General features: G+C 45.6%; 1 protein-coding gene and 1 long non-coding RNA gene across 5 annotated transcripts; both read left to right on the forward strand.

Moving 5' to 3' along the window:
- Positions 1–323: 323 nt before the first annotated feature.
- On the forward strand, positions 324–190,926 carry CHD7 (chromodomain helicase DNA binding protein 7). Of its 4 annotated transcripts, none has more exons than XM_042923229.1 (38): positions 324–628; positions 64,538–66,374; positions 106,044–106,474; positions 120,995–121,136; positions 125,461–125,598; positions 126,675–126,740; positions 133,301–133,356; positions 139,804–139,918; positions 143,162–143,245; positions 144,981–145,118; positions 145,215–145,336; positions 145,925–146,168; positions 147,859–148,035; positions 152,169–152,312; positions 153,473–153,728; positions 159,409–159,619; positions 160,379–160,574; positions 160,914–161,081; positions 161,625–161,804; positions 164,740–164,850; positions 164,939–165,144; positions 167,135–167,334; positions 167,539–167,698; positions 172,870–172,959; positions 173,401–173,504; positions 174,864–174,993; positions 175,386–175,458; positions 175,616–175,673; positions 176,351–176,579; positions 176,832–177,040; positions 177,166–177,837; positions 178,756–178,916; positions 181,634–181,861; positions 182,077–182,520; positions 185,936–186,157; positions 187,397–187,537; positions 187,730–187,834; positions 189,108–190,926. In XM_042923229.1, the coding sequence occupies exons 2-38, from the start codon at positions 64,713–64,715 to the stop codon at positions 190,035–190,037; spliced, it is 9,003 nt and encodes a 3,000-aa protein (XP_042779163.1). In that variant the 5' UTR covers positions 324–628; positions 64,538–64,712; the 3' UTR covers positions 190,038–190,926. The 4 variants fall into 4 exon arrangements, with proteins under 4 accessions (XP_042779163.1, XP_042779165.1, XP_042779164.1 ...); XM_042923231.1 differs by having other exon boundaries at positions 178,759–178,916; XM_042923230.1 differs by having other exon boundaries at positions 64,551–66,374.
- Positions 190,927–231,022: 40,096 nt separating this feature from the next.
- On the forward strand, positions 231,023–234,954 carry LOC122210749. The gene is made up of 3 exons (XR_006198219.1): positions 231,023–231,041; positions 233,779–233,869; positions 234,466–234,954. It is a non-coding gene; the product is annotated as an uncharacterized LOC122210749 (long non-coding RNA).
- Positions 234,955–288,358: the final 53,404 nt, after the last annotated feature.

A 288,358-nucleotide genomic window follows, 5' to 3' on the forward strand; every position in this document is an offset into this window, starting at 1 on the left:
CCGGCGGGGAGAACCGCCCGCAGCGCCGGCGCCCGCCCGGGGACGGGAAGTGGCGCCCGGCCCGCCCTCCGCAGCCCGCGGCCCCGCAGCCCCGCGCCGCCCCCTTTCTCTCGGCCTCTCCCTCGGCCTCCGCCACCCCGGCCGAATTCTTGCATAAATTATGCCAGGCGCGCCTGACGTCAGGTGGCGGCGCGCGGGCGCGGCGCTGAGGGAGCCGGCGGCGGGCGCGCGCGGCCCCGCGGCCTCGGGCGCGCGCGGCGTGCCGGGCGCGCGCAGGCGCTGGCGTGCTGGGGCCGCGGCGGCGGCGGCGGCGGCGGCGGCAGCGGTGGCGGCGGCGGCGGCGGCGGCGGCGGCGCGGGGGTTGAGCCGTGGTAGTGCGGACGCGCTCGTGCTCGGGAACTATCGGATTAAACTTGAATCGAGTGAAATTACACAAAGGAGCGCCGCTGAAGAGGCGGCCCGGGGACCCGGAGACCCTGAAACTCGCCAGAGCCCCGTTCGCCCCTGGCCAACTCCGCGCCCGTGGATTAGCCCCCTGGCCGCGGCCGCCGAGCCAACTCCGGAGCCCGCTCTGCGTTTTGTTTTCCCCTCGGCACAGGGCAGCGGAGGAGCCCTACCGACCGACCCGGTGAGCGCGAGAGTTCGCCGGGCGCCTCCGGGAGGGGCGGCGGCGGCAGGAAATTGCTCCGGGCCGGGGCCGGGGCCGCGCGAGGAGTTGGGAGCGAGGAGTTGGGCGTGTGCGGGGCGAGGGGCGAGGGCGGGCGGGGGCCGGGGCCGGCGCTGGAGCGCAGCGCCGCCCGAGCCGTGTCGCCGGCGTCGCCGCCCGCGGGGCCCGAACCCGCGCCCCGAGCGCCGCCCGGCGCCCCAACTTTTGCCTGCGTCCGCGGGGCCGGCGGCGGCGGGGGCGCGCGGTCCGGCCGAGGGTCACTTCCTCGCATGTAAATGGCTTTTTGTTGTGCTGCCGGCGTGGGGGGGGGACGGGGGACAGGAGGGAGCGTGTCTGCGCGCGGGGGAGCGCGAGCGCGTTTCCTCCCGCCGGCGCCGAGCACGAGTTGCCGGCTCCATTCGAAAGAAAAAGGAAGGAGGAAAAGTTGGGCTCCAACTCAAGTGCGAGTGGGCGATGGGCGCGCGGGCGCGGGGCGGCTGAGCGGCGGCGGCGGCTCGGGGACGGCGGCGACCCCCGCCTCCCGCCCCCGCCCCCCGCTCCGGACCGACCACGCCGCGCTCGCCGGGAGCGGCGGCCGCACCGGCGCGAACAAAGTGCGTCCCTCCTGGCGCGGCGGCGCCGGCCCGCGCGGGGACGGCCACCGGGCGAGGTGGGTCGGCGGCGGGGAAAGTGCGCGGGGCGCCGCGTGGGGCGGGGGCGGCGCGAACACGCGGCGCTGGGGGCGTCGGGACCCCAGCCGGTGCCGGCCGCGGGTGCGGAGTTGCGAGCCCGGAGCTGGGGGCTCCCGGGGCTCCCCGGCGGCTCCCAAGTGCTCGAGGAGGAGAAGAAAGGGAGCGGGGCCGGGGCGAGCGCGGGGAGGCGCGGCGAGGAGGGGACCCCACCTTGCCGAGCTGGCCGGGCCGGCGGCGGCGACTGCATAATAGCGACTTTAACCCCCCTAGGGCAACTCGGCTTCCCCACCCCCCGACCCCGCCGGGGGTCAGCGCCGTGGGGGGGGGGGGTTCACCAGGTGGCCCCCGCGGTGGCCCGGGTGCGCTCTGCCCCCGCAGAGATCCGCGGTTCGGAGCGTGAACGGCCGAGGTGGCTGGAGGCCAAGCGGTCAGCGGGGAGAGGAAGGAGGGCGGCGGGGGACGCGTTGTTTGTTTGGTTCGCACCGGGGACTGGGCTCACCGGGGGTGCAGGGGCGCGGGCACCCGGTGGGCTGCGGTGCAGGGCAGCCGCGTCCGCGCGAGCGTCGCTCGGGGGTGGGGGGGTGGGGTGGGGAGGGCGGCGGATCCCGGGAGGGGGGGGTGGGGGGGGGTCGGGAGGCTCCGGGGAAGGAGCCGCCGGCCCCGAGCAGCCATCATTACCGAGCCGCCTTTCTCCGGATGGCTCTGCCTCGAGGAGCCCCGCGCCGTGGGAGCGCACCCCAAACTCCCGGCCGGCCGCCCGCTTTGTGAGCGCCCCCGTAGAGCGGGCGGCGCGGGGAGTGCTCCTGCTATGGGTCGGACGGTTTTCCCGGAGGTCACTTTTAGAGACTGTTCACGCCTCGATTTTAAACTAGTTTTTTTTTCCCCCTCTTCTGAACAGACAATGGACAAAAGAAAAGTAGCAACCCACATGGAGAGTTTCCTTTTGAATTGCTAGAATTAGATACACTATCCAGCTCTCCACTCGCTAAGTATACTTTTTAGTTTCCCATTGTATATTATCTAGCAATCGATTTAAATAACTTATCTTGAAATCGGCCCATCCTCTGGGCCTGATTTCTGGGGTACGTTAAATATTTTAATTTATTTTTAAAGGATTTGTGTGAAGGCCCAGATTTTTATTTTCTAAAAATATTAATTTAAGCCGTCTTTGCAGTGGGCAATACCTTTCAAAGAGGTGGAGTGTGTTTCCCCCCAATTCTCTCCCAATAAGGAGAGGGGGGAGTTCTCACTATCCGTAATAATCAGATAGGGAAAAAAAAAAAAATAGTTCTCTTTATTTCCTTACAGATCCATTCTAACGATGACAAACAAATCTTAGCGAGTACGACCTTAGCAGCATGGGAACCTGATTTATCCCAGTTATAATTCTATTTAGATTGTAGTAATGTGTGAGTACTAGGTAATTCTTATTTCAGAAATAACTTGAGCAGTGATTTTATGAAGTTGAATCCGTCTCCCAGCCCCCAGAGTACATCTGTCGCGGAGTGTTTTTGTCTTGCTGTTGCACAACAGAAGCCCTCCAGTCTTTACCCTAAAATGGCAGCTTTCATTTGACTGGGGCCCATTCATTGACAATGATAATAAAGAGGCTGAAAGCTAGATGCTTGGGGCACGGAGCAGTACTCGTTTTGCCTTTCTAGGTAATAATAAGTAGGAGACATTTTACGTCTTTCAGATTTGCTCACGAAAAGTTTATTTTCCCTGGAAAATCTGTACTGTAGAAAAAAGTTACAAAGTAAACAGAATTTGGAAATGGATAGGGACTTGGCGATAGATTTTAGGAACTAAATTTTCTTATTTTGCCAAATAGTGGGAATATGGCATTCTCCCATTTTTAGTGTCCTGATGAGGGAATAGTGGATTCTTGTGAGGCTTGTAACAGGTGAATTTCCTCATGGTGACACTTAAGAATTATTTTCCAGCACTGTGTATTTTATCATTTATATTCTCTTGATATATTCTATTTTTTTTTTTTCCTCCCTCTGTGCAAGCCAGTAAATTGAAGCCTGAGGAATTTTTTTTTTCTGGGGTTTTCAAGATTCAAATGAATTTTTAGGTAAGAAAGGAATAACAGTATAGACTGGTATGTGAATTCCAGACTCTAGTTACGTTGGTTTAATCAACAGGAGTATTTCTAATTTAACTTAAAAAATGGCTTCTTTTTCTTGACATGGAAGTCAGGGTAGAGAAATGATACAGGTTGTGCACACATGATGGTGATGGTTTAAAAACTCAAACATTATTTTCCTCTTTTGAGGACAAAATAATGATGTCTTTTCCCCAAGTTTAAATATAGAAGTCAAGTTCAAAATAACACACCCAGTAACTTAGTTTTAGAATAGAACTTTTGTAGATTCACCTGTACTTGGTTTAGTTTTCAATCAGTTCAACTTACGGGACTATTTCCAAAACTTTTTTCATGAGAGTCTTTTATTGAGTTAAAACGAATAGCACAAGGGGTGCCTTTATGATAACGTATCAAAGAGATATTACAACTTTTTTTCTCATACAAACACAGTCCATAATGTGATATTTATAGGAATAGTATGGTTTTTAAGCAGTGAGGTCAATTTGGCAAAAAGAGTACTTTCATCTATGAGAGAACACGGTCCGAGTGCTTCAGTGTAGGAGCTCTGTGTGACCCACGGAGTAATCTAAGTGCGAAGCGTAGAGTAGTCGTTTCAGACCTAGGCTTACAACATTTTCTTCCCTGTGCTGGAGAAAGTTTGCTTGCTATAAAGTCACCATCCGTTATTTACCGTTGATTCAGTGATCATTGGTAGACCTTCCAGAGTGTAAACACCACATGAGAGGCGATGCTTCCCCTCAGAGAGTTTCCCCTCCAGTAGGAGAGACTTCTTTAGGTAACCAAACACTCACGTTTAACTTTTAAGATTAACTTTGGAGGGAGCCATTATCTTTCATCATTTATTGTCCATATTTGGCCTTTCGGATTTGATAGCAGATGCCGTGGCCATCTTATCTATAAATAAGGCATTGCAAGAATAAAAATGCTTAGTCAGGGCTGAGCAAAATGTGTGACTACCAACAATGGCCCTTAAAACTTCAGCTTTGTAACAAAGTGATTCCCTTTCAGTATTCAGCCGCTTTCTGGATGTAAACAAACAAGCACTTAAATAGATCTAGGTCACGGAAGCTCACCAGATTCACTAGAAAAAGACGGAGAAGGGACATTTGGGGTGATGTGGAGACGTGTCAGGAACACGTGGGCCCTGGGTGACTCTTCATTGTCTTGTCCATTCGTACGGACACGTTTGTGTATCTTTCTGAAGAGCTATGTTTCCATGTCACTAGCAGCTCAGAATTTAGTAGTACTGTGTATCTTATCAGTACTTCCTATAAAGCCATATAGCTTTATTAGTTTGGGAGATAAAATTTTCCTTTTGTTTTTCTAGAAAACTTCGTCATTTTGTATTACTTCTAAAAGAAACCCTTTGATACTCAAGGATGATGGATGATGTTGGAGTATAAAAGAAGTTGGGAGTAACGATCGCTTAATTGTTCTATAAAAATATGAAGATGTGATGTTGTATTTCAGTTTGGGTATCATTCAGGTCGGGTTGCAATTACGGCAGAATTCCACAGCTGATCACGGAGGTAGTTAGGAGCTGGGAAGGTAATTAAAAATGCTACTACTGCTCTTTAATATTTTACTTTCATCAATATATTAAAATTCTTAAATGAAACCACACCTGCGTGATAAAGATAACAAAGAGAAGTAGGAAAGCGTCATGATTTTGTCAAATGGAAATTCATCTTACAATCCTTAGTGGAACTTCGGATGTGTGAAGTGTATGGACCTTGGAGAGCTGGTCCAGCTTTCTCATTTTACAGATTAAGAAGCTGAAGCCCAGAGAGATTAATTAAATGAGCTGCATCTGGCTGGTCACCTACTTACTGCAGAGCCGTGTTGGTCCTTGTCGTCTTCTTGGTGCCTAGCTTGGTGCTGGCATAGGGGAGGCACCGGGTTTGTCTTTGTTGGATGACGGAGCTGGCTCTGGAGGAGGCACGCTCTCCCTCTTACGTTCTGAGCAAAAAGTACCTTTGGCTTAAGGATATAACGTAGGTCTTAAAGGCGTTCTTACGCCAATAATAATTTATCTGTCTCTACCGTGTAGTAGTTTGGAGTTTTTTTTGCTTTGGAAAACTATGACTATCCATGTAGAAAAATGTAGAGATAATTATTCCAAGATTTGATTACTGTTTTCATTTTAGAAGCTTGTGTTCATTCCCATAACTGGATTCCTGTACCTTTTAACTAACGTTAGGTGACTGCGAGGATGATTGTTTTCTCAGCGAAGCATTTCTAGAGGGTTCTGTTAAAAAAATAATGTGGACCGGGAATGCAGAAGCATAACCTGGCCGTAAAAGGCTGAGTGCTCTGTGGGCTTGTGTGCTTATGCCAGTGTGGAATCGGTGACACTTTCCTTGGTGGCCCTTTTAGCCACTGAGTGGCTGTAGTTTTCCTTGTTTGTCTGTTTTCTTGTTCATCAGTTCGAGTATTTCTTGGGTCCCTGCCACCTGCAAGGGGCTGTGCTGGGAACACAGTGCTGCCAGGAGAAGACATGGTGGACCCAGAGAAAACAGAACTAAAGCAGCTGCACTGTCCGAGGTGCTATGCAGTGGGTATCGGGAGGAATGAGAGGGACTCGGGGACTCATCTAGCTGTGTGGGGCGTCACTCCTTAGGAAGTGGCTTTAGCGCTGCCATCTGAATGATGGTAGAGGAGGGTGGCGTTAGCTAACCTAGGCGCAGGTAGCGTGTTTGAGGTGCACAGAGAGCAGCTAGATGAGACTAGAGAGGCAGGCAGAGGTCAGCTTGGCTGGGGCTTAAAGGATACGGAATTTGGGATTAAAAAAAAAAATTAAACAGCCACTGGTGAGTGTTAAGCAGTATTTAACATGAGCAGACTCAGGTTTTGTGGAAGACTGAATTGGCGATGGGGCAGAGGAGGGAGAATAGGTTAGGGACAGCATCCAACCTGCTGACGTTATGGTCCATGTGATGGGGAGATAATAACGGTTTGGACAAATCGGTGGCCATGGGGATGGAGAAAAACGGACTGGTCTGAGAGACGCTTAGGATGTTCGATGAACAGGACTTGAGCATAGGTTGGCTCTTAGGGAGAAGGTGTCAGGGAATGGACGTTTCTAGCATGTACCCTGCTTGGCTAGCTGACTGGCTGGTGATGCTGTTTCCTGAGGCAGGGAGCACCTGCCGGGGACCAGACTTGAGGAGGGTGTTTATCAGTTCTGATAGCATATGACTGAGGTGGCAGATAGTGGACCGTGATGCCATTGCTGATGCTGAGTCTTGCTTCCATTGCCGGTAGCATTCCAGAACTTTCCCAAAATAATCTGTCAGCTTTCTCAAAAGATGGTGTCTGGTGAGCCCATCAAGGAGTGCTGGTGAGGGTCAATGAACGGGGGGGTGGGGGTGGGGTGGGGTGGGCAGAAACCTTTGTTCTTTGCATTTTGTTATATGGCACTTGGTTCACTACTTGCCTAATACGTAGCACTTTGTGTGAATTTGCTTACCATAGACGGAGAATAGAATCCTATGGTAAGCAGGCTCTGCCACATCTTGTTCTTCCGTATCTCCGCATTGTGCCGGTGGATGTCTGTTGCTAGTCGTGTCCTGACACAAGGTCCTTGGGCGCTCAGCTGATAGCTGGTGGGTCCCCCCTGTGCTCAGGCATATTTTAGGGGCCGGTCGCAGTCATACACGGGTGTGGTAGAAATGAATACAGTACTTAAATGATTGTGGACAAAACACCATCCGAGGTAGATTACTTACCTGGTTTTTAGTGGAGTATGTGTAAACTTTGATATGCAAATTATCTTAAAAGCCACTTTGTTCGATCGTTATAAAAAGTGGATTGTACAGCATGGTTGGTAGCAAATGAGAGATGCTAACTGCTAAATCCAGAGAAGCTTCTGATGAGATAAACTATGACAATCCTGAACATTTATCTTGAAACAGCATTTTAGGGAAATGTTTGTGTTTTTGTATTTGTTGGTTTACGTAGGCGATGCTGTTACCCATGTATTTTTGTTAGAAATCAGACTTAAAGATATCTTTTCTGGGACGCGTTGCCTTTGGGGAGGGGTCTGTTTCAAAGGTACTTTCATTTACATTGCCCCTCGTAGGCTTTTCTGATGGCCACAGTGATGTGGTCATGTCTGCCAGAGTCCTTCCCGTCTCCTTCAGGGTAGGCAAGATTGTGTGGCTTTGCAGGCTAATTTAGGGACTTACATTGGTCGTAGGGACATGGTTCATCTGAGAATTTTACCGCTAGCCGTTGTGAGCGATTATTTGGCAAAATGTAAAATTCAGGAGTAGGATGTTCCCATTTGGTGGAATAGTAGAGAAGCTTGGCGTGTTGACTCTACCTTCTGACGGACTGTGGTCACCTACTCTTTGACTTATAACACTGTTTCTTCAACTTGGTTGTTTTAAAATATATTTTCTTCTTTGGTCTCATCAACAGTTTATTCTTCTAGTTTAAGAAATCGTTGGCTTCGCAGACACTCAGTGGAAAGCTGCATGCTGGTTCCTGTGATGTGGGTGTTAGTGGAAGAAGAAAGAGGATGTTTATTTGCCCTCCCCTCTCCCAGCCCCACTCTGCAGCGGCCAATGAGATAGCAGATTTGACTTTTCCACCAAGTATCTCATGTATTGGGGGCGGGGGAGGGCAGGCAAAGAGCCACTGTCAGCACGGGGACATCGAGACCTGGATTGCCACTTTGAGACTTTGTGTGGGGAAAGGCAGGGCATCAGACACCTGTGTTACTTTTGACGCGTCGCGTACTCTCCCTGGTATCCTGGTATCCTTCACTTAAGAGATTTTTACCCAGTAGTTGCAGTAGGTATGATAAAGGATACATGATACCTCAGCGATTAATTTTTTCCCCTAGTTCTGTGGCAAGTTGGGGGACTACTTCCATTGTTTTTTTAAGAGTCTGCTTTGTTCTCTTGATATTCTTCTGTAAGATACCCGTAACAGAATCCATTCTGTTGATGTTTAAAACAGAATTAGCAAATGTCTATAATTTTAACACATCTAAAAACTATTATGTTTAATGTGATACTAAGGCAAATAGTGAGACGTCCCTTGTAGAATTATAAGCTTTAGTTTCCAGGGCAGTTCCTGCCTTTGCACTAAGTGAATAATAAAATCGATTTGGGCCCAGGTTACCATCAAAAATATGCCTTGATTGGTGATGTATTTTAAAGTGTACAGGTCTAGAAATCACTTTATTTATGGATGGGACTAACATATTGAAACTGTTAGCCTACATCCTCAAGGTGAACTTTTTTTTGAAACCTCTCTATTGCAGTATTTTATATTCTTGTATACTTGACCTTGTTTGTGCTTGGGATTTTGCTTTGGCCAATTGCAGGTGTATTGATTTTGTCAGAACAATCATGCAGACTCATCTTGAGAAGTTATAAATCTTGATTAAATTAAAAAACTTTATTTTTTCTATTAGGCGTGTATTGGGGCAATCAGCCAAAGTGGTGTAGAAATCACGAAACAGCATTAAAAATACCAGTCATAGCATAACTACTAACCACCAGTTATTAATTGAGCATTTCCAATCAAGTAGGCATGATGCAGAGTGTTTTAATGGGTTGTTTCATTTACCTATCAGAACCTAGGAAATGAGTAGAATTATTATCTCCATTTTGTGGATGTGGGGACCTGGGTTGAGAGGTAAATCGTCCAGGGCCTTACACCTCTAGCAAGTGATGGAGGAGGGATTTGAATCCAGATTGGCCAGTATCCAGAATCTGCATGTGTAGCCATCTTGCTCTGTTGTGTCCCCAACCAGCTCTGAGACCATCAGTTCTGTCTTTTTTAGGCAAACTACCAGCAGCGCCCTGTACTCCTATGTCCTACTCTATTGCTATAGCCAATCAGTCCAGGTTATTTCTGTCCTCGCTTCCTCTTTTTGTGCCTCCTGTATTTGTGGGGTCACATGTCTAATGACTAGGTCCCAAGCCTTTTGCTCTTTCTGCCCTTCCTCTCCCATGGAGGCGAGAGCAATTGTTTTTATGGACGTTTTTATTCTGTGGTGGCCGAGAACTTGAGTTCTGACATCAGATAGATCAAGGAGTGAATCATAAAAATGGAAATAATAAGACTACCAGCTCCAGGGTTATGGTGGAAGTTAAGTGAGATACTTTACCCAAAGCACTTGGTATAGTATGTGGCATAGTATGTACTGAATAGTTTTTATTATTATTAGCTAACTCTTTATCATTGAGCTTATTAAACCATGTGTCTTGATTTAAAAAAAAAAAATTTAATGTTTTATTTACTTTTAAGACACAGAGAGACAGAGCATGAGTGGGGATGGGGCAGAGAGAGAGGGGGACACAGAATCCGAAGCAGGCTCCAGGCTCTGAGCTGTCAGCACAGAGCCCCACATGGGGCTCGAACTCACAAACTGTGAGATCATGACCTGAGCCGAAGTCGGACGCTCAACTGACTGAGCCAGGCACCCCTTGATTTTTTTTTTTTTTATTTAAACAGCCCCTGGAACCCCAAATCATGACTAGAAAGGAATGAGTGGGCTGCATTAGCGACTGGCTGTGCCATTTTCACTTTTCCTCAGGAGGAGACATAAAATTATATGTGCCCTTCTCCTGGTGTATAACTAGATGTTATTTAGCTAACTTCTTGTTGGTTACTCAGAGGCAGTTGAGATATTCCAGGTATAAAAATGACAAATTTGAGGGAGTAGCGCTTCCTCTCGAGCTATATATAAGATACCCACCAACGACCTGAATGGTGGCTGTCTTGCTAGCCAACCAGTCATTCCTTCTTTTCCCCAAACGTGCACTTCTCCAAAAATGCTGGATGGTGTTATCCTAGACAGGCAGTGGTGTGGGCATATTTGATCAGTTCCGGAACATTAGAACCTCACAATTCAGACTGGAGAGCTATAGCGTGTTCTCACAATCTGTAGCTTTTGGTCTTCAAGTTGCTGAACGTTGGATTCAGTCCTGTCCTCTCCAAACTATTTTTAGTGCTTAAGGAAGACACGAGATGGGATCTGAAGTGGAAGTAGATTTGGGGCCAGGGTCTGGGGTGTGAGTAGCACCTGGAAAGTGAGAACGTTCCCTTACTCTGGGAGGGGAAGGCTCTGGGGTAGTTCCCTTCGAATCCCACTGCTGTTGAGACTGGCACGACAGTGGAAGAGGTGGAGTGTAGACAGCTTTCGTTTTATTTTATTCCATTGTATTTTCACTCAAAAGCGACTTTAAGAGCAAAATAGAACGGTTGGGCAAAATGCAAACAGCTGATAAATATGGATACATGGGAGCTCCCTGTACTGTTCGTGCATCTTTACTGCAAGTTAAAGCAATTGTGTCAAAACTAAAGTTTCTTAAATAACGGTGACTGACCCTAAGGGCTTGATCTCAGTAGCTAACACTTACGGAGCATGGACTTTTTGTGAGTTCCCATTTTGCTCAACTCCTTATTTACGTGAGCTGGTTTCCCTGAATCCTGGAGTAGGAGGAATCAAAATGCTGAGGTAGGAACAATAATTGCCATTTTATAGGCGAGGAAATGGAGTTTTAGAGATCGTAGAGTAAATTTGCCCCCAATCACAGCTAGACTTCAGACTCCAATCAGGGCAGGCTCATTTAATAGCCTGGCATTAACCTCTCTGCGAAAGTTGCTTTGGTCCCATCAAGATGATGTAGGCCTTAGAAGGGTAGGAAGAGCTTATCAAGATCTTACAGACCTGTATTTTGGAGGGTTGCCTCCTGGAGAGAAATTGAGAGGCAGAAAGGTGTCTGTTAACGAATTATAGCTCTGAAGCTTCTTTTCCTCAGATGTTGTACCTTCTTAATTGCGAATGGTTTCAACCTAAAAGATGCGTGCTCACCGTGAGACTTACTGGCGTTCCGCTCCCGTGTTCCTTTGTCAGTCCAAGAAGAGCCGGCATCCGAGTGTTCAGTTTGCTACAGAATTGACTTCCTCAACGTCTCTTGCCAGCGTTTATCCAAGTTGTAATACATTTACCGTCCTTTTCTCCTTACATAGGACTTGAGTTGCCCAGGAAAGAACCTGGGATGCTACTGAGGCTCCCAGTCACTTGTTCTTTGTAGGTATGTGAACTTGGGTGAATGTGCTTCCTCCTTGTGAAGTGTTTCCACTAACACAGGGGAGAGCATGCCGTCTTCGGCAGCCACACGTTGCATGGCTTAAATAGGTATAAAATTCAAACGTATAAATCAGTAGACTTGTATGTCATGGAGTGGATGTGTGTTCTTTTTCTACTAGGGTGGTAAAAAAATAAATAAATAAAGTCCCAAATCCTAATACCGCTTTTCCCTGTAGAAATATTCTATGGCGATGTTTCCAGATTTTCTTGATATTTATAGGGTACCCCCCACCCCCGCCCAAACCGTTGACTAGCTTGAATACAGTGAGCTTCTAGTTAAAACTTAAGCTTTGCTATTTGTGTGTGTGTGTGTGTGTGTGTGTGTGTGTGTGTGCAATTCAAGTTTTAATTTTTGTCTTGATTGTGTTAAGCTTCAGAGCTAGGTTTATCACTGGAATTAGCATTTTAAGTTTTCCATTTTCCCCTCTCGTTAAAAAACAAAAATAAACATCTGGGCTGGTGTTTTCAGGAACTTTGTGGCTGGTATGGGCTGCTGAGAGTCATTCCCTTTGGCTGCTGGGGTCCGGCAGGATAAGGAAGGCGCTGTCTTCTGTGCTTTCAAATACATGTGAGAGAACACAGTACCGTAACGCAGTAGGGTCCTTTCCCCACACGGCTGAGCTCACCGGTGGTGACGCTGCTGTAACTGAGTTGCTGGCTGGCGAGCAGTGCCACTGTGCTGCAGCTGGAAAGTGTGTCGTAGCATCGTTTGACTGTCTCGGTGTGGTGAGCGAAAGGCAGTGAGCTGTCCAAGGAGCTGCCCGGAAACCCAGGCTTTTGCGAGCAGAATGGTTGATGTTGAGGAACGACTGTCATTCTCTGCCACTCAGGCTTTTTAGAACTTTGGGAAATGGCTCATATCATTGGTACTTTCCTTTATGGGTCACTGCCACAGTAATAATGACAATAATAATAATAATATAATAATAATAACATAATAACAATAATAATAGTAACAACAACAACATCTTCCTTTGGCAAAGCTGGAAAATGACTCTTTATTACCTTTACCTTCTCTAAAAATGGCTGCTTGGGCCAGCTTTTGGATCTAGTAAGAGATTTGACTTTTTCACCTACTAACACCAGGCTAGAGGTAAGGAAATGGGGCTTTTGATTCAAAGCACTACGGCATTAATACGTATCCCTGTGAAATTTACTTGTGTGTTTCTTACTCTTCCAGTATTCTACTTTGTAAAAGGAACCCCACCTTTCCCTTTTGTCATGTTTTGAGACAGTTGCATAGAAAATGCGCATCCATCATTTTGGGGGAAGAAAAGCAGCTTTTAAAGAATGTTTTTATCACCTCCTTTCCACCTTCTACCTCAACGGGATTCAGAAGGTTGCTTTGCAGAAATAATGCATCCATTGGTCTTTAAGAAGAGTGCAGTGGTGAGCTGGGCTGAGGTAGCTTTTTCATCCGTTTTTTCCAAGGGACCATAGACTGAGTCCATTTAGGTGATTTTCAGGATTTCATGTAGTTATTTTAAAAGTTGAGGTGATGGGGTACTTGGATGGCTCAGTTGGTTGAGCATCAACTCTTGATTTCTGCTCAGGTCATGACCCCAGTGTCGCGAGATCGAGCCCCATGTCTTAAGCTCAGTGCGGAGCCTGCTGAAGATTCTCTGTCCCTCTGCTCCTCTTCCCCGCTCACGCGTGCTCTCTCTGTCCCTAAAGTAAAGAAAAGGGAACAAAAAGTTGACATAGAAAGATTAGAATAACTAACATTAAAATGGATATTTATCATTCTCATTCTTTAGAATTAACACAGTCCCCTGGAGCACTTGCTAAAAATGCAGATTCCTCTACTCCCACCCTCCTGAATTAGAATCTCTGTGGGCCATCCATCTAAAAGCTGACTAAATTGTTATCTAGGTGTTTCTCATGTGTTCTAAAAAGCCACACATTTGGGTAAATGTGTTAGTTACACGGTGGGCATACCCGGGAAATGTAAAATAGCTTAGGAGAAAGGAAGCCCGATACATATATTCTTGCAATATTTTTTTTCAATATCGCAAGTGATGTTATTCTCTCACATGCAAATGAGTCAGATGTAGCTGCGTGTTGGCAGACCAATTAATAGAAGGGGTGACGACGGACAAACAGGTTAAGAGTTTAAAAATCGATGGGGCGCCTGGGTGGCTCAGTCGGTTAAGCGTCCGACTTTGGCTCAGGCCATGATCTCACCGTCGGTGAGTTCGAGCCCCGCATCGGGCTCTGGGCTGACCGCTCGGAGCCTGGAGCCTGCTTCGGATTCCGTGTCTCCTTCTCTCTCTGCCCCTCCCCTGCTCTGTCTCTGTCTCAAAAATAAATAAACATTTAAAAAAAAAATTTAAAAAAGAGTTTAAAAATCGAGTCCACTTTAAAGGTGGTGCTAATAGGGATGGACCGTAGCTTGTTTTGTATTTGTTACATTTTATTTTCCTTCCTGGCCCAGAATCATTAAAACCTTGGGGTCCGTGCGGTTCCAGTTTGTGTGGCGGATGGACGAAAAACGAGCAGGTGAACGTGCAGCGGCACTCTTCTGGGACAGCCCGTTTCAAGCCCGTGTCGTCTCCAAGGGCCCGTAATAACTTTAAAACGGGAGTCATCTCAACACAGTAGTGTGGCGAGTGGGTCGGCTCCGTCTTTGAAGACTGCCTGGCAGAATTGTCCACAAGAGACAGGATGCTCACGTGGGCGGGTGAAGGGGAGCATCCACACGGAGGCTCTTTCTCACCTCTCCTCCCTTCCTTTCTGCCTGAGCCCTCACTACCCACCCTGGCCTCTTAACGCTCGTCCCTCTGAACCTTGGCACGGGGGCACCGCTGGGTTCTGGAGCTCGCCTCTGATGCCCTCACAGTTCCTCCTTCCTCTTCTTCCTACTCCCTGTGGACAACCTGCGCTCAGGGTCTTGATCTCGGCTTGATCTTGGGCCCACGGTGTCAGCTCTTGCTTCCGTGTGATTAACTCCTAACTCTGTATTTTTGTTTCTAGCACCTCTCCCGTACTTCTATCCTTAATGTCCCCAACCTGTCTAAAACCCAAGTCTTCCTTCCTGCCAAAGCATGACAAAAGCCTGAAAGTCCAAACCGAGCTCTTTCTCTTGAATTTCGGCCTCACATCTCAAGCCTGCCCTGATGTCGTCAGTTCCTGGCTCCCCGGATCCTGGCCGCTGTTGGCCTGTTGCAGGCTCCTTCTCTTTGGAGGGTGCCCTCTCCTTGTGTCCTGGCATCCTCGCTCCTTCCACTACATTGCACTCTCCCTGACACCCGCTTGGCTATTAGAACGCAGTCCCGGGCCTGCTGGGCCTTTGCCGTCATTGTTCCTTGCACCGGAGGAGAGCCGAGGAGTAACCAGTGTCTGGGGGACAGTCCCCCCCCCGCCCCCCCGCCACTTCCTGCCCTTTTGCATCTTTCTTCTGTGCCTAGGCGGCTGCTGCCTGCCTCCTACCACCCTGACTGGGAGTTTAGGAGCCTGCTGTGGGGCGGGGCTGCCCGCAAAGCCCGGGCCCTGCTTCCACCTCTGTTCCTTGTGGGACGGCCAGAGAGGCCTCTGCACGAGCGTGATGTGGAGGCTCTGTCTTCGGCAGCGTGACGTTCTCCTGTGCCCGAGGCCTTGCTGGCCTTCTCAGTGACAGGCAGCACCCCCTGCTTGGCTGTCTCAAAGTTCGTTCAGAGCGTGCATGGGGAAGGGGAGGCCAGAGGTGTTTGGCCTCCTCAAACCCCATCGTCCGACACACTTTCCCACGGTGCTGGTGTTTCCACCGCGGGTCCCTCCAGGGCTTTTGTCGGTTAGCACGGTGATGTCCGTGCTCTAACGTGGGGTTGGAGGGGAAGCTGTGACACTAGGGACTGAAAGGCTTTGGGGAGGGAATTCCTTGCTGAAATGGGTGTGACCTAAGTCACTGCCGGAGTGGGTGATGGTAGCCCGGGGAGGGGCCGTTTGGTGACACAGGAATCGGGGCGGACGCCTGACTCACAGGCTCACTGAAGTACATCAGGCTTTTAGGAATGGGGTTACACAAAACTAGGCCTATCCAAATCCGTGTTAGAGCACGCCTTTATGTAAAGGGGTGTAACCACGTCAATTCCAGGAAAGACTTGTTATTTTATTTTTAATCCAGAAAGGTTTGCCTTTTTTAATGTTTATTTGAGAGAGAGAGAGAGACGACAAAGGAGGGGCAGAGAGACAGGGAGACAGAGGATCTGAAGCAGGCTCTGTGCTGAGAGCAGTGAGCCTGATGCGGGGCTTGAACCTGCAGACTGTGAGGTCTTGATCTGAGCTGAAGTGCTCAGCTGACTGAGCCACCCAGGAGCCCCCTAGGAAGGACTTTAACGAATGCAAAGTCGTGGCCGGTTAACGACAGAGAAAAATTCAATAATGTTTTCAGATTTCCATCTCTAAAGAGTAAATGGCAATTTCTCTGTGAGGTTTATATTAAGATCTTTTTAGTTTTTAGAAATCTGGGCATGCCTGGTGAAAGCTGTAATTTCATGAACTCCCTTCAAAGATAATAGAATCATGAGTATGCAGGTCTTTAGAATATTCCCGCTCACTTTTCGGTATGACTTTAATGTTTGTACATTAAACAGTTCTAACTGTGCTACGTTGTGTGAGAGATACTAACGTTGGTCTCCGTGGCTAGGAAGTGCAGGTCAACCCACATGTGACAGTGTGGAACAGGACAGCAAAGTGTGTAATTGAGTGCTAAAAAGGTGTGATACAGTCAGTGGAGTAGCGACCGACCGGGAGCAGCCAGTGCAGGGCTGGGTAACGGAGATCAGGAGACCTGACTCGCACTGACCTTCGGGAGAGGGAAGTAGCTGAGAAGGAACGTGAACGAAATCCTGGAGATACCGCCAGCCAGGGGTCCCGGCGGGAAACAGACGGCTGTCGCACGGCATCCTGCAGGGGCCGGCGCAGAGGATTTTGGTCCCCCGTGTCCTCCCTGGGAGAATAGGAGCTGGGGGAGAGGGATCAGCCACTGCCACACACCTGCCCCCTCCTCCTCTCAGCCCCTGGTCAGCTGAGAGTGGCCCGAGAGTGGCCGGCCGGCTCAGGGAGGGGCGTGGTTGGCTGGGAAGAAAGGGCTAGGAGGGTGGGGGCTGTGGTGAACTTGGAAGTTCCGAGTGTCGGTTAGAGCCTGAGTTCCATCACGTGATGGAATGAAGTTGAAAGGTTAGTTTGGCAACATGTGACGGATTGCAGTTGAGGAGGGACTAGAGGCGAAGAGTCAGCGTGGTTGGAGTGGGCCAGCCAGCGTCGCCGGAACCCCGGCTGTGGGAGGTTGAAGAGGAGGTTAGAGACTGAGGGCGTGGGGCGGGCCGGGTGGGGGCTGGCTGTGGAGCTGAGAAATTAGCTTTGATATTCTGAACTTGGACTAGATCCCGAAAGAGAAAAGATCTGAGGAGGGGAAGATGTGTGAGAAGACAAAATGGTCACATTAGAAAGGTTCCAGGGGCGCCTGGGTGGCTCGGTCGGTTGAGCATCCGACTTGGGCTCAGCTCATGATCTCACGGCTCTTGGGTGCGAGTCCCGCGTATGGCTCTGTGCTGACAGCTCAGAGCCTGGAGCTGCTTCAGGTTCTGTGTCTCTCTCTCTGCCCCTCCCCTGCTCACACTCTGTGTGTGTGTCTCTCTCTCTCAGAAATAAACAAACATTAAAAGAAACATAAAATAAACATAATAATAAACATAAACATAAAATAAACCAAAAAAAAGTTTCCAAAGTCAAGCTACTTAAGGGATGAAGTTGTACAACTTGCAAGTCAAGAAATGGCACAATATTAAAGCGGCCGACTTCGGCTCAGCTCATGATCTCACGGTTCGTGACTTCGAGCCCCGTGTCCGGCTCTGTGCTGACAGCTCGGAGCCTGGAGCCTGCTTCGGATTCTGTGTCTCCTGCTCTCTCTGCCCTTCTCCCGCTAACACTCTGTGTCTCTTTCTCTCAAAAATAAATATTAAAACCAAAACCAAATTTTTAAAGTAAGCTTTATGCCCAGTGTGGGACTTGAACTCATGACCCGAAGATCAAGAGATCTACCAACTGAGCCAGCCAGGCACCCCTCAACTTTCTTTTAAATGTATGTGTTTCAGCTTAGGGAGAACAGTCTCATGTTTTATAACTCATCTACTTTGTGTACGTATGGATCTGTTAAAAAGACGCATCAGCATATTCTGTGAGAGAATACAGCAGAGAAACAGTCGCAGCCCAGTGGAAAAGCAGTAAAGGATATCAGTAGGTAATGCATAGAAAGAAAATGCGACTGCCAATGGACATGAAAATTTGCAAATTGTGGAGTAATAAGAGAAATGCAAATTAAAATGAGGTACTTTTTCCTTCCTTGTCAAATTAGTAAAAAAAAAAAAAATCATTCATTCATTTCGAGTACAAGTTGGGGAAGAGCAGAGGGAGAGGAAGTGAGAATCTTAAGCAGGCTCCACATTCAGTGTGGAGCCTGACGTGGGGCTCGATCTCATGACCACGATGAGATCATGACCCGAGCAGAAATCAAGAGTTGGATGCTCAAGACTGAGCTACTCAGGCGCCCCTGAAATATGTTCTTGAGGCTGCCAGAATATTAGCGAAACTTGCATGCTCAGCGCTGGCTGAAATTCAATAAGCACAAACATTTTGGAATGGAACTGGGCATTGTATGTATCAAGGCCTTTATAAACGGCCCTTGAAGTTGTATCCGCTGTGTATCCTAAGGAAGAATCTGCAACCCAATCAGCTGTTATGAGTAAGAAGGCACAGCATTTCTTTTCTCAGTGAAAAATTACAAACGGTCAAATTGTGTTATATTCATGTTAGAATATTATGCAAGCATTACAAATCATGTTTTTAAAAAATATAAAGCTTGTAAGAGTAGAGTCCAAAATAATGTTGACTGTGGTTCCAGTTGTATACGAATTAAATTATAAGCACAGGGTAAGATTGGAGAAAATACATCAATTTAAAAAATGATGGGGCGCCTGGGTGGCTCAGTCGGTTAAGCTGCCGACTTCGGCTCAGGTCATGATCTCGCGGTCCGTGAGTTCAAGCCCCGCGTCGGGCTCTGTGCTGACAGCTCAGAGCCTGGAGCCTGTTTCAGATTCTGTGTCTCCCTCTCTCTGACCCTCCCCCGTTCATGCTCTGTCTCTCTCTGTCTCAAAAATAAATAAACGTTAAAAAAAAAAAAAATGAGTGGCTTTAGGGATTGGCAGTTACACTTAGTTAAAAGCTCCAATTCCGTAGTTAAATAGATCTGGTTTGAATCTCTGTCCAGCCACTTATTGGCTGTGCAACTTTTGGACAAGCGACTTATTAGCTCTGTGACCATAAGCAAGTTTTCTTTTGACTTATCTAAGACTCAGTTTCTTGAGCTGTAACAAGGGGATGCTAATCGTACTTAACCTCTTAGACTTATTTAGATTAACATAACAGTGCATTTGCGTCTAGAATACTTCGCACAGTGCTCGTTGTCTTGTTAGCACTCAGTAAGTTATTTCTTACTTACTAAGTAACTGTTAGTAACTCACTTATTTGGATTGCAGGTGTTTTTTAATTCTTATATTTTTAAAATTTTGAACTGAAAGATTAAAAAAAGATGTTTATTTATTTTGAGAGAGTAGAGAGAGAGCATGTGCTAGAGCATGTGGGGGTAGGGGCAGAGAGAGAGGAGAGAGAATCCCAAGCAGTGCCCCCACCATCAGCGCAGAACCTGACACAGGGCTCGATCTTTTGGACCGTGAGATCGTGACCTGAGCTGAAAGCAAGAGTCTGACGCCTAACCAACTGACCTACCACGTGCCCCGAACCGAAAGATATTCTTACAATCAGGAAAAACCGCCACCGAGAAACTATCTGGTATCTTATGTGGAAAGAAGGACTCTGAAAATTTTTCAGTGTTTTGTGGTATAGCCAGGGAAATTTTCTGGAAAAAAAAAATCACCTTTGCTAGTTATATTTTTGAAACAAATACTCCCAACTTTTCCCTCTCAGGGTTTTTCTGTCTTGTAGATCACTTGGCAGTAATTGGCTTATTTTTTCTCTCCCGAAGAAATTTTGTTCTGCAGTAGGGTTGAATTTAAAGAACCCTCCCCCCCCCCCTTTTTTAAAGTTTTCTAAAGTCAAAGAAAACAAGAATCATCTTAAGAAAAAATTTGCAGAGATGAGATCTGAATTTGGTTAATATTAACTGCACATTTAGCACTCAAGTTTCAGACATATTTAGTGCTAGCTTCTGTACGTCTCACCTAATTGTTTAAATATGTGAGCATGATTTTGATATTGGAAGGTGGAGGAGAAAGCCCTTGAGGTTTTTGAGCTTGAGTTAAAAGGCTTATTGTGTCTTGGAGCGAGTTGATGTCAGCTGGTAGGAAGACTTTAGCATCTGGAACTCTTTCACCTTGGAATTGTGTCTTTCTCCTAGAAGAAACACATTTGGGCTACAGGCAGTCGAGAGAAACTTTCAGGCTATATTTTCTTCACAGGAGGGTAACAGCTTTGCACTTAGCATAAAATAGCTTCAAAGCTTATGTCTCCTTGAAGTTACGTTACCCTGCCTTTATCTCCCGTATTCCTTATTATATCTTCTATGACAAACAGAGGACGATAAGAAAAGGAAGAACGTGGACAAGTAGTTAACATTGCCCCCTAAGTGAATTATGACTAATGAGCTGATGGTAATATAAAACTTGAAAACCATAGAGTCCAGAATATATGCAGTTATATTCTTTTGTTGTCTTTCATCAGATCTGAGATGGTTGTAAGACCTACTTTTGATGTATTGAGACGTGAAAAAAAGTGTGTCTTAGAATGAATGAAATACAGTCCTGAGGAAAAAAAAAAATCAGATTTCCAGTTTGCAGGTACTTGTATTTTTTCCGTTTTGCTTACTGAATAAAAAGGAAAATCAACTGAATGCATCTGAGATCAGAACCTGAGCCTCTAATCTTTAGCAAAAAGATCTCACAGTTCTATGTCGCTTGAGTCGTGCCTGGTCCCACCTCTAACCTGCCTTGCTCTGTATGCTGTGAACAGCACATAGACTGCAGCGTAGATGGACTCATGAATCAGGTGTTTCAACATGACCCTGCTTGGCTGCTGGACCTAATGTAAGCAGACAGTGGGCAACTTTTTGTAGAGTTAATCTGCCAGACTGCTGTCAACACATTGGGTACCATAAAACAGTGTCACCGAGACTATTCCACAAGACTGATGCCAAACTCTATTAAAACTCACAGTAAAACAAGAAATGTACTGTTAACCACTAAAAGCCTGACCTGACAAACAATCAGGTATTTGAGTCTAGATTCTGAGCTTAGTACTAGGCTAGTGCCCACATTTTACATATGCAGAAGTAGTAAAATGAATGGTTCTTGTTTATAAGAATTTTGAAATCTAATTTCTTAGTGATAAAATGCAAGGAAGGGTTCCCCTCTCCCCCTTTAATGTTTTTGTATCTAGGGTAATCGGAGAGGATTTTTCATCGGATAGTGTGAGGCTGGTATACGAAGAATTCAGATTAAGTAGACTTCTCCAAATCCAAATGTGTACCTATTCTGATGAAATCAGACCTACCTCCTCCACTAGCCAGAAGAAAGAAAAACTTCGGACAAAATGATAGCAATTTAATATTTTGTTTTATTTAAATGTGTATTCATTTTGAGAGAGAGAGAGAGAGAGAGTGTGTGTGTGCGTGTTTGCAAGTGGGAGGCAGGGCAGAGAGAGAGAGGGAGAGAGAGAATCCCAAGCAGGCTCCACACTGTCAGCTCAGTGCAGAGCCCAGCGTGGGGCTCAGTCCCATGAGCCATGAGATCATGACCTGAGCCCCAATCAAGAGTTGGACGCTCAGCCGACTGAGCCACCCGGGTGCCCTGAAATGTTAACAACTTAAAGACCAAACCTCACTGTACAGAGACATTGGAGCGGTAGCGTGGCGTAAAGGTTAAAGCTGACAGCTCTGGAATCAGACGACCTGGCTTTAAAACCCAGTTCCGACACTTAGCTACCTTTTGGAACTTGAGCAAGTTAATTAGCCCATGTGCTTCAGCTTCCTCACTTGTAAAATGGGGTTCATAGTAGTCCCTTCCTCCGTGCCTGGCACATACCAGCCAGTCATTCAAATGAGCAATTACTAATATCGTTATGACTTGCTGTGCTTCTTTATCAAGAGAACGTGAAAGTGAAGGACGGAAAGGTTGGCCGGCCCCGGTATCCACTTGCATGACTGAAGCCTTCAACTCGAGGTGGTAGATGATGCCACTCCCGGCCTCACAGTGAGCATTAACGCAAGTGGAGTGGAGAACAGTTAGTTATTAAAATCTTTAAAAGAAAAGGCCGAAAGTGTGACCGTGGCAATTACCTGTAGAATATTTTGCTAGTAATACCTCGGTCAGGGTTTTCTGGATTCTTCCCTGCGTCATGAGTAGTTTTAAGATTTTTTTAATGTTTATTTTTGAGTGAGAGACAGAGTGCAAGCGGGGGAAGGGGCAGAGAGAGGGAGACACAGAATCCGAGGCAGGTCCCAGGCTCTGAGCTGTCAGCACAGAGCCCGACGCGGCCCGTGAACCCGTGAACCGTGAGATCGTGACCTGAGCCGAAGTCAGACGCTTAACCGGCAGAGCCACTCAGGTGCTCCAGGAGTGGTTTTCAGATGGCATTGTGGATTTAGGTTGTAGCCTCGGGTAGGAACTGTGTACAATGTGACAGGGGCTTCTCTGTTTTATCCTGTAGATTGCTGTATCTTAAGTGACATAATCAAGTATTCAAACGTCACCAAAAAATTATGTGACCGTGGAGAAGGACCGAGATGATTCCAAAATTGTCAAATACTGGGGGTGCCTGGGTGGGTGGCTTAATTGGTTAAGCGTCCGACTCCCGGTTTCGGGTCAGGTCACGGTCTCATGGTCGGTCGTGGGATTGAGCTCCGCTCAGCGCAGAGCCTGCTTGGGATTCCCTCCCTTTCTCTCTGCCTTTCCCCAGCTCATGCTAACTCTCTCTATCTCAAAATAAATAAACATTTAAAAAAATGCCAAACACTGGTATTTCAACTGCTGCTTCTGGTCATCTCGAGCAAGCCAGGGCTATGCGATGAGTTCTATTTGATTACATTTTCGTGATGAGTTCTCTTTCATTATGTTTTAATCTTTTTTTTTTTTTTTTTTTTTTTTTAAGCGTTAGTTAACCTGTTCTGCATAGCCAGCCCCGTGTTTCTTCCTCATTGCTGTGGAATGTGTCCCAACTCCTCGGTTTCCTTCCCGAGAGCCTTCTCTGCCAGCATGGGGAGGGCGTAGAAAACTAGAATAAGAAATAAGGCAGGACTTGAAGGAGCTTACAGTTGAATTAACTTTCATCAATTCAACCTCATGCTCCACCGACTTCCAGCATCAGCCGTCACATTCCACCCTCTCAGCTGCATCATGCATTAGGTCAAGTGGTTTTTTTTTTTCCCCCCTCTTCTTGTTTGTTGTTGTTGTTTCGTAGCTAGAGATTGTTTCTATGGAAATATTTTAGATTCTAAACAGATTTCAAAAGATCGTCAGGGATCAAACTAACTACTGAATTGATACTTGGTGATTGCTTGCCTTAGGCTCTTTCCAGCCATAACTGGCAGCTTTTCACCTTCACAGACTAGGTCTAGGACATTTTCAAAGCTTATTATTATCTTAGAGTAAGCATAGCAACCAGTGGCTGTTCTGTAGCGGGTACACACTGTCTAACAGGTCTTTTTATTGGTTGCTGCGCTGAGACCGGTATTGACCTGACGAATGCCAGGCGAGGTTCCGTATATATATATCTCAGCCCAAACTACACGAAGGCAGCACTAAACCCGAAGGAATCGGGACCACAGAATTAGGAGTTGACTGTGTTTGGACTCATGCGGTGAGATGGTGGCACATCAAGTGACTGAAGAGTCGTAGGAACCTAAAAATACTGCCAGCCTCAGTGCTGGCTGGGTAGCCATTTATACCAATCAAAAGGTCTCTAAAGACGCAGAGTGTTTCCAAATGAATGCTACGTCTGCTGTCGCTAGCCATCGGAGGCAGCATAACCTAACAGTTCAGAGCCTGGGTTCTGGAGTCGGAACCTGGTTCTAATTTAGACGCCTCCCTGTACCACGTGGCCTTGGGAAAGCTACTTAAATCCTCTAGGCTCGGTCTCCGAGGAGAGACCAGTGCCTGACGCACGCCCTCTGAGCGGAACCACGGGCGTGGTAACGAGGGGCAGTGGGGTTGCAGGCTCCGGCAAGTCTGTCATTGCCTCGGGAGGTGACGCTTTCCAGAAACGGTGGGCTGGTGGCACAGATGCGAACAGTACGTTCGCTTGAATTTCGAGCTGAGGGAGGTTGGTGAATAACGTGTGTCTGGGCGAGAAAGGAATCTGGTGGAAAAGGAGCACACATGCGTACACGGACACAACCTTGGGGCAATTCCGGGTGTCCCCGTGATGGGAACAGATACAGCGGTTTGACCAGACCGGCCGGCGACGTGGCGCGAAACACGAGTGGCGTTGACACACCAGTACAGGCCGCGGCTACGGCTGGGTCACCACGTATGTGAGACTGCTCGTGGAAAATGTCCTACGGAAATGTCCTACGGACATTCTCTGTAGAGTGCTCAGCAAATGGTAGGCATGGTGGAAGAGGTCCCTCCCAGCTCAGAGGGCCAGAGTTTCAGTCACCTGGATTCATTCATCTGTAGGAGGTGAACAGGCCGTGTCTATTTGAGGACTGTCCCGCTTATATTTCCAAACATGCACATCCCTTGGGGTGAAGTGCATGACTTGTCCTCCTTCTGTTTTCCACGCGGTTACATTCGAATATTTGTTCGGGACTGGATGGATTCACTGGCTGTGATGGAAAGGGTGCTTTTTACCCAAAGATACGTGCAGTCATTAGAATACAGACTATATTTCATCGTATCATAATTCTTTTGTGTAGCTGTCTACTATATAGTGAGAAGGTTTTTGTTTTGTTTTCTGACGTTCATTTTTGAAAGAGACAGAGACAGAGACAGAGCCCGAGTGGGGGAGGGGCAGAGAGAGAGGGAAACACGGAATCCAAAGCAGGCTCCAGGCTCCGCGCTGACAGCACAGAGCCCGACGCGGGGCTCGAACTCACGGACCGGGAGATCGTGACCTGAGCTGAAGTCGGACGTTCACCTGATTGAGCCACCCAGGTACCTCTGGAGTGTTTCTTAATACAGTTTTCTCTTCGAATAACTTTTCGAAAAGTTAAAATTAGAAAATTTAATTAGAAAATTAAAAAATTTTTTTCTAAGATTTTATTGTTTAAGTCATTTGTACACCTAACGCGGAGCTTGAACTCACAGCCCTGAGAGCAAGAGTCACGTGCTCCACCAACTGAGCCAGCCAGACGCCCCAGATAATTAAAATTTTTAAAGGATGAATTGTATTTGGAAAACCAGGTTTGGGTGAGAAGGAAACTGCTCATTTGAAAGCTATCTGGTTTAGCAACAGCTCCAAATGAACTTATGAGATATTTTTAACCTTCCTGGGGATGTTTAAAAACTTCTCCCCAACTCTCGTTGTGGGGAGGTGCCCATCATCACTGTGGCTTGTTTGGTTTCTCTGTGAAGGATGTTTACCTTGCTCTAGGGTTGTTTTCTGCCTCTTGTGCAAATCCTTAAGCCCCTGGTGCCGCTCTGCACGGGCGATGGGGAGTGAGGACCTGTGCTTTCTCCCCCTGCAGCGCTGGTTTCTGAGGCAGGACAAAATAAAGAAAACCCAGCTCCTCTACTCACTCGTTTCGTGTTTTGGGGAGTTACTTGATTGCTTGGATTTCCTTTTCCTCACCTACAAAATAGAGGCAGACGATTCTTCACGGGTAGTTGGGAGGGTCGTATGGGGGTGTGTGGGCGTGTGTGGTGTGTAAAGCACCCAGCACTGTGCTTGGGCTACAGTGAACACTTATGAAACGTTAGTGACTTTGCCCCCTCGCTTAATGGTGATTTTCCACACACGCTGGGAAAATACTGGATTTTCTTATTACAAATATTACACGTTTTTAGACTAGGCACCCGTCCTGATTCCTACATCCTACAGTCGTTGCATCTGTATCACACCTCACCTCTTGTAGTTCTTGTTTTGGTGTCCCCTCTTCACCTTGACTGTCCATTCCATCCTCAGAGAACAACTGGAATCTATTTAGTCCTCTGCTGAAGCTTTTCGTATTAAGACCTAGCCGCAAGCTTGTGAGAAGGTGGAGGCTGTGGTTTTAGGTGTGAACTTAAAAACAAAATCTCTTCTCCTAATCCTTTTCCTATCCGAGCATTTCAGTTCCTGGTGAGTGGAAAGTGACATGGAATTAGCTTCTGCTCTGAGATACTAGACTCTCTGAGCGAATCTCAATTATTGAGTTCACTTGGCCAGGCAACGTGGGAGGGACTACTCGAGGGAGGTGCGAACAAACTGGGGCCATCGCTGCAACTGTCTTCCACAGTGAATGTACACAACCCTCGCATAAAATACCTTTGGCCGGGTGACTGGTGATGTGTTGAAATGGGGGGACTAGGGGAGAATGTGTTAGAATCTCATTGCTTTCTCTCCCCGTCATTGGTCAAGGTAGGGAAACAGAAGAAAGCAAAACAAGAAAAGAAGGCCGTTTGTACTTTCGTTTTCCCCGTTACAATACTTACGTCTTAGCAGCTGTTGTGGATAAGTTCTTTAAAACTCCTATTTGGCTTAAACTCTGTCAATGGAAATTATATTCTCTACCCCCCACCCTCTTCTCTCCCCCCAGGGAAAAAGACAGATTCCTAATGCTTCTGTAACTGGAACCATGGCTTCAGCTCTCCTCTCGTTTAGCTGCGTCATAACATTAATATTCCGCTCCCGTCTTTGAGTGTAAGCCGAATACCATGTTGTTGCAGTCCTCCTGGAAGGGCCGTCCCACCAGCAGCCCTGCCATCCTGGCGCCATCTTGGACAACTTCTTCAGGTTTCAGTCGCCCAGACCATTCTCCTTCACAGCACTCGGCCAGTTATTAAGTCCGATCTGTTGTGGTTCTGCCTCATCTCTGAAATAGCTCATGATTCCTTCCTGTGACAGACTTCATTCTGCCAAATTAATCTTGATCTAAGTGTGTCTCAGCTCCTGGATCTACGGTGTCAAATGTTTGCTTACTCTTTCAAGACCCTGCCCCCCCCCCCCCGCCCCCCCTGTCATGCCTTGTGTCCCAGCTCATCCTCCCTCTCCAGCGTGACCCACCCTCATACCCTTTTCTGAACTGCGCCCACTCCTGGGGCTTTTTCTCCTTCATGCTCCCTCCTGCGCCCCCCCCCCTTTTTTTTTTGTAGTAAACCTACTCATAGAAAAATGTCTCCCTTGTGTTTCCTCAGCGCACATGTACTTGATCATGTATTTTATCTTGTCTCCCAAAGGTATTGGCTATAGATTTAGTTGTTTCATGCTTATTTGCTGACCCACAAAAGTTAATTATGAATGTGGGCTGGGGTGCCTGGTTGGCTCAGTCAGTGGAGCCTGTGACTCTTGATCTCAGGGTTGTGAGTTCGAGCCTCATGTTGGGCGTAGAGATTACTTAAAATTAAAAAAAAAAGTCTTTAAAAACGTGAATGTCAGCACCATGCTGAGTGTCGGATACAGAGGTGGGCAGAACTATGCCAGACGCCCAAGGCTAGTGGCATAGGTGGATAATCAGGTAACCACACAGACATGTGGAAGTGCAATCGATAACAATGGCTTAAAAAAAAAGAGAGAGAGAGGAGCTATGGAGTGGGTAATGGGCATTGGACTTAGATATGGAAGGACTGACTTACCTGGGGGAGGTAAGCTTGAGCTGAGGTCCTCCTGTCTGCAGGCTCGGTGGCTGAACTGGGGAGAGCTCAGTCTGTAGCACGGGAACAGTGCCGCACAAGTGCTCTGGTTGAGCTGTGCACACAGATGGAGGGGCTGGAGATGGTGGGGGAAGACTGTGGCCCAGCCTAGGGAGAGGCGACAGTGATCTGATCTAGTGTGGCGGTTGTGGGGATACGGCCAGAGGCAGGTTTAGCAGGCAAAACCGATGCGGTTTGAAGATAGATTGGATGTGGGGAGGCATAGGTGGAAGAAGGCATCCTGGGTGACTTCTGGGTTTCTGGTTTGCTGAAATGGCTAGCTGGGTGACTGCATTCATGGAGCCAGCCCTACCCCCTGGGGCGCCTATGCAAACTCATGAGAGATTCACTTTCTCTAGGGTAGATGGCTTAGCCTAGTGGTGCATTGCCTGGATTTTCATGCCTGCTTGTTCCCCATGCCCCTGGTGTAGTGAAGGACTGTGCGGTCACCCAGCTGACAGTAGCAGCCCCTGGCCAGTCACCAACATGCAGCTCCATCAGCTTTTTTCTCCCCTCTCCTCCAAACCAGGTGAGATTTGTCTGCTTTTTCTGTTTCTTTTCTTTTCTTTTCTTTTCTTTTCTTTTCTTTTCTTTTCTTTTCTTTTTCTTTCTTTCTTTTTCTTTCTTTCCCTTTCTTTCTTCTTTCTTTCTTTCTTTCTTTCTTTCTTTCTTTCTTTCTTTCTTTCTTTTTTTCTTCTCCTCCTCTTCCTCCCCACCCCCTCCATGAAATGGCAGAGACTTAAGTATGTAGAGGCAAGTGGGAAGGATCCACTGGAGAGATGGGTATACAGGATTCTGTGGGAGAGCAGAGGGTAGTTGATAGAGTAAGATTCTTGGGGGGGGGGGGGAGGGAGGAGGGCTAGAGCCTAAAAGGTAGAAGGACCAGCCTTAACTTGGAAGAGCATGACTGTTCTGTGGTAACAGGAAGGCAGGAGCAGTGGCTGGGGGCGGGGGGATGTTACGGAGCATATTCAACCTTCAGAGGACTTCTGTTTTCCCTACAAAGTAGGAAGTGGGGTTGCTTATTTATGCCTTGCCCCTTCAACCAGGGTATAAATTCAGTGAGGACACAATGGTGTGTATGTGTAAATACGATTATTTCTTTCTTTCATAGCACTGGGTTGATAAATACTAAATTGTTGGGTGTTGTTGAAAAATTGGACTCATTGGAGGTTTAGACTTGGTACTTGGTTAAACGTGAAATTACACGTGAAAGACAACTCACTGTTTTATCAAGTTTGCAAAAAATACTAAATGTGGTAAACATGTGCCACGCTCCATTATTCCTAACTACTTTCTGAATATTACTAATTTTTGATAAAGTATCTGCAGGTAAACCTCATAGGCCAAAAATGGCAGGATTCTTGCTAATAGTTTGATGCTTGGACTTTAGAGAAATGCACACCATCCACTCTTTGAGATGTAGATATAAAGTACAAAGACACATGCAGAAGAGAAAATGGAGAGAGAAACCACATGTAATAATCATTCTTTGCTTCCACCCGTATGCACTGGCCAACGTTATGTAATAAAGTAAGTCACATCCGTACCATGTGTTATTGCTTACCAGGCACTTTAACACACACTGGCATATAATCCATATGAAATTTTATAGAAAAAGAAATTTAGGATTTAGCCAAAGCCACATGCATAGGAGATGGATGAGACGTACCCGATTCCAGTCCTCATGACTCCAAAACAGAGTCAAGGGCCTTTCTTTTCTACCATGGGCATCCTGAAAGGGTGAGTTACATTTTTTTGGTGGACCCTGGCTGTGCAGTTCCAATATCGTGGAGTATCTAACCACGTATCATGGAGTATCTAATACACACACAGACCTTTTTATGCAGCGGTGATTGTGTGCATTTGATCTGATTGCTGTTGGGTGATGTGGCAAGTTTTTCTCTTCTTTCTCTTTCTTTTTAATTAAAAAAAAATTTTTTTTAATGTTTATTTATTTTTGAGACAGAGAGAGACAAAGCATGAACGGGGGAGGGTCAGAGAGAGGGAGACACAGAATCTGAAACAGGCTCCAGGCTCTGAGCTGTCAGCACAGAGCCCGTCGCGCGGCTCGAACTCACGGACCGCGAGATCGTGACCTGGGCCGAAGTCGGCCGCTTCTTTCTTTTTAATTTTTAAAGTTTATTTCGGGAGCTGTCAGCACAGAGCCTGCAAGATGATAACCTGAGCTGAAATCAAGATGCTTATTAACCAACTGAACTCAGGCACCCTTAAAATTTGAATTTGGATTAGGTGGTTGAGCCATTATGAATTGCTTAATAAGTTGGTAGCACACAGGAAGCAGTTAGGAATAATTTAGCATGGCACGTACTTATAGTATTTATTTATTTATCTATTTATTTATTTATTTATTCATAGTATTTAATATTTTTAAAAACTTGGTAAAATAGTGGATTTATGATACCAGGCAGTGTTTTTGTGCTTGGATAGAATTTCACATATAATTACATAGAAAAATATGCTAAGTGGAAAGTATGTTAAAACAACGTCTGGACATTGTAGGAAATGAGAGAACATAGGGGGACACTAGACCACTTGTTACATGATTGCATGGTATGGAACTTCTTGCTAATAGAGGATCTTGCACTAATTATTGAACAGTCATAATGAAAAGTGAGAATTGGCGCTGTAAGACATAAAAAGATAAATCGGAGCGTAGCACATTCATCTTCAAATTATGAGGACAAAAGTATAATAATTTAGCTCTGATTTCATGACTTAAGAAGTTTAAACCTGTTGGCTAAAATATTTTGCCATTTAAAAATGTCGGCGTGCTGAAAGTCAATTTCAGTATATGAGGAAAGGGGAAATTCTTTGAACATTGTTTGCTAATCGACAAAGATCTTTGAAAATACATGTTAGTATCAGGGTTTTGCATAGGAGCTCTGTCTGAATCTGTGGTAGAAAGTCAGACAATAAACACTTTTTAATGCTAATATCATCTTGGAACTTGTATGTTCCTACATCCTCAGAGGCTGAAAGATGCAAATATTGACAAAACTAGATTTATTGATAGTTATTTCAATTAAAATATTGCAAGTCAGTAGGAGTCTTTTCCTGAATGGCAGCTCTCTCTATGGAAAGGAATTTGACTGCTTTCCTTCTGAGTGACTCTGCTATAGTCCAGTTACGTTTCAAGATTATAATTTGCTGTCTTACTCTTAAGTCATCCACTCATTTCCCATGAAATGGTATAACTTAGAATAACTTGGATATGTCTTGTAAGGTAACAATGTCTCATTTACTGATTAATGGATTGGATTAATGGAAAAGGTTACAAGTTACTCTTCTTTTTCCATTAAAAAAAAAATTGTAAGTTTATTTATTTCAAGAGAGAGCAAGAGGGGTTGGGGGGAGTAGAGGGGAAGGGAGAGAGAGAATCCCAAGCAGGCTCTGCACAGCCAGCACGGAGCCCGGTGCCGGGCTCCAGCTCACAAGCCGTGAGATCGCGGCCTGAACCAAAATCAAGGGTCAACCCAACCGAGCCACTCAGGCACTCCCACAAGTTACCCTTCTATGAGAGTTTACTTTAAGGGATTTCAGCAGTAATTACGAAGAATCGCTTGTCAGAATTGGGCAGTTGTTGATAACTCACCCCAGCTCACGTCGACAGTCGGCCGTGGCGAGACCGGGTGCCTGCAAATTCACGTCCGAGTCCAACACTGAGGGTTAAGACGGTAAACATTGGTCACTCGCGGCCAGTGAAAGCGTTGGGAGGCTACCTGGCGGAGTTGGCTTCTGTGCAGGATTTGAAGAAAGGGTGTCGGAAAGGGGAGGAAGAAAGGCATGTGCGGAAGGCAGCCCAGCCTTTTGGTCGGAACTGGGGAGGATTTGGCGTGGCAAAACCAACAGAGGAGGCGTGGGGATTAGGTAAGGAGGGCTGGTTTCGTTGGCTCCGAAGGACAACGGACGACCCCAGGCCCGCGCGTCGGGTGTCGTCGGGGTGACGGGCGTTGAACACCGCCCCGAGCTTCCTACCCTTCTGCTTTCCGGTCAAGTCTCCGCTCCGCTCTCTTCTGCTTTGACAGTCTCTCTCTCCCTCCCCCTCCCTCCCTTCCCACATCCAGATCGTCGTCCAAGTTTGTGCATCTGTAGATTCTGTCTCCGCGACGCGGCCTCCCAGATCCCGCCCGCGTCTCGGCGCCCGCCGGCCGCCTCTGCGGCCTGTTGCTGAGGCCTCCCGCGCCCGTCTCCACCTGCGCACGTTGCAGAAGCCGCCGCGATGCCCGCGTGCCCCGCTGCACACTTGTGCACGCCCTTCTAAGCGTTTCCCTCTCGAGAGGCAAATTGCCCGCCTGCGCCTGGCGCTCAGGTCTTCCATTAGTGCCAACCGAACTTTTAACCGTGGCCCCTCCTCTTCCTTAAACGTGTCCCCACATCGGGCTCACCCGGATGACTCGTGGTCCCTGAACACACAGTCGTTCTGCCCCTCGGTGCCTTTGCTCTGGCTTGCCCTGTTTCTGGTACCCTTTTGTCCGGTCAGGCCCATCTTGGCCTGTCAAAATCCTGCTTGTCTGCCAGTTCCGTTTCAAACGCTACCTCTTCTGCAAAGCCATTTCTAGTTATTTCCAACTGAATGCAGCCTCCCTATTGTACATTGTCTTGTCTTTCTAGTTATTTGGGGCACATGTCTCCTCGTAGATGATTCAGTCGGTAAACGAGTAAACACACACGTGAGGTGCAGAGGCAAACCTGGCATCATCTTGTCCTTGGGTCACTTGAGTGTCCCTGTGGAGTGTTCGCCCCCCTTTCCGTTCCCGGAAGGACCCGTTACTCTGTCCTTGGTGCACCGTCTCTGCCGGCAGCCTGCTGCTTTTGCGAGTTTCTAAAATCATATGGGTTTCCACGGCTGTTTTCTTTTATGTTATAAGCTCTTTGAAGGCAGTGTAATAATATTTGTTATTAATAACTTCCTGATTATGCCTGTTAATGGTTCAGTTCTGATCTCTAAAATAGGGAGTTGTATTGTCCATTCCCTAATAAGCAGCTCAGGTGCTTGGTGTAGCTCATCATATTTTGATTAGCTTGAAAAAATGGGAGATTCCCTTAAGGCAGGGAATCCTGTGTGTGCCTGACTAGAATTTAGTGTAAAGTCAGAAGTCGTAGGGAAGGTAAATATAGCGTAAAAATCACTGAAGCCTGTTGATACTATTTTTGTGTTCCCATAGAAGCCAGCAAACATCCTAAAGGAGTAGGTTTATGGGTTTTGGTTTAATTGAACATTAAACAAAAACTTTCAGGTGAAAGTTGTCACCTTATAACTATCGTAGTGCTAAATTACATTGTATCATTGTTACTTTTTTCTTTGCTCTTCTCACTTAGACTGAGTTCATCGAGAGATTCTTATTTACTCTCTGCTCCTAGGACCTAGTGCGGTGTGGCTGGCATCCAGTACAAGTTAAAGTTTTAATTTTTATTTATTTTTGAGAGAGAAAGACAGTGTGTGCATGTATGTCTGCTCATGAGTGAGCAGGGGAGAGGTAGAGACAGAGGGAGACAGAGAATCCCAAGTAGACTTCATGCCGTCAGCTCAGAGAGTCTTGAACCCACAAACTGTGAGTTCGTGACCTGAGCTGAAATCAAGGGTCAGATGCTCAACTGATTGAGCCACCTAGGCCTCTCATGTTTAAGTTTGTTGCTGTTGTTGTTGTCATTTTTGAGAGAGAGAGAGAGGGCATGAGAGAGAGAGAGAGAGGCAGAGATGGGGAGAGAGAGGGAGAGAGAGAAGTGGGGCTCACCTGAAGCGGGGCCCTGGCTCATCCAAAGTGGGGCTCGAGCTCACCTCATGTGGGACTTGAACTCATGAACTGTGAGATCATGACCTGAGCCAAAGTCAGATGCTTAATGACTAAGCCACCCAGGCGCACCTCCCCCTCTCCCCCACTTCCCTGGCAGTGTTTAAGATTTTATATAGAAATGGAATCCGTAAGGGTGGAAAGAAACTTTAGTTACGATTCTTTTTTTTTTTTTAATTTTTAAAAAAAGTTTTAAATGTTCATTTTTGAGAGAGAGTGTGTGTGTGTGAGTTGGGGAGGGTCAGAGAGGGAGACACAGAATCTGAAGCAGGCTCCAGGCTCTGAGCTGTCAGCACAGAGCCTGATGCAGGGCTTGAACTCATTAACTGCGAGATCATGACTTGAGCTAAAATCAGATGCTTAACAGACTGAGCCACCCAGGTGCTCTGACATTGACATTTAAAGATGATGATTTCTTATAGAGTTTAAAGGAGTTTAAATTACGGTAATAATTTGTATAAATTCAAATATTTATAATTTGTGATTAGTAGTGAGGTATTTAAGACTGGAGATTTACAAATATAAGTTGGCAGGAATAGTTTTGGAGATTGTTTTAAATTTCAGGTGTTGATCTCCTTAGTTTATGGTAGTTGTTTTTGAAGTGATTACAAAAATTCACTCTTGGTTTCTGGGAAAGAATTCTCCAAATGCCAGTTTTTTCTTTACATCTTGTTTAGATGAAAGGCTGTCTTATGTTGATAAAGTGGGGAATGGGAGGGTAGGATCCTTGACAGAAATTTTAGGTATCAAAATACCTGTTCTTAATTCATTGGAACGCTTATGTAGACTTTTAATTTTAAAAATCGGTCTTTGTCTTCCTGATGATGTTGGTCCCCACAGCAGTGCTCTCTTCAGTAACACACGCGCTCATCCTTGAACCAGTGGAGGACGGATGCCATGACCTGCCATGTCTCTCCTAGAAATGAGTCCATTGTCCTCAGAATGTGTCACTTCAGCCGCTTTTCTCTCTCTTGTGGAAAATGACGTCTTTCTTCACCATACCCACTGTACCAAAGTTGGTAAATTATCACTGTAGCATACGGTTGATTTCGTCTGGTTTATTTTTTTTTAAGTATAGCTGATACACAATGTTATGTTAGTTTCAAGGTGTGCAACATAGTGATTTGACAGGTTTAGACATTATGCTGTGCTCACCACAAGCGTAGCTACTACTGGTCACCACACGCTCTGACGGCACCATTGATGTGTGTGCCTTTCATCCCTGGGAATTCCTCGTTCTATAACTGGAAGCCTGCATGCCCCACTCCCTGTGCCCATTTTGCCCGTTCCCCAAGCCCCATCCCTTCTGGCAACCATCAGTGTATCCTCTGTGTTTATGGGTCTGTTTCTGCTTTTTGTTTTGTTTTTTAGATTCCACATATAAGTGAAATCATACAGTATCTGTCTTTCTCTGACTTATTTACTCAGCAGAAGTAAAATGCACATTGTCTTTGTCATGCATGTTGAGGTCCATGTGTGCTATCACAAATGGCAAGATCTCATCATTTTTTATAGTGGACTAGTATTCCCGTGTGTGTGTGTGTGTGTGTGTGTGTGTGTGTGTGTGTGTGTATACATATCACATCTTTCTTCATTGGTCTTTTGATGGGCACTTGGGTTGCTTCTTATGTTTTATTACGTATATGATAATATATAGTGCTGCAGTGAACGTAGGGGTTCTTGGATCATTTCAAATTAGTGTTTTTATTTTCCTTGGGTAAATACCCAGTAGTGGAATTTCTGGATCATGGATCATGGTATTTCTGTTTTTAATTTTTTGAGGAATCTCATACTGCGGAGAGTATGAGATTTCCATACTCTGTATGAAATTTCATACTGAGTATGAAAATCTCATACTCATTTTCACAGTGGCTGTACCAATGACTTTTGTCAAGTTTGAAATCAAGTTCTAATCAAAATTCAGAAACTCCGTATCTTTGTCGAGAACATAGATCTGTTTTTATCTGCCCTCCGTTCCCGTTGACCTTAAAAGGATCCTATAATGCCACGCCTGAATCCTTAATCTTGAGATATTTTAAATGTGAATATTTGTGTCACAGATGATTAACCTGACGCTTTCAGGATTTAAAAATGGTGCATTTTGCTAAGAATAGATAAAGGTGTGCCGCAAAGGGCAGTGTGGTTGGAAGAGGGCAGCACCGAACCTCCCTGAGGAACCGCTCCAGCTGGGATGTTGATGGGTGGCTGTGACGTCCACCTCCTAAGCCGCTGCCTCAGAGTGCTGGGGACAGTACCTGATGAGTGCGGACACACCTGCATGTGCACTAATGGGCCGGAGGAGGGCCCGTAAGAAATGGTTAAGTTCGTGGTAGAAGACAGAAATAAAACTCGTCTTTCGATTTTTACTCTTCTGTACCATTGGAATTTGTTCCTTGCCATATGAGGTATTGTTGTTATTAAAAAAAATTTTTTTTAATGTTTATTTTTGAGAGTGGGAGAGACAGCGCAAATGGGGGGAGGGGCAGAGACAGAGGGAGACACAGAATCAAAGCAGGCTCCCGGCTCCGAGCTGTCAGCACAGAGCCCGACGTGGGGCTCAAACTCAGGAACCGTGATGAGATCATGACCGGAGCCAAAGTCGGACGCTTCACCGACCGAGCCACGCAGACGCCGCGAGAGATTCTTCTTCTTCTTATTTTTTCTAAATGTTTTTGAGAGAGAGGGCTTGAAGAGGGAGAGAGAGAATCCCGAGCAGGCTCCACGCTGTCAGCGCAGAGCCCAGCACGAGGCACGAACCCCTGAACCATGAGATCCTGACCTGAGGCGAGATCGAGAGTCAGATGCTTCACCGACTGAGCCATGCAGGCGCCCGTGAGACATTATTTTTATGTGAAATAGAATAGAACCAGTGAACGTGTGGTGGACACGATCGGTGTGATAGCACAGCATCTCCTTTACTTCTAGCGCGTTTTGCTCCGACGTCCTGTTGACAGGTGCAGATGTGGGGGGACCGGGGCCACTCAGCTGTGTAGTGAGGTGTCAGCTCTGGATACTGCTCACCTTGCATTAAGGGCTTCTGCTAATACACTTATGCACAGGCCCCCATCGCAATTTTGAAGGAGAACCGTAACTGCCAGGGAAAGCGTCTCTGAGCGCCGAGGTCCATTTCTGCACGGAGGCGACGAGAATGTTCGGCGATGGAGGTCCAAAGCGGTTTTGTGGCGGAGGGTGGCAGCCTCATCAGACACAGCCTTGCGGCCTTGTGACTTATAATGAGGGTGGCATGTAATTAGAAATTGTCCCTGTCTTTTCTGAGTACTGATGAAAACCATGGCTCAGAGGTTAATTCAAATAATAATTAATACTGGTCTGTGTCAGTACAGGGTGGTAATGAAATCTTCCGTTATTTGATGACTTCGACTTTAAACGTGGAGCGAGGAGTGGGGGTGGTGTTATTCCTCAGGCTAATTGTGGGGAAGCCCCCACAACCGAGCACAGCACGGTGAAGCACGCTGTTTGGAGGGTGCTGGGCACAGGTTTTTCCTGTAGCCTGTAATTGCCTACAGTAGGAGCTCTAACACGACACGGAGAGATGTTGGCGTTATTTTATTTCCTCGAGTGATAATTATTTAGACTGAGATACCAGGAAGGCACCAGTTATTGATCTGCCATCGTGGATCAAGCAAGCTTTCCCGGCCCTCCACATTTCCTGCTGAATGTAACATACGTAGTATGAAGCGTTCAGTCACGTATCAAGCGTATCAGAGTACCTATGCATGTGAATCTCAAGTTGAAAACATCAAATGGCTGGTTGAGTAGGGAGCCTTGAATGTCCTTTCCAACCCTGAAAGTCAGTGATTCTATAAGCGGGCTGACCGTGTTCACTGACCACTTTTTATATAGAGAGTTGGGAGTCACACACAAAGTAGAAAATATGGAGGTTGATATACGAAGGTAATTTTGAAATGCGTATGTATCTATTAACAGATCATCTGCAGCTTTAGAAATCTGTAGTGGTAAGATTTGTTTGGCTAAAATCATTTCGGTGGAAGGAAGATATTTAGGCAGGACTGGTTTGTTTTTTTAGTTTACTTATTTTGAGATAGAGCTAGTCTGGGGACAGGGGCAGAGAATCCCAAGCAGGCTCCACACTGTCACCGTGAGATCATGACCTCAGCCGAAATCAAGAGTCAGACGCTCATCCAAGTGAGCCACGCAGGCACCCCTAGGCAGGACTGGTTGTAAAAAACAAGCCCAAATGCTTCATGGAGCTATTTGCTCCAAAATTACAGTTTTCTCTTTTGAAATGTTTGTTGACAGATCACTATAGTTTAATCTCTGAGGGTTATATCTGTTATCATCCTAAGCAACATCCTATTTCACAGGGAAAGGTAACAGAACAAAAGAAGAGGGCTTGGTGGGGACCTTGAGTACTTTGAGGTCTACTAGTGGAACCTTTCTAACACACATAAGGAGACAGAACAGTAGAATCAGACGTCACAGCCAGACCTACTCCATTCACATACTCGCCAGCTTCCACCCTGTTCGGTACTACTTAGAAGGTAATCTTAGGCAGATAGTATTTTATTTTAAAATATTTCGTGGGGCGCCTGGGTGGCTCAGTCGGCTGAGCGTCTGACCCTTGAGTTCAGCTCAGGTCATGATCTCACAGATTGTGGGATTGAGCCCTGCGTCAGGATCTGAGCAGACAGCGGGGAGCCTGCTTGGGATTCTCTCTCTCCCCACCCCCTCTCTGCTCCTCCCTAGCGTGCATGTGCTCTTTGCCTCCAAATGAATAAACTTAAAAAAAAAAAAAAAAAGAAAAATATTTCAGTATGTATCCCTGAAAGGAAACAGTTCCTTCCAAATTGCTATAGAAGCTTGTGTGAACACTTAAAGGAAGTTTTCGCTTGTTTTAATTTAAAAGTGGTGCTGTGTTTGTGGAGTGATTTGTAAGCGTGTTTTCTTCTAGAGTGTGGTGGGTGACGGGCATTTACTGTACAGCTAGGATCAGTAGGCCTAGTTTTATTTCAGGAGCAGTCACAATCCCGAAATGACAACGACAGGATCAAAACGTTGTTTTACTTGCGAAGGCAGTGTTCTCTACGGGGTGGCGGTGTGGCCAGTGTCTGGAGGCTAGAGGCTTTGGAGGAGGTGGCCAGAGCTGAGGAGGAGCTCTTCTAGAGCTGCTGCCGTGTCGGGTGAACAAACAGATTGTACGAGAAATCATGGAAAAAACATCACATTGTAATTAAGATGACTCTTCCCCCCCCCCCCCCCCCCCCAAGCCTGATCTTTTCACTTCTCTGCTCAATACCCTGTATCACCTTCTCATTACCTTCACACAGGCCAGGAGTTTTGACGTCATTTCTCAGGCACTCTCACCCCTTGGCCCTGCCGGACTTGTTCCCTGGCCTTTCTGGTTAGCTGCTCTGCCCTCCTTGCCTGTGCTGCACTCTCTCTGCCTCAGGTGCAGGATGAACCACTCCCCTGCCTGGAGCCCTACCCACCTGCCTTCCCTCACCTGACTGCTTCCTGCCCCTCCTTCCCTCTGGTGGGCGCTCAGGGAGGCCCGCCCTGGCTGTAGCCCCTGTCCCTGTTCCTCGGCCTCAGCCTCCTGTTCTGCTTTCATAACACTTACCCACTCGTAATTAGTGTTCCTTGTGTCCCGGCAGGGAAATGGGAATCTGAGTGCCTAGAACAGGCCTAGCTGCCATCAGAGAGGTGCTCGGGGAACGAATGGATGGAAGGACTCAGGCTGGTACAGGTGAGGGTAGGCATGGAGGCTGCAGCTGGCACAGTGGGCGGGGAAAAGGGATTCTGGCGGTGACAGAGGAGCCGGAGAAATCATCTGTTGGGAACCTTTGATTTTTGAGTTTACAGGGTAGGTAAATGCACGTGTCCTGTTATCAGTGAGAAATGTCAGTGGAGAGAGACATTAGGGTTTTGCAGGTGATATTGAGAAACGGCAGCAACAGCCGTGATATGCTTCCTAGAAGAGATCAGGGTTGAGCGCTGACTCTGTGGGGCTAACTTTTGGGTGTATTTTCCATTAATAGGGACATATGACCTACTGCTGTTCTCCTAGTTGTGTGTACTCTTCACAGAACCAGCTAGAGCCCGGCTACATCAGGGAGCTTCTTAGCACACAGATGGCCCTGTATACACCTGACAGTTTGGTAAACGGCATTCCCCGGCCTCTGGCTGTAGAAGACTTCACGTTAGTGAGTCCTTAGATACAAGCGAGCCGTTGAAATCCCCGGGACAAGGCTTCTCCGTTTTCTGTAGGTTTTGTATATGGTAACATTCTACCTTTAAAAAAAAAAAAAAAGAAAGAAAGAAACAAAAAAAAAACCAGCTACATGATACAATGGAAAAACCCCTAAACTTGGGAAGGAAATCCAGGCTCCTGTTGTATTTCCAATGCTCCTATATATGGACAAACCACTTACCGTTCAGGCCTCATTCCTGCTCCTTCCTGCATTTTTAAAGGTGGGAACACTGACCTTGCACAGCCTACTTCATAGGACTGTGGTGCACAGTGAGACGGCATCACGTGGGTGCTTTCCACCAGCACTGCTTTCACAGCCTTTATCACACTGAGGTCCTGATGGAGACCTTGGAATTCCTTGGCCTCCCCCCTCTCTCATCTACTGCGTCGGATTCATCCTCAGGCTGTCGGCTCCGCCTTCAGAGTGTGTGCAGGATCTGACCACTTGTCTCTCCACGTCCACCACCCTGCCTAAGGGGCCACTTCTTCCTGCCGGCGGGACTGCAGCAGGGGCTCGCCGTCCGCCTTTTCCACGGGCGGTCTGTTTCCAACAGGGAGATGCCCGAAGAGTTTCCTCGGCTCAGCTTCCTCCTTGCTGCCCTCTGAGCGGTGGCTGCCCCCAGAGACGCTCTGGTGGGTCCTTGGGATCAGAAGTGCACGGCCTCTGCACTTGGTTTCCCCCGCCATCGGGAGCAATCCTCTTGGGCATCTGGCTGTCTCCTCAGCTCCTTCCACATCCTCACGGTCCTTTTCCCTGGGAGGCTTCCCTGCACTGCCCACTTTAAAATTACACCCCTTCAGGGGCGCCTGGATGACTCAGTCGGTTGAGGGTCCGCCTCTTGCTTTGGACTCAGGTCATGAGCTCACGGTGGTGGGATTGAGCCCCGCATCGGGCTCCGTGCTGAACGTGGAGCCTGCTGAACATTCTTTGTCTCTCCCTCTGCCCCTCTCCCCTGCTCTCTATCTGAAATAAAATGGAAAAAAAAAAATCACACCCCTTCCTTTCAACTACTGATCCCCCTTCTGTGCTCTAGTTTTTCTCTTGTTTTGCCTTTTAATTACTTATGTACGTTTTAGTTATTTACTCTGTTTGACTCTGTGCTCACTAGAATGCAGGTCAGCTCCATGAAGGGGGGGATTGTCGTCTGCGATGTTTCCTGATGCATCCTTAGTGCCTAGAACAGCATTTGAATATGGCAGGTGCTCAATAAATATTTGTTGCGTGCAGGTATATGGAAGTTCATCGTTGGAGGGAAGGTGTCATTGGTTTGCTTCTTTGTAGCACATAGTTTTTGGCATGAATACAGCAGACAAAACTTCGTGAAAGACAGCAAATATTGTTATACTGTAGTGGCTTTCGGAAATTAGATATCTCTTTGAGATGGCCAAAATAGCAATCTGAATAGCAAATTAGATTTTTCCCTCTCCTGTTTATATATTAAAAAATTTTTTTCCAATGTTTTATTTTTATTTTGAGAGAGAGAGAGAGAGAGAGAGCGAGAGAGAGAGAGAGGTGGAGGGGCAGAGAGCAGGGGAGACACAGAATCCGAAGCAGGCTCCAGGCTGTCAACACAGAGCCTGAGGCGGGACTCGAACTCATGAACTGCAAGGTCATGACCTGAGCTAAAGTCAGACCCTTAACCGACTGAGCCACCCAGGCGCCCCTCTCCTCCCGTTTAGATTTAGGTTAAGCCTCTTCTGACCAGAGTAATGCATAGGTGATGGCGTTTCTTTCCTCAGGGTGTCACATTGGGGCACATGACATCTCCTCGTCTCGTTTACTGGTGATGTTTAGTTTGGTCACTTGATGAAGGTGCTACATTCTGTCCTGAAAAGGAAATTGTTAGAATTCCATTCTCAACCTTAGTTTATTGTCACGTTAGACATACAGTGATTTGCCTGCTCGAAAATGAAGGAAAGTGTGCCATTGTAGTGTACTCATTTAGTTACTTTTGGTTGTGATGTAAACACTTCGGTTAGTTATTAGACTTGGCACTACCTCTTTGTGTAGGGCTTTTCTGAGAACTCAAAATTACGTCACTTTCATCTCACTGCGTGTTTTGTTTATCCGGAGAGAGGGCGTTACTATGGTCTTGACACAGACAGGGGAGCGTGGTGAGTCCCAACTTCTTCGTTAGTACTTTCCTCTTTGTCACACTGCCACTCAGGTGGCTCTGTAGTTAAACCGTAGCCTTGCAGCGGATGAGGAAGTGTGGAGTAACCAGCTGTAAAAGTTGACTGATTTAAGTTTGACCGTACGTTTGTGTGTAGCGTCTCGCGTTGTAGACCATAACTTGAGTAACTGGGTGACACTGTTTGGATATGGGAAAGAATCTGCCACCCTCGGAATAGGGAACTGTGGAGATGACAGACTGTCTTTCTGATTCAGATAAGTCTAAATTATGATTTCAGATGAGTGGACTGAAATGTGTTTTTAATCTTTCAAAGCAGGAATGTGGAAAATTTGGGCATCATTCATTTTGAACCTCCACAATTAAGAAACTTAGGTAGGTCCGTTTTATACCTTTAAAATATTTGGAATGTGTCTGAGGTTTCAAGGATTCATAATTTTTTCCCCCCAAATTCTCTTGAAAGCGAAATATCAGACTGACACATTCTTATTAGTGTTGGTTAAATATGCTCGCTGTTGCTTGTCTTGTTCGTGAATTACTGCTTGATCCGCTCTTTGTAGTAGTCATTCTGGGGGCCCTGAGACAATAGGGGTGCACAGGGCAGGGCACACGGACCTGCCCTCAAGGAGATCTCAGCTCGACAGACCCTCGTCACAACACGCGGGGGTATGTGTGTAGTGCTCTGGGGAACACTGTGAAGGAAAGCCGAGGATATAGCCTGCGAGCAGACAACAGGTGTCCTTGTTCCCCACAGGCGTTCCTGCTTACCTATGAGAAAATCGAGGCCTCGTGAGATTTAGTAACCCAGCCAAGGTTACCAGCTAGCAGAACTTGGATGGAGGCTAGATCCATTTGACGTGGGGGAAAAATCGTAACAAAATTTTTTCTAACATCGGACTGATTGTAAGGATGCTTGTGCCAAACTATTTTACACCGCAAAGTATGTAGAAAGTAGAAAGTGAAAGCCCCCATGACCAGTAAACGTAGGTACATTAATTATTCCCCTAGGCCTTTTAATGGGAGATAGGTTTCCACGCTGTGAATGTATCATACATGTGTAATTCCCCTTTTTCAGAATACCGTGGCTGATCCTTTCCTATCAACACACAGAGCTGCTGTACCTTGTCTTTTCAAGTAGCTCAAATGGTGACATCCTGTATCATGTAACTTCACTTACCTGTCCTCCTTTAATGGACATATAGGTCATTTCTAGTGTTTCACTATTGAAAACATTGCTGCCGTAAAGATTCGCCCTTCACACACATCTCCCTGCACCTTTAGGAGACATTTCTAGAAACGATTATCATGGGGTCACAGGCTGTGTCCTTTTTCTGTATGGTGTGTGTTCCTGGATTGCCCTGAAAGGCCACATCATTTCATAATCTTTTCAGTGGTCTGGGAGTTGCCCATGTTTTCTGCACTTGCTGACTCAGGACGTTATTGTCCTTTGCCAGTTTGATAGGTGCGCTTTGATTATGAGCGCAGTCGAGTATCTTTCCTTGCGTGTGTTGGTCTTTTGTGTTTCCTTAACAGCTGTCCTGTACGCCGTTGTGCGGATGGCCTCTGGCACCTGGGGTCGCCCTCTCTGGTTGAAGGTCAGATGCCTGCCTGTGCTCTCGTCTCCCTTCTAGTAGAGAGTGGGGGTTCACTGTCTTGGGGATTATTCCCATTGCCGCCTCTTGCCAGCAGTGTGGCTCCTTGGCAGGCTGCTTAACCTTCAGGCCCCCCTGTTTCCGTTCCTGTAACGGGGGTGACACGGATTACACGAACGAGTACACCTGCAGTCTCACCACACAGCCTGGTGTGTAGGCAGCTGGCTCCATAAATGTTTACCACTATGGGTCAACATTAGGCACCAGCGTGGGAAATGACTTTCCCTGGCTCCTGTCTTCCCGTGGAAATCCCCGTGGGTCTTCCTCAGCTGCTTTGGATCAGTTCTGGGATTCCCACGGCAGTTGCTGCTTTTCCAAGCAAACGTCTGTCTCTTTGAGCCTTCGTGTCGCGCGTTCTGCAGGTGAGGTCCGGGACCAGCAGCATCAACCTTTACATGGGACCTGAACATTTTCCTTCTGAAGTTGGTTAGGGACTGAATTTTGCCCCCCCCCCCCCCAATTTATATGTTGAAGCCCCAATCTCAATGTGACTATATTTGGAAATAGGGCCCTTATGGAGATAATAAAGGTTAAATGAAGTCATATGGTTGGGACCTGAATCCAATAGGATTGATGGCCTTATAAGAAGAGGAGGACAAAGATTTTTCTCTTTGTGTGCACAAAGAGGTCTTGTGAGCACAGGATGAGATGATGGCCACATACAAGCTAGGAGAAGAGGGCTCAGAATGAAGCCTATCCTGCTGGTTCCTTGATCTTGGACTTCAGGCCCCCAGAGTTGTGAGAAGTACATTCTGTTGAAACCATTCAGTCCATGGTGTTTTGTTATGGCAGTTCCAGCTGTATGGTATTGGTTTAAAGTTGTTCGTTCGTATTATTTACACAATTGTCCTGGCAGATGGGTGTCTACCTGGGGTGTCACTGTTTCTAGACCATCCGTTCATACACTGGAATGACCTGTAAGGCTTTGTAAAATACAGATTGCTGGGCCTCACCCCAAGAATTTCAAAGTTAGTAGGGCTGGGTTGGCCTGAGAAGTCACATATCTAACAAGTTCCCCAAGTTGTTGATGCTGCTGGTGCAGGAACACACTTGGAGAACAAGTGTCCCAGCGGGGTGTGGAAGAGAGATCAAACAAGAGTCCAGAAGACTCGGGGTAGGGATATTGGGTCTTTCACCCGACTGTGGCAGTCTTTAAACTCTCAAGACTCAGTTTCACCATCTGCAAATGGAATGATATTTGTACTGCTTGTCTCCTAGGGTTATTGAAGCTAACGAAGATACACACATTAAAAAAAAAAAAAAAGCTGTGGGTCCTTCTCTGATCTTCGCACAAAGCAGTGAGAACAGGAGTGTGAATGTCTCATTCTTGTAAAAAGAACAAATGGGTGAAAGTTAAAGTCTTTTCATAGTAAGCTATAAAGCAAAAGCAAGGCATTCCCTTCTGTTTCTCTACTGGACGCTGCCTAGTCATTTGATTTGCTGGCTCTGGAACTTTCTCTCCTCTCCATTCCCTGCCCCAACTTCTCTTGAAAGCCAGGCATTTTAGCCAAGTAGCCTTCGTGATAGTCTGTGCCTCCTTATTCTGGCTCTCCCTTGTCAAGGATATCTGCGGCTTTTTTGGTGATTGTGGCAGTGGTAATTACTGAGTTTCTAGTTCTCCACGGGTAAAACTTGTGGCCGTGCCCTCTGTGTCCAGGGTATCGTATTTTCATATTTGGAAGGTCTTTTGTTTTGTTTGTTTTGTTTTTTGTTTTGCCATGTCAAAATGTTTTATGATGTGTAAGTTTTAAGTGTGTATGTTGCATTTTTCGGTGATGCTGTTGACCAATAATACATTATGGGTAATTTTTACGAAAACTAAGTGTTTTCCTAAGCAAAAGTCTGGTGACAATGAGGGTGTTCGTCTTTATGTTTTTGTAAATGTCTTTACTGCCTGGCCCAAGAGAAGACTGTTAGAATTTGATAGCTGCTTCTGTATTCCATCTGTTGTAAGATGTTGTTTTGGTTGAAGAACATGAAGAAAATGTGGCATGCAGATTTGTAATCGAAAAGGGATGAATATTTGAATGGCCTTTTTAGATAATTTTATGCTACCCTAAAACTATAAGGAGTAGTTTTTTGAAGGTTAGTTGCAATGTGGAGTCTGAAGTCATACCAGTGAAATTTTTGTATTTGGTTTCATGAAAATGCCTGGCTGTATCTTGCACTTCGAACGGGTCTTTTATCTGTGTGTGTGGTTTTGTAACATCATGCATTGGTAATTTGGAAAGTATTGGTTCAGTGAGTTACATAAATCTTTCAGATGTTGACACATTTCATTATACAGTATTTTTAAAAACTTATTTGTTCCTCTCGCTACCTATCTAATCAAAAAATTCTTTAAGTATCGGGAAGTTGTCAAGTTCGTGATGGTGGATCCAGATTTTCCAAAATTCTGATTTTTGCTTGTAAGCTCAACCTCAATCGTTGGCAACAAAACTTTCAATTGTTTTCCTTAAGTGACAGAGTTATTTTGTTCATTTTTGAGAAAATGCCACACACTCAAATCTGAATAACCAGAGTTTGTTAGTTTTTTTTTTTTTTTCCCAGTAAAAATGGTGTTCTTTGGAAAAAGCTTGCAACTCAGTCACACAAATGATTTCTCCATTTACCTTGAGTTGAATGGTTTTATGGCATTAACTGCCATCCAGGAAGATGCAGGCCATATAGACATGATGCGTAGAGGGCACAGAGCTGTGTGTGTAGAAGGGCTTAGCACTCAGCAACGTTTTGGGGAAGCACCTACTCTGCTGGTTAAAAGAAAAAAATTCTCATGACATAGTTGACTTAATACACCAGAAGTTATGCAAATGAATGTTGTTTCCTTCAGCATAGTGACCTTGGAGGCACAACACCACGTTCAGTGATAATGCCAACGGTTAGAACAGAACGTTTTTCGAATGCCACCTTCTTTGGAATTGCTTCAAGTGATGACTTGAGCTTCCTCCCTAGATGCTGTTTGGATGTACTCTTTTAAAATTGCATTGCCTCAATCTTCTGTTAACATTTTCCCAATGTATCCCCCAATGTAAGGGGATACATTGTTTAACCGTTTCGGGTATTTATTGCAGCGGGAACCAGCACGAGTCTTGGAGCGAGAGACGTGGGGCTGTGGGTCTTCATTGTCTCTTTGATTAGCTGAATGACCTTGAACAAAGCATTTACCTTCTCACTGTTTCTCCGTGAGGTCAAGTGATTGGATTATGTCTTGAGTCTTTTAGCACTCACGTCCTGTGATTCCCAGATCCCAGATGCACGAAAGCAGGATTTCCTTCATCGTCTGTGAAGGTGTCCGTCCAGGGACTTGCTCTGCAGTCTGCTTGTCCTTTTTTGCCTGCCCTGTCTCTGCCCTGGCAAGGCAACAGGCTTCTGTGGTGGTGATTTTTAAAAGGAGTTTTTGGTTCTTAATATGGCAGAAGAGCTCAGCACTTGGTGGAATACCGTTGGACATTGGTGCTGTCCGCTCCTGTGGACACGCCTGGTATGTTTGGGAGTGAAACTGGGAGCAAGGAAACCTAGATGACTAGGTTTAGGTTGGTGCAGAATGTGGGGAGAACAATTAACGTTTACCGACTGTTGTGTTGCAAGGCATTCTGTTCATGGCCATGTGTGACAATCCAGTAAAATCACTTCTAAGCAGCCCTTTGAGGGAGGTGATGGAACACTTATTTTTATATTTTCATAGATGAGGAAGCTGAAGGCCAGAGAGATGCTTTAATTGGCCTGAAGTAGAGAAAGTGCTCGAGCCAGATCTGGCCGTCTTCATAGCTGGTTTTCCTCCAATTTCTAGATGCTGCTGCTTCTACTCCCTCCCTGGCCGTGATATTCCCTTCTTCTCATTTTTCCTTATGACCGTCTTAAGCTTCTCTAAAGTGTTGAAGAGACGTCACGATTGTGCAGCATTAATCTTTGATGAGAGGTGATGATTTTGTAAATAAACTTAACATTTATAAGCTTAATTTTTGATAACGGCCAGTAAAAGATAAAGATGAGAAAATGCTGATGTGAAATCATACACTGTGTTGAAAGGAGGTTCTGCCCAGTGCTACTGGATATGTAAAATTGAGGGAGGTAAGCTTTGGGACAAATTCAGAAACCGTTGATGGGATTTGCAAATACAACATTCAGGTGTCTCCAGTGTGCCCTTCTATATCAAGAACTAGAAACTCGAATTTTTGTGGATTATTTATTGAAAAGAGCTCTTACTTTTTATTCCTTCTGTAAGCATGTGCCTGCATCCGCTTTATCCTAGCCATGGTGATAAATGCTGGGAATAAAATGAGGGGCTCCAGGAAGGGGACCTGGTGGGCTTGCGCCCTGCAAACCCCAGAAGTGCCCTTCTAGATTCCAGATACGGGGAAACATACTGATGGTGGGTTGTTAGGGAAGGAGATGTTTTAAAGAAACGTTCTGTGATCTTTTCTGGAAGTTTTCAATAAAAATCGTGGAAGCTGAGGTCAAGGAGGGCTTGAAGATGAAATTGTGTGTGTGTGTGTGTGTGTGTGTGTGTGTGTGTGTGTGTGTGTATGTTTGATGGGAGAGTTTTTCTGTCTGCACAGTTAGAGCATCTGAGGAAAGAGTGTCCTAAGCTAGACCTTCAAGACTAATCATAGTGCATAAGAAAAATTTTAATATATTTTTTATATTAAACATATTTGTGGTAGGAATTTGAACTGAAGTTATCCTTACAGCATCCCTGAAGATGACAGCTGACATTAACCTATTTTGCTTTTGGAAAAGGAAGTTAAAGAGGTTACTTCTCACCCAAGTTTGTTGAGCAGATAATTGGGAAATGGGAAGAATACATTTAGCATTCAGTTCTTTGGTGCTTCGTAGGATGCCATGTTACATTCTGAACCCGTTAAGTTGTTAATTTAATGGAGGGATTACAGTTGTGTGGCCAAGAGTTTATATTATTGGTGATTAGGGAGAGATTGTGTGCTGCCAGCCTTGTTTAGAAATAAGGATCGCATGAGGTCTCATTCTTCTGAGAAATTTGCCGTAGGTGACTGCTTGGTCTTTGGACCAACGCTTTAGACATTTAGGAAAGGACCTGGCAAGCCTCTGAGGACTTGTTGATAGAGAGGTGCCCCCAAGTGTCCACCGCCCGGCGTGCCCTTTCTCTAGGTGGGCTGGAGCGGAGGGGTTCCCTGGGATGCCCCGTTACAGCATTGTAAGTGAATGTGTTCTGAGGTATGGTGGTTTCCTGATCTCACCACGAAACCAGGTGCTAATTTACCTTACCGGGGCAGTTACTCGAGTTCCTGGTGGTGCCCACGTTTTAGTAAGGGGCACGTCTAAAATGTGTATCTTTCTAAATAGCGTAGCTTAAAACCTTTAGAGTGATTTACTTTTCCATGAATTCAGAATGAAACCTGTAGAATAGTAACTCGAGAGTTCCTGAATTGTTTACATAATATATGTGTGTTCTGTCTATCTGTATAGTCACTTTTTAAAATTATCTGTGCTTTTTTTGAGTTTTGATTATTTTTCTATCACTGGAAGTGTGAATTTCAGAAGAGGACGGCTATACTGAACACATTTCCAATTGCGAAGTGCTTCGGTTAGTGTCTTAGAGTGGTGGGGTATTTGCCATTCTGTGCGGCCACCTCTCCACTTCCTTCTGCCCAGATGAGGAACCAAGAACCAGAGAGGCTGACTAACTGGACCGAGGCCACACAGCCTGGCTGACATATTTTGCATATTTAAGTTTCTCACATTAAAGAAGAAAATGTTTGATCATCTGCATTGTCTACTAATTATGTGCCAGGGACTGTGTTGTGCTTTATAAATAAATCTAATTTAGTCCACTTGAATGAGAGACAGGTGGAATTTTCATTTCTGGAAGCTGATGTCATTTCAGAGTTGGTCTCAGACCTTAGTGGGTCCGTAGTGCCCCGTGAACATGCCACTTTGGTCTGTTATTTGCAGGATCTTTGGTGGTTCCGTGCAAATGTTGTGATTGTTCTATTTCTGTGAAAAATGCCGTTGGACTTTTGATAGCTTTGGGTAGTGTGGACATTTTAATAACATTAACCCTTCCAGTCCATGAGCACAGTAATATCTTTCCACTTATTTGTGTCTTCAATTTCTTTTTTTCAAACTTCCACCTCATGACTCCTGCCTGTCTCGAAATTGAACAAGCCACTCAAAGCCATGGGAATGAAACCACGTTCGCTTATTGTTAACTTTGCATCTGTACCCATCCTTCTGCTTGTGCCAGTGGAAGAGGTGTGGGTCTTCTCCCACTCCTGCCCTCTCCTCAGAGACTCGTGCCCTTAATTGTCCCCCTTTTTTCTGTGTCTCTCCTTGGACCTCTCACCGCCTGTGTCTCTTCCTGTCAGTGTTACTGTTTTATCTAACAAATGCTTATATAGTGCTTACCATGTGGCAGGCGCTGTTCTAAGTGCTTTACAAATATTAATGCACTTAAATTTTAATAACCCTTTGGAGTAAATGCTATTATTATCCCCATTTTCTACAGTGGCAGAGAGACTTGGGGATTTTCACAAGGTTGTGTGACTTATGTTTGAACACAATCCCATTTCTTTCACGTTGAGTAGACAGAGCCCAGTCCTTGATCAGTCTACACTGCGGCCTGCCGTCTCTTCACCTCCTCTGCTGAAGGTGGGCAGCCATCTCTACTTTTCTTTCCTGTCACCCTCTTAACTTGAGCACCTGAGCCTCTGCCTCCACTACTTTATAGAAACTGCTTATTTTTTCTTTAATATTTATTTATTTTTGAGAGAGAGAGAAGTGGGGAGAGGAGCAGAGAGAGAGGGAGACACAGAATCTGAAGCAGGCTCCAGGCTCTGAGCTGTCAGCACAGAGCCCGACGTGGGGCTCAAACCCATGAGTCGAGCCGTGAGATCATGACCTGAGCTGAAGTTGTTAACCGACTGAGCCACCCAAGTGCCCCTGTAGAAACTGCTCTTAACAGAGTTACTGATATCCTGCCTGTGGAGTCTGGTTGGTGGATACTGTTCTTTCTCTACAGCTTTTGAACCAGTTGATCACTTCCTTTTTAAGGCTTTTTTTTTTTTTTTTTTTTTTTTTTTTTTTTTGGTGTTTGCTTTTGTCTTGTCTTGCTGGCTGACGCTTCTCCTGGCCCTGTAAGTGTTGGTGTTCCTCAGAATTCTCCCCTTGTTTTCTCTTATCACTAAACATATTTTCTGGATGATCTTATCTGCCCCAAGACTTTGCCTTCCTTCTGTTTGTCAGTGACCCGGACAGCCATGTCTTCAGCTCAGTCTTCTCCCTTGAGCTCATCACTTTTATATTGTATAGCTTCCTGGACAGCGCTATGTGGATCATTTCTATACCTCTCCTCCACCCCGTAAAAACTCTCCTCTTCTGTTCCCAGTGTTTCGTTGATTGGTATTACCATCTGCTCAATTGCCCAAACCAGAGTCCTGTCTGTCGTCCTACACTCTTTTTCCTCCTCCAGCATCCAATCAGAAGCTGAGTCAGATGGTTGGGCAGTGCTGTACCTTGAGTATGTCCGTCTCCTTTTTTGCTGCACCATCATCTTTTACCTGAATTCCTGCAAGATCCTTGAAACTGGTCTTCTTGGCCCTAGGCTTGTGCCACTTCTGCCTCTCCCAGTCTGTGAGCCACATGGCAGTAAGGGGGATTCTTTCCAAGATGTACATCTCTCCTAAACAGAACAGCTTAAAACCTTGAGAGTGACTTCTCTGTGAATTCGGAATGAATTATAAGAGCGTTCGAGATCTAGCCTCCACTCGAGTTAAGCCATATTGAGGTATTTGCAGACATCTGAGTACATCCTGCTTCCCTCAGCCTCAGGAAAGGACTTTTCAGTCCTCTCTGCTTCCCTGGACCTGCTCTTCTCCTGCTAGCCCTCTAGGTCTCTGCTCGGATAGAGTCCTCTATCTACCGTGATGAAAATTCGACAGAGCTCTGTATTTGCTGCGTCCAGTCCAGTAGCCACTAGCCACATGTGGCTGTCGAGCACTTGCATGTGCCTCGTGTGACAGAAGAAGTGGATTTGAAACTCGATGTAATTTCAGTTAATTGAAATAGCTACATGGGGCTAACGAGAGGGTGCCTGTGTGCTTTTCGGCATTCTGTTCTTATCTCCACCAAAACACTTTCCCCAAGAACAACAAAACACTAGCTGATAGTAGTGGAGGGGTCAGAAGAAATTCACAAAAAAACAGGCTCAAGAACTCAAGGTATATTTACATGAAGACATAAGAATATTATAATGCGGGAAAATAATTTTATTAAAATATGATTTTGATTTCTCAAGGAGCAGTTATTATTTTTTAGCATATTCACATGGTTATTTGTTTTATACTGGATTTACATCTGAAATGCTTAAGTATAAGCTGTGAACCAAAGGGGCCCAGTGAAATTAACAATCAAAATTTATTTCAAACATTATTTTGTTTGTAGATGCCAGATAACATTATAGTTTTTAATGATACTTGTTATTGGGTAGTTAGCAAATATTGATGGAACTTGAAATATATGAAAAGGCAGTGTGTAGAGAACTTTGCACTTTTTTGGAGAAAAGGAGTTCAAATATAATAACCAATAAATAGCATTTGATGCATTTCTTTCTTTTAAATGTTTTTATTTCTTTGTTTTGAGAGAGAGAGAGAGAGAGTTCATGAGTGGGACAGGGGCAGAAAGAGAGGGAGAGAGGGAGAGAGGGAATCCCAAGCAGGCTCTGTGCTGGCAGCACAGAGCCTACTTGGGGCTTGAACCCATGAACCGTGAGGTCATTACCTGAGCCGAAACCAAGAGTTGGACGCTGAACCGACTGAGCCACCCAGGCGCCCTCGATGCATTTCTTTCTTGGACACCCCAGAGTATAGATAGAATGTACAGTGGGGAGAAGGGGTGGCCAGGTTCTTTGGACCCTGTTGATGGGAAACATGCCAGACCACATTGTTTGGGGAGGTTCATTCTGAAGGCTGGAGCAGATCATTACACAAACAAGGAGCTGTAGAACGAGAAAATTGTTACCAGCACACGCTTCTCCTTTTAAACAGCACGGTATCAGTGGAGAAATGGGAGATATTTTAATTTCCTGTCCCACCCCAAGTCCCTCTCCTCCCTTGTGTGAATAAAACCTCAGGGACACAGTGCAGCTTACTCACTCTCCTACATTTTTGTGGCAGGAGGGAGGGGCATTAGCGATCTCCTGAGATACCTATTATACAATGGCTAATTCCTTCAACTGAGGCACAGGGTCTGGCATTGGGGATACACAGTGGTAGACATAAGATACAGGGTCTTAATGAACTTACCACTCTGGGCACATTTACAAAGGCAATAGGGGAAATTTAAATGGTTGTGATGAAAGAAATATTGACATGTATATATTTGCAAGTTAACCTTTCAACAGGACATCATTTATTCAAATAAAAATATATGCAAAAATGGAAAATTAAAAAGGAAAAAAATTTAATTTCATCCTACAAAGAAGTTATAAATTTTTCTGGTAGGTGAAAAGCTACTAATTACCAAGTTCATACGCAACCAGTAAAAATTATTTGGATACTGATGATCTAAACAACTTCAAATACCAAATGGTATTTTAAAACTTTTCCCTTTACCATGATGAGAAAAAAGCTTTAATCTCCTTGCTTTAATTTTAGTGCTAAGGAATGTTGGTCATTGAATATGCAGAGGTCTCGACAGGTGCCCAGCCCAGAGCACAGAGGGCTTGTGAGTATGTTTTTGAAGTAGAAGCTTGAGATATGTGGTCTTCCAGAATACTTTTTGCTCTTTCCAGGTATATATTGCAATCTGGAAAATGTAGTGTAGAGCAGTATTCTATTTAATGGGGCACTCAGATTTATACACAGAATGTTTAAAGCTATTTTAAGAAATTTGAGATATGTGAGGCACCCGGGTGGCTCAGTTGGTTCGTTGTCCGGCTCTTGGTTTCAGCTTGGGTGGTGATCTCACAGTCATGGGATTAAGTCCCATGTGGCTCAGCGTGGAGCCTACTTGGGATTCTGTCTCTCTTCTTCTCCCTCTGTTTTTGCCCTTTCCCCTCCCCTGTGCACATGTGTGCATGCTCTCTCTCTTTCTCTCTCTCTCTCTCTCTCAAAATAAATAAACTTAAAAAAAGAAATTTCATACATGTTTGTCATAGCCACTGTTTTTTAAAGGCACCGAAAGGCACCAAACTCTAGCATGGTTAGAAACCTTTATTCATATTCTCTAGAATTGTTTTATAGGAAAACTTCTCAATATCTTCAAATTATCCCTGAGAAATGGGCATGGAGTATTGGTATGCTTAGAGGTATAATGAATGTGGGGGAGGGAGCATGAAACGTGTGGGTAGGTGCAGTGTCGCTGATGAGACTTCATTTAGATTTCCTTAGCTGCATCATAATTTTATCGACAAGTGGTATATACTAGTTAAATTCACTAAAACCATACTGACAAGCGGGTGCAGCAGTCTGAGGCCTTAGGGGACTCTGTATTTTAAAGCTGAGTAGGTGTCTGTCTGGTGTTTTTTCTTAACCCAAATACCAAATTCAACGATAAGGTTTCATTGGTAGCCTTAATATTCTTGATCGTCCTCATTATGGAAAACAAATGTCACAGCAGGTAGCAGCCCCTCTTCTCACCTTGCCTTTTCTTACCTTACATCCCCTTTTACTTGCTAACTTGAGGTGAGCTTCGTTTTGATCATAGATCAAAGGTAGGAATTCCTACACAAGGTAGGAATTTATAACTACATTAGTAGGATCCCTTTTCAAAACTGAAACGTAAATTTTACCTGTAAATTAGAACGATGTCCTGAAATCAGGACTCTTGTACGCTCATGTAAAAAGTACTTAACATTAGAATTGGTTAATGGAGTCATTTTTAGGAGGAATAAGTGAGTCAGAAGTGGGTCATTACAGTCAGTGTTCAACAACATAGAATAGTAAGGTGCTTTGCAGTAAAATAATGAAAGAATTTGTTATGGAATGTAATTTGGGGGGGGATAGATTTAGGCTTATGAATTAATTTGCTTAGAGTAACATAAAAGATATCTCGTTTTGCCCACAGTGTTCAGCTAATTGGGGAGAGAAGCTCAGAAAATTTCTGGGTAATGAGGAAAAGGGGCCAGTTTAGGGCTGAGCCTTTGCTATGGGTACAGGAAAATGTAAAATTAAAGATACAGACTCTATGGATAAAACTTGTCTTTTATTAAATGCCAGTAGGAATGAAGACATTCAACTTGGGTAAAAGATGTATCAGGCTTATTTAGCTGCACGTAATTGATAGTTTTGATTATCAAATAGTTTTGATGACGGCACTGTAGAACCTCATCACATTTATGCTGAGTGTCATAGGCACAGAAACAATGGTTCCAACTTTGTCATAAGTCAGAATGATGATGAAACAATGGATGCGAAGCTCTTTACTGTACATTCCAGTCTTATTTCCACTTACTTTGTCAAATATAATTTCGATTGAAGGAGAAATTTAATGCTGTGGTCCCTGAATAAGTTACAGTTGTTTTCTTCCTTTTTCCCCTAGAGATTTACCTTTTTGAGTGTAAGTGTAGTTTTCCAAAATCACTTTCTCTAATACTCTCCCGATGACCCCCTCACACTGCTTTGCAGTTCTGTGTCATTCTTATATTGCTTGCCTCCCTAATGGAAATTTAGACTTTTCTAATTCCTGTGTATTCCTCTCGCATGAAATACGGACTCTTAGAAAACCTTCCAGGTTACCATATGACCTCTACCCCCATCCTGGGACACTTTGCCTGTCTATGTGCTCAGGTTTATTCATGACGGATAAGGCTTCTCATCACATGTGCTCTGCTGTAGCAGAGAAAATAGATAAATTATTTTCAGCTGTGGTATCACCAAAGGTTTTTTTTTTTTTTCCCCTTCTCCTCTAAGGAAAAGAATGTTGGTAGCATGTATCAGAGAAGACTGTTGACTACAACCTTTCTCTCCCTGTATTTCAAATGAGGCGGAGTTGGGTACAGAATTGGGGAGTTTTAAACTCCCCTGGAATATGAGACAAGATCCTCTTTTCAGCTTTTTAGAACCTTTGAAAATGCAAAAGAATGTAGGCGATTGTCAGACCAGTTAATCAGAGGCAACTGTAGTTCTTACAAGAGCAATTAGCTGTTTGCCTTTTTTTCCAGCCCCTCAGCATGTTGCCTGTGTCCCACCTTGGCATCTTCCAGTGGTTCCGGGTCAGCTTTACAGGAGTTTGTGATTGGCCGGCACCCCTGGACAGAGGGTGGTCTCAGGCAGCTCCTTTCTTCCGTCCTTCTAGTCAATTCTCACTTTTTGTAGGCTTGACATCACCTAGATGGTGAGTGCGCGCGCGTGTGTGTGTAGTCAGTTGCTTGAAATTGGTCTAGATAGAGGGAATAGGGAAATATATATATTATATATAATATATATATTTATCACCCCAAGGGAAATATATTTTTAAATGATGATTTTTTATTAGGCTAATAAACATGTGGCATCATTTGCCTTTATAGATCAAGCATATTTTGTTTGTTTAAACTATGCCAGAATATTTTACAATATTTAATGCAAAATAAATTGCATTAAAAAAATTTCCATTTTACCTATTTCTGGACCTGTGTCTGTTTGCTGTCTTCCTCATCTATAATAAAATTAATTAAGATAGCATTAAAAAGGGGTGCCTAGGTGGTTCAGTCAGTTGAGCGTCCAAATTTGTCTCAGGTCATGATCTCAGTTCATGGGTTCAAGCCTCTGTACTGATACTGATAGCTCAGAGCCTGGAGCCTGCTTTGGATTCTGCGCCTCCCCCTCTCTCTGTCCCTCCCCTGCTCATTTTCTGTCTCTCTCAAAAATAAATAAACATTAAAAAAAAAAGATAGCATTAAAAAGATCTGGGATAGAGGTGCCTGGGTGGCTCAGTCAGTTAAGCATCTGACTTGATTTCAGCTCAGGTCATGATCTTGTGGTTTGTGAGTTCGAGCCCTGCGTTGGGCTCTGCGCTGGCAGTATGGAGCCTGCTTAGGATTCTGTCTCTACCCCTCTCTATCCCCCACCCCCCTCCAAATAAATAAATAAACTTAAAAAAAAAAAAGATCTGGGATAGATTGCACCGTTTACATGATACATATCTTACACATATGTTGTGTATAGATGCGTATACAGGTGTTCTCATTCTTTTGTCACATTATATTGAATGCTCTAAGTGCTTTTAGAATGTATAGTGGTCTGCTGCTGGGCCATGCGAAGTTGTGTGCAGAAAGAAGGTCACCCTAGAGGTGTTCTTCTTATGTCTGTGGTGGCACAAGCAGGTCAGCTGGCTGCCTTCTCAGTGGGCTTAGTCTTTGAAGGAGCTAATTTCCGAGAGTGATATTTCCACGTGGAATCGCAGGGCGTAAAGGTTGTTCTCTAAAGGACATTGATTTCCATGATTCCTGTGGTTTAGTGGCACAACTTCTATATAAGACAGTATGTGTCTTTTGGCCAACTTAGAAAAAAAAAATTAGTGTTGTGGCCGTGTGCTTGGTATGAGCTGTTAGCTGAGTGCTGTTTCATTAGTTGCCTTGAAGGGAAGCATTGGCCCCAGCACCTTATATAGAAAAAAAAAATCATCTTTATCTGAAAGGCAGCTCAGAATATCCAGACTCTCAAAGTGATGTAGAAATAACTGAAAGGTTTCTGCAAGAAGCCTGTGAAACAGTGTGTTATGTAATGTAGCATTAGATATTAATGTTAGCTGCCTTTTTTTTTTTTTTTTTTTTTTTTGGTCATGCAAAGTGATCGGCAAGCAGATGGATGTATCTTTAGAATCAAACCACTTTTAGATGTCCACTCCTTGTAAACCATTAGAAATTAAAATTTGTCACTAATTCAGAATCCTTTGGATGAGGTCAGTATTAGTATTGTTTCTTAGTCAGGAATGCCAAGGCCTTCTGTAAGTGTAAGACAGCGTATCTTTGTGTTCTCTGCTTTGTAATTCTTTGGGATGAGTTGCTTGTTGGTGGTTATTCATTCTCGAATTAACTGAGGAGCAGTGGGGCCCTACCTGGGGCTCCCCCAATTTTCACAGACACAGGAATCAGCAGGGGTCCTTGTTAACAAAATGCAGATTTCTGGGTCAGGAGGTCAGGGTTAGGACCCAAGATTCTGCATCCCTCACCAGCTCCCCGGAAGTGCCAGTGGTCCCAGGACTCCCTTCAAGTGGCAAGGCTCTAGTCTGCAGGGAGAAGGGCAGGCAAGACCGCGCTTGGTGCTTTTGTAGCCCTTCCCTCCGTGCAGCACAAATACTAGGGAGGACTTCAGAATCAGCCGAGAAGGAAAGGGCTGAGGGTCAGGGGGTTTTCCCCAGGTGGCAACAGAAGAACTGAGATGAAAAGAGAGGCTGGACTGGACAACCAGGGGGCAAGGAGGCTGGTGTGGAGGCAAGGAAGGTGCGAGGAACTGAATGGGTGATTGTTGGTAAACTTCCTGTGGTTTGACAGACCTAGCCTGGGTATTTGTGCACGTTTCCGGGGCAGGGTGGGGATTTGGGGGGTTAGAATGGAGGGATCTGATTATGAAGTGCCTTCCACCCACACTGGAGCATTTGGACTTGAGAGAAACTCCTTTAAGGATTTTGATCGGGGGAGAGACATGGTGTGTTTTGTGTTTTGGAAGATCATTCATTCAGCTGTGTGAACTTGTTGAGACCTGACTTGGGAGATACAGCCAGGCTTTAATGTTCTGTCCTTGACTAACACAGGAAGGCCCGACTCCATCCGAGATGGTGTCAACTAAGAGGAAGAGGCGGGCTTGTGGGATATTTGGGAGGCAGACTTAGCAGGTTGGTTGGTGGCTGGAATATGTCGGATATGAGAAGGGCATCTGTTAGAATAGCAGCCTGCACAGAACAGGGGCCACGTCTGTTTAGGTCAGCTCTGTGTCCCCAGTGTCTCATGAATGTGTTATGCAAAGTAGGCACTCATTAAATATTTCTGAAGTGAACGAATGATGAGAAGGATAGAGGGTTATTTCCCATTGTTTGGCTGGGTCAAAGGGGTGGATGGAGCTAGGATCAGCTGCCATAGAAAATGCTGACGTGAAGGGTAGCGTTACCCTGTACAACGTCGATTCCGAGCATAATTTTTCCTATAAAAATACGTATCTCTTCAATTAGTGTCGGCATATTTGGGGATTATCCAGTGTTATAAATGGAAACTAACTGTGTAAATGTAATTTGGTTTTATTTTTCATATGGTGCTCGGACCAACATAGACCTTCTGAAGCACCTTGAATCCTTTTTTGTTCTTTTTTTAATCTTTTTCTTCCAAAAAAAATAGTGAATAAAAATAATGCACAAAGCCACTAAGAAAAATAGTGGCTTTACTATCTAGCTGTGTAGGTTCTGGGTTATAAAAATTAAGTTTGCAAATACTTCACTCAAGGGCAGTGGTACTATGGCAATTCTAAGTGAAAAGGATTTTGACATTAATTATTCCTGAGTGTCACATTTTGTATAGTTGAGAACCATTCTTGACACAATAAAAATTACTCATTAAGAAATAGAAATATATGTTGGGAGGTGTTACAGAAAGGAGAAATCTTACAGGTTGCAAATATAGTTAATTCACATACAATGTGATAAATGGAACAAATGCTGTAGATTTCATTACAAGGGGTAGGTGTGGACCTTTGAAAGGGTACTTGGAAAGAATGCTCTGAACAGGAGAAACTAGTTTGCATCAGAGAGATTTGCTACTATGTAATATGGTTTCATCTAAAAATGTTACCTCTCTAATAAGAAATACATAGTAGTGGCCATGGAATTTTCTGCAGGGATGGAAATGTTGCATGGATGGACGGTGCACACATTGCATAGTGAGCACTCGAAATGGAGCTCGTGTGACTGAGTACTGAGTTTTAAATTGTGTTTAGTTTTAATGTACATAGCAACCTGTGGCTCATGGCTGCTGGGGGGGACAACACGTTCATAGCGAGTTGCTGCTGCCTGAACATACTAATGAGGAAGAAAATGTGGTCTTCCCCGGGGCAGGGGTGGGTCGTTCAGGAAGGGCACCCTTTGGTCCATGAGGCAAATCTGGAACCGACTCGCGGTGAACTGATGTTGGTGACTTGAAGCATTTCTTGATTCTTTACCTGGGTCATTGTCTGTTGGGTAATTTCCTTCTGCCACAGCGAGCATTGGCCTGGGTAGATGTTCCTCTTTCCCAAGTGGCTCTGCGGGGCCATTAGTGGGCATTGATGTCCACAGGCCTCGTGGTCTAATAGATCTATGAATATGAATATTCAGTGGTGCTGAGCCCTTCACCTTTTGTGTGGTCACCTATCAGCTTATGGATCCTCCTCCTTTTGACATGGTTTGTAACCTCGATGACGGAGAGGTGTCTTTGCAGGTTGTACTGCAGGTGGTGACGGGTTTTTCCAGCTGCTAGACACTGCCTCGGAAATGCTGATACATGCTTTACCCAATCCCAGGAATCATCGTCACGGTCATGTTATATGCCTCAGGCTCTTTGGAGGTGCAGGAGAGAAACTTGAAGAGAACAATTACGAATCAAGCTATAGAACTCAAAACAGTCTTCACCAACCAAAGGCAGTCATCTTGAATCCACGCTTGCCCATACTGTGTTAGATATTTATGAAAAAGTTTTCCTTTGGATGAGGTTCTGCCTGCACAATTGGATACAAAGTGATTGGGCTATGGAAGATATTTTGCACGTGAAGGTGTTTTGTATTCATTTACTTCCTTGCCAGTTTCCCAGATCACTGTGATACCAAACTGAAACTTGGCTGCAGAAATGCCATATTACTTTTGGAAGAGCCACGTAGTTAAGCCTTGTTTATGGGAAGTTTTGCAAGTCAGAAATTCGCTTCAAAATATTAACATATATTTTTGCCCAACTTACTTCTCTCATCTTGGTTTGTTGTATACCTTTTGCTTTCATCCATGATTCTCTGTGCGGCGTTTACTTGTTTTTTGGATCTGCCTACTTTTCATCCTGCGTATTGCCCCCCAATTAACCCAATAGCCTCAGTATGCTGCTACTACAAGCTTGCTTCCCAAAAGTTACAGGTAGTGTAATTAACAACATTGGTTTGAAAGGAAACGCTTCTTCTGTTTGGTGGTCTCCACAGTTTAGTGACTTATCCCTGAGCAAGACAGACCCAATTTAGGCCTCTAGGAAGTTGCTCTTGCTGGTAAGCTGCCATTTCTTCTCTACGCTTCTCTTTCGCCTTTGGGAATTATTTGCCATGAAAATATTTTGTAGAAGATGCTTACTTCTCTCGGTCTGTAAAAAGGTTTTTTAATCTGTTAGAGAAAGGGGGTTTGGGGGTGCCTGGGTGACTCGGTCGGTTGAGTGTCCGACTTCGGTTCAGGTCACGATCTCATGGTCCGTGAGTTCGAGCCCCGCGTCGGGCTCTGTGCTGACAGCTCAGAGCCTGGAGCCCGTTTCAGATTCTGTGTCTCCCTCTCTCTCTGCCCCTCCCCTGTTCATGCTCTGTCTCTTTCTGTCTCAAAAATAAATAAACGTTAAAAAAAAAGGGCGGGGGTTTGGATTAGAAGGTATCCGAAGTGCTTGCTAATTCTCAGGTTTTCCCAGTGGTTTCCCAGTGCACCTCTGCTGCGGTGTAGGTGACGCCGTTCGCTGAGCTGTCTCGTGGAGCCCCTCCTCACCCCCGGACACAGCACTTACTTCCTGCACTGTCATTCCTGTCTCAGAAAATACTTGCCAGTGGGGCACTGAGTGGAACTTACATTATTCTGTCTTCACTGTATGTCTCTGTAGTGTTTACTATACAATATCACACATAGTTAAAATATTTGTCATAAATTCCCAAGAACTATTTTGTAAAACAGCATCCTAAATTTTCATTAATGTAACTCCGCTCTGAATCTTACTTCTTCTCTAAGGGTTATCACTTGCAGATGAGCTCCGTGAGGACAAAGGGAATTTTGTTGGTTTTTATTCACTGAGATATTTCTAGACCAGTCCCTGGATCATAAGTAGGTCCTCAGTAAATGTAGTTTGAATAAGTAAATGTGATTTGAGATTTAGCTTGATTTTTATTTAAAGCCAAATCAAACATAAATACATCTTGAATATTTATTATCCAAGTGATAATTGGGAGAATTATTTGATAACACTGACAACTTGTATTTCTGTCTCTTCTTTCTAACAACCTGTAACTAGGCTGTCCAGTGTGGTAGCCATCACCCCCATGTGCACAGTTTTTACTTGAAATGTGTCTAGTAGAAATTGAGACATGCTGTGTGAAATACATACTGGGTTTCAAAGGACTCAGTACCAAACAACGTAAACGATCTCATTCTTTTTTTTTTTTTCATGTTGATTATACGTTGAAGCAATAGTATTTTGCATATATTGGGTTAAATAAAAGTTATTATTAAAAGTAATTGCACTCTTTTTTTGGTTACTTTTAAAATGTGGCTATTACAAAATTTAAAATGGCATCGATGGCTCTGATCTGACGGCTCACTGAACAGCTGATCCATCCTGACATAGAAAACGTAGGTTCTGAGTGCAGCGAAGGGGGCAGCCCACCTCCAAAAAAGGGTTTTAAATGAGCATCTTTGATAGAAACAAAACTGGATGTTGCAGCTGTGACTTGGGAAAGTGGGCATGCAAATGGACTTGATCGAATTAAAAAAGACCAAAATAAATTAATTAGATTAGCTCAGATCAGAAATATGAAATCCAGCTACCAGATGGATTCCTAGCACAGTCGCCAGCCAAGTCTTGAGGTCAGAAAAGGGGCAGGAAGGCGGTGGTGGCTGTCCGGGCAAGCGGGAGCCATCACTAATGACAGCCCGAAGCTACAGTTTTTGAAGTCCTGTCCCAGAGCTCCCCTGCCGGGGGTCTCCGTGGGGGTGGGTGGCGCCCTGACTGACTGCCTGGTACTCTGTCATTTCACCTGCTGCTGTGAAATGGACTCTTAGTCGGAAAGATTGGGGGACTGACTGGAAGCGGAAGCCCACGCGTCAGGTAGGATTACTTACTCTCAGCGAGTGTTCTGTTTTGTCCCCGGCCATGCCTGTAGGCCGGCTCTTTTTCCCTTTCTGCTCAGCCTTAAACCGATTGATACAAAGTAAGCGTCAGCTCCAACTCCAGAGCTGCCTCGCCACTGGGCTCCATCCAGGCCACTCCCTCCCCCTGGGGTGCTTCCCCTGGGATGCTTCCCCCCGAGCCCCCCAGAGCTGGCTGGGACCCCCATGCAGCCACGTAGCGAGGCCTCCCATGACACGTGGGGGACCCTGGAGGATGAAGCTGTTATCCTATAAAACAAGGCCATCCGTATATACAAGTAGACACTACCTTCCTTAAGCTAATTTGGAAGGTTATTTTGGTAAGCAGTTAGTCTGCACGGCTGGTTTAAGCTCTTATCAAGTCCATTCTAGTATTTATTTCCTTGGAAGCTAGAATGAGTCTCGAGTGAATGAAGACTGACTACTTAGGCTGTTGAGGAGTAAATTCAGTTTATAAATATTTGTTTCACTTGGCACCAGAAATTTCTGCTTCTCTTTATTTTGGATTTGAAAGTAGTTGTGTAGTAAAGCAGCATGTCGGTAAATAAAACGGCTTTCACGCTCACCTTATTTTCACCCTTCTGACCTCTGTTTTGAGAAAGTCGATCAGAAAATTCATGGCAGTTAGCGGCGGAGTGAGGAGACCTTTGACTTCAGCTGACAGCTGTCACCTGAAAACTACAGACCTGGGGACCTTCTCAGGTGTTGTGTCTGTAGTTCTGACAGTGAACAGGAATGCTGTTTACATTTTCTGTAAGCAAAATTCTCCCCTTGTTAGGAATATGTTAGAGTTGGACAGGCAGGAACTGGGTTTTCTCTCTCTTCCTGGTAAGTTCTCAGCAGTGCTGGTCGCCCATTGTTCACGCCCGTGCTCATAGAGAAGTGGGTCAGTAGATTTTACGACAGCCTGTTTAGAACATCACTTTTGAAATTCTTCAGCAAGATCCTGGTTTTTTCAAGTTGGTCAGTATCACACAATGCTGAATGTGCTTATGAAAGAGGCAAAAATGAGTTAAATTCCAAAGATGTTTAAGATTTTGGACATTTTTCCTATGTGAATTAGTTCTTTATTAGGTTGTTGATTTAATTAGCATTCAACAAAAACACTTTCCTACTCTGGTGAAGCATTCTTTAAATTGGTTGTTTTAATCGGACACAGAATCTGTTAGGAGCTGTTTGAGCCTTAGGTAGCGTGTACCTCGTGCTGTAGACACAGGGCGCTGACGGCTGTGCGTTACCCCGACTGGCTCTCTCCCAGAAGAGGTCCAGGCAAGGCTGAAGCCTGCACAGATAGTTTGAACTTTATTCTGTTAAACTAATTTTCAGTTCGGGCCAGTTTGGGGGAAGGTTTCTCGGTTTCTTCTGGTGAGAATAGTCACCGTCTCGAAACTGTCCGTCCAGCTGGAGTTTTCCCCGAGGGGTCGGTGGGCTCTGGGTCCATCCTCGGGGTCCGGCGCCTGCCGGTGGACGATGACCTGTGATTGGACTTCTGTGCCGGGGATGCGATGCGATGGGCCCAGAGCCACGAGCGAAATCGGTCCTCTTGGAGAGCGAAAGCCTGTATTCTGGCGTCTTTCTGAATCTCGTGTATTTCTGCCACGAAACAGAATGGCATTATGAACTTATCGTCCCGTTTGCGAGCGTGCTTTCCGGCATCGTCGAGGACTCTCCCTCGCTTGACCATCATCGTGGGCGCTTTCTCGCTCGACGCCTCCGTTGCTGTTACATAGTTGTCTGTGGGCCGTAAATATCCAATTTGTACGAAATGACCGATTTTGGTATTTGTATAATCCTCTAGTCAATTTAACTAAGTTGAGCTTTTCACAGCCCTCGGTGCCGCGGCCGCTCATCTGATTACACCGCTCAGGGGAATAAGGTTAAGGGCGGGCTGTCGGTAACCAGAGCATTTCCAGGGCTTTAGTTCAGCAGATGGGCTGCTTGGCTATATTCATACATCTGCTTGCCTGCTGTGGCAGCTGCCGCTGTTTCATGTTGTGTTCTTTTGTTCTGTTCCATCCAAGAATGGAGCGCTAGGAAGTGGAGTGAATGGATTAATTTAAGGTTAAGGTTAGTGTTTTGCTTGCTTTCTAAGTAACCGATCATAATAATGCTTCTGGTAGAAGCTAATGACTTTCTCTTAAAGTGAACTAGATTTATAAAATACGGCTCAGCGAGGGGGCTAGATTAGTATTGTTGACGGAGACCAAAATGAAATGCGTAAAACACTGGCAGTTTTCATCATTTGTTCCTAATTCTTTGTTTTCTTCCTCCCTCCCCCACCCCCCACCCCCCCACCTCCCACTCTCTTCCAGGACCTATATCCAGACTTTGCCTGACACTGCAGGGTCCGAGAGAATTAAAGAAATACGGAATGACACGAAGAAGATTAGTTAAGGATTATAGGCTTTGAGGACAAACACCTCAGTGAGGTGGGAGCACAGACACGCTCCTGAGCTGTAGTTTGCAGGAGCCACGTGTTGGAAGACGATGGCGGATCCGGGAATGATGAGTCTTTTTGGCGAGGACGGGAATATTTTCAGCGAAGGCCTCGAGGGCCTCGGAGAGTGCGGTTACCCCGAAAACCCAGTGAACCCCATGGGTCAGCAGATGCCGATAGACCAAGGCTTTGCCTCCCTGCAGCCCTCCCTTCACCACCCCCCCGCGAATCAGAATCAGACCAAGCTGACCCACTTCGATCACTATAATCAGTACGAACAGCAAAAGATGCATCTGCTGGATCAGCCAAACCGAATGATGAGCGGCGCCCCTGGGAACGGGCTCGCGTCCCCTCACTCGCAGTACCACGCCCCTCCCGTCCCTCAGGTCCCCCACGGCGCCGGCGGTGGCGGTCAGATGGGAGTCTACCCCGGCATGCAGAACGAAAGGCACGGGCCGCCGTTCGTGGACAGCGGCTCCCTGTGGGGCCCCCGGGCCGTTCAGGTGCCGGACCAGGCGCGGGCCCCCTACCAGCAGCAGCCCCAGCCGCAGCAGCCCCAGCCCGCTCCGTCGGGGCCCCCCACGCAGGGCCACCCTCAGCACATGCAGCAGATGGGCAGCTATATGGCACGCGGGGACTTCTCCCTGCAGCAGCACGGCCAGCCGCAGCAGAGGATGAGCCAGTTCTCCCAGGGCCAGGAGGGCCTCAGTCAGGGAAGTCCTTTCATCGCCACCTCAGGACCCGGCCACTTGGCCCACGTGCCCCAGCAGAGCCCCAGCGTGGCGCCTTCCTTGCGTCATTCGGTGCAGCAGTTCCACCACCACCCCCCTACTGCTCTCCATGGAGAATCCGTTGCCCACAGCCCCAGGTTCTCCCCTAATCCTCCTCAACAAGGGGCTGGGAGGCCGCAGACCCTGAACTTCAGTTCTCGGAGCCAGACCGTCCCCTCACCTACTATAAACAACTCAGGGCAGTATTCTCGATATCCTTACAGTAACCTAAATCAGGGATTAGTTAACAATACAGGGATGAATCAGAATTTAGGCCTTACAAATAATACTCCAATGAATCAGTCCGTACCAAGATACCCCAATGCTGTAGGATTCCCATCGAACAGTGGGCAAGGACTAATGCACCAGCAGCCCATCCACCCCAGCGGCTCACTTAACCAAATGAACACACAAACTATGCATCCTTCACAGCCTCAGGGAACTTACGCCTCTCCACCTCCCATGTCACCCATGAAAGCAATGAGCAATCCGGCAGGCACACCGCCTCCGCAGGTCAGGCCCGGAAGCGCTGGGATACCAATGGACGTTGGCAGTTATCCAAATATGCCCCACCCTCAGCCATCTCACCAGCCCCCCGGTGCCATGGGAATCGGACAGAGGAATATGGGCCCCAGAAACATGCAGCAGTCTCGTCCGTTTATGGGCATGTCCTCAGCACCGAGGGAGCTGGCCGGGCACCTGAGACCAAACGGCTGTCCCGGTGTTAGCCTTGCAGATCCCCAGGCGATCCAGGAGCGACTGCTACCTGGCCAGCAGCACCCCGGTCAGCAGCCGTCTTTCCAGCAGTTGCCAACCTGCCCTCCGATGCAGCCCCACCCGGGCCTGCACCACCAGTCTTCACCCCCACACCCGCACCACCAGCCTTGGGCACAGCTCCACCCGTCGCCCCAGAGCACCCCGCAGAAAGTGCCTGTGCCTCAGGTAAGGGGACTCGGGTCCTGTCCGCCTCGCGGTGTGAAACGTAACACGGGGAACTTGTCCGATCGATAGCTGTTTCCTTTGAATGTCGTGAAAAGCGTTTTCATTAGGACTTCCTTAATTTTTATCTCGTAAGCTGCCCCAGAATCTCATTTTTTTTTTCTTCTTCCTCCTATTACTCTCACTTACTGGCTTCTGCATTTATTCACTTACTCAGAAAGCCCCGATTCCTCCCGTCCCAGGCGTTGTGTGGGGTGCTGTGGGTGCATCATGGACGGCTGGCCCCAGGTCCCTGCCCGTAAGGGTCGTCACTGCTGGTGGGGACACAGAGATGGATTCCTGTTCTTTCTCTCTTCTCCCTCTGGCTTAAAAATACACTGAAACTTGGTTTCCAGCAAAGTTTTCTGTGCTTGTGCCAGCCTTCCCACCTCTTTTAGAAAATTACAACTTTTTTTCCCTTGGGAAGCTTCAAAATGTGTTCTGTAATATTTATTTTACCAGCTGTTGAATGCTAGTGTGAACTTAAATCGCAAAGGGTAGAAAATCACAGTCCACATTAATCCGCAGAACATGTTTGGTCTCTAAGAGGTTCGGGTACCCGACACGGAAACAGGAGTCCTCCCTCTTTGAGCTGGGATTTTTGTTACCCTGCAGAGTTTATAAGCAGACATTTAAGTTTCAAGCTCTGGCATTCACAGAGATGGCTTGCCATTATAAATGTGGTGTTTGTGCCCTAGGCCTAGGAGGGATAAATTAACATCTATATGTACAGATCATTATGATCACAACTTGAGTTTGGATGGCACAGAAGGCGATTTTAGAGCTGTTCTTTTTTTTTTTTTTTTTTTTTTAATGTTTATTTATTTTGAGAGAGAGAGAGAGAGAATTTGTGCATGAGCGAGCCGGAAAGGGGCAGAGAGAGAGAATCCCAAGCAGGCTCCACGCTGACAACACAGAGCCCGATGCAGGGCTCAAACTCATGAACCGTGAGATCACGATCTGAGCTGAAACCAAGAGTCAGATGCTTAACTGACTGCACCAGCAGGCACCCCTAGAGCTGTTTTTAATGAACTTCTAATCAGTGTGGGAAAACATGACCCATGTGTAGAAAGAAAAGCAGAGTGAAAGACCACACGCAGTTATGTGACAAGTGTCCAGAGAGAGGAAATACCTGAGGATGTGAGTGCTTGGCATTTGGCTAGAGAGGGCTGGTGAACCGAAGAAGGCGTTTCAGGTTTGGGGAGGACTCAGTGAATGGGGGCACGGGACCTGGAGCTTGCTGTGGGGCAAGCCAGATGCTAGAAATCTTGTATTCTGTTTTAAGGAATTTGGACTTCAGTGGGGAGCTTGTGATATGGATTAGACACACACAGGACGGCTGGGAGACCAGAAGTTTAGCCGTGAGCCTGTGGTTCGGGCACGTAAGGACAGTTCGGAACAAGGATCGGGCAGCAGAAACAGAAGGGATTGAAGCAATGTGAAAGGAAAAAGGTTTGGTTAGGAAATACATCCGTGTGAGGTATCCCAGCATTTAGAACAGAGACTTAGAAGCCTCAGCCTCGGTGGGAGTGGGAAAGTGGAGATCAGGAAAGTCTTCTCCCGGGGACCTCGGACACAAGGACACCTACGGGTTTCGGGGAAGCAGACACTTGGATACTGCTCAGAGGAGCCCCGAGGTCGGTGGGAGCTGCCTGGGAGAGAGCTGCTCCCTGTCTCACAGCCCAGCCTGCAGCCCATGGGGAAGGGCTCTGAGCCCTGTGGTGCCCGGACCAAGTGAAGGGAGAGGGGACGAAGCCAGTCTGACAAGAGGCTGGGAGCAGAGAGCCTCGGGGAAGACAAGGGCTATGGGATGAATAGAGAAGATCAGTTCCTGCTCATTTGTTGTCCCCTTACATCAACCTCAAGGCAAAGATGCCCCTCTTCAGAACTGGCTGAAAGTGTGGGGCCCTGAGGCCAGCCACCCTGGGTGGCTTCTGGGGCAGAAATGAATGTGACTTAGTTTCCAGGAGGTGTTCTTCTCTTGTTCCTTGGAAAGCATCTTATTGGCCAGGAGACCTTTCCAGGGCGGTGATTCTGACTTCTCGTTCCAGCATCTTCTCACTTTGCTGGAGGACGAGCACAGTTTGAAGGAGATGCCCTGTGATGGTAATATGACCTCTGGGTGGGGGTTGTTGAGCTTTCCCTGGTTTTAAGAGCACGAAAGACCTCAGTAGGCGTTTCAGGGGATGCATAGGAATATGTGGTGTTCAAGTCACTGAAAACTGGAGGGTTTTGTATGCGCTAGACTCTGCGGGACCCGAGGTGTGGTGCCCGTTTTCTCCAGCTCCCCCTTCTTGAGTACGCCATTATAGACCAACTCAGGATGGGGGCAGGGCGTAAACACGTACATAGGAGGTATTTTTATTTAAGTTCAGTTGCCTTTAAAAAATTTCGTTCGTGGTATTTAGGAGCACCTAGGTGGCTCAGTCGGTTAAGTGCCGGACTTCGGCTCAGGTCACGTTCTCACACGTTGTGGGTTCGAGCCCCACGTCGGGCTCTGTGCTGACGGCTCAGATTCCGTGTCTCCCTCTCTCTCTGCCCCATCTTGGCTTACACTCTGTCTGTCTGTCTGTCTCTCTCTCAAAAATAAATAAATGTTAAAAAAAATTTAAAAAAATTTTGTTCATGGCATTTGCCTTCTTAATTTCTGCTTAACTTTGTATCTTCTTCAGCTTTTGAAGCACTCAGTTCCGAAAATAATCCGTAGGGAGGTGTAAAATCTTGTTCCCAAGAGCATACACTTTACGGCTGGAAAAGCGTTTGAACTTCAGCTTGGGGACCTGAGACAGCTTAACCTCTCTGAACCTTAGATTCTTCATCAGTGAAATAGGAGAGATAGGACCTGTCACAAAAGGTGTTGAAATTAATATATGCCAAGTGCCTAGTATAACGCCAGCCGCTGGTGCGTATTCATGTTAGTTCTCCTCCAGGCTTTAGTTCTCGTCTCTGGTAATGCAGACCTCACTTTATAATTATGGCATTTCACATGTAAATACAATGTAAAATTACTTTTATTTTTAAGGAACAGGTTAAATATCATTAAATGTAGTCTTAGTTATAAAACATCAAATTTGATTTGTGCAAATATTTCCCCTCCTTAGCCCATGTTGACAGGTGTGATGGGGATAATGATGTGGGCAATTCAAAATGCTGTCACGTAATCCTAAAAACCTCTCTCTCCCTGTGAATGGCTCACATTCGGCTCCAGCAAATATATCCATCTAATTATGTTTTGCTTCAGAACTACTAAAATTACTTTGCATTTCATGTAGAACGGTGGTTCACAGCCATATTGTGTAGCAGGGGAACTGCCAGATCAAGTTGAAATATCGATGTGATTTGCTGAATTATCATGTTCAGATAGGCTTGTTGGCTTTTTTGTTTTGAGTTTTTCACTTTGTAAAAAAATGTTTATTTATTTTGAGAAAAGGAGAGTGAACGCACGCACGCACGCAAGCTGGGGAGGGGCAGAGACGGCGAGAGAGGGAGAGAGAGAGGATCCCAGGCAGGCTCCGTGCCGTCAGTGTGGAGCCCAACGTGGGGCTCGATCCCATGAACTGAACCGAGAGATCATGACCTGAGCTGAAATCAAGAGTCGGACACCTAAGTAACTGAGCCACCCGGGCGCCCCGACTTTTTCACTTTTTTAAAGGTAGAAGGTAGGCTTTTTAAATGTCTCATGGGCTCTGAACAGATATTTTCTAAATTATATACACACACTTAGGTATCTTTAAAGGTAAGTTTAACTTTATACTGAAGAGTCAACAAAGGAAAATGTTAGAAAAGCCAGAGTTCATTGGACCGTAGTGTTCATGGTAGAGTGTGGACACGTTCTTTGGTGCAAGCTCCAGACTCTCCTGATTTTTTGATAAAGTTGGCAGTGGAAGAAGAAACTCTAGCTTATATTTCTTTTCTGTAGCTGAGAAGGATATTGGTTCCTGAGCCTTTTCATTACAGACCCATTTACGTGTTTAAAAATCATTGAGGACTTCAAAGATCTTTGGTTTATGTGGGCTATATGTGAGGATATTTATTGTCTTAGAAATTTAAACTGAGGACAGTTTGAAATACTTACTTGTTGATCGTTTAAACATAATAAACCAGGATGGCTTAGTCAGAAGAGCACGCGTGATGTTCAGCCTCAGGTTGGATGTAGAGATTCCTTAAAAATAAATAAATAAATAAATAAATAAATAAATAAGCAAGCTTTAAAAGGAATAAGCCAAAAAATATTTTTTAAATGAAAAATAATCATTTTCCAAAACAAAAAAACTTAGTGGCATGGTCTTACCTTTTCTCAAATGCTGGATTCTGACACCTGCCATTGCATACAGTCTGCATGCAGGTTATGAGCCTTTGGAAAAGTCTACTCATGTTTAGAGAGAAAGAGAGCGAGGGGCAGATAACATCTCACAAGACCCCGGAGACCCACTCTCAGAGCCACCAGCATGAAGGGAAGCATGTAGACTTTGGAGTCTGCAGCTTTTGAGTCGAAGTACCACCAACTGATCGCTGGCCCCGTGACCTTGGGCAGGGGACTTAACCTCAGGGCCTCGATTGCATCTGTCTCAACTGAGGATAGATTTTCCTCCCTGGTTAGAGGCATAGCAAGATCAGCAATAATATCTTTTAATGTTTAACATGGTATCAGATACATGGTGGGGACTCAAAAATGTTTTATTATCATTGGGCAAATGTTCAGAATTGCTTGTTGCAAAGTTTAAAACATAACTTGAAGCACTTATTTCGATGTTAACTATTGTCAGAGTTGTTTGCTTTTGTTTCCCTGGTCTTAGGGAACAGTTATCAGGTTCTGAGGCCCCTGATGGTGGTGGGAGATAGTGCGGGCAAGCGTCTGCCATGGAAAGCACAGCACCGGAGTAAGTGCCGTGTGCTTCGGGGATAGCTCCCAATCCGGTCTTGGGGGTGTGAGGTTGGGGTCTGGGAGGGTACCCTGGGGGGAGTGATGGCCTCACTGAGATGTGAAGGGTCAGTCCCGGTTGAGAGGAGGCTGGGTGAAGGGGGAGGGAGAAGAATTTAAGGCTTAGGAAATCATGAGTGCATGGAATGTAGGACTGGGCTGTGGGAGAGGAAGCTGTGTGGCACCCCTGTGGGACCTTGTCGGTCACGGTGAGATGCTTAGAGCAGGTTCTGTGTCCGTGAGGTGCACTGGGAGGTCTCCGGCAGGGACAGCACCTTTGGGGCACCTGCAGCACTTCAGGAGTGGGGAGAGAGAAAGAGAGAGAGAGAGAGAGAGAGAGAGAATGGAATGTTTATCAGTGCACAGTGGTTGTGGGTGAGAGCCACCTGGAAGGAGAGCTCAAAACATGGTTTTGTTTATTTGAAGAGCTTATCTAGAAAAGACTGGTTAAGTGGATTGTCCTTCAGGTTACAGGTAAATCCCGGCGTTTCTGAATAAGTTAAACTGCTGCACAAGATACAGGTTTCTCCGCTTACAGATCCTACTCTTGTAGGGGGTGTGGGGGAGGCAACTTCTGGTGGAATTTAGAATCTGCAATGTTGTGTCCTTAGAACATTTTGAATACATTTGTACCCTTTGCATTAATTTGGGCCTGAAATACAGTCATGGTGAAGAAAAACAGAAGCAGAAAGAAAATTTTAAGTGCCTCCAAGATGGAGGTGATGGGTAATAATTTCTGTGTCCTAATTTTCCCCCAGGAGATTTTTTTTTAAAAAGAAAAAAAAAAAAAAAAGGAAAAACACCTTGAAGAATCAGTGGTTGTAACTTTTCCAGTTCTCTGTCTTTCCATGACATCTTACAAATATTTTAAAAAACAGCCTTTCTGGGAAAACCTTTTCCTGGTAACGTTCAAGTAGAGCAACTATTCTACTGAAATTCTCTCAGTTCACCCAGTAAATATAGAATTCCAGACATGAGCAGAGTAATTGGCAACTACTTAATAGATTTTATGGAAAATGTGGCCACGCGTCTCGAGCTTTACTTATGCAAATGGTGATCCGAAGCAGAGAAAAACACCTTTTTAATAGAAAGTGCATGTATCTCTACGAGCATCACTCTCGACATGCTTTTGTATACTTTCCTACCCCCATGGATGTCTAGTGGAGATGGGGAAAACAAAATATATCTAAAGGAAACCCGGCTTTGACCGGCGTGGCATTCAGGGGCCGGTCTGTGTGCCCACCTTCAGAGAGCAGGCGCCCAGAGCTAGACCTCGTGGGAACAGGGCGTCCCACGGACTCACAGAGCGACGTCAGGAGGGTCACTGCTCTCCCGCGTGCCGGTGGTGGCTGGCCGGTTATTTCTTCATGGTACCTTTGGTTCCAGCAAGCTCTCCGCCCTTGACTGCCCTTGACTGCCCTTGACTTTACTCGTCGATCTGTTGTTTCTCTGTGAGGACTCCAAGGTATTTCTTCTACTGCACTTTGTATGTGGTGCAGCTTAATGAGAACCTCCTCGTATCTTCCCTCAGCGTAACTGGTTTATCCCAGAGGTCAGAGATTCCGTGGGTTAAAATGGAAAATACCAAGTTTAGAGTGAAGGCAGAGGAAAAAATTCTGCCCCGTCTCTCCTTTCACCCCACTGTCTGAAAGCATGAAGTGAGCCGCATATTAAATGGTAGCCTAGTCTCTTGGTGCCTTTTATTTTGTAAAAGAGTATTATTTTCTCTGAGTATCAAGAATGTTGTAGGGGCGCCTGGGTGGCGCAGTCGGTTAAGCGTCCGACTTCAGCCAGGTCACGATCTCGCGGTCCGTGAGTTCGAGCCCCGCGTCAGGCTCTGGGCTGATGGCTCGGAGCCTGGAGTCTGTTTCCGATTCTGTGTCTCCCTCTCTCTCTGCCCCTGCCCCGTTCATGCTCTGTCTCTCTCTGTCCCAAAAATAAAAATAAAAATAAAAATAAAAAAAAAAAAAAAAGAAAAGAATGTTGTAGGTAACAAGTTGTTGTTTTTTTTTTTAATTTTTAAAAAATGTTTATTCCTTTTTTTTTTAAATTTTTTTTTAACGTTTATTTATTTTTGAGACAGAGAGAGACACAGCATGAACAGGGGAGGGGCAGAGAGAGGGAGACACAGAATCGAAAGCAGGCTCCAGGCTCTGAGCCATCCGCCCAGAGCCCTACGCGGGGCTCAAACTCGACCGTGAGATTGTGACCTGAGCTGAAGTCGGATGCTCAACTGACTGAGCCACCCAGGCGCCCCTGTTTATTCCTTTTTGAGAGAGAGAGACAGAGAGTGTGAGCAGGGGAGGGGCAGAGTCAGAGGGAGACACAGAATCTGAAACAGGCTCCAGGCTCTGAGATGTCAGCAGAGAGCCTGATGTGGGGATGGAACTCACGAATCGTGAGATCATGACCTGAACTAAAGTCGGACGCTTAACTGACTGAGCCACCCAGGCGCCCCAGAAGTTAGTTTTTTAATTTACTTTTCAAGCCTGGATATTAACCATCGGCTAAGTGTCCTAAGCAGCCAGTGAGTTTTCTTAACCTTTAATAAGCCACTTTTAGGTACTGCATTCTAATCTTGTATCTTGTCACTTTCATTCAACTCCATTAAATAAATATTTATTGAGTGTTAGGTGCTAAGCGCTATATTAAGGGCAGAGATTGGTGATGTGGCAGAAGAAAGGGGGGGATAAAGGCCTTCACCGAGATGGACAGGGAAGTTTGTTATTTGTGTCATCTTCTGGCTGTCATTTCTTCATGTGGCAACTATGTTCTGGACCAGTGCTGCCCGGTTGAAATGTAGTGGGAGTTGCAGATACAGGCCACGTGTGTTATTTTACATTTTCTAATGGTCACATTAAAAAACACTGGTAAGATGACTTTGAGTAGTACATTTAATTAACCCCCAAAAATCTAAAATACTATTCCAATATGTAATCAGTATAAAATTACTCATTCGGTGTTTTACACAGGATTTGAAATCCAGTGTGTGTTTTGTACACATTTCTTATTTCAGTCAGTCTGCAATCCCGTCTCCATAGAATGCAAACCAGGAGCCCAAGGTGGCTGGCGGCTGCCATATCGAAGACTCTTCCAATAGCAGTTGCTTCACGTTCTTTTTGGAAACAGTCAGAATATAAATAAATCTATGCACATACAAGTAAATTTTAGGGGCACTCAGCTGGGTAGGTGTCCGACTTGGGCTCAGGTCATGATCACATGATTCCTGAGTCTGAGCCCCGCGTTGGGCCCACTCTCAGCGCAGATTGGAGCCGGCTTCAGATCCTCTGTGCCCCTCTCTCCGCCCCACCCCCTCTCATGTGGGCATGCTCTCAAAAATAAAAATAAGCACTTTTTTATATAAATAAACAATACATATGTAACAAAGTGTATGTAATATAAAAATACATTTTAAATTGTTTAACGTATGACAGTATGCTTGAACACAGGTGTTGTTAGCACCCTCATTGTGAGGTTGCAGAAGTAGCAGCATTTTTTAGGCATCAACACGTGTAGTGTTGTGTGTGTGTGTGTTTATGTGCGTGTGCGTAGTGTCCTCAACACTTCATGGAAGGATAGGTTATTGAAGTGAAATTTCATTTGTTTAGGTTTCAAAGAAGGCTGCCTGAAGGTCTTTCTACTTTGTTGTAGGAAAACATAGCGTTTCTCTTCCCCATTTCTCTTATAATCTCTTCCAAGATTTTTTTTTAATTTTTTTTAAATGTTTTATTTATTTTTGAGACAGGGAGAGACAGAGCATGAACAGGGGAGGGTCAGAGAGAGGGAGACACAGAATCTGAAACAGGCTCCAGGCTCTGAGCTGTCAGCACAGAGCCCGACGCGGGGCTCGAACTCACGGACCGCGAGATCGTGACCTGAGCCGAAGTCGGCCGCTTAACCGACTGAGCCACCCAGGCTCCCCTGTTCCAAGATTTTTAGTTTCAAGTGGTTTTTGGCTACTTTCAGTAGTTATTCCCTCCCCTCCCCCCACCCCCATCTCTCTTTGCCTCTCTGTCACTGATGCCTATTTATGAAATTGGTTCTCCAAGGATAAGGGAGAAAGCCCTGTCTTTACCATTATGCACACCCCCCGCCCCCCTCACCTTTTTCTTCTTTGCTGCTTTTTCCTTCTGCATTTTAACAGTCCTTCAGAAAGGCCACCTCTGGCCCTGCGAAGCAATAGGTAGCCAGGGAAGGAAAATCGGGAAGCGGGTCAGGGGGACAATTAGGGGAAAAGCACTGCTAGGCCTAACTTGGAGAATTTACCTTCATCTTGACATCTTAGTATTACTGTTCATTTGCTGTAGTTCCAGCTGTCAGTCTGTAGGTAAAATCTCTCAGTAGCCACCGAGTGAGGGCCCTCAGTCTTCCTTTCTTACTGAGTACAGTTCTTGTATCAGCAAAGCAAGTCCGCAGCAAACTTGTGTTTTCGCCTTGCGCAACGTTTAGTAGGTGATGGCGTGTCACCACGAGTGAGGGTGTTTGGCTCAGTGTGAGAAGCATCGGAGAGCCTTCTAGGGACAGGGGCATGGCGCTGGCGGTGGTGCCTGTGGAGGAGTTAAGGAAGCTGGCCAAATGCCCAGAAGCTGGCACCATGTAAAAAAGTCAAAAGTCAGCATAGATACAGAGGCACTCATTACCCTGCTCGCTGCTTCCCTGTGGTGGGACGGTGAGAGAGATGGCCCGGTGAGGCTGCAAGGCGTTTCCTTACATCCTGTTTTAGTGACTGCGTTAAAATCCCCACCCAGCCAGTGATTTAGAGGGAACACGCCATTTTGATTCCCTTCACCGAGAGCGCATTTCTCTTCTGCGTTAGAGTGTATTTGGCCTCTTCTCCTCCAGTGCCCTTTATGTTTAATTCTAAGTAATTCTTCCCATCAATTTCAGGAGAATTCTTAGATTTTTAACACCCTGTGAAGGCAAAAAAAAATAAAAATAAATAAATAAATCTGTTTTAATTTGAAGTAAGAGGTTGTTAACCTTGAGAACTGTTTTGTTTGGGGCCCAAGCAGAGGCGGCTCAAGTAGTGATGTTGGAAACCTTGCCGAATTTCCCGAATGGGATGGGTTCCCACTTAGTTTGTGCCCTTCCCGTCTCTCCATGGGCAGGCGGGAGCCGCTGCGTAGCTCTAGGGTAGGAAACCCACGCGCAGCCGTTTGGTGGGCCCTCAAGTCCCTGTTGCTTGCTCATCAGAGGGGGCCGGGGGCATCGCAGGTGGATTTCTCTCCTAGTGAATAGGCGAGGACTTGTACAGCATCCTTTCTCCAAAGCTTTTTCTGCAGTTATATTACTGAACTTTTTAATGAAGGGGCCATGCATCAATTTAAAGTTCTTACTGAATGTAGGAATATACAAAGTTCTTATTGAACAAAGCTCGAGATCCTAAATTTTCAGACCATGCTTCTTTGTGGACTCATACGGCATGAACATTCTCTTTAACTTAAACAAACAGTCCTATAAAATCGTGGATTATTTGGTCACGAAGCGTTTGCTTTCGCTGTTAACGTTACAGCCGCCTCAAAATGTCAGCGTGAAGAGATGGCTAAACTCTAATACCACTGTGGCGGTTGACAGAAATGGACGGTAGGGCCTAATGGGGAATTTCCCTCAGTCTTGACATTTTAATGTTCCTCTCCATTCTCTGTATGCACAGCTGTAAATCTACAGATGATCTGTCAGTACCCACAGGCAGGAGTGGAACTGGGGCAGTCGCCGAGCAGGATGTGCTGACGTTGCTCTAAATTGGTCCATTACCAGGCTGACTCCGTCTCTGGCTGCTCAAATATTGCAAAGAGATTTTCACAAAGGAGAGCTGTTGAAAGGCACGGAGGCATACCACGGATTAAAGGAGCCAAGTGCGAGTTCTTCAGGGAAGAAGTTTGATGATTTAGAGGGAGCGAAGTAGTATCTCATTTTTATCAGCTCTTCCTCCGGATGCTCTCCCGGTGCACGTTAGCCGTATCCCCCTCAACGACGGGGACTGTCAAAGGGCCACACTCGTCCCCCGGGCCACGGTCAGATGCGAAAGCAGCGCCGGCCCTCAGTGTCTTCCGTACCCCGACTTCTGATTCAGTCCTGTGTTCCTCGTACTTTGAAACGATGGTAGAGGATGGCTGAAGGCAGGAGATACTCCAGAGCCTGATTCTGGAAAAGGTCCGTCCTTAGAGCTGAGCTTGAAGCTCATGCGTAGCTTTAGTGTTTGCAAGAAAGTGAAAAGCCAGTATTTACGTGTAAATAAGTCCTCTGAGCTTAGGGTATCTTTGGTGAAGGGAGAAAAGCAAACCAAGAGACTGGACAGTCGTAGAGCAAAAATGAGCCAGGTCGTAGGATCGTTTTTAACGCGTCGCCCTCCCTGGACACTTGAGCGAGACTCCTTGGTAGGCCAGGCCGTGTTCCAGGCTGGAGTAACATTTCGTGTCAAATATAAATTTGATTCCGAGAGTGCGTCAACGGGAAGCGGTGCCCGTTTCCTTGTTTCATCTGGTGTTTCCCTTCTCATTTTTTAAACACGTCGCACCTCTGCTGTTCTGTCCAGCGGGCCACCCGCTGGCTGGCGTGGCCAGGTGCTGGGCCACTGCTGGCGAGTGAGGAGTGCAGGCGTGTGGAGGCCGTGGGCCTCTCCGGCACGGGGTCGGTGGGGGGGACTGCATCGGAACCTCCGTCTTCCAGTTTGGGCTCAGTCGGAAAACTGGCTGCTTAGTTAGTGTCCCTGAACTTGCTTCCCGAGGATCACAGGTACCATTTGCTGCCGATCATTGTGAGGGTTGCAAGACAGCAGCAGTCAGGTTTTTAGCACTGTGCGTGGCAGGCGGTAACTCTCCGATGAAAGTTAACTGCTTTGTTACAGCTATTGCTGATGTGGTTTGTTGAACTGAACTCTGGGAACTTCTCCCCCAATGTCCACTTTTTCACCTCAAGGTAGAAAACCTTTCCCTTGTTTCGTGAAGCAGAACACTGTATACCAACGCCTTAAAAATCAGCTTACCAGAATCCCTACGGAGCAAATAAGAATTCATAATACTTTTGTTGGGAGGGGGCAGGCACACGCCTACGGGTCACCCTACTGTGTTTCTCTTTCCTTTGCTCTCTCGGAAATGGGGTACTGTCTACAAAACACCCACTTCTTTCTCAGTGATTAGTTTCTTCCCAGTTTGACCCGAGGTGGAAATCATCTCCTAGGTTTGGAAACTTCAAGGGGCAGGGGTTAAGTCGGCATCCTGGTTCGTGTTCCTAGGGAGATGCTCTAGTATTCCCGCCAGCATCCGAGACATTGACCCTCTGAAATATACACACTCCTTTATGTAGTAAATCTCGACTCTATTAAATATAAACAAATTTACATCTGTTAACCACGAATTTGGTGATCCATTTTACCCCATTGTCTTTACCAACATCTTCCTGTATTTTCAGGGTGTGCTCTCATATACCCTGTGATGACGTTGTGATTTTGTTCGGTAAGTGGCTTCCTGTGGAATAGCGCCAATGGCAGTTTTGAACTCAGCGAACTATCCTTCACATAGGATCTTTTTAATGTTTCTTTATCCTAATCTACTTTTTTTCTTCAAAACGTAAATTCACAGGGCGCCTGGGTGGCTCAGTTGCTTAAGCATCTGACTTTGGCTCAGGTCGTGATCTCAACGGTTCACGAATTCGAGCCCTGCATCCCTGCATCGGGCTCTCTGCTGTCAGCACAGAGCCCGCTTTGGATCCTCTGTCCCCCCTCCTTCTCTGCCCCTCCCCTGCTCACGCTCTGTCTCGCTCTTTCAAAAATAAACATCATTTTTGATATATACGTTTAAAATAAACGCCTGGGTGGCTCGGTTGGGCTTTCAGTGTCAGCTCAGGTCATGATCTCACGGTTCATGGGCTCAAGCTCTGCATCGGGCTCTGTGCCGACATCTCAGAGCCTGGATCCTTCTTCAGATAAAGTCTCAGTCACTCTCTGCCCCTCCCCCGCTCATGCTCTGTCTTTTCCTCTCAAATATAAATAAATATATAAAAAAAATTTAAGTAAGCATTAAAAAATAATGATAAAAAATAAAATGTAACTTCACGTTTCAAAGTGGGACAGTCACCAAAGGAAAAAAAAAGAGGTTTTACTTTTGCAGTTTGATTTGGTAGCTATATATTTTTTTAAGTTTTATTTATTTTGAGAGAGAGAGAGAGCGTGCAAGCATGTGCACATGCACACACGTGAGCAGGGGAAGGACAAGGAGAGAGGGAGAAAGAGAATCCCAAGCAGGCTCCGCACTCTGTGTGGAGCCCAACGTGGGCTTGATCTCACAACTCTCACAGCCTGAGCTGAAATCAAGAGTCGGACGCTTAACTGACTGGGCCACCCAGATGCCCCTAGTAGCTACATTTTTTTTTCTTTTTTTAAAGTGGCCAAAGAAGGTGATTCACATTTTTCACATGTGAGGTTTGAAATTTTGGAAACGATGTTTGTGCAACTAGTACTGATGCCACTTTTTAAAGTTTACTGTTTAGAGCTATAGAACTTTAGAGCTAGGTAGGAGACTCATGTCGTTTAGGAAAGATCACATACCTTTGTTTCAATTTGAATGTAAAGGCAAGGGCCTCCTTTTGCCCATTATCTTCAAACTTCATACACTATGTGTTTTTCCTTTTTACAAAAATATTAAGAAGAGTGGGATTAAGAAAAGTAAATGGAAAACCTGATCATTGTTATCTAATGTCCATCAGATTAATGCTCATAAATATTACCTTACTGAACTGTAATCTACACGCAGTCTGTGTATGAAATGAAATGCTTCCTTCATATTAAGGAAATACTATAGAGTGGTTGGCTTCCAGGCCTGTCACGTACTTTTCATTTAATTCAAGATTTAACACCTTTTAAATATACACAACTGTGCACTAAAGTTTGTCACAGAATATCTAGTACTTCCCAAGTAATTTCTCAAAGAAAGTTTACCATTTGTTGTTTGATATCACACTAATAATGTGTTCACAGAAAGTGCGTAAGCTAGTACAGCCTGTGAACTTCACTGTGACGACGAGAATGTTCTGTATTTTCTCTGTCCGGTACAGTAGCCACTAGCCACAGGTGGCTGTTGAGTACCTGAAATGAGGCTAGTGAGACTTTTTTTTTTTTTTTTTTTTTTTTTTTTAATCTCTCACCTCTTTCCAGATGGCCTTAACACCATGGGTACCCCATATCTTTTGGCTCTGCTAGATGGTGGTCGAATATGGTGATCCACGCATGGTAATGAGGACACAGTTCACTTTGTTATTTTTGGAACAAATCTTTGCAGTGTATTGGCCAATTGTTGCTAAACACAGCATGCTATTTTAAGTAGCATGAACAGAGTGCCTTGGTTTAAAAGTATAAGTGATACTTCAGAAAGTTATTATTTAATTTTTTTCCCCCAAAGAAGCCCCTACCCATAGTTTATATGAAACATTTGCTCTTACTTGGCTTCATAAGTTGAAAGCTGTCACAAGTGATAAAATTGGTTTTTTTTTTTCCTTGAAAAAGATTTCTTACAATTTGACATTAAATGCAGCTTCATCGTTCCTGTAAGAAAACTTCAAAAATATTTTCTCAGATGCTTATGGCTAACAGCTATACTTGCTTATGGGTCTCCTAAGTTATACTTTTCATATTTCCAGGTGGGTCTATATACCTGTGTGGGTCTTTTCTTTTTTTTTTTTTTAAGGTAATCTCTACACCCATCGTGGGCCGCAGACTCCCAACCCCGAGTTTAAGAGTCACATGCTCTACTGAGTGAGCCAGCCAGGTGCCCATCTGTAGATCTCTTTTGGTCAGAAGGTGCTGGTGTCTGTTTAGCATTGAAGACAAGCAGAGAAACGTTAGTTGTTGTAAGCTGTTATTCCAGGGCAAATTAGTCCTAAACTAAGATAGATATTGTTGTCCCCAATTTTTATAATGTATGGTTAGTGGCACAGGGTAAATGGAATAACAGAAATCCGCATTTTACTCTTAGTTGATAATTTTCCAAAAACAGTTGGCACCGGGGTTGGGTTATTAGAGAGAGAGGGAGTGAGTGAAATAGAGACAGGAAATTGGGTCCTGGAAATGTAAGGACAAGGACAAGGAAATATGCTAATAATAGCCTTGGTTGCTGGGACTCAGCATCGCATTATATTCTGAGCTTCCTGGTGAGTGTGCAAAGGGAAACATGACAAGATGTGTGATTCTCATCATCAGAAAGAAGGAAGAAAAAAATTTTTTTTTCCTCAGAAAGATGTTTTTTTTCCTGGCATCAGATCCTAAAATTTTTGTGTGGTATGTTTTATATGTGAAGGAAGTATTGACTGGCATCAGAGATAACTTTTCTTGGACACAGGTAGTTTTATAACAAATGTAGAAATAGTTTTTTCCCCGCATATGATAGTTTCTTCCATGCCCCTTGATACTCCTGTCTGAGAGTGGCAATCAGGGCTACATGGTGACAGCTGTCCTGTGAAGGTTACATTGATCTGACCTGGGCACTGCATCTCAGGCATCCTGCTTGGTCACTTAAGTGGACCCAAGTTGCCTGCTGTGGATGGGCTGTGTATCGTGGGCACGTCCCCCTAGATTTGTGTTCTGTTAATTAGGTCGTGAGGAGGGTCTTGATGGAAGATAATTTGACAGATTCGTCAGATCATCAAGAGTCTGACTTACTGTGAATATATTAAATGCCACTAAATCATTTGCTTGAAAATGGTTTCTGTTATGTATTTTATGTTACGTGAATCTCAATAACAATTTTCAAAAAAGGTGAAGGTTCTAGTTCTCTATCTTACTGGTGGAGAGTGGAGCCCTCTTCTTTGGAAACCAGATAGGAGGGTTGTAGGGTGAACATTCTGTTCTGAAAGTTGAATTCCTAATGTGCGTTGTCTCCCCGGGTGGGAATCTCTCACCTTCTCATGGCACTTGGGTCATAAAAATGATTGTAGGTATATCCGGACTTCCCGAAGGAAGGGATTCAGCCCTTCCAAACCAGTTGATCAAAACTCCAGAGTGGCTGTGTGCGGTGGAGTTTTCTGGGATGATGGAAATGTTCTCTGCACTGCTCGTTACGGCAAGATGCATAAGCACTTGTGGTCAGGAAGACTGGTAATGTGGCTGGTGTGACCACGCAACTAAATCTTAAATTTTATTTAATTTCAATCAGTTTAACCTTAAATGGCCACATCTGGCTACTGACTGCTGTGTTAGTGCCGTTCTAGTCATATTTGATGGAGCGGTAGAACTCAAAGTTCTCTGTCCCTTACAAGAATTGTGAAAAATCAAAACAAAAATTCTGTTTTAGTCTTTTCAGTTAGAATAAATGCATTAAAATGCCCGCAAGACCACCATTTTTTCACACCTCCCTTAGAGGAAGGCATTCGTTCTCATACCACAATTCGATTGGTGCCCCACAGGTTTTTATACCCCAGGCCAATGTACTATAATAAGGTTCGGGATGAAAGGCATTTTGGTACAAAGAAATGATTGTAAAAAGGAAAATGGAGAAGCAGCAGAGGCTGGTGGTTTTTAGAAGAGCGTATGTGGCTTAGGAAATTGGAAAATGACCCCTCAGACGGTCCCTGTCCCTTAGAAACTCTCTGGAGTTCTCCAGGGTTGCTCTCATCCTGGTTTGAAGACCACTAGAATGTCAGAATGACTCCGGTATCTTCTGCACACCGCTGTCACCGAATGTTATCTAATCAGAGACGCACAAGCTGCCGGCTTGGGCCTCACGGTCTGAGTTGTGACGCTCATGAGGGACTCTGTCGTGCTTTGGGGACTGCGTAGGCCTCCTTTCCAGTACAGTGTGGGGGTAGTTTGGACCTGAAAGAACTTGAGAACAGGGTTACCACCCATCGTCCCTCAGTAGAAAGTCCCGTGTTGCCCTGGATTATTGGGTCGCATAGCCTGCTAGTATATCCACCGTGATGAGTTAGGTAACCGAACAAGTTGATTTGCTGCATAGACTTATTTAGTAGAGACTAAACAAGACTGTTTAGTAGACTATTTAGAGGGAGGGGAGTGTGGTTGCTTGGGTGGGCCTCAGAGGATGGCTGGGCCTTAGTGGGCTCATTGGTTCTTTGCTTCCTTCCTTTGTCCGTCCATCAAATGTACGCAGTAAATGTGGAGAATGTGAAGATAAACAGTACCTTTCTCCTGCCTCCCATCTCGCTTGTAACTAGTACCGAGTGGTGAGCGTGGGTAGTAAGTGTGGGTAAAGAGCAAGCAGTGGGTAGGGTTATGGCATGAAGGTAAGCCATTTTGTTTGGGTTACAGAGCTTCACAGAGGCTCCTAACTTTGGAAATCTGGAATAGATGTACATTCAGAGTTGATTAGAATGTTTGGGATTGGCCCAGTCCGATGAGATGGTACTCGGGTTTAGAAAGACAGTGGAGGCCACCCAGAAGTTTACATTTCTTACAAATTTAGTTTTCACCGTCACCTCTTTTTGCTGTCAACGTACATGGGAGCCCAGTTTCATAATCAGACTTTGTTTGGTGAGAATATAGTAGCAACAAAGGGCGTTGGTTTTCTTGAGGGTTACTTTATTTGGGACTGATCTCTGCCCTGTGGCCGACCTCCTCTTCTTGGTCAAGTTCTCCCTGATCCCTTGTATCTTTTGGACCTTGTTGACCAGACGGCTTAAACAAATGTCCTATGGGTCCCTAGTGGACTATACCTTTCCTGTTCATACCTCCTTCCTTCTTAATAGGTTTTATAAAATTGATTATTATGCAGCATTTCATTTACTTTATTTTTCTTGAGTGCACTTGGCTGTTAGTGTTTTCAAACCTTACTTAGGTTCCTCTTTACTATTCTTTAGGATACATTACTTTGATGGTATTTCTCTCATCTATTTATTTTTATTAATTGAACAACACTCAATAAATATTTACTACTGCCTATTCTGTACCAAAGGTTGTTCTAGGCATAGCAATGATTATAGCAGTGATCATGAAGCTAACATTCTAGGCTGAGAGGCAACCAAGCAACTAACCAAAGTGTGTGTGTGTGTGTGTGTGTGTGTGTGTGTGTAATACTAAGTGATATGAATTCTGAATAAAAAAAAACATACTGCATGAGGGGATAGTGAACTATAGAGAGTGATATTGTGGTAAGCTGGTTAAGGAATACGTCCTTGGGAGGTAACACTAAGCAGGAAACCTGAATAAAGTAAAGGGAGCAAGCAAGTTATGTAAACTTCTGGTGGAAGTAAGTGTATCTTGTGCAAAGACCCTGAGGCAGGAGTATGCTTAGTATGTTTGAGGGGCAGGAGAGAGGCCAACGTGTTTAGAGTATAGTGAGTGAAGGAGCAGTAGGGGCTTTGGTTAAGAGGAGTAACGGGGGGTGGGGAGGGGTCAGATCAAGTAGGGTATTATAAGCTATATAGTAAGGAGTTCGAATTTTACTATGAGTGAGACAGAAAGTTACTGAGGAGTTTTGAGCGTGATGTGATGTAATATATTGTGTATTTTAGCAGACTAACTCTGCTCTTTTCTATGAGGACTAGATAGGGCAAATGTGCTACGCAGGGGGACAGTTGATCAGGCGAGATATAATGGTGGCTTCCGTTAGGGTTGTGGTAGTAGGAAGTGGGAACAGACTTCAAGGTAGTGTTGACAGGATTTACTGATGGATTGGAACTGGGGTTTGAGACCATGAGAGACATCGGGGTTTTAGCTTGAGCAGTTGGGAGAATAAGGTCAGGGCAGAAAACTCACGTTTGATGCAGACATGTTAATTTGGAGGTGCCTAGTGACTAGACTCAAGTAGAGGTTTCGGATAGGCAGTTACACACAGGAATTTAGAATTTAGGAGAGGAATTCGAGTTATCGTGGTACAGATGGCATCTTCTGCCTTAAGCCTGGACGAGGTTGTTTCGAGTGGATGGGTGGAAGATAAATGTGAGGATAGGGCCCTTGTCCGGTCCCTCACTTAATATCCTAGACCAGGAGATCCAGGAAACTACAAGGAGAAGAGGAGTCAGGAAGGCAGAAACACCACCAGGGTGTGTGTCCTCGAACCAAGGGCGGTACAAGGGGAGAGTAATGAGTTATGTCAGGTGCTCCTGTGAGGTTGAATGAGATGAAGACAGACTCTTACCTGTCTCAGTCTGTCTGTCTTTCCTTCCTTCCTTCTTTCTTTTTCTTTCTTTCTTTCTTTCTTTCTTTCTTTCTTTCTTTCTTTCTTTCTCTTCTCTTCTCTTCTCTTCTCTTCTCTTCTCTTCTCTTCTCTTCTCTTCTCTTCTCTTCTCTTCTCTTCTCTTCTCTTTTCTTTTCTTTCTAGGTTTTGTTTTTAAGTAATCTCTTATACCCAACATAGGGCTCAAACCTACAACCCTGACTTCAAGGGCCACATGCTCCACGTGACCGAGCCCTTACCCCTCTCAGTCCTAAAGCCCAACTTTTCTCATATTTTCGTAGACTCCCCTACAATAAAACAAATTAACCCTTGTTGAATCTTAGCAGAATTCTGCATTTGAGTAGCAGTTCACCGAGAGGTCGTTATAATAGCACTTGGTATCTACCGTGTACTAGGTGGGATTGGCTCTTGGGACAAAAGGCGAATGAGAAAAACCCTTCTAAGCTTCTCTGACTTGCAATCTTAGGAGAGAATGTATGTACATTTCTAGTGCAATACTTGGCACCGTAAGTGTGAAGTTTGAACGAATAGCGTGTAGAAGCTAATGATACAATGGTCGTAGTGTGTCAGTGGCCAGACCAGTATTAGAACGGAGACTCCTTGACTTGCAGTTTCTACCCTCATTCCTCCAGTGGACACCATCTTTAAACACGTGAAAATAGCCATCTTAAAGCTTATGAAGATATTTATGGGAGGATGTCCACTTGAAAAGCAAATTACTGTACTTCCAAGGTATCACACATCAGTAGAAAGCCTTCGGTCAACACAAGAAGTCAGATTCCCATGAAGGTCTTGGATAAGGGATCAACCATATCAGTTTTTGTGCACTGCTTTTCCCACCTACCGCTTCCCTGTTGTCTGTTTCCACTAAAAGCAACAGGCGGGGGGGTGGGGGGAAGGCGGTGCAGGGAGCGGGGGAGGAGGGGGACTGGGGTGTTGCTTGAATTGGTAAGATAAGCGTTTCTTTTAAAGTCTTTTAAAAACATTTCTTTCATCTTCAAAATGGATGTCGGGGGCATCTGGGTGGCTCAGTGCGTTAAGCCTCCGACTTCAGCTCAGGTCACGATCTCGTGGTTCGTGAGTTTGAGCCCCACATTGGGCTCTGTGCTGACAGCTCAGAGCCTGGAGCCTGCTTCCGATTCTCTATTTCCCTCTCTCTCTGCCCCTCCCTCCCCCCCCCCCCCCAAAATAAAGGAACATAAACAATTTTTAAAAAATAAAATGGATGTAAGTTTTGCAGGCCACTCAAGTGTCTCATGTTTCCTTAGCTGTTTGGTTATTTTAATCCCCCTGCTCCAAACAAATAGGTGCTTTTTTGGTTGCTTTGCATCCCCGTTGGTATACTCACCGTGTACTCTTGGGGAAAGTGCTCATGCCGGTGGTTTCGTAACATTTTTACCTCACGACCTCGTAATCAGAAATTGTTTTAAAGTTAGGACACATGTCCCGGTTGTGTGGAGTTAGTAAAGTCTTCAGAAGCCCTTGGCCAGCGCTGGTGGAGAGCATTGCCTGGGGATTCCTTCTCGAGGACGAGGGATGGCCCGGTTTTCCTTGGGTAAGAGGCGGAAAGATGTGGCTGGGCCATCAGGATAAGGAATGAGGGCCGCAGTGTCCCCTTCTCGTCCCTTATCTCCAGATGCCGTGGGAGGGGCCTGTCCCCCCTTTTAGTCAGTTCTTCACCAGACCTCTGGGTCCTCACCCGTCTTGTGTCTTCACAGACTCCCTGTGCAGGTTCTCCCGAAAAGTACCCTCTCCCCCCCCTTTTTAAAGTTTTATTTGTTTAAGTAATCTCTACACCCAACGTGGGCTCGAGTTCACAACCCCGATATCAAGAGTCACACGCTCTTCTGACTGAACCAGCCAGGCGCCCGTCAAAAAGTTCCTTCTTAGACCACAAATAAACAGAGACCTGTCTTCCTCTCGCTACAGTCCTTTCTTTCTTCTTCTCAGGCACAGTGACCTGATTTCATTTCTTCCAGACCTTCTCACCCCTGGGCTTTTGGCCCAGAACATTCACCTGTAGGTTAGAGATCGCTTCCTCTGCAAAGCCTTGTCTCACCTCCCCAGGGCGGGCTCTGGGCCGCTCCTCTAAGCCCCCACGGCCGCTCATGGCCTCCCCGCGCTGCGGCCCCTCATCTTGGAAGGCGACGTCGAACAGCATGGCCGTGGAGTCCTGCTTCTGTCACTTAGAAGTTGTGTGGCCTCGCTGAACTCTGGGCCTCAGTTTCTCACCTCTAAAACGGGACTCGTACTAGTGTCTGTCTAACGGCACCGTTAGGAACATTAGGTGAGGTGATACGTGTGGTGTGCTTACAATTGCGGCTGGTACCTACTTTGTAAGTTACTCTGTGACTGCTCCAACTGTGGCTGTATTTTTACTAAAATACTCTGTCACCTCCTGTGTATTCTTTTCCTTTTTTTAATGTTTATTTATTTGAAAGAGAGACAGAGTGCAAGCCGGGGAGGGGCAGAGAGAGAGGGAACACAGAATCTGAAGCAGGCTCCAGGCTCTGACCTGTCAGTACAGAGCCCGATGCGGGGCTTGAACTCACGAACCCCAAGATCATGACCTGAACTGAAGTCAGACGCTCAACCGACTGAGCCACCCAGGCGCCCCTCACCTCCTGTGTGTTCTAAATTGGGTGAGGTCAGGGTTCCTTTCATACCCCTCAGGGCATGGCACGTACATTCTCTAGGTGTTCGTCCTGCGTGCAGTAGGCTACGGCAGGTGTGGGACGGAAGGGGTGTCGGCGGGGGGGGGGGGGCGCTGTGGGGAGAATGACATTCAGGGACCTCGTGTGGAACTGCCTTCTGGGCCGAATCGTACCCGGTGTGTGGAAGCCTGCCGGGACCGCGGGGCTCGGGGTGAGAGTGCAGGGGTGAGGCCAGCAGAGGAACTGAGAGATGTCCCTGGGCAGTGCTGTCCAGACGCACAGGAAGTGAGCCACACGTGTTGTGTAAAATGTAGTCACGTTAAAAAAGCCAAAAAAAAAAAAAAAAAAGCAGTGAAATTGATTTTAATGTATTTTATCTACTGTAATTGCAAAATAGTTTTGATCATGTGATATTTGGAGATCCTTTCAACAACGTATTTAGTATAAAACTATTAGTGAGATGCAGGCGGTTTACTTTTGTTGCTGTATCGACACCTCCAGCCCTTGTCAGTTGAGGCCTGCCGCGTTCCAAGTGCTTGGGAGCCACGTGGCACATCGGGCAGCACGAGCCTTGGGAAAAGACAGTTGGGAGATAATGGGTCTGGAAATGAGACAGCGGCAGTGTGCACAGAGGGGTCGAGGACGGACAACGGGACCGCCGCGTTTCCTTCTTGGGCACCAGGCGAGTGGTGGCCTCAGCAGTTAGGTGGAAGAATTCAGGAAGAAGAACACAAACTTTTTTGATTGTAGGAATAGAGGGGTAGGAAGCGAAGATGGTGAGTTGGGTGTTGGAGTTGGAGGTTTAGTTGGGACCTTGGGCTTCCTCTGCAGCTGTGTGGTCTTGGGGTGTGGCGGGTGGAACTGAAGCTCTGCGTACCCAGCAGCGACCCCCTAGGCCGTCGATGCCCCCCTGGGCCACCCGCCCACTCAGGCATCCTCTCTGGGCTTCAGGGGAAGAGATAATCATCCCCCCACCCCTGCCAGGAGATGGGTTGTGGTCAGAGCATAAACTGTTAGCGTTTTAAATTTTAAAATTTAAAGTATTTTAAATATTTAAATATTTTAAAATATAAAATATTTTTTAAAAGTAAATTTTAAAATTTACGTACACTGAAGTCATAAGCCATTTTTGATAAAAATGCATGATCAATGTAATTTCAGCAATCACTAGAAAGTGTACCTCTTTCGTTTTTAGAGGTCAGATTCTGAGAACTTTCTCTAGGTCTCCCACCAGGGAGTGCCTTTGTTGGGCACTGTCTCTGGGAATGTGACGAGGGATCTGTCTCAGTCAGTTCACAGCACAGAGGCAGCACTTGTTGCCTGTTGAGTCATGTTTAGGATATTCAGAGATGAGGTGATGACTCCGTCTGTCCATCCATCCATCCATCCATCCATCAGGAACATTGTGCGTTTCAAGGTGCCGGTCACTGTGTGGGTGAGGTTGTGGAAGTGTAAAAATAAGCGGTTCTCCCCTTTAAGAAGCCTCAGCTATACAATGATGTAACTGTGATGAAAAGAGAGAAATGTAGACTTGCGTGGGAGTAGGTAATTAATTATTTGCAGGGCCAGGAGGAGTAGCGATGGTTGAATCGGGGAAAAAGAGTGATGGGGAAATTAGTGCACACCCAGCGCAGGTCCTCTCGAAGGATAGCAAACGTTTCAGTCTTGCCTTGGCCCAGCCAACCCAATGTGCCTTTATTTATGCATGCATTTGTTGGGTCCACAGTGGCTGAAGGCATTCTTCTGGGTACCTCAGAGGTACAAGGTACGAAGGTGGAGGGCACACCTGTGAGCAGGACAGAGGTAGAATGTGATGTCGGTGTTACCTGTGAGTGAGGTCTGGGGAGGCTTTGATATTCAGTCGATAAATACTAAGCCTGTGGTATATTTCAGTCTCTGCTTTGGGTTAGGAACACACACGCCTATGTGCGCGTGACACACACTGGATTCCAAGAAACGAGCGTAGCACGTCGCTTTCCTTCAGGGGCTCATGGGGCAGAGGGCTAGAAGGAGCTAAGAGTAAGTAGTCAAGCTATACGGTAAATGGTACTCTTAAATGGAAGCGCGTTTGGCTCCACTAGGAGAGATCAGGGAAGAGGTTGCGTCTCGTTGTAGCTCAAAGGTTGAGTGGGATTTAGATGCGAAGACAGAGGTCGGAGCGAGCATCCCGGGCAGGAGTGCCGTCTCCGCTGGCACTAGGCTGGGAAAGGTCAGAGTGCGTTACGTGGCTGCGTTGGTCAGCCTGTGGTAGAGGCAGGACCTGGACAAGGGGGGCGCAGGGAAGACCCCGACCAGCCACACTGAGAGCCTCAGTTTTAAACCTAGCGGATGGGGATCGTACACAGGAAAGCAGCGCGGGTGGCTTGTGTTTTGGAACGATCACTCCGCTGCGAGATGCGGAGAACACTGAAGAAGGCAAGCCCAGCAGGGGGAAGGCTTGGAAGGAAGACGTTTGGGGCGGGCCTGCACTGGAGAAGTGTGGATGGGGGCCGGCGAGGGTGAGGAAGAAGCATGGTTGGGCGACTGGGAATCGTACCGACGGCGAGCAAGACAGGAAAGCAGGTTTTTAGTGGAGGAAAGTGATTTTGATTTTTGGCCTGCTGAGGTCAAGGTGCTGGAGGAAATATCCAGGCTCAGGTGGACACGTGCATCTGGCTCTGCTGTGAGCGGGGGAGGGGTGGTCAAAGACGAGGTAGAAGAGAGAATGAGGTTGTGGTAGGAAAGAGGTTTTCCCCCTCCACCTTTGATTTTTGAACATTTTTAAATCTACAGAAAAGTTGAAGGGATAATGCAGTGAGCACCTACCTGTTTGTCCTTCACCCAAATTCAGCAAGTATTAGCACCGTGTCATATTTCCTGTAATCTGTTACTGCCTAAACCTTCTTCAAGGAAGCCAAGGGAGATAGCCATGGAGATATTTGGGCAAAGAGCTCTGAGGGCAGAGGCAGCCTATGCAAAGGCCCTGAGGTAGAAGGGCCTTCAACCCCTGTTGTTTGTCTGTAAATAAGGAATCTTTGTGGTTGGGGCGGAAGAGCACAAAGGAGGATTGTCGGAGATGAATTAGGGAAGTGGATGAATGAGGCCACGTCATAGAAGGCCTTATAGGCCATGGTGAGGACTCTAGATTTTACTGCGAATGAAATGAGCAAATATTGGAGGGTTTTGTTGTCGTTGTTGTTGTTTTTATTTATTTTGAGAGCGAAAGAGAGAGCGTGCGCCTACAAGTGGGGGAGGGGCAGAGAGAGGGGGAGAGAATCCCCAGCCGGGTTCCCAGCCGTCATTGCAGAGCCCAACACAGGGCTTGGTCTCATGACTGTGAGATCATGACCTGAGCTGAAATCAAGAGTCAGATGCTTAACACTGAGCCACCCAGGTGTCCCCGGAGGTTTTGAGTAGACACGTGAGGTGGTTTGATTTACGTTTCTCAAGGACCACTCAAGACAGTGCGGCCAGTGCCCTGTGCCCCAAGACTGGGGCAGAGGGCAGAGCAAGAAGTCGGGTCAGTTACAGAGGCCGTCGCAGGAGTCCGGGCGAGGCCTCGCAATGCCTGGACGGGGAGGGCAGCGGGAGAGGTGGTCGAAGGGTGTTTTCTGTGTGTGCGGAAGGCGCAGCCAACAGGACTCGACGGACTGGCTTGAAGGAGTCCGAGCGAAGAGCCAGGGGTGACTCCGTGTTTTTGGCTGCTTCTGCTGCTAGAGTGACACTGTCTGGGGTTGGAGTTTGGTGGAGACACTTGAGGATTTGTCGCAGAACGAGTTAGACCGCAGACGCCTGTTGGGACATCCGAGTGGATCCGCCCAGCCGACGGCTGGAGAAGTATGGAGTTCAAGGGAGTGGTCTGGGCACAAGAGAGAGCCGTGGGGATCCTTCGTCTGCAGGCAGTGCTTAGAGCGATGGTACCGGAAGAGAGAGGAGGCCCGGACAGAGCTGAGATCCAAAGCTGAAGGCTTGGAGCATCTCAGAGGCCGTAGGTGGAGACGTTGATGGGAAACGAGTCAAGAAAGAGCCCGCGAGGCGGGAGGGGAGACGCCTGTCCCGCGGCTGGAGGTCACGCGAAGAAGCTTGCGGTGGGCAGCGGGGTCAGCTGCCGCCGTGAGGTCGGGAGCCACGGCAGGCAGAGGAGCCGCTGGAGGTCACCTGGAGGAGAGTGTCGCCGTGCTTGGGTAGAGCGGAGTCAGGAGTGAACGGAAGGAGGAGGAAGACAGCAAATGTTGTCGCGCTTGCGAGGACTCTGCTCCACGGGGGGAGCAGACACGGTGGCAGGAGCTGGAGGAAGCGTGGGGTCAAGAAAGGCTCGATAAATACGTGAAAAAGCGAATGAGGTGGGGGGAAGGATGCTGTGGGTGGAGAGAACTGTGTAAAGGCAAGTCTAATCCAGAAGTAGGTTGGGAGATGAATTTGGAGGGTACAGCCAAATCGTCCTGGGCGGCCGACTTCTTTTGGGGGCGGGGGCAGACTTGACTCGAAGTGACCGAAGGCGGTTGCCACAGGGTGCCACGCGTGTCTGTGCCACTGCGGCCCGCGTCCTCAGCTGCGCCCTGAGGAATTTGGGTCCCCGACCAGTCCCTGTCCTTCCTTCCCTGAATTCAACCCTGCCCCCGCTAAGAGTGCCAGCGCACCTCCGTCCGGGTGAGAGAGCGTCGCTCCTGCGCGTGATTTTCTCGTGGTCTTGGGGCTCGTGCTGAATGACTTCTGCCTTTTGTTCGTTCTGCCCTACCTTTGTTCTTCCCTCTTCCCTGTCACCTCTCCACGGTTTGTTTGCTGTGGGTCTGTGGCCTCAGGGGTGGACGTACAGGCATGCATTTTGTGTGCCTAAACATTATTATTTGTGCCCAGCGAGCCGTTCGACAAACATTATTTTATGACATGTTACATCGGGCAGAGGCTAAGCTTTCTGTGGGAAAACCTGGTAGATGTTCTGTATCTAGGAAATGAGATTATGCAGGATTGGAATACCTCTCTGAAAGTTTCCCTTTTTTTTTTTATGGGAAAAGGAAGTTGTTCATTAACATTTTGTTACAGTAATTCTGGTATATCTTATTTAATTTTGTGCTTTCTAGTGTCGGTTTTCAAATCAGTTTCATTTTTTGTGTTTATCTCCGAAACTTTCTTAACATTTCCTTCTGAAATTGTCCCCACTTCCCCACTCCACCTTTACGAACACTCCCTTCTCTTTAGACGGCTGGGGCAGTTACCATGCGAGCAGGACTGAAGTCCGACTTTAACAGCAGAGACCCGAGTCGTGGAGGTGGAAAGGATTTTGCAGATCTGCTCATCTAGCTTCTTCATTTTACTGATCTTGAGATGATTGGCTTCCCATTTGATTGTCGAAGCCCCACAGAGTAAATGGTCAAAACCCAGCCCTAATAGCGAGGTTTCTGGTCCATCCTGCTGTTGTTCCTTCTGACAACGTGTCTCAGAAGAGGGGCCGGCGCGTGAAAGGAATACACGCAAGTCGGCGTCTGGCGTCCTTCACCCAGTGCTGGTGTGCTCAGCGGGGGCTGCGGGCCCACGTACCCCTGAGGACCTCGGCCATCTGGGCCCGGGCCACTCTGCCTGCCCTGCCGTCCCGTTAGCTTGGTCGTTCCTGGTCGGAGGTGAATCCATTCTGCCCGATGTTTCCTGTTTGCCAGCTGTCTCTGGAGATGGTGACGGTAACAGACACAAAAACTCGTGAGATTGTCCCCGAGATAGTTTCCGATTCCATTTCTGAATCTGCTGTGATAGAAGCTGAAGACAGTATCTTTAGGTTCTTGAATTGGAGAAGTGGTCAGTGTTGGACCAGACGTTGGATGATTATTACGTTTTGCAACTACAGGGTTTGTTATCCTCCTACTTTGGGGAGTGATGTTAAATCACCACGAAAAATCGCCACTCTCTCGTTTGCTCCTGTTCTTTGTTGCTGAAACACACCCTCTTATTGTGACCAGTTAATTATTTGTTCCCTCTAAATGGTACTTTAAAAAAGAGAACATCAAAATGTAAATGCTTACATTTTAGGCACAAACGATGATTTTGTCAGAAGCCACCTCAAGTTCTGCATTTTCAAAAGGGATTTTTTTTTAATGTAAATAAGTTACAATAGAAACAAATGATGTAAACACAAGTTATTACATAATAGCATCTTTGTAGCATATTTCAAAGCATTGTTCAAATACTTTCAAATAGATACAAGTATCTAAGAACTATAAATAAAGAATGTTGCTGAATGGATGTTGACAGGGAGGCCCAGGGTAAATCACACAGCAGTTTAAAACTGAAACAGCTTAGTTCAGAGGGTACTGCTGTTTTATAACCATATTTAAAAATCTGTTCCTCTTTTACTCCCTCAAACTGAGTTCAGGGATATAATGGATCCCATTATAGGTAAAAGGTCTGTGACTCAGCCATCGAGCTACTCAAACTCTTGGCTGTTTTAATTGCCACCATTAAAGCTTTAGTACTTTTATCTCATAAAAATAGATATCATTGATGTAAAATGTGTGCCTGTTGAAGATACATTTGTACCTCTGCCCTGATGGTTAGCTAATCATCCATTTGTGTTTGAAGTTAGTTAGGTTTTTATGCAGACGGGAACTTGACATAGATCACTGATTTGTTCAGATTTAGTCATTTAATTAAGAAAAAAAAATCCATGTAGTAATAAGGATAATATCTGGATAGAGTATTTTCCCCAAAGAAACTTATTCTGTTTTGGTTTGCATTTTAACCACATTTAATTGATGGACGGATGGTGGACTTTTTACCAAGCTTAGTCTTGAACCCAAGAGAATAATAATGTTTCTCTAATTCAAACGCTGTGACTTCAGTTCAAGGGAAATCTAGGAGTCACTCTTTTGTGACATGTCTGTGTAAATTTAACTATGGTAATCGGCAGCGTTTCCCTGCCCATCTTCCGCAAAGGGGAAAATATCAAGGTGTGAAGGAAACTCCAAGAACACAGCAGGAACTAAATGTTAAAATGTGAAAAGCTACTTTGTTCCGGGCTTTTCCGTCCAGTATGCTACCAAATCGCAGTCATTCATTATTCATACCGCTGTGCACAAATCAGGTAAAATGTACTCGTCAAAAATGAACACAGCTCAAGAGAGTTTAAGTTCCTAATCACCGTGTAGACATTTATTTCTCTGTAGTGTAAACAGAACAGCAAAAGTTGGTGGGGCAGTTCATTGACTTATTTTCTGTTCTGCCCTTGTTAATTGTGGAATTATATCCAGATAAGGGGGAAAAAAAAATCTGACTTTATAAAAGAGACGCAAATCTGAAACAGTCCTAAAACTAAAACCTACCCACACGAAGCATTTGTGAGCTAATATACATAAGCAGGCTTTTATTCTTGCCCAGCTGTGCAGATTCAATTATAATAATTTTCTCAGTTGCATAACATTGCTGTTTGTTTATTACTGCGTTATTAGTCAGTGAATGAACCTCCCTCTTTTTGACCCCTCAGCAGTGTTTATAAAATACTTAATTGCTTTGGTATCTTCTGTTTCATGTGTGATTCCAGCTGGAAGGAGTCATGGGGACACCATCCCCTTTAAGTGTTAAACAGACTGTTTCTAATGTGCAGTGAAGTTTCTTTTAAAATAAACATCAGGAGCCTTTAATATTGTTTATAGAGCAGTTTCTTATATTTTTTACTTGAAAACGGAGCGATTTTCTTACAAAAATCCTCTCCCTGTGATGATTTCAGTGGCAGTTAACTATGAAATAGTGTCAGGCCCCAGCCTGCCTATAGCAGCCACGTCCCGTATTTCGTCTGAGTGGGTCCTACCCTCTCCAGCTGTTACCTGACCCCCGGCTTTCCCTGCCCTTACGTCTTCCTCCCTTCTGGAGATGTTTAGCCGCAGGGGTTAGGCAGCAGGCCTGGTGGCTGAGAGCCGGGTTGTCCAGAGAAGTTGTCTGGGTTGAACCCTGACTCTTCTTATAGCCAACTGTTGATGACCTTTGGCAAATTGATTAATCTCCTGGTGTGCCTTAGTTTTCCCATTTGTAAGATGGGGGCGATTTCCTAAGGTTGTTGTGAACCCGGAATGGTGCTTGGCACAAAAATGCTCAGTGTTCCCATCAGCAGCATCAACATCCCAAAGGTATAAAGAAATACTTGTGTGCTGTCTTTCATGTGGGAGGATAAATGTCTAGCATGAGAAAAGGGGTTGTTAGTTGTTTACTGCCGTGTAACAAATTACCACAAATTCTGGGGTAAAACAATACCCCTTCCTTATCTCCTCGTTTCTGTGAGTCGGGGTTTGAGCACAGCCTAGCCGAGTCCTGTACTCAGTGCCTCACAAGGCTACGGTCAGGTGCAAGGACTGCGTTCTCATCTGGAGGCTTAACTGGGGAAGAATCGGTTTCCAAGTGCCTGCTGGTTGTTGACAGAGTTCATTGCCCGTGGCTGTATGACCGGGGGCTTCAGTTCTTGCTGGCCGTCACCCAGGGCTCCCCTCCACTCCTAGAGGCTGCCTGCCGTTTCTGACCACGGTGAGTTCCCCACTGGGGTCACCTCACTCTGGTCACTTGCTTCTTCGGCGCCAGCCACAGAGAATCCCTGGCCCTCAGGGAGAGCCCACACCCTCTTTACAAACCTCCCCTAATTAAGCCAGGCTTACCCAGGAAAACCTGCCCTTTGAGTAGCTGAAAACCAACTGATTTGGAACCTTAATCACACCTATGAAGTCCTGTTACCTTTGCCGCATTCTGTTGCCTAGAACTAGACACAGGTCCCCCTACAGTCGGGAGGTGAAGATCATAGGGCCATCTTGGAATTCTGCCTCCTATAAGAAGTGAATGAGTTTTTATAGGACTAAAGTAGTTCATCATTAAGCATTTATTGCCAACTAAATTTGCTAGACTCACAGTCGCTGAGTTCTAGAGAACTTGCCTGCCTAAAGTGTGTAAATTAGCTTTATCACCGAGCTCCTTACAAATTGATTTTTTTTCTTTAAATTGTTCTCCCCTTTCCACACAGATCCTTGGGATTGTTCAGTGTTAGATCAAGACACCCCTTCCTTTCAGTCTGTCGAAGTTTGACTTTTTAAATTCGTAGGAATAGCATAGTAAGTTGCATTTATTGTTAACATTTATAGAGTAGTAGAGACCTCAGTGCAAACTTGGTGTGAACTGCTTTTCCAGAGCCCAAGTGCATATGTTTCACCTTTCCAGTCTAAGGATCAAACTTGCTATTGGGTATAGCAGCGGTAGCAAAATATAATGCAAAGTGCACGGTAAAAAATTACCAAAGTGAACTTGACTGTTTTTATTTACTTTTTACAAATGTTTATTTTGAGAGAGAGAACGCATGTGTGCATGTGAGCAGGAGTTGGGGGGAGTGGTGGACAGAGAGAGAGAGAATCCCAGGCAGGCTCCTCACTGCAGGGCTGGGCATCTGTTGCCAAACGCAAGCCTCTAGACGCCCTTTCTCTGAGCATCGTGTGGACCCATGGACCCAAGAGCCAACTGGAAATAAGCAAAACCAGTGCCTGCGAACTGGGAGTCTGTTCTGTCGATTCCCATTCGTTGACATTTGTTGCGTTGAGCCTCCTAAGGGAAAACGGTACGCAAGGTGGTGAAGAAAAGAAAGAAAAAAGAGGGAAGGGAGAGGCAAGAAAATGGACTTTGCTGAGGCCCCTGACCATATTCGCTATCTTTTCTACTTCTAGGAAGTAGTGTCTCGTAAAAGATATTACTTGATGATTTGCCACTGTAAGGAGCTAAGAAAGAAATTCAGAACAAGAGGCTGAAAGTGTGACTGTGTTTGAGACTCCTTAAGGGCTTCACATTGTAGTTTGCTTTTTAAAGTCAGGTGCACCATGATGCCCACGTTGCAGACCCTGCTTTTTCCCCGGGGGGTTTGCTCTTGGGGGAGAATGGATGTAGTCTTCACAAGGGGGCAGGCCTGCTTCCCAGAGGGGGCTGCCCTCCTGCTTGTGGCCCAGGAGACCTACGAGGTTACTCACCAGGACTGTGCCAGGCTTAGAGTTGTTAAATTTGTGGCTGTTTCTGTTTCTCTGCTGCCCCAAGCAGCGATGGGTTCTGTCGGCCCCTCTTCGGTTCTCCTTTCTAGGAGAAGCACTTCAGGGGGTAGGAGGCCCTGACGATCAGGAATGCTGTCTGATTACCTGTATATGCTTTTGGGAGAGCTAACACATGTAAAAACATAATTCAAGTCTTGTATAAACAGTTAAGCTAATTTTTCCAGGCATTTATGAAGCAGTGGAGGTACATCAAAAGTATGTTCCATTTACATCAGTTCAACTCTGTGCCCTAGGGGTGTGTGTGTGTGTGTGTGTGTGTGTGTGTGTGTGTATAAACGTGTTGTTTCAAATACTTTGCCCTTAGATGCGAGCCTGCTACTTTTTCTGGTGCTTTTCCTAAGAAGTAGAATGCTCTGTTAGCAAGTGGGGTAAAGAAGTATGTTATATCCTTTTTATTTTATTTTATTGAATTTTATTTTTTAAATTGATCCATTTTTTAAAGTTTATTTATTTTGAGAGAGAACACAAGCAGGAGAGAGGCAGAGGGAGAGAGGGAGGGAGGGAGGGAGGGAGGGAGAGAGAATCTCAGGCAGGCTCCATGCTGTCAGCGCAGAGCCCGATGTGGGGCTCGAACTCACAAACTGTGAGATCATGACCTGAGCTGAAACCAAGAGTTGGTCGCTTAACCAACTGAACCACCCAAGTGCCCCATATGTAGATTGAATTTTTAAAAATCATGTAAGATGGGTTTTTTTTTTTAAGTGGTGTTGGGAGAGTTTTCAGGGCAAGGCAGACAGTGGGCGTATTTTCTTCTGGTTCTGAAAGACTCCGTTCACTCCCTGGGACAAAGCAGATTGATTGAATTGAATTCAACTTCTGTCAAACAGGGTGATTCTGATATTCAAATGGGATAATGTTTGTTAGCAGGCAATGTAAATGTCAGTTCTTATCCACATTCTTCTCTTTGGGAGAAAACGTAGTGATTCTCCACAGCTTTAGTTTGGAATTAAACTAGAGTTCTCCCCTAATCCTTTGAAGGCAAAAGTCCCAAACTGATATGCAGCTAAAAGCCATTTTAACCTGTAGATTACAGTCGGGGTCCTAAAACTAAGGCCTTTATGGTTTTGGAGGAATACAGCCAGCAGCTTCCTGGGCTTGGAGAACCTCTCATCGCCCTTGACTCTGGGCAAGCCTGATCCCATTCACGCTGGCTGGTAGCCACATCGGGGTTAGAATTTAAGGTTTACCCTTTTCTAGCGGTGTAACTTTGGGAAAGTTCATCCTAAAGCCTCAGTTTCCTTATCTGTAAAAGAGCAACAACGCCACCCACCTTGGCAACCTCACGTGGTTACATACAGGCACGGATGGAGAAGAGGGTTGCAAAGTGCGCGTGTAGCTGTACGTGGTACGTGGTTTAAAAACCTTCAGCACGGTGTCCTGGGACACCTTCAGGACTTCCCATCAGTCTGGCTGTTGTCTCTCCCCTAAACCCAAGGCTGTTCCCTGGCCCTCTTCCCTGTCATCCTGAGTGGGGCAGGCGGGAGGCAGCCTCGCCGGTACCCAGCATGGGTCCGGCCCGCAGCCCTGCACCTTCCTGCCCACAGCTCCCCGCGCGGTGTGGCGGCCTGCTCAGAGTGGAGGCTGGGAAGGGGAGATGGCCAGAAGGGCAGCGACGGGGTGGCAGAGAGTGAGGGGTGGTGGCCAGATGCCCTGTTCTCCGCTGGGAGGGAGTCTGTGCGCTGAGGGTTTCTCAGACACTTGGAAAGGGGTTTAGCATTGGTGGAGTTTGACTGCAATGTTCTTCTCGTTAGAGTGACTGTAGAAACACCACAATACAGTGCTTTCCATATTAAAAGTGCTGTTTGACAGTTCTTATGGTATATGTTTTACTCCTAAATACATAGAAGATGTGCAATATTCAATATCCGATGTAAATTGTTTACTATTAAATGTAACATGATTGCTTGGTTCATTATTTTCATTATTTTGGATTCTACTTAAATTCAAAATGTGTTTATAATTTAGATGCCATTAAAGTGGCCGATGTTAATTTGTAGCCATTTAGGATTTTGTCTGTATGGCACATCTATTCTACGGACAGAGTAAAGACATTAGCAGAAAACCAAAGGTTTGAAAATGTCTTCAGATGACTTTTAAATGAGATATTTTGGCAGTAATTAAAACAATTTTTCAGTTCTAAAATTTAATGGTTCTGAGGTACTTGTAAAGATAATTTCTTGCATTATGATATTTCAACATTCCGTAAATTTAGCTTGGTAATTATCTTGACTGTAATATAACAAAAATTATACAAGTCAGCCTTACATGACTATGCCAATATTCCTATTTTATTCCTACCAGTGACTTAAATTGAGCATAAAAAAACCCTGCCAATTCAGTGAGCTGTTTGAGCACATTTTATATAGAATTAGATTTGTTGATAGTCACATGCTATGTTGTAAAACATTTGATAACCACTGCTTTGAGACGTACAGATGGACGCACGCACACACGTACTTTCCCCCACCCCCAGAGAAGCAGATGAATTTGCCCTGCTTTAGCTAAGTCAGTATAATCCGAAGTATATTTTGAAGAATACTTTTATTCAAGTTATTCTCAGAAAAAATGGGATGCAATCAATGATTAAATACCTTTAGGACACACTGTGCATTATCCCCCACTCAGAATGTAGGAAGGGCTTGGAGAGTTTTGTAGTAAAGAAAACTTATCTATTTGGTTAGCCCAGAATTCTCTAAACGTACGTGATCTGAGTCATCTTTTCATGTAACACTTTTTATTACCTACAACTTAAAAAAATGTGCTTGGATACATTTTGCTTTCTCAATTCATATCACTGACAAGCTTGGCAATTATGCATTTGTGTGTTTTTGTTCATAAATGTACTCATTCAGTATGTTACTGTTCGTGGAAATTACAAATGGGCTGAATAAAACTACTGCCATATAAAAGGCTTGAACTCGAAGCCCTGACTCTCATACTAAATTTAGCTAAGCAGAAAACAGTCCAACCCTTGATCGTCTTAAGAATATTTTGGTACTTATTTCATATCAAATAGTCCAAGCTGAAAAGTGTATCAGTTGACCATTGAAACTAATTACCTGTTCATCTTGGATCTGCTCCTCCCTAAACAGGGCTTCAAAAGCTTGCTTGTCATACACTTTTATGCTTTCAGTCACCCGATCTCAGGCATGACTCATTGTTCAGGCTGGGTCCACTGAGGAAGTGACTTCTGGCTGGAACCTGGGTGGCTTTTTTCAGGAAGCCTCCTTAGCATCAGCCTGATACCGTGGCTGGCTTTTGACTGTTCTGTCCCCAGATGTTTGTTGAATGAAGAACTGAATTGGGCACCAGATATCAAGTGCATCTTCTTGCTCTCAATGTCACTGACGAGAGAAGGGTGTTAAGAGTCTCGACAGGACTTCGGAGCCTTTGCTAAATGCACTTCTGAACGCTGTGTGCTCTGAGCTGAAGACTGAGCTTCAGTGACCGTCCTGGAATTCCTTTTTAAAAGAGTGTCAAGGGATCAAGAACCTAGGGAATACTGGGAAAATAAGAGTGAACAGCATCGGAATAAGATGTGTTTCCAAAGCCATGGCGGGGGGCGGGGGGGGGGGGGGAAGGAAACTAACAGTACTTTACAATCTTAAGTGAGCACTTTAATGTTTGAATTTTTACAAATCATTGAAGTTGTAGTTAGTGTGCTTTAAACTTCTGTTTGTTGTTCCTTCGGTCTCAACTGGCCTGCCACTTCTCCACCAGAATCTCCATTTCTCTGCGAACACAGGTGCCTCCCTTTAGCTCAATGCCAGGGGAGGGGATGTGTCTCCCAGAAGTGCCATGTTAGTCTTGCGCAGCTGGTAGTGGCTTTTCTTTATCATGAAGTAGTGTTTCGATTTTAGGCTTGTCTGTATCACTCAGTAAATAAAATGTTTGTCCGTAGGTGCCCTACATTGCAGCATGCTGTTAGTTTGCACAGATTATAGGTGTTGGAAACACTGCATGGTGTTAATATCACGGTGCTCACTCCTGTTACTATTGCCAACAGGTTGAGGCTTTAAGAATATAATTAAGGCGAAACATGAGTAAATATGATAGCTTCTAAGCCAGACAAAGCTGCTGAATATTGGATGAAAAGCATACTTGAGGTAGATGAAAAGTTTTTTCCCTATACACCGTTTCCTTTTCTTGTGAAAGCCCCTGAGCGGTCTGGGTCTTGTTTGCTTAAAGGTCAGAGAGGGATTGCCCCAACTCCCTTGGTCACTGCTCTCCTTCGGTCGCCTTTGCATCCTGCCTATTCTGTTTGACATAAGGTAACTTGTTTGTGTGTTTGTCTCATGTATACATTTTGAACAAAGGAGTTAAGGATAAAAGTTTATGGTAATTTTACGGTAAATTTATGGTAATTTTTTGACACCCCCCCCCCCTTACACACACACCTAGGATCATTTTTATTTACAGTTTAAATATTAGTCATTCTGTTTTAGTTGCAAAAGTCCACGGCACAGACCTTATATATCCCATAATATTCCAACAGGCATATAGAATTATGATAGAAAATGTGTCAAATGGAAAGTCCTATAGGCTGTATTTAAAAATGCCTTTGGTATCTAACATTCTCCACATTTGCTCCAATAAATGGGAGGTTTTAGCAATGCCCTATATGGTAATATCAGATGTTAATGGCATTGATTACCTGTCAGGCAGTGGGAATTGATGGGAAAATGTCCGCTGTAAAAATTAAATAGCATTAGAGAAGACTGTACCATGCATGGGCGGGGGTGGGGGGGCATGGCTGGGCCTGGGAGACTTTTGTCAGGGTATTACTGTGAGCTCCAGGTTTTTTCCCCCACATGATTAAGGCAGGCCATCTGTTCTTTGTTAAATGTTTACAAAAACAGCTTTTCTCTAAAAGATTTAAGGAGATGTGGGTCTGGTAAACACTATAATATTTCTGAGCACCTTTCCCACCCTATATCATATAGTACCAAAACATAATTCTGCTGTGTATCAAATAGGATTAATACCTTTTTTGTGTTTACTCTTTCTGTTTTTTTCCTTCTTATGGAAGATTAAAATTTTTAAGGGATACTAATTTATGGCTTCATTTGTTACTGAAAAGGGCGTCTGAAATCATTTGTATGCTAGAGTATGTAGATAAATTTTCAGTCTTTTTGTATTAGATGTCCTACGCATTTTCTAGTTCATAAATGTGTACCAGGTATTTGTCATTAGAAGCTGGCACTTTGTGACTGGGGTAAATGCCATGCAGATTAAAGCAAGGTACACATACCTGGGATGAATTCACTATTCTAAGCTTTAAGCATTGTTCACTGGTAGACTTTTCTCTTTGCTTCCCTTTCCAGGAAATACTTTTTCTTCCGTTTCCTGAAAAATAGTTTATCCCAAATAAGTTTGATCTCTAAGTCCCTTGGGGGGGGGGGGGGTCGAGAAAAAAGATACGGCCTTTTCCTTTTTATTTACATTAGAAAATAATATGTAACAATTAAACTCAACTTCAGCAACTGCAGTGTAATCACACAGTTAAATCAGATCCTGTTAATTCTTGGGTAATGGTGCCTTGGACAGCGCCTTGGCTGACATTTATTGGGGGTGCGTATGAGGGAGAAGCGTAGGGAGAGGCTAGCTGTTTTCAGCGCTGGGTTAGCCGTGTTCTCCCTGTGTGGAGGCCTGCTCACGAAGACTCCCACCTGTGTGCCCTTCCTCAGACTTCTACCCTTGCTTCTTTCTCTTTGTGGACAGCCTTCCTCTCTTTCAGGTTCATCCTCTTTCAGCTGTCCTAAGAAAGGGCAATCAATCCCTATTTTAAGATTTTCTAATACCATTGGATTTTGAAAGCGACTTTGGAAATCGTCTCACCCAAACCCTTCATTTTGCAGATGAGGAAAACGAACCCTAGATGAGAGAAATGATTTCCCACTGATAATATAGCTCATGGCCGGGCCTGCACTAGAATTTGTGTCTCTTACCTCATAATTCTGGACTCTGTCTCTTATACCAGTGCAGATAGAGAATTGAATGTGGGTTCCTTTAGTGGGAAGCATATAACCACTTTGTTTTCAGGTAGTGATGTCTTAAAAATTTGGGGCGGTGGGGCGCCTGGGTAGCTCAGTTGGTTAACCGTCTGACTTCAGCTCAGGTCATGATCTCACAGTCCGTGAGTTCGAGCCCCACGTCAGGCTGAAAGCTCGGAGCCTGGAGCTGCTTCGGATTCTGTGTCTCCGTCTCTCTCTGCTCCTCCCCTGCTCATACTCTGTCTCTCTCCGTCTCAGAAACAAATAAAAACATTAAAAAATTTAAAAAAAAAAATTGGGGGCGGCGGCGGGGAGGGTCACTGAAAACTTTGGAAATCAAATGAAACCTGAGAAGCCTTTCCCAGAAGGAGGCCCATACGTAAGATTTGAGGAGAAGCGCAGAGTCAGAAGAAAACTGGTTTAGAAAACCTAGATTCAAATCACAGCTCTATCTCCTGCCGTGTGGCCTTGGGTGATCACATAAGCTAGTCAAACTTTACTTACTTCCTTTCTGAAAGATGGGGGCAGGTTATCACATTTTTCTCTGAGAGTCAAGTGAAGTAACTCCCGAAAGCACCTAGCCCAGTACATGGCACGAAATAGAGGCTCAGTAAGTGGAGGTCGTACCGGAATCTAATTTATAGTGCTTTGCTGATGGTAAGCCACGGCTTCTGGGTTGCTCCTGAGTCCGCTGCAGACCTCGACCGGGACTCTCCCACCCTCTCCCTTTTTTGGAGATGGTGGGATCAGGAGGGAGGGCCTGTAACTCCTCGGGCACGCTACCGCATCCTAGAGTGTCAGTGTCCACACATAGCTCCTCATCGGGGCCGCTGTGCGGATCGCATGGTGTCAGCGGTGTGAAGTGTTTAACACATGCCTGGCACATGGGAAGATTGTTCAGTGAACACTAGCAGCCATTATTACTGCCGTTCCTATTATGGTTACTGTTGAGTGTCTGGAGAAGCAGATGACGAAGGCAGGAAATTGAGTGGCATTTGCAGATACAACATTTTAAAGTAATCTTGTTGAAATGTAAAGGTTCGTTAGATGTCCTCATTTACAGTGGAGATGATGCTCTACTCCTGTCCTGGTTTGGAGCAGACTCTGATCTCGGCTGACCACTGAGCATCCCATCCTAATTGTTGGTGTTCTCTACTGTGTTTTAGCCCATCTCTGGGTATACGCCTAGTGAGTGTCCAAACTCCTCCCGCAGGGCGTACCAGCTTGACTATATGGGTTTTCTGTTCTTCAGTGAAATTTGAAACTGTAAAGCTTTAGTGACTTAAGAAAAGCATCCTCTGCATTTCGTATTAGTCCAAGAAATGTAACAAATCCAAGGTCATTAAGTTCGGATATGTGCTTTTAATTTGGTATTTTAATGTGATTTAAATCAGGAATGACCTATGTCATTTGTGTGTAAGATTTGTGTGTGATACCTTGATTTCAAACTTTCATAGGACCTGAATCTTTCAGCGCTTGGTACACTTGATCTTGTTAAAAGTGGCTTAATTGTATATCTTTAATCTGAGTTCTCATTCCCGCATAGGGAAAAGAATTCCATCTACTTTCCTTCCTTAGCTTTTGCCGCTGTTTTGTCCTTCCCCGTGTCCTACGTACGTAGGGGCTGTTAAGAAAATGGACGGTGGCTTCGGCCGAATGAGAATTTTTTTTCTTCCTGAATTGAATTTTTTTACGGTATTCCTGAGTTACCCCTTTTTACTATTTATGTAAAAGCTTTCTTGGTTTTTGGATGAGAGAAAATGATAGATTTTACAACTGTATATTTGGGAAAATATTTGCTGCTTTGAGTATACAGTAAGTTTCAGAAGCATCAGCTACTGACTTTCGGTTCCTTTCTTCAATATGAAGAATGATAAACTAATTTCAGTTCCTATTTCTGTCTCTCAGCATTCTCCATCGGAGCCCTTTCTAGAGAAACCAGTGCCGGATATGACTCAGGTTAGTGGACCGAATGCTCAGCTAGTGAAGAGTGATGATTGCCTGCCATCAGTGGAACAGCAGCCACAGCAGAAGAAGAAGAAAAAGAAAAACAACCACATTGTCGCCGAGGATCCCAGTAAAAGTTTTGGTAAAGATGACTTCCCTGGTGGGGTTGATAACCAAGAACTAAATAGGAACTCACTAGATGGGTCCCAAGAAGAGAAGAAGAAAAAGAAAAGGCCGAAGGTAAAAAAAGATCCGAAGGAACCGAAAGAACCCAAGGAGAAAAAAGAGCCCAAGGAACCCAAGACCCCGAAAGCCCCTAAGATTCCCAAAGAGCCAAAGGAAAAGAAAGCAAAAACTGCCACGCCAAAACCCAAATCCAGCAAAAAGTCAAGGTAGGCTGTGGGCGGAAACCACCAGCACCAAAACACAGTACAGAAATGAGCACCACACAGTCCCGGCCCGGGAAAGGGGGTGGGGGGGGAGGGGGAGGGGTGGGGGAGGAGGGCGGGGCAGCACCTCGATTTTTGTCATTATTGTCGGGTTCCTTGCCCTGACACCCAAACTAAGAAGTTAACAGATTTATGCATTCTGAAATTTAGGACTCAATTACTACGAACCCTTTATTCGGATGGTACATTGTAGACTTCACTGGGTAAAAATTCTTCATTATTTTCAAATCACTTGCTCGTATTTTTGTAGAAATTTGTCATGTAACAAATAGAACCAAATTACCAGCATAGTTATTTGTAAGTATAGGTCAGCAACCTCATTTTCAAGGACAATGCAAAACAGGGAAAGAAGGATTATAGAAGCAAGACAGGTCACTATATTTCACTAAGCTTTTCAGCCCTGTTTCCCAGAAGTTGAAACAGGAGAATTAATTCTCTCCACTTGGCGGAGTAAGCCTTCCCGGGGCAGGGTTGAAATGCTAGTGGGCAACGTGGGAGAAATCAAATAGCAGTTATCCATTAGATATGCATGCAAGAGTAGCACGAGTTTTAGCTTCTAGGAAATACCCTCCTCCCTCCATCCTTCCCTCTGTACTTCCCCCGCCAACTCTGACCCCCCAGAAGGCATATTTACTCAGTAAGAAAAGCTGAGAGGAGAAGACATTGAAGACTAATTTTTTTCATTTGTACCGAACATTTCTTACAACTGTTCTGAACCAATTCCAAACATCTGAATCTATTTTTCAGAATATGGCTCATGTTAGAAAATATAGTTTCCAGATGGAAGTATGGTCAGACTCGGTTAATCTGAACCTGTTTGCAAACTCCATTAGGAGACACACTGCACGTCGTCCCTCCGTGTGCATGCATGTACACGCACACGCGTGGACACATGCACGCTCCGTTCCGTGATGGACATGCTTGACGTGAACTTTTTGAGCTCGCTGGCCTGTCAGCCTTTGACTCGTAGACTTTCCTGTGTGAGTACACGCGGATACAGAGAGAGGACTTGATTTCTGTGACCACAGAGGTGCTCCTGCAAAGCAAAAGAGCAAATTTGGATTTTCAACTTGTGCTAAGAATACCCAGACATCCCCAAATACGTTATTCTGTAGTGTGTTGGAAGTCTGTATCATAGTCCTTTAAAAATTTTTGTCATCGGTACTTTTTATGGTGCCGGAATAACTGAATTATATTCAACACCTCATTCTTCTAGGTGACGATATTTGCATTTACTTATGAACGTTCTTTGATGCCTCCATATGTGGTCTCTTAATTGAAAACGATTATTTTTTCTGCATATGAACACTCTTCTAATCCTGCAACCCATTATATAAATTTTGTTCATTTACTTAAGAAATATTCCATTAAGTACTTCTTCTTTGTAGGTACTGTTGTTAAGTGTTAGGATGTGAGCAAGGAACATAGGGTTAGAATTTCGGTCTGACTTACCGGGTTTTTTTTTTAGAAATATAATTGCCCAAAAGCTAAGTATTGTGCTTTTGATAGGAGGAGGCATGTGCATATTTTTCCCAAGGAGAAAGAAATCGAAGCAAAATTTTAAAAGAATGTGTTGTTATTATTTTTTAAACTTGAAATGTAAGTGTCTGTGTTCTAAAGGAGCTTCTTAGAACTCAGAAAACATATCACCAAGACTTGTTTTAGCCTCAAGATATATATATATATATATATATATATACATATATATATATCTGCCTTCGGTTTGTATTTTTAATATTTTGAATCTAGCACCGAATGACAAAAATTGATTAACAAAAAGAAAAAAGGACAAAAAAAAATAACCCCCACTATATCTTGGATCTTGTCATAAATTTCCAAGTGTATGATTCTCTGGTTCTGAGTCTACATCGACCTCATCCTGTCTTTAAAAACATTCTTTAGCATACCCTTACCTCCTGTGGGATACACTGGGGCAGATGTTAAAATGCTGTATTTCACAGTGAACGTGTTAAAATGTCCCCAACAACTATAAACAAGTGTTAGGAACGTAGGGCATCACATCCACTCGGTTCTGGGCACACGTGCTGCTTGATGCAAAGACAGGGCCTGTCTTCACCCACGAGGGCAAAATTCCAGGGCAGGCCTCGTCTGCGTGCTCTCAGCTGCTCATCCTGACGTTTGAATGGTCTGTGCAGAGTCAATTTTTGGCATTGCTGAATCCGAGTAATGGCTTTGCATTAGGGTCACACGCTTTTGATAGGCGGAAGGGCATGTGATCATTTTCTCCCAAGAGGAATGTTTGGTACGTTTCCCTCCCTTCATTCGCTTAGACGCATCATCTCAGTGGATGCCTCCTATAGGCGATAGTTGTTTTTCCCCAAGTGGTGTGAAAATAATTGACTGGAATATTTCTGTTGAGTATGGAGATCTGCACGCGGAAAGAGAGACTCAAGCCATGCTGAGGGGTACGCCGGGAGTGTTTGGAGTAACTCTGCTGGCCCCGGGGACTTGACCACTTGTAGGGCCACTTGCTGATTTACGATGAAATGCGGTGAGGAAATTCCTAAGAGCTTTCCTGTTGTCTATGGTCAGATGGGGATGCTGTCCAAGGACATGGTAACTGAGCAGAGATTTTCAGTAAAGGCACAAACCGACCCGTTATTTTGTTGAGCCGCAGTTTCTATCGGCCAGATGTATTGAGTACATCGAGCTGTGGCCTCGTGTTCTGCTAAGTCTAGAAAGGAAATAGCATCCCTGAAGCACAGATCAGTAGAAGTGCATACAACTACATGTAAATTCTGAATAGCATAGCAGAATAATTATGTAAATTGAATATGCAGTGATGAAGGTAATAGGGGGTTTGGGTTATGTTAGCACTGGGGTTGAATTGCCATAGCAGTTTGCTTTTAAGCACTGGAATAGAGCAGTGGCAATTTTGTTTTGCAAAATGTTATGTGATACCAGTTATTTCCATCCTTGAATAAGTTAACTTGATGAATTTGTTTATACAGAAAATAATTTTCCTACAGAGGGCTGAAATACAAGGGAATACACAGAAGTGAAATGAAAAATTTTGCGTAGAACTGCTCGCGTCTTCCCTCTTCAGTCCTGTACGCCCTGTCATCGGTGACGTTCTACAAACAGATGCGTCGTCCTTTGAGCGGGTGATGACGCAAGTGACCCACTGGTGGTCTGGCTTGTTTTGCATCATTCACACGCTCTCCGTGATAAAGCACATTCAGAGAGGGTGGCTGTTATCACCGGGCTGATTCTGTGCGGCTTTAGGATGTCCTTCTCACTACCTGCCATTCTGCTTCATTCCATAAAGTGGCTGAGGCTTGAATTTGTGGCCGTTCTCCGTGAACTGACCCTTTTGGCCACCAAAGTAGAATTACGTTTGTCTCGTCCGCACAGGAGAACCTAAAAGAATCTGCCAGAGGCTGTTACATAGGACGTAAGGCATTCAGCATTTCAGAAAAAGACATTTAAAATCTTAATAATGACAAAAAGGGGCCACATTCCACTTTTCTATTAGAAATAGAAATAGTACCTTTCTTTCCCCTTTCCCTTTTATGTTAAATATGTATTTTTCTACCCATTTTTTTCCTCGTGCTCTCCCCAGGTGTCCTTATGGCTTTCAAATATTGGCAGTAAATATTGAAAATAAAAGCTAAGACATTTGTGGGCTGGAGGGGATGCCAGTTTGCATACGGAAGGATCCAAGAAGCTGAAACAGGAGGGTTTGCATTCTTCCTTTCAATGCATTTTCTGTTGTGTATGCACGGGCCCCGTGAGATGAGGGAGAATTTGGAGGAAGCGCCTCCTTTGAATGACTCTCGAATGCTTTAGTGGTCCACTTAGCTATATAAAGATTCTTTGAATGTGCATACAGAAGGGAACTTGGCCAAAGATTGTGACTTGACTAGCGTAGCTCCCGTGAAACGAAGCCACGGCGATTGGCTGCTGCTGCAGTTTCCTTGCTCTGGTTTTCCACCCCCAGTGTTCAAGTTAGCAGGAAACTGAAATGCTGTTTCTCAGTTAAGAGTGATGAAGATATTTTATTTTTAAATGGATAATAAACACGCTGCTGCTATTTTTTGAAAAACACGAAGTACCGAAAACACGTCAGGTCCGTTTTTTGCAAACCACACTGTCATTATCATTAATATCTACGTGGCCACTTTCTTCCGAGGGACTTTGCTTTTTCAGATACTGTCTTCTCCATTATGATCTAAGAAAGTAGCAGCATTTTACCTGAGGAATTTTTTTTTTTTTTTTAGTCAGCCAGCGAGCCCAACGGTGGTATATTTTGGCAACCCAATACGTGTTTTATAGTGTGCTCCTAGACACGTAAAAACTTTTCAGTGGAGATTAGACACAAAAGCAAACCATTGAACTAGTTTTGCTTAGTAAGTGCAGAAAACCCAGAGAGTCAGATAGTTGTCCACCAGGTATATAGCTGATAAAATAAATGAAACCCACAGCTTTTCTTCTGCTTCCTTGTTCTTTCATTTACATCCAGTGATTTAGTTTTGACCCACGTCATTGGATAATTGAAAATACTGAATTAAGTGTTTTGGACACCGTGCCTCCAGAAGAGGATACAGACTTTTTAAACATATGGTCACAAAATAGACTTTGAGCCCTTTGAGAATTGGAGGGGAGCAAGGGAGAAAAGGCACCTGTGAACATCGTGTCTCTACCCACTGGCCTGCCCTGCCGGGTCTCTGGTTCATTAACAAGCTCCAGGTCAGGGATGAGACCAGGTGACCCTTTCCTGGTCTCAAAGGTTACCTTCTCGGGGCGCCTGGGTGGCTCAGTCGGTTAAGCCTCCGACTTCAGCTCAGGTCACGGTCTCACGGTCCGTGAGTTCGAGCCCCGCATCGGGCTCAGGGCTGATGGCTCAGAGCCTGGAGCCTGCTTCCGATTCTGTGTCTCCCTCTCTCTCTGCCCCTCCCCCGTTCATGCTCTGTCTCTGTCTCAAAAATAAATAAACGTTAAAAAAAAAAATTAAAAAAAAAAAAAGGTTACCTTCTCTTTGAAAAGGGGGCCATTAGGTCTTTTTCATCCCAAATCCTTTCTTCCTTCAGGATGGCCACCTCAGAAATCTTTCTCTTGCTGGTGACAGGCCACATTATGTCCCTTCCTCTGTCTGATTTGTCTTAATCTGCTGAATGGGCAGGCAGGGAGAGTCGTCAGCCGCTCTTTAGCACAGACCCTGCTGTCTTTAGCAACATGTGGTGCAGTTCGTAGTCCTTGGGGGAGGAGAAGGCCCGACAACGTTGACCCTTAAAAAGCAGGTTCTGCTGACTCCCACTGTGCTAGATGCAGGAGTGACCACCCTGGGACGCGTGCCCATCCAGGGAGAGCGGTGGCCTGCTGCCACTGTGGTTTTATGTGGGAGAGGGTGCGTAGACTCCCGCCTCCACTTCTCGCAGCACCCATCAGTTGAACGTCGAGAGGTGAGGAGGCCATGGGTGGCAGTGGTATGTCAAAGGGGGATGTTTCTGGAACGCATTCCTCTGAAGTCTCTCTTAAGTGGAATTTTAGGGCAGAACGTGTGTCGCCACAGTAGATGTGGTTGTGATGTTAGGAGTGGAAGACAAAGGGCAGAAGGGATCGTAGGCTCATTTTTTAAGTGATCCTTAAAAATATCTGCACCTGGACATGCTTCTGAAAAGTGTGAAGTTCTGCGCAGCTGCGAAATCTGTCACGTGATGGGTGCACAAAGATCTTTCTGCCCAGGTGAGGGCCCCTTCAAGTCTGGGTGCTGTGCAGGGCCACCGTGAGAGCATCAGCCGTCTGGAACACCAGCTCCTTCAGCTTCTCAGAGAAGTCTGTGTGGCTTAGCTTTAACGTGTCAACTAGGGAAATGGTGTGAATTAGGAAAAGCGACCCCATTCTTCTTCTTTATTTTGATGTGAACTTCCACGAGAGTACTAACTATGTGTGGGTAGCCCTGATTTCTGCAGGAACAGTATAATGTTGTGGTCCTTGGGCTTCTCCTGTTAGGGGTGGGTGCTGCTATTTCCTCCTCGTTGGTTTCACCATTTGCTCTGCCTTGTCCCCTACCTCCCTGCAGGTAGGTGGCAGCTATTAAAATGTTGGGTGAGCGGCGTGTCTCGTTTGTCGTACCGGCCACGCTGGCAGATCCGAGAAGATCTAGGGAACCTAGGGAGCGCGGTTCTAGCTGCCCAAGTTAGCCCAGTGTCCCCCTTCCTGAGTCATGGGGATGCTGTGCATCAGCAGGAGCAGCGTCTTGGAATGTGGCACAAGCAACCACCCGTGAGCCTCCCGCTCGGTGCTTGAAGAGCACCCTGTAGTCAGAGGGTGTGCTTTCCGCCTCACTCCTGTGACGCCCGATGTGCTCAGGTCCGTGTTGTGCCACGGTGCCGGGTGGCTAATGTTTGTGTTGCGCTTCTGCGATCAGAGAACGTATTCGCCAACTAGACTTCTTTTCCGTGTTACTGGCAGATCTTAATTCGATCCATAATCCATAAAATTCTGTAGCCTTTAGATTTTCAGTGAGAATTCTTGACTGAAGGATGAGTCTTTTTTACACCCCACCCCACCCCCGCTCCGAATATATTCGTTGTTGGAGCACCTGGGTGGCTCAGCCGATCACGTGTCCAACTCTCGATTTCGGCTCAGGTGACGATCTGACAGTCCGTGAGGTCCAGCCCCGCCTTGGGCTTCACACGGGCAGTGCGGAGCCTGCTTGGGATTCTCCCTCTCCCCCCCCTCTCTCTGTCCTCCTCCGCTTGGTCTCTCTCTCTGTCTCTCTCTCAAGATAAATAGACATTTTAAAAAAGAGTACATTCGTTATTAAAAATGGATTTGGCTCTTTTCAGGAGAGCTTTCTATCTTTCTTTCCCTTCCTTCCTTCCTTCCTTCCTTCCTTCCTCCCTCCCTCCCTTCCTTCCTCCCTTCCTCCCTCCCTCCCTCCCTTCCTTCCTCCCTCCCTCCCTCCCTTCCTCCCTTCCTTCTTCCCTCCCTCCTTTCCTTCCTTCCTCCCTTCCTTCCTCCCTTCCTCCCTCCCTCCCTTCCTTCCTTCCTCCCTTCCTCCCTCCCTCCCTTCCTTCCTTCCTCCCTTCCTCCCTCCCTCCCTCCCTTCCTTCCTCCCTCCCTCCCTCCCTCCTTCCCTCCCTTCCTTCCCTCCCTCCTTCCCTCCCTCCTTCCCTCCCTCCTTTCCTTCCTTCCTTCCTTCCTTCCTTCCTTCCTTCCTTCCTTCCTTCCTTCCACAGTCTTCTTTAAGAAGGGGGCAACCCAGTAGCTATCCTCAGGACAGTGTTCTTATGTTATAAGGCTAGCCAGCGATCGTCCCAAGTCACAGAACACATTCAGCAGGAAACATTTCTGAGGCCTGGAGGATAAGGCCAGGCCGGCACCGGACTCCTAGGGAGATCTCACGAAGAAGATGCCTTCAGATCAGTCCCAGGACTCAAATGTGGGCTCTGGAACCAGACAGCTTTTGGCTACAGTCTTAGCAGTGCAACTTCCTGGGCTGAGCACGTAGCCTGTCTGACCCTCAGTTTCTTCATCCTTGGAAAGTCTGATTACAAAATGAAAAGATGAGGCGTGATGACTGTTTGCAATATACTTTCATTTTAAATGAAAGCAAATTAGGTTTCTGTATCTAACTTTCTTTGTTCTTTCCTTCCTAAAAATTTAGCATAGTTAATGTACTTTAGGAGTACTTGATGCTAGAAGAGCTATTTAAGGTAACAATTTAGATTAAATTAAGTGTCTTAGAGGTGTTCCATCCAGTCACTTTCAGAGAACTTAAAAAAAAAGCCTATTAATTTGTCATTGAAATCATATGCTTGTTGTTCAGAAGTAAAATAGCATCCCCCCCACCCCTCCTTTCTCTTTTTCTCTTCTCAACTCTTCTTTCTCTTTCTCAACCAGGAGAGTAGGGTGAAGAACTTACGGGTGGGGTTTAGGGGCTGGGGTGGCAGGGCACCTGCTTGGAGTGAAGTATTCGGCCCCAGGCCGGGCGGCTCGGCACCTGCAGGCTGACTGTGCTGGGGGCAGACGGGCCCAGGGGGCAGGGCGAGGGTCTTGCTCCCATCCCGCCATCCCGCCCGGGAGCTCTCTGCCCAAGGTGGCCCCGTGGAGCATCTCACACGTTTGGACCAGTGTCCCGAGTGCTCCTGGGCCTTTGCCCTCGCGGCGAGGAGTTGGCTTTTGTGTGTCCTGTCTGTTGCTCAGGGTTTGCTCTGTCTCTGTCATCATCAGTTTATTCTGTTACCTGCATTTTATTACATTCTAGTGTAGCCATTAAAACAAGTTTTCATCTTAGGACCTTAAAATTTTTGTTTTGTTTTGTTGGGTTGATTTTACTTGATGATGTGTCCCACTTTATGTTGCGTTAATTGATATTTTTCAGCTTTTAGTACTTTATCTTGTCTCTTTTTTATTTTGCTTCTTTCTCTTTTAAGTTTCTTTCTCATTGTTTACAGACTTAGAGGAGGGGCTCAGTCAGTTAAGTGTCCAACTCTTGCTTTCAGCTCTGGTGCACAGTTCATGGGTTTAAGTCCCATACTGGGCTCTGTGCTGGCAGTGCAGAACCCGCTCTGGATTCTCTCTCTCTCTCTGTCTCTCTCTGCCCCTCCACAGCTCGTGCTCGTGCTCTCTCTCTCTCTCTCTCAAATACACTCAAAAAAAAAAAATGTTTTTTAAAAACTTAGAGGAAAATTCTCTACTCAAGCTGAGAGGCTCGATGCTCTTCTCTCTACCACCATTGGGCCCTTGATCCTAACAGCTTATTACAGTTTTTATCATGGCAGCCGCCGGATCTTTCAGAATCGCGACACATTGCAGACCTCCTGTGCCGGGAACGTCTCTCTCCCTCTTCTCCTTCATTAGCTTCAGTTCTTCATTTAAAAACCTTTTAAGCATGTAAAATATAAGGATACATTGCAGCACTTTTTACTCTTCTTCTAAAAGATGACATTTTGGCCTGAGCCTCTGAAAAATCCGATTAACCTTCAGGACCCCGGCCTCAAGGTTGGTTTTCCCCAGTGTGGTGGGAATCACCCCATCTGCAGGATCTGTCTGAGGGCCCCCCTCCTGCTGTCCAGACCTCTTCATTGGCTGTATTCTCGTCACAGGTGCTTCCACAATACGGTTCCTTTTCAAACTACCTTTCTGTTTGGGTCCTTAATGTTGATGCTGATCAGTGTGTGACTGCATTCTGTTTTGCAGTAGGTCAGGGCAGCTAGCTGGATTTCTAGTAAGTTCTGGCCCTTACTTGTTTAAAAAGCCCGTACTCTTTTTCACCAAAAAGAATTAGTTGTCTATGTGCTGTGTCTTAGGTGGAAGGAGTTGATGTGACCCCATTTCAGGTACTGTCACTTAGCCCTTCACTGTAGACTCTTAAAAGCTGAATACGAACCCTTTCGTAAAGGGTATGGGATGGCCTTAGCACAGCCCTCCGTATGACGTGTATTCTCTGAATACAGAGTCTGGGTTCTCAGTGTTCTCGTCAAGATGGCCTATGCTTCGGGGCGCCTGGGTGGCTCATTTGGTTAAGTGTCCGACTCTTGATCTCGGCTCGGGTCTCGATCTCTCGGTTCCTGAGATCATGCCCCTCGTCGGGCTCCGTGTTGGCAATGTGGATCGCGCTCGGGATTCTCTCTCCCTCTCTCTGCCCTTGCCGTGCTCTATTTCTCTCTCTCAGAATAAATACTTTTTTTTTTTTTTTTTAAAGGCATATGTTTGGATCACATTGGGGGCAATTGCAGCACTTCAGAGCCTGGTCTAGCAGAGGTGACCTAAATGTCACTAAGCTATGGACCCCGAGCACATCCAGCTGCCCACCAGTATGACCCGCTCTCGTGATAAAATGTGAAATGGAATAGAGCTGGTGGAGGGACAGTGGCCCTTCAGACTGCTAGCACCATCCCCAGAAAATGTGCTTCCTCCAAGGTTGGAAGGGCTTGTCTAGCTTCAGGAGTGGGTGGCTCTGTATCTCGGTGACACCAGCCACGGTGGGAGATAAGGCTGAGGAAATGAAAGAACTGTATGAGCAGGGAGGAGAAGTACAGAGATGTATCGGTTTTGCAAACGTGCTGCGTCTCACTCTGTTTGGGTAGCGTGTTAATCCCATTTCACTGAGCTTCGTAGGTGTCTCCTCATGAAGACAGAATCTGCGTCGGGTTTTCTTCAACGAGTTAATGAGAAAAGCACTTTTGAGTAGTGCCTGGTAAGGGCCGTGTATGTGTTTGTTTTTGTTGTCGCTCTTAACTTGTGTTGTGCAGTTAAATCGATCTGCTAAAATTGATAAGGCACCTACCTGACCAGGCACTAGGAAAGCAAAGATAAATAAGACACATTTCTTCCTCTTTTGACCCTATGTGATAGTTGGAGAAAGACATACACTCATGCACACACACACACACACACACACACACACACACACACAGAGCTTTGGTTTCAGTTCATTGTGGTAGTGCTCCCACCGTATTCTGTGTGTTTTAAATACCTCTTGTGCAGGGTACCTTCCTTCACGTAGGTGGAGTGAGGCTTCTCGTGAATGAGCGATGGCCTAGCTGAGTCTTGCAGAGCCGTAGATGGAGCCGGGAGGGGAACGGAGGTGGGAGAGGCAGGTGTGCCCGTTAGTGAGCGCATTCTGTGTGTCTGCACGTAGAGGGTGCGGAGGGTTTGGGGTGCGAGGAAAGTGGAAACACAACGTTGCCAGTTGCAAACATCGCAGAGGGCCTTGCAGGCCGGTGCGGACTCTCAGACGTCATTGTGTAGATCGGACTTGAAGCAGGACGGCGCAGTCAGGTTTACGTTTTAGCTGGTCGCTGTGCTGGTGCGTGGAGGGTGGGTTTGTAGGTGACGTTCTGGTGGCAGTGCCATGTCCCTGAAGTAGGAAGTGCGGGAGGCGGAGCGGGTCCGGGGGAGGCACCATGTCTCCGGAGCTGAGGCCATTTAGGGCTAGAATTAGAAAGCACCCCCACCCCCCACCCCTTGGGGTCCTCCCTCCGGAGGTCACCACGTGGAGGCCAGCATCGGCTAAACCCGCGCGAGTGGCCATCACGGCAGCTGTCGGAGGTTCTGTGTCTGTGCCAAGCAGCTCAGTGGCTCCATTCTCAACATTGTAGTGTCCGCTCGAGGGATGTTTCTTATTAATAACATTCTCTTACCCCCAGCTGGAAGAGCTGCCCCGTGCGTGCCTGCCAGCTTTCCAAATTATAATTTGGGAGAGGAATGTTTGTATGGCCACGTTTTGGCTTTGGCATTATAAAAGACTAGCTCTGAACGTTAGAGATTTAAATTAAATAGCGACCGTGGAGGTAGCAAGTGTGTCCTTTCCTCGGCAGTCTGATAGCGGGTGACCCAGCCTGTGGATCACGAGGCTGACCAGGCAGCGGGGAGGCGGTTGTAACAGGCCAGGTGGGAAATGACACCTGCCTGAACTAAAGCAGTGGCCACGGAGGGGAGTGGCCCTTGGGATCGTCTGCTTGTTTGTCCTCCCAGCTTGTGCTGGGGACTGTGGATAAAGGACTTTGCTTCTACTCGTGTTGCTTTAGAGGAAACGGTCTTTGGTGCAGTGGGGTTCTGTCTCCGAGTCTGCAGTGGATTCAGCCCGAGTGGGTCTGAGCCACACCAGAGAATACGTTCCCAGGCATCCCCGAATGCGTTCCCAGCTGCTTGCCTTCCAGATGTGTGTGTGAATACTGGCATTTGTGTCACATACCGCCAACGTTTTCATCCATTATCTCATTTAAACCTCATAACGAATCTTGGAGGAAGATAGAATTACTGACCTCATCTTACCGATGAGAAACTGAGGCTCGGGGAAATGAAGTGATTTGTTCAGGGTCACAGACAGACAGGTGATACGTGACAGAGTTGGAACTTGAGCTGAGGTGTGTCTGACGCACATCAGCCTAACCCACAGTCTGTATTACCCTCATTTGTTAAAAGAAAAATTCTGACCTTAGTTTTCTTGAGACAAAGCGGTTGCAATGTAACACTTAGTTGAAAATCCAGATTAGCGGATTGCAAAGCAGTAGCAAAGGCAATTTAATTAACATGACTTTATCTTGTCCTTGGTTGTGGTGTCTTTGGGTGGACATTGAAGGTTCTGTAGCTTTTTTGACTTCTTGGCACGCTTTTGATTTGTGTGTTGATGTCACGAGAAGGTGTGAGCATGGAAGTGGTTACCTGTCTCTGAGCGACGTTAATAGTGCAAGGTCTAATGAGTTTGGAAATCTTTCGGTAATCAGATCTGGGATGAGCGCTTCCCTTGGCGACAGGCTTTTTTCCCCCTGAGCATTTGGAGAGGTCTTGTCTGACTTTTAGCAGCCTTGGAGGTTCCACGCAGTTCATTCATGGGCAGGGCAGGTGGAAAATCATTAGCGCTTCTCTCCTTCAGCAAATTGATATTTCAGCAAACCTGGGCTCTGGCGGCTCTAAGACAGTAAGCCTTTTTACTCCTATAGGATAGTTCACACAGGGTGCGGTAACCCCACTAAATTAAACTGTGTACCTCGCTCTGGTGCAGAGAGGTCACGGTGAAAGGCACTGGCTGCCGACTTACTTTACCTGGCAGCGGTTCAACTCTGTGACAGGCCTACCTCTGATTTAAACAAATTTGAGAAATATGTAAAGTTTTGGAAGCAGTTTTGCACTGATTTGATAAAAGAAACCACAAAACACTGCAGCGCAGGTGTTGAGAATGTTTGAAAGCTGATTGAGGGAAGCAGATGGCTTTAGTCAGTGGCATCCAGCCAAAAGAGCAGGTGCTGGTCATGTGACCGCTGGTTACCAGGGTAATCTGATTGCTCTTGGCGTGCAGATGAAAGGAAAGGGGCCCAGCGTTCAGCTGTAGTATTGTATAATTTGTGGCAGTTAGAGCGGAAATAAATGCTGGAAATGGAGCCTCATAGTAGGGGAGACTTCTGTCCATGTGTAGCGTAAACACTAGGACAGTTGGATGAGGAACTGTTGTATGGATTTTTTTTTTAATTTAAAAAATATTATTCTTTCCATGGATCTTTGGGGACTTCAAGTTTTTAGGACACTGCCTTTTAAAAATTTTTTTAAATTAAAAGAACTCTTTAAACCTAACTGCCGTTTGCTCTAATCTTGAATTCTTGTGAGTTATTTCCTTATGTGGCTATTTACCCTGCTAAAATGTTCACAAAATAAAACAGGGTCTGAGTATTTAAAAATAACTAGTTTGGGACTACCAAATATTTTATTCGTTACTAAGATACGTTTTAGGCGGGTGATGGAGACTTTATTATGCTAACATACTTTTGAAATATTTTACGTGACATGTGCTTTACTTAAATGAAAGCATAGACATGTCTTGGTGTCTTTTGTAGTAGCTGAGGCTGAGAAAATATGCTGTTTAATGCACTCTGTCAGCACACTTTTCTGGGAATTCATGAAGTTTCATAAATAAACTTTTTAAAGGTTTTTAAAATACTGTGTTTTCAAATTTATTAGAATTTTATGGTTTCTAGAAATAGAAAAATATAACCATTACTGAGGTTTGATTATTTTAAACGTCGCAAAACATGATAATTAATATTAGAAAACCTTGGGTCCGGTTTGGAAATTGGAATGGGAAGTAGCACTACGCGTACATTCTAAAAGAATGTCACATAAAGGTTTTGAAGCCAATTGTAAAGTTAAATTAAAAAAAAATATATATTTTCTCAAGGTTCATTCACGTCTTTTGACTTCTGTAACATTCCAATCCTGTTAACGTCTGGCAGAAACATACTGTGGAACATGCACTTTAATTATTGGGGTCGTTTTTGCTGTATTTTTGTATTTCAGAGACCTAGCTTTGGAAAAAAAAAAAAAAAAAAAAAAAAAAGGCTACCGTGACTCTCTCAGAAAAATGCCCAGCACCAAAACGAAGCTTATTTTAAATTAAGAAAACAGCATTAAGTAAAATCATGTAGAACAGGAAATTGCCATATGTTTTGTTATATTTTAAGAGGCTGTCGTCAGATAATAATGTAGCTGGGTGACATAATGGAGGACACCTAGCAGTGTTGGTTATAAAAAGGGCTTAAATAGGAGTTTTAAAACTCTCTGCAAGAGACACAAAGAAATGATCATTATGGTCTAGTTTTCCTTGACGTTCAAAAACAAAACAAAACAAAACAAAACGTATCCTGTGCCTTAAAAATTTGATAGCAAAACGACTTCTTAATCTGATTTTTCACTGTGGTTTGGTGTACTGCCAGGGATTTTGCATTGTCTAGATAACAAATGTACTCTGTGTGGTATTGGGAGTTTTTGCATGAAATTTCTCTTTAATTAGGTCAGGTATTTGCCAAAGGTCATCAGTATGGGGTTTTGCCATAAAAACTTAATTGAGAGTGCCATTTAACTGTAAGTGGCCAACACGCATTGATTTATCAGTTGTCATCGATACTTTCGGGATATTAATGTGGGAAATATAAGGCATGGGGCATGTGGAAAACCTCATTAAAAAGTGAACACTAAGTGATCCACTTTGAATTCTAGTAATAAGAAACCTGATTCAGAAGCAAGTGCTTTGAAGAAAAAGGTCAACAAGGGAAAAACAGAAGGTTCTGAAAATTCAGACTTAGACAAAACGCCCCCAGCATCTCCTCCTCCTGAAGAAGATGAGGACCCAGGTGTTCAGGTAATACCATCATTCTGACCCCAAGCCTTGGTTATTTAGCGTGGGTAACTTTAGCCGCACACCAAGTACACCAGACCTCCCCTGTCTTTGTTATAGAGCTGCTTTAAAGATGGCTTTATTGTTGTCTGGAACATCACATCCGTAGCAGTGAGAGCTAGGGGGCCAACACGAAATTAAACTCCCGACGTCTCGGGTTTGTCATCTTTGACTCCGGGATAGATAAAGCTGAGTATCTTCATTTACTTCTGCAAGCGTCCCTTCCGCTGTTTATGTGTATATTAGTGTTAGCGTATTGTTAAGATACTCGTTCACTTAAAGCTTCCTTCACATTTCTGATTTTCTCTGAAGTTTGGTTGCCTGTCAATCCTTTTATTTTGCAGAACAAGAAACCAACATGTAATCTGTAGCTCGTCTTAAGTGTTCTGACATCCGGTGGCCAGAGTTGAGACATTTAGTCATGTAATAATCCAGTTTCTGTGAACAAGTTAGCGACCCTCTGGATGGCAATTGTGCAGAACTTTCCAGTGTTAGATTCTCCTGACTTTTGGAGAATTTTATAGGAAGCAGTTGAAAAACCGAAATAAGCATTAGGGCTTTAAGCTCTTGTGTGTAGAGTGCACTGCCTTCCCTGATTGGACTATAAGGTAAGAGTCCCTGCACGTGACCGTTAAAAATTATTTCCTTGTTACATTCTCTGGAAGCATGCCAGTGCGGTCCACTGGGATGGCTAGGAATGTCACTTCTGTGAATGACATCTGAGTTATCATGGAGCAGTCACTGAGGAGTCCTGCTAGAATAGAAGTCGGCCCCTAACGGCCTGCTTGCCTCTTCTGATCGCTCAGTCCACACTAAGCACTGGCTACCTACACCTGTACCAGTTTGCTTGAAAGTTAGGAAAAAAAAAAAAAATTTTGGCAGTGTGCAGCTCTATTCTAAAGAATGTCAGGCAGGGTTGGTTTTTGTTTTTGTTTTGCCAGTCTGTTTGTTTTTCAGTAGAACTCCCTGGTAGCTGTAGTGTCACAGAATGGCTTAGGCTAAGAGGGCCTGAAAGGGAGCAGAAAGAGAGCGCGAGTGTGGACGAGTGCGGTGTGGTTTGGTGTGGGTCTGTAACTAACCTGGGACACCTCTGGCAGTTGGGGTTAATTTTGTGCTTTTCCTTTCATACGTCACTGAAAAGATAGGCAAGGTAAGTGGGCATCTTTTAATTGCTTGAGGACTTTTAAACTAAAGTATTTTAATGATTTTGCATTGTATGTTTAGGCTCAAGGGTCTTTTTTTCCTGAATCGTGTTTGCCTAAACTAGGACCTTTCTGACAGTAGTATTTAGACAACATTAAGAAGATTTATTCACACAGGTCAAGAAAATTCCCTTGTTCTCTCACAAATATCGCTGCTGTTTCTTAAAAGTATTTGTATTAATAGAGACTCCATTGGACTTTAGGAAGTACTAATTTTTTTTTTCTTCTGCATTTCAGTTACAGAAAAACTCAACTCAACTCAAATGAACATTAATGCATGCTTTCTAATTGGCTAGTGCTTAACTGTTAGGGGTTTAGTAGCTAATACAAGCAACCACACAAGAAGATCTGACTTTGCAGGCAGGTTTTTCTCTGTGTCTCTGACACAGGAAGTGATGCTTACTGCTGTTTGTTGTTTCTTCCGGTAGGATATGCATGAAGGGTTTAAAGTTCCATGATTGATTTGTTTAAACCAGTAAATGCCGTATCATTTTAACTCAAAATTGTGTCACCAAATACTACAACAGAGATCGTGGAAACACATTGAAATCTTCTCTTTGAGTATGGCTGCTTTAACTGTATGTAGCTTTTCTCAAGCAATCAAGTTTAACAAGTTGACCCATAAAATAATAGGTCAATTCAGATAGTGTCAATTCAGACGTTTTGAGGTGTGGTTTAAAAGGAACGCTTACATTTTGATCTCACAGAACTCTTTCAGATAACCGTTTAACAGACCATAAGAGAAGCATGTTATGTCATATATTAATTTCATGTTGGGGAATTGTAAAAGGACTCTTGATACCCAAAATTAATGAACTTAAGATCAATTATTACTTAGAAGGTAGAGACGCCATAGCTCCATGGAAAATTTTCAGAAAATGGAGCTGTAATTGTATTTTGAGGGTTTTCGCTCTTAGGAAGTGGCCTCGTGTCCACTACCAACCGACCCCATCACCGCTGCACACATTTGTAACACCAAGCTGATGCGAGGAGAAGCTTCCATAGCTAAGAAAGTTATACCCACCAGTCATAGATTTCTATTCCAAAAAAGAAAAGCTTCCTGTTTTATTGTAGTGGAACATTTCTTCAGTAGTGAGCTTTGGTATGAAGTGGCTTTGTCTCAGACTCTAGCTGAGGGCATTTAGTTGTTGGGGCTGGAAGGATACCTCGACGTGGCCCCGACCAGGGAAACCTGACAAAACATCACAGATGCGTCATTAGTGGCACGTTCCTCCCCTTAACGGTAATGACAAACAAGATGAAAATACAGACCAATCCATGGCAATTTAGTTAAATTGACCTATTAAAGGAAATACAGATAGTATGCTATGTGTCACAGAATGAGAATGTTGTTTCTGATAACAGCCTTTTATATCTTAAAGAGATTGAGAGACCAGGAGTTATCTTGGATCGACTTTGGGTAGAGAGAAAGGAAGCTGTGCAAGGTAGCTTGGCCTTGTAGCCCCAGTGCTTCCTGATTTTTCTTTGGCAAGGTAGAGCTAACTAATGATGACTTTAATCCTACTAATTGCATCTGGAATTAGTATGTACCATGCTCTGTTCTAAATGCTTTACGTGAATTCTGTCATGCGATCTGATTCCCTCATGTGATCTTCACAGAATACTTAGGAGGTAGTTAGCTGTCATGAATCCCGTTCTGCAGACCAGGTAACTGAGGTCCACAAAATAAGTTGTTGTTCCAGGTCACCCACTGAGAAGCGGGGCTACCTGAAAAACTCAGCACTCAACTCCAGGGCTCGCGAGGTCAAACCGCCTCCCGTGACGTCGGGAGGGTCACAGATGGCAGAACCCCTGCTGGTTCTTGCTCTGCCCTGACCTGGAATTGCTTCTGGGCAGGGCTGACCTGGAAGGCCAGAAGAGGAACCTCTGGCCCCCACTGCTACTCCCACTGGCCTAAACCACTAACAAGTCTGTTAATAGGATGTTACCCCACATCCCCTTGAGTCGGACCGCACCTCTGCAGTCACGGCTGTGTAGGACTAAGGGCTCAGAGCCTCAGACGACTCATTTGATGGTCATATTCAACCGAGTTTGTGTCGTGAGCTACCTCAGATGCCCTCTTGAGAGCAGAGAGAGCAGAAACGTAAGAAAACAAAACTCGGCCAGCCCTACCCTTTGAGACAAGGTGCTGGGCTTCCTTGGTCCTGACTGGAGCCACGTACAGCCTTGCTTGTTCCTCCTAGGTCTACACGGTCCGGGGGGGGGGGGGGGGGGGGGCTTGCTTGCCTCTCGTTCTGCCTTACTGACCAACTTTACAATTCACAAGCTTCTTTAAAAAGTTTCATTTCATAATTCTTAGAAAAAAGTTCATAAGTGTTCATTTTTCAGTATTTTTATTTATTCTATGTGCTTCATGAACTCATCTATAAGTTGTAATCTTATATTTATCAGTGGTTTAAAACTCACATGTATCGTTTTACAGTCAGGTTAGGTTTTACCAAATACACACATTAATGAAAGGTCAGTTCGCCTCATTTTTAATTAACTGACAAAACTAATTCTTTACCAAAAAGGTCAAAACAATATAGAATTATTTTGAACAAAAAGTCTGTTTCTTTTAGGGCCCAGCTTAAAATCAAGCCTTTTATTTAAATGGCCTTCTGAAATACCATTTCAGTATTTATATAGAACTTTATAATCTACTGATTATCTCCTAATGTCGTCACTTCTTTGGATCTTCTATTAGCAAAAGTTTGAAGCCTACAAAAATAGAAAAGTGTAATGAACCCCTATATACCCATCGCCCAGCTTCGGTATTGGTTCCCCTTTTGAGCAGCGCACTGCCTGAGTAAGGAGTCAGGTTGGTCGTTCCTCCCATTCCCCAGCTGAAGGTCTGGTGGCTGGGAGTGGTGATTTCCCCCCATTTCCGTTATGTTCATTGCCCCTGCGGTTTCTTATGTGACTTACAGGGATAAGGTTATCAGCTCTACTGGAAGGTTAATTTTTAAAAATGTATCTCTTAGCATCCCGAGAGAGGTTACAGAGAGCATCAGTGATGGCTTTTTACACCTGCTTTGTTGTTTTTGTTTGTGTGTTTGTGTCTGTGTTTGTGTTTGTGTTTTTAGAAGCGACGTTCCAGCAGGCAGGTGAAGCGGAAGCGATACACGGAAGACTTGGAGTTCAAGATTTCCGACGAGGAAGCAGATGATGCAGACGCTGCTGGGAGAGACTCCCCCTCCAACACCTCGCAGTCAGAGCAGCAGGTCAGCGGCCCGTTCGCGTGGCTCTTGTGCACACCGCGGAAGGTGGACTGGAGACCTGATAGCTGGAGTCCCAAAAGCTCCGTGGAAGCCTTGGACTCTGAGCCGGAGAACGTTCATTTACTGTTGGCTAACGTGCTGTGGGAAATGAGTTGTTTAGCAGGGTCTTTCACAAAGCCCCGTTCGCTGAAATTCATTTTTATATAAGCCTATGATACGTAACTTGACACAGTTTTGGAGAATTAATGGTCTGTGTTGAGGAAGAGTCAGAGCTACGATGCAAGGAGGCTGAATTTACCTCTGAAGAATTCAGGGCCGTAGCTTCTGGGACTTTAATAAACCGCTCAAGCTTGTCTCCTGCTGTTAGGCACCGTCAGAACCCCTTTATGAAATTACTGCCTTGTAGCACCCAGCAGGGCATACTTTATTCTCTGTGCAATGTAAATGATGGATAAAATAGTTTGTATAAAATATGGGTAGTAATGTAGGATTGATCATTGTAAAGATCTTTTTTTTTTTTTTTTTTTTTTAACGCCCCTCTGTTCCTATTACTGTACTTCAGTTAACAAACTGGTAACCCATTGAAAAGTAGATTGGATGCAGTTTTTTACTCTATTTGGTGCTTTGTGCTATGTTAAGTTGTTACGTCACGTTTTACGTGGCCAACATAGATAAAAGCTGCCTACGAGAACAGAATGATGCGGATATTTACCCCATGGGTATAGATGAGGAAAAGTTACATTTTTGACTGCTGTCATGCAGAGATTGTTTTCTCTTGGCAGCTGGAGTTTCTGAATGCTCTCTGGCTTTAGGGACCCTGCTAGTCCACGTAATTAAACCACATAATCATGAAGTAATAAACACAGATTTTCCTTTTGCCTTTTTCTGGAGAGCAAGAGCCTTGTTCTTTACCATCCTGTTTCCCACCGGCGACTAAAAGGGTATGATTTAAAGGGTATGAATTTAAAACGTACAGAGGTAGATGCAAAAGGAATGATTTCTTATTTTGATGGCTTGGAATGAAATGTTTTCCATTTGGATTGATGTAGCTTGCTTGTTTGTTTGTTTGTTTGTTTTAGGAATCTGTTGATGCAGAAGGTCCAGTGGTAGAAAAAATCATGAGCAGTCGTTCAATAAAAAAACAGGTAAGCACCATGTGGAGTGATCAAAACCTCTGGTGTATGTAGGACTCTTAAATTATTTTCTGCTTTATAATTTCCTTTAAAAAAATTCACTATTATAAAAGAAAACTTCTGGTGATATTTCTAATCCTGTCTGATTTGTTAGCCAAATATAAAACTTCGGGATATTTAGCCCCAAATGAAACTGGAATCTATCAGACAGTCAGTGCTTTGTGACATGATTTAGAGTAGGCAAGAAACTCAAAAGTCGCCAAAGAAATGTATAGGGCTTTTAGAGTTATAGGCTGCCTTTTTCATAAATACTATTCATAAAAGTCATAAACATGAATTTACCTCTCATCTCCCTCAGGGAATTTCCCTGCCCGCCCCCGCCCCTGCCCCCGCCCCAGGATGGAAGTTTATCATTTTAGTGAGTAGGTGTTTTCTCATACTTTTCATAACATTTCTTCGTGTACAATTAAAATATTCATTAATCTCTTTTTTGTCAGTGCAAAGTGTAATTTTTGAAGATAATATGACTTATTCTTCAAAATTCTTCAGCATTTGTGTAGATCTGCAAAGGTGAAATCTGGGTACCTGTCACTAGTCTGATAACTTTGTCATTGAGGAGCACATCTACCCTGTGACAAAGAAGTCCAGTAACCCTGTATTGTCTTCCACTGATTGAGATTCCTCATTTCATCCCAACCAGCTAGCTCCCTTCTTGCCCGGTTAGAGCAAATGCTTTGTTTTGTTTGAAGAATTACACAGATATCGAGATGAGCTACATCTCCACATTCTGACGTACAATCTCCAGTGTCTCTAGAAAGTGGTGTCCTTTAGATACAGGGTATCTGTCTTTCAGCTTGAGTCGTTGTCAAATGCAGCTCTTTCTTCTTACTTGCTTTCAAGGTAGGTGGAAGTACAAGCTCATTTTTTGATATGCAAAATAAGTTGTTTTTTTTTTCTTTTTTAATGTGAGTTGTGTACAAAGTGTAACTTCCCATTGAGAGAGGTGAGACCCCAGGCTTCTCAAAGAGGGAATCTTTGCTCTTCACAAGCTACTGTCCAGAGACCCTAGAGAATGGTATTACACCAGCAGGGCTCTTCTCTTTACGTTTGTTGCAGTACTGTTTCCTTTTCTATTGTGTTCTCCAGAGTGTGGATTTGTATCAGAATATACCACTCTAGTTCCACGAAAATAATCAAGAATGACACGTCGAGATATTTTCACGTTGAGTGTGGGGGTTGGGGGGGGGGTATACGGGATGGCTATCTGTCGCCTCTCTGAACATGACAGTTTCCTCGCTGATGAACCAAATGATAAAACTTCAACCAAATTTCTCCCCTGTTCAAGCAGAAATGAGCACTGTTTAAGTCATTAGAAAGGTTGCATTTTTGTCCTGCTAATGACTCTGGAACTGTTAATTTGTGACTTGTAGATATATGGTAAACTTTAAATACTTGATGTGCTTTAAGGAATAATCCCCTCTGCAGAATTGAAGTGACTTGTTTGAGTAAATAGCATGTGGTTTGGATGGGATATATTAATTTTCATTCAGTTGATAGTGCTTCAGCAGGCATACACAGCAGGTTTGGGTGTTGCAAATTATAATTAGCTCTATTATTCAGAGCTACTTAGACTATGCATTATGTAGGACATTGCTTTTTCTTTCTGCTTTGCCCATTTCACAGCTTTTTCTTTTCTCGTTACCCTTAAAAGGTAGGTACCCACAGTTAGAAATAGGTATTGTTACCATTTATGGACAGCCAGGTTTGTTTTATCATAGGAGATTAAAATTCACTTTAAGTGTATATGGGGGTGGAATATTTGTTGAGTTGGTGAATTTTAGGTTGGAGAAGATGAATGGAAAATTTCTCTGGAAGGGGAAACATGCCTTGAGGTGTGATTTACAGTAAAGAAGAGATGAGCTCATTGAATTGCTTGTACATTACTGGTATTTTTCATAAAGGGCGATAAAAAATAATTAGAACATTGCAAACCTTAGCAGGTACTGACTTCTTAAACTAATGTTCTTGAAATAGTTACTTTCGTTATCAGCTTTATGAACATTGGGGGAAAAGTGTGGCAAATAGAAACAAAAGGAAATTTGAGATCTTCCTGTGGATTCTAGCTATGTCTGCTGGTCTGTGTCCTGTTACCATGAATAATTGAAGGAGTAGCTGTAAGAAGGTACCTTTATCTCCCCCTGGCAGCACCGTAGAAACCTGCGGTGAGCTCTCAGAGCCTACCCTACATGGTGCTGACACATAGTGGGGACTCAGATAATGTTTTTCAAAGTCTGTTGACCTCATCACTGAAGCCTGAGAAGCATGACCCATTGTGATGGAGTCATGCAGACGCAGAGCTCATCTGGCAGAGCCTCTGTAATTCGCCTCGTGTTTAATCGGGATGGCTCGGGCACGTATGTTGTTCTAAAGTCAAATTCATATGTGTTAGACCCAGTGGAAAGGGATATAGTTGATACTTGTGTTTGAATTCTGAGGTAGATTTAAGCATGGACTTTTGGAGCGCCTGGGTGATTCAGTTGGTTGAGCGTCCAACTCTTGATTTCAGCTCAGGTGATGATCCCAGGGTTGTGGGATCGAGCCCCATGTCGGGCTCCATCCTGAGTGTGGAGCCTGCTTGGGATTCTGTCTCTCTCTCCCTCTGTCTCTGCCCTCTCCTCCACTTGCACACGCACTCTCTCCCTTTTTGTTTAAAAAAAAAAAAAAAAAAGGACTTTTGGATTGTACAATGGTTAATTCTTTTGTTTTCCACATTTAGCCTGTCTTGTAGCCCTGTCTGCTTGGAGGCATCTGTCCTTGGGGAATAATTCAAATCCTTTTTGTATCGGAAGGTCAAAAATAGTTGTAAAAGTGAATTCTGGCTGTATTCCCTGAAATTCTTTATTTTTCTTTAAGTTAACTCATGATATGTTTTCTTAAGAGCTTATTTTAAATTCCAGGGTATTTGTTTTAATCCTCTTTAGCTGAACCCACCACCACCAAGAACAACAACAAATAGTATGTAAAGCAGGCAAAACTCTTCATCGCATTTATTATGTCCTATTTTCTCCCAAGGTGAACTATGATTTGGTATCTCTGCTAGAGTATACAGTAGGTTGAGTCACAAGTAGGAAGTGATTCGTACCTTGCTTATTGATATCTTTATCAAGGTGCTTTGTCTTTCTGCTGTAAATTATTCAACTTATTATTTTCCCTTTTGGCACTATAGTTTAGCTTTGTTTTCCAGTGTGACTGCTTAATTTAGTAATAGAATGCTTGGGAAAGGTCATTCATTATTTTAGGCTACAGGATTATCATTTACTGGACTGCTATTCTAGAATCCAGGTGGCCCGAGGAGTCAGTTTATTGCCCGGTTGAGGTTTTGGGTTCCTGTGAGTGATGGGAACAAGTATGGCTTAATATGTGGAACTTAAAATTTCATATGAATAATAAGGATTTTCACAGGCTAGCTTTAGAGTCTAATGAAAAGATATACACAGTTCTCTAAAATTTTCTATTGAGGGGCGCCTGGGGGCTCAGTCGGTTAAGCGTCTGACTCTTGATTTCAGCTCAGGTCATGATCTCATGGTTTTGTGAGATAGAGCCCCGTGTCAGGCTCTGCACTGACAAGGAGAAGCCTGCTTGGGATTCTCTCTGTCCCCCCCGCCCCCCCCCCCCAATAAATAAATAAACTCAAAAAAATAGTCTATTGAACACATTAAATTACTTTAGAGGGCTCTCAAATTTGAGGGCTTTAGAGGGCTCAGAAATAAATATTCTGGTTCTTTGTATGTGTGTGTGCGCGCGTGTATAGAAATAGTGCTTTGAGTCCGTTATTCATTGGTTATTCCCGATATAGAATGGTATCTGAAAGTTGGGGCCTGGGGGTAGTTTGTTGGGGCTGTTTCCACTCCCACCAAAGGCTGGCCAAACTGCCATTTAGTGAATAATTAAAATGGTGTTCCCAAGGGCTTACGCATTCACTTACTTTTGTTAATTGTTTTGCTTTTAGTAAAGCAGAAGAAGTCAGGAGGATTGTATTTATATGAAACAAAGAGTGTAAAACAGCCCTACTCATTGTTCAAGGGGCGATCCAATATGTGTGGTCAGGGAATGGAAGAACAGGCGTATAATTTGGGATATCCAAAAGAAATAGGCCCTGATAAGGGCGCCTGGGTGGCTCAGTCGGTTAAGCGTCTGACTTCAGCTCAGGTCACAATCTCACAGTTCGTGGGTTTGAGCCCTGCATCCGGCTCTGTGCTGACAGCTCAGACAGAGCCTGGAGCCTGCTTTGAGTTCTGTGTCTCCCTCTCTCTCTGCCCTTCCCCTGCCCACATTCTGTTTGTCTGTCTGTCTCTCTCTCAAAAATAAATAAAAAATTAAAAAACAAGGAAAGAAAGAAAGAAAGAAAGAAAGAAAGAAAGAAAGAAAGAAAGAAGCAAGCCCCAGTAGGATTCTGCACCAGCTCCAAGTGCTACCACACGAAGCCTTGGAACCTAATTGCTTCCTCTCAGCTCTAGACCCTCTCGTTAGGCACCTCCACTGCAGGTTCCTGGAGGAATAGCCAGTCATGACAAGAAAATGGGTATTGATGACCGTCAGAGACACAGACAGTTGATGGCTGTGAGTCAGAGCTTTTTGGCAACAGGATTGAGACGGAATGGAAAGTATCCCTGTTGTTCCAGAGTTAATCCTGTGTGCTTTGGTGCCCACTTAGAAATTATGGGATGGCGAGACTATTTAGAACGAGAGGGAAAAGACCGTATAGGAAGAAAGATTGGGAAGGAGGAAATCAGAAAATAATAGAGCCTAGAAATGATAAAGCTTGTCTTTTTACCGTCTCAAAGATACATAATTTTGAAGCACTCTTTCTGAATTGAAAGAAATGCAGTTAGCTTCAAAAGAGTAAAAGCAGTCGACGACACATTTGAATCCCATTCCAGGATTGAAGTTCATGATATGCTATGACCAGTGTCAAAAGGTCCAGGCTCATCTTGGCTTGCCATTTACCCTGGTTGTCTTCTGTCTTGTCTTGGCCTTCCTTTCTATTGGAATCTTCAGTTGACTGCTCTAATGTGTGAGCAGAAGGTGCAATATCGGGGCTAGAAGAGAGTAAGGCGGGTCCTAGATGGACTGTCACTCGATTGACTAGAATTTCTCTCTAAATTAATTCCAGGTTTATGTTGCTAGGTATCTAGCAAACACTCCTTTTCATTTTGGATAACTGGAAGTTTATGGACATTGATGGTGTCCTGGAAAATTGCTTCAAAAGCTGCTTTATGGTTATGACCTTTATAGATGATTAGGTTAGAACCAGCTACTCATGGGCTTTGACCGCACTCTCGAATATCCTATCTTCTAATTGCTGATTTCTAGGCTGGTGGAAAAACAGTTTACAATTTAGGTTTAAGCAATACACGTGAGAGTTTCAAAGAAAAGTTTACGTTCACAGTCTTCGGTAGTAGTTTCAACGTTGGGGATTGAGGGAAATTGTAGCCTCTTTGAGCAGATCCTGTGCCAGCCTGTCATCCAGTAGAAAAGTCTTTGCTCCTTTGTTTGTCCTCTCCCGTGTTCCTACTTGCCTTAATTTTCTTCGCAGCATCTCTGAGGCGGCTTAGCCAAGCGTGACCCTAAAGGCAGACTCGGGTGCTCTTGTAAGAGTGTAAAAGCAATCCCTAAACATCTATAAGTGGTGTTTACGTTTTATATCCCTGATTTATCTGATCAAATGTTCCAGGAGAAAATTACATACTGTGACTTAACAGCCCAAAAGCAAAAGGGGAAAAAAAATATTGAGAGAGATACTTAAAATATCACGTGAGGGTATCTTCCTCACACCCTGCGGAGGGTGGGATCAAGGGAGATGGCCTAGGTAGTCCCACCGCTGAACTCTTGGTTTGGCCGATGCATATCACGATTTTAACCTTACCTACGTGGAGTAGTGGGAGTGTTAATTTTATTTGGCTGCTGTGTGTGTGTGAGACATCTTGTCTGAGAGATTTTAATTGTACCGTTGAGTGAAACTAGAACTGGGAATAGTGATGCACTGAAATTACAGCGTAAGAACAAGGTTTAGTTTTACATGGTTTCTTGTTTGGAGTTATTAACTATATGGAGGAATAAATGTCTTTTAAATATTTTAAAACATTACAAAACCCACAATGTAAAGTTGCCATGAGGCAGCCAAAAATAATACATATGGCATTCAGGAGAGCAGTTGCTAATTGGCTGCTGCCTGAGAAAATGGTGCACTTGGCGTCTACTTAGCACTGTGGGTTTGGCACAGAGCCAGATTTGGGGTCAGGTTGTTGTGAATGAAGCTGCATGTGGTTAGGGAGGAGTTAAAATGATTCATGTCTCAGAAGCTGCAGCACATCGAGTAGCACGCACGGGCCGAAGCGCGTCAGTCTTCATCTCGCCGGCCTCCTGCCGCTCGCGACGTGCTCATCCGTTCGAGAACATCCACAGCTGCCTTCGTCGCCCCTGGTTTGTGTTCACGTGGGAGTAAATCATCGTTTTTGGAATATTCTGGTAGCTGGTTTGGAGCACGTGCCTGAAATTTTCTTTTGTTGCAGAAGGACTCTGGAGAGGAGATAGAAGTTGAGGAATTCTACGTGAAATACAAAAACTTGTAAGTAAACCGTGATGTGTATCTGTATGTGTGTATATGTATATTTTTAATCAGGGGATACGTTTTCAAAGTCCTCAATACGGATTTAAAAAATAACTGGGAATTGGGAAGTTTCGGTACGGCTTGTTTAGTGCTTTGCAGGCTGTTGCCTCCCAACTTTTGTGTCTTTGATAATTTTAGGAATTTAATTTTTCTGGGAAACGTGTAATTGGTACAAAAGTCGGCCAACTTTCTCGTATAACCAAGAAATCCTTTTTAGAAGGGCTAAAGCCTCACACGATAATAGAAAAGTGAGCAAAGTGACATTTGCCTGTCCTCTGAGAATGAATCTTACTCTGCGAGGCCACCCTCCCTCCTCTGTCTGTGCGCAAGATGCCCAGGCGCTTGAGATGAGATCTCTACCGTCAGGCAAAGTCTCTAGAAAATCGTGACATCCCTCACATTTTTGAAATGCAGCGAGCTGTGATTTTGTCTGTCTGTTTCTGTTTAGTGAATTTGAATTGCGTAAGTTCAAAAACGCCTAACTGAAGAACAACACCAGTGAGTTGTTGTTCCGCGTTGTAGATGTAGGGCCAGGCACGTTTTCAGGAGGCGGTGGCACTGTCGGCATCAGGAGTCATCCTGCTGAAGAAGCCTGCAGCCCTTTTCTAACCCAAGTAACAATCGCAGAGCAAGGACAGGCATCTTCACGGATAACGTAAAAATTAAGTGAAAAATTTGTAAGGCAAGGAACTCAAGCATCATCCTGATAAGTTTTAGAGTTTAAAAGAGGCTTTGGGGAGTTGCTGTCAAAGCAGCCTAAGAAAATTTAACCCTCCTTTTAGAAAATGAAAGCATCGGACCTCACGGTTTCTGTCATTCTCTCTTGTTGCAACTGGCAATGTGTTAATAAACTAATGTAGTTCTGAAGTTCTGTGAGCAACGCCTTTCACCAAGTAAAAAGATGAAAAAGTCTCTTGCCATCGTTAGTGTGAGAGGTCAGTGAATTGCAGAGTACAGCGATCAAAAATGCTCGGTCAGTATCAGATGGGTGTTGGCATCATTTTATACTCATAGCACGGTGAACGTACGTACACAGGTGGAAATTATACGTATGACGCGATTCCATCTAGTCGTATAAGGAGTGTCGGGATAGGTAAGGAGGCAGTAACTAAATGAGCCAGAGAGAGTTCCCTGGTAGATTTAGCAAATAAAACGTAGAGCAAAGACATTTAAGTACCAATTCCCACAAAATGGCACCACTGGATAGGCCTCCATCCAAATCAGCATGTGGCAGTGGGGCTTGACGCGCCTGATTCATTCTTGACCAGGAACCACCGCCAGGCCGGGGAGACCTGTCATCCTTCGTTGGTCATGTGAGAGGACGCAAACATAGTTCTAAAAAAGAGCTTTTCTGTCTGATATTATTGAGTTCTAAGGGAAATTAAAATTTCCATAAAATTAACCGTTTCTGTTAACCTTCTAGTTGGACATAATTTCAAATTTACAGAAAAAGTGCAAAAATAGAACAAAGAATGCCTGTTTTCCCTTTTGTAATTGACAAGCGTCTTCTGGAAAGGTATTTTGAGACTATTAGCTATGATCATGGTTGCTGAGTGGTGATTTACTAATTCCATCACCCATTCTAAATTTATTAGTTGGGTTTCCACCGTAAGGAGGGCTTTGACCTTCTTACTCATTTGTTTCTTTACAGCTGTGTAGACGTGTGGGGTCTTATTTTATTCAATGGGCCATAATTCTTTACTATCATATCATTATTTACTTTGCTCACATTATCCCAGATTTGGCCCACAGGAGCCCCTCCAGGCTGGAGCCTGTCTCCTTTTGCCTTGTCCCCATCCTTCTTTGAGCACTTCCTTACTTTCTGGCACCAGAGGATATTCCAGACTCCTCTTATAATTTCTCTTTTTAAGTTTCTCCAAGGAGGCTTGGTTGTGTCTCCTGGAGAATGGCATTTAGAAACCAAGATGTGAGTGCTAGGTGTGCTCATTGCCGCTGGGAGTCACCGTTTCTGGGGCCTCTCAGTGAATGGGGCTTTGCGGGCCACCTGCATGATGACATGAACACACGTGTTATGTATGCGCGCGCACACACACACACACACACACACACACACACACATTCCTCTGTGTACCTACCTATCTGCTTACCTGAAGACAATAAACACCAGCGCCTTTAGAGTGATAGTTGTGGTTTTATATCAGCAGCACCATGGGGTTCATTCTCTCCTTTTCCCTTCCAATATTCATGACTCCCTGCTTCAGCCACGAGAAACCCGGCTTTTATTATCCCTAATATATTTGCCTATATGTCAGTCCTATAATGTATAGGAAATGTTTTCCAAATTACTAGACCACATTTTTGGGAAAAAGAAGCGTACCAACTGTAAAGTTCATTTAGTATTTGTTTAGAATTTGTTGTAGTTAGCCAAAGGGTGTAGAAGCTAAGTAAATACTTGGTTCAGAATTTCCTTGGCTTAGTTCTTTTCTTCCTCCTGCCCCCTTTCAGCATGGTTATGTTATTTATTTGATACTCAGTTGGTCTTTAGTTTCTGTCTGTATTTGTATTCCATTTTAGCTCCTCACCATTCTTGTTGATCTTACTTATTTTCTTTTTTTCAAGTTCATGAAATATTCACATGGTTCAAAAGTCAGAACTTGTTCAAGAGGATACTCAAAGATGCATCCTTCTCCCTTCCCTTCCACCCCATTCCTACTTACCTTCTCATTAATCCCACATTTATCCTTTCTGTAATATTTGGCAGAAACATGTAGGGTGTGTGTGTGTGTGTGTGTGTGTGTGTGTGTGTGTGTAAATATATATACATAAAGTATTTTATACGTATAAAATATATGTAACTTTCCCCTTTCTTCCACACAGAAGTAGCAGCTTCTGTATTTGTTTTCCTATGCACAAAAATAGCACTTTGGTGTTTAATAATACTGTATTTTGGAAGTTACTCAACATCAATCCATGGGTTCTTCCTCATTCTTTGTTACTGCTGTGTAGTACTCCAGTGTATGGCTGTATCATAGCTTATCCAACCAGTTTCCTATGTATGTGGGCATGTAAATGCCTTCTGATATTTTAGAGTTACAGACGGTGCTATGGTATATATTCTCTTGTCTGTGTATTTTCAAACTGTTGGAGGCATAATTTGAGGGTGAATTCCTAGGAATGGGATTGCTAGATCCCAAGGCAAACATACGTGTAGTTCTGTTAAGTATTGCTAAATTCCCTTCCCTAAGGGCTGTGTCCCTTTGCATTACCACCCAGAGTGTGCGAGACCACCTTTCTCCCCGCAACCTTTCCAGTGTAGTGTGGTGGGCTCCCTTTTTGTGAGAAATTCTATTTTGCTTTAGTTGTTTTTTTTTTTTTTTAATTGTGAATGAGGTAGAGCATCTTTTCATAAGTTTAATGGCCATTTTTACGTCTTCTTTTGTCAGTTGTGTCTTCGTGTCTTTGCCCATTTTTCTGTTATGCTTCCTTCAATTTTGAAGAGTCCTTTTTATCTGTGGGATATTAGTCCTCTGGATTAGATGTTGCAACTATGTTTCCCCAGTTTCAGCTCTCCTTTGACTTTATATTTTTATTGCATTGTGAAGTTAAACATTTTTTACGTAGTTAGATTTCTTAATCTTTCATTGTATTGGATACGATTTATTTATTTATTTATTTATTTATTTATTATTTATTTATTTATTTATTTTAAGCCACAGCTAGAAAGCTTTTCTCTACCCCCAAATTAAAGAGGAATTTGCCCTGCTTTCCTCCAGTACCTGCATGGTTTCCTTTTCTGTGTTGAGGTGCTTAATCCACTTGGTGTTTATTCTTGTGTATGGTGTAAGTACAACAACACTTGGTTGTTCCAGTTTTATTCTTTTCCAAATATTATTGTTCCAGCACCATTATTAAAAAGTCCATCTCTGCCCTAGTGATTTGAGATGTAACCCTTGTCACATACTAAATGTACACATTTATTTAGAACTCTATCTGTGCCCTGTTTTAATCCTTTGGTCTGTCTACTCGTGAACCTGTAGCACACTGTTTTACTTACAGAGGCTTTATATCTGGTATAGCTAATATAATATCTGGTATCTCTACTTTCCCCTTAAAACTTTACTTTTTGTGTTTTCCTGGATGTTCTTGCATGTTTATTTTTATATGTAGTTGAGTATTAACTTGCCCAGCACCTTAAAATGCTTGTTTATATTTTTATTTATATTGTGTTCCATTTACAAGTTCATGATATATGATGTTGAATCATACTATCTAAAAACTAGGATGTCTAGGGGCACCTGGGTAGCTCAGTAGGTTAAGCATCCAACTTCCACTCAGGTCGCCATCACATGGTTTGTGAGTTCAAGCCCTGCATCAGGCTTTCTGCTGTCAGCACAGAGCCCGCTTTGGATCCTCTGTCTCCCTCTCTCTCTGCCCCTCCCCTGTGCACTTGCACGTGCTCTCTCTCACTCTCTCTCTCTCTCTCTCTCTCTCACTCTCACTCTCTCTCTCTCTCTCTCTCACTCTCTCTCACTCTCACTCGCATACATAAATACATACATACATACATAAAAACAAGTATGTTAACTCTATTTCTGTGTTTTTTAAAAAGGTTTTAAATATTTCCATATAATTTTCACATATTTTTTATTAAATGTATTGCTAAGAATTTAATCTTTGTTTCTAGTGTAAAAGAAGTTTTCTCTACTGTTAATATCTTCTAACTGGTTATGGTTTATGTAAATGGAAGCTGTTGACATCGGTATGTTAATTTTATATCCTGCTACCTTGCTAACTTATTTCATTTTATTATTTGAATTAATTTTCTAATTGACTCTCTAGGGTTTTCCTGTTATGCAGTCATATCATCTGCAAATAGAGATAGTTTTACTTCTTACTTTCCATTTATTGGCTACTGCCTTGAATACAGTATTGAATAGGAGTGGAGGTAGTGGGCATCCCCTTTCTGATCTTCGTGGAAAAGCCTGTGGTTTTTCTCCATTTAGTAAGGCAGAGTCCCTGTCCAAACACTTCAGCCCAGGTTACAAGAGGGAGGGGAAGACTGGAACGCCTGCACCCACCTCACGGCCACACTGGTGGTGCTTTAAAGGCACGTGCGCCTCAGCCTATGCACGTGCCTTTTTCTATCCAACAGTTCGACGAGACTAGATTATTTGTATAGCATTTTTTTCTGATTGTAACAGTATTGCATATTATTTATTGGAAATTGGGAATGTACTTGAAAGTAGAAAATAAAATACTTGCGGTCTTGCCACCCAGAAATGATCATTATTAACATTTTGAGGCATTTTCATCTAGCCTGTTTTCTCTGTGTGCATGTGTGTACAGGGTTTATATCAATTCATAGTGTATCAAGGCATACGTAAAGTCCTCATCTCCCTCAGTCAATTGCAAGGCTAAATCAGTCCTACCTTTGAAAATGCATATTAGACTTTACATAAATATAAACGATACGATACTTAATGTCACAAGCCTTTTCCATATCCTTAATCATTTTTGACAGATTTTATAATGGCTGTAATTTCTAAGAGTAGTAGCACCTTGATTTTGAAATAGGTATATATTCACGCACCTCATTTCTTTTCCATGTCATCACCAGAAAGAGAAATAAGAGGCAGTCAGGGCTATCTGGGGCAGGGAGAGAACGGTGGTACAAAAGAATATTGAAATAACAAACAAACGAATGTCAAAGGTACCATAAAATATTAACTTTATACCTGTGAGTCTTAAGAGGGAGGGTGAGAGTGTTCCTGTTGAGATTAGAGAAAGCACCTGTGCTGCAAGCAGGCCATGGTGAGCCTGGAGAGAAGGGGATCGCTCAGTGCGAGGAACCGGGGAGATAGTAGAGAGTGAAAACTTCACGGGAGCCAAAGGGACATCACAGCAGAGCTCCTGGAAGAACGCAGAGGGCGGCTGGGAGGGCGCGAACTGATCTGGGGCTGGCTGACGGCCTGTGTGTTCAGAACGCAGGTGATGGTTCTTTTCTCTCCAGTTGCTCTAGAAGGACTAAGTTTGGTTTACCTTTGCTGTTTTAAATTCGAATTCTCTTAACTTGATGAAAACCTTTTATTTCTCAATTAATGATAAAAGGCTCAAAATGTAAATTCATAATTAAGGCCACCCTGTAGTGCTAATTGTTTTGTATTGAAGTGTACTCCATTCACTTATGAAAACAGCTTGTTACCAGGTCCTTTTTTTTTTTTTTCATGGGAGATAAATAAGAGAGCTGGAGGCTCAGGACTGCAGACAAATTTTAGGCACCGTTACTGATTTTTTTTTCTTATTCTCAATCATGAGTAATTATATTGAATGTTGATCAGTAGCCTCTTTAAGTAAACAGTTTATTTCGTTAATTATTTAGTTGATTTTTGGAATAACAAAAGATTATTTTCTACATGTTTCAAGTATATCATTTTATTCTTTTAGCTCTTATCTTCATTGTCAATGGGCATCTGTAGAAGATCTGGAGAAAGATAAGAGAATTCAGCAAAAGATCAAACGATTTAAGGCAAAGCAGGGCCAGAACAAATTCCTTTCAGAGGTATGAAATACCCAGTTAATTTTCTTAAGTAGCAACCTTATTAAAGTGTTCTGAATTTTGAATTTTAGTTTAGTAAATTACTAAGAAAAACTAGTTTGCCTCATTTGTGCTGTTACTTGCATATTGGTAGCTGGTTATTGCTAAAAAAAAATTTGTAAACAGGAAATTTCTCATTCTTCCTGTTGCTTAGTCTAGAAGATACTGGTCCTTGTGATATTATGTGGAAATATGATGGTATCATTAAAATCTTGTAATGAAAATACAGTTAGCAGACAGTGAAAAAAGTAAGTGGATAAAAGTTCTGTTAAGGTTTAGTGAGTTAAAGACTCTACAGTAAGTATAAAGTACATTTTTTAGAATGTAAGTTACTTCTGTAAGGGAAAGTATGTGGCAGATTTCTTTTGTTCAAGTCAATGCCTGATTACAGAGTTTACAAGTGATATGCTATGGTATAGAAGTTGGTGTAATGTCTTCTGCCTGTCTCCCCTTACCCTAGGTTATCGATGATGAAAAGGTAACCATACCTAGCGCAGGGAAGGAAATCTGCATTTTTTTTTTTTTTTTTTTAAAGGTAGTGCCAAGTCCCCTCCAAAGAGCTCAGTTACATTAAAAGAAATGCTTTTGCAGACTGCTTACTGGCGTCTCTGGACTTTTGCTCACCAATTTGGTTTCCCTTAAGAGTAACCTTCACACTGAAAGATTAAACTTGCTGATTTATTAATTTTCCTCTCCTTAAAGAACTTAACAGCATGTAAACTGCAAAGAAGTGTGACATTTGATGCAAAATAATACCTGTTTAACAACCTTCACAACCTTCAGAACCCACCCACCCCCACCCCCCCGCCTTTTGGACCATTGGGGGTAGGGACGGAAGAATATTCAGTACTTTTGGGTCATAAAATCCTCATAATCTCAGGTCACAAGTCTGTGTTCTCCTGGAATCTGATTTCCACGCTCCCGACAAGCAGCCCGTAAAGTTTGTGTTGGATGGGCCTTTGGCTGGTGGTGGTTTTATTGGGCCCGTGTCTGCATCACCACCTTTACTGATCTGACTATGCAGCTTCCTCGAAGCACAGTAATTAACACTGAGGGGAATGGAGTTACTCAGATGTGACTCACTCTTCACCTCTTGGAGAATACTTAAGTGATTTTTTTTGGGGGGGGGGGGGCGGGGAAGGGCAGTTTCTAAGAAAATACCACAAAATTCTATTTTTTGTGCCCTTCTTCATGCAACTGAAGTCAAATGTTGGTGACATTAGACAAGTTGAAATCATTAGCTTCCTTTTAGAAAGAGACGCCATATGTTCTGCTGACCTTTTCTATGGATCAGTGTAGGGAGAAGGAAAACATGCGATGGTAGCTTCCCCCCATCCTTCAGTCCTGGTTCTGTTTATTAAATGTGTTTGAAATACATTTGCTGGTGTCAGAGGCACTTCGGGGATCTGGGCCCGGCTCTAGCTGTGTAGCCTTATCTATTTGGATCTGTCTGTGTGAATAACCTGTACCACAGTCGAAATATATTATCTTGCTTGGTAACTCAGCAACTAGAAATCTTAAGTTTTGTGCTGAGTGGAAATAGCACTAATTCCAGCCTGAAAAGGTGGTCTGAGGACCAACACAAAAGGATAGCAATTCCCTTTCTCTCTTTCTCTTTTACATGCACATGTACACGCACATGCACACACGGGCGCCCTTTGCCGTAGACAGTCCCGGTTTCAGGTGTTCCACGGCTCTGCTGCTTTGGCATTTTTAATTACGACTGCTTTTGCATTCTTTGTTTCACCTTAGGCTTCCTCATAAGCCGCCGCCACCAAAATCTTTATTCAAACTGGAAACTGCGTCCCACGCATGATGGCGCGGATGAGTTGCTGGCACGGTGGAAGTGTTTAGGAGTAAGGTTAAGGATTTTAACTCATCAGTGAACGCTTCTGTTTAAGGACAAGATGTCTTAAAAGGAGCTTTTAGCATCAGAACCTAGTTTATGGGGAGTTTTAGTGTTGATGCTGTATGTGAATAAGGCGTACGTATTGCATACCTGAATCTAGAAGCTTCGAACAGAGCCAGCGCATTCATACGTTAACATTTTAAATACACTGAACGTTTCAGTGGATTTTTTGCCTTACTAATCAACTCTGTGTAAGGGCCCGAGGCATCTGAAACACACTTTTGTATTTCTGATTTTTTTTTTTTTTTTTTTTCATAATTCAGAGTTCAAAGGCCCCGGACCAGACATTGTAAATGGGCACAGCAGCCCAGGGGATGTTTGTCATCCTTGAGCTGACTGTGACCAAACAGCTTATCTTTCCGACCTGCAGTTTAGGGCATATGAGCGGTGTCTAAGTGACTTCTAATATGTCTCTGCAAAAGGCTTTTAATGCAGTTTTGTTACCGATAAGTTGATCTCTAGGAACACATAATAATGTGTCTTTTGTTTTCTAACTTATCTGTCTCTGGCTTCTCTAAAGTATGATTTAGTCTGTAATTTCCCTTTGAGCCACATTCTATTCTTTTCTATGAGATAACTTTGCAAGCAAGTAGTACTACTTTACTTTTGTGAAGATTGTTAATACATTGGCTAAATAACCCAATTATTTAAGCCTCATTTCTTTATCCTTAATATTTTTAGCCAGATGCTCTATATTCAGTACAAATAAATCATTAGAACACTTAGATTAATGACAAAACTGTATTCAAAGGAGGTACTAATGTTGATTGGCGAAGGCGACCAAACATCCCATACTGTTCACACTAAAATATGAAATTCACTGGTTTCAGTGTTTTTAGCTTTTGAATAGCATTCTGTAACCGATGCTATAAGGCATCAGACAACTCCGGTAGTTACAAGACTCCGAGAGCACTTACTGTGCATAGCCTGGCTTCTTTATTGCAAGCTGTAGTTTCAAGAATGCTAAATGCATTGCATGCCATAAGCCTTTTGGATTGCTCATTAGTGAATTGTAATTTCACACTTCATTTAAAATATTCTTAAACATTCTCTCACAGTAAAAAGGTTTCACACAGTAATTAAAAGACCCAGTTAACAAAGTCTGAGAAGTCTGATTTCCTCATGGGGAATGATTTTGCTAAATTGTAGCATTTCAATTAATGTAATAGAATTTGCCAAATATAAATTTTATTTTACTGTGACCCAAAATATTATTGCCTGGTGAAAAGTGAAACAGTGTTTACTCTCAGGAATTAAATAAACATTTTAACTTTTTAATTTTCTTTCCTTTGGCGCAGATTGAAGATGAGCTTTTTAATCCAGATTATGTGGAGGTTGACCGGATAATGGACTTTGCACGAAGCACAGATGAACGGGGAGAGGTGACAGAGATCACTTGTATTAGGGGGCAGTGACTCAGACAGCTTATGTGTGTTTGTGGAGAATGATTATGGGATCCTAGATCTGGTCCTGGTCAGAGCCTTGGATCATGACACAGTTGGTCTAAATTTAACTGAAACTTATTGACTATTAGTTTTATGACTTAATAATGGCGCTAAATGTGTTCTTTGTTTAGTGTGAGAGCTTTTTAAAAGAAATCAATTTTCAATATGAAACAAATACATTGGCATTTTGCAGAATTTCAGAATATGATCAATAAAGAAGAATTTAGTACACTTTGGTCTAAACCTGTCATGAAGCACAAATTTCCTATACATAATTAAGAGTGCTCTTAGCAGAATGGAATTTAGTGTTATTTAACATTGTACATCCTTAGTGTGCGTTGATGAACCTCATTTAATGTAGTGCACAGAGAATAATGTAAAGTAATCCTCTTTATGAGATCTTGGCATTCTCATGTTGCTTTGCAAAACTCTGTGAGGTTGTGAAGGACAGTTGATTAGGGCAATAAGAGTGGAGACAAGTCTAGTGCCTTCCCAAGCATGCTGTCTTGGTGACGATATACCCACCCACCGTGAGCTCTGTCATTCCTGGCTTCTTTGTGTAAATTAAGCTTTATATAAAATGTTTAGATCTTGGGATGCCTGGGCGACTCAGTCGGTTAAGCATCCAACCCTTGGTTTCGGCTCAGGCCATGATCTCACAGTTTGTGGGTTCAAGCTCTGCATCGGGCTCTGTGCTGACAGTGCGGAACCTGCTTGGGATTCTCTCTCTCTCTCTCTCTCTCTCTCTCTCTCTCTCTGCCACTCCCCTGCTCTCTCTCTCTCTCTCAAATAAATAAACATAAAAAAATAAAATGTTTAGATCTTGCTTATCTAGTGAGAGTCTGCAGTGAACTCCCAGATTTTTCCAAACTCTGTATCATGAAGTCCATGATGTTTCAAAGACAGTATCTGTAAGGGGATGTTTGCTTTTCTAGTTTTACTTTGCTTTACTTATGAGAAAATTATTGCATATTTACTAGCACAGTGAGTGTTTTTAACATCACAACCAGGTCAGTGTACCTTAGCCTTGAAGTGAAGGTCCACAAACCCACGTATTTTCTAGAGGAAAGACAAAGGAAATTTTGTTGATCTGCATTACCCAAAATATTTTGTTCTCCAGCCTACTAGACCTCACTTTATTTTAAAGTGATCAGGTACAAACAATACCTCTCTTTTTAGGAAAAAGGCAGAGATACTAATAAATTCAAGCTTGTTTCTCATTCTTTAAGAAACTAGCCAATTATGTAAACATGGAAATACTGGCTATGATGATTTACTGTAGAAGTCTGAATCAGACACCTGATAAATGATTTGCACAGATAAGAGTAAGGCTTAAATTCAGCTGTGTTATGTACTAGCTGTTTCTTTATATATCTTGACTTTTGAACATGCCAGTGCATTAGATAAAATTTAACTTACTCTGATAATACCCAGTAATACTCTTTCCAATTTAGACTTGACACTGTTAACTAGGAACCACGGTGTAATGGGTGTAGTTTTAAAACTACCACCAACTCATTGTTTCTGTCGCTGGGGTAGCATCCATCATTAAATAACGTAGAACACGTGTTTTTCGTGTGAGTGTGTGTGTGTGTGTGTGTGTGTGTGTGCGCGCGCACATGCGTGCATTGATCAAATGAATCCATTTCTGATTTATTTAAACTTGGCCCAGCCTGTGACTCACTACCTGGTGAAGTGGTGTTCCCTGCCTTACGAAGACAGCACGTGGGAACTAAGGCAGGACATAGATCAAGCAAAGATCGAAGAGTTTGAGAAACTAATGTCCAGGGAGCCAGAAACAGAGCGTGTGGTAAGAATTGGCTAATGGTGAAGGGTTTAATTTGGAAATAGCATAGCAGTGTGGTCTTGGAGAAACCACTAATGGGATCTACTATATTTGAAACAGGAGCGACCTCCTGCTGATGACTGGAAGAAATCGGAGAGTTCCAGGGAGTACAAAAACAATAACAAACTCAGGGAATACCAGTTGGAGGGAGTAAACTGGCTACTTTTCAATTGGTACAACATGTATGTAAACCATGTTTTACTTCACTTTTAAGAAGGCCTAAGAACTGTTTTCCTTTGTAGTCATTGAAAATATTAATCAGGGGTGCCTGGGTGGATGTCGGTTGAGCGTCTGACTCTTGGTTTGGGCTCAGGTCATGATCTCACGGTTTCGTGAGTTCGAGCCCCGCATCAGCCTCTGCACTGACAGTGTGGAACCTGCTTGGGATTCTCTGTCTCCCTCTCTGTCTCTCTCTGCCCCTCCCCCACTCGCACTGTCTCTGTCTCTAAATAAATAAACTTAAAAATTAAAAAAATAATATTAATATTAATCAAATAATAGTGTAACACTTTAATCTCTAATAAGAATTATGAAAAACAGCAAGGATTGGAAGTATGCTTAACATTGATCCAACAAACATTAACACCGACATTGATAGATGTAGAAATAATGATGTCTTAGAGGATTTTGTTTGAAAATGTGTTCTGTTGAGTCTAAGAGAACATCTGAGGTAGGCATTTGTGAATATAATAGTATATGTTTTGTAAAAAGACAGCAGTATCTAATATCCATACTTACTAAACTTTTCTCATTTTATTTCCTTCCCAAAGGCGAAACTGCATTTTAGCAGATGAAATGGGTTTGGGAAAAACTATCCAGTCCATTACATTTCTCTATGAGATATATTTGAAAGGAATCCATGGCCCTTTTTTAGTAATTGCCCCATTGTCCACAATCCCCAACTGGGAAAGGGAATTCCGTACCTGGACAGAGTTGAACGTGGTTGTGTATCATGGGAGTCAAGCTAGTCGTCGGACCATTCAGTTGTATGAAATGTACTTCAAAGATCCCCAGGTAAAACGTCACAAGTGGATTCTTGATGCTTCTTATGTGTGTTTTAAGGTTTTGGATGTTAAAATGGTCTCAGACATTTTGGGGAAAGGCCTAGATTTTACAAAATGGAGAACTTTGCTTTAGATTTCTTACCCAGTTTATTGTGTTATACTTTCTCATCTTGTAAATATAGCTAATTTTTATACCTTTGGTCATCCTGATTATTAGATAAGAGTGAATGAAATATTTTTACTTTGGGTGAACTACGGCAAATCATTTAATGTTTGATGCACTAATTGCTTTTATTTTGCAAGCCTAAGAAAAAGCTACACAAAAAATGGTGTTATTCAATGTAAGTAGAAAGAATATTTTGTGAAACTATTACTAGGAGTAAAAATGATTAGGCATGCAATGTTGAGTGGCACATCCGAGCATATAATGTTGAGTGAAATACACCCAAAGGGAGGAACTTCTCCTTTGGCTCTAGGTAGCACTTGGTATGATTTCTTACTTGTTCTTTGTTACCTGTACACAGTTATTGTATGATGTTGACGGCAAAGCATTATAAATGACAAAGAAGGAAGAATAGTGTGTGCTAAAGTAGTTTTAAGCTACAGGTGGTAAATGGTAGTCCTATAGCTGGAAATAGGACAGAGTTTTGTTTTATATGTTTGCTTTATGTGTAAAATCTGACCTATAATTAAATACTTCAAGGAGAAAAATACTGAAATCTATTTTGGTACTTATCTTTAGATTTGAGAATTTGTTGTAAGTTCTATCCTAAGTGAATGGTTTTTCATTTTAGCCCTTCAAAAGTAAAACATAGGAGCACCTGTGTGGCTCAGCCGGTTAAGCATCTGACTCTTGATTTCAGCTCAGGTCGTGATCTCACGGTCGTGAGGTTGAGCCCCTGCACTGGGTGTGGAGCCTTCTTAAGATTCTCTCTCTCTCTCTCTCTCTCTCTCTCTCTCTCTCTCTCTCTCTCTCTCTCTCTCTCTCCCCCCCTCCCCCTGCCCTCTCTCCCTCTGCCTCTCCCCCACTTACTCCTCCCTCTCAAGAAAAAAAGTAAAAAATAAGTTACCCAAGCAAAATAAAAGTAAAAAGTTTTCAAAAGTAACAAAGGTTTTAAAAAGTTGCCTTAGTACATCATCCTTTTGGCTTCTTACCTTTTTGGAGTCTGTAGGCTGGAACTAGAATGAACATACTTAGTGGCGCTTTACTACACGTGATCTGGAGAGAAATTGAATCAGAAATTTTACTAATGATTTGCAGACTTCCTTTAAAAAGAAAGGTTTTTAGGGGCGCATGGGTGGCTCAGTTGGTTGAGCATCCGACTTCGGCTCAGGTCATGATCTCACGGTCCTTGAGTTCGAGTCCTACATCGGGCTCACTGCTGTCAGTGCAGAGCCCGCTTTGGACCCTCTGTTCTCCTCTGTCTCTGCCCCTCCCCCACTTGTTTGTGCATTCTCTCTCTCTCTCTCTCTCTCTCTCTCTCTCTCTCCGAAAACAAAACAAAACAAAAAAACATTTAAAAAATAAATTTAAAAAAAGGGTTTTAAAGCCCCCCTGCAAAATACCTTGAAAACAAAATGCATGTGTTACCCAAAATAAAGATGTCCCCAAAAGAGAAATACATATGTTTCATGCTTTTTATTAATCAAAGTTAATGTGATCTCTAATGCTAAATAGTAATTTAGAACTGTTCTTATAGGGTCGAGTGATAAAGGGGTCCTATAAGTTTCATGCCATCATCACTACATTTGAGATGATTTTGACGGATTGTCCTGAGCTGCGGAATATTCCATGGCGCTGTGTCGTCATTGATGAAGCCCACAGGCTGAAGAATAGGAACTGCAAGCTTCTGGAGGGGCTCAAGATGATGGACTTGGTCAGTGATCATAGTGATGATTCCATTGAACCTGAACAGAATCGTTACTGACTCGGTGTCCCCACTGCTTTGAATTTGACTGCTACCTGTGTAGGGTTTGCAAAGCCTGTCAAATATGGTGGTATATCCTCCTGAGCTTTTAGTTACTCAAAAGTTGCTGCTCTCCTTGATTCTTACATGATTGGCCGGTATCTTTGTGCAATTGTCTTACAGCAGGCTGTAGTCGGGAGAGTTTCACTGAGATGAATTTCAAGTATTTACTTTTCCCTTTTGCTTATAAATACTGCCATTTCATATGCTGTTGGGCCAGGCTTTGGTCCAGTAACGGTAATGAAGTTATATTCCAGGGCTCATTCCAGTAGGGCTTGTAACTGGAAGTTCTTAGTAAGATGGGTTGATAGCTGGGATTGGTCAAGTTCGCACAGACCCTTGGAAGTTTGGGGCGTTATGAGACCTTGAATGTGATCTGGAGTTTTAGACCATGCTTGCCCCTTCCTCTCCCCACTTCCGAAGAGGTGGTCAGGTTTTTCTGATTAGGTTTTTTTTAGTGGGAGTGTTATGGGATAACGTGTTGTAGAGGTGGTAGGATTTAACTGAGTTTCTGTTCCACACTTCTGTGTGTATGGTTTCCTAGCAGAAATTATTACGTGACTTCAGTCATCCTCAGACTTCTTTGCTATCTGTAGTTTGCAAGGTGGGTTTTGATCACTTGTTTTCATTTTTAATGTACGTTTTAGAAGCAATGTTACCGTCATTCAGTATGTCTTGAATGTTTTTGCGAAGTTTTTAAGAAGTGCAAAAAATTTTAAAAATCTCTTTGATGCTGCCTTCTGCAGATTAATTTGATCTCTTGTTAATTGAGAGTTTGAGAGGGGAAGGAACATTCTATGTGTTTGCGGCTATAAATTTTTTTTACTGAAGACTCGTACTACCGAAAAGAACACTTAAAAGCTTTCTGTTGCAGCTGGTTCTTTGAAGCGATTCTCTTATTCATTAGCCAGCTCTTCTTTTAATCAAAAACAAACAAAGTCTAGTTGTCTTTAAAGGAAAAAGTCTGCCTGAATTATGCTAGTAAGGATGGGATTTCCCATCCTAAGACTTTTCAAATCAATTTATATTTGATGGCCAATCCACAAAAGAAATTAGAATACTTTAGAAACAGCGCATGGTCTTGAAGACATAGGTAAGCAAGTGGAGAAGAGAAACTCTGCTACTGTGTTCGTTCTCTCAGGCGATACGTTAGCCTTACATTGAAATCAACCTGTATCGGCAGGGAAATGCGAATGTTCCCGAAATACTGACCTGTATCTTCTGAGTAGGGACCCATCTTCACAGTGGTTCACGTAGAAGACACAGTTCCCTTTTCCGAAGGCTTAAATCGTCACCTGAGTGTATCTAAGTTGTTTCCTATTACTAGTTTATATGCTTCCAGGCAGTTGATGCTTAACTGCAAAGCAGTCCTCCAATGATACGTACAGATTCAACTCTCTCAGCAAAGAATCTAATTGTCATTGGGAGACTTGAAAGGATTTTCCATTGTTTACAGCAAAACTTCATTAATGGATTAGAATCTGTTATACAGATAACTTTTCGGTTACAAATTGCAGTGTTTCCTAACCGTTTTCACGTAATGGCACATACAGAAAGTGGTAATGTTCTCTGCGTGTCATTGTAGTATGTCACAGTGGGGTAAGCTGAGAACACTGCCCACTGCCGTAGGTGACCAGCCCTGGGACACTGACTCACAACCCTGCTGGCTGCCCCAAGGACTTGCATACCTGTAACTCATTCATGGCTCTGATTGCAAATGAACCACTGGAAATCTCTGATAAGCAAATGAACCAAATAGTTGTTTTTCTGATGGCCAAGAATCTTTATCTCAGAAGAGACGTTTTCCAGATGGAACAGAGCAGCACTGTTCAGAATTGGAGTGTAATTGTATTTGTCCCGTTCTGGACAGCTCATTGCTTGGCCTTGAAATCCTTACTTACAGTAAATATCGTGAGAACTTCTACACTGGCTGCTTTTCATTCTTCTTTCCTAGAATAAGTCACAGTGAAAATAAGGACCAGTAAGTATATCCAGCTACGGAGCAGGTCAGAGGCCGGCGCTGTTTCCTGCCCTAGACTCAGTTAGGATGAAGGGGCACTTGATGACGATCGTGTTCCAAGTGTCTGCTCAGAAGGAGGAGACCAGCGAGTGTCTTCAGCTCTCCCATCCCCAGGGAAATGCTTCCGGAGAGGATTTGTAGAGGGACGTCTATGGTCCGCCCATCCTCCATAGAAGCCCTGGGGAGCACGGCATCCCCTTGTGCATCATTGACAAGGAGGGGATTCTCTGGGGGTGGCAGTGGTTCTTCATTCATTCCGTCATCTCATCTTTCATTGTCAGGAGGCCTTACGCAAATTAAAGAGTTTGCTGCAATGAAATGAAATGTGTGTCACTCCATCAGAGCTAAAAGGGAGGGACGGTAACGTTTTCAAGCCAAAAGCGTATCCCCTGGCGTAGTTGAGCTTGGAGGTGATAAGCTTGGTAGCCCCAGTCTCTTACACGATGTTTTATGCTACTGTGTGTATTCATCAGGTGTTATTTCACAGTTACTTTCAAATGAAAACCTGGTTTTGTTCCACTACTCATATGTAACCTTATAAAAAATGTCATGTGTGTAATCATTTGGTATAACTGGCTTTAAACAGCCCTTGAGGGAAAACAGCATGAAAAAGGAGCCCCTTTCCTTTTTTTCAAATAGTACTTTGAAATTAATAACTTAAAAGGCTTTTTCTGAAGCGTTCGGTTAGAGGTTAAGGATTTAGCTCGGTCATAAGGGAGACGAGAAAACTGGGAGACAATCTTCAGTATCAATACAGCTCTTCCAGTGCCGTAGCTCCTTCCCAAATCTGTGACAGTGTGAAAAATCCTTGAGTAATTCAGAACTTGAGTGTGTCAGGGACTGTGGCCCGTGTTCCCCACCAGGATGGTTTTACAGTAGAAAACCTCGAGTTGATTTGCAGACTCCTTACTCTATGAATTTAATGAGTCCGAGGATGATGGTGGTCTGTGTATCTTCCTGAGAGACCTCTTTATTCGAAAGGAAGAAAAGGAGGAATGGAAGCAAACTGCACTGCTTCACGTCACTTTCAAAGAGCTTCACTGGCAGATGAGGCGTGGTAGATATTACGAAAATTATCATGTCCCTGGTTGTATCATTTATCTAGTATTTCCCGAGCATATAGTCTCTTGCAGCCAACTCTTGTCAGATTTCATGTTAAGTTGGAACAATTGCTTTTGAATCTACCAGAAGGTAGGGTCACTTTCCGAACTAGTTTTATTCACTGTACTGTGCGTGAAATGGCCAAACGAAATATTGACCAGTGAGGCCCTCAAGATTAATGAACTCACTACCGTTAAAACCGGTCACTGCGAAACAGCTCCTCTGTGTTGGGTATATAAAACACAAAGACAAGAGAACAGATGCATGAGGAAGGCTGGAGAAAGAGCTCGTAAACAGGAAGAATTATCTTAAAGAAATACCTAACTTGGTTCAAAGAAACAAAGTTAGAAATAGCATCTGTTAAAAAAAAAAAAAAAGTGATTGTGGTATTTAAAACCAAGCTGACCTCTTTGCTAGTTTGAAATTTTTGCAGAACAAAATGGTTTTTCATATGCCGTTGCCTGTAGAAGAACTTCTTTTGTCTCTAAAGTGAGTCATGCAGGAAGCAGATGGGGAGATGAGAATGCTGTTGATGTAGAGAACAGAAAGAAGCATGTGAGCTCTCTCTGAGTCCAGGGATTTTAGGAAAAAAACTTGGGGAGGGGAAAAAGCATTGGGACTCAGGCCACTTGCACCGCCATGGCACTAAAATGCCGACCCGGTAACCCCTGGAAGAAATGAAAGGGCAGGACATGTTTACGGGGTCTGCAGCGTTCCAGAGGGCCCCCGCCACGTGTCTGAAGCAGGGTCCAAGTGTTCCTCGTATCTCCGCCTTCGCGCCCACCGCCCCCACGTCACGCGTGGAGGATGCCGAGCTGCACGAATGAGAAGTAGGCAAATGGATGTCTGGAAAAAGAGGCTTTGGGTTTAAGACGCTGCTTCGGTCGCGATTCAGTCCGTTGCTTTCCTTGTGTTCCCGCAGGAGCACAAAGTGCTGCTGACGGGGACCCCCCTACAGAACACGGTGGAGGAACTCTTCAGCCTGCTTCATTTCTTGGAACCGAGTCGTTTCCCTTCAGAAACCACCTTCATGCAAGAATTTGGTGATCTGAAAACAGAAGAGCAGGTACTTACCGCGTCTACTTTGTGCTTTAGTCACGTCGTTGCAGACGAACCCAAGAAGTGGCAAAGCATTCCTACTTAGCTATGTAAAAATGTAAATTGTGTCGGTTTTTTTCTCGCCTCCTGGTCAGGGGAGCCTTCTGCCTCCTTTCCTTGGACATTCCGAGTCTTCATTGTCGACGTGTTCTTGTTTGTGTGTCTGCCCTGGTGACGGGCTGTTGAGAATTGTTCAGCGAGGTTACTTATTACCTACTCATGTAATTTTCAGAGACCGCGGTGCTATTCAGGATGGTGATTTCACTACGTGCACTTGTGAGCTCAGTGTCAGAAGCCATGGCAATTTGCAGTTATTCGCCCCCTGGAGTTCCGGGATTCTAGTCATACTTGTTAACTTACTTTTCTGACTCTCTGTATTTTCATTTAAACTACCCCACAGGATTTCTGTGAGAAATAAATGAGGTATTGTGTTTGAAAAGCAGCTGGTTGTTTTATACATCCTAAGAGCTGTGTGGGTATTCATTATTGTACTGTAATTGAAACAGATAGAGATACGCTGGAAATCTTGGTCTTTATGGCCCCTGCCCCCTACAACTTACTGTTTAAAGCCTCTTAGTTCAGTTCAGGGTAAAGTCTGCTTTATGTTGGTTTTGCTTTTCTTAAAATAAAAACTATCCTGTGTGCTGTATGTCCTATTGCCAGTCAGCAGAAACGAGAACCAGAGAGAGATGTTCTGCCCGCTTATTGGTGGACGGAGTAGGTACCTCCTGGCTTGCTCATTCTGTTAGCTCTTTCCAGAAAGGAAGGGAACTAAAGCACAGCACTCCCATGACATCGTGTCTTCCCTCTTCCTCATCATCCCTATGGCTTGAGACCAACAGAAGGGAAAGCTCAGTGAATACACTGAGTTCTTTTCTGCTGTGTGCTTGTCAGGCCTTCTGGCTGCTCGGGCTCCCGGCTGAAACGGGCCATTTAACGCCGACTCATTCAACCTTCATGCGCTTCTGTTACGCAAGCTGAGAGATGAGGGCCTTCATCCCCTTGCTGGGCTTTGACAAATGAAAATGAATGGTAAACGAATAAGATAGTCCTGATTTTCCATGTTAGAATGTGTTTTAACCTGCAAGCAAATCACGACACCAGTATTTACTTAAGGTCCTTTTTTAGGTGCAAAAACTCCAGGCTATTCTAAAGCCAATGATGTTGAGACGTCTCAAGGAGGATGTAGAGAAGAACCTGGCCCCCAAAGAAGAAACCATTATTGAAGTTGAGCTCACGAACATTCAGAAGAAATATTACCGAGCCATCCTTGAGAAGAATTTCACATTTCTCTCCAAAGGCGGTGGCCAAGCTAACGTACCTAACCTTTTAAACACTATGATGGAGCTACGGAAGTGCTGCAATCACCCATACCTTATTAACGGTAAGCCTGTGCGCCGGGAAGCGCATTTTCAATGACCGTCCAACCTCCAGGAGTCCTTTTCTCCCTGCAGAGGACTTCGTGGGTTGTAGTCATGACCGGATCCCGTCATCTCAACGCGGGTTTCGCCGCCTTCCCGTTCTTCCGGACGCCTCCTGTGCTGGCTGAAGGCGGAGGAACGTTGCCCTCCCTGATCCTTGTGGCAGGACCTCAGCTCTCCTGTCTCCTCCTTCCCTGCCTCTGTCTCACCCCTTGGAAGGAGGTGTTAGTGTTCTTGGCTGAAAAGCATCAAACGTGCTAACAGCTAAAGAGAGATTAGCCTCAATTGAGACTTTCTGGCTGTGTGTGGGCGGGGGGAGTGCGCGTGCGTGCACACAAACGCACGCGTGTTCCGTGTGTGTGTTTGCATCAGACAAGTTGAGGAGGAGCTGGCGGAGAAGGCGGCTGGCAGCTGTCTGGAGACTTTGATAGGAAGAAGTTTCAGTCTAGACGCTTTTAGGACTTACTCCCTAAGAATGAGGGGTCATTTTATTTTATTTTATTTATTTATTTATTTTTTCAATATATGAAATTTATTGTCCAATTGGTTTCCATACAACACCCAGTGCTCATCCCAAAAGGTGCCCTCCTCCATACCCATCACCCACCCTCCCCTCCCTCCCACCCCCCATCAACCATGAGGGGTCATTTTAAAACTTTGAGAACAGTTTGTTTCTGTTACTGATGAATACTTTATAGCCTTCCTGTTTTCTTAGCTACATTGAGAGTGTCTTATAACTGATTTGAGTAAAAAACCTGTCTTGTAGTCTTCCAGAAATATTCAACGGGTCCATGTTGCATGCCTGTGATGTGTGGGGCACTCTGGAGGGTATGGGAGCCTTCAGGTTTGTCAGGGATGGAGATTACAGAGCGATGAGAAAGCGGTGGCACTGAGACAAGTCTGTGGGGGTGGGAAGGAGTTTGCCAGTCAGGGTTAGAAAAAGGAAGGGCACTTAGACTGGTGTAATAACATCTGAGAAAAGACAAAGAGGCAGGAAAACAAAGGGGAACTTGCCCACAGTATAAAGTCCACGTAAGTAGCCGTGGGACAGTGACCCTTAGACACATCCTGGGACCCCCACGGCGGAGAGGCTTAAATGCGAGGTCATGGAATGTTGGCTTTAGTCCGTAGACAGTGGAGAACCGTGGCTAGTGTTTGAGCTGAGGAGTGATTCAGGATGCTTGACCTGGCAACACCACATAAAACAGATGGGAGGGAGCAGAGAAAGACCTACAGGCAGAAAGACCTGCCAGGAGGCTCTTGCTGCCATACCTGGCCGGAGTTCATACAGGTTAAAGAAAAGTGATGACCAGTTCAACTGGGGTGTTTTTGCACAATTATAACTGGCCAGCAACGCAATTAGGTTCCTTTTCCAGGGGAACAAAGCTTGGTTTTATCTTTACCACAATCCATGGAGTTCAAGGGCAGCTAATTTAAAGAGTTTCTAATCTTTCCCCCCTTTCATGGCTTACACACCTGTCAGCCACCTCAGGTCCACACGTTTTTGTTATTCAGTGACAGAGTGGTCCACGCCCGGAAGACGGTCTCAGGGTACCACCTGAGGTCCTTGCTGTGGTGTGACATCGATGAATTTCCCTTCCAAGCTTTGCGCTTTTAGCTTGGTCCGCGAAAGAGAGCATTCTGTGTGACAACTCTGTGTTTAATGCTGCCAACCTACTAATGCTGTGTGTTTAAGAGCCTGTAAGGCCGTTATGGTGAGTGTCAACCAGCCTGTGCCTGAGTTGGGGAGATGGTGTCGAGGCTTAGGGTGATTGATGGTATGAGTGAAGCACGCGTGCGTGTGACACACACACACTTTTGCATTTAATAGCTGCTAGAAAGCAAACGAAGGCTAGTAGCCTCCAAGGGGGGAAAGGAAGGCACTCACAAAAGAGCTTAAATGCTGCCAGCAGAATGCGTGCGAAAGGGTTGATGTCATCGATCGTTGTCAGATACCCACGCGCAGTTCCATCAAGTCTCTCTCGTCTGCTTACTTGCTGATTATACGCACTGAACATTTCGAGGGAGGGGTCCCCCCCCCAAAAAAAAAAAACCACAGCTGCTGGGTCTCTTCCTTGGCTGTTTGCTCTTCAGGATCATCTCATATAACAACTCATTGTTCACCAGGAGTCTCTTAGGATTTCGGAGGCTTATGTCTGTGGCAGTTGTTCTAATTGGTCACACCTTGGGGTCAGCTTTTTCTGTCCCTACAAGTTATGAAGTATCTGTTAAGCAGGTGTATGTATACGCGTTTATGTCGAGAAACTGCAAAGGAAATGTATGCGCACACCCCGCGGGCACGTCCGATGTTACAACTGCCCAGATAACTTACGTGGACTGGACTGGACGTTGGGTTTCGCCAGGGTTGCCCCGGGGCTGGTACCGCCCATCTTTTTATCCACAATCCAGAGTAGAAAGTATACGGATGTGATGCTAACTCTACACGTGTTCACTGAGCGGATTCAAGGAAGTTTTCAGTGGTGGAGGTTAAATTGACATTTGTATTGGTTGTCAAGCTAAAGTTCGATCCCGGAAAGCGCAACATTTCTGTAATTGTGGAAGCTGGAAGCAAAGTTGGTAACACATGGTCATGCAAGCAAAGCACAGGGAAAGGAATTAGAACTGACGGCAGAACCCAAACTATGTAAGTGAGTAATATTTTCAGTGTGGGCGAACATCTTAAGTGCTCAGCGCAGTGTTTGGGGGCCCACTGTGAGCACTTGGTCGGTGTTGCTTTTGCTTAGATAAGCGGGTAACCGGGGAACATAAATGCGTTCAGTGTTCCTGGCCCCAGCCTCAGTAGAATGGAAGGTCCAGTTGTAGGTTCCCCATGTGAGAGCACAAATAATGTTGAAAACTTGGTCAGCGTCCCCTAATGGTTAGGAGTGACTTAAGAGTCATTTGTTGTCCTTGTTGGGGGTCAGGAGGAGTAGAGAGAATAGGGGACAGAAGATAAGCTGAAGCTTGCACAGCGGAATGAATTTGGGATAGAAAATAGTAACTGTGTTTCTGGTTGTCTTCAAAAGAAAATAATTTCTTGTTTGTGGCTGGATACCATTGGCTAGATAATAACTTCTTGTTGTAGCTAGATAACAGAGCGGTCACTGCCCTCACAGTGACCATCTGTTTAAGTGAAAAGACTTCCACACTCGTCTCAAGTTTCTCTGATGCAAACACACGTTTTGAAATGTAGCGTGAACAGTGCTTTAATTTAGGGCAGTGTCCACAAAGTATTTTGGCTTATCGTAACCTATTAATTTTCGGATTGATATTTATGAATCTCACATCAAGGTAGATCTTTAATTGGTAAACTTGAAAATTTGCCTGTGACCTCAGAAGGCAGAAACTGGTTTTCTCCCCAACACCTTCCCTGACCTCCTTCCTTCAATCTGACCGTAATAAACATGGTGTTAGAGGAATCACATAGGATAGATGTTTGCTGATATTTCCAAAACCACCTGCCACTTTAAGAACCTGAATTGGTAACAAAGAGCCGGATTGATTAACTCGGCAGTAGCTTTTGTCAGGTAAGAGCAAATGCATTTTAAGTTTGACTGTTCTTTATAAGATGAGAAATGAGTAGTAGCAATGAAAAAGCAAGAAAGTCACTTTTCTTTTCTCTGAACAAACTTAAAATGAAAAAAAATTTCTCTGCTAACTTGCCTAAAGTATTTATATTTTCAATTTTTTTTACTGAAATTACTCAAATGTCTGATACTTGTCAAAGTGATTATTTCACTTTTGAAAGCTATTGAGTTAACCATCAGCTTGTTTTAAACTAAGTAATGTAGTACATTTTGGTTCTGGAGTATAATTTTCATATGGACAAAAAAAATAACTGCCCAAGTATCAGGAGTAAAATCTAGTTCTGAATTGTCAAGAGCTTATACTGTATGGCACAGGAATAAACTTTTTAAAAAGACCTAATGTAATATATGGACTTAAACCCATCTCCCCTGTCTCCTGATGGCCTTCTTGTCCTGAATCTAGAACCTAGATTTCTAAGTGTCATGTTTTGAAAAATATTATTCAGCTTTATTCAAGAACATTCCTGCGAATGCTCTTCAACAGCATTTTGTTTTTACCTTTTCCTAGTCAAAACCTTTCCCGTTTTTTCCCCACTCAGAGAAAAGTCTTGCATATTAGCCTCTTGCTCTCGTGGAAAAGGGAGTGAGAGACCGGTGACTCCCGCCCCGCTGGCATTTCCGGCCAGGCCCCCTTCCTCGCAAGTCAGTGTGCTTTGCAGGGGCCTTGGTGCCTGGGTAAAGGCATGAAGTGACTTTAATCAGTTCTCAGTAAGATTCTCTGTTGATTAATAATTACCAAGCTGTATTTCTGCATATGACTGTGCCATAACTTGATTTGCACAAGTGCCCTTCAGATGGAAATGGGATGGCACTTGTCTTACATCTGCTGCTGCTTGCAGAAGTTCTGTCCGAGTAGCCGTGGGGTCTAACCCACCTGGCCTTCAAGCCCCTTTTGAGATTTTGTGCATACCCGTCTGATGTATTGTGAGTTCACATGTTTAAAACCAGTGGTAAGAAGGGTAGTTTACAGTTTCTGGCACACTTGAAGGCTGGGAACCAATCCCATTAGGTGGATTTGTTTGTATTTTCTAAAGAATGGGTGACCCCACCCCCATCCTTAGGGAGAGGTGCTGAGCACAGCAGCCGTGGCCTGATTAACCCCCCGAGATGGGAGGAGGCCAGACCGGTGCTGTCTAATTCTGGCTAAGCCACCTAAGCAGTCGAAGCAAGCTTAGCCTGTGTGTGTTTGGCGTTTGGGTGTGGGGGAGCCGTAAGCGCTTCTCTCCTGACGGCGTCATCCTCTTGAGGCTTCTCTGATGCACCCAAGTCTTTGTACAAGCGGAAATCTGCACGAGGCTATGAGAAAAAGAGGGCCAGGCGTAGAAGCCTTTCGCAACACAGGGTTGATTGCTGCTGTTGTTTTCTAAAAGCTTGAAAAGCTTTGGGTAATTCAAGATAGAGTTTTTGTACCTCATGAAATTATCAGATGAACGTGAACGTAGAGGGAGATTTAGAGATTGCAATAGGAGATACGCGTTCAGAACCCCTAAAAAGTCTCTGAAGATTATCCTGAGAGAGGGATTCCCTTTCGGTGCCCTCCTCTTGGCTGTATTAACACGCAGTTATCTACAAAAACCGCTGCCCTGACACCGTAATTATTAGACCTCTGTTCCCTTGTTTCTCAGCTTCAGAACAGATTTTGTTGTTTGTGTTTATATTCAGCTAGTAAACAATTCTTCATTTCTTTAGCAATTTAGGTTCCAAATTTTCTGTAGGTATCTGGCCCGTGGCTTGTTTCTGCCACTTCTGGCTTGACAGTCTGTTGTTGAAATTCAGTTTCTACAGACAGCAAACATTTGTTTGTTGGAAAATGTGGTTTTTACCCGCCCCCCCCCCCCCAAATGTTTAAATGTGTTGTGCTTAAAACTTTGATCCCTTTTATACTTTCACGGTTTTGTGCAGACCTGACTCTTAGTAAGTGGATAGATTCATATTCATAAACATGAGTGTGGCATTTGGGTTCCTACAGTTAGCAGTGGGTTTTGAAAGCAAGTTCATTGTTTTTAGTAATAAAAACCTTTTACGGTATTCACGTTATGCTGTCCAATCTCTGCAGGTGCTGAAGAGAAAATTTTGGAAGAGTTTAAAGAAACACACAATGCAGACTCTCCAGATTTTCAGCTCCAGGCGATGATCCAGGCTGCTGGCAAGCTAGTGCTGATTGACAAACTACTGCCAAAACTGAAGGCTGGTGGCCACAGGGTGCTTATCTTTTCCCAGATGGTGCGCTGCTTGGACATACTGGAAGACTACCTCATTCAAAGACGGTGAGGCCACCGCACCACGAGAATAAAAAGGAAATAAAAAATGACCTTTCCCAGGGCTCCAAGCGCTTCACCTCCAAGTGACATTCGTGGTAAAGGGGACGGAGTGGGGAGAATGCGTCCCCTCTCTTTCTAAAAACTGTCGGTGACCAGAGTAGGACTCCACGTACTTTCCATGGCAGTTTTGTTTCCCATTTCTTTCATTTGACTAGAGGCGAATCGGTCTTACCTAAGATTGAAATTGTTTGTTATTTTAGTCAGCTATCTTTTTTTCATTTTTATTTTTTTAACGTTTATTTATTTTTGAGAGAGAAAGAGACAGAGCACGAGCAGGGGTAGGGGCAGAGAGAGAGAGAGAGAGAGAGAGAGAGAGAGAGAGAGACAGAATCTGAAGCAGGCTCCAGGCTCTGAGCCGTCAGCACAGAGAGCCCGTTGTGGGGCTCGAACTCACAGACCACCAGATCATGACCTGAGCCAGAGTCGGACGCTCGACCGACTGAGCCACCCAGGTGCCCTGGAGGTGTCAGCTATTTTTAGACTTAAGTTATTTTACTAGAGAAGAAGTAAAATAAAATTTAATTTTTGAGCATTCAACCGATTATATGCCAAACTACCCTAAAAGCTGTTTGCTCTGCAATTATTTCTGATAAATGATATCATTTGGGTACTACATACCCCATATTGTAATACTTTGTTTACAAAAAGAAACAAGCGTCCTGTCGCCGAGTATCGGGCCTCCTTGTTAATCCCGACGTTTTCCAGGTACCCGTACGAGAGGATCGACGGCAGAGTGAGAGGCAACCTCCGCCAGGCAGCTATCGACAGATTCTCCAAACCCGATTCCGATAGGTTTGTTTTCCTCCTGTGTACACGGGCAGGAGGCTTAGGCATTAATCTTACTGCTGCTGACACCTGCATCATCTTCGATTCCGACTGGAATCCCCAAAATGATCTCCAGGTAAACACTCAAGAATATCGTCCTGAGGCCCTTTCTCTCTTTTCTTTTCATTCTTTCTTTCCTTCTTTTTTTTTTTTTTTTTTTTTTTTTTTTTCCAAAGTCATTCTGTGATGGAGAAGCCCCAGTGAAACCAATACATTAAAGCCGTGTAGTCCCTAAGGCAGTGTTCCACGATCGGGCCAATAAACCAAGAGTAATCCATTTACTAATAACGTAAAAGGAATTTCTTAGGACGTTAACCTTCTGTACTGCCCCTCTGCTTCTTGGAACAGGTGCTCTTGTAGCTGACACTTGAGTCTTTTCTTTCCGTGGTGGCCATTCATTTCCTTTCTCTTCCAGGCTCAGGCTAGATGTCATAGAATAGGACAGAGCAAATCTGTGAAAATCTACAGGCTGATCACAAGAAACTCTTACGAAAGGGAAATGTTTGACAAGGCTAGTCTGAAGCTCGGCCTGGACAAAGCTGTGCTGCAGTCCATGAGTGGGAGAGAAAACGCTACCAACGGGGTAATCCACACCTGCCCAGACCTTTCCTTTCTTCTGGCTCCTTGCTTTATGTAACTAATAGTAAGAAATTATCCAGCATCAGAATGGTTTTCAGCCTCAGTATTTTCAGCCTAACTTGTCATATTTTCTTCTTTCCCTTCCCTTCCCTCCCCTTCCCTCCCCTCCCCTCCCCTCCCCTCCCCTCCCCTCCCCTCCCCTCCCCTCCCCTCCCCTCCCCTCCCCTTCCCTTTTTTTCCTTCCAGAGAGAGACAGAGAGACAGAGAGACAGAGAGAAGGAGAGGATGAGCCTGGGAGGGACAGAGAGAGGTGGGGAGCAGAGGATCCAAAGTGGGCTCTGTGCTGACAGCAGAGAGCCTGATGCAGGGCTCAAACTCTCAAACTGTGAGATCATGACCTGAGCCAGTATCAGATACTTAACTGACTGAGCCACCCAGGCGCCCTTACATTTTCTATGTCAGGTTTATCCTCCTTGGGTACAACGAAGCATTTGTGTGGTCTAAAACATTTCAATTCTAAATTATTTTAAATCTCTCTCTAAAACAGGTCCAACAACTTTCCAAGAAAGAAATAGAGGATCTTCTGCGAAAGGGGGCCTACGGTGCACTCATGGATGAGGAGGACGAAGGGTCTAAGTTCTGCGAAGAAGATATTGACCAGATTCTCCTGCGGCGAACCCACACTATCACCATTGAGTCTGAAGGCAAAGGTTCCACGTTTGCTAAGGTGCGAACTGACCTGAAGAGGCAGGTTTTCTATAGAAGTGTAACAGAGTTCACATAAAGCAGGACCTTATAAAGTGCTCACCAGGTGCACATGTACCATTTGCTTTGTAGTTGAGAGTTAAGAATTACTTATTAACTCCCCGTGGAACCCTTGATGCATAGAAGGTTCTTTGTGTGTGTCTTGGGTCCCCTTCTCTGTATGTGGCACTGGTTGTCATCCTCACCTTGGCCTCCTGTCAGCTCCCCCACTCCCAGCCTAATCCTTTACCTGTGTCCTTGACCCCACGCTCTCTACTTCTTGAGCTCTGACATCGTACTTCCTGAGATCCTGCTTCCTGACATAGCCTGTAACAGCAGTCAAGCCACTCCTATCTTTAAAAAGCCTCTCATCTGCTTTGCCCTGCAGCTACAACTCCATAACCCTTCTTTCACAGCTAAAATCCACACGAGTGTTATTTGTACCAGCTGTCCCCACGGTCTCCCTTTCTGCTTATTTTTCCACCTCCAGCTTGCACCCCTCCCCCTGCCATCAGAGCAGCTCTGGTGAAGGTCACCACCGCTTGACTGAGAGCGCCTTCCGAGGGCCCCCGCTACACGTCGCTCCACCCATCCACACCCAGGCCCGCTTTACACCTTTATTTTTAACAGCTTTCTTGAAATGTAATTTACGTACCATAAAATTCACCGATTTTTGAGTGCACAATTCAGTGCCTTTACCATATTTGCAGACTTGTGCAGCCATCACCACATCTAAGTGTAGAACATTTCCATCTCCCAGAACCCCATGCCCATTAGCAGTCAGCGTCTCCTCCCTCCCCTCCCCTCCCCTCCCCTCCCCTCCCCTCCCCTCCCCTCCCCTGCCAAGTCCTTGGCAACCACTAATCTGCTGCCTCTATAGATTTGCCTGCTCCGGACATTTCATAAAATGGCATCATACAACATGTGGTCTTTTGTGTCTGGCTTCCTTCACTGAGCATGGTTTTTTGAGATTCATCCGTGTTGTAGCATGTATCAGTAATTCCTTCCCTTTTTTTGCTGAATGGTGTTCTCTTCCTAGAAGCACCTCTTTAGGCAGTTAATAATGGACACTGGGATTGTTTATGCATTCACCGGTTGAAAACGAAACGTGGGTTGTCTCCACCTTTGGGTTATTGCGGATGACGTTGTTACAAACATTTACGAACAGGTTTTTGTGCAGATACATCTTTTCATTTCTCTTCTGTGTCTCCCATAAATAGAATTGCGGGGTCATGTGTTAACTCTGTGTTTAACCCTTTGAGGAGCTGCCAGACTGTTTTCTAAAGTGACTGCCCCGTTCTCCCTTCACGCCAGCCGTGTTTTAGGGTTCTAATGTCTCCACGTCCTTACTGGCACTTTGTATTTTCTGACTTCTTGATTCTAGCCATATTAGTGAGTGTGAAGTGATACCCAACTCTGGTTTGATCTGCACTCATTGATGCTATTGAGCATCTTTTTATGTGCTTGTTAGCCATATGTGTATCATTTGGGGGGAAATGTCTATTCAAATCTTTAGAGTTACTTGTCTTTTATTGTTGAATATTAAGAATTCTTTATATATTGTAGATAAAAGTTTCTCATTAGGTAATACAGGTTGCAAGTATTTTCTCCTAGTCTTTTCTTAATGGTCTTTAATTTCATTGAAGTCCAATTTACCCATCTTTTTCTTTCATTATTCGTGCTTTTGATGTGTTGTCTAACCTAAGGTCACACAGATTTGCTCCTTTACGGTTTTTACTCTGACATTTTGGTCTTGGTCCCTTGTGTGTGAATCTTGGTGTGTGGTGTGAGATCAGGGTCCGTCTCCTTCCTTTTGCTCGGACATCTAGTCACCCCGGCCACGCCAGCCTTGAAAGGCTCCCTCCTCTGGGCTCTGTGACCCAGCACCTTCTCTCTCACGTCTTCCAGTTTCTTCTCAGGCTCTGTTCTCTGTCCTCACAGGCACCTCAGGTTCAGTATGTGCAGAACCTCATTCCCATCCCTCCACCCTGTGGACATGCCCACATTCACAGCCTGCTTGTTTGCCTGAGTGATGCCGTTCAGAGGCTAGACTTGGCTGCTGAGGGTTTTCTTGACCTCCTCCTCCTCCTCCTCTTTCTCCTCCATGCTTCACATCCATCCAGATTCTAACTCCTTTCATTTTACCTTTTAAAGAACGCATTTCTAGCCTGTCTCCTTTTGTCCACTTCTGCCGGAGCCATTTTCAGTCTTCGCCGTTCCCTGTGTAAATTACTTTAGTAGCCTGTTCAACCCTCCCGTGCCCCAGGACATCAGTAGGATCTCTCTGACAGGTGGCTTTGGATACGATTGTGTCCATCTTGAGGTTATTTCCATTTTGAAAGAGTTCCCTGCTACCTCAGAACCCCGTTAACCGGACATGCAAGGCCCCGCATGGCCTGGTTTCTGCCCGCTTCACCAGCTTGACCTTTCGCTGCTCTCCCGACTACCTTTGTCACCAGCCACATGACACAATTGCCTTGCTTCTCCTCTGAGCCTTTGCACATGCTCTGTCGTGAACGGTTCCACATACTTTTCCTGGTCTGTGAGCTTTTAACAGTCTGGTCCAGGCATTATATTCTGGAGAGCCAGTTCTCTGTCCCAGCAGTGCCCGCCCTGCACCTCCACCCCCTCCACCTGGCTGGGGCCCCGCCCCCCTTTGTATATCAGTTGCACCTGTACGTACCTTTGTTACCTGTCGCTGATCACGCTGTACTGTCATCTTTTGCTTCCTGATCTGTTGAAACCCCTGGACAGAGAGCTGCCTGAGGGACGGTCTCTCATCCTCGCCCACAGACTGCCGCATGTAGCACACAGTGCAAGAACACATACGTGTTTGGCTGACCAAGTAAATGAAAACTGCTTTGCATTTTGCCTCTGAGAAAAGCATCTGAAAGTCATGCATATTTTTCCCCCTTTAGGCCAGTTTTGTTGCATCTGGAAACAGGACAGACATTTCCTTGGATGATCCAAATTTCTGGCAAAAGTGGGCTAAGAAGGCTGAATTGGATATTGATGCCTTAAACGGGAGGGTGAGTGAGAGGTCCTGCTCAAACCCTATCTACTACAAGCCAAGGGTGCTTTTTTAGAAGTTTCAAAGTTATCTGCTGTCTCTTTTAGAACAACCTGGTTATTGACACTCCAAGAGTGAGGAAGCAAACCAGGCTGTACAGTGCAGTGAAAGAAGACGAGCTGATGGAGTTTTCAGACTTGGAAAGTGATTCCGAAGAGAAGCCTTGCACGAAGCCGCGGCGGCCCCAGGACAGGTCCCAGGGCTACGCGAGGAGTGAGTGCTTTAGAGTTGAGAAGAATCTGCTCGTCTATGGGTGAGTCAGACTCATGTGAAACACAGAATTTCATTCTAAATGTCAAATTCTGACCAGCGTAGAGAAGGTATCTTTTGTGTGTCTGGATTTCTGTGACTCCCCATGGTGCAGCCAAGCAAACGACTTCGCAGCAACTTTGACGGGGCCCAGGGTTGTTTGGTAAAGGTGCTCACGGTTGTTCGGATCCTCGTGGATGGGAAGGAGCACAGCTTTGGCCCTTAAGGAACGATGTCAGATCCAGACTTACCTGTCGGTGACTAATGACGTAGAATGAAGTCTCAAGACCACAGATGCCTTTCCTGTTATAGCTTCACATGCAGTTTGTGACTATAGTAGTCTTTCGGTACTTTTTTTCTGTTACAAAAACCTGTTAAAGGCAATCGTCTTGGCTCTGAAGGTCTTGCAGCTCATCTCAAACATCCAGGGGTGGTTATTTCAACTCCCAATGTGTCGTGTTTGTCCTGCTGGACAACATGTCTCTGAAAGGCAGGAGCCACATCTAATTCATTTCTGAAATCTGTGTGAAACGCCACCCAGTGCTTTGAATGATGGTAAGGTAGATACCTGAATCTCCAAAGAGTTCTCTAGCACACTGTGGGACTGCAGACAAGTTCCAGTCAGAAAAAAAAACTGCCACCAAAATAATTTTTCTATAGGTCTGGTGATATCCTGCTCTTGATTAGTTCTTCCAGTGAGTTATCATTAAGTTCAGAATAAACACAAACTCTCTATTAATCTGGCCTACAGGGCTCTTATCTGGCCCTTATGTGTCTTGTTGGTCCTTTCTGTGGATAGCTCAGGCTTCTGTTGGGATAGACCGCCTCATCTCCTTCAGTGTGCCATGCTCTGTCTCATCTCTGTCTTTCTAGAAGTTCTTTCCACTGCCTAGAGTGTGAGCACGCACGCACACACACACACACACACCCAGTACACAGACTTGCTCTGCCCAACAGCTCCTGTCGTCGACATCAGCACAGGCATCACCTCGGCGCCCTGCACCAGAGAGTCTGGTCTGCACGTTCCATCACACCCATCATGTTGTCTCATGACTTTGAGTAGCAGCCCTCTCCTGTGAGAGCCCCAGTTAGAGCTCCACGAAGCCCGAGACTCTTTTCTCTGTGTCCTCGGGGAAGAGTGCGATGCTAGCAGACACAAAATGAGTGCCAAATCAGTGATTTCTTATGGAATAAATGAAGTTCAGCTGAAGCCCATTCTGTGTCTCAGCAGGACAGATACCCAAGCCCTTTGCTACTTGCACCTGCTTGTATGTTTCAACCTAACCATCAAAGTTAGTAGCTGAGAGTTTTGCCGATAGCTTTAGAAATGGGATCTATCAGTGACTCCTAAAGCTAAGAAGTATGCTTCGAGTGCGGTGTCTTTGAGGAAAGGGCTGCCCTCCTCCTCTAGGCATCACTATGTAGTAGACGCCTCCTGGAGGCGGGGCACTGGGTAGGCTACTCAGACACCAGGGATGCACCTATGAGTAGGACAGTCAGGGCCCTGCCTCAGGGAAGGTGAACGAGCGGAAGCGGCAATCAACAGTGAGGGTACTGTGGCAGGGAGGATGGTGCAAAGGGAGAGTCAGCAGCGGGTCTGTCCTTGAATTGGCAGCTCGAGTACTGTCTCCCGCTCCTGAGGCTAGGGGGAATGTAAGAGGGGGTCCCACAGACGGCGGCGTGACTTAATGGGTGGGCGTCGCGGATTAGCCCGGGTAAGAGAGAGAGTCCGGCGCTGGGCAGGGAGAAGAGAGTTCCATGCAGAGAGAGCAGCGTGTCCCAAGGCCTGAAGGTGAGGATTAGCCCTGCAGTTTGAGGAACTGAGTACATAGAAGCCAGAGAGGCCCAGGCCAGGGCAAACGGCAGGGCCTGCCAGGGCGGGCCCTGTGCCCCTCTCGGCCAAGGCCTCCCTGACGCTGCTGCCTGCCTGTGAAAGTAAAGCCCCAGGTCTAAACTGAAAGGCACCATCTACATGCTGAATATCTGCTTTGCAGCTGGGGACGGTGGACAGACATCCTTTCGCACGGGCGCTACAAACGTCAGCTCACTGAGCAAGACGTGGAAACCATCTGCAGGGCCATCCTCGTGTACTGCCTCAATCATTACAAGGGGGATGAGAATATCAAAAGCTTCATCTGGGATTTGATCACGCCCACGGCGGACGGCCAGACGCGAGCCTTGGTCAACCATTCTGGTAGGTCTGCTTCATGTTGTTTGTGCCGGCAGGGTCCCGGAAAGCCACCCAGGACCCTTGTGACACAACCTAGACCCCATATCTCCCTGCCACACATGTGGGGAAATGTCCCAGTCTGACACTGTAATTGGGGTTGTACAAAACTTTTGTTGCTGCTGTTGCTATTATTTATTATTATTATTATTATTATTTTTACGACTCTAGGTTTATCGGCCCCGGTGCCCAGGGGAAGGAAAGGAAAGAAGGTGAAAGCCCAGAGCACCCATCCGGTGGTGCAGGATGCCGACTGGCTGGCGGGTTGCAACCCGGATGCCTTGTTCCAGGAGGACAGCTACAAGAAACACCTGAAGCACCACTGCAATAAGTACGTTGCCGAAGGGTGTGTGACGTTGGCTGCTGAGCCGTAATACTGTGTTGCTACAACTTTAGTACGTGTCCTTGTTTCTAACGTATGTTTTTGAGAGAGAGAGAGAGAGCGCGTGCGAGCGACGGAGGGACCGAGAGAGTCCCAACTGGGCCCCACCCCGTCAGCGCAGAGCTCGACGTGGGGCTCGAACCCGTGAACCGTGAGATCACGACCTGAGCCGAAGTTGGATGCCTGACCGACCGAGCCACACCCCGGCGCCCCTTTACTGTTTTCCTTGAAACATGGTGCCAAGTCACACGCCAATCATATCATAGCTTCAGAAGCCTGATTTGGTTTTTGTGTTGTCGTCGGTGCACAACACAATCTTCCCGTTTAGCCATCTGTAAGCACAACTCAGTGGCATTAATTACTTTCAGAATGCCACGTACCCATCGGCGCTGTCTATACCGCAGAGCTTGTTGTTGATGCCAGTGTGAACTCTGCACCTGCTAAACGGTAGCTTGCTCTCTTCCCTCCCTGCCCCAAGCCCCTGGCAAATGCCGTTCTCCTTTCTGTCTCCGTGAATTTGCCCGTTCTAGGTACCTCATAAGTGGAACCAGACGGTATTTGTCTGTCTGTGTCTGGCCTTTTTTCACCTAGCATAACATTTTCAGGGTTCATCCACAGAATTTCCTTCCTTTTTATGGCTGAATGATACTCCATTAGACACGTACACCGCATTTTGTTTATCCATTCATCTGTCAGTGGGCGCCTGGGGTGATGGGCTCCTCTCCGCGACTGTGAGTCATGCTGCTGAGAATGTTGCAGATAACTAAGTTTTAACCAAGGCCTGGTAGAGAGCTCCCGTCAGCTTTATATGACCCCACCTTCCACCGACTGCTTTCAGCAGAGGGACTGGGGAGTTTACCTGGAATCTTTTGCTTAATAGCACCTCAGTCGGTGGGTCCTTTTTTCTTACCTGTAAGCTTAGAATCATATTCCGTATCTTTCCTTCCAGAAACTGATTGTATGTCGTTGAAGAATATTAAATCTGAATTTATGTCATTGCTTGGAGCTCTGTTAACGATCCACACATTAGACTAGCATCGGCGCGTGCGCGGTTCGTCCCGTGCCCCGAGCCTGCCGTTTCGAGAACCGGTCGTAGGGCCAGCAGCGAACAGTTCTGCCACTTGTAGCTTCGTGTGGCCTTGGGCAAGTTCCTCAGCCCTCCTTAGGGCTCACTTCTGTTAGCCGCGCAGAGCTCTGCAACAGGATCTCACCTGGATGAAGCAGGATATAAAGAAATGTGTATCTCTCTTCCAAAGTAGCCACAGAAGTCTGAGCACAGCTTCCCGTGGGTGCTTCACGTGGATTATCCGTTTGACTTGTCTGAGACAAGTAGTGCTGTTAGGTTGGTTTTCTTTCTTTCTTTCTTTCTTTCTTTCTTTCTTTCTTTCTTTCTTTCATTCTCCCTTTCTTTTTTTTTCCCTTTCTTTCTTTCTTTCTTTCTTTCTTTCTTTCTTTCTCTCTTTTTCTCCCTTACCTTCCTTCCTTCCTTTCTCCCTTTCTCCCTTTCTTTCTTTCTTTCTTTCTTTCTTTCTTTCATTCTCCCTTTCTTTCTTTTTTTTCTCTTTCTTTCTTTCTTTCTTTCTCTCTCTTTTTCTCTCTTTCCTTCCTTCCTCCCTTCCTCCCTTCCTCCTTCTTTCCTTTCTTTCTTTTGTTCTTCTCTCTCTCTTTCCTTCCTTCCTCCCTTCCTCCTTCCTTCCTTCCTTCCTTCCTTTTTCTTTCTTTCTTTCTTTCTTTCTTTCTTTCTTTCTTTCTTTTCTTTCTTTCTTTCTCTTTCCTTCCTCCCTTCCTCCCTTCCTCCTTCCTTCCTTCCTTCCTTCCTTTCTCTCTTTCTCTCTTTATCTCTTTCCTTCCTTCCTTCCCCCTTCCTTCCTTCCTTCCTTCCTTCCTTCCTTCCCTCCCTCCCTCCCTCTCTCCTTCCTTCCTTCCTTCCTTCCTTCCTTCCTCTCTCTCTCTTTCTTTCTCTCTTTCCTTCCTTCCTTCCTTCTTTTTCTTTCCTCCCCGTTTGCCTGACAAGGAGATGGAGACTCTGGTACTTAGGGCCTCAGCTAGTTAGGGGAGCAGAGCCAGATTGGAAGTCCAGAACAGATGAGGGCAGTGCCCTTGCTCTCAGTGACCCCCACCCCCTCGGATGCCTGCCTTCTCCATGAGGTCACCCGAGCCTCATGTGACATAATTCCCGGGGAGCCCCTGCTGCTCCGGGCTTGCAGTGATGGTGGTTCTTTTCCCTTCGTAAATATGGTAGTGCTTTTGGGGACTACCTTTGATCGCTATCACTAGATTCTGACTGACAAAATTTTTCCTTTTTGAGTCTTTAAAACCATTACCTCAGACCATTTTGGTGCCTCAGAAACGGTTTTGTTGTTACTGCTGTGGCATTATAGCTCTCCCTAAAATGCTGCCCCACTTACAGCTATTAGAAAACTTCTGTTTCCTGTGGTTTATGTCAGCTTTGGGTCAATAGCCCTGTGAGTTCTGGAGGCATACAAACCGGAAGTGAAGTGATTCAGTGTGGGAACAGTGGCTCCTGTGCCCGGGTCCTAGAGTGACAGGGGCAGTAGTTTTCAATTTCCCGTTCTGAGATCAGTAGCGGACTCTTGTGGAGTCCCCTCCCTAATTAGTATGTGAGACGTAGCTAGGGTGCTCTTTGCCCGTGGTCGCAGGAGAAGACCGGCAAGGCTTGCCGTCCCCTCTCTGGAACACGTGAGGAGTCCCTTTTTCTCCCCGATAGATCTTGCCTCGAGACTTCTCAGGGCCTAAAGTGGGGAGAGGTTCGTGACTGGTAAGAGGATAAGAAACGCAAATTGAGGGGCCTCCTAGAAAATAGCCAGTCAGTTCTCTTCAAAAGTTTCAAGAGACAAAGACAGAGGAACTGTCTCGGGTTAAAGGAGATGAAGGGGCAGGAGAGTTCATTGCCATATATGGGCTTGGACTGGGTGCAGGTCCAGAAAACGGTCACTAGTGGGACAGCCAGTCAAATGTGAATGAAGTCTGGGGAGACTCGTTAGTAGGCTGGTCTGTCGGATTTACCAAGGGCAGACTCCTTAGGGTCGGAGGCCATCTCCTGTGTGGTACCTACCACCATCCTGCTGGTGCCCACCTTGTGTTCCACAGGGGCACTGAGCTTGCCAGTTGCACTGGTTCGAATTTTTCCTCTAGAAGAGAGGTGACTCTCACAGTTAGCTCTTGAAAGCCTCCACATAACTAAGATTCCTCCCAAAGAAGAAAATTTTGTCTTCTATCAAAAGGGAGAGAAACCGGGGAGCCTGGGTGGCTCAGTCAGTTAGGTGTCCGACTTCGGCTCGGGTCACGATCTCACGGTGTGTGGGTTCGAGCCTGGCACCGGGCTCTCTTCTGTCAGTGCAGAGCCTGCTTTGCTGGGAGGAGGAGCTCTGTCCTCCTCCCTCCCCCTTTCTGCCCCTCCCCCGCTCCGGCTTGTGCTCTCCTTCCTCCCAGAAACAAACATTTTAAAAATAAGAAAAGGGAGCGAATCCATTCCGCTCATGGCCGCTGTGCTGAGTTTTGGTGAAAAACAGAATCCGGCCAAGGGTGGAGAGTGCTTCCTGTGTAACTGCCTTTCCTGAGCATCCTCTCTAAGCAGGTCCTGGCCCGTAAGGGCTCTAACCAGAGAAGAAGTGAGGTGGCAGCCATGGAGTGCCATACTGTTAGTTTCCTTTTGCCGGTTCAGTGTGGCACAGCCAGTTTTTAATCCTATCGAAAGAAAACTCTCGAAAAAATTAAAATTTTGCCGTGGGGCGTACTCAGGTATTTCCAGCCTCACACCCTGTCTGTCTAGAGTCCCCGGTGCTCAAAAGCAGACACCTGGTGGAGAGGAAGGCGTATCACGGGGTACCTGGGCGTGTGTGCGGGAGTAGTCTGTTTTGGTGAAACTGCCCGTATTTGTCATTTTGATATTTTCAAGGACGCTTGCCACGTCCTGAGAGACAGTGTGTGCAGTGCTGGAGTCAGGAGGCCTACTCCCAAGTGGTCCATGCTCGAGGTGACCCTGTGACCTTGGATAGGTCACCGGTCTTCCGTGACTCTCAGTTTTCACGTCTGTGAAATGGAACTTGTAAGGTGCCCCGCTTCATCGTAGGATTATCGTGAAGGTCAGAGGAGCTAGTATCTGCAGACGTGACACGTGGGCAGTAACAAGCTCTGTGAGTGAGTGATGGGATCAGCCAGCTAGGGGACAGCACTTAGGCACTCGTCAGATACCAGTCCTGAATGCGGGTCAGGGGATGGCCAGCAGGAGATGCTGGACTCAGAGTAGACGTGGGCCTTCGGGATTTGCCAGGGGGGCTTTACTGAAAGAACTAAGTTTATGCCACCGAAGAAATCCAGACGCGATTGAAACTCTGGTACCTAGAATTCCAAGCCTTTTCAGAAACTTACTCCTTGAAAATGACTAAGAACTTCAAGGAATCGGACGCATTTTAACCTCCTTTGTGCCATTATTTTTTAAGCCACAGCCTAGGCTTCCAGGTAACGTAAACTAGAAAGAATAAATAATGCTTAATATTCCTTCAGGGAGAAGAGTGAGGACCCACCCCCTCCCACACCCCCGTCACCATCTTCCTTTCTCGGAAGCAAAGTTGTATAATCTGAAAAACCTGACATTCCATATTGAGGGTTTATTGTAAGGTAGTAAAACCAGATTTTATATCTCGTTTATTCCTACAACTTCTGATGTGCTTCCAAAAATGGTATTAAGGCAGCAGCTGAGGAAATTTTATGAGATAATGAAGCAGAACAGTTACTGAAAGCCATCTGCTCAGTTGTTTACAAACTTGCTTCAATACTTCAGAGGCAGTGGTAGGGTACGTGTCTAAACTTCACAAGCTGCACTAGGTAGGACGGAATGAAGTGCGCCTGGGCTGGGCTGAGCCCGGTCCCTCTCTGTGCAGCGCGAGCGGTTGCCAGGCAGGCCTGTTGGAAGCCAGCAGAAAGCACCACACAGAGGTGATTATGTGCCACCATCTGTCACGCTTCAAGCCTACCATACAGCATGGCTAATCAGCCTTGGCAGGATGATGGATGAACAGCAGCAGCTGCCAAAAAGCCACTGTTGGCAAACAGTCCTGAAGTGAAGAACTTTTTCCCCCCTCTGTCTTCCTCTCCAGGGTCCTGCTGCGTGTCCGCATGCTGTACTACCTAAGACAAGAAGTTATAGGAGACCAGGCAGATAAGATTTTAGAGGGTGCTGACTCAAGGTTAGTGCAAACGCACGCCGCTCTGTGCCTCCGCGTCATAATCCGGGAGGTCGGGAAACACCGCCGGCTGGGTTTCGGCACCTCCAGAGACCCTCGGGGCCGCATCTCCTTTTTTGCGCCTGGGAGCACGGGGGCGCGCGACGGTCGTCGGGGAAAGCGTGTGCGGATGTGCGCGTGTCATATAAAAAGGTGTGAGGTGCATGGCTGGCGTTCTGAGGTGACCTTCAGAACGGGGCCCCGTGCGATGAAGTTCATTTCTGGCTACGGCAGAAAGCGACTGCCCGACACCCTTTCTTTTAACCTTTGCCCGCTCCCGACGACGCCCAGATGCTTGTTGTGGGAAGGGGGCGTGGGAGCCCGTGTACCGTGTTTGTGGGTACCCGGGATCCTTTTTTAATCTTACGTGTGTTGCGAACATTATGTGAACGGTTGTCTTTATAGTGAGGCTGATGTGTGGATCCCTGAACCCTTCCATGCGGAAGTCCCCACAGATTGGTGGGATAAGGAAGCAGATAAGTCCCTCCTAATTGGAGTGTTCAAACACGGTAAGTGAAGTTTCTGTCCGACCACGTCTGGACTGTGTGGCTTTGTCGGTAGAGCTCTTCGCGTGCTCTTTTCCCAAGTCATAACATTAATGAGGATAGTTCCAAAGGACTCTTGGCTTCTTCCGTTTTCCTCTACTAAAAATCTAATACGAACTGTAAATATCAGATGCTGTTTTTGAGTGTTTGTTGAGTCTTTGAGAAGAAAACATTTCTTTCTTGGCTGTAAATAAAACCCAAACCATATTTGTTTTAATAATAGCCAAGTCGTCCTCTAGCTCTCCCTAAACTTTGCTTCGAAGCATGGCTCCCCTTGCTCAGCTCTGCCAACCCGTGTCAAAGTGGACGGTGGGCTTAACCTCTGCTATTAATCTGTACAAGTGCCTCCTGGGCTTTGTTCCAAGCAATATTTCACAAATGTCAGTGCCGAGAACTCACGGCTCCCCTGAGTGGGATGCAGCCTTGTTAACTTTGAAAGGCTGGGGGATGCAGAACTGGCATGATATATACAGCGAGCGATTCCTGATTATAATCCCAATTCTCTGGGGGTCACGGAGGTATTCTCAGCAGCCCAGCCTGACTAAAGGGGAGAATGATGGCTTATAAAACCTTTCATGATTACAGTTTGGCTTGCGGCTCTACAGCAGTTAGGAGCGGTGTGTTGTATGTAGTACACATCCTAATTGAATTGTGCTGTTCTGCCTACGTACTGCAGCCGCGTTTTGTGAGCTCGGCCTAAAAATCATTTTCCCGCAGTGCACTGTTGGGATCTGCCATTTTCCATCTAGTCAACTCGGGCAGTCAAAAAGCAAATTGCAGTTTGAAAACCATGGAGGGAACAGTGTCGTCTTACTGACATGCATCATCCTAAACCTAATAAGACAGGTTCGCTGGCCTTACGTAGACAGGGGTTTTCAGCCAGCGGTGCGAGTTCCTGCAGGACTGAAGCCGCTCACAGGAGGACGGGGCGGACGCAGAGTACCCTGCGGAGGTCATGAAGGAGCATTATGAAGCCTTTTAAATGTCAAGCAAAATTAGATCTTGGGGAAAATGGGGTCAAAATTCTTCCCAGGCATCTCGCAGTTCTTTTGAACCTGTTTTTCTGGTAGTGTTTGTGGTCATTCGGCTAAGATCCCTGAAATGAAACTAGGGCCACCCCCCCCCCCCCGCCCGCCGTGCCCCGCCCCACATCTGGCCTGCAGTGAGCGTCCTATGGAATGCTTCCCTAAAACAAGGTTCCTAAGTGATCGTCTCAGCTGAGGGATGAACTTGGTATACCGGGGCAGTGCTGTGATTTTTGTCAGTGATGGCCCTCTTGCTGTTTCTGTGCATGTCCTCTGTGGGCCGGTGGTTATGGCACAGGCTACGAGAAGTACAATTCCATGCGAGCTGACCCCGCACTGTGCTTCCTGGAACGAGTCGGGATGCCCGATGCCAAGGCCATAGCTGCCGAGCAAAGAGGAACAGACATGCTAGCAGATGGCGGTGACGGGTAAGAAGGACATTTAAAAATTTTAATAAACTTTATGTCAGTGTCACATCTATTGGCAGTGTTCAGTTCTTATACCGCGCTAGGCACTGCGTTGCGTCTGATTTGAACTTCTGTGACGTTTACCAGGAGAGTCTGTTTATATGTCATAACGATTATTTAAACACAATGTATTATTTGGATAATCTGAAACATGCTTGTTTTTTCCAAATGATGACACTTCCCCCGCCCCAGCCCCTTCCCCCATGACCGCACGATTCAAACCCTGATGGGGTCGCCTTTGATGTCAAATCCAGAATTAAAATTGGCGCTGGGCAGGCTAGTAGTCTTTTGAGAGCTCCCTCAGTCTGTTGCTTATCTGTACGATTTAAATGTTTTTTACAATTTTGATACAGGGGAGAATTTGATAGAGAAGATGAAGACCCGGAATATAAACCAACCAGGACTCCATTCAAGGATGAAATAGACGTAAGGACTTGAGTATATTGACTTTTACGGCACCAGTAAAATATTATATGCCCATATACGACTTGTTAAACTTTATAGATAGTGGCCTTCTCCTTAAAAGATAAAGCAAAGTGAAACCCCAAATTGAAACGATTCTGTTTCTTGCTTTGCTTTCAAGGAATTTGCAAATTCTCCTCCAGAAGATAAGGAAGAATCCATGGAGATCCGCTCCACAGGTAAGGCTCCGCAGAAGCCCGCAGAGCAGAGCAAACTATGCCGTGAGGCATCGCTCACGTGTCTGCCCTCGGCTTCTTCGTGAGTGTCGTTTCTTCTACGCCGACTCGTCCCTTTGTGAGTCATTTTAATTCTTGTTTATTTTTCATAACATTGAATTTCGTTGATGAAATAACTATTTTTTGGATTAAGGTAATTTACATGTATTTATTTACCGGTCAGCGGAAACATTTCAGCATCTTTGGAAATCTGTCTCTTGGGAGTAGGGAGGGCATTTGCTAGGTGTCTGAAATAGTGCAAGTTTGTAGAATACTGACCTTCCCTCTAACGTAAAATAATCGGCGAGCAATCATGTGATTAGCTCTTATGTTCAAGATTGGTATGCCAAGTACATTACAGGAAAACATCCTCATATTGTCGTTCGTGGCATAAAGTATGTTTCTTTACGTAAAACTGATGAGTAAACATGCTCCCCCCCCACCAAGGAGTTAAAAAAGAAGCAGTTTGTAAGTTTCATACCAATATTATCCTTTATTTATATTTTAAAAATGAGAGCACGAAGATGCCCTTTCCCACACTGTCATCTGAATGTTAATGAGTCATCTTGTTTTGATGGAAAATCCTGTGTATTGCGAGATTGCAGCTACACATTTCAAAAATATTTTTTCCACTTCCCCAGGCAAGCACAGCGAGAGTAATGCTGAGTTAGGCCAACTTTACTGGCCCAACACCTCGACCCTGACCACCCGTCTGCGCCGGCTCATTACTGCCTATCAGCGCAGCTATAAAAGGCAACAAATGAGGCAAGAGGCTCTAATGAAGACTGACCGGCGGAGACGGCGGCCTCGGGAGGAAGTGAGAGCACTAGAAGCGGAAAGGGAAGCTATAATATCTGAGAAACGGCAAAAGTGAGTTTCTGCAGGGTTTTACTGAGCTCCTGGTATGTGCGTCTCTTCTCTGCCCTTCTCAGCCGGCAAGAGGCGAGAATCACGTCCCAGATAATGATCAAAGAAAGTCTCAGTACATCAAAGCTGTCTGTCTGTCTCTCGCCCCCAGAATAAGTACCATACATTAAGTTTAGGGGACAAGGGGAAAAGAATTAATAAACTTTAAGCCTGTTTACTCAAGTACAGTTTAAGCTAATGTCTTCTTGCTCATAGGTGGACAAGAAGAGAAGAGGCTGATTTTTACCGTGTGGTATCTACTTTTGGAGTTATTTTTGACCCCATGAAACAGCAGTTTGACTGGAACCAATTTCGAGCCTTTGCCAGACTTGACAAAAAGTCTGACGAGAGTTTGGAGAAATACTTCAGTTGTTTTGTGGCCATGTGTAGGCGAGTGTGTCGAATGCCCACTAAGCCAGATGATGGTAGGTTCTTCTTGTAACGAAAGTTCTATGGTAAAAGGCCGAATAAAGTGAAAAATAGAGAGTGAACAATTGAAAGCGTACTCAGGTTTTTTTTCCAAGTGAATACAATTGTTTTCATGTTACAGAACCACCTGACCTCTCCTCCATGATTGAGCCAATCACAGAAGAGCGTGCCTCTAGAACTCTCTACCGCATCGAACTCCTGCGGAAAATACGCGAGCAGGTTCTTCATCACCCTCAGCTGGGAGAGAGGCTGAAGCTCTGCCAGCCGAGTTTGGATTTGCCAGAGTGGTGGGAATGTGGGAGGCATGACCGGGACTTGCTGGTCGGCGCTGCTAAACACGGGGTCAGCCGGACGGACTATCACATCCTCAACGACCCCGAGTTATCTTTCTTGGATGCGCACAAAAACTTTGCCCAGAACCGAGGGGCAGGTAACCTGTCCTCCCTGACTCCACTGGCCCTTGGATTTGGCCAGACTCCTGCCGTCCTCCCGTCTGCTCACGCCCAGGAAGAGAAGGCTGCGGGACAAAGCGAGGGCAAAGCGGAGGAGTCTGGCGGCGTGACCACCCAAGAGAAACCCGAGGGGAAGGAGGAGGAAGAAGAGACCGACGGCCGGGAGAAGGACAGTAAGCAGGGCTGTGAGGCCGAGGCGAGCTCTGTGAAAAGTGACCTGAAAGGGATGGAGGTCGGTGCCGACACAGGGCCCAAGTCTATTTCGGAAAAAGGTTCTGAAGAGGACGAAGAAGAAAAGCTGGAGGATGATGATAAGTCAGAAGAGTCTTCCCAGCCTGAAGGTAATGCCTCGCCATTCGGTCCTCTCTCCCGGCCCCAGCGGGGCGGCCGTGACAGGCCATGGTTTCCTGTCACGTGACAAGGGCTCTTGTTTACGTTTTCAGGGTAACTTGTGTACATGTTCCTCTGGACGGGTGGTGTGAGGTTATGCTTAGGCGTACGTTTTGCTCCGATGTGGCGTGGAAACACGGTATTTCGAGCAACTTCAACGCCCAGAAGGGTGTTACGGGCACGTAACAATTTCCAGATTAAGAGGAGGGGTCAGCTTGATGGTAGTGGTATCAGAAGAATTCCAGATGACTTTAATTTGGACAGATAACACGTGAAGGACAAGGGTCATTCACTGACTAAATACTGGTGATTATTTTAAAACAAATGATGCTTAATTTTAGTTTTAAATCAGAAGTAAAGGGTAGAAGTAGAATCTGAAAATAACCAGTGTTCTTTGTGAGTCTCAGTGTGGTTGCTGTTCCCAACACAAAGGAAAACTAAATAAAGCATCCTGTCGTACTGTCCCTCTGGAGCTGGGGCTTGGTGCTCTGGTGGGTTGTTAGCCTCCCTCCTGTGGGCAGGGCTGTGGGGCCGGGGGGCGGGGGACCACATTGCATGGAGACGCTCTTGAGTCAGAGACCTGGTTGTCATTCCACCTCCTCCGAGATGCACGGGCACAGTGTCAGATAACTAGTGACGTCACCTCCCTAAGCCTGTCTGCTTCTTCATCCATAAAATGAGGAGAACACCATCTGCACGAAGGGCCCGTTAGCAGCTTTAACAACACAATTGTAAGATGCCTAATACCATAAAGTAGGTACTCAATAAAATGGAGCCGAGTGGTATTCAAATCTTTCACCCTGTCCTCTCTAAACTTCTTTTCCAGTGATACTGTGGTCGTGAGTAATGCACACTAACTCATTTCTTAGCAGGAGCTGTCTCTAGAGGGAAGAATTTCGATGAAGAAAGCAATGCCTCCATGAGCACCGCTAGGGATGAAACCCGAGATGGGTTCTACATGGAGGATGGAGACCCTTCAGTAGCTCAGCTCCTTCATGAAAGAACATTTGCCTTCTCATTTTGGCCTAAGGTTGGTGGGGGTTTTGGGGTTTTTGTTTTGTGGGCCAAAAAAGTGTGGGGGGTACGGGAAATCATTCTAGTTTGATTTTTCAAGTAAGTGTAAGGTCAACTTTGACACAGGGTATGAGGACTGTAGATTTTTCTCATGTTTTAAAGTCTGTGCGGTACTTTTGTAACAGGATAGGAGAGGTGACATGAAAGGAAGGTAAAAAGAACTCTTCATATGGATCTTTGGCTCCTTGAGGTGTTTTAGGCTGGCGATCACGTTGTGCAGTATGGTCTATGGCTTGTTGTTTCCACAGACTCACCCTGTAGCAAAATGAAATGTGTCCAGGTCTTTCTCTTTCCTTCCTTTCTTCCTTTTTTTAAATTTTTTTTATTTTTTATTGTGGTAAAAACTACACAACATGAAATTTATGATCTTAACCAATTTTATTTATTTTTTATTTAAAAAAAAAATTTTTTTTTAACGTTTATTTATTTTTGAGACAGAGAGAGACAGAGCATGAACAGGGGAGGGGCAGAGAGAGGGAGACACAGAATCCGAAACAGGCTCCAGGCTCTGAGCTGTCAGCACAGAGCCTGATGCGGGGCTCGAACTCACGGACCGCGAGATCATGACCTGAGCCGAAGGCAGACGCCCAACCGACTGAGCCACCCAGGCGCCCCTGATCTTAACCAATTTTAAATGTACACTTCGGTAGTTCTAAGTATATTCACATCACCATAAGATCTCCAGCGTGTTATCTTGCATGACTGAAACTTTATACCCACTAAACAGCTCCCTCTCTCCTCTCCCCCCAGCCTCTGGCAACCACTACTCTCCTCTCTGTTTCTGTGGATTGACTGCTTTAGATACCTTGTCATAGGAATGGAATCACGCAGTAGTCACCCTTTCGTGGCTTGCTTATTGCACTTCTTGTCATCTGATGCTCAAGGTTTATCCACGTGGCAGCATGTGACAGGATTTCCTTCCTTTTTAAGGCTGAATAATATTCCATTGTGTGTACATATCACATCTTCCTCTCTTCATCTGTCCTTGGGACATTTGGGTTCCGTCCCCTTCTTCGCTTATTATAGTGCTCCTGTGAACACGAGTATGCGAATATCTGTTTGAGAACCGGCTTTCAGTTCCTTTGGGAATATACTCAGAAGTGGGATTGCTGGGTCACGTGGTAATTCTATTTTTAATTGTTCTGAGGAGCCTCCATACTGTTTTCTGTAGCAGACACACCATTTGCCATCCCGCCAACAATGCACAAGGGAAAAATATGTGGACATTTAAAAAATGTGGGTTTTAATTTTTTTTAAATCTGAAACAGAACTTTCAGAGTTAAGACACCTTCATAGGTTTGGAAACTCAGCCCGGGAGAGGGTGGGCTATTGACCCATTTGCTCCAAACAATTATGAGGTAATTCCAAATGTAGTTATCTGCAACCAAAAGCAAAATGGAAATTACTTTTTTGGCTAACTAGCATAATTTATGATAAATCCCTATGTAATTTGGGTCTGTTTCTTTGGGGTGGGGACATAATCATTCTAATCACCGTAACAGGGCTGTCTGGTTTAAAACAAACAACACAAAAACAGCCTCAGTTGACTCATCCCCAGGCTGGTCTTCCACAGTGTCAGCTATGTGAGAAACAATGTGAAATTTTTAGGGGAAGAGTATACTATCAAAGACATTTTTTTTTCTCTGTATTCTCTGTTATGCTGATCTCCCTTATTGAGTATAGAAGAGTTTCCCAGATCAGTAAAAAGTCTGTCGTGGCAGACACTTTTAATCTATGGAAACTGGGCCTAAGAGCTGTAATTAGGAATTTTTAATGTACACGCTTCAATGAAATTTGAAGTGATAATAGGTGGGGAATGCAAATTGACATTCATTAGGTGTTCCTAGGTTGGGGCCCATTTTGTAATGCTGAACTTTATTAATAGTGACGCTAATGATGTCCCACTTCCTGGGACACATTTCGATCCAGCCTGTGGATCTGAAGCACCAGAACATCCAGAAGCTAAATGCAGGCTTCCATTGTTGTCTGCTGGTGTTCACCAACAATTCTTTAAACTTGAACAGAAGTTACTCTGGAAATATGGGGGATATTTTAGAGATGGTTGCATAATGTTTTCTCATTTGTGTGATCCGGTGTTGAGAGTTGAAAAATACTAGGTTTTCTATGTTGGGGCTATCTTAGGCCCTCCCACCACAGCAAAGTAGTTTTTGTGGATTTTGTTTATTTACTCACTTGTTTTTCGTTTTCTTTTACTTTTTGCCCACTGGTTGAGTTGTTGTTTTTTTTTTTTTTTTTTTAATTTTATTTTATTTTTTAAGTTTATTTCTTTATTTTGAGAGAGAGAGAGCAAGCAGAGGAGGGGCAGAGAGAGGGGGAGGGAGAGAATCCCAAGCAGGTTCCACTGTCAGCACAGAGCCCGATGTGGGGCTCCAACTCACGAACCGTGAGATCATGACCTGAGCCAAAATCAAGAGTTGGACACTTCACCGACCGAACCACCCAGGCGTGTCCTGCCCCCCTCCCCACCCCCCCGGGATTGCCTTTGAACACGCAACCTTCTGATCTGGAGTCAGACACGCTACCGTTGCGCCACGAGGCCTCCCCATGCCTTTGAAACCTTTTATGCTCTTTAGCATCTTGATGGAAATATTTATCTAGTGATTTCCACCCCGTCTTTGTTGCAATTTTGTGTGACTTTTCTTCTCCCTCCAGGACCGAGTAATGATAAACCGATTAGACAACATCTGTGAAGCTGTGCTGAAAGGCAAATGGCCAGTAAATAGGCGCCAGATGTTTGATTTCCAGGGCCTCATCCCTGGTTACACGCCACCCACCATGGACAGTCCCCTGCAGAAGAGGAGCTTTGCCGAGCTCTCCATGGTCGGCCAAGCTAGCATTAGTGGGAGCGAGGACCTCACGACTTCTCCTCAGTTGTCAAAGGTGAGTTTGTTTTGCTGTTTAGAGGTGAGTCTTTGCTCAGTTTGGAAGCTCGTGTCTCACTGGTCCTACTCAGAGTCAAGATGGCTGCCGTTTCCTCAGCTCTTTTTCAGCAGTTATGCATGTTTAGTTCCTGAAGCTTCTTGTTCTTTTTTCTGAAAGCCAGCCCGTTAGCAGATACAGTTTTGCCTCACTGTCGTGTTGTAATTTTTCAATAGGAAGACGCCCTAAACCTCTCTGTCCCTCGCCAGCGGAGGAGGAGGAGGAGAAAAATTGAAATTGAGGCCGAGAGAGCGGCCAAGCGGCGAAACCTCATGGAAATGGTTGCTCAGCTGAGGGAGTCTCAAGTGGTCTCAGAAAACGGACAAGAAAAAGTTGTAGATTTATCAAAGGCCTCAAGAGAGGCAGCAAGCTCTACCTCAAATTTTTCGTCTCTTACTTCAAAGTTTATCTTGCCTAACGTCTCGACACCGGTGTCCGATGCCTTTAAGACTCAAATGGAGCTGCTCCAGGCAGGCCTGTCACGCACACCCACGAGGCATCTGCTTAACGGCTCCCTGGTGGATGGAGAGCCTCCCATGAAGAGGAGGCGGGGAAGGAGGAAAAACGTGGAGGGTCTTGATCTGCTTTTCATGAGCCACAAACGGACGTCATTGAGTGCAGTAAGTTAAGGAGCTCACTTCCATTGTGTGTGCCCACGGTGGCAGCCAGAGTCCCTGCCATTCTGACGACACTGGCCTGTGCTCCTCTCAGGGATGTGGTATTAAAGCTGGCTTCTTCCACTAAAGAAATAGGATCACAGTGAACACTCGTGGTTCTGGGCTGAAAAATTGTGTCGGGCATTGATACAGATCACTCGGCCTGAACCAAATGTAGCTTGAGGATTTATTCCTCCCAAGATCCTGATATATTGATTACTCTCGGAAGACTAGCCCAAAACAAAAACACGTTCTTCTGAGCCTGTAATTGTTATCTCTGAATTCCTGAGGCGGAAAGAGCTTCTGCTCTTAAAAATCTTGTTGTTTGGGGTTCTGACATTTATTAGATTAGTATAAATGTTGAGTTTCAGACTGGAGATTTGTGTTCATATACAGAGCTAGTGATGGCAAATTCTCCTATCTTTGTAACTGCAGCTGTTTTTAAAATCTCAATCGAAAAAAAAAATGCGTTCTAGTTTAGGTTTGTATGAAATGTATGTGCCAATGGATTTTGACATTTTCAACTCAAAGGAAATGAGGACAGTGGGACCAAAATAACCCCTTCCCTAATCTTCAGTCACCCCGCTTACAAATGCACTGCCTGGGCAGTGACGAGGGTTTTACCCCAAAGAACCCAATTTCATGTAGTCCATTTTTAAAAGGACGAATTGGTACCAGGCATCTTAAGCCTTATCGATTTGGAACCCGGATCAGCACAGGGACACTGGAGCTGGTTTGTGAACGAGGAGCCAGCACTCCAGGAGAGACTCTTTCCCTGGGCAGGTGGGACACAGTTTGGGAAACACTGGAATTTGAAACAGGGAGGAGGGGGACGTTTCTTTCAACAGTTCTTACTTTTTCCAACCCTATTCTTATTTGGTCATTTTTTATTTCTTAAATTTTTTTTTTAAATGTTTTTATTTATTTTTGAGACAGGGAGAGACAGAGCATGAGCAGGAGAGGGGCAGAGAGAGAGGGGGAGACACAGAATCTGAAACAGCCTCCAGGCTCTGAGCTGTCGGCACAGAGCCCGACGCGGGGCTCAAACTTACGGACTGTGAGATCATGACCTGAGCTGAGGTCGGACGTCCAACCGACCGAGCCACCCAGGCGCCCCGCTATTTCTTAAATCTCAAGAAAGCCAAATAACTTAAAAGGGCAGTAAAAGGAGAGGTTGAGTTAAAGGTTAGAAATGACAAAATAGCATTCACTGGGATTTGCCCTCTGGTGGGGTCTGACTGAAACAGAAGCTTCTGGGTGATTAGAAGTTAATTTCAAAATTCGTCACCATGTACCAATCATAATAACGGTCATTTCTGTTGAGCATATGATTACTTTTAGAATCTTATAAAAATATACCTTGTAATCGATCAACTGTGACTGGTTATTCCCTAAGTTCAAATGCCGTTTCTAGGTGTGTGGTCCCCAAAGTGTACCACTAGTGATTAGCCTCCCTACTCGAAACCACCCTAACACTTGGATAGATTTTGTTCCCTGAAAATCCTTTCTCCATAAGCATCAACATATTGGTGAGTTTCTGCATCTCACACCTCTATTTATTCACTACTGTATTTAATATTTGAATCGTAGCACATATTCGTCTGTGGTCCAGGCATCAGGAATTAACAGTGTGAACCAGGTGCTATTTCCTATTGTAACTATGTACTCGTACTCTGTGTTAAACTTCAGGCTGACTTTATGCATTTTACATATTTTCAGTCATCCCTAAGAACTTATTGATGTCTTTCCTTTTTCTAAAGTCACATAAGCAACCCAGCTCAAAATTCCTAAGAGATGTTAGAGAATGTATTTTTAAATTTTTGTTTCTTTTACTGTCAAATGTTAGAATTTAGGGGTTACGTATTTGGTATTGTGCAAAGTTATGTGCATACACATAAAATACAAGGAAAATGCTGATTGAGCTATAAATAAATGGAATAGTAAAGAGGTATAAAGGTCAGCAATGTTACTTATATGGAAGAAGACAAGTCCTAAAATCTTTCATTGTGTATGTCCTCAAACTGGAGAGCATTTTGCGTTGCCACGAAAAGTAAGGATATAGTCATCCTACATGCAACAACATGGTAGAAGTTGTCTCTGTGTGCACTCCCTGCCCCCTGCCCGCCCCCCCCCCCCCCACCAAAGTACAATGCAAAGAATAAGTGCTAAACAAGTGCTTGCACTGGAAAACTCACAGTGTTTAAGATGAGTGACTGATAAATAATATTGCATCCTAGCTGTGAGGCATGCCTGGGGTACTTTGTGAGCCCAAAGGAAGAATGGGAATGGAAGGAGAAGGATACGGGGAGAAACAGATGAGGAAGTTTCCTTAGACGTGGTCATGCTTTGGTTAAGTTTTGAAGATTGTGTAGGTGTTGGTCATTTGAAAAGAGCTTACAGGGAGAACATGTGCAAAGGCACTGAGGCTAGAGACAGCCTTCCATGTTTGGTAAACTGAAAGTCATCGGCAGCAGGGGAATTCGATGAGGAGGTGAAATTCGACAGAAGTGAGCTTGGATACAAGGTAGGATATAAATCGGGGAGGGCCTTGGCTGCCATGCTAAAGAACTTGGATTTTATCCTGAAGGTGATGGGGAATTCAGTTACCAAATAGTTTAAATAGTTTAACTAGTTCCTAGTTAAACTAGGAAGAGTGCATTTTAGAAAATCGACTGCAGTACAGCAGTGTGGAAGTCTGAGTAAAGAAGAGCGGAACTAGAATCAGGGAGACCATTTAGGAATATCACAGTAATTTGGGGTGGGGGTGGGCAGTGATGAAGAACTGAGCCCAAGTAGAAGCAGCAGGAATAGACAGTGGGCCGTCAGAAAAGTTGTCTAGAGGTTGGAGTAATAGTGTGGGGACCACCGGTTGGACAGTGGTAGAGAACAGGCTTCCAATTGGGCGTGATATTTTCAGTGTTGCCTCACACACCTGCTACAAAATATTGTCCTACCAATAAAATTGTACGGTTCAGAGAGTGCCAAAAAGCTATGCACGAGATGGCTGCTGGATTCCTTCAATTATAATTTCTTTAGTGATGTTACCCCGAGATCCCCGAGAGAGATTGAGAGGCTACCTTTCATGCATGTCAAGCTCAGACTACACTGCCCGTGCCCTAGTGGCTTAAGATCTCAAACATGGAGCATTGGTGGGCTGTGGATTTCCTCCCTAATTACTTAATTCTGTAGTGTGGAGAGTGATATTAAAGTTTCATCTTCTCATTTGAGAGCTGTTCCAAAACTGACAGTGTTTCAGGTAACTTTTTTCCCTTTTTGGTCAAAGATCCATTATGCTAGGATAGCATTTTCTTGGGATAAGACATTTATTTCTGGAATCTCTCATCCTGTGAGAATTCAGACCACTGTCACCTTTCTGCAGGAGGATGCTGAGGTGACCAAAGCTTTCGAAGAAGACATAGAGACCCCACCTACAAGAAACATTCCTTCTCCTGGACAGCTGGACCCAGACACGCGGATCCCCGTGATAAATCTTGAAGACGGGACTAGGCTGGTGGGGGAGGACGCTCCTAAAAATAAGGACTTAGTTGAATGGCTGAAGCTGCATCCTACTTACACTGTTGATATGCCAAGTTATGTACCAGTAAGTATCGCAGAGTTTAGTTGGAAGGAGTCCCGTGAGGGTAGCCCTCACGATTCCCCGGTAGAACACAGAAATTCTTGGTCTTTCTGCCTCATCTCGAACGTTCCCCAGTTTCTGTCACTGTGTGTTTTACATTAGAAAAACTGGCTTCGAGTCAGGAAGGAAAGCTCGTAGTTACTTGAAGATGCCCATTATGCAGTCCCTTACTTCCTCCTTCCACCAAACAGACATGATTTCTTCAGTTATTCTTTACACGGCCTGGTTTTCAGGTGGTCTCATTAGAGGGATGACACTCACGAATGCACTTTAATTGGTTCAGACCAGGTCTGACGAGCACAGAGTACTACGAAGCTGTTACTTGCAGAAATTTGACTGGCTAACAACAGCCCAAGACTTTATTAGCTTCTCTCTCGAACAACTAACACTTATGCCTTCCCTTAAACATTAAACAGTATCTCCAGATGATTTGTCACATAAACTGCTTGTAAGCTGGCAGCACAACAAATCTTTTACTTCCTATGTACTTAGTGACTGGTTTTTTAAAAAAAACCTTAAGTGTAGGATTTCACATTTTATTTCGTTGAGTTCAGCTCGAGTTGAGTCCTTGCCATTCAGAAGGCCCCCTCCTGCACGGGGCCTTTTATCCCCGGGTTGCTCCTGTCCATGTACAGTTTGTATCATAGACATGAGGTCATCTCTGTGTTCATCCACGTCACTGGGTAGAAATTAGTAAGGGTTCTTGAGAAAGTTTCCTTTAAAGATACCGTGACTTAGTTAAACATTTGAAGAAAAGGCTTTATGTGGGGTTACTGATAAACAAAAGGAAAAGCAGATTCTCAGCTTACGTGTACAAAGAGAAAAATAGTTTGTTTTTTTTTTTTTAAAGAAAATTTTAGTTTCTGATAACTAAAACGATGCCCAAACCTTCCATGGTAATTGAAAATGGCATGACTGGGGGCACTTGGCTGGCTCGGTAGGTAGCGTGTGCGCAACTCTTGATCTCCAGGTCGTGAGTTCGAGCCCCACATTGGGCATAGAGATTACTTTAAAAAAAAAAAGAAAGAAAGAGAGAAAGAAAGAAAGAAAGAAAGAGAAAGAAAGAAAGAAAGAAAAAGAAAGAAAGAAAGAAAGAGAAAGAAAGAAAAAGAAAATGGCTTCACTATTCTGTCATTTATGCAGGAAAGAGTAAGTACTAAATACAATATACTAAATACGTATTTGGGGGCTTTTTTTTTGCAGAAGAATGCGGATGTGCTGTTTTCCTCATTTCAGAAACCGAAACAGAAACGACATAGATGTCGAAACCCTAATAAATTGGATATAAACACTTTGACAGGAGAAGAAAGGGTGCCTGTTGTCAATAAACGAAATGGAAAGAAGGTGAACGTTTGGGAAAGGGAAATGATCTCCCTGTGTGATCTCTTATCCCAGAAAGCAGCATTTTATCCTTTTTAAGGAAAAACAATCCTGGTTTCTTCTAGAATATCTGTATAGGATACGTGCGTGTATACCGGGGAAGGGGGGCGGGGGATGTACGCGCTTTTAGATCAATTTCCAAATGCCTCTCCCCAGATGGGTGGAGCTATGGCACCTCCGATGAAGGACCTGCCCAGGTGGCTGGAAGAGAACCCTGAATTTGCAGTCGCTCCAGACTGGACTGAGATAGTGAAGCAGTCTGTAAGTACGAACTGGGCACTTCCATCAGGAAAGGGGTTTATGCAAAACCGTTGTCCTGGGCTTTTCTTTATTTTCCGTTGACCATTAATTATTCAATTATAACTTATTCTTCACTTAAAAGACATAATAAATCATCGTTTTTCCTCTTGGTATATCATTAATCCAAAGTGGAAGAACTTGACAGCTCTGATTTACAAGGACGGTAGAGGAACACGCATTCACGGTCTTGGAGGTAGACTCACTACGGGCACAATGCCCCAGGTAAACCTGGTTATTAACAGCTCACCTGTAGGATGGAATTGGCGGTGGTTGAGGTCACTAAGGTTAACTGGGAATTTTGATTTTAAAAGAATGCAACTTCGCCTAAAATTTTTTTCCACTTCCGTTTCTCCCAAAAATACTAATTTGTTAATGTCTGGATTTCTTTTTGTTTACTTGTTTCAAGTATACACTACAATTTCGTATTTTTCTTTTGACCTACGGTTCCAGCAGTCTTAGCACATGTATACTTTCTTGAAGAACCACCACCATAATCAGAATACAGACAGTGCCCTCATCTCCCCCCACCCCAAGTTCTCTTGTAGTCTCCCCTCCCTCTCCCCCTAGTCCACGGCCGCTGCTGGTCTGCGCTCCATCCCGGGTTTTGTCTTTTTGAGGATGCCCTGTAAGCAGAGGCATAAATTATGTAACGTTTTTAAGAGGACTTTATATTGAGATCTATCCAAGTGGTTGCAGGTGTCAGAGGTTTGTTCCTTTTTACTGCTGAGCACTCCTCCGGTGCAGGTACGTGCCCCTGTGTGCGGTTGTCCATCACCCATGGAGGGACATCTGGGTTGTTTCCAGACTTGGGCAGATATGAGTGCAGCTGCTATAAACCTTTGTGTACAGGTTTTGGGGTGAACACAATTTTTGTTTCTCCACGGTAGACGCTAAAACGTAATTGTAGTTAAATGTTCCAGACTTTTCAACTTCATTTTGATGTGTTGTTTCTCGAGATAGTTACGGACGCTGACAGCCTGACCTTCACCTCACCGGTAGAGTAGCCTTTAACCATTTTTCTGCAGTTCGCCATAATTCCGTGAGTTAACGTAGTGCCAACAGATAGACTTTCTTCTTTCGTTAAGTTTCACCATTGAGCTTTTAGGAGGGAAATGACTGCTTGTGTATCTCCACTCAGTGTCGATTTTCAGCGCATCACAAAGGCCCACCCTGAAATTTAAGTTTTCGCCAGCGACGTTTATAGCCACTGTTTGCCTGTCCCCGTTTGCTTCAGGGTTTTGTTCCCGAGTCGATGTTTGACCGCCTTCTCACCGGCCCCGTGGTGCGGGGGGAAGGAGCGAGCAGGAGAGGACGAAGGCCCAAGAGCGAGATCGCCAGGGCGGCCGCGGCGGCCGCGGCGGCCTCCACCTCCGGAATCAACCCCCTGTTGGTGAACAGCCTGTTTGCCGGGATGGACCTCACGAGCCTTCAGAACCTCCAGAACCTCCAGTCTCTCCAGCTCGCGGGGCTCATGGGCTTCCCTCCAGGACTGGCGACGGCGGCCGCCGCCGCCGGAGGCGACGCCAAGAACCCTGCGGCCGTGCTGCCCCTGATGCTGCCGGGCATGGCGGGCCTGCCCAACGTGTTCGGACTGGGCGGGCTGCTGAACAACCCGCTCTCCGCTGCTGCTGGCAACGCCGCCGCCGCCGCCGCCGCTGCTCCCGGGCAGGGAGAGCCGGAGGACGGCGCCCCGAAAGCGGAAGAGAAAGGCAACGAGAACGAAGACGAGAACAAAGACTCTGAGAAAAGCACAGATGCTGTTTCGGCTACTGACTCTGCGAATGGATCTGTTGGTGCTGCTACTGCCCCGGCCGGATTGCCCTCCAACCCGCTCGCCTTCAACCCTTTCCTCCTGTCCACCGTGGCGCCAGGCCTCTTCTACCCGTCCATGTTTCTACCTCCGGGACTGGGGGGATTGACACTGCCTGGGTTCCCCGCGTTAGCAGGACTCCAGAACGCCGTGGGCTCCAGCGAAGAGAAGGCCCCCGACAAGGCCGAGGGGGGCGCCTTCCAGGAAGAGGAGAACCTGGACGGCAGCGACGCCGAGGAGAACCCGGAAAAGACCGCGGGGTCCTCTGTCTTCGAAGACGAAGGAGCACAGGGTGAAGAGCTGGACTCGCTCGATGGGGGGGATGAACTAGAACACCACGAAAATGATGAATAACCAGTACCAGTTCCAGTTCAAGTGTTTAAAACTTTTGACAAGTGGTAGTCCTACTGTTTACACTCACAGTTAATGTTCATACCTAGTTTTATAAGCTGTTCTGTAACATAGTGTAGCAAAAAAGAAAAAGAAAAAAAAAAAGTCCAAGTCATGTTATACAGGTGTGTCAAAAGGTATCTTGGTCATTAAGTATTGTGCAGTGCATTATTTATTATCCCTAGGAGAGATGAAATTTGAGAGGTGATCATGTCTTTTTAAGGAAACTTACATAATGCTCTGCTTCTTCTTTTTTTTTTTTTTTTTTTTTCCTTTTGGTACCATTGGTATTATAATAAAGAGCAATTTGTAACTGAGTGGCACTAATGGAAGGAAGTGCTGCTCAAAGGAAGTATGAAGTTATATATTTAATTTTTTAATTTTAATTTTTTTGCTGTGAAGGTCAAGATGAAATTTACCATACATATCATACTTGCTCATTTGTTTCCCTTTTGACCGTATGGGGGTTCCCACACTTGCGCATCCACACACATCCATACACTCTGACAATCTCCACGTTAGTGTGAACGTCTCTGTCCCGAGGCGCAGCAATAATAAGGCAGCTGTTGAATGTGAAGGGTCCCTTTGGAAATTAACCTACTGGGAGGGTTCTTGCCAGACAGAACTACAGTTCCATTGTCTCGTGGTCTTGTAATGCACTGGTATAAACAAAATAAATAGATAAATAAAGAGTGAGAGAAGAGAGAATCAGGTACCTTTTTTAAATTAAAGGACTTTGTTACTTTAGCCACAAAGCTAAAACAGCATTACCTCAGCTCTAAACTAGCCTTGAAGTTTACAGACATGACTTTGTAAATGTATTGTTTTTCTTTGTTGTGATGTCCTTTTATTTTTTTCTTTGAAAACTGCTATCATGTAAGATAAAATGTAAATTGCTGCCAACTGTAGTAATGATGCTTTTAATAAAAGTGACCCATGATATGCAGAGATGTAATTAGAGAATGTAGTATGTAGGGGAACTGGTGTTCACTCTATTTTTTGTATTCGCAATAGATGCAAATACAGCATTCTGGCCTTTGTACGGTTTCTTGCTATATCCTCTTATCCTAGATTAGCTGTTAGTAATATGCTAAACTGATTGTCTTCAGACTAGACAGGACGAAAAACCTTAAATTACCTTCGCGTAATTCCACTCCAGATATCTCCGCAGAACCACAGACAAAAACCTCCTATTACTCCCTCAAAAGGGCATCTGAGACTGAGAATACTTTAAAATGTGTGCAGCGTCTGATAATGTGGTACACTAAAGAACAAAAGGGCAAAAGAAAAATGAGGCTTTAATAGGCAGAATATCTAGGTCATTTATCCTTGGTTAATGGGTAGGAAAACACAATGCCGGAGTGTCAGCAAGGGACACAAAGGCGCTCTGGTGTCCTGCGGGCCGGTGCTTGATGCCAGAAACGGTGTGGAAAACCCATGTGGGATTAAAAGAGGCCCGCTTAAGCCACCGCGTGCGCACGCGTGCAGTCTCGGGAGCTGCCGATCTGTGCCCTCCTTCGTGACCTTTGCTATTTGAGGTTAAACGTAATTTGAGAGCTACTGTTTTCACCTTTCATGTCACCTGACCGAACACAAAGCTCCATTTCCATGCAGCTAGAGAGGAGAGGGAAGGACGTGGATGAGCCGGTCTGCGTTGCCGCCCTCCGCGCCCTCCGCGCCCTCGCAGTCCGTGCCCGACCGGATGTGCTACGAGACGGTTTGTCTAGATTCCTTACAGACACCAAGGTTTGGTTGATTTCTATCCCGAGGAGAAAATCTGCCCGTACGATTCTGGAAAAGGAACAGCCTGAAGCCTCCATGTTGGAGACCCTATGGTAGCTTTTCTCCACCATCATTACTATTCTCTCTCGAAAGTCAAAAAATGGGTAGTTTGCACTGGAGGAAAAAGTGCCTTGAAGAGAGTATCTTCTGAAATGAAATTCTTTGAACGTGGCGGGGAGGGGGGCCGGGGCAGGGAGACTAGATCTGCACAAAGTGTAGGGAGTTTAAATATTTAAAGCGAAGATTTTTTTTTTTTTAAGCCTTAAAAGAAGACCTGAGGTAGGGAGGATCTATTTAATAAAATGAGTCCTAAAAGGGTCTTTTTCTGAAATACTGATAGTATTGGGAGTTTTCCTATGACCTTGTGTAACTGAAACGTGCGATGTGACTCTCTGTCAGAGAAGAAAATGCCAAGAGCAAAGGCGTCAGTTGCTTGTGGCCAGAAGGAGCCCTGACTTGAGAGACGGGCCGCCAGCTGGCTCTGCATTATCTGGGATTTATTTGTTAACACGGCTTTAAAGTCATTCAGACTTCCATGTTGGAAAATGCATTTTTTTATTTCTTCTAACGAAATGAATTCTTGGTGATAGATCTTGAATTGACCTAAGTAAGAAACATTTGGAATTCCGCCTGATGCTTCGTTAACTAGCGTTCGTTGTGCGCTCAGTGTCCGTTACGTACTGAGTGCCGAGTGCTTTCCGTGGCTTTGCCACTTAATCTTACTTCTCCGTGAGGGAAGTGCTTTTCTTCCACGGGGAAACTGAGACTTACAGAGGTTTTGGAGTTGGCCGGCAGTGGGTTGGAACCCAGGCAGTCTGACATCAGAGCCTACCTAAGGTCTTCTGCGATACTGCACTCTTCGGTCTCTGAAAGAAAATCATTGTCTGATGATGATTTGAAGTGTTTGGGGCTTCTGTATTTTTACATTTCCCGCCCCCTCACCTTTCCACAAGGGATCTTAAATTTCAGACTGGGAATTAAGAGAAAGCCTGTGTCAGGTAGAACAGCATGAGCTCGGATGAGGGAAACTTGAGTCCTGGTGACTTCGTTTAAATTTGGGTCTATCTTGCCCCATGAATATTCCCAGTTGATACAGAAATCAAGTCTTTGAAAGAGACAAACGTACTCAAGCCTCAGAGTTAGTACGTGGCAAACCTGATATTTGAACCCAGATTGATCCAGCTCCTAAGCCCAGGCACTTAACTGCTGAGCTAGCATAATTAACGTTCATCACCAGCCATTTGTGGGGTGCTGTGTGCTAGATGCAGTTTCAGGGGCGAGACTATCGCAACGAAAACACAACAAAACAGACTAGTCCCCTGCTGTCACGAAACTTACATTCGAGTAGGCAGAGAGACAGGTGATAAGCAGATTACAGATAAAACTTTTATAGATCAAGGCAGACTATTAAATAATGTAAGGGGGTGGTCAGGGAGGGGCGCTGTGGAGAGGGCAGCTCTGTTTACCGGCTGAGTGAGGAGAAGCAGGAGCCAGATGAAGATCTGGTTGGAGAATGTTCCAGGCGAAGGGGAGAGCCGAGTGCAAAGACCCTGAGTTTGAGCTTGGAAGAAGGGTCTTCTCGGGCAGCCTGTCTACCTAGGAGAAAAGGGAGGAGGCAGGGACCAGGACGGCCCTGTCGGAGGGTTCGGATTTCCTTCTAGGTGCTGTAGAAAGCGCTTGGAAGGTTTTGGGCAGGAAAGCGGTATGATCAAATTCGTATTTTTGAAAGAATCACCATGGCTGCCATGTGAAAAAAATGGCTTGTAAAGAGGAGCTGGGAATTCTAGCCGGGAGACGGCTGTAGGTGGAAGGGGATGCTAATGGAGGTGGAAAGCCGTTTGGGATATATTTCAGAGACCTAGAGCCTCCAATTTAAATTATGGGAATAATTTGAATTAATTTGGGGATTACTTCTTCTGAAGTATATCCAAAGGTGAAACCAACGTTTGCGATGCCTTTTTTTTTTTTTTTTTTTTTTTAAGGATTTCCAGGATTAATGTGACAAGAAAAGATACTAGGGCCAGAAAATTTTCCTTCCGTGTTCTGTTACAAAATTCTCTCTCCAGTGAAAATTGTTAATTATCTTTGCGAAGAGTTCTTAGACGTTATTTCTAACAGGTAGGGGCGGTTAAGAAGGTCCGCGCATTGTTGAAGTGATGTGTGCACGCGGTGAACCTCACTGTGCCTCCAGAGCCATCAATAAATTTAAATTAGGAAGCAAAACAATGTAAATGACTTCTACTAACAAGCACTTAAAAGTTAGAATATATCTTATTCATTCAACTGGGCTCTCTAATGAGCAATTTTATGTATTTTCTTAGCACAGATAAGATTTACCACAGGTTTATAGACATTTTATAGGAAAGTAAACTACATTTGGCAAAATAGATGAATACATTGCCTTCTGGAATATTTAACATTAAGACTCCTTCAGTGAAAAGCATTTCATCATTGAATTTTTTCGTTGGGAGAGCCACCCAATTCGGAGATTTTTGTGGCGGGGGTCAGGATGATTTACAAAGCATTTTGGACTGTTTACGTCATTTGTATGTTTTAAGGTTTCTCCCTAACCTTCTTCTCTGCACCCGTTCTTATTCTTGAGTCTCTAAACCAAAACTAAAACAACTCCTTGTGTATACGTGTTGGCAATGTAGCTCTAATCTTCTAATGGGTCTGTGGATCTGCAGATCTTACTTTGAATCTGCGAATGTAGAGTTGAATTTTAATTTCCATCTCCTTATTGAATGAATGTCTACCATGTAATTTAAATGAAGTTGAAGACTAGGGTGATGACAATTAAAACTTCAAATACAGTATTCTTTCATCGGACATCTTTATCTTCAGAACCATTTACTTGTATAATTTGTTCAGCTCCTAAGCCGGTTGAAAGTTTTATCAATTGAACAAACATGGCAGAACCCACCTCCAGATGCTTACAGACAGTTATTTAAGTCCATTGGTGTCTCCCCAGTCGCAGCCCAGACCACCTGGTCATTGTCAGCCACAGTTCGAGAGACTTCAACTTGGACGTGGGCTGGGTGACTGAAACCTAAGCGGGCTGTAAATTTAATAGTCGGGAGAATACACGTCACATCTTAGAACAGAAAATTCATCCTGTTGGACGTGTTGGACCGTGTTTCCTTGGGAGTCAGGAAGCTCTTGACATGTTAGAATTCAGCATTTTTGTTCGCTGAAAGGCACCTGTGAGCTAATCCACACCACACCCCAGTGGGGTAGGTCAATAGTCTTGCCACCACCCGTATTTAGCTGGTGAGGTGGGTCACTGCCCAAGGCTGAGTAGACAAGTGTGGAGGGAGCTAGAATCTAGGCTTCTCCTGCGTAAGCTCTATCTGGTGGTGGACTGTCGGTCTTCAGTAAAAACCTGCCGTTCGTGTTAACTTAGGTCTGCCATCTTAAAAACCCCAACCCTAAAATAAAGTAAGCTACACGCTCTTACTGACCACTGATGTCATGATCTGAAGAAGAACAAACCAGAAGTTGCCAGAATCTCATGCTGCCAGACAACAACAAAACAGTTTAAGCAATTACGAGCATGCCTTACAACCGTGCTGATTTTATGATAGAACCTGTGCCACTGAGTGATAGTATTTTCGCACAGTGGTTGGAGCTTATTCTCTAGGATCTCTGGCTAGCGAGCCTTGTATCTGGCCCTAAAAGGCAGGCCCAGCTAAGCCTGGAACTTTAGGTCCCCACAAGGATAGGCGATGGGCCCCGCAGGACGGGAGTGCTTCTTCAGCCTCCCCCCAACCCCGCAGGCCTCCCCGGGCTGCGGGAGCACTCGAAGCAGATTTGCATATCTGTAGCTGCCGAGCTAATGTTCTCTCCCTAGCTGGGGGCCCAGTGAGGCAACTCCAGGACCCTTTCCATCTTATTGTAAGAGTTCCTGGAAAATGAGAGGCGGCCATTGTGTCTGACTGCGGAGGCATTGTTCTCCCCTGGACGGAGCTGGCCTGTTTCTCAGCCCCTCGGTGTCGGCTTCTTCGGCCATGGCAGCTTCTGGGGAGCAGCCGGGCTGACTCGAAATAGCCTGCAGGGTTATGTAAAACCGTCCCCCCAAATCTCCCTTTCTCCTTTACTCTCCAAAACGTAAAGTTACCCACCAACCCCCCCATTTTGCTCAGAACCCGCGTGTTCTGAGAGAGAAAACAGAGTAACTACAGCAATGGCAACGCGATGACAATGGGCTGGGCTCTGCCCCTCGGCCCCCAGCCGGCTCTGGAGAGAAGAATTCCATGGGCCATCACAACGCATGGGATGGAGAGGGAGGGAGAATGCATAGGATTAAAGCCGAAAAACCGTCCCAAAACGCCGTCTCTTGCTTGGGGAGGGACAAGCATCAGTCGTTTCCTCTTGCTGTTGATGATGTCGGGGAAACAAAAGCCCTTTGTATTTCTGCGAGTTTTTAATGTGGTTTGGGAACAGGCCAAACGAACAGCAACTGACCTGTCAATGGTGGGAAGGAACTAGGAGGCCAAGGTGTAAAGGACCTGCAAGCAGAAAAGCAACTTTGAGAATCACGTGTTTATGTGGGTGGAGCTCAAGACGCATCTCCAGCGGAGTTTCAAACGGTGCAGGTCCCCAACAGTCCCACGCTTTCGTCATCAGAAAAGCCTAGTCGGGGTGGCTTCCGAAGCGATGCTACGGGTACCGCGTGGAGGACAGGGAGGACAGGGTGGATGGCGATGCCATGCTGCCGGCCGCGCGCGCGCAATCGGTGCGTGTGGATGCGGCCCCTTTAGCCCCGTGGGTGGTACGGAGCGTGGTGGCCCTCCCTGCCCTCAAGGGGACGCTGACATAGCCACCATAACCCGAGGGACGGGGCCCACTCGAGCTTTAATAGCTGTACAGATTATCCTAGCCAGTTGCTTGTCGGCTGTGGCTAAATGTATGGAATAATCACGAAGATCCCGAGCCCATGGGTCCTGGGACAGGGCAGGGGGACGTGATTGGTGGTCCTCGGCTCCAGGTAATTGTAGCTCCCCGCACCTGACAACCTCACCCAGAGCACGAGCGGCTGAAACTAATCTTCTTGTACTTGAAGGCGAGCCATCTAGGCTTCTGAGTTATTGCCAGAAAAAAAAAAAAATCCCCACAAAATTCAGAAACTTAGCTGAAACGACTTGCACATCAGCCTCTCCCGCGTGAACACGGTCCTGACGCCACCTCTCCCGAAGGTGCCACCGGGAGCGATTGAAAAATGGCTTCAGCGGCGGTCGAGAATAGCATCCTTGCCGCCAGCGTCCACAGGCTGATTTCCTTCAAGGCTTAGACTCTCTTGCTTGATGGATTCAAGGCGGCCATGTTGTGCCTCCTCCATGAAGCCTCCTCTCTCTCAAGGACAAATGTCAGGGAGTCTTTTTGTGTATTAAGGACACTTTTTTTTTAAAGCTGGCTAGAGAAAGGGAATAATAGGCATCATTCTTGTCCTTAAGCAGCAATCAATTGGCAAATATTTCATGTGCAGCTGGAGGGTGTGCTGGGGGGTGGGGGTGAGGGACAAAGAAGGCAGTCAGGGTCCTTGCTCTCAAGGGCCTTCGCATGTCGCTGACGTAGTTTATACAAATAACACATAGCTGGCTGCAACTTACGGATTTCAAAGCATGCGTGCATTATCTCAGCGGATGCAGCTTTGAAATCGCAGGTCAGTTGTGACTCGAGAGATTCAAGATACTAAATCTCAGGGACCCAACGCTTGCAGGTGGCTCAGTTGGGTCTTACAGGCATGTCTTCGGACCCCACACTCAGAGACCTTTCTACCACACTCTTGACACCAAGAGGGGAACGAACTCCACCCTACACAGTCTGGCAGCCCAGCCCTGCCAGAGCTCGGACTCCTCTCTGAGCCTCACCTTCGTTTGTAAATTTGGAATAATAAAAAATAGCACCAATCGTGATCAAGCCTTCCCTGTAGTGTCGCGTGAGGATTACAAATAGTGAATATGCGGGGACGCCTGGGTGGCTCCGTTGGTTGTGCGCCCGACTTCGGCTCGGGTCACGATCTCGCCATCGCAAAAGCCGTGTCAGCACAGAGCCGGCTTCAGATCCTCTCTCCCCCTCTCACGCTGCCTCTCCCCCACTCAGATTCTCTCTCTCTCTCTCTCTCTCTGTCTCTCACAAAAATTAAAAACAAAACCCAAAAATACTAATAGCGAAGATGCCAAATCTTTAGCGTCTGGCTCTGAATGGACAACACACGTTGACCTTAAAACCATCATCTAATGAGCTCCAAAAGAAGACGGCTTCAGAGAACGGAGTCTAGAAGCACTGACAGAGTGGCTGGAGTGATCTGGTCCGTAAGGAACATCTGCAGAGATGAGGCCGATGTCGGGCCGAGCGCAGGGCCGAGCCGGGAGTGGGGAGTCAGGCTGGGTATGAGCCTTCACGGGGCTCTGGCGCTCCAGCTGGAGACAAATGCAACTCACACTGGCACGTCGCACGTATTCATATTGGAATATGAGTAATTTTCCCCAAAGCTTCGCAAGAGACAGCATGGCCTCACTCCCTCTAATATACTCGAATCATTTCTGTTGTGTTTTCCTTCAGTAAAAAATAAGTGATCAGGCCTGTCCTCATTGATTTTATGATTCAGTAACAGGTGGGGGCCTGCTTCTTGAAAGATCATGTTTTAAACGAGGATTCTTTTTTTTTTTAATGTTTATTTTCGAGAGAGAGAGACAGACGGAGTCAAGTGGGGGAGGGGCAGAGAGTGCGGGAGACCCAGAACCCGAAGCAGGCTCCAGGCTCTGAGCTGTCGGCACAGAGCCGGACGCGGGGCTCGAACTCACGAACCATGAGACGCCCTGAGCCGAAGTCAGATGCTTAACCGCCTGAGCCACCCAGGCGTCCCCGCCCCCTTTTTGAAACCAACGATGAGTCTTATATTTGTCATTTTTATCAAAGAAACATGAACACGGTTGCAAAAGCAAATACTCTAGAGAGACCTATAACGAGGTCTCACCTGCTGTGTGTGCAGCACTATTACTAAGAACATCAAGGCATGCAGAGGTTAGAAACTTTTCAACTGGAATTCTTAACTTGGCTCCCCGGATGGGCTTTGTGGCAGGGAGGTGAAGGTGGCCCCACGTCTCCAGAAGTTGACGCACGATTGTGTGTGTGTTTTTCTGGAGAGAGTGTCCCTGAGTTTCATGTGGTCCTCAAAGCATCTGTGACTCCCTCTTTGAGAGGGTAGTGAGAAAGAGGCAGAAAATTCCACTCGCGTTGTTGATTGGGGCTCTCTTTCCATGCCACTTAGAAATGGAGAAGTGATGAAAGGCCAGCCCGTGAAGAGGAAAACCCAGCTCGCAGTTAGGCTGAGTATCCCCCCCCCCAACCCCCACACACACAGGCTGCCTGGGGGAGGCCCTCCTCTCCCCGTCGTGTAAGGGCCTGCAGTCATGGCCGCCTCGGGGAGGGTAACAGCGTGCCCGGTACAGGCCTGTTTGGAAGACTTAATGAGATAATGCGTGTAGTACTGAGCAGAGCTGGCACAAAGTAAACACGTCCACAATGTCAACTATTGTGCACGCTGTCCCTGGGTGGTGATGGGCCCGCAGAGAAGGTTGTCCCCATTGTATCGGCCCAGTTCTTGTGTGACTTGTGTGTTTGTTTGAGTGGAATGAATTCTTTCCCTCATTCATTAGCGTGGAGGCTGATAGACATTCAGGGCAATCTGGGGCGACTCTTGATCTTGGGGTCATGAGTTCAAGCCCCACTTGGGGCAGTGAGCTTACTTTAAAAAAAGAAAAGAAAAGAAATTCAGGGCAATGTAATATACCTTTAGGCCTTTCCCCTCTGCCCTCACACAAATCTGGAAGACAGAAATGAGTCCGTGTACTGCTGTCTGACTTCTGGGACCTGAATGGCGTCCCTGCCAAGCGAACCCAGGTTCCTGGGCCCCCGTTGGCCGCTGCACGCCCAGGACACCCAGTCCTGTTCTCATCTGCCCTTTGGGACACAAATGAAACCAAACCCCAATCAAAAAGGCCCTGGAGAGTTGCTCTCAGCTTTCCATCCTTATGAGGAGGGAGCTCCCGCCAAAGGAAAAAGGCCTCTGCGTCTGTCGCTGGCCTTTTGAGGAGTCCACATTTCCTCCTGCCGCCATGCTGCTCAGTCCCAAACGCGGGGGCCCCACACAGGAGTGACAGCCTTGCGTGCGGTGACGGGTGGATGAAGCAGACACCGCTGGACCCCGGGGTCGGGCCCTGGGCCCCGAGGAGTGGGTGAAATGCCGGCAAACAGGTCCTCTGCAGGAGCCGGCTCTTGTCTTCCGAAGCTGAGTTTAAACAGACACGGAGACCAAGGCTTTGCTGATGTTAACAGCTCACCCCTGGTAAAGGACGAAGCTTTACACACCTATAGGTACTGAGCCTTCTTGATTTTCACACCACTGCGTGGTATAGGCTGAATGGTGTCCCCTGCCTTCCTGGACTGAAGTCCTTCCGTTCAATACTTCATAATGTGACTGTATTTTAAAATAGGGTCGTTAGAGAGGTAATTAAGGTAACACGAGGCCATACGGGTGGACCCTAATCTGCAATGACGGGTGACCTTACAAGAGGGGGAGATTAGGACACAGACGTGGACAGAGGGAAGACCTGTGAAGACACCGGGAGAAGACAGCCGTCTACGAGCCAAGCAGAGGCCTCAGAAGGAGCCCACCCTGACGATACCTTCGTCTTGGACTTTTAGCCCCTGGAACTGTGGGAAAATAAATTCGTTCAAGCCATCCGATCTGTGGTACTTTGTTACAGCCGCGCTAGCAAACTAATACCCTGTGTTTTTTTTTTTTTATCAATTCGTACAGTAACAGTTTCCAAGTCTGGCCACACACGTCGGAAAAGGAAACGGTAAGAAACCACCTCGCGGAAGGAAAACACGGGCGAATGTCGTGGTTGAAATGTAGATTCAGGCTGGAGTAAGTCCGGCTGAATCCTGCTCAGCCAATTACAGGCCGTTTGCCCCGGGGCAAGCTGCACCCTCTCTCTGGGCCTGTTGTGCTAGATGAAAAGGGAGGATGATGGTGATGGTGAAGATGATGGTGATGACTACGATGACAACGGGGGTGAGGACAGCGCCCGCTTCAAGAAGCCTGCAAGTGAGGACACTGGGTTAATTTAGCACACTGGGCATTTAGCACACTGTACCCTCACCCAGAAAGCACTCTCCAAGGGATTATTTTGTTCTCATCATAAACCTGAGACGTGGCTCCAAATCTGGAACCTCCCCCTCGCCAGATGCGTGACCTCGAAGAAGTCAGCACCGTCCTGGTTTGCTCCATTTGCCCATCGAAGACCTCATTGACATTTGAGGACTTTTCCAGCTGTAGGATTTTATGATTCCAATAAATGTTGATACGAACCGTTCTCGAGAGAGTATTGGAACATCTTGGTAAGTCTGAGGAGCATAACGCTTTCTGGGGTTTCAAGGCTCTACGTGTTCATGGTTGACAGACCCAAGTAAATGGGGATGCCTGTAAGGAATGACCTTCCAAATGATTCCTTTAAAAAATAAAGAACACTGTACCCTTGGATTCGGTAGGCATTAATACCAAAAGGGGGGAAAAAAAGCAAACTTCTACTTTTAAGCAGGGCAAAGTGACTGCCGTAAATCTGTTTAGGTATCATCGTGTTTGACTTTAAGAAAATGGCTGAGCTATGGGCAAGGTAATTCAAGAAGATATAAATGGCTGCATTATAATAAGCAGACACCTATTTTAAGCATGATCTATGTTTTTGAGAAAATTCATTACAATGAGTCTTACAATACCAACCTCTTCAATGAATTTTTCATGTCTGCATACCAAGATATATATAAAACGATCGTAATCATATACCTTTGGGGCAATGCTGAGCGCCAGCTGTTTCGGGAATGATTTATAGGTTGCCACACTCAAGGTTAATAATCAGGAGAAACAGGTTACAGTATGCAATGTATTTATGTCAGGTTAGAAGTTCAGTTAGTAGAGATAGCATGTTATAAGGAAGCACACACTTTTAATTATTTTCTAAGCACCCCCACCCACCCACATTTCTCTGCAATAAACTAAAAATAAATGATGTTTTACACAGGGGAACACTCCTCTGCCAAGCATATCTCCTGGGTACTGTTGGCTTTATTTAAAGGGGAACCACGGCTAGGAGTTATTAGCTGTACATATGAACACACAGCTTGAAGGTATTTAAACATCTGTGCAATGGGCCTACATAGAGGGGATGATGGAGTTTTACAAACATCGAGGTAATTATGCCCTTATTGCATGGCAGCATTTTGCTGCTAGCAGGATTTCTAGCAGACTCCTCAGAGCTGGGGCTTATACGAGCCACAAGTCAACCTCCAGAGTGCTAAGATGTCACTCGTCTCCCTTTGAAGGCAAAACTATTTGATCCGTTTCATAAAAGTCTCAGAAATGTTCCCTTTTTGAATTGAGATAGAAATTTCCCGTGTCCTAGGAAACTTTAAAAAAAAAAATCAATAAAGTGGGACGCCTGCGTGGCTCAGTTGGTTAAGCGTCTGACTCTTGGTTTCAGCTCAGGTCACGATCTCGTGGTTTCGTGAGTTCGAGCCCCGTGTCGGGCCCTGCACGGACAGCGCAGAGCCTGCTTGGGATTCTCCCTCTCCCTCTCTCTCTCTCTGCCCCTCCTCTACTTGTGCTATCGCTGTCTCTCTCAAAATAAATAAGCTTTAAAAAAAAATACAATAAAATAATCAATAAAGAGAAAATAACTATTTTTTACGCACAATGTCGAATTCATCGTGTACCTCCCTCATCCTCATGGGTCTGTAGAAGTCTCCCTCTTCTTTTCTTTCTTTCTTCAATTCTCTTTTACTCAGTTTTCCGGTCCCTCGGCTCCCTCCCACCTAGAGGACAGCTTTCTAATGTGTGTATCAAATCCTCTATATCATGTATATATAGGCGTGTTTATTTATGCTTATATTCTTTCAAGATGTGTGTTGTTTTGTATGCATATTTAATTACATAAGCGGCATTTTGTTATGTATCTCGTTCTACTTCTTTAACTTTTGCGAGTTTATCGTATTTTGAAGAGCTTTCTTGAGGGCTCACTGGCGTGCATCACGCTGAGCATGTCTGTGTGGACACCTGTGAAACTACACTCTATCACGCTCTAGACAATGAACATGTCCATCGGCCCCGAAGATTCCCTCTGGCTTCTCCGTAATCCCTCCTGTCACCTGTCACCATCCCCTCACCTCCAGGCAACAGGTGATCTGCTTTCTGCCACTGTAGATCAGTTTGCATTTTCTGGAATTTTATGTAAATGGAATCACATGGTATGTATTCTTCTTTATCTGACTTCTGTCACACAGCAAACCGGTTTCGAGATTCATCCATGTTGTGTGTATCAGTCGTTTGTTTCGTTTTGTTTTGGTTTTGGTGGTAAAGCAGCATTCCATTGTATGGATACAGCGAGTTATTTCCCTCGTCACCTGCTTGGGAACATTTGGGTTATTTCCAGTTTCTGGCTCTCAGAAGTAAAGCTCCCACAAAGAGCCATGTACTAAATTTTTAATGAGACCTATGTTTTTGTTTCTTTGGGATAAATGCAGAGGAGTGAAACATCTGCACTACATGGTAAGTGTATGTTTTACTTTTTACAAAGCTGCCCAACTTATTTCCAAAGTTGCCTTATTTTACTCTCCTGCCAGAAATGTCTGAATGCTCCGGTTCCTCCACATACTCGCCAGCACTTGGTGTAGACACTCCTTTTAATTTTAGACATTCTAATAGTGGCATCTCATTAGGGTTTTAATTTGCATTTCCTTAATAACTAATGATGTCGAGCACCCTTGTCATATGCTTATTCACCATCTGTGTATCCTCTTTGGTGAGATGTCTGCTCAAATCTTCGGCCCATTTGTGGAGGAGGGTGTTGTTTTCTTTTTTTTTATGTTTATTTATTTTTGAGAGAGAGAGAGAGAGAGCACGAGTGGGGGGGGGGGGGAAGGCAAAGAGAGGGAGAGTCCCAAGGAGGCTCTGTGCTACCAGCAGAGAGCCTGATGTGGGGCTTGAACTCATGAGCCGCGAGATCATGACCTGAGCCAAAGTCAGATGCTCAACCGACTCAGCCACCCAGGTGCCCCAGGGTGTTTGTTTTCTTATACTTAGTTTGAGTTATTTCTGTAACCTGGATACAAGTGCTTCGTCAGATATATAATCTCCTAGCCTATTGCCTTTTTTCCATTCTCTTAATAGAGTCCTTTGAAGAGCAGAAGTTTTTAGTTTTGATGGAGTTTGATTTAGCAATTTGGTTTTTTATGGATCGTATTTTTGGCATTGTTTGTGGACCCTGTGTTCTGCCCATTGATCTATATGTCTGTCTCGATGCCAGAACCAGACTGTCTTGATTATTATGACTCTATAAGAAATCTGGAAGTCAAGTAGTATAATCCTCCAACTTTATTCTTCTTTTTCCAAATTGTTTTAGCTAGCCTAGTTCTTTTGTATTTCCATATAAATTTTAGAATCAACTTGTCAATTTCTACAGAACTCCCTGCTGGGAATTCTATTGGGACTGCCTTGGATCTATATGCCAGTTTGAGCAAGATGACATCCTAACAATACTGAGTCTTCAAATCCATGTACGTGATATCTTCTTAAGAACTTTTTTCTCTTCACATTGAAAATCTCAAGATTAATTTATGTCGCTATGTGTGTATTTACTGTATTGCTTCTAACTCTGGCATAATATCAGCGTGTGTTAGTTGCCTGTTGATGCCATAAAATTCCACACACCTAAGGGCCTACAACAGCACAAACGTGTTCTCTTCTTAGTGATCTGGGAATGAGAATCTGAAGTCCGTTTTGGTGGGCTAAAAGTCAAGGTGTCGGCCAGACTGGTTCCTTCTGGAAGCTCTGATGGGGAGAATCTATTTCCTTCCTTTTTCAGTTTCTGGCGGTTGCTTGTATTCTTCGGCTGTGGCCCTTACCCATTTTCAAAGCCCATCACTCCGACTTCGGTCTTGTCAGCCCACCTCCCTCTCACTCTGACTCCCGTACCTTCCTCTTATAAGGACTCTTGTGATCACATCAGGCCCACCCAGATAGTTCAGGATACTCACCCCATTTTAAGCCTTAACTTTATCACACCTACAAAGTCCCTTTTGCCATATAAAGTAATGGTCACAGATTCCAGGGATTAGGACAGAGACATATTTGGGTTGTCCACATGGCACATGCACCCACCACATTTTAGGTACACATTTTCCCAGTGATGGACACTAGGTTGGCCCTTCCCCCCAGCCACTACAAAGAATGTTGCAAAGAATATCCTCCCTATGTCTTCTTAGGGACTTGTATACACATTTCCTTGAGATTTGTCCCAGGAAGAAGACTTCAAGGACACTGATGGGTGCATACACTTACTGTGGCCGAGCAGTGACTGGTTGGTCTCCAGAGAGGCTGTACCAGTCCCCCCTCCGCCAATCACGAACGAACGTTCCTCGGTCTCTGCACCCTCACCAACATCTGCTGTCGTCGGGCTAATTGTTGCCAGGTGTAAATTTCTGTCCTGTGGTTTTATTTGCATTTCTCTAGTTACCAATGCGTTTGAGCATCTCTCCGTGTTTGTTAGCCTTTTTGGTTTCGTTTTGTTGCCTGTTCAACTGGTTTTCCTATTTTTCCATCAGGGTTGCCTTTTTCTAGTTAATTTGGTTTTATTTAGAAAGTCTTCCTTCAGGAGACATCGGGGTGGTTCAGTCGGTTTAGTGTCTGACTCTTGATTTCAGCTCAGGTCATGATCTCACCGTTCGTGGGATAGAGCCCCACGTCGGGCTCTGTGCTGATGGTGCAGAGCCTGCTTGGGATTCCCTCTCCCTTTCTGCCCCTCCCCCACCTGTGCTCTTTCTCTGTCTCTCTCTCCAAATAAATACATAAACATGAAAAAAGAAAAAGAAAAAAAAAGTATGCTGTCAAGCTTGTATCAGAAAGGTCTTATCCTAGGTTTTCTTGACTTTAGTTTTACCTTTCACATTTAGGTTTTTATCCATCTGGATGCCACTTCTATAAGTGCTATTACATAAAAATGCAGGGTTATTTTCTCCAGAGTGAACAAGTATCCCCAATGCTAGCTGCTAAAAGTTTCATCCTTTTTCCATTGGTTTGTAAGTTCCTCTCTGTGTATGTGTATGTGTAATATTCCATTAGCTTCTTTGTTCTTGTACCAAGATCACGCTTTTTTTTATTACTATGGTTTTATGGTATATTTTATTCTCTAATGTGGAAAGTTCTTTCTCTAGTATTTTCGAGATGGATTTGAAGGTTTTATTCTTCCATATGCATGTTAATATGTTATATGATATAAGTTAATATAATAACCTTCCAATATAAGTCAAATATTCCATAACTGATCATGATTACGATTGCATCTATGTCATGGCTTAATTTAGACATATTGACAGACCTAAACTATTAAGTTGTCCGTCTAAGAGCACAGACCATCTCCCCACTTTTTAGATCATCAACAAATCGCTTATCAAATTCAGATCTCTGCACAAAAGACTTGTGGACTTTTGGTTAATTCATAGACAGTTCACAGGTTTTGTTGCGATTACGAACAAAGGATTTTCTTTTATTTTTTATGAAAATTTCTAGTTGGCTATTTTCTGCCGTCAGAAAGTGCTATTTTAATAGTTCGCTCACACAAACGACCTTGCTAAACTCTGCATTAGTTCTAGCGGTTCCTTGTTCTGCACGTCCACCACACAGATGATCACATCACCTGCAAACACTGCCTGTTTATTGATTTAGAAAACATTTTCCCCCAGAATCCCATCCGAGTGTCATTGCCTAAATTAGGGAGTCCCTTATTCAAGACATCTCTTGAGGTCATACATTTACGTCTAACACTTGCAATGCACCAAATGATATTCTCTTACTGTCATGTCAGGATACTGATAAGGAAGGCAAGAATAGGAGAGTTAATTTGCAGAGGTAAAACTACTTAAACTTATTAAAAATACACGCCTTGCTGGACCTTTCTCTTTAGAATCTTCTGTTTAGTCAACACTTTGAAATCTGGTTAGGAAATGTAATGAGAGGAAGCAAATTCAGAGAACTTGCAGAATTAAGGATAAAACGTTGACAGTCATGATATGAAGTCCCCAGTAATTATTTCTCTTTCAGCATTCTGGGGATTACTACATCTTTTCCTTTTCTTCAAGTTGTGTGTTTAATATAGTCGGTAAACTGCTCAAAACGAGCCTCTTCTATAAAGATTGGGTCATTTTTTCCAAGTCACTTTCACATCATATTTTTTAAAGGGAACAAATACCTTGGAACATCTTTTGAACTCCACCTATCTAGGAAGAGTGTGGTGTCATAGTTTATACTCATCTGGTTGCTCCAAAGTTATTCTGAGCATTTGCTATGTCTTAGCTCATTTGAGAGTTCTGATTCCTTTCACTGAAATATTTGAGGGGAACTGTCATTAGGTCTAATGCTGGGAAAAATTGGGATCTGAATAAATTTCTATTGTATTCAATGCCTAGCAACAATTCCATTGCAAGACTTACCCCAGAGATATGAGAGTCCACAAGGAGTGCAGCCTGTAGTTCCTCTCTTTCCACCCTGAGCATGTGGGAGCTGGAAAAAACTGAAGGAAACCAAGTCTAACCCACTCAGGTCACAGACGGGGAGACTGACCATCCCCAGGCCACACAGCGAGAAACAGCTATTAACACTCAGGTTCCATCAGCACACAAAGGTCCCTCCTCCCACCTTCACAAAGGTGAAATCCAATTAAAGTAATCATCAAATAAAGGAAGGGGCAGATGTATCCTACATGATAACTAACACTGTGTAATTTTAGATATTCCTCCTTAAAACTCACATCAATTCAGAAAAACATAGATAATGATAGCTAACATCATTGATCCTAGCCATAATTATCTCCCATATGTGGATTTAATTCCCATAAAAGTCCTGATATGGGTTGTTATTATTGTCATTTCTATTTTATAGATGAGGAAAGAGAATAGAAATGTCAAGCAATCTGCCCAAGATGCCACAACTAGAAAGTGGCCAACCCAGGACTTGAATTAAGAACTCTCCGATATGTAAGACTGCGTCCCTAACCATTTCCCTACAGGTGGCCAATTTTCTTACCTCCATTTTACGGCTATGGACCCAAAGTGCAGCCCAATGTGCCAGAGTTCATAGTTACAACTTACAGTAATCAGTTTTGGCTCATAAAGGAAAATGTATTGAAACACAAAACTCCAGATTCCAAGAATATTGCATTCCTAAAATGCACCCCAGGGAACTTCCTGGGTCCCATCCAGGCTCTTCTCTGTTCCATTGTGGATCCGCAACTCCATTTCTTCCTTGAAAGGAGATCAATTACTCCAGAATCCATAACACCCCCATCACCACACACACACACACACACACACACACGCACGCACACACACTCTCTCTCTCTCTCTCTTTCCCCATCTCTCTCTTTTTTTGCCTCTTCATCCAATGGCAGGAGAGTCAGGAAATGGGCAGGTGTGAGTCTCAGCTTCCAATACAATGGGACCCATCCTACCTCACCTGGAGGAAGCATTCTTCCCTTGTTTAGTACGACCTCTAAACCAAAGCCAGTGCTGTGGGATTGGAAAACAAAATGGTTGCAAGTGATCATGAGGCCATACCATTGTCATGTCCACCCTCTGTACACGTGAAAGAACACTACATATTGATCGCTAGCTCAGCACATTCTGTGGACCCCAAACCATGAGCTTGACGGGCATGTGAACTCATCATCTTTACAGGTCAAAAATGGTTGTATATTGGCAATGTCATTTGGTTCAGTTTAAGAGCAAACATTTTCTTCTACTTTTGCTGTTGCTAGAACTAAGGCTTCAATAGATTATTCTACTGTTCCATAAAGGCACCTGCTTCCAAGAAATGGGTTGCATGGTAAAATTAGTGAATCTTGTGGACATTAGCCCACTGTCTTCTTTCGGTCAGAAGTACGTGCTTCGGAGAGAAGGAACTTTAGGTGAATGAGGGATACTGTGGTGATTAAGAAGGCCGTGTGGGTCATGTAGGGAGAAGCACTCTAGGAAGGAAAGCAAATGTAATCCAAATCCAGACTACATGTTTATTCCAGGGAGGATGAATTACTACCCCTTCAGTTATGGAAAGAATGCAGTGTGATTAACCAGCTACAACGAGGCTGGCTGGGTATGGCACCCTATTGACAGGGTAAATCACTGCGGCAGGTAAGTGGGATACTCAGCCAGCCGAGGACGTGCCCACGGTTTTGAGCGCGTGCTCACCTGCCCTTCCACCCTCCATGGCCACTCGCTTCATGAACCTGTCTGGTGAACACAGGGTTGCCGGGGATCGTGGTTGACAGATACCCAGAAAATAAGTCATTACGCCCACCGTATTAACAAAAGCCTCTTCCACTGCGAGGGGGCTTTTGGTGGATATGTACCTGGCACTTTCCAAGCCTATTCTTAGGGGCCCATCCATATGCTTTCCTTAATCTGGTCACCAACTCGTAAATCTTACACTTTCCTTACCATCTGGCCAAACGATTAACCACTACCTATGTAGACTGACCTCAGCATCTCCTCTCTCCTTTGAGGTAAAATAGAGAATGAAAAACAGCCAAGGTTATATTGATTGGGAAGATTTCTTTTCTTAACTGTCTTTCAAGGCCACCCCTGAGTCGGATGTGACTCTTCAGCAGCCTCCATCCGGCTGGCAGCTGCATACTGTGCACAACCATACAGGCACGGATCGATTTTTTCCACTTTCGGTCAACTGATCGGGAGGATGCTCCGCGAGGCCCAGGTGTGGGTGGAGGGAAGGGTCAGACTAGGAGGAGGCAGACTGGGAGGTGAGCCATCTGCCCGGACAGTTTCCTTGTGCCTTCGGGATCTGTTCAGCCTGAATGCTGGGTGCTTCTGGGAAGGGCCGACTTACGGCCAGGAGGATGAGAGGAGGCCCACTTTGTGATGCGCAGTTCCCGTTGCCCTGGTGTTCTACCCTTCGAGTTTCTTTTTTTTTAATGTTTATTTATTTTTGAGACAGAGAGAGACAGAGCATGAACGGGGGAGGGTCAGAGAGAGGGAGACACAGAATCTGAAACAGGCTCCAGGCTCTGAACTGTCAGCACAGAGCCCGACGCGGTGCTCGAACTCACGGACCGCGAGATCATGACCTGAGCCGAAGTCGGCCGCTTAACCGACTGAGCCACGCAGGCGCCCCTACCCTTCGAGTTTCAACATCCGTCAGGATCCGGTGGCCATGCCCGTTTCTCAAAAGAGAAAGAGTTCTTGCCAAGAGGTTGTGGCTCTGCTTCCCAAACCTACAGGCCCCTGTTGTGATACTGCAGGGGGCCCAGCGGAGGTTTCGGACGGACGCTTTGGCTCCATTGGACCTGCTGTCATAAGACTCAAGTGCAAGGACTGATGCTGCCTCAGACCAGCAGTTTGGAGGTGAGCTGGCCCCTCCTCATGGAGAGTAGTCTCTAAAGTTACCTGGTACATGGACGGGGCGGGGGGGAGGCCTACCAAATGTCCCATGTGTCACGTCCAAACTCCGAAGAAGTTCACAAGGCATCGTGCTGCTTTCTTAGGGGCTGTAAGGCACAACGATTAGTTCTTCACTTTTGAGAAGATATCCCTTTAGGCCCTTAAGGCCCTCCCAGAAACTTGACCGATGTGGCCTTTGTTTCCGTGGGATGTATCTGATACCTTTGGCTTACATATCCCTTGCCAAGACATCGTCGGCACCTGTGACTTTCTGCACGTTTTATCATCGTGACCTCATCACTGCAGTAGATCGGTGTGAGGTCTTTTGGGAAAGAGAGATGACCGGCAACCCTTTGGCACAGCCCCTGGAACAAGATGATCCAGAGGTATCCTGCCGCCCAACCAGGTGAAAACAAACGTCTGATGTTCTCTATTCGTGGAGGTGGAGGGAAAAAGTACGCACTTTTTGGTAAATTGCTTCCTTTACTTTTCTTATTTGTTTGTTTGTTTTGAGAAAGAGAGAGAGGGCAGGAGTGGGGGAAGGGCAGAGGGAGAGGGAGAGAGAGCGTCTTCAGCAGGATCCACGCCCAGCACGGGACTCATCTCTCCATCCTGAGATCATGACCCGAACCGAAATCAAGAGTCAGACACTTAACCAACTGAGCCACCCAGACGCCCCAAGAGTACACGCCTTTTAAAAGTCGGTACCTGCACAGAAAGTCCCAGAGGCCATGTTTATTTATTTCAGTAGGGAGACCTCACCTGAAAGAGCAGGGCAATTAGAGCAACCGCTTTATTAACCTCATGATAATCCACTGTCCTTCATTCTCCCAACCCTATCTATCCTCTGCATCACCCTGAGGTCTGTCGCCTGTAAACAGTTCTGGTTTCGATTCCTTTATCAATGAGCATTTTTAGTCAGAAACAACAGAAATGGACTCTGACTGATTTGTGTACTATACAACCCCTTATGTCTTTGGTGAGAGAGCTTATCTCTGCAACTCTCCCAGAGAAAAAGCATAGTTTTTTATTTACTATTTTTTAAGAGGCTGTCTGCATGCTTCAAGGACTTCCATCAGATTCTCTGACCCTTGTAGCCTTCATTTCGCCTCTAAGGGAGAGCCGGAGTGAGGATTCCACTAACTGTTGAGGCGACACACTTAGTAATGGGGGAAGGGTTTAAGATTCCATCGAATCTCCTAGGATGGGATTTTGGTCAGCTTCGGTGGTGTTCCAGGTCTCCAGGAGTGGGTGTTTTCTACGACCACCAGCAACCCAGCTTGTAGAAAATGGCAACCATGGTGCCATATAAGAACACTGGCCCTGACTTCACCCATGCAGCTCTCGATGTTTTGATGAAGGGGTGCTTTCTTGAGGCCCTCTTTGGAGACATGATAAGGGTTGAGGGAATGTGTTCCGCTTCATCACTTATGCTAAACCTTCTCCCAGTGTTCCTCTCTCCCCAGACTCCAAGTCCTTGGATTCTTTTAACTACATTTTATCAACTAATTTTTGGCATCTCAGTCTCATTCAGCAGGGACTATCAATGATTACAGACTTTAGTCAACTGAACAAATAACTAAAACTCTTTCCAGCTGCCTGAGCTAACTCAATGAATCCAGCCTCTCTGGAAAATACCCATAATAAATTTCCATAATAAATACCATAAATAAATACCATAAATAAATTTCCAAAATAAATACCATAATAAAATTCAGTTCAGTCTACAAATACATATTTCCCTCCTTGGTGTGGCTCTTCAGAATACATCCCCCAACCCATCTGCCAGATTTGTGCTAAAATAAACTTCTTATTTTGGTATGTGAGTCTTTCCTGCTCAGGTTTGGTATTAGACTTGACCTTCCAGAACATCCTGGGACTTACTCTAGTTACGACACTCAGAAGTCTAAGAGTGTCATAGTGTGGGGTATAAGGACAGTTTTGCTCAGATGAAGTGACTGGGGTTCTTCCACAGGGCAACGATGGTTTAGTCAGAGGAGAGAGGGGCAGTCGTGGCCTTTGTGACAGGTTTGGGGGGAGCCAGAGATTCTTAGTCCCCAGAGCCTGTTGGATCTTCCCCAGATCCGCCTTCCAACTTGTAGGCATTTACTCTTTCCTAATCAATGCTCTAAATTTTGCACAAAAGGCATAGTGAGGCTGTAAATTCAACTGGCAACAGAGTTCATCGGCCTGCGGGATCCAACTTTGAGTTTGGCTTTTGGCTTCCTCAGGCATATGGCTGCAAGAAATAAGAGTTTATTTTAACAGCCATACAAGTCTCGCATCTTCTGACTATGCTTTGGGCCGAGAATTTACATATTTGAACTTTCGTTAATTGCCCATCCCCTGTAGAGATACCGACCCCACCCTTAGAGCTTTAATTCCTTATGGTTTCGTACCATTGTTTGGCAGTAGTCATATGTTCCCCTGAAACCTGCTGTGAATGGGTGCTTTATTCAGAGGACAACAGGTCACAGTGAACTATTTTGTCACTGTGCTGGAGGACCTGACAGAGTCACATCCTTACCTGCACTTTTTTTTCCCCCCTGCTACCTTCCCCAACTAGGCCTATTAACCAAACCCAGATTTCCCTCGTTCCCTCAAAGTCTGTTTCCTATAACCACCTCTGGTTCCAATTTCTCCATCTGTGAGCATTCTTAGTTGCAAGCACCAGAAACTCACTGTGGTTGATTTAAGCAAAAAAGAAACTCATTGAAAAAGCTACTGGGAATCTCAGAGAATTTCTAGGAGGGTGCAAGAAAAAGGAATAATGCCCTCGGATTCCATCACAGAACCTCTCCAGTGAAGACCCCACGGTTATTGTCTCCCAGGTTGGCTCCCACCCCGATGCCACTGGCTGAGTCCTGGGGCACAAGAACCAGGGCGTTGACTTTACTGTCTCAGGGGCTTAATTTGCTACAGTCATCCCTGTGCTGGAGAGAACTTCAGTACCTCCTGATAGGATGCACTGTGAAGGACGCTGTAGATACCTTACCTCTGAAGTAGCCTTCCCCATAATGCATGATTTCCATCTTATGATGAGTAAACATCAAGCAAAGCCAAGTTGAGGAACATTCCACAACATTCCTGACAAAACACTCTTTAAAAGTGTCATGCTCATGAGAGACAAGGAGGGACTGAGGAACAGTCACTGAGAGGAGGTGACAAGGAGATGTGATAGCCAAGTGCAATGTGGGATGCTAGACTGGGTCTGGAGTAGAAACAGGAATAAGTGAAAAAGCTGATGAGATCCAAATAAAGTCCGCCATTTACCCAACAGAATCATAGGAACGTTCATTTCTTCGTTTTGATAATTGCATGCTGGTTACATAAGATGTTAACAGAGGGGAAGCTGTATGAGGAGATACAGGAACTCTGTATTATTTTGGCAACTCATCTGAACATCAAAAATTATCTCAAAATAAAAAGACCAAAATCAAACAATATTATGCCCTATAATCAATGACACATTTGAATGGAGGAAAACACTATATTTTTGTCTAACTGCTGCTTCCCTCAGTTATTACATCAGGGTCACTAGGTACCAGATCTGTGGAGACAGGAGGAAGTTGGCAGGGGTGGGAGAGAGGGAGAGAAGCGAGTAAGAGTGGGTGGGGAAACCCCATGGCAAGCTTGTGGGGAAGGTGTTTTTAAATGGGGTTTTGGGATGCCTTAAAATCTGCCAAAAAAAAAAAAAAATGACTACTTGCTTATGGGCCTGGCTTTGGAGATCATGATTTGTCAACTTATCATTCTTCTGAGGAAGAATTCCCCATGGGATGGTAGCCCGTCTTGGGCACCTGAGCTAGTCCATTACTTAGAAATTATTTTCTTTCTGGGGCACCCGGCAGACTCAGTGTCGCATGTGACCCTTGATCTCAGAACTGTGAGTTCGAATGCCACATTAGATGTAGAGATTACTTTAAAAAAAAATTTTTTTTAAATGTTTACTTATTTTTGAGACACAGACGGAGAGTGCAAGCTGGGCAGGGGCAGAGACACAGGGGGACAGAGAGGATCTCAAGCAGGCTCCATGCTGACAGCAGAGAGCCCACTGTGGGGCTCGAACTCACAAACCTGAGCCAAAGTCAGATGCTCAACTGACTGAGCCACCCATGCGCCCCCCTTAAAATTTTTTTTTAAACGAAAAAACAAAAGAAATGATTTCCCTGCTAATCACAGCACTGTCCAATGGAAATTTCCATGATGATGGAAACGTTCTATGTCTGTGCTCTCCTATACTGTTACCACTAGCCACGTGTGGCCATGCAGCCCTAGAAATGTAGCTCGTATAATGGAAGACCAAGGTTTAATGTAAAGAGCCATATGTGACTAATGTCTGCTGACTAGCTAAACCTTTTTGCTGTCGTCCATGATATGGCTCACTACAGCAAAGAGTTACAATTTTAAAGATGTGTATGTATGTATGTAATCGGCCAGCCAAACCGCAGCGGCATGTTGAAATGAGGAAGAGTTTTACAACCGGTAAATTGGTAAATCATGGAATTTCATAGCTGGAAGAGACCCTAAAACTTGTTTGTTCCAATTTCCTCATCTTCCTGCTGAGAAAGCAGGGAATGCGTGGTTTTTCCGGGATCAAGGGCAAGATCAGAGCAGAGGCAGGTCTAGAACGAGGTCTCCCCCGGCCCCATCCCAGGGCTGTGTATGCCTGCGGATGGCCTCACCCACGGTCACCCCTGCAGCCCCCTTCAGGGAACCTGCACACATACTGATGACTTATGGACATGCCCACTCCACCCTGCCCACCCGCCTCATTTCTCCCTCCCCACTCCCCGCCGCAAACGAGCCTCACTGAAATATCCCAAAAGTGATGTTTGAAGAACAATCCCTTTTGAACAAAAAGTGGCAAAACCTCTGTCGTTCAGCCATATGGTCTCTCTTCTGGTCCCGTGGGAGGAAAGAACTAAATAATAAATCCTCTGGAGGATACAGAATCAAGGACGCCAGAGAGCCTTCTCATAAATTGCCTCTCCATTACAATTTGAGTATATTCACAATGGAGAACTCTAAATAAGATGGGGGAGAGGCTAATTCATTTTATAAACATGGCTTTAAATCTCTTCCTGTACCTGGGCCACGAAATTAATTATGGCAGCGATGAAATGGAAAAAAAAAAAAAAAAAAAAGGCGTTTTTTTAAAACTGTAATGAATATTACCAGAGCTGCTTTCTCAACCCGTTTACTTTCCAGAGATGAAGAGATGATTTCATGAATTTAGATCTCCTTCTCGGGTAATTCGGCAGAAAATATAGGTGATATTCAACAAGGGAAGCCCCGCTGGTCTAAAACAACCAACACGGTTTAAGTCTCCTAGCGGTGCGATCATCAGGAGGACCCATCTTCAGATGCAAATGTGAAATTGCAAAGACGGGTAACCACTTCTCACCAGCTTGTGTGTGGCAGGGCCTGCTGTGGCGTCATTCCAGCTGTTGTCTTTGGGGTGTGAATTTGAAGACCTCCGTTTCTCATAACTTCTCTCCCGGAAGGTAAAAGCCATGCTTGCGCCTGACTGTCCAGGGACAGCATCCCAAGACGGCTCACGTTTTTGCGACTTCAGCTGCCTAAGAGCCCACTTTGGTGAAGATTGAAATTCGCTTATTGACATTGAGTGCTTCTCTCTTCTTTGGCTCAAGGTCTTTCCTCGGCGGGACCCTGAAGCCTATGGTGACTGACAAATGTAGTGTGTGAATTAATTTCTGCTGACTGTAAACACATACAAGATCAAAGTGACATCCTAAGCATTCCATACTGTCTCAGGCCGCCCAGAGGAGAAGGCTGCTTTGTCAATAATCTATACACACATCAGTTAGCACAGGCGCTGCATAAATAATTAAGATGGGATAGAAGACATCACAGCAACTAATATTTACTGAACCTTCTCTCTGTGCCAGACGCTTTTCATCCACTGTGTCGTCTAATCCTCTGAGATAGGTAGCATTGTCATCTTCACGGGTGAGGAGACTGAGGCAAAGGGATGTGGGAGAGCTTGCTCTGGGGCATCAACCCGGTGACAGTCAATATTGGAATCCACATTTATCTGACTCAGACCCTGAACTCTTAACCATTATATTAGTCTGTTGTCTTTAGCAGGAAGGAGGTGTTGAGAGAGACCCAGAACCAAGTTACTAGGGTCCCGTGCCTCTGGGCAGATTACTTCCGAGCCGTCGAGAATGTTCCACGACTCCAGTCACCGGCGCCACCCCCCACCTCCTCTGTGTCCCAGCTGCCTCCTGAAACTTGAATGGAATATGTGCTCTCTGTGACTTTTGCTCCTTATTCCTTGCTCTGTCCTTGCATCCCGATCCCCCACCCCTACCCTGTGGTGTCAATTTTTCTAGGACCTTCTGCACCCTCTCAAACCATATCATGTTCCTCTCCTGTCTGGGTTCAGTGTGTAAAATGGGGGCTAACTGAATCAAATTTCCTCCTTCAGGGTGAAGGGTAGGCCCTGTGAGGACACAACACCTCGACTTCCTGTGTGTCTTGTTGGGCATTTTTGCTACACCGTTTTCCCCTGGGCAGGGCTCCCACAAGAGCACTCACTTTGTAAGACCAGTGATGGTCAGGAAGGAAATGACACTTATGCTGATTTTCTCATTGGCTATTGTAGTTTTCTTGGGAAAGCCAAACTTTTGCTTTGCTAACCTCTTATATTGTAAAGCAGCCAAGGACTGTATTAAAATTACCAAAAATTGTTTACTTTCTGAAAATACCTCTTTTTTAAAAAATGGTTATTTTGGGGCTCCTGGGTGGCTCAGTCGGTTAAGCGGCCGACTTCGGCTCAGGTCATGATCTCGCGGTCCGTGAGTTCGAGCCCCGCGTCGGGCTCTGTGCTGACAGCTCGGAGCCTGGAGCCTGCTTCGGGTTCTGTGTCTCCCTCTCTCTCTGACCCTCCCCCGTTCATGCTCTGCCTCTCTCTGTCTCAAAAATAAATAAACGTTAAAAAAAATTTAATTAAAAACTGGTTATTTATATTTGAGAGAGAGCGCATGCACGCACGTGCACACACACACACACACACACACACACACACACGAGTGGGGGAGGGGCAGAGAAAGAGGGAGACGGAGGATCTGAAGCCGGTTCTGCGCTGACAGCAGAGAACCCAATTCGAGACTCGAACTCACCAACCATGAGACCGTGACCTGAGCCGAAGTCAGACGTTCAACCAACTGAGCCACCCAGGCGCCCCTGAAAGTACCTCTTTTATCTTTCCTAACCTTCTGGGGAAAACACAATCCAAAGGTCAAAGAACTTTCCAGATAGAATGACCTGGCCGTTGCTATGTGGGTGCCGGGCGATGTTGTGTGTAACTTGATAGTGATCACTTAGCCAGAATTGACAGTAAAACTACAGCCTAAATGTCATATGTGTGTTTGCCTTCGTGAGTTTGGCAATAAGAACTCAGGCCAAAAAAAAAAAAAAAAAAAAGATGTGAGGAGGCAGAATAACAACGTAAGAAATAGCTCAGACAATGTCCTGTGCTAGACCACTCGATGAGCGATGAGCGACACCCCTAGAGGGCGGAGACGGGGTCAGATGTCTGTCATTCTTTCCACGGGTCTCAGTTGCCCTGTGCCTTTGTGGTATGATCTCTGTCACTCTGGCATTTAAAGAGATGAATTCTGTCCAAGTACCCACATGTAAACCCACAACCCCAGTCGGTACTTTGTTGAAGAAGCAGTGATGTGTCCAGAAATGAGGAAAATCTGGAGGTACTGGACTTTCCAATGTGACAGTCTTCTAAGGGATTTTCAAGGGTACTTTTGAAAGCGTGTGACTTTGCCCTGAGAGTCTGAGATGGGACTCCGCTGGGTGATAATGAGTGTATCCTGTCCTAATAATGATAACCGTCACTTGCTAAGAAGCAGTGGTATCCCAAGCTTCTTTCTGGCAGCGAGTATTGTGTTAGGTATATATAGTAGATACGAGAAATAACGAGGACTGATCTTTCCAAGCTGTCCCCAATTATGCCATTGTCCTCTGAGGCAAAGGCCCTGTGATACATGCTCCGCAGGTGCCCCATTATGACGCCTTTTACTGTATCACTGAGGCCTAGAGGTGCGCCTCATTTTCATGATTCCGGCTTTCTCCCTCTACCCTTTGGCTCTGCTTTTCTGGGGCCTGACTTCACTTTGGGACTGACTCTCTCCATATGGTGGCTCCTGGCGATGTCAACTTTACAAGGGCAGCAGAAAGAACTTCTCTTTGCAGAGAGTGACAGTAAGAGTTCTAGAAGCCGGCATTCGGGGCTCTCAGTTGACCTGGTGTGGGTCACATGCTGGCCGCGGGCTCTGTGGTCTGGTGTATGGAGGGCTCTGATTGGCCAGTCCTGGGCTGGAGCTGAGGTGAAGCTAGGTTCAGTCCACTCCCTTCTTGACCGAAGCCACTGAGTGCCCAGAGCAGAGATGCTCCAAGGAAATCGCGGCCACTGCTGCTGCCTGAAGCAAGTCCCCTGGATGCTCACAGACAAACACAATCCAGTCAGCGTCTCAGACCCTCTTGGCCCCTTTTCCTCCTGTCCCCACTGGTTCTCTCCTCCTCCTTCCCTCCACTTCCGGACTATCAATTCTTGGCTTTTCCTGCCTCCCAAATTCCATGCCTTTGTGCCTTCTGTTTGTTTTCTTCTCTAGGCCCCTTTCCACCTCTGCTTACTCCACTCTTGTTTCCTTTCAGTACCTGCAGTTCCCTCAAGGGTATCTCATTGGGTTTATTTGCATCTAGAACAGAGCGTCCATGTTAAGCAGTGTGTTCATGTCAGGCCACCTCATAGTCACTAAGCAGCCTACAGACTGGTTCCTTCAGGTCAGACCCCTTCCCCTGAGACGATCAGTCAAGGTAACAGAGTCATGTGCTGTGTTAGAAGTTAAGGGGCCAATGGAGAAGGTGCAATCTTTGGCTTTTTTGTTCAGAGAATTTAACAATCAGAGCTTGTTGGCCCGAAGAACGTATATAGTGTTTCTCCTAAAGCACCAGCCTCTGTTTAGTTCTAGTACATACTATATAAACCTAAACCAACATTTGCTGAAAGAAAGATCTTTGGGGCGCCTGAGTAGCTCATTGGGTTAAGCGTCTGACTTCGTCAGCTCAGGTCACGATCTCGCGGTTTGTGAGTTCAAGCCCCGTGTCAGGCTCTGTGCTGACAGCTCTGAGCCTGGAGCCTGCTTCAGATTCTGTGTCTCCCCCTCTCTCTGCCCCTCCCCTGCTCATGCTCTATCTCTCTCTGTCTCTGAATAATAAATAAACATTAAAAAAAATTTTTTTTTAAAGAAAGAAAGAAAGATCTTTGTGAAATAGGGACTTTTTTTTAAGCTCTAGGTGGTATCACTGTTGGGTGTATGACAGATGGAAAGTCTAGAAACTTATAATCTCAGTGACTAAAGGAAAAGGGGTTTGATAAGAAAAGGTGAAAGGCATTGAGGAAGGCTAAGATGTGACCACAAGAAGTTTTTTTTTTTTTTTAAACTAAAGGTTAAAAAAGATTGCTCAGCTATTCCACAGGTATAGGGAGCAGGCAGATAGGTTTCAATAGTAGCAAGAAACAACCTTATTAAACCACAGATTGCAGTACTGAGAGAAGCTTCTAAAGGCTTCTAAGAGCATGTTCTTGGATGAGGTGATGGAGTAAATGCCTATTTCAAGGTCATCAAGAGGATTACAATTCAGAGTCTTGTAATTTGAGTTCTAATATAATAAAATTGGGAAGGCCGACACTTTTTTTTTTAAATTTCAATTTAATAAAAGAGCCTTCATTTTATCTACCATTCTGCATTCGGTCTCCCTCCCAACTGCCCAGTGATTACTGTGGGTCAGAACTCCAGGGAGAGGCAAACACAAAATTTAAGGAGGCCCTTGGTCTCAGGTACCACTCATGTACCTGCCTGCTCAAGCCGGACATTGAGTGCCTCCTTAAATTTTGTGCCCGGGGCTCCCGGCTGCCTTACCTGAGACCTTGCTCTCTTCCAGGAAGTAAGGTGGTTTCATTTTCCTAAAAGCAAAACATTTGGTGGTTTGGATGAGAGCAATCACTTAATCCTGTTCTTTCTGGCCCAGGTTAGAGGACTCAAACTAAAAATGAAGAATTTTGTTTGCTAGTGTGACAAAGAAAAACATACAGATTTTTCTAAATGCAAAAAAAAACCCTTGATTTTATGTCACCTCATTTTTTTTTTTTTTTTAAATCCCTGTGGACTATCAAAACACAGCTTCTCCTGGCTGGACTCATCCCTAAGCCTGCCAGGTGGCCACTTCTGCCCTGAGCATTTTCATATCGGCAGTCTGCTTCCCAGTCCAGACACCTCTCTAGACAGCACCTGTTCACCTGTCTTATTAATAATTGGCTGCAACCTTTTCAATTTTCCCCTCTAATAGGCTCACAGAGTTATGTTACTTATCACTTTATGAGCTCAATTCTTCTAGATTTTTACATTACTCCTCTAATGCCTTCAGGTAAATTGCAGGATCACCTGAGTAACTCGATGCTGATGAGGAAGGCTTTGAGGCAAACACAATGTGGATGAGACCGGAATGTTCTCTGGAAACCTGGCGTAATCGGCTCCAGGCTGCGTGGCACGACCACATCACTTGTGGCTTTCCTCCGCAGTGAAAAAAAAAAAAATCCTGAAAACAAGTATTCTCCCCAGAACACAGTGGGATTCCTCATCTCTCACTGTCTGAGTGGTGCTGTGTTCATGTATTCACGGATGCATTCTTCTACTTCCTAAGAGGCCTTACTTTCTAAGCCGACCACACCATGTAATAGCCTGGAATTTCCTTGGGAAATATTCTGGGCTTCTTGCTGCACTAGAAATCGTTATATCCATTGAGGAAGATCCTTCTTCAAGCATTTATTTCTGGAAGGAAGATCCCTAGAAACACTGACTCTGGGTGTGTATTTTCAAGACTCTATTGAAGACGGGCCATTTTTTGACTAATAGTTATAAATCATGTAAAAAAAATCGGATGTTGATATTGTCTCTCAGATATTGTCTCTCATGGGCTCACGATGCTTTGTTTTGGTTAGAGAGAAGCTGGAGATGTTACCTAGGGGGTGAGTTGGCCAGACAGGCTTGTTTCCCAAGGGGCACTGCCAAGCTGAGTCCCCAGTCTGGTCCTGCGCTTCTCAGGGCAAGGAATGATTAGTTAGGGCAGCTGGAAATGTTTGGCTTAGAACCCTCTTGCTTAATCAAAACCTACAAGAAACTGACATGTTAACCATGAGTCCCGTTAATTCATATTTAATGGAAAATGTATCAACCGAATGGTGGAGAATCCTATAACACTGGCGGCTGCTGACTTCTGTTCATTAAAGCCTCCAGCTTCCATCTCTGTTTTGGGGAGGTGTATCCCAGGGCACTTCACAATGTTCCTCATGGTTGTTGGAGGTTCTATTCTCCGCCCCTTCCCCCCAGCAACACTAGGAAGAGAGTGAACATTTCTGGATCAACTCCCTTCTTAAAAGTCCCCAGGTTGATCACTTCAGCTCTGTAAGAGTCTTCCTTGAGCTTGGTTCACTTCGTTCGCTCACTACAATCAGCCCAAATTCCCATTTGGTGACTTGATATTACCTTCCTGAGAATGTAGGTCTATCACTCTGTGGGAGTGGGGTTCTCACATTTCTAGAAGCCGTGGATTCACTGACCGTCCTTAGAGTGATCATTTCTACAGACAGCTGATCTCATCTGGGATGCGAAGGTTTGCCTTCCTCAGTGGGTCCTGATGTTGCCTCCATGGACGGGCAATTTTTACAACAGCCGCACAGAAGAGAAGAAATGACGGATGTATCTATGGAACCAGAGCAAACCGAAAGGTTCCCTTTTCTTACTCTGTTGAACCTCAACCTCATTTAAGTAGAACAGCAAATAAGTGTTACAGAGAAGTCTCAAGATGCAAAAAGTCCACCCCCAACACACACACACCCTTCAACTTGTGAAAGATGAAGTGGACCAGTGAAAATACAACTGTGTACTAAAAGCATCAGAAGTGCGTATAATTGGGGCGCCTGGGTGGCTCAGTCGGTTGGGCGTCCGACTTCGGCTCAGGTCACCATCTCGCGGTCCATGAGTTCGAGCCCCGCGTCGGGCTCTGTGCTGACAGCTCAGAGCCTGGAGCCTGTTCCAGATTCTATGTCTCCCTCTTCCTATGACCCTCCCCTGTTCATGCTCTCTCTCTCTGTCTGTCTCAAAAATAAATAAATGTTAAAAAAAAAAAATTAAAACAAAAAAAAGAAGTGCGTTAAATTGCTCTTGCCTATGTTTGTGCAGTCAAGTTTGGATGTCACAAAGTCATCTTAAAAATCTCAATCTGGCGTGCGTATTTGTATTAAAAAAACCCAGCTGATAGAAAGGTAGATGATGTCTCATTTACACTTCAAATAATATCGCGAGGATGGGTATCGATGCCGGTCTGTGTGGGTAGGTTTTGTTGGTAAAACCCTCACTATGGGCCGGGATGATTGATTACAAGACTAACTCCACGTCGTTTCTCTGCAGCCCACCTTCTCGTCCCCTCCCCTGGCAAGTAGAAGTAAGCTTTCGTTCACCAGAAGAAGGCTCAGGGTAACAAAAGTAGCCTGGGTTAGTCAGAATGCTCTCCTCACTGGAAAACCACCATTGGAGGGGCCAGGAAATGACAATTTTCAGCCCCCTGTGGTACATGAGCTGGAAACCATACACTGTCATGTGAAACCAGGGAAACTCATATATTTCAGGAAAAGCTCCCCCTCCCCCTGGGGTTGTCGTGTTTTGCTCTGTGTGAATCGAATTCCTGTATTTTTCTGTAGAGCATCTATGGTTCCTACCGGAAGGAAACAGAACCCTTCAGTTCTCTGAAGGGAAGCTCCTCCATCTGCGGCCTGCAGGCCTTTACTGGAAACACTGTTGCGTTTCCTCCGTGGGACATCAGGTTTATCAGAGCTGTGAAAGCGTCGCGAAGATAAGACCAGTGACGTTTTTCTGGTTACGACAAAGCGGCCTGCTTGCTGTCTGGAAACAGTGAATCCTTGATTTTGAAGGGACTCCAGCAACTTAAGGTTGAAAGCAGGGCTTCTTCACTTATTTGAATTTTGCCTGTCCCTTGGGGGAGGGCTGCTGATGAGTTACTCCAAGATTTTAAAAGTACTAGAAGGAGAGGTCACTGGGTTTGTGGCTACGTTTGGCTCCTACTATTGTGCAATAAAACCACGTTCTGCTGGTTTCCTTAGGTAAGAGGAGAAATGACTGGACGGAATACCCATTGGCATTTGTATTATTTGAAGAAACGCAGTTTAAATGCTCAAATATTTGAAACCTTTAAAAAATCGGAACTAGTATTCTGAAATCACAGAGCACTTTAATGTTAACCTGGGTGGCTAGCATAAATGCACAAGATGATGTGTTAATCTCTGGGGTGTTTGGAAATATTCCCCTTCTGTAAATTTAAATTGTTCTCGCAAGGTAAGTTCATTTTCTATAGCATTCAATGTGATTTTAACATTTCTTCATGATCATGTGTGTTTATCAGTTTGTCCTTGGATCCGGTCAATGCTAGCAATCTGAAACAGTCATTGCCACATTCCAGATCCAGCTGTAGGACTTCTGGGAAATTACTTAACACCCCTGAACCTCAGTTTCTTCACTTACAAAGTGGGGATAATAACACTGTCTACCTCCTGGAGTGCTTCTCTATTTATTTGCATATGGATTTATTTATTTATTAAAGTTTATTTATGGGGCGCCTGGGTGGCTCAGTCGGTTAAGCGTCCGACTTCAGCTCAGGTCACGATCTCACGGTCCGTGGGTTCGAGCCCCGCATCAGGCTCTGGGCTGATGGCTCGGAGCCTGGAGCCTGCTTCTGATTCTGTGTCTCCCTCTCTCTCTGCCCCTCCCCCGTTCATGCTCTGTCTCTCTCTGTCTCAAAAATAAATAAACGTTAAAAAAAATTTAAAAAAAAATAAAGTTTATTTATTTATTTTGAGAGAAAGAGATCTTGTGCTCGGGAACAGGGGAAGGGCAGAGAGAAAGGGAAAGAGACAATTCCAAGCAGGCTCTGTACCATCAACGCACAGCTGGACTTGGGGCTTGAACTCATGAGCCGTGAGATCATGACCTGAGCTGAAACCAAGAGCCAGTCACCCAACCGACTGAGCCACCCAGGCGTCCCGTCCCTCTATCAATTTAACAAATACTGTTGTGTGCCCCAGGAGTCCTAGGCCTCAGTGACACATTGGAGAGCAATGCTGAATCTGTGTCCCTGTCCTGCTGGTTCTTATGGCTCAGGGAGGAAAAGGAATAAGCAAGCAGACAGAAAAATAACTAATTTCACATGATTTTAAGTGCTATGCAGGAAAATAGAGTGCTAGGGTGATTTGATTGGTTTGAAGGAAGGTCTCCATGATGTGGAGACATTTAAATTGAAGAATGAAAAAAAAATTAGCCAGGCAAAGGCTGGATATTCCAGGCAGAGGGAGAAATATGTGCAAAGGCCCTGAGGTGGGAATGTCTTTGATCTTTACTAGAAGGGCCTGACTCATGGCTGGAGGACAGTGATGCGGGCTGCTGGAGTAAATAGGCAAGAGGCAGTTTCGGGTGATGGTTTATGGGCCAAGGGAAGCAGCTGGAGTTTTCTTGTGCACTTTGGGAAGACTTTAACCAAGGGCAGGACTTGACCTTGTTTACATTTAAATAAAATTTTTTTTTTTGTTTTGTTTTAAAGTAGGCACCACGCCCAATGTGGGGCTTGAACTCACAACCCTGAAATCAAGGGTCGCACGCTCTACTGACTCAGGCAGCCAGGTGCCCCTTTTCTTTTTTACATTAAAAAAAGTTTTTTTTTTTCTTAACCTTGTTTACATTTTAAAAAGAGCTGTCTGGATACTGTGTGTGTGGAGAGGAGACTGGGAAGAACGGGTGGAAGCCGGGCTTTCTTTGTAAGGATTAAATGAGCTGATGAATGTTTTTTGTTTTTTGTTTTTTTTATAAAAAAATTTTTTTTTAACGTTTATTTATTTTTGAGACAGAGAGAGACAGAGCATGAACAGGGGAGGGTCAGAGAGAGGGAGACACAGAATCTGAAATAGGCTCCAGGCTCTGAACTGTCAGCACAGAGCCCGACGCGGGGCTCGAACTCACGGACCGCAAGATCATGACCCGAGCCAAAGTCGGCCGCCCAACCGACTGAGCCACCCAGGCGCCCCGAGCTGATGAATGTTTAGCACTTGGTGTGATATTCAGCGCATAATAGCCTAGTTCATGTTAGTGATTGTTATTAATAATTATTATCGGTATTAATAACAATAATACTTTAGTTTGGCATCACCATCTGATGGTTTAAATTCAACATTAATATCTGAAATTAAATGCCCATGTTGATTTCAGTCACGACAATGTAAAAAAAAAAAAAAAAAAAATTAGGTCAGCAGCTGGGAAGTGAGTTTATTGGCCTAGCTGGGACTCAGTTGTAAAGCCACTTTTGATTCGTTAACTGTTTGCCTTATTGTTGTCCAGATAGTTACAGGTGTTGAGTGTAAGCTTGTTAATAAGCAAGTTTATGAAACCTTTCTCATTAAATTACCAATCTGTAAAAGAAGGCACTCGAAAAAAAAAATCTTCTTTTCCAGAAACCGTAGCATTTACTTCTGTGAGATTTACTGCTGACCCCAACGACGATATAGGCAGAGAGAATGTGTGTTTGGAAAACTGGGATTTATATATCAAATCTCAGGCTTTGGGAAAGGATCCCTCTTTGGGCCGCAGGTAACCAGAGTGCATGCAGTCCATTTCCCTTACTCTCCGTCAGTTTTTCAGCACCTGTAGGCAGTAGGGGAAAGCCACAAACTGCTGAGTAACTTTGCTCTCTGTCCCGGACCTCTCTGAGCCTCAGTGTACTCATCTGTCAAATGGTTGTGATAGGAGGTTGTGATGACCTCCTTTTAAGGCCCCGAAGATTGAGGGAGAGAAGTCGTCAAAGTATTTCCATCGTGTCTGACACATAAAAAAGCTCAACAATTGTTAACGGCTGAGCTAATATTAGCATTATTATCTGAAGACCAAGGTACCCGCTCTCCTTTATTTGACCCATTTAATTCCAGGTGAAAAGGAAAGTTCTGCATTCCAGGCAAAACTGCTTTGGATGTCAGAAAATGTCAGTGTGATGACCTTTGACATTTTATCTGTGACCCTAATTTAACCCCTGAGCCAGGATGAGTCCTGGAAAAGAGCCCATTGGCTCTGGCTTCCGGCTGTCGTCCCGGACCCAGACTCTGTGCGAGGCCGTCCTCAAAACGCTGGGAGTGTGATAAGCAGGGGGTCTGAGGTTCCAATTCCCTCTGTCCTCTGCGGTTTCTAACTGGCAGTAATTATTTCTGGAATGCTCTAATGCTAAATAATGATGCTGCTAGCTGCGTTTTCGAGCACAGGTGCCAGCTGTTACCTGGTGTTGGGGGGTGGGCAGCTGACCGCTCGGGGCGCACTTCCGGCCTTCGCCAGGCCCAGCCCCTGCCCACACAAACAACACAAAGGCAGCCCCAGCCTCCTGCAGACCCACCCCGCCCTTCCCCCTCGGCCTGAAGGAGGCCCTTCTCCCTCCCTCCCAGGCCTCGGTCCCCTCCTCCACCTCCCTGCCCTCCCTCCCACTGGTGGTTTCTTCCTGCACAAGAAATCCAGGAAACCACCACTCACATTTCCTCTGCCCACAGTTTCTCCAGGGCCTGACTCACACACAATTCAGCTTGATTTGGAGTTCCCTTGTCTCTGCCGCATGAGAAACCCCAGCTCTCCCATTCATTTCTGGGAGTGCGGGCCTGCCAGAGAAGGTGGCTTCTTTTTGGGTCTCATAATTGACCTTTCATCATTAAAAGGGGCGGGGGGGGGGGGGCTTCATACCGAAGACGAATCACCAAAGAACAAACGTGAGGCTGTTGGCTTTGGCTTTACACACACGCGCGCGCGCGCGCGCGCGCACACACACACACACACACACACACACACACACACACAGCCTTCCACATTCGTCAATAGGCAGCCTTCAGCAGACAACATCTGCAGGCTGAGTCGGTGTTCGGTGACTTATTCTTGGTAATTCATTGTTTCTCTGGTGCCGGTGACAGTAGCTAAAAGGGCAGAACAGCAGGCCGATTTGGCACAGAAACATATTTAAATGCGAGCCGAGGGGTTTGCCCACCTTCTGATGAGTGGTTGACTCGCTACCAAAAAGCAAAACAAAAACAATAGGTGGGGTTGCTGGGGGGGGGGGGGTGGGGGGACAAGAGTTGCAGTTTCTAAACTGGGCGGAGGCTCCTTTAATCTCGGCGGCGCGAATAATACCAGGGGGTCACAGCACATCTGCTCCGGAGGAAAGACAAAGGGCAAGGTGGGGCTGCAGGGGCCTGCGGGGCCGAGCTGGGCGCAGGGCGCGGCGCGGGGGCCCAGGCTCTGCGCGCCCGCCGCAGCCCCCGCCGCAGCATTTAACCTTGACTTCTCCCTCCTCGCATCTGGCACGGGAGGAAAGCAGGTCCAGATGGGCGTCCTGAGTGTGACGACTCCCCTCCCTCCCCCGCGCTCTCGCGCAGATGTCGCTCGCTGTTCTGGGGGCCCCGCCACGCCGCCCGCGAAGGCGCACCGCGCAGCGTCCACGCGCGCCCCTGGTGTCCCCTGCCGCGGCCCTGCTGTGACCGCGGAGCCGGGCGCTGGGTGCTCCCGCGGGGTTCCCGGGAACAATGGCGAGCCTGTGCTCGGCCGGCCAGGGGCCCGTCCCCGCAGCTGGCGCGTCCCGCAGCGCTGAGCTCCGAACAGTCCCCGGGGAGGGCCCAGACCAGACCGCCCCGGGGCGGGGAGGGTGGGGGGGAGTGGGGGTGGGAGGGCGCCGGGGCCAGGCCGGGAGAGGGCAACCCAGGCCCCGGCGCCCCGAGCTCGCGGACGACAGTGTCGCCCGCGCCAGGCAAGTCCATGGAGACAGATCACGCCGTGACAGGCCAGAGGCGGCTCGAGGGATCCATAATTTATGATGTTGTTCTTACCAGTCCGGTTTGGGATTTCACAAGCGTTGCCCGTTCCCCTCCCATTTGTTGCTCCCGCCCGTCCTTTTGGAGAAAACTCCTTTTCCCCTACCCAAGACAGTAGCAGTTGCCGGATTGAATTAATGTGATAAGAGAGAGAGAGAAAAAAGGTGGGTTTCTACTGGAGGGATTGCTGGGGGGGGTGGGGGGGGGGTTGGTGGTGAAAGGAACACAGGTAAGGGGGCGGGGCTGAGACCATGCTTAGTCCACTGTGTACCTTCCACCGATTTTACCCTAAGCAGAAAAAAAAAAAAAAAAAAAATAACCCTCTTAGCCAGACAGTTGAGGTGGGGGCTTTGTGGTGAGAGGTAGTGAGAGCAGATCTTCCCCTGCCACTGAGATCGATCATTTCCCTCATTTATAAAGGCACTTCTTACTCCTAAGTGAATATATATATATATATATATGTATGTATATATATATATATATATATATATATATATATATGTATATATTCATTTATTTTTTTGCACTGTAGGCCTGCAAAAATTATGACTTGGGCGACAGGAAGGGAAGGGGTTCATGCTCCTCCTTTGCTGGCCTGATGCCACTCGTCCCTCTCAGGGGCTTACCCTCCAACCCCAGGGACTCCTTAACCTAGGACACATTGAGGGACCCTTGGCAAACATGCTCCTGTCCCCAAATTCCTTAAATTGCTGTACTGATTGGGGACAGATTTATCAAGTTTTCATGCAATACGTGAGTATGTGATAGACACAACCAAGGACCCCAAACTAAGTTGGAGGAAGTTTTCTTTCTTGTTACCTTTTCCTTTTCCTTTGTTTGTTTGTTTGTTGTCTTGAAAACAAATTTATTGTAGGTCCCTTCTTTTCCTTTTTGGACTCCCAATGGCTAAATGGAATTCAGAGCAGAGAGCAACTGTTGCAACTGCTCGCAAGGCTGGAGCCGGTGAAGACGCGAATAAAGCAAAGGTTGGACCTGGTCAGATCGCTTCTGATTGCTGCAAAGGCCCAGAGGCCCCACGCCCAGGGCAGCTCCCATTTCGCCTGGGCTGAGGAGGGAACAGGCCTGGGACGGTCTGCAGGCTCCAGAGCCTCTGCAGATGGCTGGGTCATTTTGTGGTTTACAAATGATCAAGTCAGGTTGAAGCCACAGTCTCTGTGGTTACAAGGCAACTGTGATTAGTCACCCAGTTAGTGACCCAGTTATGGCACACCCTCTTTTAAAAGGACATCATTCAACATCTTGCTGGCTTGATTTCAGAAACGTTCCATGTAGACCAGGAAAGTGAACACTGCAAGGGGGGGGGAGGGGGAGGATTGAAGCCTAGGTTATGTGTTTGCATATGCCAAGAGTTGGATTTTCCAAAAAGGAGTAAATCTGGGAGTTAACTTTTGAGGCTAGAATTTCACTGAACTTTGGCGAGAGATTGCTTTTCAAGTTTAGGTATGGCTGTTTCTGCAAGGAGTCGGGGAGAGAGAGAAAAGAGAGTTACCTCGTGAGCTTTGACTTGGCTTATATATTCATGGCCATCTGTAAAATGAAAGTGGGGAGGCAGGAAGGGGAAGAAGAACACTACATATGAAGGCTTGTGTGGCTTTTGATTTTTTAAAAATAGCCTTTCTTTTTACCACAATGGCATAGGAACTCATAGACATGAGTCCCCAGTAATAGTAAACAAATTAGCTTCTTTTATCTGAAAAACAAGTAGAGTAAGTCTCTCTCTCTCTCTCTCTCTCTCTCTCTTTTTGCAAAGAGAAAATGCAAAACAAAAATCCCCCCTCCTCTTAAAGGCTTCTTTGCTGGTTGAGTGTTTGTCCAGGAACAAATAGTCTTTTATTCGAACGGTCTCCAAAAGTTCATAAGCAAAAAAAGTGTCCAACGTCTGGTTACCGACAATGCAATCTCTGGCTGCATGGTGAAGCTTTTCTGTCCTGAATTTGTGATCTGCTATCAGAGTCCTTTAATTTCTGTGAACAGAAGGCTCTTTGGGAGAAGAAAGCTTGGGGGTGGGGAGTGACATTGGAATCAGTCTTTTTTCCCCCCTTTTGCTGTTTTCTTCCAGGCAGCAAGTAGTGCTTGAATTCTTCTGATCTTTCCCAGCATCTTACTGAGGTGAGGGCCAGGGAAGGGTTAAGCCGGGCCACAGGCAGGTTTCCCTGCTGGCCTATTTTACTGGGGTGTAGCAGCTGGTCAGGCACCACCTAGGAACTGTTCATAAAAAGGAGACGCCCTACTCCTGATGCCCTTTATCTCCTTTGGAGATTTTCCTTTTACAGCGTGTTTTATCCAGTCTTCAGTGACAACCGTCTTTTTAAAGTCCTAGGTTCCCTTAAACCATTGGGGGTTTACATGTATTCCTAACATTCCCGGTGTAGTATCTGGCAGGATGAAAGGAAAGAGGCAAACCATTAGGGAGAAAATAGAGAGTCATTTTGAGGGCTGTGCAAAACTGATTATTTGTCACTAAATTTTACTTGCTTGCAGAGAAATTATTTTAAACATTTGGTCACCTTTTGTGGTTTGAAACTTCAATTCGAGTTGGATTCCATTTCACATGCTTACTGAGAAGCTTCAGGAGAAGCCTGGTCCTTTCCTAGGTGCAGAGGACACAGGAGAAAGCAAGACACCCAGAGGTCACACTCTCATGGAGCTTATATTCTAATGTATGTGTGTTGGGGGTGGGGGGTACAGCTAATAAATAACTTTAAAAATAACTTTTGGGTAAGCACAGGTGCTTTCTCAAAAGGTAGGTAGCCATGGTACCTCTTGGGAGAAATAGTGCAGGCAGAGAGTCTCATGGAGGCCTGAGACTGGGATGGGTTGCTTCAGCCATGGAGACAGAAAGAAGGCCCGTGTCACAGGGTTGGAGAGAAATAGGGTGGAGAGGAGGCGCAGGGTTCTTTCACTGTGGATTTTTCCATGCTTGCCAGAGTTGGCAATTTGCACAACTCCAGGGGGCGCTGTCCTAACCTAAAGCCCGCCCGCAACTGGCATGGGCCCTGATTCACTTCTACGTGCAGAGTTGGGAGAGCTGGGAGGTCAGATGCTGTCCCCTTTATCTGCAAGTCTTTGCCTTCACGTAAAAGCCAGCCATATCGACTGGACGCAGAAGACACAGCTCTTGCGGAGCGAAAAATGGTGGCTGGGGTGGGGGAGGGGAAGGTGCAGCCGTGTGTGTCTTGTGGAGTTGGTCAACTGGTGGGGACAGCCTCGCGTTACCCAGTTCTGAGGTGAGAGATCCTATGACATGTCTAGCCGAGACCCACCTTTCCCCTCAGGAGAGGTTTGTGCCCACTGGAAGCAGTCCCCTCTCACCTGGAGTGGCCTTCCTTTCTCACACGGGCCTGATACCAGGGCCCTGGATCTGCTTCAAGTTTAAGGAGGCCTGGGGCGTCTCTTCTTAGGTCCCTCTGGTCCGTCCCAGCATCAAGGGCAAGACTTGACAGATGTGGTCCTTTGGTTCCTGCACTTTCCCCAGGCTGGTGTTTGCCTCAGGCAAGCCCCCCAGTGTTGCCTGGGATTTGCTTGGTCTGCCCTACATCCCACTCCCCTGGGGGCCTCTCCCTCCTTCTGGGCTTGTGGGGACTTTGGCCACCCGGGCTCTGGGAAGTAAGCGGATGAGCTATTCTCCATCTCTGCACTGCCGGCTTTCATTGGCTCCCGGACGACCGGAAGGTACCCAGAATGGCACCCCCTGAGGCCGCATTTCCGGTCAGGCAGGGGAGAAGGCTGTGGAGGAGCCTCCCTGGCTCTTGTCCAGGCAGGAGCAGCCGGTGAGAAGCAGGGACCTGAGTCTCAAGGCCCCCGGCCTCTCCGCTCGCCAGTCTGTCTCCCTGTCCGGGCCTCACGGAATCACAGTATGTAGACTCCTACCTTTGTCTACTTCAGCTCTCATCCAGAATACTTTGTTTTTGTCTCGTCGAGCTGCCTAGAGCCACAGAACACCAACATATCCCCTCTTCCGTCTTTCTCTTCATCTCCCAAGGTCCAGCTGTAGGCCCCAAGACCATGGGTTTGAATCTTAGCTCTGCGTTTTACTGGCCATATGGCCTTGATAAGTGGTACCATTTCTAGGAGGCTCAGCGAGCTCATTTGTAAAACAAGGATAATAACAGCACCCACAGAGTTGCAAGTTGTCACAGAGTTGCTGCAGGAATTACATGGGATCGTTGAAGAAGGATTCCTTGAAACACGCCTAGCCCACAGCAAGGGCTCAGATAATACGAGCAGTATTGACTATTGCAAACCACCTCCTTACTGTCTCCTTCCTCGTAACCTCACGCTATGCTCTGGACGGCCTCTGATCTTGGCTTTCTCTGTCTCTTTGAAGTTCTTCTCCACGGTGTCTCCTGGTGTTCTAGACTGAACGGGGGAGCTCGTGTTGGCCCTGTATTTGGCTCACGTTGTAGAATCTCCCCCGCCTGCAACCGTAGGCTCTACATGGGTCCCCTCCTGATTGTCATCGCTTTCTGCAGCTGACTTCTTACGGCTTCCGCTTCCACTTGGACCCCATGTGCCACCACAAACCCCACCTGTCTGAAAACCAAATTACCATCTTCCTTCTAAATCAGAAACCCTCTCCCAACTCGCAAACGGATGACTCCATTCTTGGAGCCGTGCTGGTTCCAACCTCGCCTGAATACGCGTCCTCCCGTCTTCTGCCTCCACCTTCTGACATTCCGGGTCCAAAGCATCTGCATTCGGTGTGTCCCTCTTGGAACTATTTTCTTTCCAAGGCCTTGGAAACACATGCAGGAACACATGCAGTTCCTGAGCGCTCATGCTGTCGTGTTCTAGTCGCTACCCAACCTGCCCCCAGAGCTCCAAGTTCTCCCCTGTGATGGGTCCCGCAGTGGACTGCTTGGCCCCACAGGCAGCCCATGGGAGAGAGAGAACAACCCGGTCAGTATCTTAACCTCAGCCTCACCATACAAGAACTCGGTTTCGCCACCTGAATGATACGCTCCCGCGTGTGCGTACTGGCGATTTTTTGGCTTATGTCCACCCCACAATTTGATGTTAGGGGGAGCTTCTGGAAAGGCCTCTGAGATTGATTTGCATGAAGGGCCAAGAGAGTCCTGGGTCAGACGGACTCACCATGAGGGCACAGAGAGTCAAAGTGTGGTCAGATTCATTACAGTTTAAGCTACTGGCCTAGTGTAGAAAGTGAGGGGAGATTTCAGGTGGGCTAATAATAGTAACAGTAAATATTCTGACGAATGTTGTCCCCTGGCCCCGTTTCCCGACTTCCAGTTCAGGGACTCGCACCAGATCCTAAGAGTACGAGCGATGACAAAACGAGTAGAAGAGTCAGTTCGCTAAAAGGTCTACGTGTTGTCCTGAGCACGAGTGCTGCTTTGATGCATTAATACATTCATTCCTCCACTATTTCCTCCGCAGGTCCTGTGGTCTCCACACTGGGGATATGCCTGCCTGCAGTTCACAGTCAAGCAGGGGAGGCAGATAATACAAACAAGCAATGACCTTGAAGGTCAGTACGTGCTACGGGTAGTCAGATACAGAAGGTCACAGGACCACATATTAGGGATGCTTAACCTTAAGCTTAGTGAATCAGATGAGGCTTTGTGGAGGCCATGGAATCTAAGCCAAAACACGAGAGGAAAGCAGGAGTCAGATGGGGACGGGAAGAGTTCCTTGTGGAGGGGAACAGGGCACACAAAAGTCCCTCGGGCAGAGAAGCACGGCATTTGTGAGGAAATGCAGAAGGTTCAGCTTGGGCAAAGCGTGGCCAGGATGCTGAAGAGACAGGACGGGCAGACACAGGGCATTGCAGGGTGGGCGCATGAGTTTTGATTTTACGCTAATAGGCTATGAAAAACCATGGGAAGGGTTTCAAAGTTGGAAAGTTGGTGTGTGTGTGTGTGTGTGTGTGTGTGTGTGTGTGTGTACAAATGGGTGGGTTTGAGCAGTATTGGAGAGAGTTTGCACCAGAGAGAGAAAGGTCATGGATACCCCACCCCCCCAGGTTTCTGATTTGAACCACTGGGTAGGGGGGCACTGCTGAGGTCGGGAATACTTGGGGAAATGTGAAAGGGAAGAGGACAGGTTTGCTTTTGTGCATCTTAGGTTTGAGGTTCCTGACAGACTGCCAAGTGGATGTGAATTTGGGGACACTGGTCATCATTGGGAAAGCCAGGAAGGACTTGAGAAAAATCATTCAGATAACGTGTGTGTTTGTTTCTGCGGTAGCCTGAGATCCTGTGGCTGTCAGGAGAGAAATTCACTCCAGCTAGCCCGAAAAAGTGTGGAATTGTTAGGGTACAGAGAGCTTCACGGGGTGTGTTGCTCACCGGGAAGCTATGAGGATGGGAACAGCTCTTCTGGACTATGTAGGACAATGTGGCCACCTGCCACTCGAACCTTCACTTACACCGCATGCCCCTCTGTGCTCATGCGTGAGGCCTCCAGCCTCCATATCTGCCCCCTGCAGAGCTGACTCCTGCTCTCACTTGCCAAAGGACTTGACAGCTGCATCGAAAAGCCTCCTGTGGACTTCACCACAATCTTTAAAAGACTTTTTTGGATCTTTTATTTATTTTTGAGAGAGAGGGACAGAGAGTGCGCAGGGGGAGGAACAGAGAGAGAGGGAGACACAGAATCTGAAGGAGGCTCCAGGCTCCGAGCTGTCAGCCCAGAGCCCGACGCGGGGCTCGAACCCACAAACTGTGAGATCATAACCTGAGCCGAAGTCGGACGCTCAACCGACTGAGCCACCCAGGCGCCCTGAGTACAGAACTTCTGATCAGACACAATGTTGGTACATTCTTTATTTCCCTGTCTAACCCATGAAATCTGCTGCTGTGTGTTCCTGTTCCATGGAGCAGGGAGGAAAGGGCGTGTGCGCAAAACTGAATGTCTCCTTTACCAGGAGGATCTGGGCAGCTTGCGTGTACCGTACTCTCAAAGCTTCAGTCCCCTACTCTGGAAGTCAGCGCCTACTTCCCCAGGAGAGACAGTTGCACGAGATAACACGTGAAATGCTTGCACTCGGTTGACTGTTCCTTTCCTCCTTTTACTTCTCTGTAATTCTTGTGCAAATCACTGTTTGCCCAGAAAACAGGGATTGTACTTCTATGACATTTTTATAGTGATTCCTATGCATGGGTATTAACAAATGTTTATAGAATGATCATATATTTTTGTTCCGTTAAATAGTAGTTGTAGCCACTCGATAACATGTTAGGAAATTTGAGATGAGGAAAAATCATTTGCCTATAATCCTGCCATTTAAATAAAAACATATAAACTATGATTTATTTCTGATCGGCTTTTTCTTGGGCTTTTTTTTTTTTTTACATAAATAGGATCCTAATTTACACACAATAAGATGTAGTGTTTTAAGATGTTTAAACATGAATTATTTGCAGAATGAAAACCATATAATTTAAAAGCGTTTAATTCTCATAACTCTCAAATATCGATGGGCATCTTCCTCTGATTTCCTCTGTTTTGTCCTGAACATCTTGCAGAATCGGCAGTGTTCACTTAGAACCGTATTTAATTCTACCAAATTACAAATACATTCCCGGCAAGAGTTATGTCCCTTCAACTGTACTTTGGTGTGTTAGATTTAATGCAGAACTAATGAGGCCAATCTACAGGTTTCATTCTCACGTGAGCCAATTAGCCTTACTAACTACTATAGCCACAAACTTCACCCCAGTCTTAGTTTCCCACCTGGCAAATGAATGGCAGGGGTCACCCACGAGAACAGGAGGAGTTCAATGCAAATCCGTTGCCATTACTAGACAGCCAATGCAAAGGCTTCATCTTTGAACCATTAGGTGACATTGTGCGGGGGAGGGGTGCTTCACAGGCACAATTAAAATATCCATGTTCAGCAATTGTTGGATTCGAGAACGAAAGCTCTAGATCCATCTAGAACAAAACTAGTCCAGATCCGGTTTTTTTCAAGGACGGTCCATGAAAAAAATCTCTTTACTTCAGATGAAATGGGGGTCAGCAGCTTCAAAACCATGTCACCTGGAGAATTCCTTCAGCCGGCTCTCTTTCTTCACATGAACACCACGCCGCTGGTAGGGTTAGTAAATCTGAGAGAAGTGAAGTCCAGCTACCGACTGTGCTAAGCCTTGAGTGGACCTCCGAGAAGATCCCAAGAAGCACTTGTGACAAGTGGGAGAGATTTGGAACATGCCCACGAACCTGTTTACCTGAGGTTGGCTTAGAGCAGGGGCACAGATTTCAAAACTTCTACTTGAGAAAAACGCATCACGCTGTGGGGGGAAGGGGACATTTCTCCAGTGAGACGGTACGACGACGTTTGTCTCTGCAGGGCTGCGTGGGTCTGCCACGATGCATATTCTGTGCACTGACGTGCTTTCTTTTCAAGATGGCTTGCTCACATACCCACCATTCCTTGCAAGTCCTTGGAGAAGATGTAGGCTATCAAGAAATACATGCATGGGCTCTGATGACTCTCCTGCCCCGGGGGGATGGGTCTGTGCCATGTTGATATTCTGCCTCACCCTCTCTGTGTTTCAGCGCTAAGGCAGGGACCTTCGTACTTCTGTACGGTGGCTATCAACACACATCCGCCATGCTAGTTTAGTCTCACGTTGGAGGAGAAAACGGAGAAACCACTGAGGCTTTCAAGCTGCTTTTGTAGCATCTAGATTTCTTTCTAAGTCCTCCTTGTAAGACCGCAATGTTCAGGAGCTCGTGTTTGATATTGTTCTTGCTGGTTACCATGCTGGTGGCATCAAATGTCCTGATTGATTTTTTCCTGATTGGTCCAACCTGGAACAGGATCAGCTTCAGAAGTGGGACGTCTTGCGGTCTGAAATATGAGATCTGTATTGCCGAGCCGCTCTTGACCATCATTTCTCCCATGGAGCCCACGATCTGCCGATCTGCCGGTGGCTGAATTTCCTCTTGGCTTTCTCTCCGGTGACCCTTCTCGCTCCTCCTGGTGCCCCCTTTCCCTCCTGCGCTTTCTCCCCCTGCTTACAAACAAAACCCCCCAAACAATACTCCCCGAACTCTCAAATCCTTCCCTGGGCCCCTGCATCAGACAGAACTGAGTCATTCTGGCTGCCAATTGAGTGGAGGATGTCGGGAAAACGAACCATTGTGTAAGTTAAGGAAAGGGTCAGAGAACCGAAAAGACTCAGCTGCATTAAAGGGCTTCTGTGCCGGATTTTCCTTTTCAGCCATCCAAAGGCATAAATTAAGGACCGTAAACTTGAAGGTATGGCAGATGAACAGAAATGTAGTTTGTGTCTGTTCTATATCTCAGTGAAATTCCTTGATATCCCCGAAACTCCATCAAGAAGCGTCACATATTTTTCATGTCAGCTCTGTTCCCTGCCACCTTTGTTTTCCAGCCTGCGTGCCTGCCTCCCCTTAACAGCTGGACACATCACCATTCCATTTTTCTATTGGTTGTGACTGAAGTAGCTTGAGGTCAATTATTTCCCCAGCAATTGACAAAGAATCTTGACGAAGAGGAAAGTGACATTGTCCCTTAAACAACACTGCTCCCTCCTCCCCCTGCCCTCCCAGTTGAGAGGAGGGCAGACTTTCCTTTTGCAAGCCGCCCAGCAGGGCAGGGGCGGTGGGGTCTGTGGAAGTGCGTGGGTAACATATGGTAAGTGGAGAAAATATTTATATTCATGGGGAAAGAGCAGGAGAAGATCCAAAGAAGGTCATTCCACGGAGATTTCAAGCCAGAGACCTGCAGACTTGATAAGTCTGTCTTTGGCCTGGAAACCCCCGAGAGTTTAGAGAAAGAGTTTTGTTTTGTTTTGTTTTGTTTTGTTGCATTCCCACCACCTGTGCTCCTCTTAACAATCTGAATTGTTGGCGATTTCAAAAAGGGACTATCCCTCCCCCAAAGCTCCAGGACAGTATCACCCTGGACCTTCCCAGGGCCCTGCCTGGCTCCCACCGCCTTTCCTCCCTCTGCCGCTGCCCTCCACACCAGAATTCAAAGCCGCTCTCTCTGGGCCTCTTGGGCCTGTCGGGCGTTTCTTCCCTTGTGTTGACTGGGGAGCGGGTAACCGAGCGCACTGGCAAAGTGGGCTTTGGGGGCAACTGCTTCTCCGGGGAAGGGTATAAATTATTAATCGGTACTAGATTGCTTTCTGATGAGCCCCCACGAAACCTCCAGTGCCTTCTCCGGCGCTTTCCGGCCGGCATTTTGCGTCACAGCTTCCTAAGAGAGGCAAAGGGCCCTCTTCCAGTCCCCAGTGGGAAAACTCGCGCTGTTCCGCAGGGCCACAGTCCAGCGCGCGCGGGACGGAACACCTGCCCTCCGAGCGGCGGTCGCGCTTCGGTGTAGACGCGCCCACCCGCGTCCCGGGATCGGCAGACACTGGACCGACACACCCACGTGCGCTCCTTCCCGCGCCCCGGAGGCGCAGCTGCGCGCGTCCCCTCCCGCGTCCTGTGCCCCCCGCCGCCCCCAGACCGCAGGGGGGAAATGTGCGCAGCCTCGCGTGCAGGGTAGCGGAGAGCCAGAGGGTCATTTCCCACCTAGCCGTCGAAAGTTTATTCCTCCCGCACGGAGGGGTGCGGGACGATGAGAAGCCGGGTACTTTGGAGACACCCCCAAAGCGGCGGAGCTCCGCGACTCTCTTGCAACTCGTGTTTGGAGGGGGCTTCTTACTCTCCACTCCTCCTCCCCCCAAATTGCAGTTCCCTAGGGGCGGGTATTGAGATGGGGGTACAGGTGCGTCTGGACTCGCGCTTGGGAGGGGTCCCCCAGGGTCCGCTCGCGAAGCAGACCATAAACGAGCGGCCTCTGCACCGAGGCCACGCTTAATGGATTCTTGCAGATAAAAGAACCAGGCTACCTTTCTTTGCTATAATGGCCCCTGAGGCTAACGTCTTAAAGAGGAAACAAAGGGATTGTTTTACAGCACTGGCGGGGAGGGGTGGGGAGGTGGGGAAGACCGGCGGGCGGGGAGCGGGGGAGGGGCCCCCGCTTCTTAACCCTTCCCCTCCCGCGGCCTGGGCCTCCCCAAGCCTCGCCCTCGCACCCACGAGCCCCAACAGCACGGAGGAGGCGCCGCTGCTGGACGGGGTCCCCTGTGACCCGGCCCCCGGCTCTCCTCACTCCCTTCCTGTTCTTCTTTCTAAAGATTCTCTGGAAGGGAGGACAGAAATTGTCAAGGGGACCAGTGTCGTGCGAGCTGCAGTTTTGAGTCCATCCAGGGGGGACGTTTCTCGCGAGCCCCGGGTGACCACGCAGGATCGTCGGGGGGCAGTGCCGTCAGGGCTGGGACTCTCGGGGGCCGGCGGCGCGGAGCGCACCGCGTGCGGACGCCGGGAAGGCCTCTCCCAAGTGCGCCCCGAACCTCGCGCAGGTTCTGCTCCCGGCCGCTTTGCTGACACAGTTGTTCAGGTGTGAGTGGCGTGCAAGCCGCTTGGGCGTCTTTTACGGGAAGTTTACGTTTGCAAACAGCGGCGGGAGAGAGAGAGAGAGAGACATGGAGAGAGGGAGAGAGAGAGAGAGAGGAGTCGCGGTCGCATCTGCTTCCTGGCTTTTTGTTCTGGCTCCAGGAAAAGATCAAAACAATGGTTAAATAGCAATTGAAGACAACTGGTGTAAGGAATAAACAACTCAACAACAAAAATGCCTACAGGGATGGGCTTTTAAAAATCCTTTATTATGGAAATACTCACACAAACACTGATGGAAACAAAATGGTTTAATGCAGTGAGTCTCAAATTTAAGCAAGACAGAGCAGAAACCTGGGGCGGGCCTGTTAAAACCCAGGTTGCTGCACCCCACCCCCAGAGATTTTTATTTAGTAGATGTGGGGTGTCCTGCTCCAGCTTGAGAATTTGCAACCTGTGTGTGTCCCAGGTGATGCTGAGGGTCTGGAAAAGACACTGTGTCGGCCACTGGTATAAATTCCCTTACCTTGCCCAACTTTAATAGGTGTGACATTTTCTCCTCACGTGTCTTCTTTCCTTCCCCCAACTTTGTGGTGTCCTGGAGGTTTTGTTTTGTTTTGTTTTGTTTTGTTTTGTTTTCGAAGGGTAGGTCTACATGAGATCAACCCTAGCTCAGTAACTATTAAATTTTTTTTTTTTTTTTTACTTTAGAGAAAGTGTATGTGAGCGAGCTATGGAGGGACAGAGAGAGCGAGAGCATCCCAAGCAGGCTCCACAGTCAGCGTGGAGCCCAAGGAAAGGCTGGAATTCTCAAAGAGTGAGATCATGACCTGAGCCAAAATCAAGAGTCTGGATGCTCAGCTGACTGAGCCACCCAGGCACCTGTGCCGGAGAGTTTTAAGGCAAATCCCAGGTGTTGTGTCATTTTACCCATATGGATGATGTCTTCAAAGTATTTATTTATTTATTTTGAGAGAGAGCATGCACGTGTGCACAAGTGGGGGAGGGGCGCAGAGAGAGAGAGAGAGAGAGAGGGAGAGAGAGAGAATCCCAAGTAGGCCCCTCTATGTCAGGTCAGAGCCTAACTGGGGCTCCACTCAAGAAATCGAAAGATCATGACCTGGGCCAAAATTGGGAGTGCAGGGAGTAGAATGCCTAGGTGGCTCAGTCAGTTAAGTCACCGACTTCAGCTCAGGTCACGTTCTTATGGTTTGTGAGTTCAAGAGCCCGTGTAGGGCTCTGTGCTGACAGCTCAGAGCCTGGAGACTGCTTCGGATTCTGTGTCACCCTCTCTCTCTCTTTGCCCCTCCCCTGCTCATGCTCTGTCTCAAAAATAAATAAATATTTAAAAAATTTTTAACAAAATCAAGAGTTAGATGCTTAACCAACTGAGCCACCCGGGCACCCCCCCCCCCCCCCCCATGGATGGAATTTTAATTCAGTAGTTATTTAAGCCAAGAGGGACTAAACGCTATGAGAAGTAGTAGAAAAACCTTCATATGCTTCTGAGAAGTTCAGCCTCCCTTCTGGTCATGCTGGGGCCAAATTCAGAGCCTCTCTCTGTAAAGCCACACCTACATCTTGGTTTTGAGAGCACGCTTCAGGAGTTCCTCACAAGCCAAACTTGTCAGGTTCCCCTAATGCTGCTGGCTTTTCCAGCAAGCTGGCCTGGTTTGGGAAGCCACCTGGTCCCCATCTTTCAGCTTCAGGTCATTATCTGTCTTGTCGTGTATTCCCATGACCATCATTTATCCTCGAGTGTTTTCCTAAGAAGGCACATTTCCCTAGGACTGAGCTTTGAACCACAGGGGTGGGGTGGCATCCACAAAAGTGCAAACCCACGGTGATATTTTGAATTACGGAATCCTTTTGTAAGGATCCTGGGCTGGCACCCCAGGGGGAGCTGCCGTGGGCTGCCTGCGCCTTACAATTACTGGGATCGGAAAAGGGGAGGTTCCAGCCCCTCGCCTCTGGAAATGGCCATCCCTGAAGCCCAGCTCGATCTTCCTTCATTGGTGGGTCCTGTACAGTCTGGCTTTGTGGGTCACTTTTGTTCAGAAAGGCTCCGAGTTCCCACTTACATTCTATATTCGGCTAGTCTTCGCTGCGAAGCTTCTACCTGGGCCACCCAACCCTCCCTTCAGCCCCTCTGAGAGAACCCCCCCCCCACACACACATTTAGGATCTCTCCTCCCCCACCCCCCCCTTTCTCATCCCAAACCCCCTGGAGTCCCTTCCCCACGCCCACCCTCAGAGCTTTCTTAGGCTGTTCAAAAGTTCACTCTCTTACATGTTGCTTGTTCTTTCTTTCTTCTATTTGCCTGGCTCTCCAGGAAGCTGTACGAATGTTTCCTTTCTCCATCTGCTGCTAAAGAAAGCCCTGGGGACGGAGTAGACTCCTCCACCCGGAGCTCTGTTCCTATTTTCATTGTACCTCATCTTCCTATGTTTTTCTTCTTCTGTCAGCCTGGAATCAGCTGTCACTGCTCTATTTTCTCATGGGTCCTTCAACTTGCCTTTGCTTTTCTAGCCTCCTTGAGAGAAAATGCAAACAGCATGTGTTTGCTCCCCTTTTGGGTCCTTATCGCACCTAATTTTGTTTGGTCGTCGGGCTGCCATGTTGCCCACTGATAGAAGCAGTTTTTCCCACTTGTACGAGGAAGGAAGGCTGCGGGGTGCTGGGGCAAGGTTTGGGATCAGCGGGTTCGAGCCCAGCCCTGGTTCTGCCTTTTGATAGCTTGTGTCGCTGGATTCAACCCTGGGACCTCAGCCCCTTATTCGAACATGGCAAAAAACCCCAAACCAACCAACAAACAAAACCCCCACAAAAAAACCAAACAAACTAAACCAAACAAAAAAACCTTCATCTGCAGAATGGGGTTTGAATAGTTGGCAAAGTTGTGAGCAGTTCAGTGGGATGATGCGTGCGTCAGTCACACCCACGAAGGTAGAGCCTCTTGTCTTCTAAGTTTGCAGTTGTTGAAATCTACTCTGAAGGAGGGCCCAAGGGTGGAGCCTTTCTGATGGCTTTGGTGACTGTTTCCCCTGTCACCTGCCTCCGTAGGTCAGCCCTGGCCTGGAGGTGCGCCTCTGAGAGGCCAAGCTGGTCCCTCCTTAAACGCGAGTCTCTGAGTCTCTGCGTCTCTGCGGATGTCACTGGGGGAACTTGGAGGAAGCACCCATGGGCAGGGCTCTGCGGGTGTCACTCTCTCCCCTACATTTTTGTGGCCTCAGTGACAATGCAAAGGAAGTGATAATGCACAGGCTGGTCTTTAATGAGAGGAGCTGACAGTGGCCATGGGAGACTTCCCCGTGAGCAAAAGGAGGAACTGTCTGGCTGAGGCAGGGCTGACAGGAGGTTGTAACCGCAGCAGCAGCCGGTCGGTTGGTGGCCCTCACTGAAGCCGCCGTGCCTTTTGCCAGTTGTCCCAGGTGCCGTTCCTGGCTGTTGGATGGGTCAGAACTCGTCAGGGATGTCCAGGCCCTACCCCGTTCTGCACGTCGCAGGTGCTTCTCAGGATGTCTGCGTGTTGAATGCTCATTCGTACTTCCTAGGCCTTTGAGATCATCCTGGCTCTGGGCTGCAGTCTGGTCCAGGGATGGCCATGTCCCTTTTAGTCACCACTCTGTCTTCAGAGCGTTGTAGGGAATGTGGAAAGGGTAGCTGGTTTACCTTTTCGCCTCTTGGTCGTTCCTGCTTACCCTGACTCAGATCTGAGGGGCGTAGTGGCTGTTCCCCTGAAGGAGAAGCGCCCGACTCTCTCTGCGTCTCTGTGCTCCTTGTAGTTGTTGTGTAAAGCTGGATTGCTCACAAGGTGAAGGCTCTGTGTCGAGGCCACTCCCTACAGCCAGGTCTGGGCAGGGGAAGCTGGTGGTTCATATCCAAGAGGAAACAATAGTGCTGCTGGGAGGCCAACCTCCTGGCCCCGGGGGGTGAATGGGGGTAAATGGGCTGCTTCAGCCGCAGGCCAGTCACTGGAGGGTTTATCCGGTTAGAGCTGTAGAAATGAGCCATCGAGGGTCTGATCCCCAGACGGTGCTTCTTGCTTACAACCACTCTGCAGAAACTGTGGGCCTGCAGAGGGTGAGGGGACGTTTCTTGTCTCCTTTTTGGAAAGTGGAGAGACTGTTCACCAGAACTCCCCAGGAAGCGTCTAAGAGGCAGGCCAGGTCGGAGGGAGATATTCCCCTTAACCCCTCGTCCCAGGCTCACTCTCAAAGCAACTACGTGTGAGTGTCGCTGGCTGGTGGGAAGGGAGAAGCAGCTGAGGGAGAGGATGTGGTTACTTTGCAAAACCCTGTTCTGTTACAGGATCAAAAAAAGAAAAAAAGATGTTGCAAAACACACTCATGTTACAACTTAATAAACCTGTGGGACATTAAAACAGCGTGTGTGTGGGGGTGGGGGTGGGGGTGGGTGTTTTCCTGGGTATTATTGTACAGAGGGCCTTGGTCCTCAATGGCTGTTTAGTGTCATCAGTATAGTTTAGCAAGAAAGATAATCACATCTCCTTGTATTACTTTGCTAGGGCTGCCCTAACGAACTACCACGGACTGGAGGCCTCAACAGCAGAACTTTACTTTCTCACAGTTTTGGAGGCCAGCATTCTGAGACTATGGTTCTTTCTGGGCCTCTCTCTTTGCCTTGCAGATGGCTGCCTTCTCCGGGTGTCCACATATGGCCTTTCCTCTGCACGTGTCTGTGTCCGAATCCCCTCTTCTTATAAAGATACCAGTCGTGTTGGTTCCCAACCTAATGGCCTCATTGGAACTTAATTACCTCTTTAAAAAACCCTACCTCAAATATAGTCCCTTTCTCGAGTCTTGGGAGTTAAGCCTCCAGCATATGAATTTGGTGGGGGCACAATTCAGCCCCAACCCTCCCCAAGAGTCATGCGTGGCACAGATCGGGGTTTTGGAGTTTAAACAGCATAAGGGCTTAACTATGGGGGGGGGGAAATGACATGAATTAGTAAGAAATTTTTTCGTCGGAAGAAAACAGCTGAAACGTAAATCTACCTTTCAAAACCAGTTACGTCGCCAGGTTTAAAAGATCGGAATGTAGACCTAAGCCACTTATGTTAGGATAGTGGGAGCAGAGATGATTAGATTTGTTTCCATTTCATGAATTTTATTGCTGCTATATTGCCTTTATCATTAAAAATTATAAATGCAAAATGAATAGAGACATCGCGCGTACATTGCCCGTAGAAACTGCCTATTCCGGTCTCTTCACTTTGGAGAAAGGGAGCTGAGACGCCGAAGACAGAGTAAGGCCACCCCCACAGCTCGACCCCTTGCCCCCAGCCCCCACTGTGCCCCACTGGGCAGGGAAATCTTTGACTGCCCCGAGGTAGTCGCTTTGGTTCTTAGATTTCCGCAGGCGGATGGAAATAGGCTGGAGGTCTTAAAGCCATCATCCTCTGATCCCGAGTTGGGACTTTTGCTACATTTTCAGAGAATACTTTCCTTTGTTTGTTTTTCTGATAAACCTTCAAACCAGCGCAGACTCTTCCGCAGCCCCCACGAGACCCAGATGAGACGTGCACTGTCTCATTTCCCTTCTCATCTCCGCCACAACACCCACACAAACAAGAGTTGAGCCGGGTTGAGTACTAGAATCCTTCCTGACTTTTCTGAACAGAGTTCTTTATCCCTTTCTCTGTAAAAACAGTGTGAAAGCATCCCATCGGGGCGTTTCTGGTTTCAGGAGGCAGGCGCGGCTCCCAGGAAGGCTGGGACCTGGTGCCTCAGTCTCCCTGTGGGGGACAGGGGTCCTCGCAGCCACATGGGAAGCCCTTCCCAAAACGCAGGAACCGCATGTCAGCACACATTCATCACCAGCAGCGCAGCACTTCATGTAGAATCCAGATACTTGGGATCTGATATGAGCCAACATTCTGGAAACTTGGAGGCCAAGCAGTGACTTCCTAAGTCAACTGGTTCCCTATTGCAAGGAAAATTAGGATGCACGGATGTTTATTTACAGGTCTGAGGAAGGATACAGCATTGTTTGATACGTGAAGGGGCTAGTGTGTTTTGTGTTTAAAGGAATCCCCCAGAGTCCTGAGATAGATGGCTTACGTCTCCATGGCATGGAACCCCCCGGCCTGTTCCTCGCTGTCACGACCAAGCCTACCATCTGCTCTGAGATACTCTGGGTCTGTGCCCAGGGCTGTCGAGCAGAACTCACCTCCGCTGCCTTTTGCATCCTTCCCCTTCCCAGAACACACAGCTCCCTCCTCTCATGGCCTCAGCTGGTCCTGCGTGACGTACTCTGGAACACGATTCCTCACCTCCAGCCTTATGTGGGTCTCAAACGTTTTCCTGTTCTTGATTTGGGGTAGGATGATTAGTCCCAAATATTTTCCTAGGTGATTTAAAAAACTGTGGTAAATGGGGCGCCTGGGTGGCTCACTCGGTTAAGTGTCTGACTTTGGCTCAGGTCTTGATTTCACGGCTCATGAGTTCAAGCCCCACGTCGGGCTCTGTGCTGACAGCTCAGGGCCTTGAGCCTGCTTTGGATTCTGTGTCTCCCTCTGTCTCTGTCCCTCACCCACTCACACTCTGCCTCTCTCTCTCAAAAATAAATAGACATTAAAAGAAATGTTCTAAATTGTGGTAAAGGAGTATACAGAGCATAAAACTTAATATTTTGACCATTTTGTTTTATTGTTATTTTTTAAAGTTTATTTATTTATTCTGAGAGAGAGAGAGAGAGAGAGAGAGAGAGAGTGCTTGCAAGTGGGGGAGGGGCAGAGAGAGAGGGAGAGAGAGAATCCCCATCAGGCTCTGCACTGTCAGTGCAGAGCCCGACATGGGGCTTGAACTCATGAACCGGTGAGATCATGACCTGAAGCCGAGATCAAGAGTCATGACCTGAGCTGAGATCCAGAGTCAGACACTCAACCGACTGAGCCACCCGGGCGACCTGCTTCACTTCTTGGAAAAGGAAGAAAGAAACTGGAACAGTCCTGATTTTCCTGTGATTCACTTGTGACCCATACCTGGGATAGCTCTCTTACCAACGCATGCTCAAAGAATTCAAGGAGAACAAACTTTGTTGGGAATGCAAGCTCAACTCTGGCACACAGAATGGGAGAAGAAATGCTTTCGGGGGAGGAAAAAAACCTCCTTTTCACCTATCACATGAAATGGAACAGTGTCCTTGATCCATGGCATTGGCTGGTGGCTGGTGGCTCCCAGAGTGTTACAAACAAGGCAGACCTTGTTTAGAGGTTGAAGAGCATCTCTGACGATGTTCCGCAGATGGCTTGGACCCGCGGCCAACTGGATTGACAAGGGTGCTACCTCTTTTGAGGTTTAAACTTTAATAGCTGTGACCTGTTAGCATTTCTATGGTTAATAGTCTCTACTTCAGATAGTGAAGAGAATATCTTCACTCGCAGTAAGCAAACACTGACCATGTGCTGTGACCCAGCCCCAATTCTAGTCACTTTTACAGCGAGAAAGGTTCTTATCTTATAGACACTGGTTCAGCATGTAATTCATCCAATGTTGCACATCCAATGTAATTCATCCAATGTTGCACAATTCATCCAAAGACTGAACTCTCACTCTGGAGACTGAGCTTTCAACCCAGCACTCTGGGGTGTCCCTTGATTGACTTGGTGTCTCCTCCTCAGAGCAAACAGAAGCCATCAGATGGGGACACACTCCATCTCCCTCCACTAAACTGACACCCGTCCCCCTCCCCGCCTGCCTACCGTTCCCCTTCCTTGTGCCTTGTGCTTCTCCTCAGCTCCTGGCTCCCTGGCTTACCTGCCTTCTTAAGGACTTGATGACCATACTCTTTCTCCTATATTTTCAACCTCTTGTTGAGGTTGTCATTCCCTGACTCCTTCCTGCCTTCAGTATCTCCCATATCGACAAAAAAACGTAATGCCCGCAATCACACCTCGTCACATATGTACATATGTGCTCCGTGCTTACTGAATGAGTCGTCGAGATGTTTGCATTTATTTTTCCACCTTGCGTCATCTCCCCTCTGCAATCGTCACCCCCTTGAATGTGGTCTTTCCAATGTCACGGTGGCCTCCATGCTGCTACATCCAGTGAACACGCCTTAGCCCTCTTGAGCTATCTGATGGTGCTCCCCACTCCTTAGACACGCTCCTCCGATGCATCTCCAAAGTGGGTATTGTTTGGGGCTACTTACTTTCTGTTCCTCCTCCTTGGGGAAAAGAACACCTCTTGTCCTTCTGGAAACTCTTCTACCCCACTTGTGGGGCTGTCCGTAGAGAAGCTAGTTTTCTTCCTCAACCAGCGTGGCTCCCCGCTGGCTTGGATACCGAGCTGGGGAGGAAGGCGAGACCCCTGCTCCTCCTTCCCACGTGGAGAGATTTTCACTAGAGCCGCACCTCCTGAAATGTGCTCCCTGGACCAGGGGTATCAGCGTCTCTTGCAAGCATGTAAGAAATGCAGGTTCCCAGCTCCCCCTCAATCCACGTTTGACCAATTCTCCAGGGGATTCTGATACATGGTAAAATTTGAGGATGAGCCTAATACCCTGGTTGTGTTGTTTTCTAAGTTTATGGAGGTTTAATTTACAAACAGTAACGTTCACTCTTTTTACACACACAGTTCTAGGAATTTTAGCCAATGTATAGTAGTGTCATCACTATCGTTGACATGATATTAAATACTTCTATCACCCTCAAATATTCCCGTAGTCTCCTTTGTACTTAATCCCTTCCTTCACCCCAACCCCTGGCAACTACTGATCTTGTTTTGTTTTTGTAGATTTACCCTTTCCGGAAGACTGTATAAGTGGAATCATGCAGCGTGTGGCCCTTTGAGATTGCTTCTGTCACCGAACACAGTGCTTTTGAGATTCATCCACATTGTTGTATGAGGGGCGAGTTCTTTTTTATCGTCGAGTCGTACCTTTTGTGCGGACACTGGAATTTGTTCAGTCATTCACTGGTCGGTGGGTGACTTCCAGTATTTGGCAACTATGGATAAAACTTCTATAAACATTCGTGTACAGACCTTTCTGTGGACAGGTGTTTTCATTTCTCGTAGATCAATCCTTAGGGGAGGGTTCTGGGTCGTATGGTAAAAGCACATTTAGTTTCATGAGAAACCGTCTTCTAAAGTGGCTGTATTATTTTGTGCTCCAGTCCACAATGGAAGAAAACTTCAGAGGTTCCATGTTCTTGTCAGCACTTGGCATTGTCAGGTTTGAAAATTTTAGCCATTTTGATCGGTGTGTGCCTGGGATTTTTTTTTTTTTTTTTTTGTTTTTTGTTTTTTGTTTTTTGTTTTCTTTTTCGTAATTCCAAGGGGAAAGTGGAGGAGGGAAGGTGGGTCGAGAGGTGACTCATCTGACAGGTGAGTTTGGGAGGGGGCCGGTGTGACAGCTCCCTCTTCTGCCTGCAGAGAACGTGACTTACGGTGCCTCATGGCAAACTGAGCTGGGCAGGCTGTGTTCCCAGGCTTTGAGAACAAAGCCTGGCTTTGAGTGGGGGTAACTTTCATCCTTAGGCACAACATTAAGGAGTCAAACGCACAAACCCCGGTCTTTACCCTGGCACCTTCCCCCCGCTCATTAAATCTGATGTGTGGGCTCTGTTTGTCTGGTGCTCGCACCCATCTGTCAACAGATTCTAAATTTGGCGTGAGGGAGTGGAAACTCACCTACCGGTGTCCTATGATTGATTTGGTTTGGCAAGTGGTGGAGGAGGAACGCTCCTATGGAGATAACGTCAGGCTGGGGCTGTTGTCAGTGACCTTTGCCGTCATGTCAACGGAACGTGTGTGAGGAGAAAGCCAACATAAGGGAAGCTGAGCGGGGGTGGGGGGAGAGGGGAGGGGGAATAATGGCATTGCTTCACTCTCCCCAAGTGTGCCTGAACAACGTCCTATGTTCTACCCTCATAGTTTTCATTAGGGTGAACTGATAAATCCCGACTGTGGTTATGTTGGTTTGCATTGGGTGTCTGTGCCTCAGAACAGAAAGAGGCAATCTGGCATAAATGGTTAAAAACTGGACTCTGGAGGCAGCCACCTGAGTTAGAATCCTTGCTCTTCCATTTCTAGGTGTGGGACTGTGTGACCTTGGGCAAGTTACTTCTCTCTGTGCCTCAGTCGCCTCATTTGTAATATAAAGATACTAACGTGATAAGACCTCATAGAGGGGTTAATACTCGTCATCCACTTAAAATAGTACCTGGCACATGAAAGTTCTTAATAACTGTTGGCTATTATCTTTTTTTTTTTTTTTAATTTATTTATTTCGAGAGAGAGAGAGAGCATGACGGGGGAGAGGGGCAGAGAGGGAGAGAGAGAGAATCCCAAGCAGGCTCTGCACTGCCAGTGCAGACCCCGATGCGGGGCTCAAATTTACAAACCGTGAGATGACGACCTGAGCCGAAGTCGAATGCTTAACCAACGGAACCATCCAGGCACCCCATGAATACCACCCAGGCTATTATTAATACAACCATATTCGTAGTTTCTCCCCGGCCTTGCGAGGCCCTCTTTTCCAGAATCCTTTGAGACTGTTTCTCATCTACTCATCAAGTAAATGTTGGTGGATCCTCAGGTTTCTGTCCTAGGCTATCTCCTTGTCACTGTACGCTCCCCTGGGCTTCGGCTGCCATCTATAGGTTAATAACTGCCAAATGTGTCTCCCCAGGCTTGAGTTCCATCTTGGGGTCTAGACCCTCATGTCCGATCACCTGTTTGCTATCTCTAATTAAATCCTGTATTATTTTTCTATTGCAGCCTACAAATTACTTCCTACCACTTAATGTCTTCAACCAATACACATGTATCACCTCATGGTTTTCATGGGCCAGGAGTTCAGCCATGGCTTAGCTGGGATCTCTGCTCAGGGTCTTACCAGACTGAGATCGAAGGGTCAGTGAGGCTGTGTTTTCATCTGGTGCCTAGACTGGGGGAAGGATCCACCTGCAGGCTCACTAGGGTTGTGGGCAAAATTCATTTCCATGCGGCTATATGACTGAGGCCCTGACTTTTTACAGGCTGTTGGCCGGAGGCCACCCTCAGATTCTAGAGGCTGCTGGCTGTGCCTCAGCACATATGGGCTCTCCCAACATGGCTGCCCGCTTCATCAAGCCTGTAGGAGAGTTTCTAGTCCAGTTGGCTAAGAGAGAGTTTTGCATGACATAATGTGATCACAGGAGTGATAGCTATCCCCTTTTGCCAGATTCTGTTGGTTAGAAAGAAGTCGTAGGTCCTGCCCACAAGAAGAGGGGACCTCCCTCAAGGACAAGGAGTACCAGGAGATTGGATCTGAGTGCCACAGGTGTCCGTAGCCTCATCACCATGCCCCAAGAGGGATGTATCACCTCCCGGCCACTCTGCTCTTCTTCTGTCTTCGCTGTGGTAGGAAATGCACCACCTCAAACCAAAGGCCAAGAAGTCATCCTTGACTTCTCCTCCTAACCAACCCCTCAGACAACCAATCATCAGGCCCTATTGATTAGCCTCCCAAACGCCACTTGATTCCTTCATTCTCTCTCCTGTGTTTACTACACCAGCCTCCTGCTCGTCACCATTCTTTTCTTTCCACGGCAGCCAGTGATGTCGCTGAAGTGCAATTCTGACTGTATTGTGCTCCACTTAAAACCCCTTAATAACTTTCCATTGACCTCAGGATGAGGCCTTGATTCCTTAACGGGGCCCATCAGACCCTTTGCCATCTGGCTTCCCTCCCCTCTCTGGCTCCTCTCCCTTCTGGCCTGCTCGCGTCCTGTCCCCTTTACCTGGAACACTCGCTCTTTGCTGGTCCCACGCCTCCATCAGCTTTCATGCCATTTCCTTTGGGATGCCCTTCCTGACGGCTCGGCTCATTGGTCCGCCCCATCCCCTCACTTCCCAAGCTCAGCAGCCTGGGCTCCCATGTTCCTGACACTCAGCACGCAAAATGGAGAATGTTCTCATTCTCCGCCAGACTGTAAGCTCTGTGTGGCTGGGGATGCTCTCTGTGGCTAGCACCCTGCTTTCAACCCCGGAAGCCCTCAAATAATTGTCACGTGAGGAACATGACAGATGAAGACTTGGATCTCAGCCTACCCTTGAAAATATTCCCACCCTTCCCTCGCAGCAGCATCCAGCTTTCACTCTTGACGGGCTCTGTTCCAGTTGGCAGACCATTTGAAATCGAAAGTAATATATTAAGAGAGGCACCTTTGTTTCGGGTAATATTTCTTTCCTATTATGGCCAGTCTGGTCTCGAGACATTTCCTTGCTACTGATGTAGTCCAGTGACACGAGTGCCGGCCTATCACCTATTTTCTCTTTATGTGGTGTTTGTCCTTTGCTGTGTAATTGGAATTTTGTAAAAATAGCTGGCCAACTGTAGTGCATATAGTTCTATAAACTCGCTGGGAGCAGGCCCCTCCTTCCACCCTATGGAGGGGCCCACACCTGCTCCCGGGACATTCCAGGAGACGCCCTCATCCACTGAGAACAGAGGGAGCATTTGTTCCCTGAGCCCACTTTGGAGGACAGCTGAGGCTCGGCCCAGTCCAGCCAGGTCGGCCTGTTCCTGGGCACTGGCTCTATTTTCACACGACAAGTGATGGAGCTTAACTGACAGGTGTAGAGCCCATCACTGCTCGCGTCTGCCTGTGGGGATGAGGCAAAGTCACTGGGGAGCCCAATTAGCATGTCTTGTTGGATGGGTGGAGGGTGGAGAGAGAAAGAGAGAGAGAACGTGTGTGTGTGTGTGTGTGTGTGTAAGGGGGGAGGGAGGAAGGGGAAAGGAGTGGTAGAAAGAGAGAGAGAGAGAGAAAAAGAGAAAGAAAAACAAACTCAGACAGAGAAAGTGAGACAGAGAGAGACTCAGAGAAGAGACGGAAATAGAAGGAAACAAAGAGAGAAGCAGAGAGCTGGAAGGCGAGAGATGGACAGATAAGAGGGTTTGGGAGTAGGTGCAGACAGGCACCATTGGTGGCCTTTTAGTTGGGTTAAGTGCACACAAATGGAAAACGAGGTAGTGTAGAATGTCTGTCCCATCTGGAGGACCATGTGTGAAGTAAGGGCGAAATGAGCATCTGTATGGTCGTTAGCGTGCTGCTAATGGGCTGGGAGTGAAGCAGGAAGGGAGGTGGGCTGGGGCCGATTACGCTGGGAGGCCTGGGTTTCCACGGCAGGCGGGAGGCTTCACCGTGGCCCTGGTCAGCTCTTCTGTCCGTGCTCGAGCCTGGGGCGTATGGGACGGGGCCCACCAAGTCCCCAAGTCTTACACTGCGGCCAAGATGCGAGGGCCTGTTTTGCGGGGAGCGGAATCATTCTCTTGAATTTTTAGGGGTGATGCTAGCAGGCCGATGCCGGCAGCCCAAGCGACGCCCTTTTGGCCCATGCGTGGGCCTGGGACCCCCCGGTGTGACGTGGGCCTAAAGCACGCACCTTTCCTCACGCTCCTCACGCGTTGACGTGCATTAACACGTTAGTCCCCACAACACCCCCGCGTGGGGGGCGCTATTGCTGCCCCCCTTGCACAGATGGAGACAGGAGGCACAGAGAAGTCAGCCGGCTTGCTCAGCACCACGCTGCTGGTTAAGCACGGGCCCGACTCCGCACCCAGGGAGTGAGGTCCAGAATCAGTGCTCCTGACCGCGGTCTTCCCCGCGAAGATACAGCTTGCAAATCAATTCACGTATGTTTTCAGAGAAGACAGAAGAGGCAGTATGGTGGAAAGAACTGACTTCCTGCCCTGTGTCTGGCTTTTATAAGCTCTGAGATTTCCAGACGGCCTCTCGAAGCTTCTGCTGGGGGCAGTGGTTGAGCGCACCGATGCTGGACCCGGACCACTCTGGGCTCGCACACCGGGCTCGGCCACTTCCCAGCTGGGGCCCTGGGTGGCTCTTCCTCTGTAAATGAGGACAAAACCAGGGCTGTCCTCATGGGGTTGTGAGGGGTAAACAAGTTTATATAATTAACAGGCTTGGTCTGAAGTAAGCCCTCAATGAATCTTACCCGGTTTAGCTATCAGATGGTGACCCTTTCTATTTTATATGCTAACTGTAGGGATAAGAGATAATGACTGTGAAGGTGCTTTGTAAAATTTTCTGCGCTGTGCAAACGTTAGTGCTGTTGTTATTAACGCTGCATATAAGGTACGTGGAAGGGACGTAAATTAATAGCTTTAGCACGGATCAGCAAGACAAGGAGACTACCGGGGGTGGGGGTGCTAGAGAGAAGGGCCAGAGAGAGAGGAGGCATAGACAAGTGCAGGCATACCCTGGAGGTACTGTGGGCTGGTTCCAGACTACGGCAGTAAAGTGAATATTGCAACAAAGTGAACATCACAACAGAGCAAGTTAAATGAATTGTTTGGTTTCCCAGTGCATGTAAAAGTTATGTTTACACTATACTGCAGCCTGTTAGGTGTGCAATAGCATTATGTCTAAAAAAACAGTGTCCATAACTGAAAAATATTGCTAAAAAATGCCAACCATCATTTGAGCTTTCAGTGAATTATAATCGCTGATCACAGATCAGCATAATATAATGGTAATGAAAAAGTTTGCAAGATTGCAAGAATTATCAAAATATGACACAGAGACATGAAGCGAACAAATGCTGTTGGAAAAATGGTGCCGATAGACTTGCTCGACCCAGGGTTGCCACAAACCTTCAGTTTGTGAAAAATGCAATATTCATGAAGCACAATAAATATTGCAAAATGCAATAGATCGAGGTATGCCTGGTAACTGTGATACAGAGTATAGGAAGTCACGCAAAAGAATCCAACACAACAAACTGGGGTCCAGTAGAAAAAGGGAGCAGAAAAGGCTTAATTAAAGGACTAAGTTTTGTAAAGGATATGAAAACCCATGTATTCGATGCATGTTGAGTCTCTACCCTTTGCCGGTCATTGTGGTAGATGCTGGGGGTACAGTGATGACTGAGACATATCATGGCAAACAGGACATGGTCTTTGGGATGAGATCTCAACTGGGATCCATTTGGAAGGGCATTTTCAGAGTAGAAAATAGGGTGAGCAAAGGCATAGAGATAAAAAAAAAAAAATAAGCAGGTTGTGTAAAGCTTCCAGGAGTCATCTGTGGCTGGTATGAAGTTTGTAGAGTAATAAAAGGTGAAAACAGAAAAGGTGTTTGGGGCCATATTTGGGCAGCTTTGAATGACAGTTTGTAATTAATTTGAAAGGCAATGGGGAGTCATTGAAGGGCAGTAATGTGATTGCGGCCACATAAAGGCCATTCTCAACTACAAATTCACATTAATGCAACTTATTTTAGCTATTTTAGAGATCATGTCCTAGATATAGATGATAGTCTATCCCAGAAAACACTCGAAACATTTTCAGGGCATGAACATGTATATTCAAGTCTTGGAGAGTAACATTAAGCCAACTGCAATAAACCAGCAATACCTTGCAATTTTTACAGATTTATTGCAGCACTTGCTCATGCACACGCGTGCGCGTGCGCGTGCACGTACACACACACACACACACACACACACACACTAGTAGACTATATTTTAAAGTAAGTCAGTTCTCCTTTTGGGGGTATTTACAAGTGTCATTTTCTCTTTCAGCTTCAAAATTTAGTGTGTCAATATATAAAATTCAAGAATAAATGTATATGGCAGGGTAATTGTTCAAGAATTAAAATATATGCCAACAGAACATTGGCAGGCTTTATTTCATGACATTTGGGGCTCCTTTCTTTGCACTGTTTCTTTGCAGTGAAAGAGGTAGATTGAAGATCATTGCAAATCAAAGTGATGCCTTCAACTTCTGAAATGAACGCCAGCTTGTCTTTTTCCACTTTTCATACATTTGCATAGATCTGTCAACCGAATTCTGAATTCTTCTAAGAGTAATCTTTAATACAAAGTTAGGAACACCCGCGTGCCACAAAATTGCTTTGCCCCTCTTTTCTGAACTTCCCACCCCCACTGCCCTTCGCTTCACCCTCTCCGGAGCACGTTTCTCTCGGAAGATTTCGCAGGAGCTTCCAGAGATGGAATCAAAGTCTTAAAAGCAAACCAATAGCTGCCAAACAGAACTTGCAAGTACACACTGACCCCTCCCTGTCACTGACCCCTCCATGTCAGTTTCTGTGTTTAATTGCCGTGCTGCTGACAGCTGGAGAAATGTGTTTTCAGATGTTTTCCAGTGAAATTCCTGGCGCATCTCCTGGTGGGATCTGAGTAGGCAGGTGTGTGTTCCTCTGGGGGTACAGGATCTGCTGTTGCCTTGGGTGGGGTTAAAGGCCCCTGAATAAGAGAGCCCTCAGCAGTGCGGGAGGATGGAAAGCCCTCTCCCCCCACCCCAAACCTGCCGCTTGCCCACCTCTTCCAATCTCATTGGGCAGTCACAGGGATCCAGTGGTTCCTTGGATTCTGATTGGCTGTCAGTGGTTCGTTGGATTCTGATTGGCTGTCAGCTGCCAGACACCCCTCAGGTTTGCCAGAACAGCTCTGCTTGTTATGGGTTACTAACCACAACTGTCAAGGGCTTGAAAGAAAACAAAACCCAGGGCAGGCAGGGTCTTGGTTTGGTGTATGTTCTCTTGTCTGTTATTTTTAATTCCAAATTAATAGCACAGATCAAGCCCACAGTTAAATAACACATCTGCCTGGGGTTTGGGTAGCGATTCGCAATATGTTTTTATTCATTATTGCTTTAATTATGGCTCAGGATTCTTTTGAATCTCTCCCAAGTAACAGGTGGTTTTCTGACCATGATAAATGCTAAATGCTGTGGAGGATAAGGCAGTTAGGCATTGTTTTCCTAGCTGTGGTTACACCTAGGCCCCAGGCAGCTTCTGAATTAGCAGCCTGCAACAGATTGGAATTCCTGGGGGAATTCACTTAACCCTTAGTTCTCCCGAACCTGTTTTCAATGTGCTGTGGGTTGGGGGCTCCCCGTTACACCCCGAGGCACAGCAGATGTACTTTTTGTATCCTGGGAGGTAGCAGGAGGGTTCAGGGTAGGTCAAAAAGTTAATATGTCAATGTTCTGAAGGGTGACGGGAGTAAGAACTTAGTGTGATATTAAAGATGATTTGAATTTAGATTTTTTTTTTTTTTTTAGAATAAAAGCATTCTTTTATATATCTGCAATAGATGGTAACAATTAAATAAGTCACACATGAATCATAGAAATTAGAGTGAGGGCAAAGGCCTATTAGATCATCTAGCCAATTCCCCAGCTAACAGAATTATTCCCCACAGTATTTTCAGGAGAGTTTTGTACAGTCTCTTTTGTAAGATTTGAGCAACTGGGGCCTTCGTTATTTCCTTAGGGACATACTTTCCCTTACTATAAAAGGCCACAGTGTTTTTCCTCCTTAGCCTGATATTCAAGTTTTGTTTTGTTTTTTTTTTTAAAGTCTGCATGTTACATGCAAAATCATTTGCACAATGAGACTGATCAGTGGTAGTAATTATACCTACAGTTCGCCTGGGAAACCACGCGTGTATTCGGCCTTCTTCTGTGTACTCCCATTTCTGGTTTTTATGCTTGAATTTGCATACTCCTTGGAGGGGTAGTACTGAGACATCAAACAGAGGCCTCCCTGTTTCCAATATCGCCATCAAGAACTGGGCAGAGGTAACGCCGACCCCCTCAATTTGAAACGAGGGGGAAAGATGTTTTTGAATAAATTCTGTTCAGACTGTTCATGTTTCCAGGGTAAAGAACACGCAGTCATCCAGGAAATGGCAACTGCTTAGAATTCCTCTCTCTTTGGAACAAACTGGTATTGTCTTTCCAGGGTTGTTTGTATTGGAGAGGCTACTGATTGTGCACACACATGACCCGGGGCTCCAGGGCAGACACTCCCGCTCCGGATTCTCGGTAATCCGGGCAGAGAGCTGCTGATCAAGCAACAGCGGGCCCCCGCACACACAAAGCTTCCTGCTGAGTTGCCATGGTTTGTGTCCCCGTACCCTGAAGGGGCAGTTTTCAGTCTAAGAGGTAAGATTTTTGTGCTTGGAGAGTTAGAGACGCTAACAGGGATAAAGCGCATGGATTTCCAGAACTCAGATTGCCGTGGTTTGAACACATTCCCCTTTCCCGTTCCCCTCACTGGTCGTTGGAGGCAGGTCAACGTGCCAGGCACTGAGTCCGGAGACGGGGGAACAAAGACTCAAGCTCCCTGCCCTGGAGGACCTTCTGGACAGGTGAGGCAGGCGGGGAGTGGAGATAAGGGTGTGAAAGTGCCACAGGGGAGCTGCACCTGCAAATAAAGAGGGGGAAAGAAGCAGGGGCGCCTGGGAGTGACTCGGGGAGCCCGCAGGGATGGGCCCGCCTGCCAAGCCAGCTTCGAAGGTCTCCGAAAGGGGCTTGTTGGCCACATTTTGCAGATGAGGACGCCATGGTTCAGAGCCACGTGCCTTGTCCAAGGCCACAAGCAAGGATTGGACCCGCTGACCACGCTTGTCTCAGACGAGGCGGCTGGAGTACAAATTCAGGGTGGGCGTCTTTGTGGTCTCCTGGAGAGCGCAGGGGGCCGAGGAGCTGCAAGGCCCTGTGGAGCTCCAAAGGCAGTGAGAACGTTTTGGAATCCGCTTCGAAGGGACGGAGGCAGGGACCTCTGTGCCTCAGTTCACAGGAGAGAACCGGGCTCCTGCAGAGTTCCTCCGCTCTTAGGATTACTAAGAATGACTCATGTCCAGACAAAACCATGTGCCTTCTGCAGACTGATGATTCTGACCAGGGCTGAGACAGTGGCCGTGGTCAAAGCAAATGCTTAGTTTTGTGGTTATGGCCTTCTAACAGGCTTGGGATATATGGGAAAGCCATGGGGAGCGATCCCCACCTCAGAATTGAGGGCAGGGAAGAGAAAGACGAAGAGGAGGCAGCAGGAGGAGAGGCGGGCGTTGGCGTCTATGTATCATCAAATGTGGGCACTGGTGCTGGAATGATCTTCCCAGCCTCTTCCCTCAGGCCTTCCTCATCCTTACCTCAGCCTGGGTGTGGGAGGTTTTGATCTGATTGGTGAGACTGAGAGAAGCCAGCATGGCATCTTAGTGCTTTTCCACTCTTGAAGATTTTCTGGCATGTTCCACGCCCTCCCTGCTCTAGGGCTGAGAGGCCAGGCCTGCTGCTTGCTGTGTGCTTGTCATGCGGAGGGTACGAGGCCGTGGTTTGGGCTGTCTTCAGGTGTACACTTGGTCTTCCATTAGGAAGACCCATCGGGGACCATCACTAAACGGTGGTGTTCAATTCTGACTCACCAGTAATAAAGATGCTGTTTGGAACACCTGTGTGTCTGCTTCGCATCAGTTCTGGACTCAGAAATGGAGGCGTTGTGATTATCACTGCTAATACATTGATGCTGTAGGATTTCACACCAGCCTCTGAGACAGAGGTCAGGTGAAGACGAGGGTTAGAGTTGGGGGAATTGCTTAAAGTAGACGCGTTAGATTATAAGCTCAAAAAACCAAGACAAACTCAGTATCTGACAGTGAGATTTTTGTTAACTAAATTTTGGCACATCAATACAATCAATACAATCAATACAATACAATCAATACAATACAAGATGACAACATTAAAAGTGATTATGTGTACCTCTAGATTGTCATAAAATGGTCACACTCTATTAGAGGCCAAAGCAGATTATAAGACAGTACAATTGCATTTTTGGTTAAAAGATGCATGCGTAAGAAAAAATCTGCAAACATATACCTAGAATATGAATAGATCATCTCTGCCAGAGGGGTTATGTGTATTTTTTTTCTTTTTCCTCATTTATTGTGTTGATTTTTTTCCTAACATAAATTTGGATTTCTTGAGTTGTTAAAGAAAATGAAAGATTGTAAACATTTTGTCATACGAAAGAGAAGATGTGGCAGAAGAAGGAACAGCATTGGATCTGGAGTCAGAAAGGTCGGGTCTTGAATCCCAGCTTTGCTCCTATTCTCGGGGTGGCCTTGGCGGTTGAGTCTTTTGTTTCTTAGTCCCCCTGTTGAGAGCTCACAGCAAAACACAAGGAGACGGGCTGTCTTCTGGCCGGTCCCTGGAGGTCCGCGGGTGCTGATGTGCGGACAGGCCCTGTGGCTCAGGGATTGACTTCCACTAACCAACTTCATAAATGACTCATTAGAAATGAAATTGCATGCATTTTACTTGATAGTGGGGTACAGTGAGCTGGCAAGAGGCGCAAGGACTTGAATTCTCTGTTTGATTCACTCTTCCCATGTAAGCAACTACATGGGAAGCCAAACTGTAATAAAAACCTTGGTGGGTGAGCCTGAGATTTTCACGTATTCGACAAAAGACGTCCGATCACCTAAGACGTGCTAGGCTTTGGGCTAGGTGCTGCAGATGTAAGGCTAACCAAATCGACATTTCCTTGTTGGGTATAACGGTAGAATATTAATGACTGTATAAGATAGTGGCTAGGAGCTTTGGAGGCAGGAGGTGCAAGACTTGGGCTTTTCCACTTACAGTGGAGACTTGGGAAAGTCACTTCACCTCTCTGAACCTATTTTTCACCTCTAAAATGGAGACAGCACCCACTCATTAATAGTTTTGCTTTGTGTATTACATTAAATAATGTATGTAAAGCGCTTAAGTACAATGCCTGGCGTACAGAGGTGCTCGATAAAAGGTGCTGTAACAACTACTGATATGCTATTTTAACCAGATGCATCCATTTCGCCACAGGTCCTACCGGGACTTGCGAACCCCGGGCCTTCATCAAGCTAACGTAGTAAGTTAGTACTTGCAGGGGCACATCTGGCTTTAATTTCCTTTATTTTTTTTCTTGATTTTTAATTTTTTAAAATGTTTTATTTTTGAGAGACACAGAGACAGAATGCCAGTGGGTTAGGGGTAGAGAGAGAGGGAGACACAGAATCCAAAGCAGGTTCCAGGCTCTGAGCTGTCAGCACAGAGTCCGACGCGGGACTTGAACTCACGAGCTGTGAGATCATGACCTGAGCCGAAGTCAGACGCTCAACTGACTGAGCCACCCAGGCGTCCCTTGATTTTTAATTTTTTTGATTTAGTTTTCTTGATTTTTAAAGCTTTCTCAGTTTTCTTGATTTCTTAAACATTCACTGACCTTTCTGATTATTTTTTTTCTCTAAATATGTTAATACTGTTAGTTAGGCTGAGGGTTGACAAACACTTTCTATGAAGAACCTGATAGTAGATATTTTGGACAGAAAGGAAAGGGAACAGAAGCAACAGGGGAAGGTGGGGGCTTGGGACACCTACATCACATACTGGGGGACCCTCGTTGCCATGTGGGCACTATTTCCTCTGAAATAACCCTCCCGTCCTCTTTCCTCGCTGCTTACTCGTTCCTTGCCTGCCGTCTCTGTGACAATGCGTCAACTCTGCCGTCACGGGACAAGAGCAGAGATCACTTGTAAATGAATGAGCATGACTGTGTTCCAGATAGGTAGCTGGGTTCGGCCTACAGACCGTAGTTTGTTGACTCCTGATTTAGGCAACAGTCTGGTTGCCACTATTTAGAAGCCTTCTTAGATCATTGATCTCATCCATTATGTATTGATTTTATAATGTAATTATTAGGTGCAAATTTATTTCCAAATCCATAGGGCCTAGCTCACTGTGGCTGCACCCTTCTCCACACCCCTGTGCCCTCACGTAATGGCCACCTGTGTCTTGTAGACCAGATATACTTTATATTTGAGGGCTACATGACAGAACATGGGTTAAGAGCGGCACACAGTGCCTGGTCATGTGGATACTCAGTAAATGTGACTTTTCTGATTTCCCTTTTCCCTTAAGGTCGTGCTTAGAACCCGTCATCAACACTGAGGACTGAGTGGGGTGAAAATGGGGGTGCTGCCCTAACTTTTAAGATAAGAAGGATGCTTCCTTTACTCCACACTCCAGCCTGGTAAGTAATCTCTTGTGCTCATGATGAGTGGTATGGAGAAAAGAGCCACGATAGTGCACTGTGGAAATCATACCATTAGATTCTTCCAGAAAATACTCAGGTTGAGGTCATCGGAGCTCGGACCACATCTAGAGTGCCCTCTCCCCTACCAACACTTCATGTATAAGTAACCCTGTTCCTGCCTTGCTCACAGGTTAAGCATATATCTGGTTCCTAATCCTATCTTGAGAGAGAAATTCAGTGCTACACAATACTTAAGACAGAGGTGTATTGTAATGAAGATACGGTAGAAATTCAAAAGGAAGAATTCACAATATATTCCACACTGCAAAAACATAATAAAACATCCTATGAGACATTCATTTTGACTCCCACAAATCGTTTCTTGTTTTGGCCAGCTTTCTTGTTACCCTTTCTTCTCTGGTCTCAAAATCCTCTCTATCTTCCCAAGCAATTCAACTCAGCATTTCTTGTTCTATTCCAGAGCATTCTTTTAGGATCATTTTGTTCTTCTAAAGTTTATTTATTTATTTATTTTTGAGAGAGAGAGAGAGAGCAAGCGTGGGCGAGGGGCAGTGAGAGTGGGAGAGAGGGAATCCCAGGTAGGCTCCATGCTCTCAGCACAGAGCCCAATGCAGGGCTTGAACTCATGAGCCATGACGTGAGATCATGACCTGAGCTGAAATCAAGAGTCAGACGCCTAACTTTCTGAGCCGCGCAGGCGCCTCTCATTTGGTCCCTTCAGATGCTCCCTTGATGAGTCTGTAAATTGTAAACTATATTAGTTTTTGTTTGGCCACCAGTTTTTTGTTTCCGTGTCATTCTTGAAAGATACTATTTCCGAGAACACAGTTCTAGACTGACAGTTCTTTCTTTCCATCTTTTGAAAACATGGTTCCACTGTCTTTTGGCTTCATTGTTTCCGTTGTAAGTCCACTGTCAGACCACTGTCACTCTGCGGTAGGTAAGCTGTCCTTTCTGTCTTGTTGCTTTCAAGATTTTCTCTTCGGCTTTGGTGCTTTGCAGTTTCACACGGTCTGCCCGGTGTGTGTGATCGTTGAGCAAAAATTTACCCTGCTTCAGATGTATTATACTTCCTATCCCTGACGACTCATGGTTTTCATTAGATCTGGCATTTTCTTAGCTATTATCTCTTCAAACAAGGTTTCTCTCTTTCATTCCTTTTCTTCTTTCTTGTGTAACTCTGGAACTACGTTAGAAAGGCTTATTCTTTCCTCTCTTTCTTGTTCTGTTTTCTATTTTCTTATCTTTTTATGCTGCATTCTAAGTATTTATTTATTTATTTATTTATTTTGGCTCTGTCTTCAGTTTACTAATCCTATGTTCCCTCACGTCTATTTGCCTGGTTCACCTATCCGTTAGTACACACACACACACATTTTAATATATATAGCTTTAATTATATATATACATATATATATATATATATATATATATTTTACATTTATTTATTTTTGGGAGACAGAGAGAGACAGAGCACAAGTGGGGGAGGGGCAGAGAGAGAATGAGACACAGAATATGAAGCAGGCTCCAGGCTCTGAGCTGTCAGCACAGAGCCCGATGCAGGGCTCAAACTCACGGACCGTGAGATCACGACCTGAGCTAAAGTCGGACGCTTAACCGACTGAGCCACCCAGGTGCCCCTAATTGTATATTTTTTAAATTTCAATTTCTACAAGTTCTGTTTAGTTCTTTGTCAAATCTTTTTTTGGTCACTTTTGATAGCCCTCTTTTCCTTGTTCCTTTTCTATCATATATTTCTTTCAACATTTCATACATAGTTCTTTTATGTTCTATACCTGATAATTCCAGTATTGAAGTTTTGGAGGTTTAAATCATGCTTGTTGCTTTTGCTGACTCTCACTTATGGTGGTTGGTTACTTTGTGGTTTGGTAAATTTTTTTCTCTTTTTAAAAATATATTTAATGGGGGCACCTTGGTGGCTCAGTTGGTTAAATGTCCGACTTTGGCTCAGGTCATGATCTCATGGTTCGTGGGTTCAAGCCCCGCGTCGGGCTCTGTGCTGACACCTCGGAGCCTGGAGCCTGCTTTGGATTCTGTGTCTCCCCCTCTCTCTGCTCCTCCCTAATTCGTGCTTTGTCTGCCTGTCTCTCTTAAAAATATATAAACATTAAAAAAATTTTTTTTAACATATTTTATTGAACTTAAGCTATGAGGATCCTCACATGACTGGGTTAAGAAGGCTTTGCTCTGGCGTGGATTTGCATTTTCATCTGCCAGGCACACAGGTGTTACCAAATGGGGATTGCTTTAACTTGTTTTCTTTGTTTGGGATTTTCAAGATTAGGTGGGTAATGAAATATTGAACCTGAGATTCATGGGACAGGAGCACATAGTTACACATTCCCAGGGAAACCATTATTAGTCTTTTATTATTAATATTATTATTATTAGTATTACTATTATTGATAATATGATCCACCTGGACCTATGGTAGGAACAGATTTCCTTCTGACTTATTTTGCCAGGAGGCATGTTTTTCTAGTCCACCCTTTTCCTGGACCATAAGCTCCTTTGAAGGTTCAAGCTTATCTGAGACTCAAGTTCATCTCTATTTTGTGCAGGCCCAAAGACCCCATTTCCCTGCACAACCATTGGGGGTTTTCTTAAAGGATCAGTTAAGAAATATTTTAGGCTTACAAGCCATATGGTCTCCGTTGCAACTACTGAACTCTGCTGGATACATAAGTAAATAGGCGTGGCCATTTGTCAATAAAACTATTTACAAAAGGGGCTCCTGGGTGGCTCAGTTGGTTGAGTGTCTGACTCTTGATTTCGGCTCAGGTCATGATCTCATGGTTTGTGAGATCAAGCCCAGCATCGGGCTCTGTGCTGACAGTGCAGAGCCTGCTTGGGAGTCTCTCTCCTTCTCCCTTTGCCCCTCCCTGCTTGTGCCCTCTCTCAAAATAAATGATAAAATAAACTTAAAAAAAAACAAACTATTTACAAAAGCAGGTGGTTCGCCTGCATACTGTAGTTTGCCAACCTCTGCTTTAGAGTCCCTGTGTTGGCATTTGTTTCCCCAGCAGCCCCAGCTTTTGAACCTCTTACTTGTTTGTTCATGGCTTATTTTGTTTTGTCTTATCTTACTTTATGTTAAATATGGGAATTTCCCTTATTATCTGGAGAGTTCATCAATTTGTTTACCATCACAGTTCATCCAACACATCAGGGTTTTGCAATGGAAGGATTTTCACCGTATCTAGTCTTCTGTATTTCCGAGAGCAAACCCAACAACTTGTCTCTCCCCTTTAGCTTGCACATGCTCTCACCTGAAAAAAAGCCGGTGAGTTGGCTGTGACCACCATCCGTTTTTCTTGAAACATCTCGCCGAGTCCTCTAGCAGCTTGTTGCACTGATTTATAGCTCCGGTTCCATCTGAGAGCTTATAGCTTCAGTTAGCAAGATTTCAGAAGAGTTAAGAGTTGAGGTTCTGGCCTCTCTTCTACCATGTCAGATGACAGCGTAGAAGAAATTTGGGTGTTATATATGGATGTGGCCTTCCACAAGTTCTTTCAACCATGTCTGTCGCTGCTGTAGGGGCCAAGGTTTCCCAGCAGATGAGACAAAAGAAAATCCTGCTCTCTTGGACCTGGCATTTTAATGGAGAGGAACAGGTAATAAATAAGTGAATAAAACCAGAAAATATCAGGAAGTGAGAGTGCTATGTTGAAAATAAAAGAAGCCGTTTTAATGGAGTATGCCTGGCAGGTTGTTTTTATTTGTTTGTTTAGAGTGGGGGGCGGGGGGCAGGGCTCAGTGACGGGGTAACATTGAAACCTGAGACGGGTCATACAACGGAACAAGCTCTAGAAGGATCTCAGGCAGGGGATGAGGGAGGACCGTTCAACACAGGGCAAGAGCCCTGCAGAGGCCATAAAGTAGGAGCAGTTTGGGTATTTTCTGGGGGCAGACAGGATGCTAATGTGGCCGAGATATAATGATAGCAAAATTGACACAAAAAAGTCTCAAAGGCAAAAAAAGTGGGAATCTGAGAAATGGTAGAATTAACCCAGGAATATAATGAAAAGTGGCCCTAGGGTGATGGTTGAGTGGCAGTCTTAGAAAGCAGTTGGTCCAAATGAGTCTAGGTAAGCATAGGGCCCAATAAAGAATGGCTTCCCTAAGAAAGGGCTTTCTATCACAGACACTGGATGATTAAGAACCTAGAAGATTTTCATGATAAGACAAGCACATACGTCTCCTGTTAATCACAAGACAAGAAAGGTAATAGAAATTGTGAGAAAAAATAAACATTTTATAAGAAATTTATAGTGTAAATATGGAGCAAGCTGAGACGCGGCACGATTCAGAGCAGCTGATGTCATTCAAGAGAAGAGAGCACGTTTGATCTTGACGTGTGGGACATCCTTCTTTGGGCAGCACAGAGTGAGTTAGTGGCCTTCGGTCCAGTTGCTACACTGGCTTTTTTTTTATGAGCGCAGTCACATTTCTCAGTGCTGCTGTGGGCGATATTTATGCAATAATAGTATTGTTTTTAAAGTCTATTTACTTATCTTGAGGTAGAGAGCCCAAGCAGGTGAGAGAGGTAGACAGAAGGAGAGACAGAATCCCAAGCAGGCTCTGAGCTGTCAGTGGCGAACTGGATGTGGGGCTCGAACCCAGGATCTGCGAGATCATGACCTGAGCCAAGATCAAGAGTCAGATGCTTAACCGACTGAGACACGCAGGTGCCCGTGTGCAATAACGGTTTTATTATAGATGTTGTTTTCGGGTTTAAAAATTTAGACGCAACCTTTATTAACAAAGCAAGAAAAACTACGATTGAGTCAAGGACAGAAGATAAATGTTATAAACCGTGACGCTGCGGAAGTGTGCGCAATAGCTGAAGAAGGCAGGAAGGACCATGCTTGTTTCCTTATCTCACGTAATGTGTCTCGAGGGCACTGAGGGAAATTCAAATTTTAAAGTCTTTGGTACACCAAAAAACTAAAAAACTCCCTTCCTGTCTTATTTTTGTAACTTATTTTAGAAAGTTCTTTTATTGCACAATATTTATGGGATATTTACTGCCACTCACTGGAGAACAATTGCAGAACAAGGCAAGACGCGTCCCTGTCCTCATGCAGCTTCTATTCCAGTGGGCGAGAACGTGCCTTACTATAAGTATCAAAAAGACTCCTGTTAAAGACATGGGGTATTAGTAACCTCTCAGTCATGTTGCAACTCCCACAGTCCAATTGCTTTGTATATATTGGTGACTCCTAAAACTTTATCTTCAGAGCAGATCTGGTTCCTGAGCCCGAGAGCTGCACGTCTGAATGCCTAATGAACATATCTAAACCTGATCTTCCACATCCTGCCGCTCCGTCAGAAAACATCTTCCTCGCCTGCACCCACACGACACCCCACATCCAATCAGACACCAAGCTCTGCCGACCTTGCCTCCCGGGCAGAATGCAATTCCCGACATTGCTGGTACGCCCCCTGCTCCTCCTCGGTCCTGGCCGTCATTTCTCGACTTGGCTTCTTCCAACCCTTCACTGCCTTCCGATCCATTGCATGCTGCAGCCAGAGCAACATTTCAAACAAACAAATCTGATCATCTCATTAATCCGTCTAAAGTCCGTCAGTGGCTTCCCATGGCCTAGGAAAAAGTTCAAATTCTTTAGTGTGGTGTGGCTGGCAAAGTCCCTCTCTTTTTCTCTCTCTCTCACGGATGTGTGTGTGCCTGCTTGCGTGAGTGTGCACCCACCTGAGCCTACACATATGCTGCTTTCTCTTTCCAGAATGTTCCCCCCATCACCTTGCTCTCTTCTACTGGGGTCCTCCGGTTCCTCCTGTGAGTTCAGCTGCTTGTGTTGCCGGCAGGTTATGGGCCTCACGCTTGGCTGTGAGCATCTGCTTGTTTTGGTGTTCCCTCGGCTGTGCCTGACTCAGGGGAATTAGAGAATGCCGGCCGGGGGTCCCACCCCTTGGTTCAAATCCTGCTTCTGCCACTTCTTTGGGCTGTTACCTAACTTCTCTTAAGCTGTGTGGGCATCTGTAGAATGGGGATCATGGTGAACTTAACCTCCTAGATTGTTAGAAGACGTGTGACATGCCCAGAAGCGCATCTCTGTTCCTGCTGTGACTTGCGTGGTGACTCTCACGCTTCTGGTCTCGGCTTAATGAGGCTCTCAGGTCGTCCTTGAGATGCCCTCTGTTTTCATGGCTCCCACAGGTGCCCTGCACACAGGCACCCCCTCTGTGGGAGTCATTCGTAGATTATTGCTAGTGTATAGTAACTGATTGCTGGTGTGTGAGTGCCTGGGGGTGGAGGGGAAGACCAATCTCTTGTTTCCTACGAATTCCTGGTGTTCGATACAGAACATGGGACCGTGTAGTTTGGTACACGTGGAGGTCAATAAAAAAGGAGAAGCTGTGGAATACATGGGACAGATGCAGGACTTGGCTAATGTGACTTGAGAGTCATAGGACCCTGTAACACCTGAGCAGGATACTCCACATCTGGAAACGCACTCTGTCATTCTGTAGCAGAGAAGAGCTTCCACAAATGTATTTCTATATTAGTTAAAAAAAAAAAAAAATCCTTGTTTTCCAGCCGTGTTTCTAACTTAGAGACTGTTAGAACATGTGACTGGATGTCCAAATGGCGGACCCACCTTTGCCAGCCGGGGGGTAGAGGGCTTTAGAGCTGAACCAGAGGAACCCCACACGCTCCTCAGTCTGCAGTGTCTCTCCACTTTGGGAGGCTCCTCTTTTAAGGGGCAGTGTTATCTACTTATCGATGCCCCCCCCCCCCCCCCCCCCCCCCCGCCCAACCTGTCCTGGGACCAGCCAGTGTTCCTTCATGTCGCTGTGCCCTGAGGCCCACGTCCAAGTTGGGGGTGACCCCAGCTCACGCGGCGATTTGGCTCCTTTAAGAGCTGGGACAGGCTCCCAGAGCCCTGCAGCTCTTCCGCAGCCGGGAGCGGAGACCAGCTGTCGGCACCCCCCTGCCCCCCCAACCTCTCTGTGTTTACATGCACGGTCACATGGTAACCTCTCCCAGCTCGTGGGCTGGCTGCACAGTTACCTCATCTGCAGTCCAATGACCTCATCCACGTAAAATGTGGCAAGTGCGAGACAGGAGCAGAAAGGGCCCAGCTTCTCAGAGCCCCCAGGAGAAGCTGTCCTCCGCACTGGCTCAGGAAATCAGCCAGAGAGCTGTCCACTCGGTAATTACTCCCGGCCAGGAGCTGATTCATAAGTCGAGTGGATGTGTCTTCCGGGGGTCGGGGGGGGGGGGGAGGTGGGGGCTGGGAGGGGCCTGTGCAGAAATGTGGGTGCCCACACCTGGGAGCTGCTTATCTCAGGGGCTCGGCATCCCCCCCTCCCTGCCGAAGGACCACTGACCGCAGGCTAGGCTGAGCCACTACTCCCCATCCTCCGGCAGCTCAGGCGCTTTGAAGATGTTGACACACAAACAGGATGAGAAATGCACCACAGAAGCAGAGAAAGGCACGTGTTCTCTTAACTTGGGGGTGGAAGTGTTGCCAGACATCATGGTTTTTTGGTTTTTGTTTTTTGTTTTTTGTTTTTTTGCTGTTTATCACTTTCTTTGAATTATATTTGCTCTCCCCCTCCAAAAAATATTGCATGTGATGACTAGGAATATAAAATAAATTACCTTTGCCATAGGCTGCTGGGTTTATTAGCCCCTTTCTAGCTCTTCACAATGTAAAGGACAGGCTGACCTAGAGTGATCTCCTCCTTCCAGTGGGCTCTCTCTCCTCTCAGCAAAGGGAGCTCTGCTATTTGTGCATTTAACAGCTTAACCCTTTCAGTGACTCCAGACCTCCGTATTCTTTCAGGGATTTTTTTGTTTTTTTTTTTTTTTTTGGAGGGAGAGTGTTCAGCTTTGGGGTGGCCTTTAAAATTTTAAGGCAGCTGATGTATATTGTCCATATCCTGTATATATTTTTAAAAAAATAAAGAGAGATGAAAACCAAGCCCAGGAAATAAACATGGAAGAAAAACACAAAAGTCCAATAGCTTCAGAGGTCGAGAATTTATTTGGATAAGGTCTGCACAGTGAGGGTCTTGCTGGAGGGGGCGGAAGTTACCCATTTTAAAGAGCAAATGTTAATAAACGTACAGAAGCCTATCCCTGACTATATGGAGATCAGTTAGTGAAATAGGACCCATTGCTCTTTTCCTTTAAATGCCTGACAAAACCAGTTATTAAAGGTGGGATCTAAGTCTTCTAAGGAGGGAAGCAAATGCTAGGTTCTAATGAGCAAAAGAGCAGAGGTCATTATTTCGCTGGGGTGTTTGCTATTTACTCCCAGTCATGCACTTGACATAGTCCTTCTTATTAGCAAGGCTGGGGCAGCGCTGGAGAGTGTTCAGATCATCTCCTCCCAAATCTGGACTCCTGGACAGTCCTCCCCCGCACGGATGAACGCCCCCATGAGTAACTCGCCTCCCCAGCCTGTCCGGAGTCACCTAGACTGCTGGCAAATGGTTCCTCGGAACAAGGTACTCACTACGGAGAACCGGAGGCTGTATATTTAAACAATTATGGGCCTCTGTGTGTCTCTGCCTCCTGCTGCACAGTTCGGAGCAAGATGGTGTAATATGTGCATTTTACATATCAATGGTAGAAGAGGCTGTTTCCAGATGGCCGTACCTATTTCAAAGCCACCTTTTTATGCACGAGGAAGACTGGGTGACCTCCCTCCAAGTAAATGTGTTTTGTGAGCCCTGGGAATGAATGCTTAAAAAAAATGGTCCTGGGCTATATTTCATGTCCAGTCCATCGCGTTGTGTGTGCACAGCTGTTCGGGGCTGGCATGCGGTAGCATATTAAAAGGAAGATTACCATTTCCCGTTGTTTCCCCCTTCTGAAGGCTTGATCTGCATATATGAAACTTGTGGAAAAAATAGGCATAATGAGACAAGGAAGCTGGGTCTCAAGGCACTAGTCGGTGCACATCTGGAGTCTGTAGCATTCTAGAGATAGTTACTTATTCCCAGGAGTCCCCCGCCGGAATGGGAATGGTAGCCCGGTATCCATGGTGAGCTTCCCTATCGCACCGTGCCAGGTGTGCGTGTGTGTGTGTGTGTTATTTCTTGGAAAGGCTGTCCTCTGAGGGGTGGGAGGGGAGAGGACGAGAGGAGGGAAAAAACAGAAGGGAGGTAATTAGGCGCCACCTCGCCCAGTGGAGCCAGCCCAGGCGTCTGAAATCAGGAGTGGGTGTCGCAGGGGCGCTGGAGGAGTCAGATGGTGTGCGTGGAGCCTTCTCGGCGCCTGCCAGCTCCACGCTTGTTTCTACGGGGACAGGACCGGGGAAGAGAAGCCCTGGGGTCAGAGGAGGCACACAGATAACAGTACCAAGCAGGAAGGGTCTGGGAAGGTCCTAGGCAGTGTGATTCTGTTCTTGAACTGACCATCTGAATTCATGCTGATTATTTCCCGGTTAAGAAATCGGAAGTGGTTCAGACCTCCTAGGCGGTAACTTAGAAAAAGACTTCATGGGATAGCCTTTTTGTTGGATAGCTGGCCGGCTGGTCTTTGTATTCCCATTTAATGCATGGAGAGGTGGGGGTCTGGGACTGTACGGACCTGCCTCACCTAAGGGGTAAGGCGGGAGGGAGTCTGGGAAGTTTTCCCAAGGAAGAGAGTTCATTAGGGTTTCCCAGATTCATGGGATTCGTGGCCTTTTTTTTTTTTTTTCCTTTTGTGCTGCAAGATTGCGAGGTTCCAGATGCTCTGTGTAAAACAATGCCCCACAGGGGAAAGCCAGGGAGGGGAAGTGTGAGGTCCAGCTTGAGGCCACCCTAAAAAGGGCTATAAACAGCAGCTGCTTCTATTGTGTGCTGCACTTCTATTCCAAATGCTGCCTGTTAGTTTAGGCCTTCCAGCTCCTTGTTTCTTTCTCTGAAACCAGATGTGGCCAACAGGAGTCTGTCAAGTCAGGGGTGGACCCCAGATGGTGGGAGTCCGGGAAAGGAAGCCTAGGGGCACACGGAGGGGTTTGGGTGCCCAGCGGGAGAGAAGGTCGTCTCCCCTTTCTCGGGGACTCCCCCGTCTCCACATCTGACCTGCGGTCCTGCACCCAGCGCTCGAAGTTTGGCAGCTGAGGCAAAGTGGGAAAGGGGGCCTGACTCGTCTGGTCTTCTGGCTCAAACGTGGACATCTGGAGGGCACGGGACACACTTGAGGAGGAGAGAGGACGGCAGAGGAGTCTCAGAGGAGCCACAGTTAGGTAGCCCCCCCATGCAGGGCAGGAAAACGATAAACAAAAGAGCTCACGCCCTGGGACCAGGCAGACCTGGGTGATGAAACAGGAGGACGTGGGCAGGAAAAGACAAGTATTACGCTCAGTCCCACCAGCAAGGGGCTCCCCAGTTCCCCTGTGGGTAGGGAATCGACGTCAACTTCAGAGCCATATCACTTCTAGTTAATTGTGTGTGTGTGTTTACCATTTCGGAATCTGTGCGTTCAGTGTTCTTAACTAACGCCTCCTTTCTCCTCCCTCTTTCTTTCTTTCCCGAGTTCGAGGACCTTTTGAAATATGAATCAAAAGAACTGTCTGAGATAAGTGGTACCCTAATAGTACAGCCAAGAATCAGAAGCGCAGAATGGGGAGATGATAAGAATCCTATCTGCCGAGGTCCTCAACAATGCTCCCAAAGCTATTTTTGTCATATTTTGTTTGACAGCTATTTCCAAATCACACAACTGAATTCTCATCTACAGCTGGTAGAAGTGAGATGGACGGAACCATTGTAGAGAGCAATTCAGAAATATTTAGCCATATTGTCTATTTTTATATTTGGAAACACGGCTATCCCGATATATGCCAGAGAAAGTCTTGCACAGGTCCAGACGAAAATAAATGTGCACGGATGTTCCTCACGGCCTTATTTTGGGTCCCAGGGAGTTGGAGGTGATGTAGGTATCTATCATTTGGGGAACGGGTAGATGAAATCTGATAGAAGCTGATAGTGGAAGATGATGCAGCAGTTGAAGCGATGGAAACCATTTTTTAAAACATTTTTAATGTTTTATTTTATGTCGGAGAGAGACAGAGAGAGAGAGAAAGAACATGAGTAGGGGAGGGGCAGAGAGAGAGAGAGAGGGAGACACAGGACTTGACACAGGACCCAGGCTCCACATTGTCAGCACACAGCCCGGCATGGGGCTCGAACCCACTAACTGTGAGATCATGACCTGAGTCAAAGTCGGATGCTTAACTGATGGAGCCACCCAGGTGCCCCTCAATGGAAACCTTTTTTAAGAAAGAGTGCTAAATGAAAAAGTAAAAAATAGAACAGGATCTGTAGCATGATATTATTTTAATGAAGTTAAGAAAAGCGTACATAGACAAGCCCTTTACTTTTAAGATATGTGCATTTCCAAGGGTAAACTCCTAATACATTAGAGGGATGTAGAGAGGAAAAGAGACAGGTCATGGGGATCAAGAATAAAGGGGAGAACAACCCAAATAAAGTTAAAGACGGGGGAGGTTTTTTACTGACCAATTACAATGTTGTATCATGAACTGAAGGGAAAATGAACTCAGTTCTGTGCCTGAGTTCCTATGTATAGAAAATTCTCTCTCTCAGCGATCTACATACCTATAAAATATCATAGTTTCTGAAATAAGAGGTACGATAGAAGTTCATAAACACATTTCAGTATCATCACCTAGCAATCTATCATCAAATACTCTTTAAACCTATACGATGGGTTGAATCGTGTTCAGTATGATGGGACAGGCGGTATTGTCTTTGTTCTTATCATGAAGCTTGGAAACCATACATGAAATATTAGTGTGCAATTCTACAGTTTATAATTAGGGTTGAGACGGTGTGAGGCATACCACAGGAGTTAAAAAAAAAATTTCATTGGAGAGGACAGGAGTAGTCAGGGGAAATGTAACAGAGGGAGAGCCTCTGTACCGGGCCGTGAAGGATGGGGAGGCCTTGGCTTAGATGGGACAGTCAGCAGAGTGGCCAGACCCAGAAAGGGGCAGGTGTGAGGTGTGGAGAAGAGGGGATGCAATGCCTACTTCCCCTGTCACGTGTGTGACATTCATCTCCTGAGAGATTCCCTTCCCCGGCTCCTCTGCCCCCTTGGGATCCTCAGGAGGCCATTTTGTGTTACTTCCTCAAAGCCTCTCTTGCGCCTGGTCAGGGCGAGGGCCGTGGAGAGTGGGATTTGGGATGTGGCCCGGGGGAGGCACGTGCTGTGTTCTCTGTCAGCTTTCTTGTCCATCTGACATTTGGGGCTACCTCCCAGCTTTGACAGGACGACAGGAAGGGGTCACGTTTTAAAGTGACAATCCTGCATTGGTAATATTACACAGAAAATCCTTAACCCACACACTTGCGGACAGACTGTCCACCGATCATTTGTCAAGATCTTTTCAAAAATCAAAATCCCGGGCGGCTGTGTGGCTCGGTTGCTTAAGCACCTGACTCTTGATTTTGCCTCAGGTCATGATCTCACGGTTCATGGGACTGAGCCCCATGTGGAGCCTCACGTTGGGATTCCCTCCCTCTCTCTCTCTGCCCTTCCCTGCATGTGCTCTCTCTCTCTCAAAATAAAATAAACTTAAAAAAAAGAATCAAAATCATATAGGCATGAGTTTGAAGAGTCAGCGAATACCGTGATGTCTCAGAGAAGCAGGAGTCCCAAGCCCGTTTTCCCTCCATTTTCTCCTCACCCAGAGGCATTCCGTTGGAGCAGTGTTGATAAATTCCTTTTGTTTTCACTTGTTTCTATTTAATAGGATTATACTGCTACTTTTACTTTTCCAGTTTCAGATGTTTAGGATTTAGCTTTCTTCTTCTTCCCTTGACACAACGAATGTTTCCCCTCCCACACCTTCCCAGTGGAGTTCATATTATAATTTTGATTAAATGAATACTAAGGCTATGTTACTTGGAGCTGAGCTATAGAGTGACAGGGATTATGTTTCCTTTCCCAAATAACTTTTGGAGCTCTCTGGATGCCAGCTGTCCAATACCGTAGCAAACAGGGACATGTGACTATTGAGTTCTTGAAATGACTTAGTGTAACTAAGAAATTTATTTTAATTTTAATTAGTATTATTTTTTAATGTTCACTTATTTATTTGGAGAGAGAGAGAGAGAGAGAGAGAGAGAGAGAGAGAACTTGAGCGGGGGAGGGGCAGAGAGGGAGAGGGAGAGGGAATCCCAAGCAGGCTCCGTGCTGTCAGCACAGAGCCCGACACGGGGCTCAATCTCACGAATTGTGAGATCATGACCTGAGCCGAAATCGAGTCAGACACTTCACCAAAAGAGCTGCCCAGGCACCCCGGGAATTAATTTATAGTATTATTTAATTTTAATTCTTTTACATCTGAATTTAAAAACTGATGGCTTTTGGAAAGATTTTAAGTATGTTTGGAACACCTTTGGTATGTGAACAACTTCTTCAAAAGCTGCAAACTTAATGAAAATGAAATTCAGATAGAATCAAGTATTTCTGAGGAATTTTAGTGTGCAAATTGAGGTGGGCTGTAAGTGCAAAATATACACGGGATCTCAAAGACTTAGTATGAAAAAAGAATATAAAATATCTCATTAATAATGCTGTATTGATGTTACCGTGAAATAATATGTTAAATATGTTGGGTTAAGTACGGTGTATTATTAATATTAATGAATTTCAGCTTTATTTATTTATTTATTGTTCTATTTATTTTTTATTAAAATTTTTAAAAAGTATTTATGTATTATTGAGAGAGACAGAGGATGAGCGGGGGAGGGGCAGACACACACACACACACACACACACACACACACACACAGAATCCGAAGCAGGCTCCAGGCTCTGAGCTGTCAGCACAGAGCCCGACACGGGGCTCGAACTCAGAAACTGTGAGATTATGGCCTGAGCTGAAGTCAGATGCTTAACGAACTGAGCCATCCGGGTGCCCCTATCTATTTTTTTGTTTCAGTAAACTCTGTACCCAATGTGGGGCTCAAACTCACAACCCCAACACCAAGAGCCACATGCTTCAGCACCAGAGCCAGCCAGGTGACCCTCAGTTCTTTCTTCTTAAAATGTGATTACTAATAAATGTAAAATTACATATGGGGTTCACACTTTCTTTCTACTGGAAAGCACTGCTCTGGATTATAGTGGTGTTGTTTCTTTATTTGATTTTCCCTACACTTATCAACCTCTGATACTGTACCAGTGTTCTAGATCTCCTCTTGAGCTGTGTACTCACTTCAGACATTCTGTCTCTTCATCTTCTGGGCAAGTCTTTCCTGGAGTCCTCTGACGAGCTCTTGTCTGAACTGGCTGCTGTCATTCTGAGATCCCTCTTCACTAACGTTCTGGAAATTCCCTTTATTGTTCTATTGTGTTGAAACCCGTTTCCTGGATTTCATATTTTCTTCCTTCTTGGTTCATTCCTTTGTTTTATGAAGCACACTCTCCCACAGTTTCCTTAAAAAAGCGTGTGGGAGATTCATTTCTCGTATGTCTGAAAACGTCTTCATTCTGCACATGTTCATAGTTTGTCTGGGTAAGTTCAGTGTGGGGATAATTTTTCAGAATTTGGAAGGCGCTGCACCATTTTGCTCCCTGTGTTGCTACTGAGTAGTCGTTCCATCATTTATCATTTGTATGTGACTTTTCTCTCTCTCAATCTCTGTCCCTCTTTCTCCTCCCTCCCTCTGCTTGCAGACTTTTCTTTTTCTAAGTAACGTTAGGAGGTTTCGTGATGATGTGACTTGGTTATGTCATACCCATCAATTCTAGGAAGTTCCCTTGAGTTACTTTATTGGTGATTTCCTCCACTCCATTTTCTCTGTTCCTTCTCTTTGGAGCTCTTATTATTCAGATGAAATAGATACTTGCTGGGCTGTACTGGTCCTCTAATTTTCCTATCTGATTCTTTTATTTTTCATCTCTGACTTTTGCTCTCCTTTCCAAAAAGTTTCCTCAGCTTATTCCCTCACCCTTCTGTGGAGTTATCCACTTATACGGTCATAAATGTAATTTCTGAAAGCTCTTTTTTGTTCTTGGACTACTTTCTCTTTTTAATAGCATTCTGTTCTTGTTTTATGGATGCAACGTCTTCTGCCGTATCTCCTTCTTTATGGACAATAATGATCATTTTGCTTTTTAGCTTTCTCCTCCCCTCATAATCTATTTCCTCTAAATCTCCTTTCTTCTGGGTGCTTCTCATGAAAGATGTTCTCATAGGTCTGGTGATTGTGGCTTGTTTGCACATGGTTAGGGTAGGGGACCGAGAGGTGATTGGAGGCTGTCTGTAGGTGGTGTCCTACAGAAAAGAAGCTTCTCTGTAAGGTGGCTGTGGGGAGCTCTCAAGTGAGTCACTTTAGGTGTTTTCTCTAGAGCTGGTCAGAATTCCCAGAGGAGAATCTGCCTGTGTTTTTCTTTTAGGGTAACATCGTGGCTGCGAGAATTCTGGGAGCTGAGCTGGGATTTCAACACGCATCATGTATACATTCACCAAACCCTCTTGTCTCTGTGAGACACCCCAGGCTGCTGTTGGCTGCCTTTTCTGTTTAATAAACTACCTGAAACTTTGTGGTTTGGAGCCACCATTTTATTTTGCTTCTAATATGGAGGGTCAGGAATTTGGCAGCTTAGCTGGGTGGTGTATCTCTGATCACATGGCCTTGGCTGGTGCAGCTGGGATGGATGGTCTACTTCCATGCTGGCTTCTCACTGCCAAGGCATGGCCTCTCTCAGTTTCTTTTTCTCTCTCTCCATGGTGTCTCGCTCTCTGGGATCTCTGCATGGCTTGGGCTTCTCACAGCTTGGTGTTCTCAGGGTGGTCATGCCTTTTAAATGGATGCTGACTTCCAATAGGCAGGAAGCAAAACCTGTCAGGCCAGTATAACCAGAGCTGGCACAGTGTCACTTCTAGCATATTCTATTGGTCAGAAAAGTCACATTGTTCCTCCGGCCCCCTGCCTAGATTTAAAGATGTGGAGAAATAGACTCTTCTCCTTGATAAAAGAGGAAGGTCACTTTGTACATGAGCAATTGTGTTTTGGGAGACTTGCCATCTTCGGAAATTTTAATCTGCGACACTGTTCAGATTAAAGTTAATTAAAAAAAAATTCTAATGTGGGGCACCTGGATGGCTCAGTCGGTTAAGTGTCCAACTTGGGCTCAGGTCATGATCTCTTGGTATGTGAGTTCGAGCCCCGCATCGCGCTCTGACAGCTGCGGGCCTGGAGCCTGCTTCGGATTCTGTGTCTCCCTCTCTCTCTGCCCCTCCCCTGCTTATGCTGTTTGTCTCTCTCTCTCTCAAAAATAAATAAATGTTAAAAATTTTTTAAATTCTAATGAAAAAAATTTTTAAAATTCTAGCGAGCATGATTTTCACCAATAGAAATATTTATCAATTGTTTCTTCTTCATAGCTATTCTCCATAATGACCTTTCAACATGTCGAAAATCCGAATTAAAAATCCCTGCTTTTTGGAATAAGTTCATAAGTTCATGGATTAAACATTTGCTCTGATTCTTCAAAATGTGTTCTTTTTTGTGTACTAAATCTTTTCATATATTTTGGGGGTTTTGTTTTGTTTCAATTTGCTTTTTCCTTTGAAAGGAGATCTATATTTATCTGGCTTGGAAATTTGAGACCGCGTTTTCCGTGATTGTGTTGGTTCCTGTTCTCTGCGTCCCAGAGGGAAAATTTTAAGTTTTTATTTCTTTGGTAACTGATGAGGGCCTTCCCCAAATCCCTCCAGGAGGCCTGCAGCTCTGTGTACGAGGCACTGGGTGTCGTTGCCCAAGTGCCCCACATTCCACCCACCAACCATCTCACAATCCCATCTTTTAGTAGTTCACGTGTGAGTTTCCCAGGGCTTTGGGGAAATTTTACCCTCTTAGTTCCCACATGGCCTTTCTCTGTCAGCGCTGCCTCATTCTTGTTAATACTTTGCCCCCTCTGTTTTCACCTCCACCAAATCATGCCCGCCTCCTCAAAGTTTCTAGCACATCAATATTTTACATGAAAGTTGAAGACTTTTCTCCCTATGATTCTTTCCGTGGGATTTGAGAAGGGAAGGGCATCCAATGTGCCATCTATAAGTCTCATTGGTCACTTTGTCATTGGTTTTCATCAACCAGGCTTACTAAGACCTGCTCCAAAGATTTACTTATGCCTGACACAATGAATATTTTCCATTCTGTGGCTAATAAGAGGTGCAACCGTTATCTGTAGAAGTGGTTCTCAATCCTGGCTGTGCGTTACAGTCACCTGGGGGGCTTTGACAAAAGGCTGAAGTCCAAGCTGCACCACCAGGTGTCGTGATTTGATTGACCTGGGACGGGGCCAGTCATCAGGATTCATAAAAGCTCCCCAGGTAGTTTTGGTACTCAGAGTGCTCTTAGAATCATGGGTGCATGTGCTATGCCTCTGAGTGCCTTCGGAATGGGGAAAAGGAGAAAAAGGAAAGAGTGGGAGTAGAAAGGGAGTCATCACAGGGCTGTAGTGCCTGCGTCCTATTTTTGCTCCAGAACCAAATGTCTGCATAACCTTATATTATTACCTCTTTGAGGCCCCATTTCACTCTCTATAAAGTATCAGTAATGATATCAACCTCATGACCTGGATGCAAGATAAAACTGCATGTCTGTGAAAGCAAATGTTTGTTATTTTTAGATTTTCATTTTAGAGAGAGAGAGAGAGAACATGAGTAGGGGGGATGGGAAGAAGAAGAAGAAGAAGGGGAAGAAAGAGAGAGAGAGAGAATCCCAAGCAGGCTCCACACTCAGCATGGACTTCAACGTGGGTCTATCCCATGACTCTGGGATCGTGACCTGAGCCTAAATCAAGTGTCAGGTGCTCAACAGACCGAGCCACCCACACACCCCATGTTATTATTTAAAAAAAAAAGAAAGAGAGAGAGAAAGAGAGAAAATGTAGCGCTAGAAAAGGAAGAGAAATAACATGAAAGAAAAGGAAAATTCATAAGATTGGGAACAATGAATGGTGTCCCTTCCATTGGCTGTTGGACTTTGGCATGAATATAAGTCACTTGTCTTTTTTTTTTTTTAATTTTTTTAATGTTTATTTATTTTTGAGAGAGAAAGCACAAGCAGGGTAGGGGCAGAGAGAGAGGGAGACACAGAATCCAAAGCAGGCTCCAGGCTCTGAGCTGTCAGCACAGAGCCCGACACGGGGCTCGAACCCACAGACTGCGAGATCATGACCTGAGCCGAAGTCGGATGCCCAACCGACTGAGCCACCCAGGCGCCCTATAAGTCACTTGTCTTTTAATGGTGAGAAACTACAGGGAACATTCCAGGAAAGGAGTCAAAGGTGCCTAAATTTGGGCTCCAAATCTTTGAATGCTTCCTTAGCTCTACCAGCAGGAGCTCAGAGATTCCACCCTCAGTAAATGTTACCGGTATTTCCTGCCTATCTTCCTAAAAGACCACTTGCAATGTAAACTCAGGATTGATGGGCAGGTGAAATAAATACTGAGGAAGTCTTGTAATCTTTTATATAAAGTTTGTGCAAAGACTTCATGTCTAACTAGGGGCAAGAGAAGTCTCTATCGTGAAGCACCATTAACTTCTCTGCCCTAAGTCGATGGCGTTCGTAACACGTACACATGTTTATTTAATATGTACTCAGTATTATAGATTTTGGGAGAATACTAGGATCTTGCTTCTTTCCATTCTCCTCAATAAGGAGTTGAATTATGTATTCCCCCAAAACATACATCCAAATCATAACCTTTATTGAGTGTTGTCTCTGACACCAACCAGTTCTCCAATTCTTCAATACCAAAAATTGGTTGCCCAACAATTCAGTTACATTCTGGCGTGGATTACCCAGTTAGTGCAGACCCCACAGATTAAGGGCTCAATCCCACAAGACTGCCCCACTCCAGATGCCAGTTGTGAGTCTCAGGTCACCAATACTTCTGACCATGTATAAATGGAGGGTATCCATCCAACCTCCTCAGGTTTGATAATTTGCTAGAATGGCTCACAGAACTCAGAAAAACAGGTTACTTATGTTTATTTGGGTTACTATAAAGGGTGCGATTCAGGAATAGCCACCTGAAAGAGATGCACAGGGCAAGGTCTGGGGCAAGGGCATGGAGCTTCCAAATCCTCTCTGGGAGCGCCACCCTCCCACCTCCTGGATGTGTTCAGCAACCCAAAGCTCTCTGGATCACATTGTTTAAAGGCTTTTATAGAGCTCAGTCTCCAGCCTTCCTCCTGACCCTTCCCCAGAGATTGGTGGGTGAGGCTGAAAGTTCCCACCGTCTAATTACTTGGGTCTTCCTGGTAACTATCCTGATCCTGAGGGGATCAAGAGGCCCTTAGTTACCTCATTAGCATAAACTCCAGTGTCATTGAAAGGGGTGCATTATGAATAACAAAAGACACTCCTACCACTCAGGAAATCCCAAGGGTTCTGAGAGTTCTGTGTCAGGAACCTGGGGACAAAGACCAAATATATTTTTGTATTATAATACACCCATGGTACCTGTGCATGTGATCCTATTTGGAAATAGGTTTTTGCAAATGCAATTAAGTTAAAGATCTTGAGGTGAGATTATCTTAGAGTTAGGGTAGGTTCTAAGTCCAGTGATTGGTATCTATAAGCAACTGGAATGGAGAGACAGACACACAGAAGAGAGGGTTTGTCATGACCGAGGCAGGGTAGGAATTATGCTCCCATGAGACAAGAAATGCTTGGAGCCACCAGGCCCCAAGGCTAGAAGAGGCAGGAGAGAGAGATTGAGAACTTTGAGAGGGAGCAGCACTATCCTGCTGACACCTTGATTTTTGACTTCTAGTCCCCAGAACTGTGAGAGAATAAACTTTTGTTGTTTTGAACCATCAAGTTTGTGGTAATTTGTTAGCACAGCCCCAGGAAATGAATACACCCTTCCCCATACCCTAGTCTTTCTTCTTCTTCCTCCTTTAGCTTAATTATAATGTTTAAGAAATTATTCATGTTTTCAAGAAAGGTCTAATTATGCTGGAGCAAAGCACACATGATGTGCAAGTTAAGTGACCAAACAGGACCATAAGATGGGGATGTCAGGAGCCACCAGGTGGCTGAGTGCTAAGTATACCGTACATATAATAAGTACAGGGAGGTCAGAGACTCCTTTGTTGTCAGACTCAGTGTACTCTTTTTTAAAAATTGTTATTTAAAAAAATTTTTATTTTAAGCTTTTGAGAGAGAGAGAGAGAGAGAGTGTGTGAGGTGGGGGGAGAGGGGCGGAGGGAGAGAGAGAGAGAGAATCTTTTTTCTTTTTAAGTTTTTTAAAATGTTTATTTATTTATTTTGAAAGAGAGAGAGCCGGGAAGGGGCAGAGAGAGAGAGGGAGAGAGAGAATCCCAAGCAGGCTCTGCACTGCCAGCACAGAGCCCGACACAAGGCTCGATCTCATGAACCACTCAGATCGTGACCTGAGCTGAAATCAAGAGTCAGCCGCTTAACTGACTGAGCCACCCGGGCACCCCAGACTCAGTGTTCCTCTTGATCAAGCATTTCTTGATCCTGAGAACTAGCTTTCCCTCTTCATACCCTAGAAGAAGCGTTTTATTCAGAAATATCGCTTTGATCTCTCAATTCTGACCCTCCTGCTAGACTCTTCTGGGTCAAAGAGTTTTCTAGATCATGCTTCCAGCATATTTTATACTTTGCTTGCCTCTGAGAGGGATTTTTAGAATATGTGACTTAAAGATGGCTGACAAAAATCACTGGGTCTTTAATCTCTCGTGAGATACCATGAGACGGTCAAGATCCACACTGATAAATATTTTTTCACGTTTGGTAAAAACATGAAAGACATTCGAATTAATTATTATTTTCTCTCTCTTGCTTCTGAATTAAAACCAATCACTACTGGATGACATCACAAAAAGATGGTAAAGTAGGTAAAGTTCTAGGAATCTGTCCCTTCACCAAAACAATGATTGAGGTGGCAGGAAATGTCAGCCCATTCACGGGCTGAAAAGTGGCTTCCGAAGGGACTTAAACAGAAAGAAACTATTTTTTTTCCCTTCCTTTCACCCCTTTTGAAAGGTGGACATTTATAGAAATCTTTGTCAGGTTGCTGGCTGATTACAGGCATAAAAGAACAGAAGTATCGGGCGCCTGGGTGGCTCAGTCGGTTAAGCGGCCGACTTCGGCTCAGGTCATGATCTCACGGTCTGTGGGTTCGAGCCCCGTGTCGGGCTCTGTACTGACAGCTCAGAGCCTGGAGCCTGCTTCCGATTCTGTGTCTCCCCCTCTCTCTGACCCTCCCCCGTTCATGTCTGTCTCCCTCTCTCTCAAAAATAAATAAATGTTAAAAAAAAAAATTTAAAAAAAAAAAAAAAGAACAGAAGCATCAGGGACCACACAAAACAAGGAATACACATGTTGCAAAAATAGTTTGGAAAAGTAACAAAAGGTTGGCTTTAGCTTTTAACAAGTAAGATTTAGGAATTCTGAGGGTGTGGGAGAGTTAAATTTCAAGAGTTACCATAACTTAAGACTCAATGTCCAGTTCCTAACAACAACAATACAGGATCTACCAAAAACAAAACAAAACAAAAACAAAACAAAACAAAACAAAACAAAAAGCACCCACCCCAAAAAACAAATAGGAAACCTCAAACCCAAAGAAACCCCGAGAAAATATGGCCCATTCACAGGAGAAAACTAATTTGACAGAAATCATCTCTGAGGAATCCCAAACATTAGAATGATGAGTCAAAGCTGTTCAATCTGCTGTGTTAATAAAATAGTGACTAAGAGAAACTATGGACAAAGAACTAAAAGAAATCGGGAAAACAACATCTGAACAAAATGAGAATATCGACAGCCAAAAATTATAAAAAGGGAATCAAGCAGAAATTTTGGAGCCAAACCTACAGTAACTGAAATGAAAAACTCATGAGAGGGGCTAAGCAGAAGATTTGAGCAGGCAAAATAAAGGGTCAGTGAACTTATAGGTAAGAAACTGAAATTATCTAGTCTGAGAACCAGAAGGAAAAGAAAGTGAAGACAAGTGAACTGAGCATGAGGGTTGTGTGCAATAGCATGAAACATACTAACATACACATTTAAGGAAGGAGTCCTAGGAGGAGAAAGAAAAGGGAAGAAAACAATCCGAATGATTAATGGTTGAAAATTTCCCAAATTGGAAAAACCATACGAGATACACATCTAAGAAACTCAATGAACTCCATGCAGGATAAACTCAAAGAGGCGCATTAGAGTCAAACTGTCAAAGCACCAAGGCAAAGAGAGAATCTTGAAAGCACCAAGAGAAAAGGGAATTATCCTGTTTGGGGGAAGCCACAGTAAGATCAACAACTTATTTCTCTTCAAAAATCATGGAGGCTGGAGGCAGTGGGAGGACATTTAAAAAATCCTGAATGAAGTCGGTCAACTGAGAATCCTGTATCTGGCAAAACTGTCTTTCAAGAGCAAAGGGGAAATTAACACATCTCCAGATAAACCAAAGCCAGGGGAGTTCAGTCCTAGTGAACCTCCTGTACAATAAATGTTAAAGGGAGTCTTTCAGGCTCATGAAAGGACAGTAGACTTTAAACCAAAACCATTAGAAGAAAACCCAAAGAACACTGGTAAAGGGAACGGTATAGGTAAGTATAATATCCTATCATTGCACTTTTGTTACGGTTTATAACTTCTTTCTTTTTCCTATGTGATTTAACAGGCAGATGCATGAAACTATGATTCTAGGTCTATGTTAGTGGGCGTACAACCTGTAAAGGTGCAATCTGTAACAATAACTATGTAAAGGGGGAGAGCCGGAGACATTAAGAACAGAGTGTATAGTCTTGAAATTCAGTTGGTATTCCTCAAACGAGGTTGTTATAGTTTTAAGACGTTAACTGCAATCCCCAAGATCATGACAAATAAAACAACTTAAAAAAAGGCAGGGGAGGCCAGAAAAAGGAATGAAAATGATGTTACTACAAAGTCACACACTACCAAAACATTCGACAGTTTTTTCAGAGTACCTTGTAATGGTTTTTACATATGAGTTCTCACAACCCAACCTGTGTGAGGGGAGTCAGTCCCGTACTCTACTTGGGCAGCTTGGATCAACTGGCCATGAGGTAGTAGCACAATGAGCCAGTTTTATAAGGTCAAGGGAAGACCTCGGGTTCAAGAAAGAGCACAAGAGAATGGAGAACGTGCCAGAAGACAGAGGAGGTGGGTTCTAGCTGCCTGCCGTCTTCATCGCTAACAAGCCATATGACACTGGACAGCCCTGAGTTTACTTTTCCCTAAAGAGAGGACCTTGAGCTAGATAACCTCAAAGGCCTCTCCAGGCTGCTGATGAACACCAGGCTCGCACAGCGTCCCCCTTGTCAGGGCGTGCCCTCCGAACTGAAGAGCGTGAGTAATGGAGACGTCTTCCTACTCTTTTCCAGCGCAGAGGTGCATTCTCGGAGACTAGTTTTAAGAGAGATGAAAAGTGTCATGTGGCTGGAAGGGACCTTGCAAAAGGACTTAGTGCGAGAGGAACCACAACTACAATACTGATAACTTCTGCCTGTGTAGTTTCTGTGTAGTGTTACCTCCAGAAGGAGCCTGCCACACACACACACACACACACACACACACACACACAAATATACTTTTTTTTTTTTTTTCTTCTGGTGGTTAAATGGTTTTATTTTCTGAGGACGCTGGGAGCAGGGGCTTCAAGGTGAGGTGCGCAGGGGCTGGGAGCCGGGTAGGGCAGCAACGAGCCGTGGGCGCTCACTCTTGACGTTGGCAGGCAGGCAGGTGCAGGCGCCGCCTCTGGCCAGGGCGAGGGCGAGGCCACCAGGCGGGGCGAAGCAGTAACCGGAGCTGCCCCGGCAGGCGCTTGGCCAGCATCCCCTGGGTGTGAACCAGAGTGTGCCCAATATCGCTTCGAGTCTGTGAGTCAGGGAAGGCAGACGTTCGGTTCACGGGAAGGAATATTTGTTGACGGTCCTCTGTGCGTCAGGCAGTGTGGTCAAAGCTGCGCACGAGAAAGAAGACGCGTGTCTTTACGGAGCCCGTGTGGTTCGTCTGCCCCGGGAGAAGAAAGTGGCGCTTAGTGAGGTTGGGTTTCATGAGTGACGTTGCTCATGCACCGTTTCTGTGTTCTGGAAGAGGCTGATACAGAACTTCTTTTGGAAATAAACTCTGGTCTGGCGCACCTGCCTGTAGGGATGTAGCTCTATTTTTTTTTTTAAGCGTTTATTTATTTTTGAGAGAGAGACAGTGTGTGTGAGCCACGGAGGGGCAGAAGAGGGGGAGACACAGAATCCGAAGCAGGGTCCAGGCTCCGAGCTGTCCGCACAGAGCCCGAGGCGGGGCTCGAACTCACGAGCTGTGAGATCATGACCCGCTGAAGTTGGACGCTTAACCGACTGGGCCACCCAGGCACCCCAGCCATAGACTGTAACTCTAATCAGTAGCCTGAGTATCTCATGTTGAAGTTAACACTTCCTCTTGTTCTGTGTAATTGAAAAACACACAGTCCCTGCCCTTTTTCACTTCTGGTGGGTGGCATAAGTTCCTCATTCAACATTTTGCAGAACACGTAAATACATCCCCCTCGGGGCAGGATGTGAGGCAGAGGGGAAGAAAGCAGTTACCCACCCAAGCTCTCCAGGACAGTCTGGGCCCGAGAACCAAGCACGCTCCAGCGGGGAGGTTTGCAAAGCCTGCACTTTCTTCCCCTGGCTGTGAAGAAGCAGGCCTGATTCTCTCCTAGGCCTTGGTGAAAACTGAATTTTTTTTTTTTAATGTTTATTTATTTTTGGGACAGAGAGAGACAGAGCATGAACGGGGGAGGGGCAGAGAGAGAGGGAGACACAGAATCCGAAGCAGGCTCCAGGCTCTGAGCCATCAGCCCAGAGCCTGACGCGGGGCTCGAACTCACAGACCATGAGATCATGACCTGAGCTGAAGTCGGCCGCTTAACCGACTGAGCCACCCAGGCGCCCCATGAAATTTTTAAAGGACTTACATTCTCTTTAACCATCCCATTAACTCTTATCTAATTATTTCAAAGGGCTTTGGCATGGACATCTATTTTAATTTGGTGCCAATTTTGTCACATCTTCAAAACAATTTGATGTCCCTTCCTGAAGGCCAGAATTATATGGTCAATAAAGAATTAAGGAAGCACAGAAACTGTAGTGGGCTGAATGGTGGCTCCCAGAATACCAGGCTCTCATCTCCAGAATCTATAAATGTTACCTTACTTGACAAAAACAAGAACAAAAACCTTTGATGATGTGATTAAGTTAAGACACTTGAGGTGGGGAAATTACCCTGCATTATCCAGTAGGGCCCTAAATGTAACCAAAAGTGCCCTTATAAGAGAAAACAAGAGGCAGAGGGAGCTCACACACACAGAAGAGGAGAAGGTGATGTGAAGACAGAGGCAGAGGGGCACCTGGGTGGCTCAGTCGGTTAAGCGTCCGACTTCAGCTGAGGTCATGATCTCAGGGTTCATCTGTTCGAGCCCCGGGTTGGGTTCGCTGCTGACAGCTCAGAGCCTGGAGCCTGCTTCGGATCTGTCTCCCTCTCTCTGCCCCTCCCCCGATCAGGCTCTCTCCCTTAAAAATAAGCAAACATTAAAAAAAAAAAAAAAAAAAAAAGACAGAGGCAAAGATTGGAAAGATGTGGCCACAAGTGAAAGAATGCTGGCAGTCATTAGAAGCTTGAACAGGCAAGAAATGGACTCTATTCCAGACCCCCCGGGGGGAGGACAGCCCGACAACATCTTGATTTCTGCCCAGGGAGACTGAGGTTGAACTTCCGCCCCCAGAACCGTAAGAGAATATAAGTTTCTGTTGCCTGAAGCCACCACGGTTGTGGCTGTTAGAGCCGCCACAGAAAACTCAGACAGGGACAGAAACGTTCAAGGCTCTGTTGTTAGAGCAGTCTGGCAAAGCCTATGGCTCCTTTCTCAGCAGAATGGTTTCAGCACATGAAACAAAACATGTAAGCCCCTGCGGAAAGCCACGTCTATTGAAATACAGTTGTTAGGAACCAACCCTCCACGGCCTCGAGTGCCCTAACCAAGAGGACACATTTCAGATACAGGCAAGTTAGAGCCGATGTTATTTTTGAGAGACACCAGTGCGGAGAGCCCCTGTTGCCCAGCCCGCTGGAGTCCCACCCTGTGTTTTGCAGCGGCCTGCCCTGAAGGAGGCTGAGAACACGCGCGATCTGCTGTGGGGTCCAAGACTTGCTCTTGGTTTGAAGTAGTGACCCAAGTACAGCGTTCCCAGATGTGGACATTAGCTGCTGCGCCATCAGGGAAATAGCCGATGCTCTCCGGCCCCGGGTGCCACAGACCGCTGATGCTCTGTGCTTTGCTGCCTACCCATGGAAGGAAATACCGCATTTCAGACGCTGCACCTTGGGCGCAGGGCCGCTGGCTCAGAGAAAGAGGAAGCGGGAGCACCCGCTTGAGCGGCCGCCGTGTGGGGCTGCAGGGAGGCCGAGGAGGGCTGCTGGGCAGGCCTTCAGCCTGCGTGGGACCCGGGCCCCTCGGACGGGCACTCTGGGAGGCGACAGCTCCAGGAGCTGCCCGGCGATGAAGCAGGCACGGCCGATCGGACAGGGTGTCAGGTTGACTATGAAATATGATGGATTAACAGCCGAGGCTGGTGGTATGACCTGCTTTCCGACACTTCATTTAGAAGTTATCATATTGCTGGATGCTTCCTATAATTTGTGATGA

This window comes from Panthera leo, chromosome F2, assembly GCF_018350215.1.
Source record: "Panthera leo isolate Ple1 chromosome F2, P.leo_Ple1_pat1.1, whole genome shotgun sequence".
Lineage (NCBI taxonomy): Eukaryota > Metazoa > Chordata > Mammalia > Carnivora > Felidae > Panthera > Panthera leo.

Coding starts and splice junctions, on each gene's coding strand:
- CHD7 (XM_042923229.1), top strand. CDS start 64,713: ATGGCGGATCCGGGAATGATGAGTCTTTTTGGCGAGGACGGGAATATT. Junction 161,082..161,624: donor GAGAAAACGCTACCAACGGG/GTAATCCACACC, acceptor TCTCTAAAACAG/GTCCAACAACTTTCCAAGAA. Junction 178,917..181,633: donor CCTTCTCATTTTGGCCTAAG/GTTGGTGGGGGT, acceptor TTCTCCCTCCAG/GACCGAGTAATGATAAACCG.